At 48.4% G+C, this 276055-nt stretch overlaps 9 protein-coding genes and 1 non-coding gene across 26 annotated transcripts; 5 read left to right on the top strand and 5 right to left on the bottom strand.

Moving 5' to 3' along the window:
• The first annotated feature begins 11691 nt into the window (after nucleotides 1-11691).
• CTSH (cathepsin H) lies at nucleotides 11692-30257 on the top strand. Of its 2 annotated transcripts, none has more exons than XM_032469327.1 (12): nucleotides 11692-11870; nucleotides 15229-15260; nucleotides 15927-16032; nucleotides 17334-17404; nucleotides 17989-18093; nucleotides 20473-20559; nucleotides 21347-21402; nucleotides 23058-23139; nucleotides 24568-24636; nucleotides 27150-27256; nucleotides 28925-29050; nucleotides 29845-30257. In XM_032469327.1, exons 1-12 carry the CDS (start codon nucleotides 11780-11782, stop codon nucleotides 29918-29920), a joined length of 1008 nt encoding a protein of 335 aa, XP_032325218.1. In that variant the 5' UTR covers nucleotides 11692-11779; the 3' UTR covers nucleotides 29921-30257. The 2 variants fall into 2 exon arrangements, with proteins under 2 accessions (XP_032325218.1, XP_032325219.1); XM_032469328.1 differs by lacking the exon at nucleotides 11692-11870 and adding an exon at nucleotides 12171-12504.
• A 13255-nt stretch (nucleotides 30258-43512) lies between these two features.
• On the bottom strand, nucleotides 43513-64233 carry MORF4L1 (mortality factor 4 like 1). 2 transcript variants are annotated; one of them, XM_032469102.1, is made up of 13 exons: nucleotides 64039-64225; nucleotides 59614-59660; nucleotides 58283-58350; nucleotides 55421-55537; nucleotides 54064-54150; nucleotides 53485-53565; nucleotides 50158-50183; nucleotides 49590-49678; nucleotides 48308-48409; nucleotides 47098-47186; nucleotides 46441-46613; nucleotides 46082-46166; nucleotides 43519-44258 (listed from the first exon to the last, which is right to left on the bottom strand). In XM_032469102.1, exons 1-13 carry the CDS (start codon nucleotides 64076-64078, stop codon nucleotides 44174-44176), a joined length of 1089 nt encoding a protein of 362 aa, XP_032324993.1. In that variant the 5' UTR covers nucleotides 64079-64225; the 3' UTR covers nucleotides 43519-44173. The 2 variants fall into 2 exon arrangements, with proteins under 2 accessions (XP_032324994.1, XP_032324993.1); XM_032469103.1 differs by lacking the exon at nucleotides 55421-55537 and having other exon boundaries at nucleotides 43513-44258; nucleotides 64039-64233.
• Nucleotides 64234-70752: 6519 nt separating this feature from the next.
• On the bottom strand, nucleotides 70753-70825 carry TRNAK-CUU. The gene has a single exon. It is a non-coding gene; the product is annotated as a tRNA-Lys (tRNA).
• An 11575-nt stretch (nucleotides 70826-82400) lies between these two features.
• LOC102503782 (40S ribosomal protein S26-like) lies at nucleotides 82401-82846 on the top strand. Its single transcript, XM_014563392.2, has one exon. It carries the CDS (start codon nucleotides 82443-82445, stop codon nucleotides 82746-82748), a length of 306 nt encoding a protein of 101 aa, XP_014418878.2. The 5' UTR covers nucleotides 82401-82442; the 3' UTR covers nucleotides 82749-82846.
• A 2853-nt stretch (nucleotides 82847-85699) lies between these two features.
• Nucleotides 85700-86848, bottom strand: LOC102506420 (relaxin-3 receptor 1). Its single transcript, XM_032468856.1, has one exon. It carries the CDS (start codon nucleotides 86846-86848, stop codon nucleotides 85700-85702), a length of 1149 nt encoding a protein of 382 aa, XP_032324747.1.
• Nucleotides 86849-97842: 10994 nt separating this feature from the next.
• On the top strand, nucleotides 97843-138261 carry ADAMTS7 (ADAM metallopeptidase with thrombospondin type 1 motif 7). Of its 3 annotated transcripts, XM_032469096.1 has the most exons (25): nucleotides 97847-98193; nucleotides 105618-105973; nucleotides 108088-108253; nucleotides 108659-108760; nucleotides 109375-109571; nucleotides 112724-112807; nucleotides 113157-113281; nucleotides 113837-113986; nucleotides 115133-115276; nucleotides 123262-123406; nucleotides 123941-124033; nucleotides 124426-124571; nucleotides 125889-126058; nucleotides 126314-126447; nucleotides 127373-127493; nucleotides 128720-128964; nucleotides 129229-129370; nucleotides 129963-130089; nucleotides 130513-130726; nucleotides 131049-132449; nucleotides 133477-133629; nucleotides 134092-134265; nucleotides 134347-134493; nucleotides 135435-135597; nucleotides 137866-138261. In XM_032469096.1, exons 1-25 carry the CDS (start codon nucleotides 98094-98096, stop codon nucleotides 138021-138023), a joined length of 5157 nt encoding a protein of 1718 aa, XP_032324987.1. In that variant the 5' UTR covers nucleotides 97847-98093; the 3' UTR covers nucleotides 138024-138261. The 3 variants fall into 3 exon arrangements, 2 of the variants coding, with proteins under 2 accessions (XP_032324987.1, XP_032324989.1); XR_004315666.1 differs by lacking the exon at nucleotides 137866-138261 and having other exon boundaries at nucleotides 97843-98193; nucleotides 134092-134243; nucleotides 135435-135571; XM_032469098.1 differs by lacking the exon at nucleotides 108659-108760.
• A 2377-nt stretch (nucleotides 138262-140638) lies between these two features.
• TBC1D2B (TBC1 domain family member 2B) lies at nucleotides 140639-212355 on the bottom strand. Of its 3 annotated transcripts, none has more exons than XM_032469099.1 (13): nucleotides 211963-212355; nucleotides 193808-193961; nucleotides 183933-184098; nucleotides 170469-170632; nucleotides 167295-167527; nucleotides 166211-166606; nucleotides 162658-162768; nucleotides 161464-161657; nucleotides 158025-158519; nucleotides 155455-155572; nucleotides 149614-149799; nucleotides 147858-147979; nucleotides 140639-144035 (listed from the first exon to the last, which is right to left on the bottom strand). In XM_032469099.1, exons 1-13 carry the CDS (start codon nucleotides 212317-212319, stop codon nucleotides 143840-143842), a joined length of 2892 nt encoding a protein of 963 aa, XP_032324990.1. In that variant the 5' UTR covers nucleotides 212320-212355; the 3' UTR covers nucleotides 140639-143839. The 3 variants fall into 3 exon arrangements, with proteins under 3 accessions (XP_032324990.1, XP_032324992.1, XP_032324991.1); XM_032469101.1 differs by having other exon boundaries at nucleotides 140639-143983; XM_032469100.1 differs by having other exon boundaries at nucleotides 167295-167476.
• Nucleotides 212356-222701: 10346 nt separating this feature from the next.
• Nucleotides 222702-232589, top strand: SH2D7 (SH2 domain containing 7). The gene is made up of 6 exons (XM_006189638.2): nucleotides 222702-222877; nucleotides 224266-224355; nucleotides 227400-227565; nucleotides 227856-228065; nucleotides 229401-230048; nucleotides 231536-232589. The coding sequence occupies exons 1-6, from the start codon at nucleotides 222702-222704 to the stop codon at nucleotides 231584-231586; spliced, it is 1341 nt and encodes a 446-aa protein (XP_006189700.1). The 3' UTR covers nucleotides 231587-232589.
• Nucleotides 232590-232648: 59 nt separating this feature from the next.
• CIB2 (calcium and integrin binding family member 2) lies at nucleotides 232649-259949 on the bottom strand. Of its 11 annotated transcripts, none has more exons than XM_032469246.1 (8): nucleotides 251093-251208; nucleotides 248088-248234; nucleotides 246136-246277; nucleotides 244318-244352; nucleotides 237320-237431; nucleotides 236290-236437; nucleotides 233690-233885; nucleotides 232649-233325 (listed from the first exon to the last, which is right to left on the bottom strand). In XM_032469246.1, exons 5-8 carry the CDS (start codon nucleotides 237386-237388, stop codon nucleotides 233304-233306), a joined length of 435 nt encoding a protein of 144 aa, XP_032325137.1. In that variant the 5' UTR covers nucleotides 237389-237431; nucleotides 244318-244352; nucleotides 246136-246277; nucleotides 248088-248234; nucleotides 251093-251208; the 3' UTR covers nucleotides 232649-233303. The 11 variants fall into 11 exon arrangements, 10 of the variants coding, with proteins under 10 accessions (XP_032325137.1, XP_032325138.1, XP_032325140.1 ...); XM_032469247.1 differs by having other exon boundaries at nucleotides 246136-246255; XM_032469249.1 differs by lacking the exon at nucleotides 248088-248234 and having other exon boundaries at nucleotides 246136-246255; nucleotides 251093-251224.
• Nucleotides 259950-259997: 48 nt separating this feature from the next.
• Nucleotides 259998-275276, top strand: IDH3A (isocitrate dehydrogenase (NAD(+)) 3 catalytic subunit alpha). Its single transcript, XM_032469241.1, has 11 exons — nucleotides 259998-260147; nucleotides 264136-264198; nucleotides 266522-266605; nucleotides 268165-268279; nucleotides 268697-268884; nucleotides 269358-269491; nucleotides 270189-270291; nucleotides 270395-270459; nucleotides 271410-271494; nucleotides 271954-272106; nucleotides 274580-275276. Exons 1-11 carry the CDS (start codon nucleotides 260121-260123, stop codon nucleotides 274661-274663), a joined length of 1101 nt encoding a protein of 366 aa, XP_032325132.1. The 5' UTR covers nucleotides 259998-260120; the 3' UTR covers nucleotides 274664-275276.
• The last annotated feature ends 779 nt before the right edge of the window (nucleotides 275277-276055 follow it).

Here is a 276055-nt window from a genome sequence, read left to right as displayed (position 1 = left end):
CCAAGGAGGACAGGGCCATGTGGTAGGGCGGGAACTGGAACAAACTCCACAAAGATGTGAGGAGGTTGCAGGAAAGGTCAGGACGATTTGCCAGAAGAAAAAGTGGGCAAGGGCATGCCAGGCAAGAGGACCAGAAAAAGCCAGAAGCATGAAAGCACACGCTCGCTCAGGGAAGCGTTAGTGTGAGCGTGCAAGTTGCTGGGTTAAGAGATGGAGGTAGGATGGCAATAGCAAGCCACAGGGAGCGCAGAGAAAAGGATTCCCAAAGAGGAGGGCAGCCCGGGGCCGGCGCCAGTGAGGCTGGAAGCATGCATGGGGCCGCGGCCGTGGCCACCTCCTCGAGCCTCCAGAAGAGAACAGAGAAACGTGCTGTGGACGAAGAGTCTGAGCACCTCCCCCGGAGAAGGGACCCTGGGTCCACCCCGGACCCTTCCTCACAATCACGCACATGAAGGGTGGGTCACGGGCACAAGGCCTGCTGAGAGGCAAGGCCCGTTTCCAGAACGTCCCTGGGACCCGCAGCCGGCTGGCTCCGTAACCACTTTTCTGTTTCCTTCAGACACAGAACGGCAGTCCAGGCAGCCGGGGGGATTCAGTGAGCTGCCCCCAGCTGCCGCACGTGAGGTCATGAGTGTGTGGCAGGGGCTTGCTGGCCATTAGCTGTTGTTCCTTCATGAACTCTTAGTAGAGCCCTCACCTGGTTTCAGGTTGTCTCAGACACCATGGACTTAATAATGGGTGGTGTGATCAAAGTCCCTGCCCTCACGAGGCTTACGTGCTGGTGGGCGGTAGGCAGGGACATTTTTTTAAATACCCAGGGCAGGGGGACAAGTACCACAGGCACAGTCAAGCAGGGCAGTGTTGAGGCCACCCGCGGCTGGGACATCTGACCTGAAATTTGAATGATGCAAAACCATGATGTCATCGTTAAAGAAGCCGTGAGGTCAGCACACACCTGAGTGCAGGCGCGCCTGGCCTGGGCTGGTGTGAGGCACTGGGCGATTCTCTGAGGCTTTCTTCAGGGCCAGGATTAGGGTGAAGCAAAAGGAATACCCACCTCAGGGGTAAAACAAAAGGGGCTGCCAAAAAACTCAGTAATAAAGATAACAGTCTAGTGCAATAATTTTTTTAATATTTTAAAAGTCAAAAATAATGTAAAAAATCCATGATGAACAAAATTTTTCGATAACAACAGGACGGTATGGCAGATTTTTCCTCTTGCTTCGGGCTCCCTCCAGTGTGGCTTGGCGAGGCTCGGTGACCCTTCTGCAAGTGAGATGAAGGATGGCTCTAGTTTGAGAAAGGAAGTAGCACGGCTCAGGCTATGGGCTGGTTTGTGGGGAGGGGTGGGGAGCTTGGTCACGCCCTCTGCTTGTCTGTGGTTGGTTTTGGAGGGTGTCTCTTGGCCCCAACTCCATGAAAGAGGTTTTTAAAGGTCAGTATGTGAGAAAGATTGCACCTGGTCCATGAAGGTCCTTTGGCATAAGTGGGTTTCACAGTGGCAGATGGTGTCACCCTTAGGCATCTGGCTGCCCCCTCACCGGCTTTTTGCTCTCACCTCACATCTAATGATCATGGTCTCCCTCCCAGCAATGGTCTTGCCAGGACCTCTCAGGCTGCCTGGGCAGAAGTGTGAATTGTTGTCTCAGGAGGACGGAGGTGTCACCCAGACCCACCCACCCTCCAAGCGTTTATCGAGCGCCCGGGCGTGCATGCCTCAGCACCCCGCCTCGTCCTGACCTCCAAGAGCTCGTGACCTAGCTGAAGAGAGGAAACATGAAACAATAACCTTCCTGTTTCTAACTCCAGCTTCACACCTCCCTCCAGGTTCCTCATAACTAACTGTCTAGAAGCTGCCTCCACCTGCCTTACTGCCACCTCACTCAGCTGGACCAAACTGGCCTCATCAACGTCCCCGCCACACCTGGGCCTCCCACCTGCGCCAGCCAGAAACCCAGAGGTCACCCCTGCCTCCCACTTCAAAGGGTCACATGACCAGTCAATGTTAACCTCCTAATTACCCTTCCAGCCTGGCCACAGATCTTCATTGCCTCTGTCACCACCCTGGAGGAGCAGTTCTCAACTTTTTTAACTAAAGGACCCCTCCACACTCTAAACTATTGAGGTGAGGGCCCTCCCCCCCCAAAATAAGTTGCTTATATCAGTAGACATAATTGCATTACTGATTATTTTATTTGAAACTGAAACTTCAAGAAGGTTTTAAAATAATTATGTATTAATTCATTTAAAAATACCACCACCAGCAATTTCACTTCCGGGAATATGCCCAAAAGAACTGAAAGCAGGGTCTGAGAGACGTAATTGTACACCCATGTTTTAAAATTCTTTTCAGATTCTTTTCCACTATAGGTTATTACGTTATTGAATATAGTTCCCTGCGCTATATAGTAAGTACTTGTTGTTTATCTATTTTATATACAGCAGTGTGTACACTCATTTTTCACAGCAGCATTATTCACAATAATCAAAAGCTGTAATCGGTCTGAGTGCCGTGGCATATACTTACAATGGAATGTTAATCAGCCTTAAAAGGGAAAGAAATTATGATAAAGACTACAACATGGATGAAGTTTGAGGAACAAAATATTATGAGATTCCAGTTATATGAGGCACCTAGAGGAGTCAAATTTACAGAGACAGAAAGTAGAATGGTGGCTGCCAGGGCCTGGAGGGAGGGGTGTATGAGGCGCTGTTACTTACTGGGTGCAGCGTTTCAGTTTGGCAAGAACAAAAGTTCTGGAGATAGATGGTGGTGATGGTTGCAAAGCAATGGTAATTTACTTAACAGTCCTAAATCGTAAACTTCAAAATGGTTAAGATGGTGAATTTCATGTTGTGTGTATTTTACCACAGTTGAAAAATTTTTTTAATAACAAGAGCAAATGTGTTGTGTATTGACATGAATGATCTATTTTTAATGAAAAATTACTAAATTTTCAAAAACAAAAATAATTTAATGAGAAAAGTGGCACCACCTTATGTTTTTGCCAGTCTCTTTAATGTCTGGCTGAATAGAAGCAATCAAATCCCTCTATTTGCTGCTGCAGCCAATCCTCTGCTGTAGCCCACTGTCATGTAGCCTTTGAAAACTCTACTGTGAAAAAGGCAAATACTGTCTTAGTAGTGCTGTGAAAGTAGCTCCAACCCCACAAAGTCCTTTTGAAAACCACTTGAGACCAAGCCACCAGTGTGCCTTGCCTGGACTTGTGCCATCTCAAACACCTAGGCTACCTATATCCTCTCTTAGGCATTTATCCTTCCTCTGGCCCATTTTCCAGTTACAGCCAAAGTGACATTTTCAAACACAGATCTAATCATACATACCATTCTTCTTGCAGTTCTCTAGGAGCACCCATAGCTCTCAGGATAAATTTCAAACCCTTCAACAGGACCCCCAAAGCCCCACACCATCTCTCCCCAGCCTACCTCCTGGGCTCCAGCCACACTGTTTCCAACAAAATTTCTTTCCATCTCAGGGCCTTTGCACATGCTATTTCCTCTTTCTTCCTTACCCATCTTTCAGATCTCAACTCAGACACCAACCACCTCCCCAGAGAAATAGTTGAAGACAACATCCCTGTCATACATTCTCATGCCTCTTATTTCTCTTCGTTGCATAATTTGTTACTTAACTCCTGTCTTCCCCAATAAAGTGTAAACTGCAGAGGGCAAAAACATGGCTCACTCATCCATCACCGCCTAGCACAGAGCCTGGCACATGGAGACATTCTACAGTGAATGTTCGTTAAATAAATGGACCACATTTCTGTTATTCAAAATGGGAATCCCGAATCAGCAACATGGGCATTGCCTGGGAATCTGTTAGTAATTCGGGATCTCAGGTCCCAGACCAGAATTCCTCAATCAGAATCTGTGTTTTAACAACATCCCCAAGTGATTTGTGTGCACATGACCATTTTAGAAGCACTAGATTTGACCAAGCAAATGTCATTCTAGCCCCTGGATATGTTCGCATCCCACCTTTCCAACTTCACCCTCTAATACTGCATACACCACTGAGACCACACCATCGGTTGGTCTCATCATCAATTTTTAATTTTAATTTTTATTTCAGTTGACACCATCCTTCTTCAAATGTCCTTCCCTCCAGAAGCCTTTCCTGATTTCCTCCAGTCAAGGGCTTCACCTGTCTCCATCTCGGTGCACCCACCACCTCATGTCAAAGTCCTGCGTCACTTCCCTCCCATGAGACTGAGATTCCACCTGGGCCAGGGTGGTCTGACTCAGCCAGTGTCTCCTGTGGCTCCCAGCACAGAACACCTGATCCATGAGAGATGCTCCTGTCAGGTCTGATTCAGAGTGGGGCTGCCAGAGGAGGGACGTGAAAAGTAAAAATAAAGTGGACTTCATCGAAATTAAAAACTTGTGTGCATCAAAGAACATCCTCAAGAAAGTTAAAAGACTTAAAGAGCCATAATGGAAAAGAATATTTATACATTCAGTTTATATATATATAACTGAATCTTTGTACACTAGAAACTAACACAACATTGTAAATCAGTACTTCAATAAAAAATAAATAAAAAATTAAAAATAAATAAATAAATAAATAAATAAATTTTTTTTTTTTAAGTTAAAGACAATCTACAGAACGGGAGAGAATCTTTTTGCAAATAATATGTCTGATAATAGTATCCAGACTGTATAAAGAATTCAACTCAGCAGCAAAAGGACAACAAATCAATTTAAAAATGGGCAAAGAACTTGAATAGATATTTCCCCAAAGACGATATACAAATGGCCAATAAGCACAAGAAAAGATATTAAACAATATTGGTCATTAAGGAAATGCAAATCAAAACCACAATGAGTTGCTACTTCACACCCACTAAGATGGTAATTAAAAAAAAAAATGACAAAAACAAGACGGAAAATAACAAGTCTCTGCAAGAGAAATAGGAATCTTCACACATTGCTGGAGGGATGGTAAAATGGGGCAGCCACCGTGGAAAACAGTCCAGCAGTTCCCCAAAAAGTTAAACAAAAAATCACCATATAATCCACTAATTCCACTCCTGTGATCTACCCAAGAGGAAAAAAAACATATGTCTACACAGAAACTTGCACATGAATGTTTACAGCAGCCTTATTCAAAATAGCCAAAAGGTGAAAGCCACCCAACCATCCGTCAACAGATAAATGGATAAACAAAATGTAATATACACACAGCAGAATACTACTCAGCCTTTAAAAGATGTGAAATACTGACACATGCTACAATTTGGGTGACTCTGGAAAACATCATGCGAAGTGAAAGAAGCCAGACACAAAATGATTCTTTTCATAATAAAGTGTTCAGAACAGGCAAATTCGTAGACACAGACAGCAGGTTAATGGTTGCCAGGGGACTGGGGATGGAGAGAATGAGGGGTGGTTACTTAATGGGGGGTGGGGTGTTCTTTCCCAGATGATAAACTTTTTTTTTTTTGAAACAGAGAGAGGTAGTGGTTGCACAGCACTGAATTCACTAAATGCTGCTGAAGTTATCATTGTACATTTTAAAATGGTAATTTCATGTTATGTGAATTTCACCTCAAAAAAAAAAAAGAGAAAACTGAGTATAACAGTCTTCTCATTAAAAAGTACTCCAGATATGATCAGAAATTATTTGAATCAATTAGTGAGATAACTCTGAATTGTATGCTTTAAAATGATTAATCGTATACTATGTAGATTTCACTTCAATTGAAAAGAAAAACAGTAAAAGAGAAAGAGTGGCAGGGGGCTGATCAGAGAATGCTTCTCAGAGGAAATGTCCCACACTGGGCCTTGAAAGAATAGAAACCCAAGGTTTCTGGTGGAAAGAAGAGAAGGGGCAGGGGTGTGTCAGCTGAGGGAGAGTCTGAGTGATGGCCGAGCAGGGGCCTGGTGAGTCCAGGGAGTGAGGGGCCGGTGGCAGGTGGGAGGATCTGCCGGGTCCCTGAGTGGCTGGCCAGGGAGTCATCCAGAGGTACTATGACAGGGCTGGTTGGTGAAATCGTGCTGATGGTGAAATCCCTTCTGGCCCAACCTGATTCTATTTTTGTTCCATCAGCCCCTTATCAGTGCTTACATGCAATAATGTCTGTTTACCATGCAATTATTACCCATAATCAGATCAAGTGACTCATGACCCAGAAACAGTCCAGGCCCATTTCTCATTGCCAGGAAGGGAAGTCAAGAATGTCCTGCTCACACAGGGTGCAAACTGGCTGAAAACCAAGCAGCTCTACAGGACGCTCTCCAAAATAGTACAGGATAACGTATAACAGTGTGTGGTACAGGTTATTAATTCAAGAGTTTAGGAAGAGGAAGTTTCTGTGGAGGAGAGAGAACAAGGTGGGAGGAAAGGAATGGAGGTGGGGCTGCGCCCAGGACCTGGAGCTCACCTGTGGACTGATGAGGAGTGCAGTGGTGGTGAGGACTGCAGGCAGAAGAGGGATACATCATAGAAAGCCTTAAGTGACAACAAAGAAGTGCAGACAGTGAGAATTTGTGAACAACAAGTGAGTGAATGAGTCCCTAGGGGCAGACACACTCCAGCCCCTGAGCTCCTGCCTTCCCCAAGAGTGATGCCAACTGAACAGGGATAAGGTCCCCCTGCACGGGAGTACAGAAAAGTCTAGAAACTGGTGCTCCTTCACAGGGTCAGGACAATGGTGAAAGAAGTGGGACATACCCCTCAGGTGCAAAATTTAAGGGAGTGCCAAAAAACCCAGTAATCAAGATAAATAATATTTTAATGCAATATTTTAAAATATAAAAAATTAATGCAAAAAATCTGTGATGAAAAATATCACATTTTAATAAATAAAGCAATTGCACTAACCCCATATTCACATATATAACCCTGTTGCATTCACCCCAATCATGGCTATGATGAAACACAGCTTCTGGGCTTTTCTGCAAGCTTTCACACTTCCTTGGCTGTGAGCCCAGCATCTTCAGAGCTTAACCAAAGAGGTGGTGGTTTCCACGTTCCTGACTTCTTGAGGACAAACAACGCCTTCTTACGCAGTTGGGAGGACATATTCAGGCCGACTTCTCTGACCCACAGAAGGGAAATAACCGAGATGGCTAAGCAGGATGTCTACTCGTCAACAATGAAACTAGCAAAAGGTCCAAGTTCATGTTACAATCCAACCAAAGTTGCCCTTTGAGGCAGAGTTATACACCTCCTGCATTCATTACCTTTCCCACTCTTCAAGATCTCTGGTCACTCATCTCTACATTCATCGATCCATCATTCTACCCATCCACCCATCCAACTACCCGTGCATCCATCCATCCATCCATCCGTCCATCCATCCATCCATCCATCCATCCATCCATCCATCCGTCCATCCATCCATCCATCCATCCATCCATCCATCCATCCATTCATCCTTCCTTCTTTCCAACCAACCATCTGTTTAGTCATTCAGCCATAAAGCCATTTTCCCATATATCCATCCATCCCTCCTTCCATCCATTCATCCATACAGGCGTCCCTACAGACCATCATCCACCCAAACTACTTAACTAGTCCTCTGCTTACCTACGTTGTAAAATGAGCATGTGAATGTGAGAAGAGCTCCATCACTTACAAACAGACCTCCTTAACTTCTCCAAATCTAATTTCTTCATCTAGGAAGTGGGTGTGGGTATTTTCAAAGAAACTTCACAGGGTTGTCATGAGCATTAAAGAACAAAATCTATGTAAATGGTAGTTATTATATTGTTATGGCAATTATTATTATTTTTTTTTTTTTATTATTATTATAAGATGCTAGAGGTAGAGGGCAGAAATAAATCTGGTGAGGGGCCCAGGTTTCCTGCCAGGATGTTGACTCTGACGGGTGATCTGGAAAACCAGTTAAACCTGTAGGTAACAGCTGGGGAGGGGATAAAGTTCTGGCAGGAAGGGAGTGATGACCAGCAGATTTGGCCTAAAGAAAAAGGATAAATGAAGGCAGAGTAGACTCCTAGAACGGTAAGCAGGAGGCATTCTGTATCCAGGCATGGACTGGGAGGTCCAGGATCTGTGGCTGGTTGGATGCCTGACCCCCCTCCCCCCGATGCCTCAGGGAGAGTTAGAAAAGTGTGCTGGCCTCAATGTTCACTTTCATCCACCTGCTCCCATAGAGCAGATGCCTCCACTTGTGGGAAACTCTGGACTCAGCTGGCCAGGGGTTCAAACCCCAGCTCTCTTATTTATTAGTTGAGTGGCCTTAGACAAGTTACTTAAGTCCCTCAGTCACCTCATTTATATCATGGGCAGGGGTGGAGGGAATAGAATTAAGAAAGTTTATTCATGTAAAGTGCATGGCACTGAGTCTAACACATCCCTGGAGGAGGTGTGGACTGCCGAATGTGGAGGATAAGACCTGCTCTCCTCTCTTAGCCTCCCAGATTCCAGACAGTGCAAAAACTGGGCACCAGAGCCTGAGACCACACCTGGCCCTCTGTCACCAGAGGCACCCATCAGCCTAGGCATTTCACCCAATGTACTAGTTTCCTGTTGCTGGGTATGAGATTACCACAAACTTAGAAGCTTAAAATAACACAAATTTATTATCTCACAGGTCTGGAAGTCAGAAGCCCACGTGGACTTGGCTGGTTCCTCTGCTCCAGGTCTCACGCTGCTGAAAGCAAGGGCTCAGCCAGGCTGCCTTCCTTTCAGGAGCCTCTCGGGGGTGAACGTGCTTCCAAGCTTATTCAGATGGTTGGCAGAATTCGGCTCCACGCAGTTGTGGGACTGAGGTCTCCGTTTCCTTGCTGGCCCTGGGCTAAGGTTGTTCTCAGCTTCTAGTGGCCACTCATGTTCCTTGGCTCAAGGCCCCCATCAAAGCCAGCAGTGGTGGGTAGAGTCCTTTTCATGGTTCAAAGCTCTCTGACCTCCCTCTGCTTCCTCCTCTCTCTTGTTACGGAAACGACAGGCCAGCCAAGAAACAAGCACCACTCGGAGGGTTGGAGTACTCAGATTTATTACGCCGGCGGGCTCAGAGGGGCTTCTGCTCTGAAGCTCTGAGCACCTCCAAGACGTGCACATGAGGTTTTATAGGGTTAATTACAAGTATGGGGCTATTAGCCAATAAGGTTCAAACAACAAAAAGCAAGGAATCAGTACACTGGAGCTTATCAATTTGGAACAGATCACGTTACTGACACTCGTTGAGCTTGGATTTACGAGTTAGCCCGGCAGAACTTATATCAGTAAACCGACACTTAACACACTTAGATTTGTGACTTAGCTCGTTAGCCCAATAAACTGACACTAAACTTCAGATTTACGAGTTAGCCCAGCAGAACTCAGATCAGTAATCCGACACTTGTTACACTTAGATTTGTGACCTAGCTTGTTAGCCCAGCTGGGCTTTCCCTTTACACTCTGACTCTCCTGACTTCCTCTTCTGCTTTGAAGAACGCCCATGATGACATCAGGGCACCTCAGACATTCCAGGATAGTCTTTAAACTCACCTGATTCGAAACCTTAATTCCATCCTGCAAAGTCCCTTCCCAGCAGCACCTAGATTATGTTTGAATAACCAGGGATGGAACCTTTAGAATTCTGCCCAAAGCCCCTGGTCCAGTAAGGCTCTGTTACCAGCACCAATCCTCAGCATCCCCTCTCTCGAAATACAGAGGTCCAGGACTACAGAGAAACCCTCACAGAGGTGATGCACAACTGGAGCTAGAGGGGCAGATGGACTCACCGTGAAAGTGAGTGCAGGCAACTAAGGACAGAGAGCCCAAGACAGAGCTCCTACTTGGGGTGAGTCACTATTACAGTGCCATGCTTGGGGCCAGGTGTTTTACCTATAACTAAACTATGTAACTGTATTGAATCACCCTGGAAAGCAAGGCACCTATTCCCATTTTACAGATGAGAAAACTGAGGCACACTGGGGGCAAACCACTGGCTTAGGTCCCACAGTGCATCTACTGGTAGGACTAGAACCAAACATTAGTTTGAAACCGACCAGGTCAGTACCTTCACATCACATCACCCCATCTCAGGCCCTTTGGAATGATCCAAAAAGAAGGGTCACTGGGGACCCAGCATCAGAACAAGTTTGGGGTTTGAGGTCTAATATTAGGGCCTTAAGTCCTGCCACGCTCCAGGTGGCAGGGATGGGCAGAAAAATGAGATGGTCCCTGCATACCTGAAGGATAGGACATCGCAGAAGCTGGACACATTTATTCCAAAGCCAGGGACTTCACTTCCCAAATAGCAACCATGCAGGGTCTTTCCTGAGACATTTGCCTCAAAGTACACCCAACAGGCATCCAGACAGGGCCATTCATAAATGAAGATCAGCTTTATTGGAAAAGACAGTGTCTACTGGCACTGCTAATCTTCCCACAGACACGGTGTCCACACTGCAGTCCTGAGCAATCACCGTGAGGCCCTTTAAATGCAGATTCCAGAGCTGTGCCCAGACCCACTACTCAACTCCAGAAAAGAACTGCAAGAATCTGCTCCCCCAGGGGCCTCACAGGCAGAGCCTGGGCTGAGAATCAGGTTTCCTCCTGTCTGAGGGAGGGAGATATGAGAGAGCTCAGACCTGACAGGCTCTGACTACACCAAAACGCCTTGGGCTGCAAAAGAACAGAAGGAGCAACGGCAGTAGGTCAAAGCTGAATTCAGACTCCCTCTGCACGCTTTCTGGGAATGTTACCATCAACTCTTGGAGCCTCAGTTTCCCCATCTATAAAATGGGAGGTCAACAAACTTCCACTTGGCAGGACGATGCTTAAGTGAAGAACTTGGTCCCACTGGGTGCTTGAAAGGTTGTTAAAGGTGGGTGTCAGTCAGGAGTAGGGGTTGATAGAGCTCAGTGGTAGAGTGTGTGCTTAGCATGCATGCACAGGTCCTGAGTTCAATCCCCAGTACCTCCACTAAAACAAATGAGTAAATAAACCTAATTACCTCTCCCCCAAAATAATAATTTTTAAAAACTTAAATAAATAACAAGCAGGTCTCAGCCGCCGTCTCCTCTCCCCTGAAGCAATCTCTGTACACATTTCCTTAGTTGAAATGTTCATTGCTCTACTTGTTTATCTGACACCCAGACTCTAATAAATCATCATCTTCTTTTTTTTTTTTCAGATTTGTAAAATAGAGAAAGTGGCCCTAGAGCTGCTAATATGACTTTCTCAGCAGAAATACTAAAATTCCTGTTGTGAGAAGAAAAAAAACCAAACTCACAAAGACAGCTGTCTCCCTCGTCCAGTTTAAATTCACTCCAAGGCACAAGTGACAACCAGGGGAATGTGGTTTATGAGAGTGGGAGATAAAGACTCTGGGAGTGGCGACAGGTAGAGAGATGAGAGCTCTGGGGGTGTAAACAGGCAGGGAGATGGGGGCTTTAATGGTGGGGACAGGCAGCACCCCTGCCCATGGTGCCTGCCAGTTCCTACAGATGGAGGACCCCGACAGACCAGGCGATCCAGCTTGCCGGTTCTTGCAGAGGAGGAGAAAGGGGAGTGATGTGGCGAGGGAGGGAGGTGGGAGGTGAGAAGGGGGTGAGGTATGAGGCGATAAAGAAAAGGATAGTCGGAGGCGCGACTTCTCCCGCGAGCCGGAGCCTAAGGATGTCTGCCGCCTCGCCCCGCCCCTACTGCCGCGTGGCTCCGCCCCTACCGCCTGGCTCCGCCCCTGCCGCCTGGCCCGGCCCCGCCCCGCCCCGCCCGGCCCTCCCGAGGCAGCTTTTGGCCGCCACCCCCGCGGGCGCTCGGAGCCAGTGCGCCGGCCAAGTCGCTGCCATCGCCACGATGTGGGCTGTCCTGCCGCTGCTCTGCGCCGGGGCCTGGCTCGTGGGCCCCCGCGCCTGCGACGCCGCCGACCTGGCCGTGAGCTCCTTAGGTAAGGGGAGAGCGCTCGGAGACCGACTGGCCTCCCCGGGAGGCGCCCCTGGAAAGGGGCCTGGCAGGTCGGAGGCTTGGGAGTACTTAGGCTGGGGGTGGGGGGGACCATGGGCTCCACAGGAGCCGGGCAGGGCATTTCTCAGGCTCGAGGCTCAGGGGATCTGCGTGTTGGAATCCGGGATCTGGGAGGAGAGACCTGCGTTGTAGGAAAGGAGGGGGCCGGGAGGAGGGGGAGGTCTGGAGGGCAGACGTCTTTCGTAACCAGAAAAGCCAATGTCTAGGTGCCAAGGGTCCCCCTTGCCCGGGGGCAAGGAGGTGGAGGGAGCTGAAGACCCTAGAATGCCAAAGGAGCCCGCGGCCCCTTCTGCCCTCCGCTCCTCATCTGGAGACTTAAAGGACTTTGATCTGCTCCTGCCAGAGAGAGCAGGGACTTTTCAGCCTTTTCTAGCAGCATCCCAGAGACTTGGCACCTAAGGGATCCCCAGAGGTGCCCTGAGAGTCTGTCTGAAGAACGGGCTGGACGGACTGTTTGGAGGAGTGACTGCGCTTGGAGCAATGGCTGTTTCAGGGGCTATAATGTTCAAAGGGCCCATGGTGTAAGGTCAAGTTCCAGGACTGCTCTTTATGGCCAGGTGAGCTGAGAGTAGTCCAACTTCATGCTGCTTTTAAACCCCGCCTTCAACTGCTGGGGCCCCAGGCGCCTCCGCGGGCTGAAGGCTCTCCTTTGCAGCCTCCTTCCTTCGCTGCTGCTGCCCACCCTCAGCCCACCCCTCACAGGCTCTGACCTCACAAAACCACCTGCCCCCACCTCACCCTGAGGCTCCAGAAGAGCAACCAAAGAGCAGCCTGGGCGCTAGACAAAGATCACTGAGGCTAAATCTTTACAGCCAGAATCTTGCCTTATCCCTCCCCACCCATTTATGCAAGAAAGCCCCCCAGTCTGCAAGACTGCCCTGGGAGGGCGCCAAGCTCCAGCTCAGTCCCAGCCTAAACCCAGCTGCCCCCCAGCCGGGGCCGTGCTTTACCCCGGCTGCATGGCCTGCATGGAGGAGGGCTGGCGCTGGAAACTGTCTCAACTCCAGAGCCGGGCTTGGCCAACTTTGCCTATAAAGGACCAGGTAGTGAGTATTTTAGGCTTTGTGGGCCACACAGTCTGTAACAGCTGCTTAGTTCTGCATTGAAGGCAGCCTTAGGCAGCATGTAAATGAGTGAGTGGGTTGTGTTCCCGGAAACCTTTATTTATAGACACTGAAATTTGAATTCAAATGATTTTCAGGTGCTACAAAATAATTTTTTCCCCCAACCATTTAAAAGTGTGAACTTTCTTAGCTGGTGGGCCATTCCTAAACAGGCAGCAGGCCAGAGTTTGCTAACCCATGTTCTAGATGCTCACTCTCACATGACCCCCCAGACAGGGTATTACATAAGGTCTGTATGCTTTCTTTCAAAAGTCACAGTGGATTGAAATGGGTCTTTCTGAGGTTGGGGCACAGGGGTCACCTTCTGGCCCGGCCCCAAGATCATCTCTTGCTTTTTCCTCCGCTGACCTTCAGTGAATGAAAAGTAATCTGGGTTTGCACACCTGCTTATTGCTTTTGAAACCTCTAGAGGCAAACACTAGTCAGTTGTCCTAAACTCCATCTGCCTCAAACTTTGGTCCTAGGTTGAGGTCTGTCTTCCTCTGAAGCCATCAGCTGTAGCAGGGCCTTAACCAGGATTTGCAATCCTCTGAAGCCCCACAAAGGGCATGTACTGGGGAGATGTGCATTTCTTTCCCAGGGAAAAGGACTACTGCTTGGTTTCTGGAGCAGATCTGTGACCCACAAGGGGAGATCTAAATTCTGTACAGCAGTGATCTTCAGATTTCAGGGTATGGATCCTTGGGAGAACACAAAAAATTCCAAGTGATATCGGCACAGACAGGGAATCAATTTCCAAACCCTTTACTTCCAAGAGGAGAAAGGACTTCTACGTATCAGTTGATGGGGTTCTAGAAATAATGTTGAGTAATAGAGCACCATGTGATTTGGGGTGTAGGAAGGAGATCAAAGAATTGAGTGACATTACTCTAAAAATTGCCTTCTGTTCCCAGAAGCAAGTAGCAATGAGCAATCCTGCTTATTGGAGCAGAATTTCTCAGCCCTTTGACCTATGATGAAAACAAAGACCAGAATTAATGCTAACCCATTCAAAAAAATAGGTAATATCCATCCATAGGGAGGGGGTTGTTAGTATGGTTTAATTTACCTCATTAAGAGAAGCTTCTCCTACAGAGGTTTACTTTAACAGTTACTGTTCATAAGGTGTAATATATATGAAATGTTTTAATCAGGTGGAGTGTTAATAATTGATGATGATAACTCAATCCCGAATAATTTTTTTTAATATTCAGAGGTGTATGGGTTACAGAAAGTAAAAGTAATTCACATTTATACTTTCTGTTCTTGCTGTTGCATAAAAAGATGTTAGAGCGATCAAGTGTAAACAGATGCTCCCTTAGGATAAAACTCTGTGAGGCTGGGATGGAGATGGGGTTTCAAGGAGAAGAAGAAAATATGTAAAATACCCAGTTCTTATAGAAGAGCTTCGTTCATGATTATTGATGGTGGGTATCAGATCTTGATGGTATATGGATTTCGTTGGCCAGCTTGAAAAGAATGATGTAACAATCTTATTTTAAAATGCTATTATTTACAGTAAGCTGGAATACATCCTTTGCAGCTATTAAATTTGAAATTAAATTTTTACATAACTTAAGAATGTATACGGGTGACTAGCCAGCCTGTTTTTGTAAATAAAGTTTTATTGGAACAGTCACACCTATTCGTTTTCACACACGAGGACAGAGTTGAGTAGTTGTGACAGGCTGTAGAGACTGCGAAGTCCAAGATATTTACCATCTGTCCCTTTAAAAAAAATTTTGCTGATCCTTGGGGTATATGGGTTTTTTAATTAACTTCTTATTGAATTATCACATAATACAGAAAAGTGGACAAATTAAATTATGCATTTCAGTGAATTTTCAGAATCTAAACACATTCATGAAACCAGCACCCAGATGAGGGCATAGAACATTACCAGCACCCCAGAAGCCCCCTCTGTATCCCCACTAAGGATAACCACCATCCTGATCATTAATATCATAGATTAACGACGTATCGCTCTTCCAAATTAATTGGACTACAAAAGCAGTACGAGTTTGTGTTACTTCTTACATTCTGCATTAGATAACACCATTTTTGGTGATTTAAATTTAGCCTAGATTCCTAAAATGCAGATCAGTTCTGATGTGCCCTACTTGACTACAGAGGTTATTGCAAGACACCCAGGCCTAATTTTTTTTTTTCTTTTTGCAGAGAAGTTTCATTTTAAGTCATGGATGGTGCAGGTTAGTGTTCAACTTCTTCTTTCTGAAGTTTTTCACTTCGGTAAATTTTCTGTTATCAGACCAAACTGCTAGGTTTGGATAATGAAGAGGGATTTTCCAACCTCACTCTGCTGGGTCTTTCCAGACTGAGAAATTGGTCAAGCGCTGGGGAAGAGTCAGTTAACTGAAGGAACCCCTTCCAAACAGTGGTCTCCAGTGATGAAGTCAGTCAGCTGACAGCCTTTCAAGCCTTGAGATTTACTTCCATATTTTATGTTCAGATCACGTTGCGTGCTGGCTGCAGAATCAGTTGGAAGACAGTGGTGCACATGTGTTTGAGAAATGGTGATATCTGCCATCAACTTGACCCAGTACCAGCTGTGCTGTCCAGGTGCGACCTGCACTTGGCGGGTCTTTCTCCGGGGCCTCTTGTTCTGCTGGCTGACTCTCCCACAGCTGCATGGGCTTCATTCTGGCCACAGGTCCCCAGAGGCAGGCGGTCTGCTTTGTAACTTCCTGACTCTCATCAGAGAGACCCAGGACAGTGTCCCACCTACTAACACAGATTTGGCCAGAAGATCATGGCAGAAAGGAAACCTCCAGTCCTCCTCTTAGAAAACAATGCCGTCTCCCGCTGATGAGCTGCACCCTGTTTCCATGACTTATCGCTGATGTGTTTTGTTTCAGCACCAAAAGGAATACAGCTCGGAGGAGTACCACCACAGGCTGCAAGTGTTTGTCAGCAACTGGAGGAAGATAAATGCCCACAATGCTGGGAACCACACATTTAAAAGTACGGTGGGGCTGCCTTTCCTGCAGATGTCTCATCCGCGGGGGAAGGGAGAGTCTCAGATCAGGAAAGAAATCAATTAGTAGCATCCGCTGATTAAAGGGCCCACTAGGGGCTTGGGGTGGAAGGAGCAGAAACCCAGGCTCTGAGGCTGTGGCTGGCTGACCTCAGGTTCTGGCTTTGCTGTTATTCTCTGTGAGATTCAAGGGGTTGTAATTTTAGGATGGAGCTGGTACCCCTCTGGGTGGTTGTGAAGTTTACAGGAGGCTGTACAGAAGCCGCTGCCCTGATCCTGCCATCTGAGGGTCCAGCCCAGATGCTCAGCCCTTGGATTGCTGTGGGGGGCCCTGCCTCTTTAGAGACATACTCTGGATTCCTGAGCAGCCTCTCAGGGCATCTGCCTTCGCTCCGGTTAGTTTCAGTAGAAATACACACACACCGCACATACACTGAGGGCTTGGAAATGATGGCAGTGTCAGCTAAGATAGAAATCTGATCAACAGGCATGAGGTGGGAGGAAATCTGAGTTCGAATCTCATTTCTGCCCAGTGTTAGCTGTGTGAATTATGGGGAAGTTGACATCTCTCAAGTTGTACTTGGCTGTAAAGTGGAGAGGATAATGCTTCCCTCGCTGGGGCGTTATGAAGACTGAAGGAGGTAGCAGGTGGGAAGGCACCTGGTGCTGGTGCGGTGGTTCTTTACCCAGACATCCATCAGACTCACAAATGGAGTTTCCAAAAAAGTGGGTGCCCAGGCCCCTCCCCAGACCCACTGCATCTGTGGGGTACAGCCCAGATGTATGTACTGTTGAAAAGCCCCCCAGGGAATGCTAAAGCACAGTGAGGGTTGACCTTAGCATACTGAATTACAGTTGACCCTTGAACAACGTGGGGGTTGGGGCAGTGACCCTCTACACAGTTGAAAATCCGAGTATAAACTATAGTTAGCCCTTCATGTACACGGTTCCTTTGTGGACACTGTTCCTCCACATCCAAGGCTCCTCCGTATCCAGAGCTCCACAGGCGAGGATCCAGTCAACCCGGGATAGGGTAGCACTGTAGGATTCACTACTGAAAAAAATCCATATATAGGTAGGCCTGCGCAGTTCAAACCCATGTTGTTCAAGGCTCAACTGTATATCACATTTAAAAATTGAATGGAGCCAAGTTGCCAGGACTATAACTGGGACAGTGAACGTAGGGTTTCATTATTTTTTCTGTTTATATTTTTTCTGCTCCTCTGCTGTTTTTTTGTTGTTCTTGTTGTTGTTCTTGTTGTTGATTGTTCTCCCTTCTCTGTTTCAGTGGGGCTGAACGAATTTTCAGACATGAGCTTTGCTGAATTTAAACGCAAGTATCTTTGGTCAGAGCCTCAGGTGGGTGTTATTCATTGTGACCAAATCTGCATGTTTTCGCTCAAACCTTTGGAATAAGCTCATAACTTGCTCTGCTTCCAGCCAGATTCAGCCCCACCCCTGGCTGCAGCTGGGGTGCCCCGGGTTCTCGGGGGGATCCAGAGAGGTCAGCTCCCAGCAGTTCCTCAGTCCCTGCTCATGGCCTCAACAATGCAGACCCCAAACCTAGGGTTGCTGGATAAAATACAGATGCCCAGTTAAAAGTGAATTTCAGATAAACAACAAACAATATTTTACCATAAGTATATCTTAAATATTGCACAGGATATACACAACAGTTATTTATCTTTTATGTGGAACTCAAATTTAACTGGTGAACTGTATTTCCGTTCGCTAACTCTGGCTACCTTGTCCTAACCCCTCCATGCCGAGCTCCAAAAGGCACCTGTCATTTAGCGTTGGGCCCCAATAGATGGGAGTGGGATGGTTCTGACAGGCACACTCTTTCTCATTCTCTCTTGGTGATACCATTTTAATTATGCACTTTTCTATCAGAAAAGGTTTTCTTTTTTTCCCCTGAAAAAAATTTTAATTTGTTGTTTCAGAATTGCTCAGCCACCAAAGGGAACTACCTTCGAGGTACTGGTCCCTACCCACCCTCTATGGACTGGCGGAAAAAAGGAAATTTTGTCTCACCGGTGAAAAATCAGGTATTCATGACAATCCCCATCCTTTTCCCAAAAAGTAACCACTTTCTCAGACAGTTTACCAGGAAGAAAACCCCAAAGAATCCCAAAACCACAGCAAGTATATCCCCAGCTCTGGTTTTAACTCATCCTCTCTCGAGCTGCCTTCCTCTGAAAGGCCAAGTCGTCATTGTTTTTATGGACTGCTCTGAAGGATGGAAAAGTACTTCTTTACTAGGCTGAAGTTTACTTGTTCACTCTCATCCCTGACCCCACAGTCCTAAGTTCCCCCGGTCTCTCCGGTAGAATCACCCAAAACATGACATTCTCTGAGCCCTTCAGAAACTGGGCACTAGGACCCCATTCCTACTGCCCACTCATCCCCTCCGCAAGGCACCAGGGTCCAGCCCCTCCCTGGCCGGCTGCTTCCCTTAAGGTAGCTGCCGGTAGTCAGTGATCACAATGAAACCCAGCATTTCAGACATGCTGTGGCCGAGAGCAGGAGACTGGCCTTTCAAGGAATAGCGCCCCCTGCAGGGCATAGTGTCCTAGGACAGCAGCGGTGGTGCCTTCCCAGCACTCAGGGCTGAGGACTGGGCCTCTGGCTGGGGCGGGGGTCCCAGTACAAGTTCTGTTCTGGAGACTCTGGACCTACCCTCTGCTGTCCCCTGAAAGTGACAGTGCAGTGACCTTCTTCAGAAAGTGTGACCTCTCGATCCCAGGAAATACGAGGTGAAGGTTTCCCTCCTGGAAGCACTTGGCTTTCCACTGCAATCTCCACAAGAAACAATTTCTCCTTCCCCTTAAAGCCATGTGGCACAGCTGAAGATCTGTCTAGACAGGCACACTGGGTTCCCAGAGCCTGCCTAGTGATCTCAATGTACAGACCAGCACCCAGAAGCCAAAACTAGTCTCCTTTCCCAGGGATCAGAGGGGTAGAATGAAGTCAGCCCTCTCCCCCAAGACCCAAAGGCAGTTTCTAGACCATCTGAGAATCCGATGACAGTTCAGAGCAACAAGTATTATGTGTGGAAGCCTGAATGCTTTGGGCAAGTGAGAAGGGGAGGCCTGCCAAGAATGTTCCAGGTCTTCATGTGAACTGTTCCTGGTGGTCGGGCAGGACGGAGCCCCCTGGGCGAAGCGGCCAGAACAAGGTGGTTACTCTCGTAGGTGTGTGTGGTCTCTCGCCGTGGCCACTGTGTGGTTACAGATCCAGCAGCGGGATCCAACGTTAGCTCAGCAGCCTTGAGGGTTTCTCACTTTACAGAGGAGGAAACTCTGAGGGAAGGTGGTTTGCTCAAGATACAAGGCTAGCAGGTGACAGAGGGCACTTCCAGCCAGGTGTCTACTCAACACCAGTGCTGGTGGCTCGGCCCTGCTCTGCCTCCTTCAGCCGTGGCCAACCCACCTCCTTGACCAGCTGGAGACCTCTGACCAGGCCCTCCCCTCCCTGCTGAGGGGAGGATCCGAGAGGAAGAGACTCCGGGGGGGAGCCCAGCGTGAAGGTTCCTTCCATGGAGACAAGCGACGAGGGCTCAGTGGGGAAGGGAATCTTAGGAGCCGTTGCAGAAGTAGAATGTGGAGCACTGAGCCAGTGAGGGGTGGACAAGGACAGAGGAGGCTGAGAGAAAAGCATAGACAGCAGCAGGTGACATTACTGAGCCCGTGGGGTAACTGCCTGACAGGCGCGGCCTTATCTACCCCCAGCAGCCCTGTGAGGCAAGCACGGCTGTTCCTGTTTTACAAGTGAAGAAACTGAGGGCTCGAGGGGCAGCGCCTTGCCCAGGTCACATGGGCGGTGTGGGACAGAGCTGTGATGTGCCCCGGCAGGCAGGCTCCAGGCCCCGAGTCAGGAGGCCGGGCACGGCAGTGATGGTGGCCGAAGATGGTTAGGTGGATGGAGGGGGCAGGACGGGCAGAGTCTGGGGCGTCCGGGTGGGATCATCTGGGGGCCGGGATGTGTGGGTCTGGGTGGAGGTCAGGGCCGAGGCAGGGTTTGGGGAGTTGTTAGTGTAACAGGACTGTGGGTGGAATGAGATTGGAGGTGGAAAGGTGAGAGAGAAGGTTCTAGGAACAGGACTTTGGTGAGTCCGTCTGCTGGGAAACCGTGGGAGGAAGAGGAGCCAGCATAAGGAGCGCCAGGAGACCACAGGATGGGACGCGTGAGGCGGGGCCAGGCCTAGGAGTGCGCGGGCGCTGCTTCTTGGCTCCTTGACAAGCCTCGGTCTCCTCGTCTGTGGCACGGGGGCAGGGGTGCGGCTCACAGGGCTCGCGAGGGCCAGAGCGGACACACGTGCACCAGGGCTTTGTAGACTGAAGTCACGGGGCGCCCGGGATCTCAGGGGACCGGTCCGTGGGGCGTGGCTTTCTGACGCCCCGCCCCCGCCCCACCCCCACCTGCAGGGCGGCTGCGGCAGCTGCTGGACCTTCTCCACCACCGGCGCCCTGGAGTCAGCCGTCGCCATCGCCACCGGGAAGCTGCTCTCTCTGGTGAGCGACCAGCCACTGGCGGGGTTGGGGAGCACCTCCTGCAGGGGTCACAGCCTGGGCCTTCAGGCTTCTTTTTGGCTTTGGCCTTCAGTTGGACTTCAGGTATCCCAGCCCCATGGACGTTTGGTATGCAAATCTCAGTGAACACTTTTCTTAGAAAGAAATGAGGCTTACTGAGTAAATGGCCCAAGGGCTCCTTCCCGGCTGGGTCTGGGTGCTCCTCAGTTTGGCAACCTGGGGCCTTCAGAGAGCAGAGCCTGCCTGGGAGGCAGCCCTCTGGGACCTGTGCCCTCTCCGAAGCTGGACATCTTCACGGAGGGAAGAGCCAGGACATGTGTTCAACTGCTGACCGCCAGAGTGAGGGGTGACTGCCCAGCCCCTGCCTCCTGTGTGGGGAAGAGGGAGAGGAGAGAGGGCAGGGCTGGCGAGGGCTACGAGGGCCTTGGTTGAGGGGAGGCCTGTCCCCTCCCCGCCACGCCACCAGGGACCCCTGAGCCACAGGCATGTGCGCCCTTCAGGGCAGCACTCGGACACGCGGGTCCCCACACCCTCACCTGCCCTCTTGGCTGCCAGGTCATCAGTGCGCTTTTCTGTGATGTGTGCCGCCAGCTGGGCTAGCACCTCACACACACAGAGACCCTCCCTGCCCTTGGGGAGCTTATGACCTGGTCCTCCTGACCCAGAGCCGACGGGACCACAGGCGTGGGTCAGCAGGGGAGGCCCGGCGCCCACGCCCGTCCAAGAATGCTCTCCGCTCTCAGCTCACTGGGTGTGTTCCTCCCTCCAGGCAGAACAGCAGCTGGTGGACTGCGCCCAGAACTTCAACAATCACGGCTGCCAAGGGTATGTCCCTGACCCGGGGGGGTGGGGCCTGAAGCCCCTTCTCATCTCCCGCTGATCACTTCCAGGATGTGCTGGGCGCTGCCGCAGACCCTGCCCTCAGTGCTAGCAAAATCGGCCTCACTTAGGGAGGGAAGGGCACCTCACACGCCCAAGGCCTCTCAGCCAGAACAGGCAGAGTTGTAATCTGAGCCCAGGCCTGCCTGGTTCCAAAATCTGTCCTCTTTCCCTGGTGTCACCCGGATTTCACCTTACAGCATGGTTGACCTCATCAAACACCAGGGCCTCTGGGCGAGCAGCCAAAAGAATTAATAGAGTGAAAAACACATCATCCTCCAAAACCAGGACCCACACACAGATGTCTGCTTGGCCTTTCTACAAGTTCTCTGAAGCTCTGGCCGCCCCAGCTCAGCCGGCTGCACGAAGGACCTTTGTAGATGTGGTTCGGTGTTCACGCAGAAAGGCTGCGTCTTCGCTGGGCCTGTTTTCCTGGCACGTTTTCAGAACAGGCTGTTAGGGATTTGCTCAAGTTTCCTCATGTCTGTAGCCCTCGTCTCCTCCCCACATGCAACGCTCTCAGACCGTTCCTCAGGATTGGCGGCTTTCCCAGCACATACACCCATAAAGCCAGGCCCCTGGTGCTCCCCAGGGCATGCTCCCAGCCTTGCCTCCCCTCACCTACCTGTGCCCATCCCCCCAGCCCCAGGGCCCTTGCTCCTCCTGTGGCCGAGTCCTGGGAAGGCCTCGTGCTCCACCTGCTGCTGTGGCAGCAGCCAACACGGGGGCCTCCTGCAGACAGCATGCTCCAGGCCCGGGGCCGAGACCTTGGGTGAAGTCACAGCCTAGTTACTGACCCACATCATGTCATGTTCAGCCTCACCGTTCACCTCATTTTTGGTCACTTTCCTCTCTGCAATTTACAAACACCACCCATCGCAAGAGTCTGAAAGGGTGCTCTGGGGCCCCACCATTTTCAAAGGGGTCATTTTTTTCATCCATTCAGCAAATCTGACCAAGCACCTGCTATGTATCTTGGTACAGGGGATCCGGCAGCTGACGTTCTAGCTGGGCCAGACAGGCCATAAACAGGTGTGCCAGGGATGGGATGGTGACAGAGGCTATGGAGGAGAAACAGAGACGGGACAGGGCATTGCTGGGGAGCTGTGGCAGGGAGCTGTTGAGTTCTGTTTACAGGCAACGCGATGTAGGAAAGATCCACATTTGGAGCCAGATGCTGGCTACAGTGATGTGGCCCTGGGCAAGCTGCTTAGCCTTTTTGAGACTCAAGAAAGAACAGCATCTACCTCTCTGGGTTATGAGGGGTCAGACAGTGGTGTTTGTCAGGCGCCTGCCCAGGCGGGGCCCCGCAGGCACGGCGGTGGCGATAGTCGGTGAGCCGGGCAGACACTGTCGGCTGTCCTGTGGGAGTGCCCGCTCCTGACAGAGTAGGGGCCTGGCTTAAAGGGGTCTGTCCTGCAGAAGCTCGGGCGGCTGGACCTTGGGCCCTCCTTAATAGCCTCTTCTGAGCTATGTCCTGAGGCCAAGCAAATGCGGTGGCATTGCTAGCCCCTCGGAGACTTCCCTGTCACCGAGCCGGGCAGGCCCCACCTCTGTCGTGGCCAGTCCCAGGTGGGCACAGCTGCATGTCCTTCTTGCAGGGGTCTCCCCAGCCAGGCCTTCGAGTACATCCGGTACAACAGGGGCATCATGGGTGAAGACACCTACCCCTACAAGGGCAAGGTAACTCCGGGCAGCCTGGGCTCGGCTTCCTGGTCTGCAATGCTCCCCGTCTCCTTCTTATCCCGGCCTCGGAAAACATCCCTTCTCCCCGCACCTCTTGAGGGCTCCCGGCTCCCACCTGAATTCTCAGAGCTGTCTCTTCAGGCTCACTCCTTCACCTCCTCTGCTCACCTGAGCCTGGCGCTCACCAACCCGGGGGCCTCTTACCGCCCTCCCTGTGGCCGCACAGTCACTCTCCTCACCACCTCTCCCGCGCCTTGCGGGCATGGCTCTGGCTCCCCCGGCTCCCGTCCTGCTGCTGTGCGTGCACCAGAGCACCATCTGTTGGCTTCTTCCCTCCCATCCGTCAGTAGCTCGTCCACAGTCAGCCTCGTGCTGACAACACTCCTGGACCCACACCCACTTCACCCAGCGCTTCCCCAACGTGCACGGGCCCCTCCTGTCATCACCTCAACCCAGCCTGTCCACGGCTAAGCACCTCATCTTTCCCCTAAACCTGGGACTTCTCCTATATTTCCCCACTCAGCGATGAGAGGCACCAACCTTCCCTAAAACCTCTTGGTCACCAGTGGTCTGTTCTAGGGGTGGTCTCCTGCCAGACCCTCGCTTCAGTCAGCCTTCTGACATCATCATAGACTTTCTCATGTCGTATCCTTTGGTTCAGCCTGTGTCCCTGCCCCTACTCGGACCTTGGTGTCCCTTCATCCTAGGTCACTGAAGGTGGCCTCTCCTTGGGCCACCTCCACCTGGGGGCTACCAGAGTAGCCTCTCAGACCCAGCTCTGACCACACTCTGCCTTGTTCAGAACTCTTCAAAGGCTCCTCGGGGCCTGCAAGAGGAAGTCCAGACTCTTTGGCCTGTCCTTCGAGTCCCGTCCCACCCCCACCCCACCTGGATCTGTCTTTCCAGTCTAATCTGTTACTTTACTCTCCCCATCATTAAACTTGTGCTCCCACCAAACCACCCACTGGTTCCTAATGTCAGGTCCTGCCCCTCGTCATCCTGACCATCTCTCTTGTCTCAGAAGGCCTTGCTCTTCCCTCCATGTGACCTACCTCTGCGCCTGCCTCTTGTCTGCAATTCCCTGGGCTGAGACTAGCCCTCCCTTCGCCTTCCATGCAGGCTCTTACTTGCCTCTATTTCTCAGCAAGCTTCCATGGACTGGGTTAGGCCCTTCCTCATGCTCCCACCAAGTGCCACGCGAGCCCACCTCTGCCAAAGCCAGACAGGACCATCTCCTCCCACTAGACTATGGTCCTTGAGCACAAGGATGCCTCTAATTCCCTCTTAAGTGACCCCACCCACCACCCCTGGCACTGTAGCTTTTGATTTATAAATGTTATCAAATTGCATAGGGGAGGCCTGAAGTCTCAGCCCAGGGCCGAGCATCCCTAACCTGCATTCCATGCCCTTTGCTGCCCTGAACAGGATGATGACTGCAAGTTCCAGCCCAGTAAGGCCATTGCTTTTGTCAAGGATGTAGTCAACATCACAATGGTGAGTACAGTCCTTCTCCTGGATGGAGAGTGTGTTCTGATAAGGAAGCCCGGTCTCCACTGCTGTTAGATGACCAAGTGTTGGTGACAGGGCATGGCAGGGCAGCCTTTCATGGCAGTGTATCACTTTACCATTGAATCTCAGTCTCCATGATGGCAGCAAGGTGGGGGATGGGAGGGAAAGAGCAGGATACTGGCAGTCAGATGCTGTGGTTCTGCCCTGAGTCCTCACAAGTCTTCATTCTTGTGTTTCAGTTTTCTTGCCTATAAAATGCAAGCAGTAATCCCCATCCTGCCAGAGAGGATGTGAGCATGCGTGTGACGTCAGCATACGTCTGTGTGATGTTGACTGTGAATGCACTGAGTACGAATGTGCATCCCCGTCAGGATAAGCCAGGTTATGCTGCAGTAACAACTCCAAAATCTGAATGGCCTAAAACAGAGTCTGTCTCTCACTCTTGTGACATGTCCGTCAGCTTAAGCAGGGCTATTCTCTGTGTCATTGGCTTCATTCCAGTACCCAGGCAGAGGGAGAGACAGTGGTAAATGATGCACTGGCTCTTAAAGCCAAAACAAGTTACACAGCCACACCTCACTGCAAGTGGATGGAGAAGTATGCTCATATCCTGTTTGTCCAAGAGAGAGCTGGATGTGTGAACAGCCCTTGTGACTCGAGTGTGTGCCTGTTTGTGAGTGTGGGAGAATATGTTTAAAGAGTGAAAGAATCTCTCTGTGGCTCTGTTAGGTGTGATGTGTGTAGCTGAGATTGTGAGGCTGAGGCTGCGTGCCCCCACGTGTATGTGTAAGTCACAACGTGATGTCTGTGTGACAGTAGCTACCATTTAACTGAAGCACGTGCCAGGCAGTCGGCAGTGGTAGTAACAGCGGAAGTTTCTGGCATGCTGCGTTCCAGGTGCCGTACCAACCACTTAACGCGGATTATCACCTTTAGACAGCAGACAAGCCTAGATTAGTGTCATTATCCTCTTCCCTTTATAGATGAGGAGACATGTTTGGAGTGGTTAAGCAACTTGCCCCAGGCCACAGAGCTAATAAGTGGAACCTGGATTTGAACCGAGATCCTGTCATTCCAGAACCTACAACCTATAACTGGAATGTTTCTGTGATATATTTATCTGCAGAAAATAGCCAGTTTCTCTTAGACACACCCACCGAGGGCTGACCGACTCTGGCCCATTTGTATCCCACTAAGAGATGAATGAGGGGCTCAGAGGTATGCCTTTTGCCCGGTGCCCAGGCGAGCCTTGTCTGAGACACCTGCAGGGCCTGAAGGGCCAGCTGGCACTGGGTCCAGCCCTCCGTGGCCGGGCCGACAACACGCTCCCCTCTTGGTGGGCAGGCCTTCCTGTCTCCTCTACATTGACCTGTCTGCGCTCACAAGGCCTTTTCTGAGCACAAGGAAGGAAGCCATTTACTTACCAGCTGTTCGCTTTTTGCAGCTGGATCTCTGCCCACCCCTCCAGGGAGGGAGGACTGAGGGAAGGCTGGGTGCCTCGATCCCTCCAGCATGTCCTTCCCATCAGCAGGGTCCTGGCCTCAGCTCACACTCATTTCAACTCCCAAAGGGTGCCAGCCAGGGGAATGGCCTCCTCACTCATGCTAACCCAGGGGTTCTCAGCAGAGATGCTTGAAAAACTCCTGCTGCCTGGGACCCACCCCAGAGACGCGGATCTCATTGTCTGGGGTGCAGCCTGGACACTGGGCTTTTTTAAAACTCCCCAGGTGATTCCAGCTGCTGCTCTCACCTGGCCTCCGCAGCTCCCTTCCAAGCTGGAGCCTCCAGGAAGCCTCTGGCTTCCTCCTGCCTGCCTTCCCCAGCCGATGGGGATGCGTCCTTGTCAGGCATACAGCCCTTTGCTGGGTTTCCACCACCATCTGGGCCTCATATGCGCATAGCCTCCTAAACCCTGGGTTCTGCCACAAAAACTCCTTAGACTGGCTTTGTGGGTGCAGGGGATCCTGGGGGCTGGAGTCACATCACCTCTGCACCCTCTGGAGCCCCTGGCTCATGGAAGGACCTCGCTGAATGGTTGTGAGTGTGCAAATGAATGGGTCCATGCTGCACCCTGGGCCTGACCCCACAGAGTGGGGGTTCTCTAGGAGCAGAGCAGGGAGGGGGACAGAGACGAGCCCACGACCAGCCCAGTGAAACCGACGGAGGTCACAGGGCAGCCATGGCTTGGGAGGAGGGACCTGTTAGCCAAAAGGACCTGGAATCCCAAAGGCTCCTGGCCATTCAGAGCCAAAAGGGCGGGGTCCCCATACCAGCCCCCAGTATCTATGGCCCAGCTCTGCTGTGAGGAGGGGCAGCTCCCCCTTGGTGGCGGCTTTTTGGCCTAAAACAGCCTTCTCTTCCCTCTGCTTCCTCCTGGACATCAACGTTGCTCTGCGCCTCTGTCCCCTACCTTGGGGCAGAGGGTCACGCTTCGTAAGTAGGGTCAGGAGGTGGCAGAGCCTGTGTGTCCAGCTGTCAGCCCCTCCGTCTGTCCACAGAATGACGAGGCGTCGATGGTGGAGGCGGTCGGCCTGCACAACCCCGTGAGCTTTGCCTTTGAGGTGACTAACGACTTTCTGTTGTACAGAAAGGGCATCTACTCCAGGTAAGCCGGGCCCGACAGTCTGCACAGGAGGGGCCGGGGGCCTCAGCCATGAGGCTCAGGACCCATGGCCTCCGGTGTGGCAAGGAGGAGCGGGAGGTCAGAGCCAGGCCACATGGAGCCCAGAGCTCACTCTTCCTCAACAGAGGAGCTGCCTCTGGTTATGAAAATCTGTGTTCAAAAATTTGAAGATGTGAAATAGGGAAGGGAAAGTAGCTGCTGTCAGATGCCAGGATCCTGTGCTGAAGGCTTCACCGCAGGGTTTCCCAGAAAACCCGAGTTGCTGACACGTCTAACACGGGGTTCATCTCACGCACGCCTCTTGCCTATTTTGCAATGTGAGTTCAGCCGCTTCTGGCAGCTGCCCAGCGTCTATGTCGCGGCCTCCTCTTTGTCTGCCCATTCCTAAATGCTGGTGTTCTCCAGGGCTTTCTCCTCAGACACTCCTTGAACTCCACGGACAACAGTTTGCCAAGAATCTCCAAGTCTCCGTCTGGCAGCCTGGTCTCTGCCAAGCGTTAGACCCGTAGAGCCAAGGGCCTCCCTGCCACGTCCGGCTGCACGGCCCAGGGAAAGCTCAGATCCTATGTGTTTCCTCCCTGTCATCAGACGCTGCCCCACTAACGCTGCTCAGAAATGTGCTCTCACTCCCTCCCCATGTCTCTGCCCACCGTTGCCTCCATACTGGCTTGCCCTTGTGCCCCCACCACTGGTCCATCCTCCGCTCCGAGCCAGTCATCCTGGAACACCCTTCCTGCCACACCACCTTCTACATTCTCCGTGTCTTAGCCTGGCTGGGGAGACCCTCCTAATCTGGTCCTCCTTTCTCCAGGCTCATCTCCATCAGAACCACTTGCATCCGCCCTGTTCTTTCCTGTGCCCGCTCCAGCCCCACTGAAGAGTTTGTAGTTTTAGGCATGTCTGCTGCCTTCTCAGGGAAGCCTTTCCTGACCCCACCCCACCCCTGCCCCGCTGGACTGCATCCCATCCGCTGGGCTCCCAACAGCCTCCCGGCTGTCACAGCCCTCAGTCCACTGTATAGAAGTCGTCTGCCAAAGGAAGCTTCCTAAATTCAGGAGCGGAATTTTCTACCTTGCCTCAGGCCTGGCACATCCCAACAACTCAGCTACACATCAGATGAATGAATATGTGACCACTACAGTTTGTCCTCCAGAAATTCCCCAGAATTTCCTCATGGGAACTAGTTCATGGTCTTAAATGGGAAACCTGTATATTTGCTCTAAATACAAGGTAAATGGAGGTACTGGGGACTGAACCCAGGACCTCGGGCATGCTAAGCATGCGCTCTGCCACTGAACCATACCCCTACCCCCTTACAACTTAATCATAGAAAGACGGCAACAAAGCGATGCTCTGTGAAACTCTTAACTGGACACTGCTGCCCGCAGGGGGAGCGGCAGGAGGGCCGCTCTGCTTGCTGGAGCCGGGCCAGCACCATGCTCAGACCCTCTCCTTTGAGTGAGCAGAACCAAAGGGGCTGAAGGGAATACTTCTCTTGCCCTGGGACTTATATGAGAGTTAATTCACCACCTTAAATGCCTCCGAGTTCCCCCTTTGGGAAACATTGCTCTAAATCACTTGTTGGCTGTGATTGAGTCTTCGCTTTTACCCTTTCCATATTTTCAAGCCTTTTTTATTTTCGTTTTCCAGTCCTTTCTGTCATAAAACTCCAGATAAAGTAAACCATGCAGTGCTGGCTGTTGGGTACGGAGAAGAAAATGGGACACCCTATTGGATCGTGAAAAACTCTTGGGGTACCCGGTGGGGAATGAATGGGTAAGCAGCTTCCACGTCCCAGGTCTGGGGGCCCTCGGGGAGGTCCCCTACACCTCAAATACATGGTTTCGAGAAGCTGGTCAGCCAAGCCCTCGCCCCAGGCCAGAGGGAGAGGAGCGTGAGAATGCCACCTTCCCACCCCCAAGACCCCTCTAGTAACCCCTCTCCCATCCTGGACCCCAGATCTTAGCGATTCTGTCGGGAACAGGAGTGCCTTTGGCTCAGTAGGGTCTGTGACCACTGCAAGGAAACAGCTCACAGCGCAGAGCCCCCTGGGACTAAGCCAGCACCTGGAAGGGCCCATTTTTGAGAAATCAAGGCAATGAGTTTACCCCTGATGGTTGACAGCCCCTCCTTCTAGAAGGCCTGGGTACATGCCTTCCCTCCCACCCCCGCAGTGAACCCAGGACCCCCTGCATGCTAAGCGTGCACTCTGCCACCGAGCTACCCCCCCTCCCGGGTACATATCTTGATGTGACTTTGTCTGTGTCTCCCCTCTCGGACTCCGTGTCCTCACCCGTTAGCTCAGGGGTCCCAGGGATGATTGTAACTACATGAGGGCTAGGCAGGGCTAAGAAGGGGCCCTCGGAGAATTCTGGGAGCAGTGAGGTGCGGACAGAATAAGGAAGAGAAGTCATTTGGTGGCCAAGGAGAGGGAAGAAGTTATTCACGAAGTCAGGTCAGAGATCTCCTGGGTCTCAGATAAGCCCAACGCTGTTTATGAATAAATCCAGAGGGAAAAGACAGGGGTGAGGAAGCCACCAGCTGGGCCTCACCTCCCTCCCTCTGCCCAGGTACTTCCTCATTGAGCGCGGAAAGAACATGTGCGGCCTGGCCGCCTGCGCCTCCTACCCCATCCCCCTGGTGTGAGCCAGGATGTCACGGCGACTGGTTGGCAGAGGAAGGGAGGAAGGGCAGCCTGGGCCCTAAAACCCTGCCCTAGAGGAAGTGGAGGGAGACCCACCCAGGGCCCCCTCACCCCTGTGGAGCCTGGAAACCGGAAGAAAACCAGGAAGAAGAGTTCCACCCAGTAGCAAGCTCACCCACGCCTGCTGATGCAGAGGTGGCCCCAGCCGTGTGCCTTAGGCATGGTGTTTGACTCAACCCCATGTGGACCGAGAATATTCTTTCTTCCCAAAAGGGCTGCTTTTCACATCTGGAAGACACTCCATTGACCGTTTTTATTCAATAAACATCTGTGAGCACCTCCCTGAGTCAGGCCTGTGCTGCGTGCTAGGGCCTGAGTCAGCCTCCGGGCTCAAGATGGCCTGGGTGGTGTTCTTGTCCACCAGATGGGGGACCCAGGAGGAAGAGCAGGTTTAATTTGATATCTTGATTATCTGTCCCTGAGTGGGTAGGGAGGAGGAAGTGTTCCAGGCTCTGACGGCACCAGAATTCAAACCCACATTGGTGGGCAAGCCTGTTCTCCACATGGAGAATAAACATTTCTCCAAAGAAGATACACAAATGGCCAATAAGCACATGAAAAGATGCTCAGCATCATTAGTCATTAGGGAACTGCAAATCAAAATCACACTGAGATGCCACTTCAGAGCCACTAGAATGGCTCTGATAAAAAAAGACGGACGATAGTAAGTGTTGGTGAGGATGCAGAGAAATCAGAGCCCTCATCCACTACTGATGAGAATGTAAAATGTTGCAGTTGCTTTGGAAAAGTTTGGCAGTTCCTCAAAAAGTTAAAAATAGAATTACCATATGTCCCAGCAATTCCACACATAGGAGAGTTGAAAACATATGTCCACACAGAAACGCATACATGACTGTTAACAGCAGCATTGTTCGTAATTGCCAAAATGGGGAAATAGCCACATATTCATGATTGGACAAGCAGATGAATAAAATGTGGTCTGTCCATACAAAGGATTATTATTAAGACATAAACAGGAACGAGGTACTGAGACATGCTACCATGTGGATAAACCTTGGAAACATTATCTGCACAAGCCAGACACAAAAGACCACATACTGTCTAATTCCATCTCTGTAAAATGCGCAGAACAGGTAAATCCATAGAAACAGAAAGCAGACTGGTGTTAGCCAGCGGCTGGGGGAGGGGAGAATGGGGGATGACTGCTTATGGGTCTGGGCTTTCTTTTGGGGGTCTTGAAAACGTTCTGGAATTAGATAGTGATGTTTGAACAACCGGGTGAATATACTGATGTTCACTGAGTCGTATACTCTTAGCGGGTGAATTTTATGGTATGTTAATTGTATCTTTTAAAGAATGTCCAGGAGTGCATGTTTTGAGGGATTTATATGGGATGCTACCCATATAGTTAGGCACTGGCTCTGCCCCTAGGAAACCAAGGAGCTTCACAAATGAGATTTTTGAGCCGAGTTTTGAGGGAGGAATAGGCTTAAGGAAGGACAACGAAGGCATTCCATGTAAAGGGCAAAGCATGTTCAAAAGCTCAGGAGGGGCAAAGAGCCGTGCAGGACAGCTCTGCCTCTATGTGACAGGGAGTTGGGGCTGGGAGGTAGGAAGGGGGCAACTTCAAATGCCACACCAGTGAATCTGGGAAACCCAGAGTGACAGGCTCCTGTAAGTTTGCCTAAATCAGATGGAAACATCTGTAGAAATTCCAAAAAGAAAATTTCAGTCTAGTAAGCTCTCTCCACCATCCGTTTCCTCTTATTTGGGTAACAGCATCATTGTTCTCCTTTGGGAAGCCATGCCTCTCCCGTTAGTACTTACGGTTTTACTAGAGGGTCTACCCCTCCCTGCTCCCCCAGGCCATGTGACCTAGGCTTTGTCAATGACAATGCTTGATCCCTCCAGCCAGTGATTGGTCCAGGGGTGAGCACATGGCCCAAGATGGGCCAGTCAGATGGTAATGAATGTGGAATTTTGTGGGAACCATCAAAGAGGACTCTTCTGGTCACCATTTTATAATGTATAGAAATATCAAATCAATATGCTGTGCACCTGGAACTAACAAAGTGTTACAGGTCAATTACACTTCAATTTTTAAAAAGGGCATGGAAGTAGATTCTCCCCTAGAGCCTCCAGAATGAATGCAGCCTGATGACAACTGATTTTAGTTCAGTGAGACACTTCTGACCTCCAAAACTGTTAACAGATGTGTGGTGCTTTTACCTCAAAAAAAACAAACAAACAAAAAAAAACAAAAAACAAATAAACAACAACACACACACACACAGCTCCTCGCCCTGGAGGAAGTTAGTGAGACATAACCTGGAGCTACCGGGGCCTCCTGTTTGGCCACTGCGCTGAAATGTGAAAATGCCAAAAATGAAAATGAAGGCAAAAGAGAGGAAAGCAGGGGCAAGAGATGGGATATTCCAGAGGACACTGAGCAGCTGGGTCAATGCCTGAAGCTTTGAAGCACCATGAAGCACCTTCATGTCCAATGCTTTTCCACATAGTTTTCAGTTACATGAGCCAAAGAATTCCCTTTTTTTATTTGAGTCAGTTTGAGCTGCAACTATCATTTGCAACTGACACCATCCTGAATGCAGTAGGCAATGTTTAGACATAGACACATAGACACAGGCTATGTTTAGAAGCCTGTGTGCTCAAGACCTAAAAATGTCAAGACGTATTAATTTTGGAAGATCAGGGCCCATTCCTGCCACCATCAGCATTATTTTAAATGAACTAGGCATCTCCTCCCAAGACTAATGTGTCCATGAAGGTGAGATGTTTTATATGGAATTCATGTGACTGTGCCACTTCTGGCTCTTAGAAAAGTACTCAGTAAAAGAGGGGGTCACCTTCCACGCATTTGTCCAAGAATCAATTGTGTATTAAGCCCCCAACACTTGCCCAGCCCTGCCCCCAAGGCAGGGAAGACACACAGCAAGGGCAAGTCAGGTCTAGGAGCTGCATTCACACTCACAAGCTTGTTACCCACCTTTTCTGGAGTCAGCCCGGAGCCACCTCCCAGCCAGGTCTCCTGTGTGGCTGTTGTTTGAAGGTTCCACCTGCACATTAGCAGCTTGTACTTATTAAGCACCTACTACTACTGTATGTAGGCCAGGCTCTGGGCTGGTGCTTCAGTCACATGACCCCATTCAGTCCTCCCCTAAGCTTCTACGAGGCAAGGTAAGTCCATTTCCAGAGGAAGCCTACAGCGTGGCGTGCCCATGGTTACAAGTTCTGGTCCTGGGAGAGGAACCCGGATCTGTCTGAGTCCCGGGCAGCACCTACTTCACCCCGTCAGGCACCTGCAAGAAGGGCTGGATTTATCAGCATAGGAGCCTTCTCTTTAGCACAACTGCTTGTCACCTGCAAACATAATCCAGGGCACCCACTCCCACAGGACCGGGTGGGAGGTGATCCCCTCTCCTCTGAATCCGGCCACCTCTGGAGAGGAGCATCCTGCTGGGGCAGGGCTAGAGACTTTCACAGCCCTAAAACGTGAAAAGGTTAATCCTCTCCCCTACTCAGATATGTGTATGTGAATTAGGATTTAGAATAGATTGTTTTTAAGTGTCACAAATGTACATGCATGCAAAATTTAAAATAGTTCCCTTCTGGTTTGTCAAATTCTAGCTAAGGTGACTGAAGGATAATCTAGGTTGAAACAGCCTTGGTTTGAATGTAGGGTGACCCCCCGATCCCCGCTGGCCTGGCACTGAGGGTATTCCTGGGACTTGGGACATTTTTGTGCTAAAATTGGGACATTCCCAGGGAAACAGGCTCCTTGGGTATGTGAACAGGGGCAATCATACAGGGACCCACGCTCAGAACGGCCCCAGGCTTGGGCTTAATCCTCTGCAGTCACCATCTTAAATTCTTAATAACATTCTCTTCAAATTTGCATGTTTTGATGGGACAATGGAGCCTATGGACTCCCAAAGTTCCCGCCTCCTAACCTGCACATCAGGGATTAGGGCTCAACATAAGAATTCTGGAGCATCACAAACATTTAAACCACAGCACAGACCATTGTGTTTCCAACTGCAGAATGACATCAGGATAAAAACCCAGCTGGGAAGCACCGCAGCAGCAACCCAGGGAGAACATAACCTCCACAGGAAACCTTTCAATCACAGTTACAGTTAATTCCACAAAAAAACCCCAAGAGGCCAAATTAGTTGTTTTTTTAATCAAATCCTTTCTCTCTCTACAACTGACAAGTTAATGTGTGTAAGTACACTGACTCTCATGAGTACATAAATATCTTATTACAGAAACTCATTGAGTGAACGAATCAAATAAGCCAGCTTACTTCTTAACTTTTCACCACAACAAAAACTCCTGAGGTTTTTCTCCTAACATCAAGAAATGCCAAGCTGGTATAAAAGTGAAGCTGAATGGAAGGTTTACCTGATTCCCACCAGCAGTCACTTAATTCAGTCAAGTTTTTTCACCCAGAATAAACATTTAGTAATTGTTTTTAACATCCAAACAGCATTCAAAGGCAAATGACGTAAACACCTGAGTTTAGCTGGAGGCTGTGTCAGGGACTGACTCTCAAACAGCCACCAGGGCTGCTTCCTGAGGAGTCAGAGCTGCAGGCAAGGCCCCTGCAGGGATGCCCACACCCACTCCGACGCACCTGTGCCCCTCACCAAGGGAGCCGAGGTGGTAAGACTGAAGGAATCCTTTCCTTCCAGCCCTGTGAAGCTTTGAGAGCCCAAGGACTTGCTAGTCTGTGGCCTGCAACAGAGGGGAAGGCAATCCCCTCCTTCTTGGGACTCAACTGGTTAAATCAGGGAGTGGCACACACTGACATTTTCTTAGTTTTTTTTCCCCCACAGGCACTTTCTATGTGGCAAGCACTTACCTGGTTAACACACAGCATTCACTCCTCACAGCATCCCTGAGGGTTGATACTATTAAGACCCCCATTTACACATGAGGGAACTGAGGCACAGATAATTCTACTGCCACTCCAAAGAGGATTTTGAATCCTTGGGATTCTTAAAACCTTTGAAAGTAATTCACTCCTAGTAGAATATGCTCCTAGTAGGCCTGGCCTTGCCCTGTGGGCCATGGCGCTAGGTGGGTGCTGTCCACGACTGGGGACTCCCTCCTTCTCGGCAGACAAGTCCCTTCTTACGCTCTCCTCAAACTACCCAACTGAGTGGCCCTTTCTCTTGCCGGGATCCTGGCTGATACAAAGGGGTATCTAAAGGGTAACTATTTTCTTTTTATAGTCCTTGGTATATTTTTTAAAGTAAGTATTCTAATATGGAGAGATAGAGAATTTGAGTCTAAGTTAGAGACAGAGAACAGATGTTCATTATTACGGGAAAATCCTTTGACTAGCCTCCCATGGTTATGTGAACATAAAAGCAGCAAGTTGTTCTGAAGAAAGGGGATAAACAAGGCCCCTGGTTTGCTGTGTTTGGTTCAGCAAAGACTGCCTTGCCTCTCTCTGGACTCCAGAGAGCAGGGTGGACCAGTTTGCACAGGAACACAGAGGATGAAGTTGGGGCCAGTCATTGGTGTAGTCTAGGATGGTCCTGAAGCAGGCACATGGCAGAAAAGACCCTTAAGGAAACACCCTCCTCTGCAAGAAGGGCAAGACCCCAGAGGAGACCCAAATTCAGAATCTAAAGGTTCATGGGGACAGCTGAAGGAAGCCCCTGAGGACTTAGGAGCCCAGGCAAATGTCCTGCTCTGAGAAAGGAAGGCTGAACATGTGGCAGCCAAGAGTAGATCTAGGGCACCAGACTGGGTGGCCCCCACAGCCCTGTGCAGGCATCCCCAGAGAGTGGGCAGGCCCATGGTCTGTGGGAAGACCTTCACTCATACCAGCGATGCCTGCGGCCACCACATCTAATTTTCTGGTGTCCCAGTCCGGTTTGGGAAGGAAGCCTGACCCCTGGGAATTCTTGGACAACCAGGGGAGGGGTGATCAAAAGGACGGTATGAGGCTCTCTGCTTATGGATGTAAAGCACAGAGCCATTATCTATAAAAGTGTCCCAAATTGGTGACAGAGGTCATACCGGGAACCTCCAAGGTCCCAGACCAACCTGCCTATAGGGGCATCTTTGTATCTTCAGCTCTGAGACCAGGAAGGGCAGGATGATCTAGCCCCAGAATAAAAAGCACAGAGCCATCACCCATGCCATGAGCATGGTGGAAAGCATGCTGCCTTTACTGCACAAGCTCACCAAGGTGGGATTGGGGGGGGGGGGCACCTAGCACCGCTTCTAGGCCCACAGGACGATGAGTTCAGATCAGAGATCCAGCTCTGCCCATGGTAACTTCATGCCACAGAACATCATCAGATCAAGGACACATCAAACCGCCCCCTTCTTACACACACAACCTGAGAGGTTTGTCTAACCTTGATCACTCTCAGACTCAACACCCGTGTGTCCCACCCAACCAGCCCTTCCCTGGGGGCAGGAGTCATCCTCCCAGGTTCAGCTGCCCTCCTGTCTCTCTCAAGGTTGCATCACAAAGCACAACCACTTGTTCTTCTGAAACCATCCACTTTTATCTCACTTCTTCTTCCTCATTTTCAATTCCTAGTTTTTCAATTATTCTCAATTATCTAAATGTCGCAATATAAATAAGCAGTATTTATAAAGACAATTTTACTTTCTTTGCAGCTTTCCCCAACCAGATCCTCCCCACAAAAGGTACAGGGACCAGCCCAGGCTGGCAACACCAGGGCTGAGTTTTCCACCCCACTGTGTGGCAATCTCACAATTGGCTTATCAACACAGTAAGACAGTTGAAGGTTTGCATAATGTACAGCAATTGCTGACCCCTTCTCCTCTGGGTCCCTGTAGGGTTGAATTTCTGTCCCCTCTACCTTGACCCCCGTGAAACAGCCATTTCCATCTGTCCACAGGGAAAGGTCTGGAAGGACCTGTACCATGAGGCTAACACTAATTAACTCAGAATGGGCATGAGGAAGAATCAACAGACTTCTGGGTTACTTGATTTGCGTTCAAGAAAGCACACACACCTTTTGTAACTAGAGTTTGGGGGCTGTTAATTGTACCCCCCTCCTTTGTAAGAGCTGAGCTAATAAGCAAGCACAGGAGCTGTGGGGACAAAGATCCATTACCTGCTTTATTGCTAGATCTCACAGCCAAGGGGGGCTTCCCACCACGTTCACCTGCCTGCCCCACTATACCCCTGGGCATTTCAGCCTGCCCTGCAAATGCAGGAGAGCAGGAGTCAGGGGCAGGGGACACAATGGACTCAGGATCTGCTAAGGCTTGACACGTGGGTTTGAGAGAGGGCCAAAGCCAGCTCCAGTAATGACCTTCTTGCCATTTTAAGAAAATGAGACAAATCAGAAAGAAGTTACCTTGCATCATATAGGAGTGGGGCTAAGGGAGGCACAACTTTCCTTCCCAAAACTGCCCAAGAGTGTTGATCAGTTGGCAACATCTATTACTATTCTGTGGATAAAGACAGCAACCTGGAGAAAGCAGCCTCTCAAAGTCATTATTTTTTTTACTGTTTGGAAAAAAAAAAAAAGCTCTAAGTCTATATAATTATCTGTGTATTTATCTGTCCCTCAGCTGTGAGCTCCCTAAAGGGACAAAGGTATTCTTATCCCCTGTGACATATTCTTAGGGTTTGCCAGAGGAATAAATGAGGAAGGGAGGATCTCATTACTCTTAACTACACATAAGCCATTCAAAACCTTCCTTCTTGAGTTCAACCAATTAGCTTAACATTTGGCTCCTACATCAGTTTGAACCTGGCCTATCTTTCTCAAAGGCAACAGTGCCTTAAATTTCCAGACAGAAAATACCGTTAACTCCTCTTCATCTCTCTCCTCCAATAAACTATTATATAGTGAAACCTCTAGTCTAATTTTTCTCAAACAAGATATTGCACTGAAACTTAAAAATGCAGTTACATTTTTATTTACTTTCAAATGATTCAGAGAAATCTGGGGGCAGAGGTGAGAATCTCCCAATTGCCCTGGAATGAAGTCTCCAATGGTTAAAAGAAAACGCGGTTACAGGGCAAACAATAGTTAGAAGGCTCGCATAACGCAGAGGGGTCCCGGACTCACACACACCACTAACCTACTCAAGCTACTTGGAGAAAACCTAGAACTAGCAGAGGTGCCAACCCACTAATCTCTCCTGACCCACCACAAGGAGTGCTGAGGACCCGCCCCCATAATGCTCTATGTATCTGGGGTAGAGCTGGGAACACTGAGGCATCTGTGTGGCAATGGTGCTTCCACGTCAACAAGGTGGCCTTGTTAGCAAACGGGAACCTCCGGAATTCAGCCTCCAGTCCTAGCCTGTCCTTCCTTTGAGCTAAGTCACTCCTGCTGAGCCAGCTTCTTGCCATATCTTGAAAGGAAGGAAAGCAGCTTCCAGAGCTGATTCCGTCAACGACCAGTGTAAAAGGAGGGCTGTTCTATTTCATCACAATATCATCTGCCAACAGCACGTAACAACTGTCTGATGTGTTGTGCCAACCTCCCGACAGCCTTCATTTCATCTTCAGAGGAAGAGATTATGGCTCAGAAGGTGAAGTGACAGTCACACGGCCAGGGAAGGGCAGAGCCAGGTCTGAGCTCAACTCCCTAGCTTCAAAGCCCAGGTTTTGGCCAGTAGATTTCATGGTTTACAACCACTCCCAATACTACCTGGGTATCTCATCACTGAAACAGTATGGATTGCAGGGGGTAACAAAAAGGAGTATCACAGGGGGCTCCTAGAAGCAGAGGTGAGATTCCTTTTAACTTCCAAGAATTTGCACAGAACAAAGGTGAGGGAGGTCGGGGAGGCACACATTAAACCCTCTATGGGACCATGGTTCAAAGGACAGATCTCCTTTCTGTATCCCATTTCCAGACCTTAAGTGGTCCTGACATCTCTCTCCTTCATCCCCATATCCACATCTCCAAGCCCCGACAGATATTACTGCCTAAACATTTATGGGATGCTCCTCTCCTCTCCATCTCCACTGCCAACAATTTGGGCCAAATGACCTTCATTCCTTAAGGCATAGATGAGCACAACCACCTGCCTGGCCTCCACATCCACCCCTCCACCCTGCAACAGGAAGTCATTTCTCAAAACCCAATTCTCCTCAAGCACCACTCCTCTCCCTCCTCTCGTGGAGAACTCTCCAATTGTTTCCCAAGGCACCCCACCATGTTCCAGGCCCTCTCCCGCCTCCAGCCTGACCCTCTCGGTTCCACACATACTAGACTTCCAAATCCTTATGTCCCATGCTCCTTCCTGCCCCAGAGCCTTTGCATAGGCTGTTACCACTGACAGACTAACTCTTCTCCATGTGTCAGATCTCAACTTGAACATCACCTCAAGTAAGCCTTGCCTGAACTCCAAGGAATACAAATTCCTTCTTATAGGCTCTCCCAGAACTTCACAGTTGTAATCTGATTATTGGCAGGGGAGGTGGCATGGGATTGCAGAGTGGTCTTTAAATAATGTCTCCACCACTCTACTCCGATTTCATTAGGTAGGGACCACGTCTGTTTTTGTATTCAGTGCCTAGCCTAGCACCCAGCACATGGTATACGTGTAATACACATCTGTGAAATAACTGAATAAGCAAACTAATTTCTCAAATTAGCCCAAAAACCCTGGAATAAATCAACCCCCACTGTAGATAGACCTGAAGACTTCTTTGCAATCACTTTGCTTCCCTTTTTAGCAATTCACCCTTTACATTTGGATAGAAATGTTACCTAAATAGATTAGCCTCAGCATAAACAGTCCAGAGGATAACTAACAACCAACGCCAAGTATCTTGTAAGTGTCAGACTTCTGCTTCCCACACCCTACACTCTCACATCTGACACGCTCTCCAGCTGCCCAGCAGAACTGCTGGAGTTGGAACTTGAAGGAAATCCACCATTTCTGGGGTGAGGGCTGCCATTTCCAGAGCTACCTGACAGGAAGGCAAAATCTCAATGTGTTCCCATGCTGAAGTCAAGCGCAGGTAACACTAGGAAGGGTAGTGTTGTCACACAAGCAGGGACACCAGTCACATACACGTAGTCCATGTGACCAGTGGCCACAAAGTTGTGCACTGCAGTGGGCCTGAGGACAGGCTTTAATGTAAGACCACTGGCAGGTACGTAGCTAAGACCAAGATTTTGAACAGATCTTCCATGAGGATGCTGAAGTCTCTAAGAAATCTGGTAGAAGCATGAGTGAAAAGGAATGCAGTGGGCCAAGTGCGAGAGTCATCAGTAACGGAGAAGTCAGGAGTCAACAAGGAGGGAGTGGGTGGTAAAGTCTAACGGCAAGACACTGAATCATATTATGCACTTTCCTTCATTCTGTTTTTTACTCAAATACATTATTCAGTTCTTATTAAGTTAACTTCTACCAACTTTGTAAGAGAACTTTTAATGGCTGAGTAACATTCCATGGTGGGAATGAGCCATGGCTACTTGCCTTTTGATAACCCTTTGTCCATCTGAGAAAAATATAGATTTAACTATTAACTAGGAAAGTACTTTTCAACTTGGGCAGTTTCATTCCAAAGACATGATTTATGCAAGTTATAAGGGGCAATGAGGTAAAATGAAAGCATCAAATGTTGTTTCTGGCTGGTGCAGGTGCCTGTGAGGCAGCAGAATGAGACTACATCTGAAAGTACTCCCCCCCACCCCCTAAAGAGACTGGAATCAACACGCTGTCCGGTAGTGGACAGAACACCAAGTCACCAGGATGGATAAAGACCCTTTCCCCCCAACTCTTGCTTTCCAGTCTTCTAATGCCCACTACTGGCAGAACCTAACAAGAAATAAGCCAACGTGGGGGGGGGGGGGGGAGCCCCAACTCCAGCGTCTCAAAGCCTGATAAAGAGCTTAGACCCAAGTTTCAAACCAAATCTGGTCCTCCTCTTAGGAAGCCCAGCATCCACACATATTTAACCACCACGTAATAGTAACGCTGCATGCTTTTACCGATCAAGATGCAACTACCTTTCATACAAAAGAAGACACTCATGCTCTCCAAATCAAAAGGTAAGACAGAAAGTGCATGATCATACCGATCACTGCACAGTGTGTTAAATTGCTCCTCTAATTCAAACAGTCCCACATGAATATTCTACAAGAAAATGTACATAGTTGCTATAGCTCTTATTTCTAAAATGCTCACAAGGCCATAGCTGGTATTTTAAAAATTCTCCCTCCTATTACATGTTTCATTGCTTTCAGCCAGCACCTCAGTTGTTTGTCTTGTTTTTTTTTATTTACAAAATGAAGTGGCCCCAAAAATCATACTTGAAGGATCTTCTGAATGCAGTTTTCTATTACATTTTACCTAGGTACATGGAAGTAATAAGAGGTGTTGGAATCCCCTGGGTTCCAGACATGGTCCTCCCTGTCCCCACTGTACAGCAGCACCCACATTTGTTCTTGGTAATTGGAACCAATCATTCCAGTCAGTACACTTTTCTTCTTTACCTGTTGGTTCAATGGGATGAATAATCCATAAATATAGTCTACTATACTGCCCCGAAACAAGTCTCCAGAGATTTAAAAAAAAATATGTACATCCCTGAAAATACAGCATTTTAAAAACTACACTGTGATAGTTTCTCCACTTTTCCCAGTCAACAGCATGGAAAACAAGCCTAGAGGGTAAAAAACTGGCTGAAATACAGCATGGAAAAGTGAAGACAGAAGTGGTACTACTAATTTGGACCCTAATCTAACCACCTCCATAATTCAAAGATTATCAAACAGGAAATTATTAGTTTTAAGGAGAAGAGCAGCATGACTGCTTTAAATAAACACTGGTGGCAGCAGCAGAATAAATGTGTAGGGGGCAGGGAACACCAGCAGGTATTAAGACTACAATGCTATTAAAATACAGACTCCACGACAGAGGAAAAGAGGCAGATAGAAAAGGCAGGAAATACTTGGTAACTGCTAAGACTCAGTCATCGAATGCATGTCTGCACAGCTGGAGAATGGGAGATGGGGGTGGGTGGTGTGATGTGTTTAGCTAAGTGACCATGGACAAGTTACTTAGCCTATGTAACCTCGACTTCCTTTTTGTAATATACACTACAAAAATAGTAGCAGCTATTAATAACAAATGCCCATAAGACAGTAGTTATAGGACTGCACAAAATCATGCTCAGCAAAGGCCAAACAAGGTGGGCCAAGGTGGAAAACCAGGAGAAAAGCACCTTAATTTTGAGAAATCATTTCAAGACCTTAAAACTATCACAACTAAGACAAAATAAAAATGAAAGTGACTAGTATGTAAACAACATGCCAGTACACTGATACAAATACCATAGACACATTAAAGCTAAATAACCAACTATTTCAGAAGTATATCCTACCTCTAATAGCACAATTAGGGCTTACAACTTCACAAATCTCTATTTCTCCATAAACAGGTGTATCAAGTTCTGCTAAGACAGTACTTCAGCATGACAGTTTGCCATTTTGCCAACGATTTGAAAATAGCTAACTTTCAACCTATGTAAATAGTCCTGAACATTTAAACTGTAATTGTAACAAGGAAAGGAGGTGGATGCAAAAACCCCAGAGAATATTAGTTTAAATGTACCCTTATCACCAGCAACGCATCTTCCTGTCCTTTGAGTCCATTCCTTCAATTTAGATGGATTCAGTTCAAAGAATAAACTAAGACTAAAAGTTCTACATCATAGCACCTGAGGTAGCTAACTAACTAGTCCAAGCATCTCAAGCATGGCTGTGGTTTAATAAATACTGGGAATTCCAAATATCTGGAAATAAAGACCTAGGTTTTACAAACTTTTTTTTAATTCAACAATGAATGGTAATGGGTATTAACTACACTTATTGTAATCATTTCACAGTATACACAAATATTAAATCCTTTTTACCTGAAACTAATATAATGTCATGTCAGTTGTACCTCAGTTTTAAAAAGGTTTAAATACTAACCCAATTTCATTTTGGGGTAAACAATGATTACCTGCAATTATCAATTCAGGATTATCTTGATCATATTTAATTCCAGCTACTTCTATTACTGCACAAGACGTTTTGAAGCCACATCAAAAATTACTAGTAAGTGAAAAAATACTCAAAAATACTTTATAGACTTAATGTCCAAGAAGATTACTATTTTCTTTAGTATCATCAGACAAACCTACCAATATGCTATTCTCAAGGCATGTTTAAATTGGAAGGAGGGGCTTAATGAATTAAAATCTCAAATTTTATGCATTGTAATGCTGGTAAATAGCTCAAAATAAAAAATTACTGGCAGAAAGATAGCTGTCACACAGGTAAAAATTCCCTAAATGCTCAAAAATAACAATAGTCTAGGAAAAGTAGAGTGTTAACCTCTAACTTTTTCAGCCAGAACTCAAGAGCAAATTACCAAAGCTGCTGTGGATTTAAAAGTAGACAATGAAGCCAAGCTTCTCATTCCATAAAGGTCAAACAAGAAAACAAACACTCACCTGAAAAATCACTGTCTAAATAAAAGAAAGAATACACAATATACAAAGATTGTGTAATGTATCCACACAAGCACGCTACTCTTTGAAATTTAAAGAAAAAATTTATTGAAGATCTGAAAAACAATTTCTAAAAGACTGACTTTTCCAGAAAACTGTAGCTACACAATGCATTGCGTCTATCATGTTAAAACGTGCATTAGACACAAATACAAAAACCATGAAACAAGCCACCATTCTTCAACAATCTGAGCAAAGATAAAATGCCTAAGGAACAACATGGATGACTTGCAAAGGATGGGCTCTTTACTTTAAGCACCATAAAAAAAAGAGGGGAGCACAAATGGATGAGTGTGTTCAGTTATATACACTGAATTGAACCTTTGGCACTAGGAATCAGAGCATTCTGTCATATAGCATTAACACATATTATAAAAGTGCGTAGTGTCAAAGGAATAGAACCACCAGCATTCAAAAGCAGCTTTGTCAACTAAGCAATAAAACACTCTACAGTATGTCTCTCTGTTGTCCATCACTGAATACACTGGTAGCAACTTTGAAATGAAAAAAAAAGAAGAAAAAAGGAGCTGTAACCCCTTTTATTTTCTCTGTTTAAAATCAAACAGAAAAAACAAACATCAATTCTGTTATACACTAACATTTCCAAAGTACATCATTTGTACAAGAGAATGACTGAAACAAAAATGTGTTTACAGAGATCCAAACATAAGTGAGTGTAAGAGCCTCACACAGCTTTCCGATGGTACTCAGGAGGGGCCACTTCATAATCGCTGGCACTAAACAAAGTTGCAGAGTTCTTTGCCAGGTATCTAAAAATGAAACGTTATTCATTACAAGTATGGAAAAAGAATCATATTTTGAACCTAATCTCTTCTCAATTATACACAGAAGCCACACAAAGCACTTTAAAATATACTAAAACAATTGCAACCTCACAGTAAAACCATGTAATTACAACTCAGACAAATAGGGTTATTATATACCAGACAACAATGCATAAAGGAATGAAGTCCAGGGTTACTCCCTTTATTTCAAATAAGCAAAGAACAGGAGCCACCAGCATACCAAGCTAAGCACTTACTTAGACCACCTTTAAGAAACAGGTATTGTCATCCTAAAAGAATAACATCTAATTGTTTTCTTTACCTCTATGAAATCCATCATATTACATAGATTCAGAAATTGACGGGGGGGTGTAGAGCACATGCTTACCATGTACGAGGTCCTGGGTTTGGGTTCAATCCCCATTACCTCCACTAACTAAACCCAGTTACCTCCCCTCACAAAAAAAAATTTTTTTAAGAAAAAAAAAAAACAAATTAATGAGTAAATTTCAAATTTAAACAAAATTAACACTATAAAAATCAGAGACCAGTAGCAGAAATGTCAAGTAGCAGACTTCTCTTTCATAAAGAAATTGGGGTAAAGAGAGGATATTTATTCATCACTGGCAGAGCACAGACTATAAAAGGCTGTTTACATTCCCACGCACATGTTGGTTTTTTAATTATAAAATACATGATGCCGCTTAAGAAAATTCAACTACAGAACTACATAATATAGAAACAGAAAACTTAAACCTTCCCTCCCAACATCATGCCCAAGAAATAACCCACTAAGTATGATCCATACTTTTCCAAAGATTGAAAATGTTTCTCTACAAATGAGAGGAATCATACCAAACTCTATTGGAATTTAATTTTTTTAAATTCACACAACATGGACACCTTTCCTGATCAGTAATTTGGGCCTACCTCAGCCATTAATAGTTAAAAATTCTTCACCATTACTTTTTTTTTAATGAAAAATACATGCTTGGAAATCTTTGTGCATTTAAGCATTTCCACAGGATAAGTTCCCAGAACTGTAACTGTCAAAGGGTAAAAGTACATTTAAAACTTTTATATACACTGCCAAAAAGCCCTCCAAAAAGCTGTAGAAACCAGGACTGCCTTTTCCTCCGTTTCTTCAATCTTTTAATCTAAGCCAATGTGATGATATTTTAATTTTAATATTAAACATACTTTAATGGCTTTTGTACTGACCTTTCTGTAAATTTCCAATGACCTCCTTTTCATTCATCTTTTTCTTACTGAATGAGAACTTTTTTGTATAAAGATACTTTAGCATATATGTAACATGTATTCCCTTCATCTTTTAAGCACATATTTTTAATCACAGTTTAAACTTGTATGAATTTCCTGTATTGAGCTTAACTTTTAAAGACCTTTCTTACTACAAAAATCATAAAAATATTACTTTACATTTTTCCTTCATTACCTTAACAGTTTTAATTTTGGATTTAAAATTTTGATTCATCTAGTTTTGGTGAATGACAGTAAGTCTGGATCTAATTTTGTTTTCTTCCAAAGACTAGCTAGACCGCTGTTCCCATCACCATCTACTAAGCACTCCATCATTTCCTCCTCTTGTTGATATGCAATCCTGTCATTTGTGTTATTCCCACATACCTGTACTTGTATTGTTTGCTTAACATTATGTATCTACCCCTGTACCAATACCACATAATTTTAGTTGTATTATAGTATTTATACTGTCAATCCATCACAGAGCTAATTTTCAGTACACTGAACTAATCCATGTTTAATTTCAAGCACATTTTTAGACTTACTTTAGGAAATCATGAAGATAATTCAGTAATAAAGCAAGGCTCTTCTCATCCAGAGGCGTATAGGCCAACATTGCTCCAATTCGTACTATTTAAACAAAAGAATTTAGTCAAAGTTACATCCAAGGTAGCGCTATAGCCATATATTTCCATTGTGTGAGCAATTGCAACCATTACTGATTCCTCTGAAGTACACCATTTTAGAAATTGACTTTAAACAGGTTTTAATGTATTAAATAAAATTTTGAATTTGAACTGAATGTTTTTAAACATTACTTTGTTAGCCCCCTTCATATAAATTAGGAAAGACAAAAGGCCCAAAGGAAAAAAAGTAAAATTTTGTTTTCTAAATGGCATATTACCAAATAATCTCAGTAGATGTGGTGCTCCATACACCTGGGACATGGGCGCGTCAGGATGATCGGCAAGGATTTCAGCATACTGTGGTCTCTCAAATTTGTAGAGTAGTTGAGTGCCCAACATTACATTGAAGTATTCCTTTATCCCTGCCACGACTTCATTAACAGCATACTCCCTGATAAATAAAAATATTTACCTTCAAAGCAGGCCATTGAAAAGAACTGAGAGATAAGGATTAGGTCAACCAACATAAGGGTAAGGGATTAAGTTAAAGGCTAAACTAATTGACAATGAACCTCTACTGAACAGGTTTTTTTTTAAAAGAAGAGATTTAGTAAGAGCACAAGGAATCAATTCTAAAAATAAACCAGTGGTAAGCAAACTACAGCCCTCAGGCTAAGGATGATTTTTACACTTTCAACTAGTTGTACTCTAAATGGTTATATATGTACTTACATAAAATAGATTCAATTTTACCTAGAACATTTATTTGGCTCTTTAAGAAAAAGTTTGCCAGCCAAACCCCCTGTGTTAAAGCAATGAAATTCTACTTTGCTAGTTTCTGATGGTACTACTTTAAGAGTACGTATTTCAGATAATTTCTTTGGCAATAATGTTTGAAATGTATGGGTATACTTCAAAGATATGTATATTCTTACTTATTATCTGTGTTTCCTCGAGATTTCTTATAATTTGCATAATCCTCTAGAATGGAATCCACATTCTTCTTGGCAGGAAGATAAAAGAGCTAAGAAAACAAAAAAATACTTGAATACTAATACTGTTTTTCAATAAAAAGGTATACTGGAACTTTTAATGCAATAAAATATCACCTAATAGTATTACAAAACAGCAAAGGAAACTGTTCACTTAAAACATAGTTAACATGGCTGAGGAACTAAGAATTTAATTTTATTTAATTTCAAAAGCCAAATGTGGCTAGTAGCTGCCATACCAGACAGCTCTAAACACTGGTAACCTGTTGAACACACTATACTATCGCTACATATGGAATGGTCCTGCACATATACCTCCGTGATATTATTAAATCATCATTTACTGTATTGTATGATGGGCCAGACCCTGTCTGAAGCACCCGAATGCTCTTTTCATCCTCACATCAATACTATGAGGTAGGGACCCATTATTCCACTACATGTAAAAACTAAAACACAAAAAGGCCCAAGTAACTTGCTCAAACTCAGTAAGTGGTAGAACCAAGTTAAACCTAGCAGTTTAGCTCCAAAGCCAAACCAAGAAGCAAACGCATTGTACAGTGTATCAAGATGTCTATTAAGTTTCATAATCCTCATGCAGTCCCTATTTCCCCCCTCAATCCTGCCTGTACCATTTAAGAAATCGGTTCCTTTGTTCTCCAGAGTGCCTCATTCTGGACTTTTATGACTTTATTTTTATGATGTTTCACACATACCTCATAATATTCCTATTTCCTGTAGACTGGTAATTAGACAAAGGACCTTGATTAGACTCAGGTTCTTCTGAAGGTCACAAATACCCTGCAGGACAGTATTGTGTGCTTCCTATTACACTCCACTAGCAGTAACATATGTGATGATGTCCCATTGTTAAGGCAAGAAATACATGCTTCTTTTCATCAATTTTCAGAATGACTTCCTGCCCTAGCAACTGCCAATTCTTTTTTAAATCATTAAAAATCCACGGACTTTTATATATGTACTTTTTTATTTCATTCCCTTCAAAGTCCTTTCTGGCAATCAAATTATTCAGTCCCTCAATTAAAATGCTCATACTGTCAATATTCAAATCTACACAACCTGTTCTTTAAAATTTTTTTTTTAAACGAGCAACAACATATACAGATTACAATCTGTATAGCTTTCAAGTTACCTGTTTTTGTCGGGTAATTAAGTCCCAATCATCAACAAGCCATGGTTTTAGTTCTTCAGGAATCTTTACTTTAACCTCAACTCTGTTCATGAATGTTTCCTCCTAAATAGAAAAAGGGCATTAAACATCTGTCTTTTCTTGCTGAGTAACAGCTCTAAAAGAGTTTTCTAAAGGCTTTTCTGGACCTTTAGAGGCATTGGGTATAAATTATTTACTCACACAGGCTGCTGGAATTGTCATTTCAAAAATGGTAAAGCATCATATAGCTAGCTCTGGGGAGAAAAGAATCCTGGTAAGTCTATTCAGTGCCTCTTCATGTGAAGGCAAATACGCTTTAGCAAATCTTTTCTTCTGTAAATGACCACTCCGACTTGATGCTTTTTAACTTGTATTTTTCAAATTCATTGATTTTGAATAGTCGTATCATCAACAACTAGCCAAAACACAATTCTAATACATAAAACTAAATGTACTGTCTTCTTTTTTTTAATATTTTTTGAAGGGCAATTTATTTGTTTAGTTTGGGGGGGGAGGGAGAGGTAATTAGGTTTATTTATTTCTTTATTTTTAGAGAGGGTACTGGGGATTGAACCTAGGGCTTTGTGTTTGCTAAGCATGCGCTCTTGTCACTTGAGCTATACCCCCCCCCCATACTGTCTTCTAATTTGTCTTCAATAGCTGCCTAAAAATGCCTGGTTTTCAGAACATACCACTGTTTCTAAGTATATCATTGCTTTATTATAACCTCAGCTTCAGAAATGTAAACTATGTCAGTTAAAACTTTAAAAACCCTATTTTTAAATTCATAACTTTGGAAATTATAAACATAATTAGAAATAAGACATTTTATTCACTTATGTATGATTTCTAAACTATTATATACACACATATATATGTGAAACTGATAGGCTTTCCTGGTATTTTTTTGTTTATTAAATCATCTTGGGACACACTAAACCATTTAATGTGACCTAATTAAGTCTATTCAGTCTAATACCAAAGAAATACTGGGTCTTATACAAGAACACAGAGCTTTACAGCAAACATCTGATGAGTTGCGGGGTAAAATTTAGCAGGAACGTATCTAGAGCTACAAGTGAAATAAAAAACAATGTATACAAGTGTATCCTTTATTCAAAAGGGAAATTTTTCAATTCAGTAGTTGACTACGTTACCAATGGATGCTTCTGAAGGCTCAAAGTTCTGACTATTTTATTGTGTTGTGTAACATGACAGACTAAAATTTCTAACATACTATACATTAACTTAGGGAAAAACTCACGTTTTCAACAGTAGGATCTACTCGGGCCCTTTTCTTGCGAGGAGGCTGAGGTGTCTCACTGGTACTGCCACCATCTCCATTTCCAGGTGCTATAAAAATTTGGGGGTGAGGGGAGATTTTTAGCTTAACAAATGAGAAACTCTAAATAGTTTCATGACATACTTTTGATTTTTCTCACTACATAGGTGTTACTTAAATCTATATTAAAGATAGCATTCCTACTAAAAACATAACTTTTATGAACAGCCCTACCAAACATTTAGTACATGGTAAAATTTACTATTACCATTTTACATTTATTTTTACAATATATCTTCTCAGGGCCAGTCATTAAGACTAAACAATATGAAAATAATAAATGCTTACAGGTTTCTCTGTGGTAGAAAAAGGATCATTTAGTTCTCTACTACTACGTATCTAATTCTGTAAGTGCTGTGAATCATATTTGAGACCATCAACATAAGTTTACTCTAAAACTTCGTAACTTTTAAAACTTAACAGTGAAGGCAAAATGCAAATGTTATAAAGGTAGAATAATCGATTTTAACAAAAAAGTTAATATTCTTACTTTTCTGTTTGTTCTTTTTTGTTTTCCTGAAAGGAGGGAAGAAAAAGAAAAATAATTATTTTTAGTAAAACTGCCTCTTTAAATTCCCTTTTACCAGGGTTAAATTCATAGAGAAATACTGCCTTGTTTGATAAGACCACGCAGTGATCTTTTTCCCTGCTCAGACACAAGGATTTTTACTAATAGTTGGGTAAATTCACATTTCCCTCCACATGGGGAAAAATAAACCAAAAACACATCAGGAAACTTCCTTCCAGGATTATATTACTCATTTGTAAGTTTATAGCATGTAAGTTGTAAAAATATACTTTATAAGAGAAGTGTTACAAACACACAAAAAGCTCCAAAGGTTAAAATATTTTTCCCAACTACTTTAATACTAGCGTAATTTGATTTTGGATTTGTATGTTTTCAGGCCAACCTCTAACTCCAGTCTCACTGATCCAAATTCTGTTTCGCTTATTTCTTCTCTAAACTATATTCTCCCCTTTACAACAACAAATACTCTCTTCTCCCATTTGTAGAACAGAGCTAATGTCTTGGTTATTATCTGCAACAGCAATTTAACTCATATCTATTTACATACATACTGCAAAGCAGTAAATTACCAATTTTGACTTTATAAATTCTTTCTAGACTGTAAGGAAAACAAGTTTACAAAGCCCATGATTATGGATTATGCCAGTGGGACCGTAACAGAACAACTGATTATTTTTACTTTTCTACATCTTAAATACTTATAAATGCTGTTAATTACCTGTATTTACTTAATTTAGAGCTTGGAGTTTATTTGACATCTCTAATTAACTTACGTTGGCTATGAACACAAATATCTGGCCATCTCAAAGTACAGATTTTCCCCTCCTTCTCTAAGGTTAACTTCTGTAACACAAATATTTGCTGGACACTATTTCTGGGTCAGATTAAATCATTAACTTTTACTTATACATGTCAAGAACACATGGGGACCAAGAGAAGTCAAGAGATCTTATATTCATTTCTTACCCACTCAGTCTATACCATAAAGTAAAAAAAAAAAAAAAAAAATACTGACAACTGATCTCAACTCTAAAGATCTATAAACTATACTTCAATGAACCCCAGTGGTAAAGATTTGCTTCAAACTTCTTGCTTTGTATTAAATTAACATGCAACCTAGTTTCTCAAAGTATGCAACAGATTTCGTACAATAGACTGATGCTTTGTTTGTCTTCCTATTTCTAAGCTTTATGACTGTTATAATCAAAATATAAGCTGTCTGATGCAACTTACTTAAAAGAATAACTGAAGTCCTAAGTCATTCTTGAGAAGTCATTTCACTAAATAATGAACCACCAAAGTAAACCTTTGAAGCCAAAGTGCTTACAAAATTCACATGTATTTGCTAGTTTAGAAAGCAGAAACCCCCATCCTTAAGGACCTAGATGTCAACAAAGTAAAAGGTATATCTGGTTCTTATGATACACTCTAGCCCGATGCATTTATATTTATGTATATTCAGAGAAAGCTAAAGAACAATTACCAAACACTAAAGATGATGTAGGGCATAAAACTAAAAATTAAACATTCAAAATCGTTTTGAAATCAAAAGTTAAAAAAAAAAAAAAGATTTAATTACCGTTTTTTAATCTCTGAGTCTACCAGAGCAAAGCAGTACTTAAAATTGTATGATGCCTTCCTAAGCACTCAGATTATGACCTTTTCAAAATGCTATTTTCCCATTAAAAGGATGGCTCCTGGAGAAACATTAAGTTCCACTGTCTCAGGGCAGAAAATGTACAAGGTAATCCTAGAACATTCTGTCCTATCTACTGAGAGACAAGAAGATCCAAGACTCAAGATATCTTAAAAGACTCATGAGCCAATTAATCTGAAGTGGTCCCCCTTGTCCAAGGACAGAAAACTTGAGTTTTAAAGCTTTACCTCATATACTTACTCAGCCATTGTTTCTGTAGTCAAAACTATGCAACTCTACGAATTCAAATGTTTTTGAACTCAGATACAAATAATTTTTAGGCCTACTACTTTCTATATTCATTATCTATACGAACTTTTAGCAAATACAGCTTTATTGACAAAAATCCATTTTTCCATACAATGAAAAAGTTGCTGGCTTTAAGATTCAGCTACTCTAGGGGGGTTATAGCTCAGTGGCAGAGTGTGTGCTTAGCATGCACGAGATCCTGGGTTTAATCTCCAGCACCCCCATTAAAAAATAAGTAACTCTAATTACCCACCCCCCAAAAAGATTCAATTACTCTTAAATCCTTTCAAATTCTACTATATAATAGTTTTCCAAAGAACTAAGTCACGGGAGTGTGTTACTACTTATTAACAAAAGCTATGAGCCAACCTCAAATAGTAATCCTTGCCAAATCAATTATCTTCTCACCAAAAAGGTGAAACTTCAAACATTTCAAAATGCATAATTATCTTCATAACTATCACCTAAGTTTTCGGTAGTAAAATCAAACTAGTTAAGTCTAAAAGCAATAGAACTTGGTTTCAAGGAAAAACATACTTCTCTTAGATAAACCCTATTTTAGAGCATGTTATTTTTGATCCTCTGACAAGCACATAACCACTCATTAAAACTATGTCCTTAAAATATTCAAGTTGAAAGAAAAAATGATATTTTAATAAAAGTTATGATTCTTTATGCTTTCTTTTATCAAGTTACCATTCTACACTGGTTTTCAGATACATAAACTTATTACACCAATGTATGTATATGACTTCCACACACAGGCTTATTATTATTACCAAGGTGTTCTAAATCTTAAGAGTTAACAAGGAATGGTTTTCTTTTTCTTAGGGGGTGATCTGAAATCTTAAATGTCTCACATATTTTTACTATGGATTTCAAGAGGGGAATTAAAATTAACATATACGTTAAGCATTATTGAAAGAGCAATTTGTAAAAACCGCAAAAATCTCAAAACTTATGCCCCAATTAATTCAATACTATGCTTGTAAAAGAAAACACATTACGTGCACATTTACACATACAACTTAAAAATAAAATAAGGGTTGTGAATATACTGCCACTGAATTATACACTTAAAAATAAGTGGTAAATTTCATGTTATGTATGTTTTGCCACAGTAAGGGGGGAGGGTAAGAAAACCTGCTAAGGAAAATTACAGAATCAATATGTAATTGATATGTATTTTCAACAACCCAACACTAACGGGATTCTCACTGGCCAGTTTCGAATTACAATATTCCAGTTTCCATTTTCAATAAAGCCTAATACAAGATAGTGGATATTAAGTTTGAATTTCACAAATAGTATGCAAAATTAAAACAAAGATATGAATTTCTTACACTTCAACATTTTTCTGTTGCAGACCAGATGTCTTCTTTCCAGGGGCAGCCCCTCTCATCTTCCCCTCTGCATACTGCTCCCTTCAAAAATAATGTTAATAAAATCACCATAAAATAAGTTATTTATGTGGAAAAATAAATTAATAGCTTGATTTCCTTTTGAAGTTTATATTCAAATTGAAGTCCCAAACCTATTTATATTCTGGTACAAAGTTTTAACAAGTTGGACAAAGATAATGTATCTAAAGAAAAATCAATTAAAGAAAAGAAGATGTACCTTAAAAAGAGCCCAGGAGATAAGAACATAACAATGAACTTGCAACTACTGAAATTCTAACAACATCTTGCTTTGTTTTCTACCCATCTCTAAGGACAGGCTCAAAAAATGATACGTATGCTACTTCCTTTCCCCAAGAAGGACTTCTCTTATCACCCAAAGTCAAAAGCCAAAACACAGTAGCTGACAGGTACCAAAAATCATTTTATAGGGCAGAAAGCCCATGATTTCCACTGTGGATTCCATTTCCAAAAATTCCAAACATTTCTCCTCATATTCAATATGTTGCAAAACAAACTTACTGATTGGCTTTTTGAAGTTCTCGTTGTTTCTGCAGATTGGTGTCCACATATTTGAGTACTCTGCTTTCTGGAACCCATTCATCCCAACTGAAAAGGAGAAAAGTTAAAATATCATTCAAACATATTGTATTACTATTAAGACTCTGTCCTCCAATTATTTTTTTAGAGATCCAAGAGGCAAGACTTTTGACTGCTCTGAACTAATTTGATAAACTGGCATTACAAATCCATTCTCAACTAAAATGAAAATATAGTGAAAATATGTTCCATAAAAAGGTAATAAACATATTCTCAAAAGCAGCATTCTAAATCTTAACTGCCAGAGTCCAAAAAGCAGATTATTAAATCATTAATTTTTTATTTTATTATTTTTAATTGAAGTATAGCCAGTTTACAATGTTAATTTCTGGTGTACAGCTTAGTGTTCCAGTCATCCATATACATACATGTACTCATTTTCATACTCTTTTTCATTATAAGTTACTACAAGATACTGAATATAAGTTACTACAAGATACTGTGCTATCTGTATAAACTTGTTTTCATATTGTTTTGTAAAATGGCAAGAGTATGGCATTTAACATAAAATATCCCAAGCAAGTATCCTTATAGAATAAAGCCACCTAAAAGATTTTTAATTTCCAAAAAATGAGGCACAGGAGTCCATAAGCTTACTTCTTAAAGACCTAACACTAATTAGCTGGTTAACTGTGTTACAAAGTTATAGAACTCTCCGTGACTTAGTTTCATTATCTGTAAAATGGCAGTAATAATACCTATGTCATAGGATTGTTATGAAAATTAAATAATACATGTAAAACACTTGAGTTTGACACACAAAAAATGAACACTCAAAGTGTGTCAGAAATATATTAGGAGGTCCACAATACTCAAATACCATCTAGATCAACTCAACTGAGGCTGTAAATTAAAGTGCTGTAATGGTCGTTAGACTGTATCACCTTAAACCTTTACTCATTCAAATGAATACACCAACTTTCAAGGCATCACCAAAGAAATAGCTTTCTAAACATCAAAAGGTAGAACCAAACACTCTTAAAATACCTGCTTTCTAACACTTAGAAAAGCTCCTTCAAAACAAGATTTCTGGATGTTTTTTTCCAAAGGGGAAGACAAAGGTAGGGTCTTTCTCAGGGAATGCTTAATTTTTCATGCAAAGTGATTCTTTTCTCCTGCTGATGGAGCTCCTTTAGTGACACAATTAAATGTATCCTCGAAGTTTTTTATTTAATAATTTTCCACCTCTGACCTCTTACATAAGATAGCCAAAAGAATAAATAATAGAAAACTTCCTTCAACATGATTTCCTAGAGAAAACTTTAAAACATGCATTTACCTAGAGGTCAGGAGGGGGTGGTGTACTGAGGGAGCTCCTTCAGGAACAGGAAAAAGGGCTACAATATCCTCACGTGTCTTCAAAGTTTTTTCAGAGCGCCTGGGCCTCACAGCACTTCTGATACAGACAGCATAGTACAAAGTAATCTCAGTAACTAGGTGTAGAATTTGGCTTAAGCTTTATTTAGATTTATTTACAAATGGAATATTTAAATGTCTGTGTCAACAAATTCCAATAAGGTTTTTGAAAATTTAGAAGTATCTTATTATCTACTGCCCTTTTGAAAAAAAAAAAAATATATAGTATTTACTGAAGTTGAAGAAAATTCCGGTTTGGAGATGGGCTTTTGTATGAAGTATAAAAGTATAGTATCCTATGAACCATTTTCAAAATGAGGATCTTATTTTTATTTACATATCTATTTACATCTGTTCCAATTCTCTATTAAAGGGAGCCAGCAAATCTTCACTTACCACAAAGTTCCATTTCAGAACCTTGTAAATTCTTTCCCCTTGGTATAAAATTAATTTAAATAAGGACTTTGATCTAAACACCATGTCAATTCTAGAGTTTCTTTTTCATATCAGGAGCTTAAAACTCATGCTGAACCACAGGAACATCTTTTGCTCTAAGAAACATCACTATTAGGACAGTAACTGAAGGCTAAACATTCAGAAATTTTTATATATAGGTCAAACATAAAAGAATTTAATAATTATCTAAAGAAAGCTTGTCATTAACTCCCACAGTCACAAGTGATCCATGGCACTATTTATACAACACTAAATAAAAATGTAACACACTTGCTGGGTATTTGAATAACTCCTCCACCTTTCAGAATGGGTTTATTTAAAGGCTTCTCTAAATAGTAAAGATGATTTTTTTTCAAAATTACATGTATTTATCTATATACCATATCAAGTACAAAAAAACACATCCTTGTTAATACATCTACAAAGGTATTATTAAAGATCTCCAATATGTAGTACAATTTTTTCTTTCTTTTCCCAAGGAGTAATATATACAATAAGGCAAGAAAACCAAAGCAAAAAAAACTTATGCACCCTATCATTTATTTGTTACTAGATAATACAACAAAGGAAAAAACATTTATTTTCAAGCAGTACTATCAGAAAATACAAACATTTTATATAAATGTATTTCCACAAGTTCTTATAGGCTACAAATGCCACTTAAAACCATGAAACAGTTAATAACAAAAGCTGTGTTCACAGCTAAGATGAAATCCTAAAAATTATTTATAAGTGTACATGGGGTGGGGGACAGACTTATCCCATAAATTTGCTATTTGCTTAAATTTCCTGTATAGATTTAAACTTTCTTATACATGATATGCATAAAATAAGATACCCATTTCCTATAGAGAATCGAGATTCTCATTATATCTTAATATATACTCTTTATCTGATATTAATCGAATATCAATATGTATAACATAAACCTAATAATGAAAGTCTTTAACATTGTTTTTAATAAGGAAGAAAAAACTGTAACACACACTGCAATCTAGAAGATAAACTTTCCTGGATACCAGAATCAATTCAGCATTAATCCTAAAATCCCACTTAAAATCATGGACAAGTTTGCTTTTATAAGACCAAAAATTGAAAAGCCCATGGGGTCATTTTGAGTTACTGTATTACCTACCAATCATTACTAGAAATATTTTAAATATTATTAACGGGGGGGGGGGGGGGGGTCGCAAGGTGCCACAAAGGGTTTTTACAAACTTTAGCCCTCTACCTTTCCACAATTATACTAACGAAAGGAAAGATAATGTCTGATTTCTTCTTAGCTAAAACAATTTCATGAAAAAAATTTCTAACTAATAAAACTGGATTGGTCACCTGGCTGGGGGACTGTACAAAAGACAACCAAGGTAACAAGGTCAGTAAACATAAAGGAAAAAACCTCCTTCCAAAGCAAGAGTACTCAACAAATCAGATGGCACTGTTCACATGAAGAGGCAGGTACCAGAGAATGGCTCAGGTAAACACAAAGCTTTAAAAGCTGCTAGAAAACCACTCTTAAAGAACTACACTTTCTGGCAGTGCTATCTTTGAAGGACAAAACACCATTAACAAAAGTAATTAAGAATCTGTCAAAATAAAAATTATTAGGCTATTAAATTACAGGAACCAAAAATTAGTAAGGTGTCAGATGTGGTACTTATGGGCCCCAAGGAAAAAGACCCATCACTGATCTCCACTGGCTGGATATTCTAGAATGTGTTCAATCTATAACCATCGTCCATTCCCAGCAACATCAAATACATCACTACTTTAAAAAAAAAAAAAAAGTTTAACTCTTTGGGGTTAAAAATTAGGTTCTGTAATTAAATTTCTGTACCTGCGTTAAACCATATGGTAAAAAGTGAACCACATGAATCCACTTTGTAAGCATATAATTACGTTTCCAAAGTTCAAACATGAGTTGGTCTATACTTCCAAATCAGGCAATCTTTTATCTTTTTCCTTTTTCTAGGTAGAAAAGCCCAACCAGCTTTGGGTATGACTACTTGAAACAATGTAGGTAGCTACTAAGTTTGTGTTAAGGCAAAATACTCAAGCTGTCCTAAAACGTACCAAAACCAGAAAACAGCCGGTCTGACTAATGATTAGACATTATACCAGAACATAAGAAATACTCCAAAAACATAAAATCAAATGGCTGTACACTCTAATTTCTATTATATTTTCATCATACTACAAATGGTTCCCCCTTCCTTCAATATATATTACATTAAAACTGTACAAGAATTAAGAAGCATATGCTTCTGTCAGTCTATGACACAAAGCTACCCTATTAATTACAAAAACTGCTTTTAAATCTAATACTCACTTTTTATTCCAACCACTGTAATGTATAAAGTATTTCACTTGTTTATCCTTTATGGCAACCTTTACACACTGAAATGAAGAAGAAAAAAACTTTAGAAATACTGAAGGAAAAAAAAAGACTAGCTGGGTAATTCAGAAGTAGCCAAGCTTTTAAAGACATGCTCTACATTTAAGAACCATAAGCATAAAAGGCCACCTGAAATCTTCAATCAATGAGCTAGATAAGCTATCCAACAACAGCTAATGAAAGCTGTATTTGTGCTTCCTCAGAGTCCAACTAGTTAAAGCTTTATTTCAAAAACAAATTCAGCTGAAGAAAAATACTTATACCATATTATTTTAAAATTTCATTGGTTTATGTAAGGCAGTAGCTGTTTTGCTACAGATTATCACCAACTAGCAAAGTGACAGATTAAAAAACATTTTGTGTTCTTCTTAAATCCAACCAAATTATACTGAATATACCATTAAGACATATGTATGTAATAGTTCCTGAGCATCTCCATGAATCCAAATTGTTATTTTAGAACTTTAAAAACATATACCTACTACGCATTTAAACAAGTAAAAAGTAGAGAAAATGGTTTAGTCACACTGACACTTTACAACTGTTAAGACTATTTTCACAGACACATATAAACTATTCACCAAGAACATATGTAGAAACTGCTTTTAACTATTAATACTGTTCAGTATACCATGTTCATTTTTTAAGAAACTACCTTTTAAAAAAGACACATCTTAAATATTTGTGCTAAAAGTTACTAAAAACATTTTCGACTTTAGAATGCATTATTCTACTTATCTTTGGCTAAAAGTAAAATCAGTGTTTATAACCTGAGCACAACACTGATACAGAGGAAAAGGCCCCAGAATTCAAACTCTGGCAAACAATGCAACAAATAAAAGTTAAATGTACTCATTTTAAATGTTAGCTTTTATCTTCAGCGTAATATAGTTGGCTCAGTGCTTACTTAGCATGTTTTATTTGTAAGTAAAATGACTTTGACAGTATTTTCTCACAAGTCATTAACTACACAATGCTATTTTGCTCCCATAAACAGAATTCTATCTTTCCCCCTCAGATGCTCTTTCCAACTACTGGACTTAGCAGGTCAGTTAAGATGAATGGCAAGATACCAATGCTTTATGTGACCCACTAAGCAAGCAGTAAGACACCCAAAAACAGAAGAGGAGGAAGTATGAATCTATGAAAACCTATGAATAAGGTAGCCCTCTTACTAAAGAAAACAACCACTGAAATTTGGTATCAAAAAGTCAGATCTAACCAGTAGTTTTGGCTAACTTTTCAAAAGAAAATGGGTTTCATACCTTTGCTTCATATAGAAGAGGCCCATGAAAGCACAGCACTCGCTCACCTGTAAAAATTAAAAAATTTAAAGTACTGGGTTAACTGTGATCTCTCTTCATATATAAGAATATTCACATCTGAGAAAGCCATCACACTTGTACTATTTGTACTTTTGTAATTTCTCAAAAAATTAGGTTAAGTGGGTAAGGATCAATCAACACTTCAGCTCAAACTTCAACAAAAACACCTAGGTAACTGACATAAACAATGAAAACCAACTTATTAGGATGTCAATCTATTTACATCATCACCACCTGCTAAGCAAATAAAATCTACGGCTAGCTATTGGCAGGGTTGTTTTGTTTTGCGGTGTATATTTGGGATTTTAAAGAAAATTTAAGTTTAGGACCTTATGCTCTGTTATCTCTCTATTCTTCCAGCCCTTTTACTGATTAAACTAATTAAAATATTCTAAATACATGAAAACTTCAAAGTGCATCAGAGATGCCTGGATTTTTTTTAAGGTCCCACTATGTTTATGTCTTCTGTGTTCAATGACGTTCTGAGTGTTAAACTGCTTCAACGAACAAAACATGGAACTTACACTCTGTGTTGAACCTACCATTAAGACTTACAAGACTAAATAAAATGCTTGCTCATTAGACAAATCAGGCAGGCAATTTCAGGCAGTACCTCAAAGTATCACTTGATTGTAGAAGAAATAGATTTCTCAAATGTTATTTTAGGTCCTTTTAGGTTTCAACAGATTCAGAGGTAACAAAAGTGCCAACACAGTCAGCTCCTTTAGTTCTAAAATTAAATTAAAATAAGCCTACTAGCTCAATTCTGAAGAAACTATACAGAGCAGTATGGGCGACACTGATATGTAACAAAATGGTTTTGCACAATTTACTGGATTTCATATAACTATCTTCATAAGCAGTATGACAAATGATTGATGAGCTATCTGGGAAGGTCACAGGGAGGGGCCCAAGCTGAGAGAAACAACTGGTATAAAAGCATAGAAGAAACATGATATAAATTCTTGTGCAGTGGTCCCTTCTGAGGAACCACTGCCAAAGGATGCTTGGCCTATGCAAAACTTAAAAGTGGAGACTAGAAACAGAGACGGAAGACTTCTTCCAAAAGCCAGGAATAAGAGCAGAAATACTTGTGAACCAAAAGCAGTCAGACAGCTCAGCCAAAGTATGAACAACTTAAACTGACCTCCAGTATGGTGGGAGCATTAACCAGAACAGGAAATTGAGGAAGGCTTTTTCAGATCAATTTTGGAATGTTACAGTGGCTCTAGGACATCCAAACTGGAGCCATCTAGTAAGCAGTTGAGTACCAGTCTGGGTAAGAATAAGACCAGGGGGATATAAAGCATAGGGCTAATAAATAGCACCAAAAACCAGCGGGGATTGGGGGGAGGTATAGCTCAGTGGTAGAGGGCAAACTTAGCATCCACGAGGTCCTGGGTTCAATCTCCAATACCTTCATTAAAAAAAACAAAAACAACAACAAAAAAACCTAATTACTCCCCCAAAAAACAAAATAAAAAAAGCAAAAACAAAAAAGCACCAAAAATCAGACCTGTGTCTCCTAATTTAACTCTCCAGGTTCTGTTTAAAAGCACCCTGAAAATGGCCTTATTCACCCCGTCCTTTTGGCTGCTGCCACCAAAGACAACTGCACTGAGGCTAAGGCCCTTTGACCTCCATTCTAGTTACCTGGCCCTATTATCTTGTTGAAAAAACATACAGCTAAATTGAGAAGTGGAAAGACTGTTAATTGGGGAATGGGAAAACTATTGTTCCAGGTTTTTTTTTTTTTAACCTTTCTCCACTCTTAATCCTTTCTAGTATCAAACTACAAAAATAATTTTGCCCAAGGCTCTTAAATTTAAGGGTGATGAGATTTGATTTCCCCATCCTCCCACTGGTTTGCTTACCTGGAACATTACTAAAAGCCCAGCATCAGCCAGTCTCCTGACAAGCCAAAAGGGTCCACTCCTAGACAATGAGCTAGATGCCCAACAGTTTTCTTTACCATATGCTTTAACAAATTTCAAGTGGAAAAAGCAAGTCCAGTGCAAAACAGTCACTGTGCTGAAAAGTTGCTTATAACATACACTGTACCATTATTAAATAAGAAAAACTTTCATGTTTAAAGGAATCTTGAAAAAATACTATTTCTGATAATTCCTATTTCTACCATACAAAAGCTCAGTTCTTCTGCAGTTTTATGTAATTGTTAGCTCCGACAAAATATTCCTTTTTCCTTACCTATTCTGTGAAAGTGTTTCTAAATAATTACAATTTCTTAAAGATGGTTATTCAACTCAACTTTGACACTAGAGTAGAAAACATGCCTAGAAAGTGATGGTAATGGTAGATTGTTTGGTAGCTGCCAAAACCTTACAGATAACCTTGGTTCCTCCTCTTCTCTCATTCACCACTACAGCGGCACATGTATTCTTCTTTATTATCCCTTCTCACTCTACCGCCCCCCTAATTTAGAATTAAAGCACTTCCTCCAGAAAGCCATTCTTAACTGTCCCAAACCTGGATGATTTTTCTTCAACATTCTACAGTGGGGATTAATTTTTGAGCCATGTACCCTTGACAGTCTGGTTAAGCCTAAGGGCCTTTTCCTAGAATGGTTCTATAAAAACAGAAAACATACAGTACTACAGAAAAAAAAAAAAACCACTATATTAAAAGATTATCAAAACATGTAAAATATCATATTCTATGGTATTATGAGCTCCTTAATGATGTAAACACTTAGTAAACTACTGATCCAATTAACTGCCACAATTTTGAAGTAATAAGAGCATACATTATCTCTGAATGTATTTCCCACAATGGTAATGCTGGGATGTGAAAACATAAAGCTAATAATACCACAAGGTTTTTTTGTTTTGTTCTGCTTTTCTGCGGTGGAGGAGACCTACTCAAAGCCCAGCATCAGCCAGTCTCCTGAAATACTAAATTTCGGTTGGATAATAGAAAAATAACTTGCCCGTCCAAGTTCAAGAATCTTCTGAATTATACCCACTGACCCCACATTAACAATCTCTGAAACACAGGGTTTTTAAAACAAGGAATCCACAGAAAGTAGTCATACAGCTTCTCCGGGTGGGAGAAAGCAGGTATTAAGGGTCAGTTATATCAGAAACACCCTTGGAAACCTCTTAAATATTCCACATACTTGGGGTTTGTGTATGTGAGTCTAAAAGTAATCAAACTTAAAAATCCCTAGAACATTTTTTGCAGACCCTCGACATTATGCTAACTAACATACATCCATATTAATGAAAGGGAATTTTAAAGTGTTCTTGCTTGCCTAACAGAATTTTTCTTCCACTTTAATTTAAGCCTCCACTTTAAATTAATAGATATTTTAATTGTGGAAATTAAAGAGCTGTCTTCCACTGAAGTCAGGTTCTACCATCAGTCAAAACGTCGATCAAACACAATAAAAACTCAACTTTCAAATCAGTTAATCCAACGTTATTGCAATTAGCCAAACAACTACTGTATTTAAAAGATGGCATCAAGGAAATGAGACTAATAAATGGAAAACTTAATTCTGCAGCTAGGTAGTTTATTTTTTTACGAGCAACCGCACAGCAAGAGTGCACTCACATTCCCAGAAGATCGCAGCACTCTGCTTTCTGTAAAGCAAAGGGATGCCTTCAGGCAACACAAAGCCAACCAAGACGCTGGTGTTTTTTTCTCCTGACCCCACCCACTTTTCCCGGGAAAGCGCCGGGGAACCGGTTTACGTACAGTAGGGGTGGAAGAAGGGGGCGCTGCATCTGCCCTAAAGCGGCGTCTGCGGCTGGGGACCGAGGCGCCGGCGGCCATGATGGGGAGGCCATCTTGCGGCGACCATTTTACAACGCAGTTCTCCCGCCCCGAGGCGCGAAGCCCACCGCAGCCGCAGCCCGGCGGCTCCACAGAGCGCGACCACCTCGGGGCTCGAAGCCGCCCCCGAGTCCCAGGCGTTGACCGCCCACGCGGCCAGGGGCCTCCACACCCGCTCCAGAAACCGCCGCCGCCGCTCCCTCCCCTCCCCCACGCCACATCACTTCCCCTAACGGCCGCCATGGCGCACCCGTCGCCTCCCTACAATAGGCTGCTTTCTCGGCGCCCTTTTCCTCAGAACAATAACAAACACTGCACGAAGGCTGTGCCACGCGGTAAGGGCTTCCTCTCCCACTCTAACGCCTGCGTAACCCTTTCACTTCACAAGTATTTTCTCCTCGTGACGCACCGAAACAACCCGCCGCAATGCGCTTTCCCCGCACAAAGCCCTGCCCGCCGCCTTCTCGGGGAGCAGCCCTTGCCACCCACGGCGCCCAAACCTCAACCACCCCGAGCCCCCCTCTCTCTCCTGCGCCGTTAGATACCTTCTCCCCACGGGCTCAGACTTACCCTCCTGGAATTTAGGCTTCGGGTCCTGCTTCGGCGCCATTTATAAGTGATTCGCCGCCGCCTCCTCCTTCTCCCACCACCCCCGACTACCGCCCCCTACTCTCTACCCCACCCAACTCCGCGTCAGACACGCCGTCAGGCACCGCCAGCTCTACATCCTGGGCCCGATTTGCCAGCGCCCGCAGACCTCACAGCACCGCGACCCGCGCAGCCGCCGACCCAGCCAACGGCTGCCCGCCGCGCACGCGCCTCTGCGCCCGCGCCGCCGCGGGGCACGCCGGGATTGGTAGTTCCAGGGCGGTTGAGGCCGGCGGGGGTGGGGGAGGGGCGGCGACCTCTTCCCATCCCCCACCCCCACCCCCACGCCGCGACCGCCTAGGGTTTTTAAAGCCTAGATTTGATTCTCCGTGTTGTTGGCGGCCAGGGGAAGGGAAGCGGTGCATCACTGGGATAAAAGAATGGGAAAGGCCCAGTTGCGGAGGCCCATTGGGCAGTATAGAGCAACAATGACGTGGGCTTTGGACTGGTCTGAGCGGTAAAGGCTGCCTTTGAAGCGTATTTTCAAGAGACTCTGGTAGTTTCCTCCCGGGGAAAGCTTTAGGGCCAGCAATCTGGCAAGGGGGGGGGGGGGGGTAATGGAGTCTGCGTCTGAAAATTTCTTTGTGCAGCAAGCTGGCTGCCAATTCATTTGGTGGGACTGATGGCCCTTTGTCGTCTCCTACTCCTTCCTTCCCCAGCCTGGCCTCTGAGGACGAAGGAGGGAGACACTAGGCAGGCCGAGGGGTCGAGCCTTGGCATTTTGAGGTGATGGAGTTCTGCCCCCCGTGAAAGAGGCCAGCATGAATACCACGTAATACCAAAGTCGGGGTTCTGCACCTGCCCTATTCGTGCAATTTTTTGTAACCTAATTTCTTTGAGCTTTTATTGAATATACACACTGCTAAATGAATTTACTCGCATCCTCTCCCCTGTTGAAAAAGCCCGTAGTTTCCTCAGCTGCAAAATTAATAGCACCTTTCCATTGGTTTACTGTGAGAATTTCATGGAAAGGCTTAGTGCAGTGTTGGACAGTGAATTACTGTTCAGCACACGTAGGGGAGGATAAATCCCACAGTCCTTAGCTTGGTATTTTAAAGGCCTTCCACAGTCTCCAGCCATCTTCCAGGCTTTACTCTTGTCTCCATACCTTTTCTAAACCCCCCGTTGAACGTGGTATATATGCACCCCGACAATTCCAGACCCCTCTCCCGTTGTCTGACTCCAATTTCTAATGCAATCTTCGTTTAACACAACCCCTTCGTTGACCACAGAAAACCACAAAGAACCCTCATTCTATTTATCTGTACATCATCTGGTCTGTACTACTAATTAGAGTGCCAAAGAAAGGGGCAAGCGCCTCTTTGTGACCCCACCACCACACTAAAACTCCAAAGTACACGTCTTTTTTTTTTTTTTTAACGTTTTAAACACTGTAATACTTAAAACTAATTCAATAATTCCAAAAAATCTTAATAAAAAAATGAAGATAGTGAAAAGTCCCTTTCCCACCTCAGTCCCTCATCTGTGCCCAACAGTTGCTACTATTATAGCTGTTTTGAGTATCCTTGCAAAGTCTCTTTATTCTAGCGCCCTTTTTGTGTTCTTTCTCCATTTCCATTAAACTCAATTTTTTGCCTTATTTTTTAATTATATAAGTAATATTCAAATATTTGGGTTGTTCATGATGCCACAATTCAGAGGTATAAAATACAGGACAAAACTTGAGGAATCTTTTTATTTTCCTTTTTTACCTCCCCCATCCTTTGGCATGGACATTTTTCTATACTCCCTAATTGTTTTTTTTCTTTTACTGTAAATAGGACTACATATTGTTCTTTTTCTTTTTTAACTTAATGATATGGCTTAGAGGTCATTCCAATTACGTTTGGTGCATGACATACTGTATTAAAAATAGACTATATTTATCTAACCTTGGTTCTGATGCTGGACATTTAGATTGCTTTCAATTTTTCACTGTTAGAAACTTTCACTGTTAGAAACACTGTCTTTCAACCTAAACCTTTCTGCATATTGCTTTTTTATTTTTAGGACCCTAGTTGTAGAATTACTGAGTCAAAGACTGGGCATTTTAAACTTATGAAAGGCTTCATAAACTTACATTTTAACCAGCAATTTAAGAGAGGGCTTGTTTTCCCACATCCTTGCCAAATATGATATTATCAGTCTCTAAAAATTTGTTTTAACATAAGAAGTCATGTTATGTAAAGAAAGCCAGACACCAAAAAGAATATACTTTAACAATGGTGTTAGAAGTCAGGATAGTGCTTAACTGTGGTAAAAGGGGGAAATTGACAGGAAAGGGGCATTAGGGAACTTCAGGGTGCTGGAAATGTTCTGTAACCTTAATCTGGTGTGGTTGTAGGGCTGTTTACAAATGTAAAAATTCATCAAGTTGTACACTTATGACTAATGCACTTTATCATAACTATACTATACCATAAAAAATCTTTAAAGTTACTTTATTTTAGATTTTATTCTGCAAATTTCAAACATATGGAAAAGTAGAAAGACCAATACATCTCAATTCAACAATTATGAATATTTTCCCATATTTGCCGTGTGTATACATATGTGTGTGTGTGTCTTGTGTGTGGTGTGTGTGTGTATGTGTGTGTAGACATCAGGACCTATTGTGCCTGATTTCTTTACTATGTACTTCCAAAATAGAAAGGCATTCTCCTACATACCAAAATACCATTATCACACCCGGTACAATTAACAATAATTCCCTAAAATCGTATAATTCCCATTTCACATTTCCTCCCTTGTTCCTAAAATATTGTTTATCTCCGTATGCCTGTTGCTTGTTTTTTTCAAAACAGAATCCATTAAATGACAGTGTGTTGCATTTGGTTGTTTTAAACCTAGACATGAAGTTCTTAAGGTAGGAGTCCATGGATGTAATTCAAAGGGTCCATGAACTTGGATGGGGTAAAAAGATTACATCTTTATTTTCCACAAATTCAAAGTGAAATTTAGCATTACCTTTCATTATAAAGGTAAAACTGATGTATCAGCAGCACCTGGGGTTTTGTCTCAATAAAAATTAGATGTTTTCACATCACGTTACAGTGTTTACATATATCTCAGATCTCATTTACAGTCATCAGTACTTGAAATCACTGTACTCATTGGGCCTGTTGCTAGATCTTATTTAATGCGTTAAAAATGAAGCATATTTTAAGATATTTTGATAGCTGTGATTCAATATAATTATATTCCTTTATAATCCTTTGCTTTTCATTTTATACATTTATAAAAATTCTGGAAAAACAGTGTATTGGCTTCACCAGACTGCCACAGGGGTGGGAGGGATGCCCTTGGCACAAACAGTCCACCCACACACATACACTTCATTATTAGTAGTGTTAGTATTGGTTCATGACGTTTGCTTTTTGAAGAACCTGATTCTTTTGAATGTCTGACACTCTGCATTTGATGGTTTACTCATGGTGTTACTTAACTCATTTCTCTTTTCCCTATATTGCCTATAAACTTAAAGTTGCATCTATCTATAGACTTGATTAGCTCTAAAGTTGAGTGTTTTTGACAAGAATATTTTATAGGTGATGCTATGTACTTCTCATTGCATCACATCAGGAAGCACATAATATCTGGCTGTCTCATTAGTGATGCTGAATTTGATCACTGGGCCAAGGAGGTTAAAATACTTTTGGGGTTTGCATAATCAAATAGTATTTAAATTTATGGAAAATTTAAACTATGTACAACAGTAAAGGGGGCAGTACAGTGAACCATGGTAAACTCATCACTCAGCCTCCATAGTTATTGATATATGGCCAATCTTGTGTCTTTGGTACCCAATCACTCACTCCTCCCTCACCAAAATACATACACAAAAATCCCAGGTATCATGTCCATTTCATTTCTAAACAAGTGAGTACATATCTCTGAAAGATAAGAGCTTTTTAATCAACATAATACCATTATATTACATTTAAAAAATAATTCCTTAATATCTTCAACTATCCAGTCAGTATTCAGATTCCCAGGATTGTCTCATATAATCTCATGATTGTATTGTGCATGTCTGTCATAATATAATCTTATGATTGTTTGGTTCAAATCAGAATCCAGACATGATCCACACATGATTCATTTGATTGAGTTCACTCTATCTGTCTCTCTCTTTTTCTTGCCATTTACTTATTGAAGAAACTGGACCACTGAGAATTAGCACACTTTCTTCAGATGATTTATTTATAGAATAACTTAATGTAAAGTCTCTGAGTATGAGTTTATTTGTTTAACTTAATGTATCTTTGAATATATTCTTTTAGTACAAATAGTGATGAATCAATGGCCAACATAAATCACCAGTTAACAATGAAAAGAAAATACCCTTTGAGATCATACTCTTTTCTAAATGTTACTTCTGAAGGAGCTGTGATTGTAATGCCCTCACTTGAGCTGAATTAGATGCCCATCTAAACAAACCAGTGCTTTTCCTATGGCTTCTGAAATGAAATGAAGATGATGGCGACTACTTAATATAAGGTATACTAAAATAAACTTAAAATCAAAATCACCTCCCAATAGAACACTGATCATTTCCTGGGGCTATTGATACTGACCTGGGTTCTTGAACTCCTTAGTTAACAGAAATTGGTGACAGGCCAGAAAAGAAGTTCAGGCAAAGCTTTACTGGGCTCATGCTACACCACAAAGGAGTGAAAATAAGTTAACAAGTTTCCTTGCCCCTGAATGGGGGTGAACTGGTCCCTTAAATGGGGTGAGGGTAGGGGCAGATCTATGGGTCAGGCCAGAGGGGTGGCTTAGGAGGTTGGTCCACCTGCTTGGTTGTGCTGTGGTGCAGTGTTCATGCCCAACACCCCGCTTTTGCTCCTGACAGCTCAGAAGTGGCAGCTGGGTTGTTACCCTTTTTGTATCTTGTTGTTCTTTGTATGCTGTTGTTCGAGGAGACACACTTGTCCAGCTGCAATCATTGCAGCAAAGAGTCCCAGAGCCCTGGTCCCAGTCTGTCTCACTACCATAACAAAGTACCGTAAACTGGATGGCTTGACGAATGTATTGTCTCATGGAGGCTAGGCATCCAAGATCAAGGTGTTGGTCGGGATGGTTCTTTCTGTATGCCACGAGGGAGAATCTGTTCCAGGGCTTTCCTCTAGCTTTTGGTTGTTTGCTGCAATCTTTGGCATTCCTTGGCTTATAAACACATCACCCTGATCTCTGCCTTCTCTTCACATGGCATTCTCCCATGTGTTCAAATGTGCATTTCTCGGTGCATGCCTGTGTCTGTATTTCCCCTTTTTATAAAAGACACCAGTCATACTGGATTAAGAGCCCATTCTACTCTGATAAGGCCTTATCTTAACTGATTACATCTGCAACAACCCTATTTCCAAATAAGTTCACATTGTGAAGTACTAGGGGTTAGGACATCAACATATGAATTTCAGGGGGACACAAATTCAACCCATGACACTGATCTTCAATTTAAAATGGAATATGTATTTAAAAGTAAATACATCTTCATTGACTTCTCATCAATTTACCAGTTTGCTTTTCCTCCAGCAGTTTGCTTTCTGAAAAATTCTACTTTACCTCTCATCACCAGAGATTATTCCTTTGTAATAATAGGAGTATTTAGGGATCTTCATTTCTGATTCTGAAATTTTCCATGTGTTTCTTCCAAAGTCTGAAATTGTGTCTTGAATTGGTGATGATAACACATGGTAATTGTGGAGAATGTTTGAGAATTGCTGGGAATGACAGAAAATATTTATGACAAGGAAAGAATTTGTAGCTGTGAACATAAAAGCAGTTTTGCCTTGAGAAATTGAGTTATTTTAGGAAAACATATGATAGAAAAGATACTTATTTGCTTTGAGATATGTTGTGAGATTTCAAAACTGGATGCAAGAAGAATTTTCAATTTGAATCACAAACTTAGAAAAAAAGGATATAAAGTCCTGTGTCTGTTCACAATAGCTACCTCATTAGCCAATCACTAAAACAATCTTAACAGTGGTTTTAACAACCTGTAATAATCACTAGCCCTTCCCAAAGGCACAAAGTAAATGAATTTACTTCGTGGAATTCAAGGGTATGAAATTAATGTGCATAGTAAACCCTGTGAATCAGAGCTGATCTCCAAACTGATTTTCAATATTGCAAAGCCTTAAGTTAAAAATACACATTTCAAACATTTCAACAGAGATCACTTCAGCAATATTTATGAACAGTACAATTTCATTAATTTTTCATGCCTCCTATCTCCTAACCTTCGGCATTCCACTGCCTTTCAAATAGACCATTCAGTAACAAATAATTTTCTACACTGATAACCGTTAATTGTGTATTTATAATACGAAATTGTTTTCTAGTTTGATTGCTCCATTTAAACATTTTTTTTTAATTTAAGTATAGTCAGTTACAATGTGTCAATTTCTGGTGTACAGCATAATGTTCCAATCATGTATGTATATACATATATTCGTTTTCATTAAAGATTACAAGATATCGAATATAGTTCCCTATTCCTTTTGTAACTTGTTGGGTCCTAGTAGTTTTTAATGTGTTGAACTGTTTGAAAATAAGAACTTCTGGATCAAAATTAATGAACGTTAGATAAAAATAGCAAATAGAGTGAAAACAGATAATTTCTCAAGCCGCCCAACGTGGGGATCGAACCCACGACCCTGGGATTAAGAGTCCCATGCTCTACCGACTGAGCTAGCCGGGCTGCTGAAAGCATCCCTTTTTCTAGGTCTTCTCAAAGTAATAAGATTATTCTAACTTGTTCCAAGATGTATTTTACCTTTAAATTTTTTCTCAGAATTTTTTGGGTAAAGTTTTCTTTTCTTCTCTACTACTCTCAAAATTGTGTTTCATTTCTGATTCTGTGCGCACAAACTTTAACTGCTTAGTAAAATGTACAAATGGCCCTCTAGTGGTCAGTGGTAAATCGAGCTGCTGCAGGCGATCCCCAACTCCCGCCGGGAGAACGGAAGTGAGCGTCGGGGAGCCTCTTTTTTATTCCCAAATTCCCTTTGGCAGAGCGCTCACCCACTGCGGCTCAGGGGCCCGGGGATGTTCTCGACACCTGCGCGGCCGACTAGAACGCAGGCTTCGGAGTCCTGCGTACCCCCTAGAAAAGATCAGAATCCAAAGCACAGCTGTTCAGCCAGCTGGCCTCTCGCGGCCCCGTGTGGTTTGAGTTTTCTGGCCATTATTCTATGGCACGACGGTGGTTCCACTAAGCCATGTCCCATTGTGCGGACAACAGAAGATTAGCAAAAAGCCAGTTTAAAAAAAAAAGTAAAAAGCTCATGCAGTCTCAGAAATTAATTGAAAACGCCATATGCCGTTTGCTCACACACTGAAAGTTAAAGACGTTTATTATATTGATAGCACCTCTTTGTGGGAAGGGATCATTATTTCAAGCCTTTCCCCACTAAAATGAAAAAAGTTAAAGATTTATTCTGCTTTTCTAGTAGGAACTGTAGTTCCCAGTGACCAAATAGTCCCAGTTCATGAGAGAGTGCCTAAAAATGTAGGATTATGAAAAGCATAAATCGGCAAACCTTTATAAGAAGGATTATCCACTGTGGTAAACCATTACGTTAATAGCGGGTAAGGAACTGGATATTCACACAGGGGCAAAGCAGCACTATACAGGTTACTTCCTAGATGCAAGGGGGGCAATCTAACCGTGTAAAGGAGTTATCAGGCTGTCACCACCCGAACTGAGAAATTAATCCGAGTTTTGCTAGTAGTTTACTAATTTTCAACAAGATTATGTCCTCAGTAGTGATCTACTATGAAGATCAACGGTAATTATTTATTCTAGCCGAAAATATTTTACTTGGATCTATCAACCATTAGCTATTAACTCCAGTTTACAGGAAAGAAAGAGGGATGAGGAACCAGGTGAGTGACACCACAAGGAAGCAATAATGCAAAATCAGAAAGTGGGAAATTCTGCAGGACAACTGACCTGGGGTCTTCAACAAGTAAGTATAATATTTTTTAAAATGACTTTTGCTAGATTAAAAGAGACACAGGGGCCATAATAATCAGATGCAGTAGGTGATCCTGGACTGGATACCATTCTGGATAAACAGTTTTTAAAAGAGTGTGTGTGTCATTATGAATCCTTCTTTCTTTTAAATTGTGATAAAATATACATAGCATAAAATTTACTATTTCAACCATTCTTAAGTGCACAGTTCAGTGACATTAGTACATTCATATTGTTATGCAACCATCACCACCATTCAAATCCAGAATTATTTCATCTTCCCAAATTGAAACTCTGTCCCCATTAAACACCTCCTTATTCTCCTCCCTTTAGCCCCTAGTAACCACCATTCTGTGTTTTTTCTTTATATTTTTGACTACTCTAGGTGCCTCATGTAAGTGTAATTGTACAATATTTGTCTTTTTGTGTCTAGCTGATTTCACTTAGCATAATGTATTCAAAGTTCATTCATGTTGTAGCATGTATCAGAATTTCCTCTCTTTTTATGGCTGAATAAATGCTCCATTTTATGAATATACCACAATTTGTTTATCCATTCATCAGCTGATAGGCATTTGAGTTGCTTGCACCTTTTGGCTATTGTTAATAATCCTGCTCTGAATGTTGATATACAAATATCAATTCCCTGCTTTCAGTTCTTTTGGATGTTTATCCAGAAATGGAATTGCTGGATCATATGGTAATTGTATGTGTAATTTTTTGAGGAAGTTCCTTTGGAATTTTAACCTTTATGTAAGTCACCTCCATAATGCAGGCCTCTTTTTCTTCATCTACAAAATATGGGATGGGGGCAGGGAGAGAAGGGGGCAGAGAGCGAAGGCTAAGAAAGGGAGGGCTTAAGGAGGTCTCTAAGGAGCTCATGAATCAGTGTACAAAAGTGCTGGTCCCTTCCTGAGAGTCTCACTGAGAGAGTACAAGGAGAAAATCTTTTATTATTCTCCAAAAGCACAACTTGATATCCACTAGATGTTGGGCCTGGGGAGGCCCTGGGGTAGAGGATGAAGGATGGGTGTCCAAGGCTGCACAGGCTGGTGGCACAAATGGGGCTTCTCTGCCCTATACCATCTTACCCCAGCATTTCCTTCTCCACTCCCTCAACTACTCAGTGTCCAGGAAGAAGGGATGAAGCCAGGGTCTAGGCCAGCCTGAAACACAAAAACAATTGAAATTTTAGTAAGGAAATCTCCTTGAAAGGAATTGTACCATCTTCCAGTGTTACCATGGAGATGGCTAAGATACGAATGGTGAAGACCTTGGTACTCCCATCTCCTTCCCTCCTCCCTCTGGGTACCAGCAGAAACTAAACCACACTCCTCAGTCATCTAGGGAGATCCTTGCAGCCAGCCTGATCTTTCAGTTATTTCCCTTAAAACTCTCCAAGGTCATCCACTGCCTCAGGATGAAGCCCAAAGTACATACTCCTTAATAAGGCCTGCCTGGTCTTGCCTGATCTTGCTTCAACCTATCTCTCCGGCCTCCACTGCGACCCCCACCTGTACTAGATGTTCCAGCCACGCTGAGCTAGAAAGAGCAAAGCCATGGACTTTTAGATTTCCAGGATGCCAAGAGCACTTCTTCTAAATATTTAAGTTACAGGATAAATGTTTGCTTTTGGCATCTTGTCAGTGTGTTTAATGATAGAATATACAACTTCATTTGGAGAAAAGGTCAAATGTCTGAACACTGTCTAAAATGCCCCTGGGTATATAAGACCCAGAGCAGTGGGGCTTCTGCTGCCCCTTGTATGAGGCCTGGTTCCTGCCTGTGATTTGCTCAGTGTTGTCAGCAAGTCTCTTTCCTGCTCTGGGCTCTAGATTCTTCATCTACATAACAAGGAGGCTGACACACAAAGACCTTGCAGAGCTGTGGCTCCTCTGGCGTCCTGTGCTTCCCTGACCTTCCCTGACCTTCCCTGAGGCCAGCTGGTAGACTCTGGATGGGCTCCCACGCCCTTCCCACCCAGGCCCCAAATGGCATCCTTGCAGGTTGAAAGGACAGAAAGGAAATTGTGAGCCCCGCGTGCTCACAGTGGTGCCATTGTACCCAGCAGAGCCTCTTTGTTCTTTTCAGCTAAATCTCCCAGTCTTCCAGATCAATATCCATCCCCCAACCCCGAAAGGAGTGGGCAGAGGGGCTTCGTGAATGCTATGGAAGTGAGCCAAGAGCATTTAGCAAGCCCTTCATGGTAATATCTGCCACTTAAGGAGTCTCCACTCTGTGGAGCGCTTCCAAGTTCTGAAAAGACCTTCTGCTGGGTTAAACAACTTGTCCAAGACCACACAACTAACAAGTAGGAGAGCTGGGCTTGACACATACCTGTGCTGCAAGCTGGTGCTGGGGAACCTTCAAGGCCTCTGGTTACACGTGCCATAACTGCTATGTTTGCACCCCTTCTCATTTTCCATGACCCAGACACTTTCCTAAGCACTATATTTGTGTTGACTCATTTCAGCCTCATAACAATCCTAGGAGGAAAGTGTCTTTGTTATTATCATCATAAGGAAAAGGAAACTGAGGCACAGAGTAGTTAAGTAACTTGCTCAAAGACTGACAGCTAATGAATCTGTATGGTCAGGCCATTCAAGATGGCTGTTCTCTTGCTCCCTATACATCCCCTGCTTGATTGGTCCCTGCTTACTCACATGACTATCCAATACTCTTCATCATAGGGTTTAATCAGTAACTACCTACATGCTTGCCTCCCTGCCCCACCTGCTGGTTTCCCTGGTAACTGATGAGCCGACCTGACATGGTTCCCACTATAAATGGCAGCCTCCTTCTCCCCCGAGTTGTGAAGACCTCTGCCATGCCCTGTCTGCAGTGCACAGTGGGGTGTAGCTCTAGGACCTTTGCTTCAGACGTGTGAGATTCCCTATGTCTGATATCTCTGTCTGTGTCTCTGGGCTCTTTACTTGGTCTTGCAGCTGGGCAATTACAAGGCTTGCAGGCCTGTGGGGTGCAGCCCACCAAATCATAGAGCTGGAACTTGGATAAGGAAGTCTGGCTTCAGCACCCCTGCTTTAGCCATCATGCACCAGTCAGCTATGTTCTTAAATCTGACCTTTCATTTCCTGGGGCTTAGGAAGCATTCCTTGGTTGGTTGAAAAGGGATCAAAGTATAGTTGAAAGGGCTCCGGTGACCAAGTCTGACTTTGACTGAGACTACAGGGCCAGTCAGATAAGTGAAGGGCCTGGGGATGCCTGTGAGACTACAGGTTTTACGTCTGAGGCTTTGTGCCTTAAAGGGGCAGCCACTGCCAGGCATGCAGGCCGAGGACCGCCAGTTCTTCTAATTTTATTTTAAAAAGAACCAGAAATCTGGACTTCAAGCAAAAACTGGAACAGAGGGAGTCAGTCACTGAACCTCCCAGGTTTGGGTCAGTGGTGGGGACAGGCCTCCCTGCCCTCCTGCCATCTCAGGCTTGGTGGGGATTAGCTGGGTTCTGAGGCTCCTGCCACCAAGGGTGAGAGCAGGTGCCCATGCCTCTCTCCCAAAGACATCCCCTCCTGTGCCAGCCCCTGGCTAGGAACCCCCTACCCTGAGACCCCCAGTCCTCAAGGAATTAGCACCTGATCTGGTGGATCAGACCAGGCTGCCAGGCTCCATTGGAACACTTCTTCCCCAGAAACTGTCCTGTCTCCCTAGGACTGCAGCTGTGGAGGGAGGGGCTCCAGCCATACCACACACAGTGCCATGGGCCCAAGGCAGTGGGCACATGAGAAGCCCTGACATTCTTGGGGGTGGAGGGCAGGTCACTGGCATGTATGTACCTTTGACCTCCCAGCCCTCTAAGTCCTTTTGGGAGACAGTTCATTGCATGGAGCCTTAGAGCTGGAAGTCGCCCAATTGCTCATTTACAAAGGAGGAAATAGGTCCCTATAGGGCCATTTTAAAATCTCAGACTTGAACAGACACTTGCACACCAGTGTTCATAGCAACATTATTCACAATAGCCAAAAGATGAAAACAACTTAATTGCCTAGCAACAGATCAGTGGATGAACAAAATATAGTATATGCATACAGTGGAATAGTATTCAATCATAAAAAGGAATGAAATTTTGACATATGCTACAGCATAGATGGACCTTAAAAAATTATGCTAAGTGAAAAAAAAGAAAAAAAAATTATGCTAAGTGAAATAAGCCAGACACAGAAGCAATACTGTAAATATTGTATGATTCCACTTATATTCTCTAGAATAGTCAAATTCATAGGACAGAAAGAGGTTACCAGGGGCTTGGGGGAGCAGGGAAGGGAGAGGTACTGTTTAATGAGTATGGAGCTTTGGTTGGGGATGATGAAAAAGTTTTGGGTATAAACTGTTATAACAGTTACACAACATTGTGAGTATATTTATTGTCTCTGAATGGTATACTAGTAAATGGTAAAAGCAATAAATACTATTTTATATATATTTTACCACAGTAAAAAAATATCTGAAGCTATCAATACACTTATTATTGGAGTCTGCACCCAAACCCCATATCAAACATGTTAACATTTTAGAAAACTGTACGAGTTGAGGAAGGCAAAGATTCCTATTTCTGGCTATGTTGTGCTATCTTGTAGCAGACCAACTATCCTGCCAAGATCTACTAGGAAAGCTGGATAAAATACAAAAAGCATCTGAGATAGAAGACAGAATAGTGGTCACATCTGGGGAAAGTAGCAATGGAAGAGGGCATGAGAGGGCCTTCAGAGACATTGGTCACTTTCTCTTTCTTAATTTGGGTGCTGGCTTAGTGTATACACTTTGTGAAAATCTGAATCAAACACTTAATGATTTTGTGCTTTTTTATGTTAATGTTATATTTTAATACAAAAGTTCATCAAAAATCCTATATGAGTTGAATTGATGTAGTGTTATGCCTTTAGATGTTTATGTACTCACACATCCATTCATAAGCTTCTTTTTTTTTTAAGCATTCTTGCAATATGTCTAAAGGACTTGGCACTGTGTCTAAAGGACAAAATGTCCCTAATCTGGAGAAACAATGGAAAGTGCCCACATTTCTCACAGAAGGTTGGACTTGGCAGATTTAGGACTCAGAACTCAGAGCCCCTTCAGGCCAGTGCACTTTCCAGCACACACTACCATCTCTCCCGAAAGCCACATGGTTGAGTGTGGCAAACATGGCAAAGCTAGCACAATTCAGAGAGAAGAACAAGGAGACCAGCTGCCATCTTCCCTGCCCCCAAACAGTTTTCCTTTGTGCTCTCGTTCAAGTCATATCCCTTCTTATACCCACAGCCTCCTAATATCTAAAACTTATTTAGTCACTTAAATATTTGTTGATCTATTATATGTTAAATGCTGTGCTAAAAACTGGAAATGTGCTTCCCTTTCTGTCAAGGTAGAGCAGATAGTCTGAAAAAAATCCCTTTGCTATAAAACTCTAAAAATATCCTCTTAAAATCATGGCTGGTCTGGGGAAGCAAAGCCTAGGGCCAGGGCAAAGTGTAGTCAAGGAACAAGACTGGAACTGCTATAATATCATACCCTCAGTGAAAAGGTAACTAAGGAAAACCCAACCTGCAAAGGCAGAGAGCACGTAAATGTGTTTTTTCAATCTTAACTCTGGGCGGAGTGAGAGAATATCTCCTTCTGAGAATTCATAATGGCAGTATGGCTTTCTTCATGGTTTGGGGGCCTAAAATATATACTTCATATACTAAACATATGGTCCAAAACAATTCAAGGAATATTTTAATTTTAGTTGGCACAGCAAATACAAATCTGTCTAGAGAAGAGCATTTTCAATCCAGATTGCAAGGAATTCCTACATGTGCAGTGTCTCTGAAATGAGCTCACAATCGGAAATGACATAATACAGGACATAAAAAGGCACCTTAAGTAAAAAATCAGGAGACACAAATACCTACAAATACTTAAGCTATAATCATTATAAGATACAAACTATTAAATAATTTTGTTTAATGATAATACAAACTATAAAATAATTTTGTTTAATAAAGAAATAAAAAACCTACTTGAAAGTATGAGTGAGGGGCAAAAGACTATCACAAATTATCAGGAAAGTTGGAAAAACAAAAAAAAATAGAACAACCATAAAAGATAAAAAACACTAAAGAATTTTAAAAAGTCAATGAAGAGTTAAACAGCAGGTTAAATACAGCTAAATAGAGAATAAGTGAACTGGAAGATAGGTCTGAAGAAATTACGCAGAATATAGTTCAAAAAGAAGAATGATAGAAGATATAATAAAGAGATTATGAAATAGGGAGAATAGAATGAGAAGGTATAACCCACATTTGATCAGAGTTCCAGAAGATGTAAAGAGAAAATGGAGAGAAGCAGTATGTGAAGAGATCATTACCAATAATTGTTCAGAATGTATTGCAGACATGAATTCTCAGCTTCAAGAAGCAGAATCAATGGTAAAGAGATAAACAAGAAGATAAACAAAAGAAATCCATACCTAGACACATTGCACTAAAACTGCAGAACATAAGAAACAAAGGGATCCTAAAAACAGGCATCTGGCATAGGCCTGACTCACAGCAAACAAAGAACGTTAGCTATTCATATTTTCGTGACTCGATTTTAAATGTTTTCCAGCTTCCATTGTGATGTAGTTTTTGCATTATTTAGAAACTTTTCTTCAAACGTGAGGATTTTGTTTTCTTAATTTAGTTATTGACTTCCAACTTAATTGGACTGACTGGAAACTATAGGTCTATATAGTAGGGATTCATTAGTTGTTGTTGAAAGTTGTCCTATGGTAGTTCATGGTCAATTTTTAAAAAATATTTCATGAACATTGGAAAGAATATATATTCTCTTACTGGTGGGTGCAGGGTTTTATACATATCCATTTGGTCAAGCTTGTTAATTGTGTTGTTGGCATTTTCTATACCCTAATCGTTTTTAATCTATTGAACTCTCAATTACTGAGAGAAGTGTGTTAAAAATCTACCACCATGATCATGGATTTATCCATTTCTCCCTTTTGATTCTATCAGTTTTTACATTACATAATTTGAGGCTCTTCCATTTAGTGAATATAAACTAAACGTTTTCAAATATCTTGCTGGAGAATTGTAATTTTATATCATTATATAACAATCTTCTTTATCTCTAATAATGCTTTTATTCCTTCAGACACCTGTTTCTGATGTTAACAATGCTGCACCAGTGGAACAGTACAGCACTTGTGTTTGCTTGGATTCATATTTGCTTGGTGTGCCATTTTCTATCCTTTTTACTTTTAACCTGCTTTTGCCCTTATGTTTAGGTGTGGCTGTGTCAACAGCATAAAGCTGGATTGTGGGGTTATTTTAAAAATCCAGTCTGACAACCTCTGGCCAGAAATTGCTTGTGTGTGTCTGTGTGTGCGTGTGTCTGTCCTTGTTCCTGGAGCTGGCACAGGGCCTGACACACAGTCAGCCTTCAAGAAATGTTTGCTGAATGTGAAACTGATCCTCACGGCCAGAATGAGAACATAAGGTAATAAGAACTACCATTTATTGGGAACGTACCACATGGGAGGCTCAGTGCCAGTGATGCAAGAGCATGGTCTCAATTATCGTTGAGGGCGGTTGAGGCCCAGGGAGGTCAGATGACCTGCTCAGAGGTCACACAGCCCAGAAATGCCCCTGTGTTTTTTCCTGCATGTCACTCTACCTCTGTTGTAACCAGTGCCCCCTTCACCTTCACACTGCCTGTCCTCCCCAACTCAATGCCAGCCCCCCTAACCCCCAAACCTCTATTGCGGCTCCTTGTTAGACCATGTGGGGTGGGTCCCATGCTGCTAACCTGCCCAGGCCACTGGTCACCAGGGAGGCAGGAAGGAAGGAGCGAGGGCTGCAGACTTCAGCCAGAGGCTGAGCACCTCCCCCCAACCCCCCTCCGTCTGCAAGCTCAGCCCATAGGACATCTGCTTTAGTTCCCTAGGGCTGCCATAACAAATTAGCACAACTGGGGTGGCTTAAAACAACAGAAATGTGTTCTCTCACAGTTCTGGAGGCTAGAAGTCTGAGATCAAGGTGTCGAAGGGCCACCTCCTTTGGAAGGCTCCAGGGAAGGCTCCCTCCTTGCGCCTTCCAGCATGTGGGCATTGCTGCCTGTCCCTGGCTTGTGCATGTATCACTCCAATCTCTGTTTCCATCTTCATATGCCATTCTCCTATCTGTGTGTCTCTCTGTCTTCATGTGACCCTCTGATAAGGATACCAGGCACTGGATTTAGAGCCAGGCCTAATCCAGAGTGACCTCATCTTAGCTCGATCACCTCTGCAAGGACCCTATTTCCAAATAAGGTCACATTCACAGGTACCTGGAGTTGGATTTCAGCATACCTTCTTGCGGGGACACAATTCATAGCAGCATTTGCTTTCAAATATGATTGTCGACCTTGAGGGTCATGCTGTCTGCAGCCAATCAGCCACCCCACAGTGACTCTGGACCCTGTCACCCCCACAAGCTCTCACTCCTCCATTACCTCCTCTCTCCTCCACTGCTCTTCTGGCTCCCTCCCACCAACATCTAAAGGACCACTGGCTTCCCTCACAGCCCTTTGTGACCTCCCACCCTCTCACCTCCATCACGAGGCCCTTTGCGAGAGCAGACTACGTTGGCAGTATCTAGCTTCTCTCCTCCCCTCCTTTCCTCCAGCTGCTAGAATCTGACTTTCCCCATCTAGCCTCTCCCACCATTTCCCAGGAGGTTAGAATTCAGCCAAGGGTGGCCTCGTATAGTTCAATGGTCAGACTCCATTTCTTAGACAGTGTCTTGAAGTCTGCTTTTAGCCCAAGGCCACCCTCCTCTTGCAACCCCCACATCTACAGGGGCCTCTGGGACAGTCACCCTCTCAGCTCCTATTAAGATAAAACAGCTGTGGAAGGTAGCAAGCCATGAGCCGTCTCCACGTTCACTCATCTCATTTCTGTCTTGATTAACTCTAGCTGACAACTCCTATTAGAGGCAGGCAGGGTGGCGGGCCTGGGACTGTGTCTGTTCTATTGCTGGTTGGCTATATGCTACTTCTCTGCTTGGAGCCTCAGTTTGCTCCTCCATGAAATGGGAATAATGTGTCTTGGTTCCCAGGGATGCTGTGAGGATGAATGGAGATGATGACATAAAGGAGGTCTGAAGACTGTAACAGGCTGAACAAAGGTGGGCTCCAGAGAAGGCCTAGGCCAGCTGGCCTGGGCCACAGGAGCTTGGATTTTAGGAACAGTCTTATGGAACCAGGGGGAGGCTTTAGAAGACCCTGCTCAGGCTGAAGGAAGGGAAAAAGAGACGAAAGACCACATCATACACAGGCTGACAGGAGAGTGAGGACATACACACTGTGTTCACTCATTCATCAAACGTTTATTGAGAGTCTACCTTGGAAGCAATACAAGCAAGAATCAGACACAGATATTTACAGTTTTTAACTGAAGAAGAAATGGAGACCCACTCAGCATTCAGTTTGCTATCCTTCACAAACAGAGCACTGTGTAGGGGACCAGGAGGACCTGTGTGCCTGCCCTTGTCCTCCAAGGTGGGCAGAGGAACTGCAGGGAAGCCAGCAGCCTGGAGAGCTAAGAGCCAAAGTAGAGACAGGGCTCAGCGCACACAAGGGAGGGGCACAGGGTAGGACGAGGGGAGTGGCAGAGGGCAGGCTGGGATGGGGGCAAAGTCTAGAACATCTGCCTGAGGTTCCAACACCTGGAAGTCTCCATGGAGGACCTGGGAGTGAGGTGACTTGTAAGATAAAGAAAGGCTCACCTGCCACTCTGTCCTGAGGGGAGAAGACAGAAGTGGCAAGGGTCAGAAGGGAAGCTGTTTGGCTCAGGGTGGGGGCGCAGGGAAGTGTCCTGCCCTCTTCAGGAGAGAAAGCTTGCCGAGGCTGAGGGGCTGTCCTCTCTGCAGCCTGAAATGTCTTCCAGCCATGCACCCACTCGCACCTGGTGCAGGATCCACAGCTATATTCCCCCGCCCAAGCCCGAGCATCCCCTCACACCTCTCTCCCACAGGCCACTGAGAGGGCTGCAGTGTGCTGGGATAATGACAATATCAGATGTCCTTGTTATTCATTCAGGCTGTCACCCTCCCTTCCCCTCCCCTCCCCTGCAGCATCCAACACCTGGTCACCCCAGCCTCCATTCACTCATTCAGACCACCTGTTCTTTTGCAGGCACTTGGTTCCTCTGTCACCTCTGTTCCCAGGACACAAGTTGTCATTTGGCCTCTTTGAGCATTTTACCCCCCTTCTTGACACCTGGCAGATGAGCCAATAGCGATTAAAAGCTTGGACTTTGGCTCTCTTGCGTTCTCGCTTCCAAAATGACCAAGAAAAGAAGGAACAATGGTTGCGCCAAAAAGGGCCTGTGGCCATGTGCAGCCTATTCGCTGCACCAGCTGTGCCAGATGTGTGCCCAAGGACAAGGCCATTAAGAAGTTCATTATTCGAAACATAGTAGAAGCCGCAGCCATCAGGGATATTTCCGAAGCAAGCGTTTTCGACGCCTATGTGCTTCCCAAGCTGTGTGTGAAACTACATTACTGCGTGAGCTGTGCCATTCACAGCAAGGTAGTCAGGGATCGTTCTTGCGAAGCCGGGAAGGACCGAACACCTCCGCCCAGATTTAGACCTGCAGGTGCTGCCCCATGACCTCCACCAAAGCCCATGTAAGGAACTAAGTCCTTAATGACTGAAGAAATACTGTTCTTTGAAAAAGAAAAGACTAAATAAAATGGAAATTATACTTTAAAAAAAAAAAAGCTTGGACTTTGGAATTAGGAAGCTGCAGTCTGAAATGCTTGCTATACCACTTCACAAGCTGTGTGACCTCAGGCAATTCTCTAACCTCTCTGAGCCTTCATTTCCTCTGAACAGTGTGAATAATACTGCACACCTCAAAATCCTTTGTGAGGACCGAGCATACACAAAGCGCTGTGCCTGCCTCACTGTCACGTGCTCAGCAAATGCCAGCTTGTTGCTCTCCTTGCTCTACGAGCACTGGGGTTTGTTCTTTCCCCTAGAAATCTCATTTAGTCTGCACATCTGTGTATTCATTTCCCTCATGTCCCTCTTCTCGACATCGACTGACAATTCACTTTTCTAGCTCACCCTTTCCAGGCAGTCTTCTCAGAATGCCCTGTCCCCCGTGCCTTCCTCCTCACTGTCCCCCCCAGTGCTAGGGTCAGGACCGTGCTGAATGCATCCTTGACTGGTCGCTGTCTTGACTGGGTCCTGTTTCCACACACAAGGCAGCTGCAAAATAAAAAGCCTCAAGAGTGCCTGCTCAGAGTGGAACACACGGTCTGAGACTCCCAATATGAATATTTGATCTGACCCTCCCTCCACAGGAGCCTCAGTCCTCTTCTGGGTGAGCAACATGATCCTTTTATAATAAGAACCAGTAAAAGTTCACCCTGTCCTCAATAAAGGAAATAGTTCACAAGAATGAGAGTTAAAGGAACTATTTTGTGGTGAGAAATGACCCTAAAGATAGTTTGCAAGTGAAGAGCAATTAGAAGAGAACACAGAGGGGTAAAAATTAATCATTGATCTGGGAAATGCACAACCTGCTCATTTTATAGATGAAAAACCCGAGATTCAGAGAGACAAAGTGACTTGTTTAAGGTCACACAGCAAGGCAGAGCAAGGACTTCTGACCAGGCTGACTCCAAGTTGAATGTCTTTGCCTCCTACACCCTGGGGTCCACTACATGGTATTTGTGGGGTCATTAGTGTAACTTTCTACAATATTCTTTGAACAGAATGAGTTTAGAGATGACTATTGCTCTCAGGTTCTATTCAGTAAGCCATTGTTTCTGATTCAGAGCACTTGCAGCTCCCACACAGGTCTCGTGTCCTCTTGGGGGAGCACCCTGTGTTCCCACCCTGTTAGTTCTTAGGGCTGCTGCCATGGATGGGCTGCAGGAAGACAGGAGAAAACTGCAGTAGGGGCTCCTTCTCTCTCCTGTTGCCCCCACAAAACACAGTCCTCTGCAGATGAAAGAGAAACGAGCTGCAAATGACCCATTTTTTAAAATAACACCGAGAAAAATAATCAAGGCTTGGAGCTACCAATGAATCACTGCAGATTCTTTACTTTCCAAAATATTGTTTTCTTTTTAAGTGGGCAAGTGTCCCAAGGAATATAGATTCTCCTGTATTGTACTTTGGAGGAATAATACTTGTCACTGTCCCATACCATGAGGCCCAGGGACTCTCATTCCATCAGGCACTGGCTGTGGGCCACCCCCTCAACTTCCGGCTGCTCTGGATGATAAATCTGTAGACATTTGAGTTGACCCGACGTCCTGCGTGGGCTCCTGGCTTGACACCAGGCAGGGGGAATAGGTTTCTTCCTCTACCTTCAAGCATCAAGTCTTCCTCCATCAGAAGCATCAGGCATGAAACTTATGAGCAAGTCTTTGCAAGGATGCAGATACAAATTCTGACCTCTGACCACCTAATCTCAATTGATGTGTGCTGAGAATGCTTTATGGTGGCTCTGTAACAATATGAGAATCAAATGCTGCTCACCAGAGTAGGGATTTAAGTCAGCTGCCTTTTGATTTACCTTCGGGATGCATTTGGGGAGAAGATGCTGATTGCTAAGGCTTACATCATGCAAACGCTTACGATGTACTCCCACCTGTCCCGTATCAGTTACAGGGCCTCCAGGCTACAAGGGATTGCTGAAATCATCTAGCAACTCCACACTCCTGCCTGATGCCTCAATTCTGTCTCCATCAGTCTCTGCTGGAATATCTCCAAGGATAGAAAGCTCACTACCTCATGAAGCTCAGGTGCTCAAAAACAGGAAAGGTCTGTCATAAGGAGGGATGGAAATCTGCTTCCCATGACTTCTCACCCACAGGTCCCAGTTCTGCCCTATGTGGCCACTCAGGCCACTGTTGTTGCTCTCTTCCCCCCACCAAGCTGCACAGCTTCAGGCCTTCTGGCTGCTCCTTGCAGCCAGTTTTCATGCAACAGCTAGCACACCCAGAGCCATAACATACTGTTGGATGAGTGACGTTAAGGTCAGCCAAGCCCCCAGGATCTAGAGAGAACAAGGAGGCAGGACTTGCGGATGAAAGTTCAGAAATCTTGAGCCATGAAGGGCTACCATTACGCCCAAACTCCCAACACTCTAGGTTTTGAAAAATGGCTCAGACCCCCCTCTCACAACCCCTTTATAGAAACAGAAGGGAAACACAAAGCAGGAGTCAGATTAAGTCCTTCGAAGGGCAATGAATGGAGCTCACACTTTTTACAGAGGTTGTGCCAGGAGGATCAAAGGGCTGGATGTCACAGGGTTCCCAGGGCTCATCTAATCCTCACCTCCCCTTGTAGAAATGAGGAAACTGAGGCCAGGGGGGAAGGCACTCTGAGTCACACAGAAGGTTGGTGGCCAACTCTAAGTCTTAAGTAATCTCCACCGCCAACAGGCCAACCCTGCCCCTCCAATTGAACCCAGAACAGAGGCCCTGAAGTCAGGCATTGCTCCTTGACATCATCACCCCCATCCCAAGTGCCATAATCTGCCCCATCACTCTTGGTAGCGACGGGTGGTCCTTACTGAGAGATGTGCTTCTCCAGGTTCAGGCCTAGTCAAAGAGCGCGGTAACTGGGGCGCGGCTGTCGGAGCCAGGTCCGAGATCCGCAGGGCGCTTGGCCCGGCCGCACAGCTCTCGTAGGCCCTGGCGGAAGTCGCGGCGCAGCAGGCAGTAGAGCAGCGGGTTGAGGCAGCTGTTGAAGTGTGCCAGGCCGATGGACACCGGGAAGAGGTAGACCTGGGCCAGGAAGTAGGCGCGGTCCCAGGGCATTGCGTTCAGCTTAATCAGCACCCCCCAGAGCGTGAGCGCTTGGCTGGGCAGCCAGCAGGGCACGAAGGCCAGCAGCACACAGGCCAGCAGCGCGGGTAACCTGGGAACGTCTTCGGGGCCTGACCCCCGACGGCCAGCGTGCGCGCCACCCCGCAGGAAGCGCAGAAGCAGCAGCGAGCAGGTGCCCAGCGTGGCCAGCGGCAGCACAAAGGCCACCGCGATCTTTTGCAGATGGTATAAGGCCAGCCAGTTGGGACAGCCGTCGGGGAAGCGCAGCAGGCACAAGCGTTCGCCCCCCACGCTGGCCGCTGTGGCGAACAGGGCGGTGGGCGCTGTGGCCAGGACTGCCGTGGCCCAGAGCAGGCAGCACACGCAGACAGCCCATGGGGTGCCGGGCCGGCTGGGGAGCAGCGCTCGCCACCGCGCAGTAGGCTCCACGCTCATGGCGCTGAGGAAGAAGCTGCTGGCATACATGTTTAGCACTGTGAGCGTCAGCACCACCTTGCACATGGCACCCCCAAAGGGCCAGCTGAAGTCGCGCACCACGCCCACGGCCCAGAAGGGCAGCGTCAGCACGAACTGCAGGTCGGTGGCTGCAAGGTTGAGGAGGAAGCAATTGAGCAGCGACCCGCGGCGCCGCTGCTGAGACCGCACCAGGACCAGCACCAACACGTTGCCCACCAGCCCGATAGTGCACAGGGCCAGGTAGGTGCCCGCGATTAGCGTGCGCGGCGCCAGCGCCGCGGCCGCTCCTGTCACCCCTTCCAGGCCGTCCAGGCTGCGGGGACCCCAGACCTGGCTAGTGCTCTCGGATCCGTTGCCCACGGAACTGTTAGAGGGCAGCCGGGACGACGCGCCTCCCAGCCAGTTCAGGGAGAGCACGGCTCCGACGACGCGGGCGATGCGGCAGCTGCCTGTGTCTGATGCCATCGGCCTCGGTGGTGCGCAGTGGTCCGCACAGGTCCGCTCCGACGCTAGCGGCCGGGCTGAGAGGACTAGGGATGTTCGGTACCTGGTGGCAGCACTTTTAAAGGGCCGAGGAGGCCGCCCCAGTGGTCGGCGATTGGCCAGCTGCACTCGTGCCCCGCCCTAAGACTTTCCCAGCTTATTTCTATGGGCTGCTTCTTCACCTTTGATTTCTCTGTGAACTGAGGACCCTCCGCCAGGATGGGGGCCAGGAAATCGCGACCCGGGAAATGGCTTCTGCGATTCACGTGGGCGCAGGGCTGCGACTGCGGGTGGCTGTGTGAAGACGCAGCCCTAGCAACAGAACGCCTCTCGCAGCGGCTCCGAACACTTGGGGCTGGAGAAGGGGGATCAGACAAATTTCGCCTCAGGAAGCAGCGAACTCCTCCACCTCCGAGATAGCCAACAGGAGACCGCAGAGGGTTGCTCAAGACCAGACGTCAGGGCCTGGCAGACCCTCTGGCCTCCAACCCTTCTCCCTTGAATCGCGACCCGCCCCCGACCCGCACTCCTACCTTCTTTTGGTAAGGGCATTTCTCTTCCCACAGAGAAAGGCTTTGGAGTTGGGTACCCCTTATCCCCAGTCCCACTTTGTTCTTAATGTTCTCTAAATGCCTGAGACCTTTGCAAGGCCAGGAGCCTGCACCTGGGCTGGGGACTGAGAGGCACTTAAGTCAGGAGCAGCCAGGGGAGATATCCTAACGGATGACCAGCGTTGTGAGTCCATGGCCAGGCCGGGGCCCCTCCTGAGCTTGCATGGAGTAGGGTCTAAAGCTAGGGGGGCAGGGCGGGGTGAGGGGGTGGGGAGTGGAGCTGGAAGCCTCTCAGAGGAGGTGGCTTTTGAGCTGATTCACAATACTCCCTGGGCTTAATGCAGTCCATACGCACATGCCCATGTAGCGTAAGTGTCCAGCTTGATGAAGTTTTCACAGACCAAACACACCCATGTAACCAGCACCCATATCAAGAAACAGAACATGAGCAGCATCCTCAGAAGCCCCCTCATGTCCCTTTAGCCGGCCTGCCTCCTCCCAAGGTAATCACTACCCTCACTTCTAATAGCACAGATTAGTTTGGCCTGTTTTTGTATTTCAGCTGAATGGAAACACACGTGTGCACTTTAGTGTCTGGCTGCGTGTGCCTGTGACTGTTCAGCCATACTGTAGAGTGTGACAGTAGCTCATTAGTCCTCACTGCTGTATGATCACTCTGTTTTACTCTTAGCACTTGTCACAGTTAGAATTTACGTATTTGTTGGCATTTTTTAAATCTGCCTCCACCAGAAAGTTAGTTTGATGAAAGCGGGGACGTGTTTCTCGTATTCATCCCCTGTGGTGGGTGGTCAACAAAGAACCATGGCATGAAGGCCTGCAGGACGTTGCCATCCTGGGCGCAGCATTTGATAGGCCTTGCAATGGAGACAGAGCTGGACCAGCATCAGTCCTACCCCGGGGAGCTCACAGGTCATGGGAGAGCTCAGACAGGGAGGGCCGGCGCTGACTGAGGCCCACCGGGACAGTGTGGGGGGCAGAAGTCTCCAGGAGGGGCAAGCAGGAAGGGCTGGGGGCTGTGAGCTCTGAGCAGGGCCATAAGGATTCATTCTGTGAACACTTGTGAGTACACCTTGTAGGGTGGTTCTGGTTATGGGGAGACCTTGTCTGGGCCTTCAGAAAGCAGTGAGTGACAAGTGCTGGAAAGTGGATTCACCAAGACAGGGGCCCCTGGGAGTGTCCAAGGGAGGGCAGTTGGAACCAGGGGAGGGGACAGCACTGAGACCAGGGTGCCAAGACACTTTCTGGGAGATAGCTACCCTCTCCTTGTTTTAGCAGCTACTATGTGCCTGGCCCAGTGCCAGGCCTTTTGCAAGTGTCATCTCTCCAATCTTCCGTCTCCTCTGTGAGGCAGGAAATGTGACCCTCATTTACACAGGAGGGAACTGAGGCTCAGAGAGGGGATTTCGCCCCATGTCCCACAGCGGAACCAGGATTGAACCCAAGCCTCCCTCTGAAGAGCCCGTTGTCTTCCCTGTGGCACTCTGAGGACAACTCTCTGAAAAGCTGCACGTTTGGGGACCCACCCGAGAGAAAGCGGTTATCGGTGGGACAGGGTGACAGGTTGGAGATATATTTATTTTTCTTTTCTGAAAAAAATTCTTTAATATTGTCACTACAATGAAAATATGGCACTTCCACAGACAGTGGTCTACAGATGATGTGGCCAGTGTTGGTTTTTCCCTTTGGGGTGATTTCCCCGCAGTGAGATTACAGGTGTCTGTGCCAAGGGGTGTGGGTCGTTTGAGGTTCTTGCTGTGTATCCGTCCTCCAATTCCCCGTTTCCACTCCCAGTCTGGGCCACTCAGCCCCTCGCTTCGCTGTACTAGGAAGATCACAGGAATATCAGGACAACATTTCCTGGAGGCCCTGGAGAGCCCGGAGGAAGTGCAGACGTTGGAAAGCAGTGGACAGAAGGTGGAGGCCATGGCGGGGGACCAGGCCTGGCTCAGGCACCCTCTTGGAATCGCATCCCCTCCTCCCACGAGTGTAACTGTGTGCGTGTTGCTGTGCATGTGTTTTGCAGGCCAGGGCTGAGTGGGCTGTTTTCCAGCTTGCATGTCTGCAGTGCCGTTTGACTCTTTTAAACCATGAAAGCATATTACTTTGATCAAAATGCAAATTAAATTGCAAACGAACAAAAGGCTTTGCAGATCTGACAGGTGAGAAGTGCTCCGCGGTTGCTCGGCTCGACGTCCCTTGAACTGCTGGCAGGGATGTACATTTCTCAAATGCTTCTGTGCCATCCGTCTTTTCTCTAAACTTGGTGTCTGCTGCCAGGAACAGTGTCATGGTTGGAGCCTGGCACCTGAGGGCAGACCTACTTTCAAGTCCTCCTCTGCCAGTTACTGTGTGACTTAATCTCCATTTTTATTGCCTGCAAATTGGATAGTAATAGCTTCCCTCATAGGGTTGCTCAAGGGTTAATTAGAAAATTCGTGTAAAGCATGTAAGCATGCCACTGTTAGCTCAGGAGCAAAGAAAACTTGGATTGGACAAGGAATAGCTGTGATGCCGGGAGTGGTGGTAGCGAGGGAGGCACAGGCTGACCCAGGGTAAATGGGGAGGACGTGCTGTCCTCAGGCCTGGCCCCCAGGGCACCCTGGCCGGCAATAGGTATCAGACCCTTCCCAGAAGCCTCCTATGCTGAACTCTAATTCTAGGCCTGCTCTCTTTTATCATGTCTTTTAAAAGCATGCAACTTAGTTTTAATAGAAACAACACCTCTCCCTTGGTACTCAGATTTGGGCTCATCTATTTAATTATGTTTCATAATATAATAGCAGAAACAGTGTATAAATTGGTTTGGGACCAAATCCAAGTAGCTCCTGGGAAGCCTGCAGATTATTTGGTGAGGAGAGAAATACTTGGGGCCTGCTAGACCAGTGTTTAAGGTGCCCACCCATCCCCTAGGGATCTGGCAAAAATGCAGATTCTGATTCAGCAGGTCTGGGGCGGGCAGGCTGAGATGTCGCATTTCTCACAAGCTCTCAGCTGACGCCCATGCTGTTGGTCCAGAGGGCCACACTTTATGTAGGATGGGGGAGTGTATTATACTGGTACAAAAGGCCAGCATGCCTGTGGGCACTAGTCCATACGTTTTACCAGGAGAATGGCTGTCTTAGTCCAGTTGAACTACTGAAACAAAATGTCACAGACTGGGTAGCTTATAAACAACAAAAATTTATTTCTCACAGCTCTGGAGGCTAGATGCCTAGAATCAGAGTGCCATCTGGTCAGGGGAGGCCTTCCTCCAGGTGACAGACTTGTGTCCTCACTCAGTGGAAGGGACAAGGGAGCTCTCTGGGGCCTCTTTTATAAAGTGCATTCATGAGGCTCCACTCTTAGGACCTGATCACCTCCCAAAGGCTCCACCTCCTAACACCATCACGTTTGGGGGTTAGGATTTCAGTATAGGAATTTTGCAGGGACGCAAACATTCAGACCATAGCAATGGCAAAGTTTTGGTGAGCTGGGCTGGCAGAGGTTGCTGGATAACTTCCACTGTGACTAATGTTAGCTTACATCATCTTAATAAATCTTCACAGTATCATGGACCATTATTTAATCTCCTATTTACTGAGGTTATAAGACTCAGAAGGATCAAGCAATTTGCCCAAGGGCATGAAGCTAGTTCTAGGTAGAGCTGGGACTTACACCCAACCACATCTGCCTCCAGAGCCTTTCACCCACTCCATCACTATGTAGAGCTCACCTGGAGAACACCTCTAGGTCCTGAGCCCAGTCAGCCCAGAGTAACAGCTAAGCTGAGCCAAGCTTGTGGGTCTTATCTTTACCACTAAGTGTTAGAATTGGTTTGCAATTAGGCCTTTGTGGGTTCCTGTATGTACATCAGTTAATTTCTATTTTTTTGGTTTTTGTTCATTTCTTTTGAGACCTTCCCTCTGGATCTCTGACTTCCTGCTCCGATGTGGACTGGTGGCTCTTGTCCTTCTAAACAGTTTTGCTGCTGAAATTTTCTTCTATTATTATTTTGGGGACTCCCTTTATGTTACATTTGTGATTGAACACCTATTTCTTAGTTCCCAGGTCTTTCTCGTAGCTTACTTCCTAATTTTGGTGGGGCACATCCTCCAGTCACTTTCTGAGAAAAGGAGCATAGAAAGTAAATGTTTTAGGCCTTACATATCTTAAAGTGACCTTATTCTACCCTCACACTTCATCGAGAGTCTGAGAATTGAATTCTACATTGGAAACCACTTCCTTGGAATTTTGAAGGCATCGCTCTTTTTGGCTTCTAGCTTATAGGGTTGCTGAAGACAATTCTGGTGCCATTCTGATTACAGAGTCTTTGTGACCATTTTCTCCCCTTCTCTGGAAATCCTGGAAACAATTTTATCAAGTACCTAAGCGTTCTGGTAAGTCATTTGTTGTGTTTTGGTGTGGGTCTTTTTTATCCATTATGCTGGATGCCAATAAACTCTTTCAATCTAGAAATTCATGTGCTTCAGTTCTGAGAAAGATTCTTGTATTATTTATTAAGAATGATAATTTTCTGTTTTCTCTGCTCTCTTTAGGTCTTATTTTTTGAATGTACGATTTATGGAGTTTTACAATAATAAGTGTTTACTTTTCATTTTTATGTAGGCATATCTCTTAACTTTTTTTCCTACATATTTTGCTGTTGATTTCATCTTTAAAATATCCTTCCCTACCCCCAAATTATATAGCCAACTCCGTTTTTAATGTTGGGAACGGCAATTTCATAATGAGGTTCATGCTGTTTTTACTCATTTACGCTCCACTGCAGGCAGCACAAGTGAGTGTTTGTCAGATAAACAAAGGAGTGAAATGATTTATTGATTGAGAAAAAGAAAAATGACCCATGTAATTTATTTTATCCAGGATCTTATCACCAGCAAAGATTCTGGTTTCTAAATGTTGAAACAAGTATTTTCTTTACAAAACTTAATAAAATATATGACAAAAACTGTTAAGGGATAAATAGTGAGCAGAAAGAACTCCCAAACACACAGTGAATACCATAGAAAAAGCATAACAAGTTTTCAAGTTATTTCCAGATACAAGGCTATGGAACACCCATGGCTGAAACAATATCATGAAAAAGAAACAAAACAAAACAAAAAGACAACAAAGGCAATCATCAGGCTGCAGAGTGTGGGGCAGTAAGAGATGTAAGGATGGTTAGGTTTGTTCCAGAGTTAGGCTGGCTGAACAGGCTCCCACACCACAGCCTTCTGAGATTCAACTAGGCTCCTGCCCATCAGACATGGCCCTGGCCCTCTGTGAGTTCATAGGTTGGATGTGAAGGTAAGATCTGACAGCAGGAAATAATGTGATAGCCATTACAAAGGGTCCCTTTGGCAATCAGCATGGCTCTTGGCACTTGGGAGGTATTCCTAAATGAAAGCCTCAATGGGAGGGGGAAGTGGCCCATTTCCCACACATCTAGCAGTCCAACAGACTTAGAAACAGCTCCAAAAGGAGCAGCCGGGAACAAACACATCCTCCGAAACATCGAAGCCAAACCCGGCAATCTGGGATGCAGAGGAGTGTAGCGTTCAGGGATCCAGGTGATGGGACCTTTGGCAAATTACTTAACCTCTCTGTGCTTCAGTTTCTCCGTCTGCATGATGGGGATAATAGTGGTGTCCACTTCATGTTGGGAGGAGGACTGTGTGAGATACTGGCATGTAAAGCACCGTGCCAGCACATGGGATACAGCAATCATTCAGTGTCACAATTCGCCTCTGTTTAATCATCGTTCTCACTGCCCAAGTGGCTGCTGGCAAGACAGTGGAAGCCAGTCATGGAACTTTGTCCTCTCAGCTGACTGATGGCTCTGAAATCTCCATGTGGATAATGTGCATGACTCCTGTGGTGTTGTCCCTCATGGAGGTGTGGGGACAGGCCCCCCTCCCGAGGCTAGGCAGTTGGCAGGCGAAGGCCACAGTGCTTCAAGTTATGGGAATATATTGAGGACACCCGTGTCTCCAGGGCTCCAGAACAATGGCTAATCAGGCCCATGGTAGCAGCTCCGCACCCCTTTCCAAGTCAATGATCTTGTGCATTTCCAAGGCCAGCACTTAGCCCAGTTCCTGTCCCACTGTGGTGGCTTTTTTTGGGCATCCTTGTTTAGCAATCTGTACCCTACATTAAAATTTAAAATTTAAGCATTGAAAATTATTTTTGCAATTCTACAATTTACTGGGGTGGAAGGGAACCATCAAAAATAATGACCTTAATTTGGCAATACTTATCTATCAAAGCTACAAATGCACACGCCCTTGACAGCAATCCCAGTTCCAGGGCTTTATCCTACAGATATACTCGCTCATATGCACAGAGGATAGTCGTAACAGGAGACTGGAAACAATCTAAACACCCACCAGTAGGAGATGGGTGTAACGGCATATATGCATAATGGAATATCAGTCATCCAACATTTTTTGAATAAGTGAAAATGCCTGCTGAACGTGTTTTACATGCCAGCTCCTGTTGTTAGTGCCTAGGATATATTAGTGAACAAAACAAAGATTTCCTGCCCTCGTGGAGCTTACATTCTGGTTTATGTGTCACACGCTAAAAAGCTATTAAAAGGCTGCAGCAGGTCCATAAGTAAGGATACCCATCCACCGACCATCTCCAAACTGTATTTATCATTAAATGAAAAAAAGCCAGGAATAGTGTGTATACGTGCCACCACGTGTGTACAATGTAACTTTGTGTTTACACAGAATTTTTCTAAAAGGATTCAGGAGAAACTGAAAGAGTAATGGCTCTCGGGAAGGAGCACTGAGGGACTAGAGGTCAGCTTTGGGAAGAAAGAGTCACTTTTCATTCTTTGTAAAGTTTAACCTGTTTATCCCATGCTTGCCTTACCAAAAAACCCAAAATAAAACAAAATGCTAAAACAAAAGGCCTTTTACTCTGCCAGGTGCCTTCAAACTATTTAATCATCTAGACCAGTTTCTCAGCCTCGGCACTATAGACATTTCGGGCTGGATGATTCTTTGTTGTGGGGAGCTGACCTGTCCATTGTAGGATGTTTAACAGCATCCCTGGCCTCTACCCACCCGATACCAGTAGCACCCATCCCCTAGTTGTGACAAACAAAAGATGCCTCTAGAGATTGCAAAATTCCACGGAGGCAAAATCACCCCTGGTTGAGAACCACTGCTCTAGAGAAACTGTGAAACAGGGCAATGGGAATCACTGTCTCCATTAGACAAATAAGAAAGTTGAAGCCCAAAGAGGTTTTATATTATCTTCAAAAATTGTATGCTTCGTTTTTTTCATTGTTATCTATTCATTTATAATTTTAAATACACAGTCCTCTGCTTGTAGTTTTTAAGCAATCTATTAGTATGTGAGTGGATATACAAGAGCAGAATGAATCCAGTTTCTTACTTAGTTTAACCAGTTTCTAAAACTAGTGTTTTAGCTAAGTTAAATCTTGCTGGAGATGTTGGGCTACATAGCATAACAATCAATTAAAAAATAAACAAAATAATCTCCATTAAGATTTTGGGGGGGGACTCTCTAATTGGATACCTGACGTTCTGAACGACTACATCAAACATGTTGAAATATCAGATCTCTTGTTTTCTTCCAAATGTACGCTTTACCTTCCCAAATCTGGAGTTGGCCGGCCTTATTTTTCCAGTTGGTTTATTATTTGTGTCATGAGGGCAGGACTAAACTTCGCAATTCTTTTGTATCCTGTGGCGTCCAGCATGGTTCCCAAGGACGTTTAAAATGAAGGCATCCCAGCAGGATGTGGACAGAGTAAAGGCCAGGACTTGGGACACAAATGGAAACAGGTGGGGACTGTTGTCAGCTGATGGGTTTGAAAACACAAACTCCTAGGCTGCCTTTCAGAAAAGCCTCTAATCTGTGTTTGGCCTTGGCAGCTCACCATAGGAGCGAGGACAGCAGGTTGTGGTGCTGGCCAGGGAGGGCTGTGGGCCTCTCCCTGGATCCTCTCCATCTCTGGGGCTTACTGTGCTGGGGGCTGAGATCACAAAACAAAGAAGACATGACCTGAGCATCTTACAGTATGGCGCACGCACACACAGCAATGCAGTGTGATTCTTGCCCTGATAGGGGTGGCAAAGGGTGTTTTAGGAACCCTGGGAAGGGACTGGGGAACGGCTTTCGGGGATAGGCGACATATAAGCTGAGCCTGAAAGGACAGGTCTCTGATGCACCAGGTTTGTGCCCATTCTTCCCTTTCACCTTCACATGGCTGGTGGTCCTCTTTGTCATTCTGGTCTCTCAGCTCAAATGTCACCTCTTCAGGAAGGTTCTCCTTGATCAACGCAATGGAAAGCAGACCTATCTAATCTCCTAGTTTTATTTTCTTCATAGCCCTTCTCAGCAGCTGGTCTTGTTGATATGTCCGTTTACTAGCTTGTTGCTAGTGGCCCTCCTCCAGAGTGAGAGTTCAAGGGATCAGAGACCATGTCTCTTTCACCACTGCTGTGGCCCTGTGAATACCCAACACCTGTGGGGTGAAGAGATTTGCCAGGTGGAGGGTGGAGTTGAGGTAGGGGGTACCTCTAGAATGCATTGGGCAGGTCAAGGTGAGGAGGACTGAAAAGGGTCCTGTGGCTCTGGCACCAGGATGCAAGATGGTGGAGGGGATGAGCCTGAGGTGCAAACGGGAGGACAAATCTAGATAACTCCCTGGAGAAGTTAGATGGAGAAAGGGAGCAGAGATATGGGGTGGGAAGTAGAGGGACCACCCATCCATGCAGGGGCATAATCGGTATCTTTAATAGGAGGGGGCCAGAATGTTTGTAGACTAAGGGTCAGGAGCCAATGGAGACCAAGGAAAGAGGGGGCCACCCAGAGCAAAGAAGAGAGGACAGCAGCACAGAGGCCTGCAGGAAGCGTTTGTCTCTGACTACTGGATGGTGCCTACTCCACTGTGTCCAGAGGGAGGGAAAAGGCATGGGTGCCAGTTACAGATGCTTGGTGCCCTGAGAGCAGGGGCACAATGCGGTGTCTGAACTGTCCTCTCACTGCAGCAAGGCCATTTGGTGTTAAGGGCAGGGGAGAAATGGAAGGTGGTTGGGTAGGGGCCAGGGACCAAGCAGTGAGTGTAGCTAGGGAGGGAAGTAGGTGAAGCCAGGAGGGGCTGATGGGTGGGGAGAAGACGACGGTGACAAGAGACTGGAGGACGAAAGATATCTGGTGATTGTGAAGATTTAGGGAGGGTGGGAGAGACAGCAGGGTGTGGTCTGAGAGTGGGGCATCGGGGCATCTGGTCTTCAGACTTCAGAGTGGGGCAGGTGGGGATGACATAGCCTAGGCTGTGGCCATGAGAGCTGGTGGCTAAGGTGGAGGGAAAGGTCATTGGAGACAAGGAGGTCAAGAAACTGTGTAGCCATGTGCTATATGGGTCCCCCAGGAGGGTAGCAGGGCTTGAGGTGAAGGAGCCAGAAGGGAGCTTCCAGAAATGAGGGAAAGTGCATGTAAGATGGGGCAAAGAGGAGGTGTGTGGGTGGCAGAAGGCAGGGGGGGCCACACAAAGGCTGGCCAGGGGGAGGAGGCTGACCACCATTGTCTTGAGGAAGAAGAGGGGGGCAGTCTTGAGATAGGGTCAGGTTTAGTGAAGGCAGGAGGTGGCTGGTGGGAGTGTTCCTTGATGGGGGCTCCTGGGAGCACAGAGGGAGGGAGCAGGAAGCCAGATCAGGGCTGGGGCCATGGAAGGACAGATGGCCAGTGTTTGAGAGGGAGGATGTGAGGCTAGGGTTGGCTGGCCTCCAAGCTCCCAGGGGTCCCTGCTGAGAGTCTGTGGGCCCCAGCCCGTGGGCCACTGTGCTTCACTGCAGACAAACACACTTGGAAAGGAGTCTGAACATGAGGACTTAAGGGACTCCGCCCCGTGTGGGAAACGGCTGCCCACTCAGGAAGAGTCTTGGCCTCTCTCCCCAGCTGACTTTGGATCAGACATTACCTAGGGACCCCCAGGGCTCCTGAGGCCCGGCTGCGAGACCCTGGACCCTCAGGATGCCTCCGTGTCCCTTTTCCCCAGAGGGACAGGCCTGCCTAGCCCAGGAAGCACACCGAAGGGCTCGTCCTCTAGCACAGTTTAGGGACAGGGCTGAAATTCCTGAAATTCCAGATTCTTTGAGGGGCCTTGGTGGGCTGAGGTCGGGGAGGGCCCGGCTCGGCTCCACCGCCAGAGGGCGTCCTCGGCCCGGTGGGCGGCCGGGCGGCCGTCGGGGGGCGCTGTCCGCGCCCTGCCCTGGGCCCAGCCCCAGAGCAGTGGGCCGCCGTCTGGGCCCGGGAGGCCCGCGAAGGCGGGGCGAGGGCGGGGCGAGGCCAGGCTGGGGCTGGAGGGCCGGGCCGGGGGCGGGGGAAGGAGTCCGAGGGGCGGGGCGCGGACCCGCCGCCGCGCGCCCTCCCTCTCTCCCTCCCTTTCTTTCTCTCCTTCGTACTCTGGTCTTTTCTTTGCCTCCGCAGCCGGCCGAGGGGGCGGGCCCTGCAGCCTTTGTTGCCTGCGGTCCGAGCGCAGCCGCCTGCCGGGCCGGAGTTCGGGCCCCAGGACGCCGGGAACTGCACACGGGTCGGGCATGTCCTGAGCCGGACCCGGGACCGGGCAGCGAGCAGACGGGACGGACGAGAGTGTGCGTTCAGGGTCGCCAGGCGGCCGCCTGGCCCCGGCCATGCACGGCGGCCTGAGTCCCCGCAGCCCCGCGCCGCTGCTGCGCCCCCTCCTCCTGCTCCTCTGCGCTCTGGCGCCCGGCGCCCACGGATCCTCACCAGGTGAGCGGCTGCCCCGTCACGGTCGGCCCTACCACCCTTTCCCGCTTTCCCAGCCTCGGTTTAGCCCCTTCTCACCTCCGCAGACCCCGCGCCCTCCCGGCTCTGCCTGGAGCTGTCGCGTACCCCGCTCCCCTGGGGATAGGGACAGGGGTGGGGTCGGGGCAGCGAAACCGCTTCGCCGGGGAGCCTTCTCCAGCCACCGACTCCGCTACCTACCCGGGCTGTAGCCAGAATAAAACCCCATACGCTCTTCGGGCTCCAGATTACCCATCTCCCGTGCAGCAGACCGCATCTGTCTCTGCCAGGGATCTATCGTTAGAAGGGCTGGACGGAGCGTGGCTTACACACGATGATTCGGTGTCTTGCCTTCATCAGTGTGCCTCGTGTGAAAAGCAGCCTGGCCAAGACTCTGCGGGCAAGGGCGCAGGGTCGCAGGTCTACGCGGTCCCCCGCCGCCGCCCCTGCCCACCGCCTCTGGGCTGCCCGCCCGGCCCTCGGCGGCTCCCGGGGCCGGGTCTCGCGCGGCCCTTGGACTTCCTGCCTCCCCCTCCCCCTAGTGTGAAGGCGCCGGGAGTGGAGCGGGGAGAAGTAGCTTCTTTCCCCAGCCCTGGGCTTGGCTCTCCCCGCCCCGCCCGGCCAGGCCTCCGACGAAGCCTCTGGCCCGGGGCCAGAATCTTGCTCGGCCGCCGTCGGCCGGTCAGCGGAGCTCCTGTAGTGTCCGGAGCAGCCGGCCTGGGAATTTAGGAACAGAGGGTGTAGGGGACCCCTGGCCTGCGGCTCAGGGAGCTCCTGGTCTGATGGGGGCGGGTCGGACGGTGGGGAGAGCCTTGCAGGCGAGGCAGTCGGGAAGGCTTTGTAGGGGAGGAGGGGCCTGAGCTTGGAGGGATTGGAAGGATGGATGAACTTTGGATGGGCTGGAAGTGTGTGTGTAGGGGCGGGGGTGCATCCCGGCAGGGCGTTGGGGCGTGGGAGGGGTGTGGATTTGGCTGAACTAGGCTTGCGTGCTGGGGATGGGGGAGACCTGCCTCTCCAGCAGAGGGATTGTGGTTGTGAGGCTAGAAAAGCATCTGGCTGGGAATGGAGGGGATTTAAACCAGATCTTAGAGGTTTGGGGAGTGTTGAGAGGAGGAGCTGATGAAAGCAGTGTTTTAGGGAGGCTCTAGCAACAATGCATAGGGAGTAGAGCAAACATTTAATAAGACCTACTATGTGCCAGCCTCCCTAATTCTTATTTCTCATCATCTCCACAACAACTCTGCAAGGTGCATGAAGGAAAGTCCTTTTATGGGTGAGGGAACAGGCTGAGAGAGGAGACTGACCTGCTAGTTTGGACATCCGGGCTACCTGGGTGAAGCCTGTGTTTTCCCACTGCTCAGAGCTGGGGACCCATGAGGATGAACCAGGTGAAGGGAATGAGGCAGCAGGCAAGTGGTTTCCCCAAGAAATTGCCCGAACTTGGGCCCAGGCCCCCTGATAGCTGTGGGATAAAGCTAGTGGAGGGAGTTCCCTGTGGTCAGGCTCCCTTTCATTTCCACTGCAGGCCAGACACAGATATGAGCCCACCCATTTGTTAAATGGGGATAATGGTATCCACTTCACAGGGTTTTTTTTTTAAGAATTAAGTGAGATGCTGAATGTGACTGCTTAGCACTGGGCAGAGACTGCCATTTGGTGGCCATTATATTTATTAATCTGCCAGGCAGACCCAGTAGGATCAGAGAGTCCTTGGTGCATCCTTTAACTTGGACCTGCCATTTGGGGTGGAGGCAGGTTAGGCACCCCTCCTATCTACCCTGGATCCCCCCTTCAGGGTGAGTGTCTGTCTCCAGCGTCCCCATAGATACTCCAGGGGCCTGGGCCCTCCCCGGTCTGCTTGCACCCAGGATCCCCAACCCCGAGCTGCTGAGCTCTGTTTTCTTTGGAGTTTCCTGGGGGACTTAGGCTGGGGCTCAGCCTACCGAACACTGCCTTCTTTGAGGCCAAAGAGTGCATCTTGGGCTCCCTTTTAAGAAAATGAGACAAACCAAAGGACTTGTTGGGATTGATGTTTTGGTAGGGCAGGGACCCACCCAAACCCTCGCACATGTGAGCTCTCAGTGTGTGCGTGCACACGTGCCTGCAGGCAAGTGCAGACGGGCTTGAGGAGGAGGGTGTGTGTCACACACACACACTGTGGTTATTTTTTCTCTTTGGCATGAGCTATGGGTCGTTTGAAGGGCTGGATTGTAACTCAGGTACTTGATAAGGAGGTGAGGGTAAACACCATGTTGGCATTTCTCTGGTGGAAGCTCCAAAGTGACAGTTCTGTCACCTAGGGATGATATTCAAAGTATTTAACACCTGGTGTGGCTGGATCTCCGCCCAATCACAACTGACCTTCCTCTCTGGCAGAACAGGCTCAGCTGTGAACCACTGGAATAGTACCTGCTCCCATCCCACTGCGGCTTTAGCCCCGCTGGCTCAGCTCTGATGCACCCACGAGCCAGAGACGAACTGCAATTACCCTTTGCTGGCACTGGGTGGTGGTAACTTCAGCCACCAAGGTCTCTGCAGGGGTCAGCTGTAAGAGATGTTGAAAGAGTTGGTTATTTTTAACTCATTCTGTTCTCCTTTAAAAATATTTTAATGGCAAAACAATACATATTATTAAAAAAAGAAGGTAGAACAAAACAAAATTAAAATTATTGCAGTAAAAGTGGTAACATCCTGTAAATCTTTTTTTCTTTTTGATTAGAAAAACATTTTATTAAGCCATTAGGCAAAGAGATAAAAATAGGTTTTGAAAGAAATAGTTAAGTATTCTTTAGAACTTCTCTTGCTAATTTTCAATAACTTAGTTTACATTTTCTATGTGCTATCTACTCTTCTAAGCCCTTCCATATTAACTCATTGAATTCTCAAACAACCTAAGGAACAGCTATCGTCAGATCCATTTTACAGACAGAGAGACTGAGACTGAGTGGTAGAGTAATTTACCCACGGCCTCATAGCTGTGGGTGGCTGAGCTGAGACTGAAACCCAGGCCCTCTGACTCTGGAGCATACTAATTCGAATGCCTTTCACCTGCAGCATGTTTCTGCCTGGCCCCATCATATTTTTGAACTTAAGAAGATGCTTCTTTATAACTCTCTTTAATTTCTGTCTTGCAGTAATTTCCCAAGGTCTAGAGCAGGGATTCTCAACAGGACTGCACATCCCCGAGATCATGGATCCCTCCCCAGGGACACTTTCTAGCTTTTGGAGCCGTTTCTCCTCAGTGGTTCAGATTGCCAAGTCACACGCATACTGACTTCTTCCACCTACCTGTGTTTGAGGACACTGCTGTCACCTAGAAGTGTGTTGGGTAGTTTCAGTTTTTCTAGTGTACTGAGCACTTCAGGGCTGGTTGGCATCAGCAGCCCCCATACCTTCAGCTCATCTTTAGCAGCCTTGGCTGTGACTGTTCACGCCCTGGGAACTGCTGGTAATACTCAGTTAAAACAAAGCCTTGGAGTGTAGATGTTATTCTCCATCTCTTTGCCCTGTGATCCTCCTGATGTTTTCTGACCTCCTTATATTCTCTGAGAAGGTGAGGAGACTGAGGCTCATCAAGGTGAAATGACTGTCCAGGCCATACAATTATTAAATGGCTGAGTTGGGACCCCAACTGGGTCTTCCAGTGTTCAAAGCCCATGCTTTTGACAGTGCATTATTTTCTCAGTCCATTGTCTCTCATTTCCCAAAACACATGCCTGGGCCCAGCTTAACTTCTTGCTGCTTGTTCCCGGCACTACTGGCTTCTTCCTGGTTCTCTGGGGACCCACCATCTGGTGTCTACCACCAACATGCCCTCTTCATCTTCGTAGTTAAACATGTGCCCACATGTCCAAGGACATTTCACATGTGCCCCTTTTGACAAAGCTTTCCTTCAACCCTGTCTGTCTGTGGGGTAGCCCCTCCCCTTGCTTGGACCTTCTCAGCACTGTGCTGGGGGAAGGATCACAAGGGCCTTGCACCATTTCTCTGAGGGCAAGGATGGTGTCTTATACATTTTCCTGGACTTGGGGGCACCGAACTCTCCCTCCCAACACCAAATGCCATGGACCAGGTAGGTTAACATAGGGCTGGTGGGAAGAAGACATTTTTCTTAAAACATAGGGCCTCTTGGCCCATCTCTTGTTTTCTCAGTTTTGTTAGAGATTCAATTCTTTACTGAATGAAAAACAAGACAAGTGTGAAGCTGAGGGCAACGTATATTTAGCTAAAGCTTTGGGAACAGCATAGGGAGTGGTGGAGACTGAGGTGGAGGGGGAGCACAGTCCTTCTCTAAAGGGTCGCTTCTGACAAGTGGGAATTTAGGCCTCACATGGATAGATGATAAAACTTTTCAAGGAAAGCTGAAAATTAAGGGTTTTGTACTTGATCATGTGATTTTTTAAAATAGGCAATTGATTAAATATTTTAAATATTTGTGCCAACCCAACAAACCACATCTCCCCCCACCCCAAAAAAATCAATAAACTGACAAGAAACAAGTCTGCAGGCTGAAGTTGTGAAGTTGCTATCCCAAATGCCTTATTAGGATGTCAGAGCAAGAGCTCTTAAATTATACAGCCCAGTGGCTTCTAAATGCCAGCCCCGGAAAATGGTTACATCAGAATCCCTAGAAGGTTTAGAAAAATACAGAAAAAACACAGATTCTGGGGCTTCAGAGCCCTGGGTCTATGGGATCAGAGTCTCTGAGCTGAGACCTGGGCGGCTGCAGTTCCTCAGAGCTCTCCAGGTACTGCTGATGTTAAGCCAGGTTCACATCATGAGTAATTTCCAAACTTCCCTGATGATCACAGTCCCCTGAGGCTCCTGATAAAAACACAGCTTCCCAGTCCCATTTCCTGGAGATGCTGATTCAGTTGGTCTGAGACAGGGCCTGGGAATTTGTTTTTTAACAAATTCTCATCTGAGAAGTCTGGAAAATCCTTGCACTGGTGCCCTCCTGAAACTCAGAGCCAGGGAAGATTTGTCCAGAACCACATAGCAAGTTACCCCAGCCACACTGCCTTCTGCCTCTCAGAGCATGCTCTGATGGCCCACCCGCTGGGGCTGTGTGGGTGGTAGGGGATGTCCTCAGCAGAGGGGCACACCACTGGTGCAGGCAGGGCACTCTACATATAGCTTGGCAGGAGACAGGGAGGGTGAGTTGCGTTTGTGCAGCCTGGCTCGTACGGAACTTCAGGCTGGACTTGGCAGCCACACAGAGAGCCCTGGTGGGACAGCTGCACGGCACCCAGGCATTCTTGTGGGCCCAAGGGGTCATTGTCATGGGCAGCCACGATCTGAGCTGAGCTTCAAGCCAGTTGGTCTGGGCAGGCCCTGGGGCTGGGAGAAACTGCAGGTGGGCCACTTTCTTTCCTGCTCCTCAGAGCCTGAGAGCTGCAGAGAAGGAAAAGGGGAGACAAGAGCATCAGCTCTGGGGGTCCTGGGTCCTGCCCACCCCTGGCAGTGCTGCTCTGATGTGTGTATATGTCCACGTGAGATTTCTTTTGAGGACTAGGTCTGGTGGCCAAAATAGTTTGAAAAACTTGATCTAGTCCAACTCCTTTATGTTGGCGATGGGGAAACAGGCCCAGCTGCTGAGAATGTAGAACAGTGTTACTGAAGAAACTGAAGCCATTTGGGAGATTTAACTACTCTCGCTGCATGGCTTTAGTCCAGTCTCAGCACTTCTCTGAATGTCCCTTTGCTTTCTCCAGAGGCAATCTGGAGACTTTACTGCAGGTGTCCTAACCTGGGATCCGCAGCCACAGGGACACGGGTAGGATTCAGAGGATCCATGAACTTGGATGGGAATATATTACATCTTTAATTTTTCTAACCTTGAAGTGAAATTTAGCATTTCCTTCAATTATAAATACTAGCAACAAATCACAACAGTATTAGCAGCATCTGTGATTTTGCTATGAACAGGAAAAAAAGCAAATTTTTTACTCTCAATACAGTTGCAGGTATCTTGAAATAAGGTTGATGCTCATCAGTACTTCAAAATCACCATAGTGGTTAAATCTGCTGTTAGATCTTTAATGCATTAATAAAGGAGCACATAATTCCACATCTACTTTTTAAATTATTTTGATAACTGTATTTCAATATAATCAATTTTCTTCGTATTCCTATATATTTTCTCTTATGCATTTAAAACAATATTCTGAGGAGCAGAATCCATGGGGCAAAAAAAAAAAAAAAAAAAAAAAGTAAGAATCAAGCCTTACTGGGAAATCCAAGCAGACAGAATGACTAGGAAATGATTCAGCAAATGGCAAGGGCCTGAACAGAAGTCCACAAAAATTTCCCAGCCCTGGAACCTTTTCTTCAAATGAACTCTTGCATGTGAAAGAAAGAAACCAGAGCTGCTCTGCTGAAGTGGTAGTGGTGAGCGGCCAGGGAGCCCTACCTGGGTGGTCCTGCTCTGACTCCCCATGTCAGAAGGCCAGGAGATGCATGCAGAATCTTCAGGCACTTAAAAAACCCATCAGGCTAATAATAGTCATGATAATCATAACTGCCATCACATTCAGTCAGTGGGTCAGGCATTGTTACGTGGATAACCCTCACAACAGCTCCAAGAGTGTAAGATATTATCCCCATCCTACAAATTTTACACAAATATCTACTGGGAAATTACCAGTTTCCAGCCATTCTTCTGGCACTTAAAATCTTCAACAAAGACTATAAAAATTCTTGCCCTCCTAGAGTTCATATTCGGAGGAGATAGAGATAGAAAAATGGAAAAAATAATGAAGATTTTAAGTGATACAGTATGTCCAAAGTGCTATGGGGAAAAATAAAGCAGGGAAGGGGGATAGTGAGACCCCGGGAGTTGCAATTTTAAAATAAAGTGAGGAGAGCTTTGAGGAAGGACTTGAGGGAGGTGAGGGGTTTAGTTACGTGGATAACTGAGGGAAGTGTGTTCCAGGTAGAGGGAACAGTGATGCAAAATCTGAGGCAGGAGCATGTCTGACTTGTTTGAAGAATAGCAAGGAGGCCAGGGGGCGGCAGGTGTAGCAGAGATGAGATTGGAGAGGTAACACTGCCTGGGGTCCCACAGGCCGTTGCCAGAACTCTTGACTTCGGCTGTGTGAGAGCTGAGAGCCACTGCAGAGTTTTGAGCAGACAAGGGCCATGATCTGACTGATCCCTGTAATAAGTCCCTGTGAGTGCTCTGTTGAAAGCCGACCAGGGGAGAGGGACGCCAGGTGGGCAAGAGTGGAAGCAGCAGGGCCTGTTAACAAGTTATCCCTATAACCTAGATGGAGCAACCGAGGCGCCGAGAGGTCAAGTAGCAGAGCTGGTGGCGGGCGGCGCGGTGAGGATTTGAATCCCGGCACTGTGACCTCAGCCGCCCTCGCCTGGCCGCTCCCCACTCCGGTCCCTGGGTCTCCTCCCTGCAGGGCACGCTGCCAAGGGCCGGGCGGCGCTGGACATCGTGCACCCGGTGCGCGTGGACGCAGGGGGCTCCTTCCTGTCCTACGAGCTGTGGCCGCGCGCGCTGCGCAAGCGAGACGTGTCCGCGCGGCGCGGGGCTCCCGCCTTCTACGAGCTGCAGTACCGCGGCCGCGAGCTGCGCTTCAACCTGACCGCTAACCCGCACCTGCTGGCGCCCGGCTTCGTGAGCGAGACGCGGAGGCGCGGAGGCCTGGGCCACGCGCAAATCCGGGCCCGCGCCCCCGCCTGCCACCTGCTGGGCGAGGTGCAAGACCCCGAGCTCGAGGGCGGCCTAGCGGCCATCAGCGCCTGCGACGGCCTGGTGAGTGTCAGCGCGGTGAGTCGGCGGGACGCGGGGCTGCCCCCACCCGCCCCGCGGCCTGGCCACGGCCCTGCCTGCTGGATCTGACCCATCTGCTCTTCCTCTCCCAGTCTCAGCAGTCACACCTGTAAAATGGGTGGACAACACAGGCCTCGTTCTCAACGACAGCGTCTCTCAAACTTTCATGTTAGAGCCAGAATCACGTGTGTCTTGTTAAAACCGAGTGTCCCATGGGGGTAGCGGGGAGCAAAACTTGCGTTTCTGACAATTTCTCAGTGTTGAAGCTGCAGGTTCAGACACCCTACTTTGTGGTGTGTGTAGACTAAATAACTCAGAAAGCAGCTGAGTCCCTCTTTGAGGGGTCACTTATGACTTTGTTCTCCCCACCCCCAGACTCCTTTTGGCTGCTTTTCTCCAGGACAGGCGTCCGGCCTTTTTCTTGCCTCAGGGGGTGTTGAGGCTACCTCCCAGCTGCAGGCCTCATTTTCCCGAGTTTTTCTGGACTGAGGTGATGCTGGTTACTGCGTGCAGCCCTAATTGCCCCCCTCTGCGAGAGTGCGGAGTTAGAGTAGCTCCATTGCAGGCAGGTAGGGCTCCTTTCTGCTCTGGATTAGGTGACCGGCCCTGCCCTTCCAGCTGCAGAGGGTGGGGTATGGGAAGACTAGGGGGCGATGGGTGCACATTCTCAGCCATCCACTGTTCCCAGGAGGGAGCCTCAGCTCAGATTGCTCAGGAGAAGCTGTGGGCGGTGGCAGGACAAGGCCTAATGACAGACAGCTCCCATCACAGGCTGCAGGATATCTGCGCCTTTAACAGCCCATCTGTCTTGGAAAGGAACCTGTCCTCCTCCCTTTCCATACAGTTAGTTAATCTTGTTGAGCCTGTGTGACAGCTGCACCCACGGGCATGGTTCCCATTTTCCAGATGAAGAAGCAGGCTCAGAGAGGAGCTTGCCCAAGATAGCTCAGTTATCTAGTGGTGGCATCTGCATTCAGCCCAGGTTTCCAGCCCCTAGAGCTGATGATCACTTTCTAACGCTCCAGCCCTGCATGACCCAACTGGCAGGTGGACTTGGAGCCAATGCGGGAGGTCCAAGGGAGGTTACTCCTTCTTCTTTGTTGGAGTCCTGAGCCTCCTTAGGAGATGGTGGATTGTTCAAAGATACTTCCCAAGACCCCTTCCTCCCCTGGCCTCTCTCAGTGCCATAGGACATGCCCAAGACATCCCTGCCAACTTTCTTTCTCTGGCAGACCCTGGGACCAGGGAAGAGGATGTCCTGGTGGCAGTGGGCATCTCCATGGCCATCTTGTTAGATTTGGGTGCAGACCTCTTCCTTCCTTCCTTCCTTCCTTCCTTCCTTCCTTCCTTCCTTTCTTTCTTTCTTTCTTTCTTTCTTTCTTTCTTTCTTTCTTTCTTTCTTTCTTTTCTTTCTTTCTTTCTTTCTTTCTTTCTTTTCTTTCTTTCTTTCTTTCTTTCTTTCTTTCTTTCTTTCTTTCTTTCTTCCTTTCTTCCTTTCTTTCTTCCTTTCTCTCTGTTATCAAATTTTTCTTTTTATTGAGATATAATTGACATATTAGTTTCAAGCAATGATTTGACAGCTGTGTATATTGTGAAATGATACAATAAGTCTAGTTACAAATTTTTGTGTACATAGAGTTACAGACTTTTTTCCTTGTGGTGAGAACTTTTAAAATCTCTCAGCAACTTTCAAACATACAGTACAGTATTACTGACTATGGTCACCATGCTGTACATTACATCCCCGGGGCTTTTTTTTTTTTCATTTTTGATGTTAAGCTTTTAATTGTAATTCCTGCTTATCTCCGGGGATTTCTTGCTTCTCATGGACTAAGGGGTGGGGTGGGTATATGGAGCAGCTTCCTGGGAGTGGTGGCTTCTGAGCTCAGCCTAGAAGCCCTTGGCTGTGTGAAATGGCAGGGAGGAAGATTCCAGGCAGAAGGTGCAAAGTGAACAAAAGCCCAGAGGGAGGAAAATGCAGTGTACCTGGGGTCAGTCAGGGGTTGTGGGCTCCGCTGGGCAGGGCGGGCCTCAGATCGTCAGGAAGAGCAGCTGAGCGCCAGCCCTGCTGTGTGCCCCTCGTGCTTCTTCCCCAGAAAGGGGTGTTCCAGCTCTCCCACGAGGACTACTTCATTGAGCCCCTGGATGGTGTCCTAGCCCGGCCTGGCCGTGCCCAGCCCCACGTGGTATACAAGCGCCAAGCCCCTGACAGGCGGGCAGAGCTGGGGGAATCCAGGGCTGCAGGCACCTGTGGGGTGAAAGGTATGCTCCTCTGTGGCCAGCTCTGGGGTAAGGGGATGGGACTGGGGGCATGGAGGGTCCTTTCTAGAAACTTCTCTCAATAACCCCATGTCCAGCTTCTGTTGGACCAAAGGGACACAGACAGACCAAGAAACAACATCATCACAGCCTGTGCCCTCCATATGTGTCACGGGCTTGAGGCCTCTGCCTGTCAGGCCTGCCCCAGCTCATCCCTGGACTGACCCCTCTCACTGCTACCTCATCTACTCCCTCTACCTCAGGGCTCCATCATCCCTGCCCCCTTCCCCACTCACTGTCTGTGGACCTCCAGTTCTGCCAACCATTCTTCCTCAAGTGTCCAGGCAGGGCCGGGTCATACCCAACCCCAGCAGGACAGTTAGCCAGGAACCTCCCTCCCCTCCCCAGTCTGGTCCCACCCCAGAGTAACTGACTTCAATTGTTGGGGACCTAGAGTGTGGTACCACCAGTGCCTCTTCTGCAGAGTGGCCACAGCCCTGGCCAGTCCAGGTAAGGAGCTGCTTGCTAAGGGCTACTGGGGTTTGGGAGCTGTTCCAGCTTCACAAGCTGCCAACAGCTTGGGGACTCTATTTGCTGGAACAGACACCCACAGAGGCACGCTTCTTGGCCTCAGTTTCCCCAGCTTCATAGATGTGCTGCTTCTTCTGATCTGGGGGCAGCCTCGGCCAGTGGGGCGGGTCTCCAGTGGGGTCAGCTGGGTTGGGTCTTGGCCAGCGTCCCCAGGCTGGGGGTTAGGCCAGGGGGTCTGCATGTGCTGGCACATACTCACCACAGTGGGGGAGGGAGCAACGTGGGGAGTTAGGGTCCCAGGAGCTCGCTCACGGGCACAGTGATTTACTGTGTTCATAGCCACCATTTCATCGGCTGATCAGCTTTTCTATTTATAGTCAGGGATCCCCAGGGCCAGAGAAGGGAAGTGAGCAGGTCAGGGTCACATGGCATGGGTCCGAGGCAAAGTCATGATGGGAAGCCAGGCCTCCTGCCTTTGATCCCAGCACTGTTCCCGCTGACCCAGAGAGAACTCGCTATGAAGAAGCCCTGGAGTTGCGGGTCCTGAACCCAGTCTGCTGGCAGCTAACCCCTACCCCGTCTGGGGCCCACAGAGTCCCCAGATCTGGAGACCCGGCGGGAGCGTTGGGAGCAGCGGCAGCAGTGGCGACGGCAGCGGCCGAGGCGTCTACACCAGCGCTCAGTCAGCAAAGAGAAGTGGGTGGAGACCCTGGTGGTAGCTGATACCAAAATGGTGGAGTACCACGGGCAGCCAAATGTCGAGAACTACGTGCTGACCATCATGAACATGGTGAGGCTGCTGCGGGCGGTGGGCAGTGGTGGGTGGTGAGGGCTGCCAGGGGGTGGTGTTGATGAGGTACAAAGGGTGTGTGTACCCCAGGTTCAGGCCCCAAGCAGGAGGTACAGGCTCCAAGCTCTTGAGTCCAGGAGAAGATGGGAAGCCCCGCAGGGAATCACTAGGAGAGAGCCCTGGCAGAGGTGGGGCCTTTGGGGCTGCTGTGGGACATTGTTGGGTGTCATGTCACTTCACTGGCTCAGCAGCCTCCACCTGCTGCCGGGACCAGGGCTAGGGGAGGGGAGGCTGAGGCAGCCAGAACCCTGTGCCTGCCCGGGGGAGCTTGTAGGCTGGTTGGCTCATCCAGATCACTCTGAACAAACACCTCCTTCCTCTGGGCCAGGATGTCAGCACACCTTAGAATTAGAAGGGTCTGTTCAGCTCAGGGGTCTACTAGCTGGTGATCTTGGACAAGCCATGTTACCTGTCTTAGCCTCAGCTTGCTCGTCTGTGATCTGGGGGTGACATTAGTGCCTTACGGGGTTGGCATACTGCTCTTGACCCCACAGTTGAGATAGCTAGCCCCTGAGAGGGTGAGTGACTTGCCCCGGTCACACAGCAAGGCAGGACAGAGCCCAATAGGAGCCCAGGTCTCCTAAATCCCCCTGGGTCACCGTGGCTGAGTGGAGCTGGTGATTCCCCAAGTTGCCTGCAGTGCCAGCCACTTCTCCCTGCCACTGCCCCGGGCGTGCAGGTGGGCAGCCTCAGGCAGCCAAGCTGCTTCCTGCGGCCCTGACCCTGAGAGAAAAGATGTCTGCCCCTGGCATTCTTAGCAGGCCACCCACTGCACAATGCTGTTTCCCTCCTGGTCTAGATGCTTGAGGGCAGGGTGAGGGGTGTGTGCTCTGCAGCTGACGTGGCCAGTGTCATACTCCACAACTTCCCCCCCATGCCAGCTTTTCATCCCTGCAACAATAAAGGACGTGCCTCTGGATGATCCAAGGTCTGGCCATGCCTTTTATAGCCTTGAAGCCTGGGCTCAGAGAAAGGAAGGGGCTCCGTCCACGGCCATCGTGCCCCCGCTGCTCGAGCCTGCATTGGCAAGCCTAGCTCTGGGCCAATTTCTGCCTGACTTGGCCACCCTTGTTGGCTCCCTGCTCCTTATGGAATGAAGGCCATGACCTTCTGCCTGACACTTGAGGCCTCCGTTTAGCTTCATCTGCCCATGGAGAGTGACCACTAAAGGCCAGGGTTCAGGGGGAACTGTTGCTGGACAGCAGGGCCTGGCCGCTGGGCTGGGGAGTGGGCAGGGCCAGGTTCGCAGGCCACAAAGTCCTCTCCTTTCATTCTCCCCGCTCAGGGGCTTAGCCTGAAAGAGGCCCAAGACCTTGGCTGGAGCCACCGATGGTTAGCTGGGTGCATTTGCTTTATCTTTTCTGAGTGTTCTGTGTGGGCCAGGTACTGAACCCTCCAGGCCCCCCTGGGTGACAGGTCAAGGATTTGGCCCCAGAGCCTGGCCTCTTCCTGCCTCCCTGTCCGGGATCACAGGAGGCATGCATTTGTTGTGAGCCCCACCCTGGAGGAGGGAGGCTATGTCTGGCTCTCACATTTCCCTGCTCTGGATGATACTAGGTTTTCCAGCATCAGTCAGGACAGAGTAGGGGCACCTCCGAGTCTAACAGTGCTAGACACCCTGTAAGGGGACTCTAGGAGATGGCAGGGGTAATACGGGATGGCATGCAGCCAGCCTCTGAGGAAGGCTGGACCGTGTGTTAGGGCGGGAGCCTTGTGAACACCCGCTACTTGTCCAGGGTTCCACATGCACTGCCTCATCTAAGCCTCAGCCCCATTTTATAGTTGAGGGAACAAAGGTTCAGAGAGGCCAAGGGACTTGCTCAAGATCACACGACTAGTAAGTGCCAGAGTTGGGACTAGAGCTCAGATTTGTCTGCTTCCAAAGTCATCTGTCCTCAGTGCCCCTCAGCCTGCCCAGAGAGGGACAGCTAGGTAGCTACGGTGACCAGGATGTGCTAGAATGATGGAGGGACGGGGTGGTGGAGATGAGGAGAACTTACCCCCTTTTTCCCTCCGGAGCAGATGCTTGTTCATGTAATGTGCCAGGCCTAGGACTACTGTCTTTACCCTCTGGACAGCGGAGACCCACTCATTGCTTTCAGCAAGGGCATAGTGTGATTGGGTTTACATTTCAACGACAGATGACAGGGCTGCGAGGCTGCAGGTGGGCTCAAGGGCAAAATGTAGGAGGCAGAATCGGTTGATGTGGGGGAGGAAGGTGGCGCAGAAGGGCTCCCAGGCTCCAGTGTGTGCGTGGAGGCGACGGAGGCACATTGCATTACCGTCTTCACCGTTTCTGAAAGTGCCATTCATCCCCATTATCAGGGGCTTTTGTGCCCTCTTAACAGCCTGTGTTTTCTCCATTCCTATTTGAATAATATTTTTCTTGATGGAATTGCTAGAAGCCAACTCTCAGCTGGTGTGTCTGGACATCTCTGCCTGCTGGGAACCCAGCACCCTTCCCTAGTCATGGACTGGCCTCTTCCTCGTTCTGAGGGAGCTCTGAAAGACAAGATCGCTTTCCCCCATTTCCTTGCACCTTGGAGCACTGTCCATCTTTAGGGGTGGCTTTCTGTCTTGGGGCTGAGTGGGGAGCCACCTATGTAGCTGAGTGGGAGCCTCTGAGAAGCGTGCACACCTGCCCTCTTGGCCCTGTGGCTCTCAGCCCCAGGGAAGATGCACCTGTGCCTGCCTCCGTCCCTCCCCCAGGCTCTGTACAGGTCATCCCTTGTGCGAGGGCTCACTCCTGGAATGCTGACCCAGCACTCCCAGGACAGGAAGGGGCTGCAGGGCCCTAGGATGAGCCAACAAGCCAGCATTTGGAAGTGTGAGCTGGGGAATAGGATCCCAAACTGGTGCTCAGGACTGCCCTGGGCCTGGGAGGGGCCGGGGAGGCCCTCTTGTCCCCCCTGATGCAGGGTTAAGGAAGTGTATGTACAGGTGTGGGCACTTCCACGTATGGGATGCATGTACTGGCTGAGCTCCCCTGCCTGTGAACTTGGCTGTGCCTCCCTCCAGGTGGGTTGGAGGTGGGCAGAAGCTGCTCATATCTTGTATCCAGGGTGACAGCCTGACCCTTATCTCTCGTGCAGGTGGCCGGCTTGTTTCATGACCCTAGCATTGGGAACCCCATCCACATCACCATTGTGCGCCTGATCCTGCTGGAAGATGAGGAGGTAAGTCACATGGCCTCACACTGTCCCCTGGGATAGGCATCGTCTGCCAGAGCCCTTCTGCCATTTACCTGAGCTGTCTTGTGTGGAAGGGCACAGTGAGGGCCTCCTTGGCCCAACAAGTGTCATCTGTCACCCCCAGCCCCTGGCTGACCCTCTTTTAGGTCCCCTCTGGGGGGTGCCTGTGGGAGGGGTGGTCAGACTGGAGGCTGGACTGGGACCCACAGACCTTGGCTGCTTGTCCGCCGCTGCCACCTCTGGGTCTCTGTCTCCTGCTTTCATGTGGAGGAGAATTTGGCTTAGCCCTTCAGAGCTCAGGGGGAGGTTGAGTGGCCGTTCTCTCTGCCCCCAGGAAGACCTAAAGATCACTCACCACGCAGACAACACCCTGAAGAGCTTCTGCAAGTGGCAGAAGAGCATCAACATGAAGGGGGACGCCCACCCGCTGCACCACGACGCCGCCATCCTGCTCACCAGGTGCCGCCAGCTGGGAGGGGCTGGGCCGGGGGTGCGGCCGGGAGAGCCTGCCTTGGAGGGAGGTGCCCCTTGAGACTCAGGGAGGAGCCCCGGGATTGGGGGAGACACGGCCCTGCTCTCAGGGAGCCGTATTTTGAGGAGAGTTTGCACACCTTTGACCCACGACTGGAAAGTCTCACTCTCGTACCACGCCCCTCCAGCACGACCCCAACCTCTGACAACCACTGATCTGTTCAGAGGAGGCAGTATTTTTTAACTCCAGGTGTAGTTATTTCCCTCTACTGGGCTCTGGCAGCTTCTGTCAGCATCCTCGCTGGGGTAGGAACCCAAATTGTATGTGTGTGGGTCTGCTTCCCAGGCCCAGACAGGTGTCCTGTGTGAACGAGGGCACTTGCTTCCCAAGTGGCTCCTGCTCTGGTCTCAGAGCAAAGGGAGGCGCATCTCTCTCCCTCGCTTCCTCGGAGTCAGCATGGGCCCTTCCCTGCCCCCCTCAGCTTGGATGGGCCTGGCTCCGGGCCAGGTCAGCCTAAAGGCCCCTTCTCTCTGTCTGTGCAGGAAGGACCTGTGTGCAGCCATGAACCGGCCCTGCGAGACCCTGGGCCTGTCCCACGTGGCGGGCATGTGCCAGCCGCACCGCAGTTGCAACATCAACGAGGACACGGGCCTGCCCCTGGCCTTCACCGTGGCCCACGAGCTCGGGCACAGGTACCCCACCCCCTGCCCCCACTGCCCCCACACTAAGAACCCAGTTTCACCTCCAAACCTGCGGGCACCAGACAGCCAAGCCGATGGCCCGCAAAATCCCAGGGAAGGGAGCCCTGCCTTGGCGGAATGAGCCCAGCCTGACCACGTGCTGTCCCTAAAGTGTCCCTACCCCACAGCCAGGCTGCTTTCCTGTTAGATAGGAGAGGGGCCCACCTGGCCTGGAGTGGGTCTTATCTGAAGTGGAGTTGAGATGGGTCAGAAAGTCACCATAGTCTTTGTCCCTTCCTGTTGCCCTCACTGCTTATATTTTTGACTCTTGGTCCCTACCACCCCCCTATTCCTAATTGCTCTGTGACCCTAGGCAAGTTCCACACCCTCTCTGGGCCTCTATGTGCTCCCTGTTGATCGAGGAGGTTGGATTCAGTGATGTCCAAGGCTCCCTCCATTGGACACCTTTACATGTGGCTGTTATGCCTAAGCTTGGCCCGTGCCCTCAGCCACGTGCCCAGGCTGTTTAGCTGTGAATAAGGCAGCATCTTAGATGGTCTGGGAACCAACGAAGGCAGGCTCGCAGAGAGCTCCATGGCCAGCAGTGTTGGGTCATCACTGAGGACTGAACGAGGCAGAGTTTCTGAAAGTGCTTAGTGAGGCACCTGGCACAGTAGCAAGTGCTCAGCAGATATGCTCTTTCTCTCATGTCTGTCCCAAGGATGGTCTCCTGAGACCTTTCCTGGGGGAATACAGCAGCTCAGACTCCCTAACTCCAGTGCACAGCCTTGGGACAGGACCTGAGGGGTGGGAGGACCTCTGCTTTCCTGGTACCAGTGAGGTTGCAGGGGCCACAGTGGCCTTTTTGGCCAGCCCACTGCAGGGGCAGGGCTGCTCCACGGCCCCGGTACTCAGTTCAGGCTCAGGCTGGCGCACCTGCAGGAGGGCCCCGTGGGATCCTAGTTGTCACACCCACATTTTACCTTAAGGAAACTGAGGCTCCGAGATGGGCCGTGATTTTCCCAAGGCCACAGACTGGTTTGGGGGCAGAGCCAGGCCTGGGAGCCAGGTTTTCGGCACCTCGCAGAAGTCCGAGGGCGGGGAGGGCCGGCGGCTTCCCGCAGCTCACCCGCCCCTGGGGCCTGTGCTCTCACGCAGTTTTGGCATTCAGCATGACGGAAGCGGCAATGACTGTGAGCCCGTTGGGAAACGGCCTTTCATCATGTCTCCACAGCTCCTGTACGACGCCGCTCCGCTCACCTGGTCCCGCTGCAGCCGCGAGTACATCACCAGGTTCCTCGAGTAAGTCCTGCCCCCAGCCCGGGGCCTTGTCCAAGCCCCAGAGGCCAAGGTCCGATGGGGAGATGCAGACAGCAGCCCTCAGTGCCAGGGCAGAGGGAAGCACGGGGGCACCACATAAAGATGGGGCGGGGTCCCGAATGCCCGCTTCTAAGGGCCACCTGAGCTACACCTTGGAGGATGTGCAGGAGTTCATAGCGTACAGGCGGGAGAGGAGTGGTGTTCCTGGTAGAGGCGGCACTGGGATAAGGCCCGGGACGTGAGGGGTGGGATCATTTTCTGGGAACAGCGGGATACTGAGTGAGGCTACGGGAGCTAGACAGGATAGGAAAGGAAGCCGGAAGCGGTGCCCGGCTGGCCACATGGCCGCAGGGTCCAGTGAAAAGCAGGGAAGACGTGCCATTAAAGTTACTGAAAAAAAAATCTTTTCTTTCATGTCCCCTTGATTTGCCAGTGGTATTTTTTATTTGCTGTTCAATCTAAGTGAAAACAAATTAAACATTTAAATGATTGGCACAAGTTTTGTTTTTAATCAAAGTATTATTGATGTACAATATTATAGAAGTTTTAGATGTAGGAAATAGTGATTCACAATTTTCAAAGGTTATACTCCACTTACAGTTATACAATATTGGCTATATTCCCTGTGTTGTACAGTATACCCCTGTAGTTTGTTTGTTTTGTGCATAGTACTTTGTACCTCTTAATCCTCTACCCCTATCTTGTCCCCTCTTTCCTCTTCCCACTGGTAACCAGTGGTTTGTTCTCTATTATATCTATGGGTCTTTTTCTTTTTTGTTATATTAACTACTTCTATTTTTCAGATTCTACGTAAAAGTGATTATAGTATTTGTCTTTCTTTGGCTTGTTTCACTTAGCATACTATCCTCCAAGTCCATCCATGTTGTTGCAAATGGCAAAATTTCATTCTTTTTTAATGGCTGAGTAGCATTCCATTGTATGTATGTATCACATCTTTTTTATCCATTCATCTATTGATGGATACTTAGGTTGCTTCCATATCTTGGCTATTGTAAATAATACTGCTATGAACATTGGGGTGCATGTATCTTTTCAAATTAGTGTTTTTGTTTTTTTCGAATACATACCTAGGAGAGGAGTTGCTGGGTCATATGGTAGTTCTATTTTTAGTTTTTTGAGGAGCCTCTGTGCTTTTTCCACAGTGGCTGTACCAATTTACATTCCCATCAGCAGTGTACAAGGATTCCCTTTTCTCCACATCCTTGCCAACATTTTTTATTTGTGCTCTTTTGGACGATAGCCATTCTGACAGGTGTGAGGTGGTATCTCCTGATTCGCAGTTCTCTGATGATTAACAATGTTGGGTACATTTTCATGTGCCTGTTGGCCATCTGTATGTCTTCTTTGGAAAAATATCTATTTAGGTCTTCTGCCTATTTTTTAATTGGCAGAACCATTTTTTTTTCAGTTAGAAGATTTTTTTTGTTTGTTGGAGGAGGAGGTAATTAGGTTTATTTCTTTATTTTTAGAGGAGGTACTGGGGATTGAACCTAGGACCTTATGTGTGCTAAGCATGCGCTCTGCCACTTGAGCTATCCCCTCCCCTCTGGATTGTTTGTTTTTTTGATGTTAAGTTGTACAAACTGTTTATATATGTTGGATATTAGTCCCTTATTGATCATATCATTTACAAATATCTTCTATTCAGTAGGTTGTCTTTTTGTTTTGTTGATGGTTTCCTTTGCCATGCAAAAATTTTAAGTTTAATTAGGTCCCATTTGTTTATTTTTACTTTTATTTCCTGTGCTTTAGGAGACAGATCCAAAAAAATATTGCTACGATTTATGTCAGAGTTTTCTGCCTATGTATTTTTTTCTAGGAGTTTTATGGTTTCCAGTCTTACGTTTAGGTCTTTAATCCATTCTGAGTTTATTTTTGTACATGGTGTGAGAAAATATTCTAATTTCATTCTTTTACATGTAGCTGTCCAGTTTTCCTAGTGCCACTTATTGAAGAGACTGTCTTTTCTCCATAATCTATTCTTGCCTCTTTTGTCATAGATTGACCATAAGTGTGTTTATATCTGGGCTCTCTATTCTGTTCTACTGATCTATGTGTCTGTTTCTGTGCCAGTACCATGCTGTTTTGATTACTGTAGCTTTGTAGTATAGTCTGAAGCCAGGGAACATGATACCGCCAGCTCTTTTCTGTTTTCTCAAGATTGTTTTGGCTATTCAAGGTCTTTTGTGTTTCCATGTAAATTTTTAAATTATCTGTTCTGGTTCTGTGAAAAATGCCATTGATATTCTGATAGGGATTGCATTGAATCTGTAGATTGCTTTGGGTAGTATGATCATTTTAACAATGTTAGTTCTTCCAGTCCATGGACAAGGTATATGCTTCCATCTGTTTGTGTCATCTTCAGTTTCTTTCATCAGTGTTTTCTAGTTTTCCAGGTACAGGTCTTTTACCTTCTCAGTCAGGTTTATTCCTAGGTATTTTATTCTTTTTGATGCAATGCTAATTGCTTCCTTAATTTCTCTTTCTGATAGTTCATTGTTAGTGTATAGAAATGCAACAGATGTCCGTATATTAATGTTGTATCTTGTAACTTTACTGAATTCATTGAGCTGTAGTAGCTTTTTGGTGGCATATTGTTCTTATATTAGTTATTTGACAATCATCTTTCTTTTATTTTCTCCTTATGGAACTGTTCATATTCAGCTGTTCTCTCTCACATTCTTATTTTTATACTTTTAACTTTTTGTCTCATTCTGTTTTCTGGAAGACATCTTGATTTTTACCTTACAACCCTCTATTAAATTTTTAAATTTTTAAAATTGTACTTTTAATTTCCTGAACTTTCTTATTCGCTAAATACTCCTTTTTATTATCCTGTCCTAGTTTCATGGGTGCAGCATCTTATCTTTCTGAAGGTATTATTTATGGAGATTTAATGTTTTTCTTTTGCTCTCTGTAGTGTCTTTCTTTCCTTTGAGTTATTTTTTTTAAAGAATCTTTCTTTCACGTTAAAGGTTTTCTTAAAATGGTGGCTGTATTCCCTCTGTGGAAGGAGGCTCTGGGATGGCGGTCAGGAGGTCTGTGGACTGGGCAGCACTTTTCCAAGTCTCTGCTGAGGCTGGCTGGGACGGGGCTGTCTCTTTGGGAGATTGTCAGATGTTGGTATCTCGAGTCATTTTTCTGAGTGATTGTTTTCCCAGAGAGGCACTCTCTAGTCTTTTCCTGGGAAGATATAAGTCTGGCTCCAGCATTCTGGCCTCTAAATGGGGAAGGAGCTTGGCCATTATCTCAGCTTCCTTGTGTAGGTGTTCACTTGTCCCCTTTTCTCTGTAGGTCCCTCTTCCTCAGGCTTTCTGCTGCGTCAGGTGCTCCTGGGCCAGATCTCCTGACTCACCCTTGCCAGAGAGCGACCCCGGCCCTCTACCAGGCCAGGTGGTGGCCATCGCCTGGCCACACAGAGTTGGGGGAGGGGGGGGTCTAGGGTCTGATGGGGTCTTAACAGACTTTCAGCCAAGCTCTTGTCCTCAGTCTACTGGCACCCAGGCCTCCAGGGATCCCTGGGGCCCTAATTCCTGAGCCCTTCCAGTGTCCCACTTCTGGGTGTTTTCTCCCTGCAGGACTGGCTCCTGGCTTTCACTGCACTGCTAAGTTAGCTGCTGCTCAATCATCTGCTTTTCAGCTTCTAGAATTTTGCTGACATCTTTCATCTGCCGTCATCACCTCTCCCTTGCCCTTTGTCCTTGTCGATTTATGCTTTGTTTATTCCTTTACTGTCATCTTAGTAGGGTTCTGGAAGGGAATGGAAATAAATCTGTGTCTGCTCAATGGGCCGTATTTTCTAGGAGTTCATTCATTGGGTTTGAAGCCAGGATGTGACCAGGTCTGTTATGGATGTGAGACCAAGGATTCTGGGCTCCAATAGAGGAGGGATTACTGGGTGGAGAATGGGACTAGAAGCAGAGAGGAGTTCAGTTTGATAGTTAGGACCCTGGACTCTCGCCCAGGCTTCTACCCGTGTTGACAGACAAGTTACATTAGCCCTTAAGCCTGGGAGACTGGGGATAATGATGGGAGTGCCTCCTGGGTTGCTCTGAGGATTAAATGAGCAGACATGTGAAGTGTGTAGCACAGCACTGGAGACGTGGTTAGCATTCAATGCTTCATGACTCTTATCACTGCTACCAAGTGATAAGTGATAAGGACCTGAACCAGGGAAGTGGCCCGGTCAGGGAGAGCAGGGTTGAAATAGTCCCCAGGGTCTATTTCCTTCCTGATGTGGGGGCTGAGAGTGAGAGAATGGCTGGGAAATCAGGAGAGTAGCCGCCCATGCAACATGCTCAGGGCTTGTTCGAGGCTGCCTCCACCCAGGGTGCCACCCAGCACCCTGGCCTCAGGACAGACAGACAGATGCGTCTCTGTCTTCATTCAGCTGCTGGAATGTGTGAGGGACTTGGCTGGAGGCCTGGGGCGAGGGTGGGAGGAGAGGGTGAGAGCCTGAGCCGGCCAGGGCCTCCCAGAGCCTTGGCCCGAGAGGAGAAGGAAGATAGACACATGCGTGAGGCCGACAGAGGGGGCTGGGGAGGGAGGGGAGTTCATCTTCCCAAGGGTGGTCACACTCTCACCTTGCCATCCTGGAGGGTCTGGCAGGAGGGGATGACAAGGCCTAGGACAGGTGCGGGGGGAGTGCTCAGAGGGGGAGCGTGGTACCAGCCTGTCCTCTAACTCCTGCGCCCTCCGTCTCCTTGCTGGGGGTGGGGCAGAAGACAGAGGTCAGGCCCTACCTAGGCAGGGTGGGGGGCTAGAATGAGCAAGATTCATAGAAGGAAGGTGTCAGGTGGGCTCAGGCAGTGTTTCTGGGGCTCAGAGAGGTAAGTCTCAGAGACATTCAGACTGTCCTCTCTCCCCACTGGACCCAGCGCTCCTCTGCTCCCTGCAAATAGATGTTTGTCGGGCTGCACAGATCCAGACATTAGTGACTGCCACTTGGTCTCAAACTTGCGCTCTTGCTGTGCCAAGATACTAATGTGTCCTGTGCCCTGGGGGACAGCGGGAGAGGAGACAGTGTAGCTGTCCTCAGGGCCCTCACCATCTTGGAGGGGGGCAGACGTGTGACAGTGCTGGGTGATAAGTGCTGTGGCAGACAGCCCTGTGGGGGTTTGTAGGAATCTAGAGGGGGCACCAGCACCCCCAGGGTCAGGGACATCATCTCTTAGAAGGAGCCTTGGCACTGCCCTGTGAGGACTAATGGAGCATCCTGAGGAAGAAGGATGTTCTAGGTGGGGTGCATGGCGTGGTCAAGGGCTGGCAGTGCAGAAGCGTGGGGTGGAATGGAGAATCTTCAGGAGGTGGTGGTGGGGCTGGAGGAAAGTTTCTGGAGCCTGTGGGCATTGGCCAGTCCAAGAGGGTCAACCTGAAGAACTTGAAGGGCCTTTCTGAGCTGAGAGTGCTTTAAGGGACCCTGCTGTCTCCTGAGGGACCTCTCGTTTCATGAACCACTACTTGGACCTGGGGCGAGGGAGGGGAGGCCCGCTCGCTCCATGCCCTCGCAGCCAGGACTTCTGCAGGAGAGAGGCAGGCCTGATTGTGTGTCAGGCCCTTCATTTCACCCCCGTCCCCACCATCCGGTGACTCCATGAGCGGGCCCTGGGGTGGGAGGGGAGGGGGCACACAGGTCCCTCTCAGACGATGGGAAGCTCTTTGCAGTCCTTGAGGTGGGAGTGACACTTCTGACCGGAGCCACCGTTGTCTTCTCTGACCCCATGTGGGGCTGCCCAGCCCCGCTATAATTAGAGCGAGGACGGGCCCCGAGGGGAAGGGCTGACATGTGCCAGCAGCAAGGGGGGCCTGGCGGTGCGCCGACCGTAGGAAGGAAGGGCCGGCTGCCGGCCGGCCGGCCGTGTGACTTTTCCCAAGTAGATGCTGCTATTTATACCTCTGTTGCTTGGGATCACAGAGGCTGCCTTAGTGCCTTACAGATAAGGATGTGAAGGCCCAGAGTGGGTGAAGGATGGCCCAAGGCCACACAGCACCCGTAGCTGGGCAGAGCGGAACTTGGGGTCTGACTCCACAGTCAGCATCTGGGCCTGAACCTGGCCCTTATCCTGCGAGGGCCCTTCAGGCCTGCAGCGTCTCATGCCCGTTGACGGCCTTGGTAGGTGATTGTTGCTCTGGCCACCCAGCAGCAGACCCACGAGAGCTTGACAGCACAGCACATCAGCGCTGGGTCCTATCTAGGAAACTGGAGGGCTGGATGTGGCCTGGGACGGTCGGTGCAGGGCTGAGGCATGTTGGACCTCCAGTCGGAAGAGCCCCCTGGCTAGGTCTGAGTAAGAGGAGTGGGCCAGCCCCCCAGCCACATCTTGAGTTGTGTCCTGCCAGAGGGAAAGGAGCCCCAGGGTCAGGCTGACCCTGCAGCTCACCCCCGACAGCTTCCTTCAGCTGCTGCTCTGCCCCGGGGTACAGGCCCAGGGTGCCCCCAGGCTGAGGCCAGCAATCAGAAAACTCCTTTATCCCTGTCAGGCCTCAGCTGCCATGATTTTGAACTTACTTTTGGGGTGAAGTATTTGAGGCCAGGCTTGAGGTCGGATGGCAGGAGCCCTGCACCGAGAGCAGCCAGGCGAGTAGACACATGTGGGCACTGGCAGCCTGGCCTGGCATCAGATCCTGACCATCACGAGTGATTGGGAGCAAGAGGTAGGTTGCCCCGGCCCTGGGTGTGTCAGGAGATGCCGAGGTGGGTTTTCTGCCTAGGGGGCTGTGAGGGGCAGGTGAGAGAGCTTGCTCAGCGCCCAGGGCCAGCCCGGCCTGCACTCACCCAGGGCAGCGGGCTGGGTCCCACGCCTGCTCATTTGCTGAAGCCCGTTTTAGAGGGTCCATTTCCAGCTAGCACAGGGGGTCCAGGCTGGAGAAGGGTCCCCAGGATCCTCAGCAGGAGTCTAGTCACTGAGGCTTTGCTCCCTGCAGCTCTCAAGGATGCAGGGCCCTGCCACCAGCCAGGGGACTTAGGAGACCACACAAGCCACCCAACCTGGCCTGGGGTCACAGCTCCCAGACCTCTGCCTCTGAAATCTGGACTCCAGGATCCCAGTGGCTGGCTGCCCCCCAGCCTCTCCCCACACGGGCTGTACATTGGCCTGTTTCTTGGCCCCTCCGTTTTCTCCGGCTCCTCCACAGTCCGCGGTGTCTCCTCGTTCCCTCCCAGCCAGACCCAGCATCCATAGCCTCTGCCCTTCTTTCCCATGTGTCCCTCAGTCCTAACCAGGACCCCCTGCTTGTCCTGGCTCGTCATGGCACCAGTCACCCTCAAGTGTCCAAGACTGGAAAACTTAGGGATTTCTTCCTCCATCTACCCTGCTTAGCCTGGGACCCCAAGTTCTACTGCCGGGGAATCCTGGCAGGAGGAAGGCAGGAGTAAATAAGGGAGTGATGGAGGCAGACAGCCTGACAGGCAGGGCTGCCTCTGGGCTCTCTCCCAGGTTGGTGGCTGAGCAGGGGGCAGCCTTCAGGCCTTGGTCTTCCCACAGGTGACCCTAGGTCTCAGCCCGGAGCAGGGCCACCAGAGGCCTGCTGCTGTATCAGCTGTGACGTGATGGTCTCCAGATCCCGGGCTGAGGGGTGGAAGCTGCAGGAACTCAGAGCAGGGTTATGTGAGGGCTTAGTGGTCCAGGAGGCTTTAGAGGGAGGGGCCTCTGGGCAGGATCCTGGGGAGAGTGTTGTGGGTGCAGGGAGCAGTCCGTGGAGAGTCCTGGCACTGGAGGGCAGGGATAGTGGTTCAGCCAGCTGGAGGGCCCTGGAGATGGGTGGGAGGGGCTGGGGAGGCCTTTCACGCTAGCTTGGGTTAGAGAATAGGTCAGATGAGCAAGGAGGCTCGTGTTCTTTTGTAAGTTTAGGGCTTTAAGTCCCTTCCCACCTCCCCTGCCCTCCTGGCCAGGCTGAGGCCTCCCTGTTGGTTCCCCTCACTCCGTACTCCTGTCCCATCTCTGCAGCCGTGGGTGGGGCCTCTGCCTGGACGATTCTCCTGCCAAGGATGTCATCGACTTCCCCTCGGTGCCACCTGGCATCCTCTATGACGTGGGCCACCAGTGCCGCCTCCAGTACGGGGCCTACTCTGTCTTCTGTGATGACATGGACGTGAGTGTGGGGCACGTGTGGGCAGGGGAGAGTTGGAGAGCCCTCAGCTGCCTGCAGACCCCACCTGGCCTGTGCTTGGCCCACACGTGATGCCCATGAGACATAAAGTGGCCCATGGGAGAGGCCGCGGGGTTGGGTGGCCACAGACCCAGGTCGAATTCTGGGTGGACCATTTACCAACTGTGGGACTTTGGGCAAGCCCCTCACCTACTGGATCTGGATCGTAAGAGGTAAAAGGAAATCTACCACAGGGTCCTGGGGAGGATGGCCCAAAGCAATGGCCACAGGCATGTCAGGGACCCTGCAGCTTCCAACCAGAAGGATCAGCAGGCTGGGGACGCAAACCCAAGCCTTGGGGCCCAACCCAGGGTCCCCCACACCACCTGGTCAAAAGAAGACAAGAGGGGACCTCTGGGGGTTCCATCTATAGACCCCAACATGTGCCAGACCCAAAGAGGGGAATAGCGAGGGGGCAGGGCAGGCGGCGGTGCTGGGGAGGAGGTGAGGCTGTGGCCCTTGCCGTCCTCCTTGCAGAATGTCTGCCACACACTCTGGTGCTCCGTGGGGACCACCTGTCATTCCAAGCTGGATGCAGCTGTGGACGGTACCAGGTGTGGGGAGAGCAAGGTAGGGGCCCCGCAGTCCAGCTGTGGAGGGGGTGAGAGGTGAGCCTCCCTGCTGTGTTCGTGCCTGGGGTCGGCCTTGGCTCGCAGGCTTGCCCGTGCTCTTAGCAGACCCTCAGCGCCCTCTGGCCCGAGTGCCCATCTGCAGAATGGAGGCTTTGGGCCAGAGCTTGATTGGGTGATTCTTCAAGACACCTGCAGCCCAGAGAGCACGTGGGCTCTGTTTTATTCCTTGCTCGGCTCCACTGTGGGGTCTCGGTCTTGGGTGACTGGAAGGGGACTCCCGCACCCCTTAGGTCCTTCCCCTCTGGGTCTTCCTAGGCCTTCCACCCACCTCATTCTCACCAGAATGAGGAGCTTGGGGTGGGGTGGTGCTACCTTTGTCTGTCTCGATAGTGGTGTCTGAATGGGGAGTGCGTTCCTGTGGGCTTCCGGCCCGAGGCCGTGGACGGTGGCTGGTCTGGCTGGAGCGCCTGGTCCGTCTGCTCGCGGAGCTGCGGCGTGGGCGTGCAGAGCGCCGAGCGGCAGTGCACGCAACCTGTGTGAGTGTGGGGCCTGGGGCAGGTGGAGTCCAGCACCCTGAGCAGCCGATTGCCGGGACCCTGGCTTTGTCCCAGCCTCCCACTCTCAGAAGAGTCCCCATGGAAGCCAAGCCTGGAGTATTCAGACCCACCTTGGTCATTTCTAGGAGTGCCCCCAAGGCTGACTGAGTTGCCATTGCAGAGAGGGGGACACTAAGGCCCAGAGACTAGAGGGACTCCTCCGAGGCCACACAAGCTATGGCTGCAGGAGGGAGGCAAGAGAGGGCAGTGGCTAAGAGCTTAGACCCTTAACCTTAGATGGATCAGGGTTCAAATCCCCTCTCCACCCCTTCTCTGGGCCTCAATTTCCAGACAAAGTGTGTGGTGAGGCAACAGCAGTACCCATCCGGGAGTTGTCAAGGCTAAATGCAGTACGTGCAGGGAAAGCTGTCACCCTGCAGCTAGTCTGTAGCATGTGCTCAGTAAACAGAGCCACTTAGTGCTACACGTGGGTCCAAGACGAGACTGGAGGTAGCTGGGAGAATTGGTCAGCCTGGGAGGGTTGCTCTGTGACCTGGGGCGAGTGACTTCATCCCTCTGGGCCTCAGTTCCCCATCTAAGAGGGGTGATGTGAAGATTCAGGGAGATGCGGGGGCCAGCTGTGCGCTAGACTGAGGGGCCGCCCGGCACCTTTGGATGAGCCCCCTTCACTAGGCTTCCCTAAGGTGGGTGTGGGACTCAGAGCTGGGTCCTTCTAGGGCTGTGTGCTTGTGCCCCTCCCTGCCTCTCAGCCACCAGGTCTGAGCTGGGTTGGGGGCAGCTACCCAGATGGGGTGGGGTTGGGGTTCAGCCTCTACTCGGGGACAGACCTCTGGGCTGGGCCAGGCCTGGTGGGCTTCCTTTTGACCTGGGCTACCATCAGGAAAGCGTCTGCTGACATGTAGGCTGTCAGGACGCCGGGCTTCATGGGCTGGACACTTGGAGTAGCCCCTCTGGCGAGTGCCAGTCACGTCTGCAGCTTGGCCTAGCCTCTCAACAGCCCTCTGTAGAGGCAGCCCCTATCCCATTTGATAGATGAGGAAACCGAGGCCCAGAGGATGCAAAGACTTGGCCAAGGTCACGCAGCAGGCTGGGGGCAGAGCCCAGGCTTTCTGCTGTCACCTTCTCTGAGAGCCTTTCAAGCAGGGAGAATGTGTCTGGGCCAGAGGGTGGGCAGCAGGAATCTCCGGGTGCTAGGGATGCAGGCGGAGCTGCTCGCTCCGAGCACCTACTTCTGGATCCAGGTATGCGGTCACTGTCACCGCACACTGACTGCCCCCACCTCGGCCCTCCCCACAGGCCCAAATACAGGGGCAAATACTGCGTGGGCGAGCGGAAGCGCTTCCGCCTGTGCAACCTGCAGGCCTGCCCTACCGGCCGCCCCTCCTTCCGCCAAGTCCAGTGCAGCCACTTCGATGCTATGCTGTACAAGGGCCAGCTGCACACGTGGGTGCCTGTGGTCAATGACGGTGAGTCCGGCTGCCCATGGGGACACTAAGGTCCGGAGGGGTAGGGACTGGAGGGCCCAGGGTTGCCCAGGGATACAGCCACTGTCTGCCGGGGCTGCCGCTCCCCCTTAGCTCCCGTCTGCAGCCCTGCGGAGACTACCAGCCCGGCCGAGCCTCCGGCCTGCCGCTGATGCGTGTCGTGGAGGCGGTCTTCCCAGTGGCCTCCGTGACTCCTGCCTGGGTTGTCTCTCATGGCTCCTCTGCTCGGGCCCCCAGTGAACCCCTGCGAGCTGCACTGCCGGCCCTCGAATGAGTACTTTGCCGAGAAGCTGCGGGACGCTGTGGTCGACGGCACCCCGTGCTACCAGGGCCAGGCCAGCCGTGACCTCTGCATCAACGGCATCTGCAAGGTGTGTCTGGCTGGGAGGAGGTTCTCTGGCCTTGCCCACCCCAACCCTCTCCTCAGGCCACCCTCCCCAGGCTGTACCATGGGGCATCCCAGCTCTGCCAGTGAAGCTCTTTGGTCTTCCATCACCTCTCTGCAAAGCCCCCACCACTCCTCCTGGGGATGGAGCCCCCACACCATCGGGCGTTGCCCCCCAAGCCTCTCCACCACGGCCTTCCCTCTTCATCCCTGCTGGCTGCCCACGGCTTCTGAGTGCTGGCCTGCACCGGCCCAGCCCCAGCCCAGAAACCAGAGCTTGGGCGGTGGCTCAACCTGCTGGCTGGATGACACAGGCAGCGGCTCCTCTGTGATAGAGAGGAGACCGTCCCTGTATCCACGTCACAGGGTTGAATGCGGTCATCTAACAGGTCATCGTAGGGCCACGAGGGCTCAGGGCTGGGTAGGGAAAGCGTCAGTGTTCGCTGACAATGACTTCCAGCAGCAGTGGCGGCGGCGGCGGGTGCGGCCGCTCCCCCTGCCCGGATTCTCAGCCACTGTCTTTTCCTGCTCCTGGGAAGGGAAGCCCCTGGGTGTAGAGGCCTGGGCTCCTAGGAGGACCAGCAGGAGGCGCTAAGCCCGTGCCTTTGACATTGATTCCCTTTTTGGGGAGATTCCAGTCCGCACTGGTCAGGAGCCCAGTCTGTGCCAGCTCGCTGCCGCTGTGGCCTCTTAGAACACTTCTCCTGTCTCGTGTCTCATGAGATCTCACAACACACCTTCATGGTCCGAGTTCTCCCTGTTTCACACCTGAGGAAGCTGAGGCTCAGGGAGGTGGAGGGGTTTACCTGGGGTCAGAGGGCATGACTGTGGTGGTGCCCCCACTCCCCACCCCGGCAGGCCCCCGAGGCTGGGGCCCAGCACCAGGGGCCTCCCCTCCCCATATGTTGCAGAATGTGGGCTGTGACTTCGAGATTGACTCGGGTGCTGTCGAGGACCGCTGCGGCGTGTGTCATGGCAATGGCTCCACCTGTCACACCGTGAGCGGGACCTTCGAGGAGGCCGAGGGCCTGGGTATGGAGTGGGACTGCTGGTGGGGGGCAGCGTGCTCTTGACCTGTGGCCCTTCCTTGTCTCCCATGAGCCCCTGCCCGTGGCCACCACGGTCCTCACCTAGGCTAGAGATGGGAAGCAGGGAAGCTGCCTTGCTTTGCCCCGGATCCTGGCAGGAGCCGGGGCACCCAGGCCCAGGTGCAGAGACCTGCCCTCACAGGGAGTCCTCCTGCCTCAGGGATCCCAGGCTGGGCTATGAAGCTTCAGACACTCCCCCAGCTCCACTGTCTCACCTCAGGGCCTGTTTTGCACACATTGCTTAAGTGCCAACTGCGCTAGGTGAGGGAGATCTGGAGGTGAAGCGCTCACAGTCTGATCTTTTTTTGTAGCAGATGCAGTGGAGGGAGGCCCAGAGGGCTGTGAGAGCGCTGGGGAAGAGGTCCTGACCTGGAGAGGTCAGGGAAGACTTTCTGTAGGAGGTGGAAGTTGAGCTGAATCATAAAAGACTCAGGAGAGACAGGGAGAGGCATTATACTTGGAGGAAAGAGCTTGTGCCCAGCAAAGCCAGGAGGCGAGAAGAATCCTGCTCTGTCTAGGGACCTGTCTGTAAGGAAGGGGGCGCTGTCATGGGGCTTTGAAATCTAGGCCAGCAAGCTTAGATTTCATAATCCAGAGATGCACACAGTCCTGCGTGGTGGTTAAAACTCTGATCTGAGAGCTTGGTTCACATCCCAGCAGAACCCTCATGAAAGTTACTTAACCTCTCTGCCTCAGTTTCCTCATCTGTAAAATGGGGCTAACTGTAGTACCTATGTCACAGGGTCATTACATGTGTAAAGTCCTCAGGGTAATGCCACACACATGATGGGTGCCACTCAGTGAACAGAAACAGGCCGTGTAGGCATGAGGACGACAGGCCAGGGGAAAGGCCCCGTCAACTGGGTTTTTAGAAAGGTCGTGGTGGCCCAAGATAGGACATAGGCCCACCTTGTGCCAACACCAGCTAAGGTCTTGCAGAGAGGAGTGATGGGGCGTGGGTCACCCAGAGAGGAGTGACCAGGGCAGGATCTGAGGGGCCCTTCTGAGGCTTTGGTGACCTAGGACAGATCTAAGTGGGGAACTCAGAATCTTCAGTTAATGTGGGACCTTTGGCATCAGCAGGTGGGGGCAAGTGGAAAGAGAGGTGAGGGCAGGGCACAGCTACCTCTTATCTCTGTTCCCAACCTACCCACCACCCCTGGCCAATAGGTTACGTGGACGTGGGGCTGATCCCAGCTGGCGCTCGCGAGATCCACATTGAGGAGGTGGCCGAGGCCGCCAACTTCCTGGCCCTGCGCAGCGAGGACCCGGATAAGTACTTCCTCAACGGTGGGTGGACCATCCAGTGGAACGGGGACTACCAGGTGGCAGGCACCACCTTCACATACGCACGCACAGGCAACTGGGAGAACCTCACGTCCCCCGGTCCCACCGACGAGCCTGTCTGGATCCAGGTGACTGCTTCCCAGGGCCCAGGTAGGGGAGGAGCAGAGGTGGAGTCCGTGGGACCCTGCCCTATGGCAGGAGTGAGCCCCGCGGCAGTCACGGAGCCCGGTCCTACTGTTGGCACCTCTGCCTCTGTTTCCTCATCTCTAAAATGGCCCCATGGTCCAAGAGGTGGCTGGGGTCAGTCCTTTAGGGTGGTTACCCTGGGCAGCAGGTCCTAGGCGGAGGAAGAGGACACCTTGTGCTCACAGGGCCCTATCCACCTGCCCCAGCTCCTGTTTCAGGAGAGCAACCCTGGGGTGCGCTACGAGTACACCATCCACAGGGAGGCAGATGGCCACGGCCAGATCCAGCCGCCTGAGTTCTCCTGGCACTATGGGCCCTGGACCAAGTGCACAGTCACCTGTGGCACAGGTAAGGCGAGGGTTGGGCACAGCTGCTGCCCAGCAGGGCCTTTGTCTCTGGGCAGCAGTGCACGGCTTCAGCCTCTGGTTCATTGCTTATTTGCTGGGCCACTATGAGCTTGGAATGCTGCTTCTGGGCCTCAGTTTCCCCATCTATAAAATGGGGCCAGCAATAGCCCCGCCTTGTATGTGGCGGTGGCGTGAGGCCGTGGTTGGGTTTGGCACTAGTTGCCAAATCGTGGCTGAGCCTGCACATCTGTGGCCGCGTGTTGTCCTCACACCCGGGCTTCATGACAGGTATTATTGTTACACCCAATTACAGATGAAGACACTGAGGTTCAGAGAGGCCAAGGGAGCAGCCCAGTACCTCCCGGCTAGGACCCTGTGGTCCTACTGAACCTCCACACTGGGCTGCCTCTCTCAGGCTGGGGTGATGGCCAGGAGGACAATGAGGAGAGGGCAGCAGGGCCTGCCTTCATCCTGACAGGCAGTGAGGCCCGGTTCTGGAAGGGTTCTGAGCAGAGTGGGTCTTTGGGTGCAGGAAGGCTTGGGCAGGAGCACCCTGGGTGCCAGGCCTAGGCTAAACCCCCGTGGCCTCCCAGGCATGCAGAGACAAAGCGTGCACTGCACTGAACGGCAGGCGGGGCCTGTGGATGAGAGACACTGTGACCCCCTGGGCCGGCCGGATGACCGCCAGAGGAAGTGCAGCGAGGAGCCCTGCCCAGCCCGGTGAGCTTCGCCCCCCTGCCCCTACTGCTGCTCCCACCGGGTGCCTGGTTCCTAGCTGTCCCTCATCTGGGGTCCCTGAGAGAAGCAGAAGGAGCTGGGCCCTTGGCCTCTCTTCCCAAGGCTGAAGCCTCAGCCCCTGGTTGCTGCCAACCTCAGCCTGGGCCTGGGATCCCCCTCGGCAGCCAGCACCAGCCAGGGGCATCCCTGTTCACTTGTGTTTGGGTCCCTGGATGTGGACACAGGCCTCAGGTCTTGCCCAGGTACCCCAGGGGTGAATGTGGCAGGAGCAAAGGGGGCTATGCCCTGTCACTGGGCTTTGGGGGCCGGAGATCATCCCCTGGGCTTAGACCTGACCCTGACTGAACCGTGAGTGCCTGGGAGTCCCTCGGCCCCACGCTGATGCCACCCGCATGCTCCCCACAGGTGGTGGGCAGGTGAGTGGCAGCCGTGCTCCAGCTCCTGTGGCCCTGGGGGACTCTCCCGCCGGGCTGTGCTCTGCATCCGCAGTGTGGGGCTGGACGAACAGAGCGCCCTGGAGCTGCCTGCCTGTGAGCACCTGCCCCGGCCCTCTGCTGAAACCCCTTGCAATCGTGATGTGCCCTGTCCAGCCACCTGGGCCGTGGGGAACTGGTCTCGGGTGAGCATCAGAATGGGAGGAGGCCTGTCCCTGGTTCTCCCATTGGTCTTGGGCTACAGGGAGGCAGACAGCCTTCAGGGAGCCCTTACTGCTAGGCACCATGGTGGGAGGGAGGCTGGGGCATTCTAAGTCCAGCCCCGCCCCAAACCCCAAACCTTGGGCTAGGATGTTCTAGTGAGCCACAGCCACATGCCATGGTCTCTGGTCAGGGCCAGAGGGGACTGGCCGAGGCCCCGCACGCTGACACTGAGCTGTGGGCAAGGTGCCTTGCTGGGCCCCAGCTTCTCCTGGCCTGAGTCCCTCACCCGGGCCTTCCCTTCAGTGCTCGGTGACGTGTGGGCCAGGCACTCAGCACCGGAGCATCCTCTGCACCAATGACACTGGTGTCCCCTGCGATGAAGCCCAGAGGCCAACAAGCGAGGCCACCTGCCTTCTGCCCCCCTGCCCATGGGCCCTGGACACGCTGGGCCCTGAAGGCTCAGGCAGCGGCTCCTCCAGCCATGAACTCTTCAATGAGATCGATTTCATCCCCCGCCGCCTGGCCCCACGCCCTCCACCTGCCTCCTCACCCAAGCCGGCTGGCATGGGCAATGCCATCGGGGAGGAGGACCCCGAGCTGGGCCTGCCGGGGCCTGTGTTCGTTGATGACTTCTACTATGACTACAATTTCATTAACTTCCACGAGGACCTGTCCTACGGGCCCTTCGAGGAGCCCAACACAGACCTGGCGGGCACAGGGGATTGGATGCCCCCACCTCCGAGCAGTCCTGCTGAGCCCTCCATGGGCATTCCCATGCCTGCCACAGAGCCTCCTGGGACTAAGGAGGAGGGGGCGCTGGGAGATTGGTCCCCTGCCCCTCAGCCCACCCAGACTGGCCATTCCACACCCCCACCCTCGGAGCAGACCCCTGGGAACCCCTGGGCCAACTTCTTATCTGAGGATGAGGCCCCCATTGGAGCCCCAGACCTTGGGCTGCCCAGCTTGCCCTGGCCCCCGACTTCAGTCGGCATGGAGACGCCTGCTGCCCCTGGGGACCAAAATAAGTTCCTGGGAGGGGAGGACAGCCAGAGCCAGCCACCCCCTCCCTGGTGGGAGAGGACCAATGAGGTTTCCGAGGACAACGAGGAAGCCTTAGGCCGCAGAGCGCCTCACCTCCCCCAAAGACCCAGCCCCACGTCGCCTGCTGGGTCCACCATCAGCCCCACCCACCCCTCTCCTAGTCCCGACCCCATAGAGCTGTGGACAAGCAGGACTGTGGCCTGGGAACCAGCTCTGGAGGGCAGCCTGGTGCCTGTGGACGGTGAGCTGTGGCCCACAGTGGGGGGCGCTCCTCCCCCTCCTCCTTCCACAGCCGCTCTGCCAGACACTCGGGGCATGGACAGCCCCCTGGAGCCGGGGACTCCCACCCTTTCAACCCCAGGACTGGCTCCTCAGGACCTGCAGACCCTGGCAGTGCCGGGAACTTTCCTTCTGGGGGCCCCAATCAACCTAGGGCACACGCCTTGGGTGACCACCCTGAGCCCGGGCCCCTTGGGCCAGCCTGGGTCCCCGAGTCCTGAGGCACCCCCACGCCCTGTGTGGCTGTCCACACCAGCCGAGGACAATCCAGCCAACAGCAGCAGAGCCCCTGGGCCTCCAGACCCCAGATTGGCCGAGGAAGGGCCCCCCGCAAACCTGCCGCCTGCCAAGAATGCCAGTTGGGAAGTGGGAAACTGGAGCAAGGCAAGTGGTGCGGGTGGGGGTGGTTGGGAGGGGGTCGGGCGGCTGGGGGTCCAGCAGGACCTCGCTGACTCAGACGCATCTGAAAATGAGCAGAGCGGTATACAGGCCTTGTCTGTCCTGCCTCCCGGGGGGATGGGGATTCTGGGGTTTGGAAACTGACAGCCCGTGGTGGGTGGAGGCTCTGAGGTGGGAGGAGCGTGGTCCCGCTCAGTCATACTGTCCTCATGTGCTCCTCGGGCCAGGCTGCCCCATCGGGCCTCAGCCTCTCTTCTGAGCAATAGGGTAGAGCCAGGGGCCTGGGTCCCTGGAGTCCCCGAAGGCCCTTCCTGAGTAGCACAGGGGGCCACCGGGGAGCCAGGGCAGGCGCAGATGAGGGGCAGCCAGGAACAACGGCCCTTTCGTTCTCTGGCTTGAGTGCTCCCAGGGACAGGGAGCTTACTCCAAATAGCTGTGTCAGGGAAGGGCCCCCTCCATGCCCCCCAGGCCCGGCCCCGCCCAGCAAGGCCCACCAGGGTTAGCCAAGGCTCCAGCAGGTGCAGCTCAGTTCTTGCCACCTGGCTCTCCCCTCAGTGGCCCCACCTGCTTTGTCAGGGGCCTGTGAGGATCTGAACTGCGTGGAAAGATGCTGGCCTGTGCCCCCCATCCCCACCCCAGCATCTCCATGTTGTCTCTGTTGGGGAAGTGAACTGCTTCTGTTCAGATCCCTAGTTTTGGTGCGGGAGGTTCAGGCTGAGGCCCAGTGAGAAACCCTTCCCAAGTGATCCTGGGAAGCAGTAAGCCTTGTCAGGACAGCTGGGCCACCTCACCTGTGTCTCTTGTGAGTAGGGACAGCTGATTGCTAGAGGAGTTGATTTTTCATCCTCATGGTCCCCTTGGGAGGTGGGTAGAGGAGCCCATTTTGCAGATGAGGAAATGAGGCACTGACTCCACTGAGGTCCCACCCACCTTGATGAGCAGTCCTCTCACGGTGGGCCTGGAAGGTGTAGGCATCTGCCCACCCTCATGGCCCGTGACCCCCTGCCCCCAGTGCTCCACCACCTGCGGCCTGGGTGCCGTCTGGAGGCCCGTGCGCTGCAGCTCCGGCCGGGAGGAGGACTGCGCCCCCGCTGGCCGGCCCCAGCCCGCCCGCCGCTGCCACCTGCGGCCCTGTGCTGCCTGGCACACGGGTAACTGGAGTAAGGTGCGTGAGGACCGAGGAGGCGGGCAGCCTCGGGGCACGGGCGGAGCCCCGGGGCCCACGGCTGGTGTTTGGGGTCAGCCACAGCCACCAGTGGGGGTCGGGACAGGCTCCGTGCTGCACATCTTTGTACTGTAATTTCTGTCTCTTTCGAATCGTTTCATCTTTGTGTGGTTCGGCCTGCCCCAAGCCCCCTCTCTTGTTGGCTGTATCCTTTCCTCTGTTCTTTCCATTGCCCTCCGGCTTTCACTTTCTCCTTTGTTCTTCTTTCTCCATCTGTCCCATCCTGGGGCGGCCCCTGGCCATGCTGCCCGAGGCTCATCAGCCATGGCCTCTCCTGGGACTCTGAAGGGACTGGCCCTGGGCGGGGGGTGGTCCAGTGCTTGCCCGGTCACACTCCTCACGGGTCCTGCATGTGCACGCGCGTGGGGCGCTGTGTCCACAAACACGACCCTCGGCTTCCAGTGCTCCCGCAGCTGTGGCGGCGGTTCCTCCGTGCGGGACGTGCAGTGTGTGGACACACGGGACCTCCGGCCCCTGCGGCCCTTCCACTGCCAGCCGGGGCCTCCCAAGCCGCCCGCCCGCCGGCCCTGCGGGGCCCAGCCCTGCCTCAGCTGGTACATCTCTTCCTGGAGGGAGGTGAGGCCTGGGGAACTGGGATGGGAGTGGGGTTGTCCTCAGACCCTGGCAGTGCCCAGACCCCTTTCCCTGCCCTCACAGTGCTCCGAGGCCTGCGGCGGGGGTGAGCAGCAGCGTCTGGTGACCTGTCCAGAGCCCGGCCTCTGCGAGGAGGCACTGAGACCCAACAGCACGCGGCCCTGCAACACCCACCCCTGTACGCAGTGGGTGGTGGGGCCCTGGGGCCAGGTGAGCAAGCAGGCGTTGGGGAGGACCAGTGCTCAGTGGGCACCAATCAGTCCTTCGTTCACATTAAGGAGTTCACTGTGTCCCGTGCACCAGGATCTCTGCGGTCCTGCAGATACAGTGGTGGCCAGACGAGGTCCCCACCCTGCTGAAGCTTAGGCCTCCCAGGGAGACAGACTGAAAAAAACAGACATGCGCTGTGATGTCAGGGAAGGCCTTCTGAGGAGGGAGACCTCAGGGTCTTTAGAGTGAGACCCACAGGAGTCAGTGATGTGGAGAGGCATACAGGGAACAGCAAGTGCAAAGTCCTGGGGCAGAAGTGACAGACTCGGGGTGTCCAGGGGACTAAGCAAATGCCAGACTGGCAGGAGGGGTATGGGAGTGGCCAGTGTGGCCTCAGGTGAGCAGGACACCTTCCTGCCAGGCCTGCTTGTCCCCCTGGCTGCTGAGGGACCCTGGGCAGGTTGCTACGGCTTGCTGGCCTCTGTCTTGTCTGTAAAATGAGGTTGTGGGGATTCAGTGAGGTCACAATGAGAACTTAGCCCAGGGCCTGGCACAAAGTTGGCACAGATTAAGTCTATTTTTAGAGCTTTATAAAAACACCAGACCCCACCTGATGAGAACAAAATCTGGCTCAGGACGATGGGCCCTGCTCAGGAAGCTCCCCCCGCCATCCCTTCCGCTGCCCACAGGCTGCAGCAGGTCCTCCAGCCCCGGAGCCCCTGCCCAGGCCGCTCAGGCCCCCTCGGCCCCTCTGCTCCGCAGGCGCATCTCGCGCCAGTGAACACCTAGTGGCCTTGGGGCCGACCTTCTGAGGAGGCATGAGAGGTGGGCCTGGGAGTGAGGAGCTCGGCTTCCTGGCCAAGGCAGCGGCTGCCCCCATCCCCCGATGCCCCCTGCAGGGCTGGCTAAGGGGATGCTCACCCCTCCCCTGCTCCCCGCAGTGCTCAGCCCCCTGTGGTGGTGGTGTCCAGCGGCGCCTGGTCAAGTGCGTCAACACCCAGACCGGGCTGCCCGAGGAAGACAGCGACCAGTGCGACCACGAGGCCTGGCCTGAGAGCTCCCGGCCGTGTGGGGCCCAGGACTGTGAGCTCACCGAGCCGCCACGTGAGTGCCCCACCTGGCTCTCTGCTGGGGGTGGGGGGCGGTAGTGGGAGATGGAGAATCAGCAAACCATGGCCCCCACAGCACTGGCTGATGGAGTGGGTGCCTCGCAAAAGCTGAGGCTGTGCTGGGGTCATGGCCAAGGAGGGGTCCAGCCCTGCAGTCATCCTCAGGCAGCTGTCTCTATTCAAGGGAGGAGTTGGGGTAGCTGCCTTGGCCCCCAGGCTGCTGTGTGACCTTGGCCAAGCTCTTTTTCCCTCTGGGTCTCAGCTACTCCCTCCCCGACACCCTGAGTGAGGCCAGGTATGTCCCTGAGACAGGCCTGGGTGAGCCCCTATCCCCGGCTCTCGCCTGTCCATTTCCTGGCCAGAGGAGCACTGCCCAGAGTGAGCAATGGAACTGCAGGAGGGGCTTCCCTCCTGGGGTCCTGCAGGCTCCTAGCAGCTGGACACACAAACACATACTCACTTCCTTCCTGCAGCCCAGCCACCCCCAGCAGTGCTGAGCACAGGAAACTACGGCCCTGGAGTCACACCTGGCCTCCCCTCTCCAGCTGGGTGGCCTTGGGCTCCATTTCCTTGTCTGGGCCTCCGCTCATGGATAAAAGGACAGACCACCTCCATCCTCACAATGAGGTCTCAGGGTGAAGGGCGCAGGAGGTGCTCAGGGAAGCTGGGCTTCTCCCTTTTCCTCGTGACCACGGTCATGCCCCTTGGTGAGGTCAAGAAGAGTGCCTAGAGCTGCCTGCCTGTGACAGTCGAGAGAACCCAGCAGCTCTTCTGCCTATCAGCGGTCTGAGTCCTGCCTTAAGGACAGAGTCCCCTTAGCACAGAATCCTTGGCCCTCAACTGGCATTCAGGGCCTCCAGGGACCTGCCCCAATCTGCCTTCCATGCCAGCGGCTCGCTCCTTGGCAGCCCTTGGCCAGCCCCAGACCAGCCACTGCCCTGCCTTGCTGCCCGTGCCATGGGCAAGGATGGTCTTCTTGCCCCAAATCCCATTACCTCGAGGCCCAATAGAAATGCCACCCACCCCGATGCCCTGCCCTTGGCATTCATCCAGCAAGCACCTCAGTACCTCCTGCAGGCCAGCCAAGGATGCTGAGACCCAGGAGTCCCCAGGATGTTTTGATGATCTGTGGGGTTATGTGGCAGGACGTTTGGAAAGCCTGGAAACTCCACGGTGTGTGGTCACCGCAGTGAGGCAGCTGACATAGCACAGCCACATCCGTTCTCCTGTGGAGGTGGGGGCTATTGGCAGAGGAGGGAACTGGGGCCCCCTGAGAGACCAGGAAACTTGCCTGAGGTCACACAGTGGGAACAGATGTGTAGGTCAGAGCTCTGCCCAGAGCGGGGGTGGAAGAGCCCGCCACCTGCCTCGTGCCCTCTGCCAGGCCCCAGGGGTGTCCCAGGGCCAGGGCTGCCAGCTGCCTTCCAGCTTCTCCTCCCCTGGGATGTCTGCTGCAGTGAGCAAAGCTAGGCGGCAGCTGGGGGCTGTCGGAGGCAGCGGGAGCAAGGCCAGGAGGTTGGAAGCAAGCCGCTTCCCAAAATAGCTCCGATAAGCACAGGACAGGAGGGCCTGCCAAGCCTCAGCCCCGGACAAGCACAGCCTGCAGCGTCCCTGCGTCCCTCCTCGGGAGCCCTGGGTTCTGCCGCCAGGCTGTGTGGCTCCAGTCATACCTGCTCTCTCTGGGCCTCAATACTTGGCCTGGCTGACAGGACTCTGTTCTGGTGTGTGACCTGGAAGCTGAGGCTGAGTACAGGTTCAGGGAGGCCTGGCAGGACAGGTGCATTTGATCAGAGGGAGGTGGCAGGGCTGGACGGCGGAGGTCACTATAAGTGGCAAGAGGTACCTGGGACTAAAACTGTATGCCTGGACCTGTCGTGTCACCCAGAGTCAGCAGGCATGGAGATGGGTGGCAGGTACCTTGGCTTCTCGTGAGCACGTGAGGTGGTCAGGGCTGGAGCGTCAGAGCCCTTCCTGAGGAAACCTGAGTCCAGCAGTGCCAGGTCTCCAGTTCTGGGGGTGGGGGCCTGGGCCAGGGGCAGGTGGGCCAGGACAACAGCTGGGGTTCTGTGACGGAGGCCCAGGGAACCTCCAGAAACAGGAGGCTGGTGCTCTGGGGGTGGCTGCAGGTCTCCTTAAGGCTGTTGGGGGCAAAGAGATGGCGCAGATGAAATCTCTGGGAAGACCCTCCACCCTGGGTGCAGGCAGGAAGAGGGGGTTGGTTCCCCGTGTCCCCCGGGTCCTGACCCGCTCCCTCCACCTCCAGGCTGCGAGCGCGACCGCCTGTCCTTCGGTTTCTGCGAGACGCTGCGCCTCCTGGGCCGCTGCCAGCTGCCCACCGTCCGCACCCAGTGCTGCCGCTCCTGTCCCCCTCCCGGCCATGGCGCCCCCTCCCGCGGCCATCAGCGGGTCGCCCGCCGCTGACCCGCGCCCGGCCCTGGCCGGCCAGGACGCACAGACAGACCGACGCACGGACCTCAGCGCCCACCCGGGGCTGCGATGGAGCCCCGCCCCTCGTGCCCTAATGGTGCTAACCTCGCCCCCGCCAGCGGCAGGCTGGGGACCTCTCCCCCTGAGAAAAGGTATTTTTTTATTCTAAGTTTGTGTAACATTATTATTATTATTATTATACATAAACGAACATCTGCTGTTTCTAAGTGCAGCTTGGCTTCCTCTTGGATTGAGGGAATTTCAAGTCTGAAACTCCACCTCCGCCGCAGCGGACAGCACCTTTCACCTGCTCCTCTGGGAGGTCCGCGGGGGCGCGAGGAGCAAACGAGTGCACGCAGAGGACAACCCACTAGGCAGGAAGGCCGAGGGAGTCAGGGCGGAGGACAGCTTCCTGCAGGAGGTGTGTGCAGGGCCTCACAGGGCTGGATAACCCATGTAGGGAAGGTTTTCTAGGCACCAGGTACAGCTTGGCAGAGGCCCACGTGGTGGTGGTCCCCTACTCACGATCCTTCCACACCCCTTCCTTCATGTCATCCCCCAGCCCTTTGTCCCACATCCCCACTCTGGGGTCTTCAGAGACCTATGTTTCCCAGGGATTGAGCCACACCTCCTTAAGGAGCAAGGCCCACCCTGTCACCAGCAGGGACTATTCCCTGGAGTGATGGTGATGGGGTCTGGGAACCCCACAGGCACATGCCTGGACCTCTGCTTCATCTGCTAACTCATTTGCACTAAGGGGGTGGAGTGGGTAGCACCATCTGGGCTTTGTAAACCCCTGGGGTTGGTGCCCACCCCAGGAGGGTGATGGGGGTGGAGGGAGAAGCAGACTGGCCAGCCACACCCTTCTCAGCCCCCACCTGTCCCTTCCTTTCATCTTCTCTGTGCTCATGGCTGGGGCCGGGCAGGCTGACTCCTTCCTCACTGCCAATCCCAGGTGCTGGCTCTTGCTATGTTGACCTGTGGTCCCGCTACCTAGCACCTGCCCACCATGGCCCCTCCCTGCCTGCCAAACCTAGTTCCATGGAGTCAGACTTGAACTCACCAGGGAGCAGATGGGCGTGAGGTGCTTTGAAGTGTGTCCTGGGCCCTGGCGAGGGGTGGGGAGGCTGGGGAAGGCCAGACACTGTCTCCAGGACGTGACCTGTGCAGGCCCCAGCCCTTACCTCTAGCCATGGCCTTGGACTTGATGGTTTTACAACCTGCTCACAAGTCCTACTCCTGGAAGGGGTTTGTCCCCCTTCTCCAAACGGGGGAACACCACTCAGTTCTGTTCTACGGTGGATGCCATTCACAGACTGTGATATGAATGGTGGCCCTGGAGCTGTGTACATCTTGGTCTGAAGGCACTTGCCCTGGGCCACATGGCCACTGGTGGCTTGGTGTGTATGTTGGAAGCAAGTGGAGGGGACAATGAAAATCACTCCATGGGGAATTGAGAGCGAGAAACAGTATAGAGGGCTGAAGCAATCAGCAAGTGTCTATCCTAGGACTGGCCGGCTGCTCTAGTGGTTAGGGTGCTGGGGTGCCCAGCTCTCCAACTTCCTGTTCTCTACACTCTGTAGGGATCAAGTAAGTACCCCATTTTCAGATGAGGAGTCCAAGGGCATATGCCCTGACCATGCAGGCCTCAAGCTCCCATCTCCTGCTCGGAGATTTGGGCCACCCCCAGCAGCTGACCCCTCTGACCAGGGAGGAAGACGGCTCTGAGCAGGCCCCACGGTAGCTGTGCACAAAGAGCCGTCTGGGGCTTGCGTGAGTCCAGGCATCACTACACCGTCTGAGGGTGGAGGGGTGTCAGCCTTGCTTCCTGTCTGTGTTTGCAGCAGCCCAGTTGGCCCAAGGAGGCCCTGGGGACCCACGACTTGAGTAATGGTTTCCCAAGGCTTTCCACTGTCGCAAGGGCAACCCTTTACAAGGGACAGGGAGCAGGGCCTCTGCTTACAGCACACACACTGACTCAGAGACTGAGCAGGGGCTAGCACTGGGGTCCCAGTCCCAGCTGTGCCACTGCTGTTGTGCTGTGTGACCTCAGGAAACCCCAGGCTCATTGAATCCGTGTCCCAGGAGGAGACAGGCTCACCAGCTCCTCGCCTGCTGTCTGGGAATCCTCACTGGAGCCCCCACCACCGCCGGAAGACATTTAGTCTTAATCATTCTCGTGTGTTTTTCCAACGATGAGGGTGAGGGGAGTGGTGTCCGCAGTGGCAGCTGGGCCTGAGCTGTGAGCCGGAGCAGGAGGCAAACAACCCATGACTCAGGCAGGGCACGTCATCGCTGGGGGAAGGAGGGGTGCCTGCCACCCTGTGGCTGGGGGCTGCTCCGGACACAGGGAACTCCAGCTCCTGGCTCCTGGCCCACCCCAGGGCCCCCAGCCCTCACCTGCAGGCTGGCTGTGGCTTCAAGGACCTCCTAGGGCTACCACTGCTGACAAGGGCATTCTGTCCCACTCGCCCCATGGCAAGCCAAGGACAGGGACCCAGAAGTACCCAGCTGGAAGGCTGAGATGCTCCCATAAGTCCTGCCCCACCATCCAAGCCCTTAGGGCTGAGTCCTGTCACAAGTAACTAGAACTTCCTTTCAAGCCAGAATGTTATACAGATTAGTAGTTTATTTTGCCTTTTAGTATGACAATTCCACAACTTAAATGAAGAGAAGCACAGAAGCCGCTGTGACACAGAAGGAAAGAGTCACTTGGCAACACCCCGAGGCCTCCAGTGCCGGCCTCCGGCCTCCCGCCCACCGGTGAGGGCGGCCGGCGGCGGGCCCAGCTGCCCAGAACACGTGCAGGAAGGCAGCGCCGGGCACGGCGAGGCGGAGGGATTTGTGCAACAATATAAACACTTAGTTAAAAAAGAAAAAGGACTGGCTGTTTGCCTGGAGTACTTCCTCTATCGATATAATGTAGCTGAAACCAGAATTGTTCCCAGAAATCCAGTCTTGCTGCTGTCAGACAGCTGTCAGCACGACGACAAGTAGCCCCGAGGCCACCTGGGGTAAGAAGCAGGCCCATGCATACAGATGGCAGGGCAGTGATGGTCAAGGTCAAAGAGGGCACAGAAGTGAAGAGTAGTTCCAGAGGCTCAGGTTTACATAAATACAACAGAGTCGCACACACAGAAGGACTTGTTATATAAAATAGATGTACATATCTAAAAAACCTTGATAAAAATAGCCTATAAAAATATAAACTGTAGTGAAAATATACAAAAGTATTAACAAATGTTCAACCCATAAAAAACAAAACCCCACCAACATGAAAGCTGGCCGTTCCCACCTGGCATGAGGAGGGCAGCTCTCCTGGCCGTGGTGTGTGCGTTTGGGAAGCAGACTGGAGGCTGCCCCGCCCCCAGGGCCTCCAGCGTCAGCCCAAGGCCCATCCTGCAGGGGCCCCAGGCTGGGTGCGGAGGCAGCACCTGTCAGAAGGGCCCTCCCCGTGGGAGCCACTGGGGGAGGCACCGGAGGGTTCAGAGCTGCTCTTTCCTCAGCGGCACAAGAGAGGGGAAGTGCTGGCTCAAAATAGTGAGTGGGACCAGACCCTACAGTTGTGGAGGGAGGAGGAGGCTCCGTCCTGTCCCCAGCCTGGAGTCAGGCCAAGCGTTCCCTTTCCCACCCTCCAGACACCCAGAGAGGGGAACCTCCAAGGAAGTGTCCCCAGTCCAGCTCCTCCACGATCTCTCTGCTCTCCGACGCCCACCACCTGGCCACTGGTAACACACTGCCACTCAGAGAATGGCCCACGCCATGGGCTGTGGATACACAGGCCTCCTGGGCCCAATTCAGGTGCTTTTAAGATGAGTCTTTTCAAGGCAAAACAGACACAACAAGCCCATTCCTAAAGGCAGCATTTTAGGCCCCCAGGATGTAGCAGTTCCAGGGGGAAACCCACTTGGAATCTAAAGCCTCAAGGAAGCTGGAGCTGATCCAGGGGCCCCAGCCCCATTCCTGCTGCACCGCCTGGGTTGTGGACCCCGTCAGCTGACAGCAGATGTGGAAAGTGGGGGGCGGGGAGGTGGGCTCCAGCAGCCCCACTGGTCCTGCGGAGTCTGCAGGGCTGTGAGGCCGCAACAGCTGCCTTGCAGGGACCTAGCTCACAGGCAGCTTCCTGAAGAAGGCAGACCTCAAACAGCCGCTCCCAAAGACCAGAAAAGAGAAAACATATTTCTGATACCTGAAAAGAGACGAAGGCTTTTGGCTACATACTAGAGACAGCTCCCTCTACACGGTGAAAAATCAAATTAACCAACTTAACCAAAGACAAAAGCCGAGCTCAGTCCGGTCTGCTGAAATGCCATCCTAGCTAGGATCCTGCCAGAAGGTTGACAGTAATGAACAGAAAAACCAGGCTTACGGAAAAAAGCACTTTTTCAAATTATACTGCTTCAATAGTCTGAGTGTGTTTAATAATAGCTATCAACTAAGGATTATTTCCAATTTTTTCCAGGTAGTGTAAAAAATCCGCTTAAAATTGTTTCCTTCCATACTTGAGTAATACTGTCCAGGAAACATCTCTCACATCTACACATCAGCGATGGTCCACAGGGTGATTAAGCAAAAACCATGTTCCTTGCGCAGAGCCTCTTTCCAGGCCTTCAAAAAGACCGGGCCTTCTAAGACCCAGAACTCCCTGGGCATCCTGACACACTGAGAGCAACGGTGACCCCGCAGGGAGGACCGCTGCCCAGAACAGGGAAGCTTCTGTGTGGCAGTGGGGAGGGGACAGGTCTGGGAGGGCTCAAAGCTCTGACCCCAGGCAAAGGCACTTCCAGCTCCAGGCCCTGGCAGCCAGGCTCCTGGCCGCCCCAGCAGGCAGAGGAGACCAGGGGCACTGGCTGCTCCCGAGAAGCCATGGTTTCCGGCTGTCCGACAGCCCTCACTCTGCAGCTGCACCGCTGCCTTGCAAAGCACCCCCAGAAAAGCTGCCTCTATCCCCTCTACCAAGGCCTGCCCAGGGGTGGGCCTGCTTTGTAGGATGCTGATCCAGTTTCCTTGGACTCCCATCCACACATGCAGAACCTTGGCCAATTCTCATTTGGAAATAACTTTGCACAGAACCTCACGGAGCCGCGCAGGCAGAGGAGTGAGTGTGGGATATCTGGAGAGGCAGGCTCTCCCCAAGCAGGTTGGGAGCCACAGTTTGAAAGACTGCATGAAAGGGCAAAAGCTATTCCAGAAATGGGGCACAGCCAGCAGCTTGATGCCACCAGCAGAAGGTCTGTGGCCTTTCTATAGGCTGTTTCTTAACAAGGGATGTGCTTACTTTTGTAAGGAAATTCCTTTTTCCCACACCAACCTTATGCTGCCCAAAGCAGTCAGACTCTGGCCTGGGCGTATCTGAAGCACAGTGGGCGTCCTCCACGGCAGCTGTTCAAAAGATGCCCACGACTGCCCACACGGACAGGAGACACCACGTGGGGAGAGGGCCCATGTAAGGTTTTCTAAGTGCAATGACACCAACACAACCAACAGATGCTGTAAACAGGTTCCTGAAAATAGCCACCTGTAAGCCTGGTGATGCACCGATCAGGCAGAAAGCATGATGGGATACGAGTAACCAAATGCCACGGCACGAAGATGGCTATAAACAGATCAGACCCCCACCCCGAGTGGAAAAGAGAAAGTGCAGAGTGGCTTCGGACATCTGCCCAGCAGACTCCCGGAGGCCATGCAGGTTACATTCTGGCTCTGAAGCAAGCAGAGACTTCTCTGCAGTTCACCCTTTGGCACACTTTGGTTGTGAAGGCAAGAAGAGCAGCGTCAGGGGGCAGGGGTGGGGACGGGGTGGGTGGCATTCAGGTGTCCTCCTCCTCATCACTGACCAGCTCACCCTTGTCGGGGCTGGTGTCCCGTTCACGCAGGAAGTCCTCCCGGATGGCCTCCAGCTCTGTCAGCTCCAGCCGGACCTTCTCCAAGTGGTAGGTGCGCCGGTTCCGGATCTGTCGCAGGGGGAATGGGTTCAGGTCTCCAAAGGAGATACTGATCAGCTTCCTGGCCGGACACAGGACAGAGACAGAGCATCAGCAGGGCTCAGGCAAGCGCTCACGCACAGCCCTCGCTCCGGCTGAGCCCACAGGCCTGCAGGTGCCGGGCTGAGGGCCGGATGCAGGTATGTCCTTCGGAGGCCAGTCCTCATGTAGGGGCTGCAGGGGCAGGCCCTGAACAACGGCCTGGATTCAGACCCAGCTCTATCGAGCACTCTGCTGTGTGATATGGAACAGCTTAAGTCACCACCTTTCCGCCTCCAATTCCACTTCTGTATATTGAGGTAAGAGCAGGGCCGCCTCCGAGGCACTGGGTTACTTGACTTGCCACCCAGGAGCACTTGCTCAGTGGTGGTGGGGGGGCATGTGCCTCTGAGGCCTTGGAACCAGCACGTGGCCTGGCACGGGGAGTGCTCAGGAAGACTGACGGGGGATGAACAGAAGTACGGATACCCGAGCCAACTTGGTGGAAACTGTTAGACCCAGTTGGGTGTCGACACACAGTATATGGAGAAATGTGCAGTTTATGGGTTTTGTACTATCCCCAGGTCAAGGCACCCACCTACAATAAACATTTAAAAATCATGGTAACTTGCCCCTAACAACTGGCCAGCAGTTTAATTAACATAGAACTAAAAAGTGCTGAGGCCTGACTATGGACTTGCAGCGCTAATCACGTGGGCCACAGCTGTCTCTGGTTCCTCCTACACTAAGGCCACCACCCCTTCCTCTGCAGGCCCCAGCAGCAGGGACCAAAGGCTCAATACACTTACAAACCCCAGGGGAGGCTGTGATGAAACAGAAATGTCACAGGGACCTCCTCCCCATCTGTCAGAAAGCAAAGCATTTGCTCCTGCGACTCCTCAGTCGCTTGGGCTACTGGTCTGTAAGGTGTACTCTGCAAAGAACACACACGCCCTCAGCATTCCTTCCTCTCATAGTTTTAAACGTGGAGTCGTCAGACAGGCCTCACCCCAAACAGAGGATGCTCCTGCAGTGAAGTAAAGGGCCAGAAAGGCAGGCTTTAAAAGCCGAGCTCCCCAGAGCGTGTTCTAGGGCTCGTGAGCAGGAGGCCCGAGCACAGCCATCACTCAGGGGGCGTCTCTGTGGAACAAAATGCTGCCTGGGGACCAGCCCCTTTTCTCTGACAGCTGTTAGTCACAGGCCACATACACCTGAAACCTAAGTGTCCAAGCTCTTCTCTATGACGAAGCACTGAATTACCATGATGTTGTTGACTGCTTCCTTCGGGCAGGCTCTGCTGACCGAGGCCCGTCAGCCCAGGATACACACTGCCTCCGCCTCGGGCCTGGGAGGTCCAGCCAAGAGATGCCTGTGGCCAGTCAAGGTGCCCTGTGGCCAGCTGAGTTCAGAAGACAGTGCTTGGCACATTCAAGATTCCCAGGAGTCCTGATTCAGAGACCAATCTAATCCTATTTCACCCACATCCACTGACCACATCTGACTCAGAATCCTCTGCCTCCTTCTTTGCAGAACCAATCAATGTGCTGCAGAATTGATGCTCCTTGGAACCGCTAGTCTGGGGAGCTCATTAAAATACTGGGGCCCCAGTCCAGAGGTGGAGCCAGGGCATCGCAGTCCGAACAACACCCACAGGTGGTCCTGCTGCCTCCAGTGGGCCTTGACTTCCTCCCGTAAACTGACGGGGAAGCTGCCTGGGAGCCACTCACCAGGTGGCGCTGCAGGAGCACGCAGGACTGCCTGCGGCCCAGCTCTGCTGGTGACTGGAGAGGATGCTCGCCCGCCTCCCCTCGAATCTGTGCCCCTCGGCAGCTCTGACAGTCCACACAAAACTGTCAGGGGCCTCCACACGCATCAGCTGTCAGAGTGAAGTTCACTTCAAGCCGTTCTTATCCTCCTGAACCAGTGTGAGTTACTGGACTCTCTCAAGGGTCACACCAGGACAGAATCAACCTTTCACAGGCAAACATTCTTCTTGGAGACCCTACTATTACTGATACAGTAATGAGCCTGAAGATATCTTAAAAATCCACTTCCCCAGCCAAGGCTCCTGACCACAGTGGTGACTTGTAAGGAGGCCAGGTATGGCCTCACCAGCACCTCCTCCCAGGTGGCCTGGTAGTTCTCTCTCACTCCAGAGAACCATGGGGCGTGGCATCTCAATGTGGTCCTCACTCCCCTCTCTCGGGCCCCACGAGCTCTCCTGCCCTAAGACCCCTGCAGCACCAGGGCCCTGGAGCTCCCCCTGGCTGACTAGAGGTCTGGATGTGGCCCAAATGCTTCTCACTTCATCAGCCAAGATGAGGAGCCCTCCCTGTCAAGTGAGCATGAAGGGGGGCAACTGGTGTTTGTCAGGTAGGTTGTGATCCACCAGTGGATCGAGGAATCAATTTAGTGAGTCACGTTGGGCATTTTAAACATGCAATATGCAGTGTAACTGAAAACAGCAGAGTGTACGGCACAGATTTTTAGCATAAAATGCAAATATTTCAACACACAAATTCCTTTGTTTCAGTTATACATGCTCCAGTATGTGGCCTGTATTGTGAGATAAAATGTTCTTATGATGGGTGGCGGTCAACAGTTTGAAAAACATTAATAAGCTCCAAATGTTTCTCAGCAAGAGGACACCTGTGGTTTTCACAAGGCACACGAGGCTGACGCAGGAATCCACTCCCTGCAGGAAAGGCGGCTCACAGCACCTCGGCACAGCAAATGTTAGTGCTGCCTCACTGATTCAGAGGGAAGCATCACTGTCCTTGCCCGACCAGCAGCAAGGCCATAGAAACCCCCCTGGACAACGCGGTCTCAGCTGTCAGGCCAAGAGGCAGCCGCCAACAGTGGTCCTGGGGACACATGGACAATGAAGGGCCCACAGCAGGCAGTAACTGTGTGGCTGGGGAGCGGGGGGCAATACGACCCCTGAACACTCGGCTGCCCGGGCCAGAAAGCCAGGGGTCTTCCAAGTTCAAATTCCTCCTCCACTCTCCTCAGTCTGCCCCCTCTTTTCTATCTCTGGAGGCACCTCACTGCAGGCTGCCACCTCTCACCCAGACACCCCGGTCTCCTGCTGCCAGTCTTGCTCCAACCTGACGTGGCTTTCTTGTGTTTAACCCTGCAGGGACCTCCCACCACTCTTGAAGCCCAAAGTCTTGGGCAGAATCTACAAGGGTCTTGACAGTCCAGCTCTGCCCTGGCCTGGCCTCCATCCTTGTCATGCCGGCCCCACCCTGGCTGTGCCCCTCCAGCAGCTCCCGGAACATGCTGTGCTCCCACGTCTGCACGTAGCTCCTGAAGTTCCCTCTGCCCAGGATGCGTGCTCCGTGCCGCCCCTGCCCAGCCCACTCCCCCAGCCTTTCTCCTGTACTTGCCCCACCCCTGGGCATCCTCCACCACAGCTCTGAGCATATCATGCTGTAGCAATTCCCCACAAGTTCTTCAAGGACAGGGCCCGTTCCTCAATGCCTGGCAGAGGGCCTGGCAGAGGGCTTGCCACATGGTTAATACTCATAAATAAATACATAGATAAACAAACAAATAAATAAAACAAACTCATAAATAAATAAAGTGCCTATTAGACAAATAAGAATGTTGCTTTGGTTGCTGGGACTTATGTTTGTTGGATGAAGGACAAAAGCATCCTTCACCTTAGTTCCTCCCTAGTCTCTGGAGGCCACCAGCTGCTCCCGCTCCTCTCCCCCTTGTCCCTGGAAGGAAGCGCCCTCTCTCACTGCTGCACACCTGGGAGGGCTCTGGGTTGCAGCTAGCCGGGACAAGCTGTTCTCAAGGAGGCAGAGGTCAGGATTCCTGCTCTCCTTGACATCTGGGAATTCCAGCAAGGACTCACCTAGCGTCAAGGATAGTGCGAGTGAAGTAGCGGAGATACTTGAATATGGACATCGAATCCTGCAATTTCAGGATCTCCTCTTCCTTGTATTTAAAAAGTGCCAGGGCGAAGCGGAAGATAACCTATGGAAAGGACAGGGAAATCGGTAAGGAGAGAAGCCCTATGGCTCTAGGCGCCAGCTCCAGGGGTGCACAGGCCTCCAGGGCCTGGGGAGCAGCCTGCACGGCCTGCCCCGGGCAGACGCTGGACCTCAGATGCAGTTTACACTGGCGCCTTTCTTATAGAGAAACGTTTTCAACTCTCCGGTGGTTTTCAACAACACTTCAGCCCAAACCAAAATTTTCTTGATGGAGGAGAACTTCTGTTGAATCCTTCCACATTCAGCTCACATTTCTAGCCAATAATTATACAGAACCAAAAATAATTTTCAAATGAAATCAAAACCAGTGTCCTCTGCTCTGACTCTGAAACTCTTAAATGCTCCACCTCCAGACACATTTTTTATCTCAGCTACTTGAAACGAGGGTCTGTCTGAGTTACTGACTTCTGAATATGGTGGAAGAAAATAAAGTTTTTTTTTTTACTGATTTGTTTTTGGGGGTACTGTTTTGAGGCCAGAGGGAATGGACTCCTGGTGGTCCTGCAAGTTCAAGCAGTTTTGAAACAAACTGCTTTGCCTGCATCTAAGGGCGTCTGGCTGGCCTGCCTCGATCTGCACCTTCTCTTATTTAGAAAGCAGTGTTTACAGTTTTAAATAGGGTTCTTTCTCTTAACATCCCTACCTATGGCCCAAGAGGAAGCACTGTTTAAGCCCTGAGAATTCTTTTTAATAATGACAGACTAGATTTAAAAAAAATAACGTACTACCATGTTAGGGTGTGGGGTAATACACACACTTTGCTGGTGGGAGGAGACATTGGTAAGGCCCTTCTGCAGGGGAATTTGACATTCTCGATGGAAACTAGCCTTCTGATTCTGAGTTTGCCCTTGACCCAGCACTTCCATCTCCAGGACTGAACCAACAGACGCACTTGCACACGTGTAGAAAGACATTATTATAAGGAATCCCTGCAGCCGTCTGAAGTGGCCATCATCAGAGGACTGCTGTATGTATTTCTGGTTCATCTGTAGAAGGAGATACTATGCAGAATAAAAAAAAAAGCCAGGTCTACATATGTCCTGATATGGAACTATCTTTGAGAAATAACACGTTAGAGAAACAGTATTTTATATACATGTAAGACACCTTGAGAGAGAGGTGTATGTTGAAAAGAGCAACTAGGAGACTGGGGGACCCCTTTCTACTGCCCACCTTCAGTTCTGCTGCACTCTCAGTTCTATGACTTGAGTTTATCACATAGCACTTATTCACAAACTTAAAAAAAAACAAACAAACATAAAACAGACTGGGTGGGAGGCCTGTGGTCAGTCGGGCTCTGAAGCTGGCCCTGGATCTGAGCCCCTGCTTACTCTGGGCCTCGCCCTCCTCACCCACACAATGGGGATAAGACCACCATCTGCCTGACAGGGGCTGAGGCTCAGACTGCAAACCACCGAAGCCCCCATGCCTGGCACGGACTCAAATGTCTCTGATGAACGAGCAACGACTGCTGTTTCCTGCGACCCCAGAGTGGCCTCCAGCGGCACCCGGTGCTGGGATCGCTCTGCCCCGTGGTAAACCTCACACGTCCCAGGTGAGCTGGCCACTCCGCTGCCACTGCCACTACCCACAGAGTCATCCAGTGAGCAGACCCACCTTTGGTCCCTCGTAAAGGAAAGAGTCCCATATTTTAAAGAGTATGTCACTGACGACGCTGTCCACGAACACCACCAGAAACCAGTTGAATGTGATGAGGGTGTAGTCGACTCTGTACTGCTCAAAGTGGGCGTGCAGCCGCGGCAGCTTCTCGCTCATGAGGTCTCTGAACACCCGCTGGTCCACCTGGAGAGGCAGCAGAGGGGAGAAGTACATGGGGTCCGCTGAGCAGCCAGCAGGCAACCTGGGGCCCCAGGGCAGCTGTTCCAAATGCTCTGGTGGGGGGCTCACCCCAGAGCGGATGGCTCCGTGCACATCGCAGGGGCCCCTCCAGTGTCTGCTGACTGTCATTCTTTCCCCAGGCCATTGGACGAGGGGGGTGGTCTACGGCCTGGAAGCCACGCCTGTACTCAGTGAGAACAGGCTGCTGCAGGGCCAGCAAACGTCAGCCTCGCTCCCCCTGCACGTAAACCCGGGGGGCTGCAACAAAGGGCCGTAAACCCGGACGAGTCCCAGGCCGTAGAGGAAGTGGAACATCACCACATCCATTCAACAGATACTTACTGGGCTGCGGGGGCAGCGAGGGGAGCAAGGACTCCAGAGTTGGACGGACCTGAGGTTGAATCCCAGCTCTACCTCTTTCTAGCTGGGTGGCCTTGGGCAGATTATGTTCCAGGCAGCTCTGTGCCTCATTTGGAAAATAGTGAACTCTCTCCCAGGCCTACCGGGAAGACTACATGAGACGTGGGTAAACTACTTGTCAACACAGGTGGCTGTTAGCCCTCCACACTCCGTGTCAGGCTGGGGCCAGTGCTGGGCGGAGAGGTGAGTCAGGCTCTGCCCTGACCTCGAGGAGCTGAAAGACGAGGGGGGAAGCCAGACATCTGGACTGTTCCACTAGCTGTGGTCAGGCCTTGGCAAAGATGAGTTCACAGAGCGCTAGAGAGGCCCCCGGGTGGGTCCCGGCCAAGCCTGGAGGGAAACAGCACCTGCGGCGGGAACCCGGGGTTCCAGGCAGGAGGGTAATGAGGGAGGCAGCCTTGCCTGGCAGAAGCCACCACGTCACTGACAGGAGATCTCATCCACAGGCCAAGGGCTTTTCTAGCCTTTGTGACCCACAAGAAAATACACGTCAACGGGCACCTGGTCTGTGTGCGTAAGTCAGAAACAAATGCTTCACAAACAATGCTTAACCTCACAGAGAAAACTCTTTGATGCTTCAGTTCTACTCTATTCAATTTAATTTGATGGAAAAAAGAAAAGCTAGTGCCAGCCCTCTATACCAATTTCTCTACCCATGTGTGAAGAACTCAGCAGGCAATGAATGAGAAGCATTTAGAGGCTTTAAGCAGGAGAACAATGCGGTTGGACTTGTACTTTGGATCCATCCCTCAGTGGAGGGGGCTGAGCTGGAGGGGAAACCCCATCCCACCCAGGGCAGAGGTGACGAAGAGCTGACAAGGAAACGCGGTGGGGAGGAGAGGAGCTCATGGATCAGAATTACGTGGAGGTAACGTCTGTTGAAACTACGGACCCCTCAGGTGTTAGAGGTAAGGAAGAGGGGTGCTCAGAATACACATGCCTCCCACCTGGGGCACGGAGGGGGCAGCGTGGTCCCTTAGGGCCAGATCACAGCCATGAGGGCTGGGCTAGGGGGAACTGGAACATGCTGGTACCCGAGGGCATCTCTACCAGGATAACTGCTGCCCGCCAGAGAACCGAGGCCGAGGCTCTATGGGAGACCAGGGTGGAGGGAGAGGCCACCACAGATGAATAATGAAACTGAAAGAAAGAGACCAGCTGAGGAGAGCAAGCCACAGATGCACAACAAGCCAAAGCCAGGCCGCCCAGGAACAGGGGCAGCGGTGAGCAAGAACCGAGTGCCCATGAGGTGTGTCCACCTCATCCATGTTCTCGGAACTGTGCCGTCGTGGGAGTATGAACTGGTACAACCATTTGGGAGAGCAATTCGGCAACACCTGGAAGATGAAGACACTCACACCCTACAGCAAGTCTCCTCCTAGGAAAGAATCCCAGAAAAACTTGCAAAACTTCCACCTGCATATCAGTCACGTTAAAATACACGTGTGGTAACTCTTGGGATTACTGGGACACTAAAATAACTAGAAACAATCTAAATAAATGTTCAGGGGGAGGGTATAGCTCAGTGGTACAGTATGTGCCTAGCATGAACACCTCGTCCTGGGTTCAATCCCCAGAACCTCCTTTAAAGTAAACGAATAAACCTAATTACCTCCCCCACAATAAACAAATACATTTTAAATGTTTTAAATAAATAAATAAATAATGTTCAAATGACATTTTTAAATGTCCTTATTTGGGACAATCCAAAACTTTGGAAAACTCAATTGTTTATCCTTTGGAAAGTTTTTTTTCTTTTTAAACCTAGAAGACTTGACAGTTAAAAATTTAAAAAAACCCTAGGTTTAAATAGGTATTATTAGTTAAAATTTAAAACTTTAAAGGGCAAAGTAAAGTTTAAAAAACTAAAAAAACTTTTTTTTTGTTTTTACAGAAATTATTCTAAAGCACTGTAAAGTCACCCTAGGGTGCACAGAGGATAACAAAATATAGGAATCATGGTTGGAAACATACAATTTTGACTAGTTTGCTTTCTGACTAAAAGAAACAAAATTTCAAAGATCTAAATCGGCTGAAATGAATAATTAATTTTTCTTAGAAAAGTTAAAAAACAGAAGTAGATAAAAAGTTATAAAACCATCCCACGGTGTGCAGACAGTGCGCAAAAAGTATCAGCCTCTCCCCTTCTCACGCACATCCACTCCCCCCACCCATAAAATTCTGACAGGAGGACCAACCACCGAGAGGCAAGGTGCAAGAGCAGCACCCATCGCACGCGAGGTAGCCGTGGCGGCCAGCCGCTCCTGGATGCCCGCTTAGGTCAGTTTTCCTGAAGGCCCGGCCCCCCACAAGGCAGGGTCAGCGCCGCGCACTAGTGAGCGCTGGGGCCTCTCCACCCTCAGCATTCCAGCAACGACTACACGTCTGCACACACGGCACGCCTGATGCTGGCCAGTCCTGGCGATGAGAGACGACAGGGACCATGAGCTGCCTTTAGGGCTATAAACAGGCCAGGGAGACGGGACGGACAGCTGATCATCAGGCCAAGTGATGGCGATGTGACCCACTCTGCCTGGAGGGTCCGGGGTGAAGACGCCTAAGGGGAAGGGGCAGGCCAGCTGGCCTTGAAGCTGAGGAGACCCAGGCGCACACCTCTCCTCCCCATCGGACTGCAGATGGTGCTGGTTCTTGAGGCTGCCCACTGCTTGGCAGAGGGCTGGCGTGGAGCAGGCTGCCAGGGGATGCTTGCTCGGGCCTCTGTTCAGCCACTCTGAGCTCAAGAGGACATGGAATGACTGTTTCAGTCTCTGTGTCCTCAGCGCCTAGTGAGGTCCTGGTGCGCAATGTGCATTCAGCCGAGGGAAGGACGGAAAAGCCGTGGAGCATCTGGGCTGCAGTGCAGTGTGCCAGGGGCCCGGGCGCTCGGCTCTGGCAGGAGGCGGCTGACGGCGTTTTGCAAAGCACAGCGCTGAGAATGACTGTGCACACAAAGCTATCTCCACTTTAACAGGAGCCCTACACAACATTCATCAGAGGAGAATGGTCAAATACATCACTTCCATTCACCCGATGGATTATTATAGCCACCAGACGTAATGGCTGAAAACTGCATAATGACATGGGAAAATGCTGTGCTATCGCGTGACCCAGCGAGGATGACCATGTTCTCAGTTTGGATACCTAAATGTGTTGGAGGGGGAAAGTAAGAAGGAGATGTATCAAAATTCTACCTGTGGGTTCTCGAGCTGGTAGGGTAACAGGTGATTTTTCATTTTCTGAATATGTATTTCTGTGTTACCTAACTTCTCTTCAGTGACCACCTGTTGTTTTAGTTAGGGGAAAAGTCTCCTTAGAGTTTACATTTATCTTTATGTAATAATGTGAAGCAAACTTTATCTTAGATTCACATACTTAAAATAGGTCTTCCCCTTCTGCCTATAATAACAATAATAATTTTACTGGGTTTTTTCAAATGTAAGCATATTATACTTTTTAATGCATCACCTGAATTCAACCTCAAACACTCCATTCGAGGGAGTATGGCACTTTCCTGCACCTGGGGAAACTGAGGCATGGGGATGTTATGTGACGTGGTCAAGCTTGCTCACAGGAGAGAGCTGTGGCTTGTGACCCAGCCTTGTGACCCCTCACCCAAGATCCTCACCAATGTGCTCAACCATCCTCAGTGGAACTGAGAAAGAGCAATGCTTCATTTTTCTATTCTGAAACATTGAGGCATCTGAGATTTTGAAGCTATGAGCTTCCAGGTGTCTAAGAACACATAAAACTTTCTTCACTGGCCTCTTCATTTGCACCTGACTGTGACTGCTGCCTCCTCTTCCCATCACTGTTCATTTCCTACCAGTTTACACACTATTTTAACAAAAAATAATCTCTAGTTTAATGAGCAAAGGGAAGTGATCACAGGGAGGCCGATGTGTGCGCTTCTCCCAGGATCAACTGACACCATGAAGCTGGGACAGGGACCCGGAGGAGGAAAGCCGCTCTGCAGAAGGCAGAGCTCACCCTCCCACCATCCTCTCTCAGCACTCGCTCTAAGAGGCAGAGGCAGTGGCAGGGCGGGGGACAAGCTTGGGCCTGGAGCTGTAGAGGTCTGACTCCAAACCCCAACTCGGGCGCTCAGCAGTGGCACCTCAGGAAGATGCTTAGTGGCTTTGATCCTCAGTTTTCTCCCAAGAAAAGTGGGAGTAACGATACCTCCACGCGTACGGCTTTGCGCAGCTGTGCAGCTGCTGGCGTGAGGCTGGGGCTCCTCGGCCCTGGGCAGAAAGAAGCTCACGTAAGCTCAGACACTCTCTGCTGGGCGAGAGGGATGCTCAAATGAAAGACAGGGCTGCAGCCCTTAAGGCACAGCTGAGCAGCTGGAAGACGAGAAGACACTCAAGGATAATCCGGTAAGGTAACTGCTGTCACTGGGGTCCCTGCTGCGCCAGAGCAGCAGGAATGGGAGGGGCCGTGAGGCCAGGCCTTGGGAAGGCAGGGAAGTGCCAGGCCTCCTGCTGTGGGCGGTGACTGAGGGCCCCAGAGCTGCCCCTGGGGACTCACCACCGCATTCATTTACAGAAGCCGTCTTGTCCCCAGCTGCTTTCAGCCAGTGAGCAGGGCAGGGGTACTAACACAGCCCTTTCCCATGAGACATGTGCGCCTTTAACAGGTGACCTTGGCTTGAGGACTCTGCATTAGCCTGGCCAAAGCTTCCTCAGAGCCGCACAGCAGTCTGAGATCTTCTCCCCCACCCCCCACCCAGAACTCCTTCCTTCTCCTGGTCTTGGGGTTTTCGGAGTCTTCCCTGGGCCCACCCCTCAGTCCTTCACAGATGTTTCCCCTTAGAAATCTCTGGCACGTCTGCTTCTGCCTTGGCCTCTGCTTCTCGGAGACCCTGAGCTCACACACTCTGGATGGTAGCCTAGCCGGCCAGGCAGGCTGCCGAGCCCAGGGGCAGAGTGCGGAGAGAGCAGTGACCCAAGAGCAGGCCCACCTCCCTGGTCTGTTTGTCTGGATGTAGTAACTGCTCTGCTGGCTCCCAGGGCCCCAGGTGACCCCCACCCGGCACTTGCTCGCTTGCAGACAGCTCAGCCTGGCCTTGGTGGGCGCCTTCTTCAGGGGTCAGTCGCTGAAGCCACGCACATGGAACCTCCCCAACCAAGGCTTAATTCAGGTCACATTTCAGCTCTAATTCTCAAGTTGCTGACTGAAGCACAATATTTTTAGAAGTACCTGGGATCCTAAAAGAGTCTTTGTGTAATAGTCTCGAGGCATGAAAACTTCCACGATGGTGACTAGACACCAGAAAGCATCTTCTTGTTCCAGGTACAGGAGGGCCACTGCCACCAATCTGCAAATGGAGAACAAGGTGAGCTCCAGCCCCTGCCCAGCCCCCCGCCCAGACACAGGCAGTGCGGTCTGTCTCCACAGAGGCCTCCGCAGTGTGCCGGGCTCCCTCACGGCCACGGCCATGGCCACTTATAGTTCTCCAAGAAAGAAGACGAAGTAAGTGTTCCATGGGGAGGGAGGTATTTCCTAGTTTGAGAAGCAAAGCTGCATCCAGCCTCTCCTTCATTTGGTTTTTGTCTAAAGATGACAAAATAGTTTCCCAATGATTAGCCAGCCTCATTCAAAAAAATGTTTTCACTGTAAGATTTTTGCTAATGAAGCTAATTCTTTGAGTTTATTGTTCAAGAAGTTCCAATTAATCCTTTTATGCACAAAACATTCAGGGGTGAATGTAAGGGGCAGAGAACAGATGACAGTTTAAAAACCTCTTTCCTGATACCATTCTGCTTGAAATGAGGCTTCAGACAAATGAACCACCATGAGGGGCTTTCTGAAAGAACTGCAGCTACAGCAGGCACGTGGGGTGGGAAAGGGGACCTACGTATTAACTGTTACGTTAGGTCTGGATACTTACATTGTCATTACTGATCCAGTAACCCCAGGTTATGCAAAGACATTCAGGGCAGAAGGATGGAAAGGAAGAGGGGAGAGAAAAGACACTCTCTACACATCCGAAATCCAAGACCTTGGCTTGGGACATGAAGTTCCTGCGCATCACTTACGGGAAAACCCTAAAGCTGCTTCTCAGTTTGTCTTTGTTTTTTTTTTCCTTAAATAAAACTATTGTGAAATCTCAAATTAAAAGGTTAAAAAAAAAGACCTGGGGTAGGTGGGAAGGGATGCCTTGAGTAGGCACGAGTGGGATGGAGAGGAGAAAGATGGACACAGAAAACCAGGACACGCGCCGAACCTGGAGACGCCAGGAGAAGGGGTAATGGGTCTGAAATCAGCAGAGCCCTTGAGGACATCACGTTAGACTAACCGATGTTCAAGGCGACAGGCCTGAATCAATGAGAAATGGCTAGAGTTCTGCTAAAGTTTTGGGTTCTCAGAATACGTGGATGGAGTATTTTGAAGAAAACAATCCAATCCAATAAAATGGTTAAAATTCAGAGGCCCTAATGGTGATGGGGTGGAGGTGCAGAGAAGGCTTTGACTTTCTGGAAATTGTACTTTTGTGCGGAAAACTGGGGCTGTGACAAGGTCAGATAAATGGGGCGCGCGCTCCAGTCCTTGTCAGAACCCTGTACGTTTCAGAGGTTTTCGGCTTCCAGGAATTTTTAGACTGAGTATACAGTGTAAATTGTGGATTTAAGCAAAACAAAACAGTTTTGTTAGGCAATATCTTATTTACAGGCCTTTTTCCTTTTTTTTTAAATGGGGACCACCAAGGAGTAGCCAAAGACCCTTTTACTTCAAGGGCTCAGAGAGGCCACCCTGTCCTGACCACCAGAGAGGCAATGACTTCCAGAAACCACTGCCTTCAGGTCTTAACCAAATAACATTCCAGTTTAAAAACCTTTCTTCCTGCCATCCTCTCATTGCAGACGCAAAGAGACAGCCCTCATCTGGAGGTCAGTAACCCACACTGATGAGGATTAAAAAGGCCTGTGAGCAGCCAGAACAAGTGAGCATTCAAAACTCCACGCGTGCACTTGACTTACAGGAGAGCCACTAAAGAACGCACACAGAGCCTCTTCAGTCTTACTCTGTCCTTGTTCCTAACAAGCTTGGTTACCTGCTCTGACTACACAGAAGAACAGAAACGGACACTGTCATGACTGCAGTGAGCAGTGAGCGGGGAGAAGCACGTTAGCCAGGAAGAGACACCCGGAGGAAGAAGCCGCCACAAGCGCCCCATGTCAGTGATGGAGCCCTCAGCACCTCTGCGGGCTCGTCCTGGTGTAACTCAGCTCACAGTGAGGAGCTTGGGCCATTAAGGGGATGGATGTGGGAGGCTTTTCTGCGTCTTCTGACTGTGGAAGCGGGGAAGGATGCGGACCTGCAGGAGGCTCTAGTCCAAAAGAAAACAAGTTTGGCCTCTTCAAGGGCTAGGTTTCAACCAGCTGAAGGAGTGTTTGGGGCAGCGTCCTGAGTCACAAAGCTCCTGTACAGACAAGGAGCAGCCTCCTTTCTACGTCATGCATTACAAACTAATGAAACCAAACTGCTGATGAAAACCCGAGGGTCGCGGGAACAACAAGGAATCAGAATGAGAAGCCTAGTTGCTTCAAGCAGTTTGACTGTGGTGTTTTTAATACTTTCTGAAAGCATGTCTGTTTCTCTTAGTTATTTTAGAATTGGGGATGTTGCATAATTAAAACTCACTTACCGCAGCTACTTCTTTTTCTTAAAAGACATGCTTTCTTGGCTCTCCAGGAGGGGAGGGCAGTGTCAGGTGTTACAAGCTATCTTACCAGCAAACAGGAACGTTCTGTGGGCCGAGCACCCACCTATTTAGACCTTGGCAGTAGCCGATGTCTGGGTTCCGCCAGGAGAAGGCGAGCAGGACGTTGCGCAACTTCTGTATGCCTTCCGAGGTGGGGCACGAGTAATGCTTGTTGTTGGGCAGAGTCCGCAGCAGGTCCAGCTCGATCTGCTTGGAGGCCGGGTTCTGCTTTTCCAGCGCCTTCTGAAGCAAGGTCTGGAAGTAACCAGGCTTTGTGCCGTCCTTGAATTTCCTGGTGTGAAGGTCCACACACCACTTCCACACCTTGGAACGGTGCTCGTGTGGAATGCCCGCCCGGATCAGGTTCTTTAACTCCGGCGAGCACATCATCTCCCTGTTCATCGTGCTCGCAAAATAGTTTTCCCACTTGACCCCTGTGGAAACCTCCTGGTTTTCTGTGAGGTAGAGGGTCTTCAGGTCCAATGCCCGGACTTTGGCGACCAACTTCTCCTCCTCGTCATCCTCTGGGACAGTCCTAAACCCATAAATGTCATATTCACTGTTGAGAAAAACAAAAGCAAAAGTTAAATGATGCAATCTGGGCAAAAAGGCCAATGAAACAGAAAAGAGAACCTAGAAATCCACCCACGTGTAACGGCACTTTGATATACGAGGAAACTCAGTGAGGAAATAATAAACTTCTTAACAAACAGGGTGAGGATAACTGGCTATCCATATAGAAAAAAATTATGTTAGATCTCTTTTTGATATTATACAGAAAAAAAGTCAATTCTTGATGGCTGAGGGGCTAAATGTGAAAAGCACAGAAGAAAATACAAGCAGTATTGCAAACACAAATATTTATAAGATATTAGGGATGAAAAAGAATTAAGGCTGTGGTAGGCAGAACAATGGCCCCCAAAGACATCCCTGGAACCTGTGAATATGTGACGTTACACGGCAAAAGGAACGCTGCATGTGGAATTATGGATTATGGTTACAGAACTTAAGACAGGCAGATTACCCTGGGTTCCCTGGGTGGGACCACACTAATCGCAGGAGCCCTTAAAAGCGGAAGATCTGACCAGAGAGATGCAACAATGGAAGAAGAGGCAGAGGGGTTATGAGGTGTGAGAGGGCCTGGTGCCACTGTTGCTGGCTTTGAGGATGGAAGAAGGGGGCCACAAGCCAAGGAATGCAGGTGGCCTCCTGAAGCTGGGAATGGCCACACCTGACAGCCAGCAAGGAAACAGAGGCCGAGTCCTACAACCAGAAGGAACTGTATTCTGTCAACAGCCTGAATGAGCAAGGACACAAATTGTCTCCTAGAGCCTCCAGAAAGAACACAACACTGCTGATACCCTGACTGTCAGCCAGCGAGGCCGTGTTGGACTGCTGACCTATGGAACTATTAGATAATAAATACGCATAAGCCACTAAGTTTGTGATGATTTGTCATGGCAGTCACAGAAAACCAATACAAAGGCCTTTCACACACTGCCGCTGAGTGTGTAAACTTGAACACTTTGGAAATTGGATCCAGCAGAGCTGAAGATACACACTCCCTCTAGGTCAGGAATTCCACCTCTAGCCTACATCCTGGAGAAACTCTCTCACGTGGACACAGGGAAACAAGGAAACATGTACCACGATGTTTACTGCATCGCGGGTTGTAAGAAGGGAAAATGGAACTATTCTAAGTGTCCACCACAAGAGAAAGGAATAAAGATGTGATACACTCATATAATGAAGTGGTGTGAGGCAGGTAAAAAAGAATACTCAGGAGCTACATGTACTAACGTGTAATTTCAGAAAATAATACTGAAAGAAGTAAGTTGCAAAAAACCGAATATGGTAGGATTAGCATATTAAAGTGTTTTTGGAGGGGAGGGCATAGCTCAGTGGTAGAGTGTGTGCTTAGTGTGCACGAGGTCCTGGGTTGAATCCATGGTACTTTCATTTAAAAAGAAATTTTTTTTTAATAAATGTAATTACCACCCCTCCCCCCAAAAGCAGCTTAAAAAATAACTATATTTTAAAAGATGTCTTCAAATAGAAGTACATATTGAAGTGTTTAAAGGTGAAGTGATATGTCTGACACTTGCTCTAAAACATTCCAGGAAAAAAAAAAAAAACTTTGGAGGAGAGAGGGTAAGAATAAACAAGATTGGCAAAACATTAATAATTGCTAAATTACTGGGTAACAGCTGCATGTGGGAGTTGTTATGTGATTCTATTACTTTGTATGTTTGGAATTTTCCATAATGAAAAGTTAAATCCATACACACATCTATTGGTCTACTTCTACATGAAGTCTGAAAGCACAGAACAGAAACAGTGAGAGCCCACACCGCACCTGGGAAGACGGTGAGGTGCCTCGGGGCAGACTGCCAGACCGCCCTCACGGCAGCTCCCCGCCTCCGTGAACAAAGCAGGAGTGCACGGTGTGGAGAGGGCGCTCTGTGCCCGGGAACCTGGCCGCCCAGACTGGGGTCCTGTCCTTGCCACTCACCGGCCGTGCGACCCTGGGCAAGTTACATCACCTCTCTAACCGCAGCTTCTGTATTTGCGGAGTGAGGATACCAACAGCCACCTCACTGAGCATGAAATACGAGCCCACGTGTAAAGCCCTGGGCGCAGTCCCGGCACACAGACCTCAGAGTTCTGTAACGCTGCTGTTGGCTGTATTCTGACAGCGTAGTTCTGTCACCTGAGCAGCCTGAACAAGAGGCCAGTGCTGGAGGCACGGAGAAGGGAAGGAGTGGGTCAAGCAGAAACAAGGCTCTGCCAGGACCGGGATGGAGCAGACGCGGGGCCACAGCAGCAAGTGGGCCCTCGACACTGGGCTATGGGGAGCCACAAAGGGGCGGAAACAGGAGACTGGGCTGCGTGAACCTGCAGATTTCTCCTCGCTCCAATATTTCACAAATCTCATTTTTCCGAAACTAGGATGTGAAGGTTCTTAATTCAAGAGCAGTCAGAGGCTCCATGATTTTCTGAAAAATATAGCAATACTGTGCATGTGCCCAAGAGCATTTTGGGGCCAAGTGTGTCCATGGCTCTCATCAGACCCTCAGTGAGTTAAGAACCACTGATCAGGTTACCCTAGTGTCTCCCGCAAATGGAGAAGGGTCCCCACTTAGGGGACCCTCTGCTTTCTCACTACCCGTGGGTGCAGCTGTGTCTCACAGGAGGGGTCTACTCCTAGAAGACTGGCTCCTCTTACAGCAGGACTGGAACCAAGGCTACCGTCCATGCTGGCATGGCCCACGGGAGACAGGTCTTGGAATCAAAGACCTGGGCTGAATGCCAGCTCTGTTACTTGATTATTATAGCAAGAATGATGAGATTATCTGTTCTGATGTCTGTGCAGTGCTTGTCATGAGCATCAAATGAGACACAGACAACTATCTATGTAAAGTTCTCTCTGAACGGCTACTGCTGTTGAAAGAGGAGCTTGAGAAGTGGGTCGCGCTGTCCCCAACCGTTGCTAACACCTTTACCTGACAAGATGAGGCTTAACGAATGCCTGCTCCGAGTGCTCCTGGCTCTCGACCTGCAGAGCGTCCTCCAGCAGCTGGGCTATGACATCCCGAGCAGGCCCCTGTTCTTCTGAGCAAACTGGGGTCTTCATTTCTTGGAGCAATATCAAGTATTTGCTTTCTATCTGGCAGAGCTTGGCTTCCAGGCTAGAATACTGCAGAGAACGTGGTGGTTACCTCCATCCAGACAGAGACACAGGAAAGGCAGTCCTTAAGTACCCCAAGCAACCAGTGAACGACAAGCCCAAAACTACTAGGAAGTGAGCCAGAAGAGGCTGTATCAAAGACCAGAGATGAATTCATGCCACAGGCCCCCTGCTTTGTTTAAAATGGCCTGCGTGGGCCCCCCTCTTCCTTCAAGGGGGCCTGGTACAGGAGAAATACTGATAATAAGGCCTCCGGATGTCAATGCATGTGTCAGCTCTCGGCAGGGTTGAGATGACCAGCAGAAACCAGGCCACACGCCAATTACTGAGGGGTCAAGCTGAGTGCCACTTGGCACCTGGGCCCGAAGCAGCCACCCCATGTTACATCAATACCATCTTAGGATGCTGTGACCCAGGACTAGCTCCCATCTGCCACCTTACATCAGACAAGTCAATACAACCCTGGGAAACATGCAGGAACAGGTTTGGGAAGATGCTTCAAGGACTGTTCAAAAGCTATACAAGATATAACAGCTGTGGACACAGAGTCAATGAATTTCATTTGATATAACTGTAACGCCTGTGATGTCTTTACACTTTGCAAAGCCTCTTCCAGCCACAATCACATTTGACTCTCATACCATGGGGTCCACAGAGGCAGCGCCATCCTCACCATCCCCATTTATAGATATGAAACTGATTCACACAACTCAATCGTGTAAATCAAAATCCAAATACCCCCAAATAATCTGGGGGATCTTAGAACTGTATTTAATTGTTTTTCTGTAAATTTTACTACGTGTGTGAATAAAAGCCACATCTCGGGGCATTTCTATTTGTTTTCATCACAGAGAAAGTGAGACTAAGCACACAGAGCTATGGATTATATGTATTTTAAATATATTTTGGTATCAGCGACCACATCCCTCCAAGCATGGGGACTGAACTGATTTTAAAACATCCATTTTTAAACGGTTTCAGGTAATAGAATATACCCATCCTCACCCACCTTTGCCATTAGATCCCTCTCTCTTCTTTCTGCATTTCTCCGTAGAGCTGACAGTTCCAAGATTTCCTTATTTAGAAATTTATTTTGGGTTTTGTACCCCTGTAGATTATCCTGTTGGAGAAAAAAAGGAGTCCCTCAATTCACATCGGCTGAGTGCTGACTAATTATTCTATATAATCGATATTTTGCTGCCTCATCAATCAAATCACTCTGCTAACTTGGAGCGAGTCTAAGGAGCTGAAAGCTGACTACTGGGCACTTTCCGATTAAATTCTGTGGCCGCCCTTGGCAGCAGAAGGAAGGCCAGGGCTACTTCTGTGATGAAGGAGATGGGGAAATAAATTTACTTAATGGTAGTGATTTTTCTCAACCGATCTTAGGAAATGTAAGTAGGACTTATGCCCTAAATCTATGCAAATATTTTATCTATCTACATTCATTAATGTGGTAAAAGGCAATACCCTCCATTCATTTTCTTTTTAACTACAGAAACTAAACAAGTTTCCTGTAGATTCTCATTTTCACTTGTCCAGTTTATGCAGAAAAGGCTGCACACATAAACAATGCCCTTAACTAAAGAATGACACTTAATAATGAATACCCATAACCTACAGTGCATAAGGCACTTTCAAGGACATGTTCCTCAACTCTTTTACGTTGAAAAAATTCAAACTTATGAAAAAACCGAAAGAAAAGTACAAAAAACACAATACACCCGTCACCTACATTTGCCAAATGTTAACTTCTGCCACATTTGCTTTATGTTTTTAAGAGAACATCACGAGCTGGTGACAAGTTCTGCCAAGTCTGACTAAAAGTCCAGGTCTGGTAGAAGCGGGTGTCATATGTCAGCTTCAGCCCGTAAAACTCCAAACAAGGAAAGTGAAAGGAAATCTCTGAGACAATTAGGGCACTGATTTCTGAATCCTCCCTACCAAATTCAGTCATTTACAGATGTGTTTTTCCCCTACTCTGTTTGAAGTTCCCTAGGAATTTCTGATCCCTCAATCATAGGAGAAACTCTGCTCACGACAGCTCCAAGGCAGACCAGGGGTGGTCAAGAGAAGCACTGAGTCCTGGGCTGTCCCAGGACAGAGACCACGGCCACGCCCCGGAGAGGCATCCAGAGACACAGCGGTACGACGTGGGTCAGGAGGACAGGACATCACAGTCTGCCATCTGTGTCTTTAAGTTAAAATTTGTGTCATCGTCTAAGGAAGTCCTGATCATTTATCTTAAGGATTCTTTCTCTAGAATGATGATGATGATCACAGCAAGCGAAGACTCTGAGGTGCCCGGTGCTGAGTGGGGGCTTTACCTGGAGTACCTCTTTTAATCCTTACAAGACCCTAAGAGGTGAGCGCTGTTTCATGGATGAACACTGAGGCAGAGAGGGGAACTAGCCCACCCGATGTTAGAGTTCCTAAGAGGTGAAGCTGGGTTTGAACCCAGCCAGGTCTGGCTCCACAGCCTGTGCTCAGTCTAAACCACCATCCCATACGGGCTCCATCCCCTTCCACACTGGTGCTTATTACAGTTGTGATTATGCTTTTATCTTTGTGCTTTCTAAACTAAACTGCGGGCTCCAGGAGGACAGAGGCCGTGTACTTTGTGCAGAGTACAAAGCCTGGCGCATGGCTGACTGAGTGAATGAAAGAGTCCGAAGAAGGAAAAGCTGTGTGCATGGAGATGTTCATGAAATAGCAAATCGCAGCAAAGATGACAAAGGTTGATTAAGTAAATAACAGAGTCAAAAGATGGACAATTCTGGAATCATTAATGACAGCAACATAGAAAGTGCCTGGGCTCTAAGGCCGAATGACAAAAATCTGTCTACCACAAAAGTGAACGAATTAAGTAAACATGAAAAAGGCCTGGAAGAAAATATGAGAAAAATAAAGTCTTTAGATCATTAGGGTGGTAAAATCCTGAGCCCAATATTTGTTCCTGCCTCATCATGCTACAGGAACAGAAACTGACCATGAATTAGACCAAAAAAGAAATGTTAGAATATCCTAAAAAGCAGAAATCATTACAGGCCACACACACTGACTCTAAAGCAAGAAACAGAGAGTAACAGTAACAACAAAAAAGAGGGCTTCCCCCCACAGATACACACATACAATTTCTTCCCTACCTAGACAAAGGGAGCAAGCACATGGAAACCACACAGTGTCCAGACGTGAAGGACGATGAGACTCCCCACTTCCGTTCTTCCAGAGCCACACAGGGGAAGCGGGGGTGTGAGTGTCTGCGTGGCATGCAGATGCCTGGCGATAACCGGCCAGGCAGAGCAGTGGCAGAAAACCGGGGGAGGCTGAGCCAGGCAGGACTCACTCAGAAGGCATGGGCCACAGCGAGGTCCCTCCACAACCAGCCTGCCTCCTTTCAAGCTAGGTCACCACTTCACCTGACTGTTGTAGAATTCTGGAGCCACAGGCTTTATAAACTAAGTTGAGAAACGTGGGAGGAAAAATGTCACCCACTATGCTGCACAAAGAAAAGGGCGAGAAGTCGAACTCTGATCAGCTGTCAGCTTCTCTAACAGGAGTGCGTGGAGCCACAGCAACAAAGCGCCCGCTCCCCACCCCCCCCCTCCCCCGTGCACCCTGGCTTGGCTCCCCTGGAAAGCGTGCTCCCGCCTTCCCCCACTGCCCCACACCGCTCACTGCAACCCGGACACCAAACACCCTGGCGTTATTCTCTAAATATTATAAAAATAGACATGCTTGCAAAACAGAACATTCAGCTGACATTAAATAAGCAGTCATAAAATGTGTGTTACCAATGGGGTGTGTACGTAGGGTCAGGTACAGTCTAGGTTGTGGATATAAACAAAAACACTTTCACTGGCAACTCTAACCAAGATGCCGTGTGTTCTTCCTACCTCATCAGCTGGTCACCACGCTGGGTGTGACTGGGAGAGTCACCTGTGTTCAGGAACCAGCGTCCCATCCCTGGGATCAGCCTAGAGAGGGACACAGGGAGGAGAGCTCTGCCTTCCCTCTTGAGTGTCAGGATCTGCCTGCTTTAGGCGCAGGGTGGGAGCACCAACTCTGAGCAGACCCTCTTTCCAGGGGGGCTTGGGAGCCAGGGTCCACTTCCCCAGCAGACCCACACTAGCTGCTGGGAACAACGCTCCCTCATCTGGCCTCTACCAGGTCCTGGGGAAGGCTGTGCAATGATGCTGGTATGAGCATCTGTGCACAGAGGGGGCAAGAAAGCCTCCAGACATTACGAGGAACAATGAAGTTCTAAGGGTGTATAAATAGAGAAGTCTCGGCTGCCTGAGAGCAAGGGAGGGAAGACGTGAAACTGTTCTGAGCTATGGTGACATCGGTGGACTCAGACTTTCATTTTCCAAGGAAGCTTCTTAGAAAACAGTTATCTGACTGTAAGTCCTGTGACATTTGTTTGGAAAAAAGAAAAAGCACAGCTGCTCTGTCACATCAAATGAGCTCGCTGAGGCCAGCAGCTCTAGAGTGACATCGACAGACTGTTAATGGGTTTTGGATTTCTTGTCTCATGATGGGAGCCCACATCCTGCTCTTACTTTCAGCCTGTCCAGTTCCAGCTGCTCCCTGCTGGCGAGAGCGGCGGTGGGCGAGCCGGGCGAGGTGGTGGGAGAAGACACGCTGCCCTCACACTCGCTCAGCTGCCGCGAGAGCTTGATGATGACCTCGTCCTTGGCCTGGATGGTCTCCATCAGCATCCCCAGCCGCTCGCTGAGCTCGCCCACTTTGCTCTTCAGCGTCCTCACTTCCTGCTGAAGGCTCTCTTTTTCCAGGTTGAACTTCTCAAGCTGGCTGGTGAGGCCCAGAATCTGGTCATCCTTCTGGTGCAGAAGCCCCAGTGTGTCCTGCGGGACCCCCTCACAGAGGCGGCTGCTCGTGAAGTACTTGTCATACTGGGAGGACCGCACCGTCTGCTGCAGCAGCCGCACCAGCTCCTGGGAAACCGAGGAGGATGGAGTGAGGAGCAGGGACGGGAGGAAAAGCAGAAATCGTGACAACCCTACACGGAGCCCCCACTGGAATTTGAGCAAATGCAGAAACTTTACTGGAAATATTTGAATATCGAACTTCCTCTTGAAGGATCTCAAAAATAGAGAAGGAAAAATACTTATTCCATAAAGGCTGTCTGCAGAGAACAATAATAGGAAACAGGAAACAGTGGACAGGCAGACTGCAATGAGCAATGGTTCCCAGTAAATCCGTATTAAAAAATCTGAGCTCTAAACTCACTGATCTGCGGAGGAATTGGTATAATTAGGTTTGATCAGCTCAGAAGGAAACTGTTTAACAGGATGTGGAAACTCTTTTAACAACTGTTCATGGGCCCTGGGCTGAAGCTGGGCTCAGAGACTGGACGTCAGGGCAGGAGTGGGCGAGGGGCAGGCAATACCCTCCCCGACCCACCCTGAGGTGGGTCTTCACTTTCCTCGGAAATTCAAATGTCTCTGAACAAACGATCAAGCAGAGCAGCAGAGTCTAGGACAGCGGCCCTGGCAACATACAACTCTTAGGGGAAAGCACCTCTGGGAAATAAAAGTCAGAAAAATGAAAGCCAGGCTTTGCTCCTCTGGTTTCTGGACTGCTGATGTGACAGGAGATAGAAATGTGAGGAGGGAGAATTACCTTCTGACTGGATAAGTCCTTCTTTAACCGCTCCAGCTCTTCCTGCTGGTTCTGCACCTGCAACTGCATCTCAGAGGCCGGCTTGCTGGCGCCACCACTGCCCGATGTCCCCTCGGCTGAAGGGTCACCACTACTGTGTCGATTTTTGTATGATCCAATCATGTCTTTCAAAGGACGCTTTCCTTTGTAGGGAATACGTCCAAAATCAAAGGGAAATCCTGAGCCAGTTACCCCTACGTAAAAACAAAACTTGTTTTTTTAAGTGCAGGCCAAATCTTCCTTTCTGAAATTCGAACAAAACACATTAGCATCTCACCTATCGTCTTCCAGGAAGTTGTGCATTCATCACTCTCTGCCCCGCCTCATTCTCAATAATAACTAGGCTTAAAACCAAAGATGATTCCCCCACTGGATCCTTCATGTGATTGCTTTTAAAGAAAGCTTTCTCTATGTGATCGCTCAGTCTTTGCCTTAAAACAGATGGAAAAAGGCAGACTGTATACCAGCACTAATGAGGAATTTATGACAAAACTGTACTACACCCCTCTCAAGATTCTTCTGTAATGCTAAGTTTAATTTTCCAAAAGATCAGCTCCAAGCCTCTATGTTCACATCACTATTTTCCCATTTTGGGTACTTTCAGGACCAATGAGAACAGAGACACAGGCCACGGAAGAACATGGTTGCTCCGAGTTCCTACAGCACCCTGAAAACAAGGTGTCCCTTCCCCAGAGATGGGTCCCCACCTACAAATGAGATAGTTGGTTCCAAGGGTAGGACTCAGAAACATACGAGGGATCCTTGGCTTCTTATTTTTTGTTAATCTGTCCTTAGTAAAAACAAAACAAAACAAAAAACCCCAAATGTATCTTTTCTTAACTGTAAACACGTTTTATTCTCTTCCTTAAAAGTGAGTACTTAAAAATGTTGATGGATCCAAATAAACTTCAGCGTAAGTGGATTCAGACATACATTCAAAATATAAAGACGTTACTGAATAAAGATCTCTGGAGGGCAAGTGCTAAGAAGCAGCATTTTAAACACACACACACATACCCACATACAAAATAGAGAGGAGACACACATGCTCTATAGATTTCATTTATACAAATCTAGAAAACAGGCGAAACAAATCTACGTCGTCAGCAGTCAGGCCAGTGGCTCTAGGGGCGGCGGGGCAGGCACGGTGGGACTGGAAGGGGTCTGGGGATAGGGGTCGGCTCCTGGTTCTGTCCTGTTTCTTCAAGCAAGTGCTGGCTACATGGGTATGTTCACTTGGTGGAGACGAATAACGCTACACATTTCTGATTGGGGACTTTTCTGCATGTTACTATTAATACTTTGATTAAAAATTTTACTTAAAAATAGAGGGGAAAACACAAGGAAGAACAGCTTCCTCCCCATGAGTATCATGGACAAGAAGCTGGTGGGCTGATTCTTGGAGCTATTACAGAAAATACCTGTGAATCAGGAAGATAAAAATCCAGATCCATCTCTGTCCCTCCATGCCTTTCACACAGGCTCCCTCCCAAAGGGAGCAGGGGCTGGGCAGAGGCCGAGAGGGCTGCTCCCCACAAGAAGCTGCTCCCCAAGGGTGTGAGGAGCTTCCTGACCAGCCCGGCACTAAGCCTTACCAATTTTTCCCTCCCACTCTTACTCCAACTCACCCTTGCGTTCCTAGTCTCCACGGGCAATCAGAGCCAACACCGTTTATCTCAAACAATCTAAATCCCTGTTCCTCCGGAAAGCACACCCAGTTCACAACGAGCCCCTCTCCTGGGTGACCCCACCAGCTGTGCCACGTGCTGGGTCACGAGGCCCGCTCAGCTTGGCCACATCTTCACCACGACACACTGGACCACAGGGTCCCACGCTACCATCCTGTGGATCACAGGTAAACTCCCCACCAAGGCAAGTCATGGTGGGCCCTTCCCAGGCGACAGAAAAAAATACCTCCTTTGGTAAATACTCGCTCTCGGTAAAGACTTCCTAAAGTCCTGCCTCCTGGTCCTCCTAGCTCATGCTAGAATTAAGCATAAGGCAGAAATTCAAAATTATTTATTGTTATTTTACATTTAAAACATCAGTGTTCCCTCAGTGGATCGACAGGTGTAGGATCATGAAGGGCTGCTTCATGCATCAGGCAAAAGGCCAGGGGAGACAAGTACGAAGGGTCAGGCTGACACCCTAAAGCAAATCCTGATCAACCTTAACATCACACAAGGAGGGAAAAGCAGACACGACATGGCTCCCCATGTGGTGCAGCAGGAAATACACAGCACCCCTGCCCCCGCCCCCACCAAAACACTCTTGTCGTAATTAGCAGTCGACCCTGAATCTGGGCAGGCCTCTGCTCCAGCGACCAGTATGCGGAAAATACGGGGACAGAGGAGCATGTTAAGTGACCCCAGAGAAATGCAATTCTGCAAAATTCAGAATGCGGGAAATTCCTTGATACAAAGACCCTGTTTTTTCCATCAAGCATAGAACAGAAGACAAAAAAATAGACAGAGCTGCTCAGACTAAAAGAGACCTAAAAAGACGCACAACTAAACCCCCTGGGGTGTTAGCGCCTCATCTGAGCAGACTGCCTGCAAGCAGATGTTTGTGAAATAACTGGGGAAGTAGAAAATAAGGATTTACCGTAACTGCTTTTAGCTAAAATAATGAAGCTGTGGTTATGATTTTTTAAAAAGAGTCATCTCTTAGAGATACATACTAGAATGTCTACAGATGCAGTGGATTAATGTCTAGAATGCAACTTAAAATAATCCAGCTGACGGTGGGTGCAGGGAGGGGCAGGAGCTCAGAGGAGGTAAGAGAGGCTATAAGTCCAAAACTGTGGAATATGACGTATTTTACTTCTGTGTGCAGTAACAAATGTCTATAAATTAAAAGTCTTATTTAAAAAAAAATCAGTAATTCCTTAAAGAGCACCATGACTTGTGGATATTCTATCCCCTGAAAAAGTTGAAGAACCACAGGACTGGACAGTTATTTATTTCTTATGACATCAAATTTTTCAAGCCTTTGTGTTTTAGCTCCCACAAAGAGAGCATGACTCCCACTGGGAGACCCTTCTAGGGAGAGCTGCTACCAAAGGGTCTGCCACGCCACCGGTGGTTAGCAGGGGGCAGCGGCGAGAATGCCAGGCAACAGGAACCTCATCTGTACCTTTGTTTCCTTCGGGGATCTGCTTCTTTCTCTCTTCCTGCACCAGGGACTCCTCCAGGTCCTGAGGGCTCGCCTCCAACAGCTCCCACTCCTCACTGGTGTAAAACACACTCTTGCGACTATCATTATGCCCTCTCCCAGGACGGAAAGACGACATTGAATTTCTATTGGGAAAAATGAAGTGTTATATTATTTTTTAATGGTAAAACAAAATGTAATGTCACATGCATACAATTGGCAAAAACTTAAGGATCTGATAACATCAAATGTTGGTGAAGATATGGAGAAATGGGAACTCTCACACACTGCTGAGGGGAGTGTAAACTGAAACTATTACCGTGGAGAACAGCTCAGCAACACACAGTTAAGGTGAAGAGGTATCTACCCCAAGACTCAGCAACCCAGAATTTCTTTAAGAAATTCTTGGCCATGTGCACAAGGAGACACAAACAAGAACACCACTGCAGCGCTGTTCACGTTAGCAAAAAAACCAAAAATCTAAACATCCGTTGGCAGGAAAAGAGACAAAGACACTGTAGTATATTCATACAATCCGATACTACGCATAACTTAACATGAATTCATTCGTTCAATAAATATTAATTAAGTGCCTTCTATGTGCCAGGAACCATTCTAGGTGTTTGGGATATGCCAGTGAACAAATGTTCTTGTCCTTGTGGAATGCACATTCTCTCTAACACTACATGGATCATATGGACAGATATTTTTTGACTGCTGAATGAAAAAAGAAAGAAAATTGAAGAATGACATGTGCAACATGGTATTTTAAAACTTCAAGATAATACTATTAACATAAATTATTTAGAGATACATACATAGTAAAACTAAAAAATTCACATGAGAATGAGAATTATCAAGTACAGAATACTGGTTACCTCTGTGAAAGGCAAGAAAAGAATGGGATCGTGGAGAAGAGAGACTCCAAAATGCGTATGTAATGTTTTAATCTGCTTTCAAAACATGAAGCAGAAATATGACAGAATTATATAATGGTGGTGGCTACCCAGGTAATCAATTTACCATTCTCTATACTTGCCTGTGCACTACAATTATTTCATTAAAACTTTTTAAAAAACACAGCTGAGATTTCTACTTCCAGTGAAGATGGACCAACAGGGACTGGATTTACAGTCATCTGAAACAACTAAAAAACTGAACAAAACCTAGGAAACACTGGTTTTCAGATACTGGACATCAGGTTGCACAGCGATCCCTGAGAGACAGAAAACAGGTGAGGTGAGCCTCCCCCAGCCCAAGCTTACTGCGTGGAGAGTTTCCAGGCCACGGTGCAGGCAGGGGGAACCCAGGTGCAGCCCTGGTAAGACTGAGCTGGGAACCCCACGGCAGGTGGAGCTCACCAGGCACAGCCCTGGAGGCAAGAGAGCTGTTCAGAAGGGCTGCAGAGATGTCAGGGTTCCCCAAGTCTCCAGCTGAGCACGATCAGGCTTGTGTATAAGAAAGCTCCAAGAGTGGGGAAAGAACTCCCTGAGAGGAGCACAGGGAACAATCCCCGAGGCTCACACAGGGGCAGGAATAGTGTCTGGTCCCACCAGCCAGAGTGGAAAACTTCATACGTCATGGGGCCTTAGGTATGTACTCATCATCGCGAGACTAGAGGCTGCTCTCCTACCACCTAAAAAAGCTTAAAAGTGCACTTTGAAAGTATCAAACTGTTTCTGAGTAAACTACATTCCAGAACAAAGCTCAAGAATATGTAGAGGAATACAAAAAAAAATCTAGCACCAGGAAAGTAAAACTCATAGTATCAGGCATCCAACAGAACATCACCAGGCATGCAAAGAAGTAGGAAAATACAACTCACTATGAGGAGGAAGATCAGCAGACAGAAACAGACCCAGAGATGACAAAGGATGAAATTAGCAGACAACTTTGAAAGTTATTATAACTGTTTCCCATGTTTGAGCAGCTAGAAGAAAGGCTGAACACACTGGACAGAGACATGGAAAATGTTGAAAAAAATCAAAATCAAAACTTCTAGAGATAAAACCACATTTTTGGTAAAAATACATTAGATGGGATTAAGAACAGATGAGACATTGAAGAAAGATCAGTGAACTTGATGACAGTGCAGTAGGAACTATCCAAAATGAAACAGAGAGAAGAAGAAAGAGAGAAATGAAGGAAGAATCAATGGGCCATGGGACAATGCTACGCATATAAAAAAGTCAACCAATGTTCAACAAGGGTGCCAAGAAATTCAACGTGGAAAAGATAGTCTTTTTAAAAAGTTGTACTAGAACTGGTTATCTGAATGTCACAAAGTGAACTTCAACCCTTACCTCACACCATACAGAAAAACTAACTTAAAATATACAAATTACCTAAATGTAAGAGTGAAACCATTAAAATTTTAAGAGAAAACATGGAAGAAAATATTTGTGACATTGGGTTAGGCAAAGATTTTCTAAACAGAACACAAAAAGCACAATCTGTAAAAGATTAAAATGGTAAAATGAACTTTATCAAGATAAAAAAAGTTTTTCTTCTCTGAATGTCTGCATAATCTGACAAAAGGCTTGTATCCAAAAGATATAAAGAACTCTTACAACTCAATAATGAGAGAATAAACAAGTCAGTTAAAAAGTGGGTGAAGGACCTGAACAGACAGTTCTCCAAAGATACACAGATGGCCGACAAGCACAAGAAAAGATACTCAATGTTGTAAATCCTCAGGGAAATGCAACAGAAAACCAAAATGAACCACACCCATACAACAGCTCAAGTTAAAAACACTGGCAATGCTAAGTGGTGGGAAGGATATGGAGCAACTGCAATTGTCCTGAGCTGCTAATGGGAACGCAGAGGGGTGCAGATGAACTGGAAGACAGTGCAGCAGTACCTCATAAAATTAAATACACACCCAGCAATCCCAACCCCACATATCTACCCAAAAGAAATGAAAACATGTCTACACATAGGACTTGGATATTCAGGGCAATATTCAGGGCAAGCATTATTCATACTAGTCCCAAACTGGATATAAACCAAAAGTCCATCAACTGGCGAACGGATAACCAAATTGTGATATACCGTACTTACTGCATACCACTGAGCAATAAAAAAAGGAAGGAGATGAATGGAAACACTCAACAATATGGATGAGTCTCAAAAAGATTATGCAAAGTAAAAGACGACAAATACAAAGAGACTACACACAGTGTGATTCCACTTATGTGAAATTCTTAAAAAGGCAAAGCTACAGTGAAAGAAAGCAGATCAGAGGTTGCCGGGGGCCAGAGGTTAGGGGAGGGGATCAATTGCAGAGGGGCGTGAGAGAAGTTTGCAGGGCAGCAGAAATGCCCTAAATCTTGATTATGGAGGTGTTTACATGACTATGTACAATTTCTAAACTCTATCAGCCTGTACACCTAAGTGAATTTATCATGCGTAAATTATACTTCAAAAAGGTTATTAAAATAAACAAATAAAGAAGAGGGAGAAACGTGCATCAGCTGGTGTTTCCTGAGGTGGATTAAAGGTTAAGGGCGGAAGAGGGAGTCTCACCTCTAGTGTGAATCAGGCAGATGACATTATTATGTAAAATAATCATTTTTCAATGTTTTATGTTCTAGAAAGCATGATTTTTTGGCCTTCTTTGAATTTCATTAAAGTGCCTTAAAAATTTAGAAGAATGTAGAGAAATTAATATCCTTATGTTCCCATCACTCTATCAAAATACACAATGAATGCACAACCCTTCGCTAACTGTTTTAACAAGGAGTCACGAGGAATCTAGCAAGTGCACCTGCTTATATATTTATACCTGATAAATGTTTTCTTGCAGTTTATTTACCTGAGCTCAAGTGTGAGTTAGCAAATAAACAGGGTAAGGCATGTTACACGTGCCGTGTATTTCCTAAGTCTCCTCTAGTGCCTGGCAACCAGTGCCACACATTTCCACAGACAACTGCGCAGAGGAATTCCAGTCAGTTACCCACTATAATACAATGAGCAATGTTGTGGTGAAGTCTGATTTTATAAAAATTACAGAATTGCAGAAAAAGCTATTTCAAAATAGTTGCTCAGAAGAAAAAGAAACTCTCACAGATGCCTGACACACTTTTGCTCGTTTCTTTGACACAACTGGCCGAGTACGGGTACGGCTGGGCCCACCGCGGTACAAAGTTCCAGCAGCCCTGCTTACGGCACGGGCCTCAGGGCAGCCTTCACACGCTCGCGGCAGGTCACCGCCGCCACCGCCGACTGGGGGCCGAGTCCTCCTGGCCGCGCGCCCCGGCCTTCCAGCTGCGCTGCTGGGCTCTGTCTGGTCCTTGAAGGGTGGGTGCAGGATGCGCAAATGAGAGAGCAGGGGAGAAAAGACAGCGATTTACATGGCTCCGAACTTCCACACGCCCTCCTTCCCCCCACCTGCCACTGCTACTCTGTCGCAAGGCCCACTTGCACAGAAGTCATGCTCCCACCTGCGGCAGAGGGACTGAAGCCTTGGTTGAGGAAGGTACTACCTGTCAAGACTTAGGTGATGAAGAAACAGGATCAGACTCAAAGCGAAAGCCTCTTTAAGCTGAAACACTATAGAGCTGATCTCTGCTTCAGATCTTATGTGGAGAAACCCAATTCTGTGATTGTGCAACATGAGGGTCATTAGAGAACACGCTTCTTAAGCCACTCACCCTATCCGCTCCGGCTGGCAGAGGCCTCTGCACTGACCAGGCATCCTGCTGTGTTTAAATGGGGTTCTCCTGGTTGATGCTCGAGGCCGTTCCTGTACAGAGCTTGCTCTTTAAAGAACCCAATGTTGTTTGACAAACCTTTGAGAGGAACTTCTATGTCCTTCAGGGCACTGTGCTAGGTGCCTGCTGTTCTATTCAATACTCAGCTACTCTGATTTGAAATAAAAAGTCAGAGACCACCAGGCAGCCAGATGTCACCCTGAGGCCTCAGTGTTCAGCCTGAACTTTTTAAAACACATACCAGCAGTCTATATAACTAATTAGAAAACCTGTTTCCAGGTTTACATATTTCAGATCAATTTCTCCACGTATAGTTTAAGAGGTCCAACTAAAACAGTAATAATTTATTCAACATTCATTTCAACTCTGATAATCCCCCAGAACTTTAGAAGTTGATAGAACTACTGGGAAATGTCCCATCAAATCCTTCAAGAGCTCACAGCTCCAGAAACACCCTGCACAGCCACGTTCTAGGCTCTGCCACCACCTTGTCTGCGGTGGGAAGACGGGCACAAGGAAGCAGGCTACCTCCATCGTGGCCAATCAGCTTCGTCCCTCCTGACCACAAGCCCTGTCGAGTGATACAAAAATGGGGGGGGGGGGTGCTCTGCTTGCTAACAGCTATCTCAACAAAGATGTTGCCATGTTTCCTCCGACACAAATCAATTCTTCACATATATTCCCACCAGGACACGGAGATATTCCTACAAGGATATCAGGACAATGTTATTTGAAATGATTAAAAAAAAAAAAAAAAGCAGAAACAACCAAGAGGGACTAGTAAATGTGATTAAGATCTTGAGATGGTGAGATTATCCTGGTTTATCTGAGTGGGCCCTAAACGTCCTCACAAGTGTCCTTCTGAAAGGACAGAGGGAGATGTCACTACAGAAGAGGAACAGGTGACATGACTGGGGGGCAGATTAGAGTGATGTGGCCACAGGCCAAGGGATGCTGGCGGCCACCAGACAGTGGAAGAGGACAGAAACTCATTCTTCCCTGGAGCCTCCAGAAGGAACCAGCCCAGCAAGACTGATTCGGACTTCTGGCCTCCAGAACTGTAAGAGAATGAATATGTGTTGTTTTTTTGTTTGGTTAGTTGGCTTTTTTAAAAATGTTTTTATTTTTAGGGGGGAGGTAATTAGGCTCCTTTATTTATTTTTAATGGAGGGACTGGGGATTGAACCCAGGACCTCGTGCATGCTAAGCAGGCGCTCTACCCCTGAGTTATACCCTCCACCCCTTGTGTTGTTCCAAGTCACTAAGTTTATGGTCATTTGTAGCAGCAGCCAGAGCAAACGAATACAACCACTCTACAATAAGCTACTGCCCTCAAACTGTGGGCTTTGCGGGGCTGCTTTTTGTTATAGTCCAAAGTTCAAGAGGCAGTCAAGGTTGGAGCATCAAGACTAAAGTTTAAATATATTTACTGTTGACATAATGACCTGGGAAAGAAGCATCATCGGCAAGAACCCCTCCAAAATATCCTATACATTTAACGTGGATAATAAGTCTGCCATCCTTCCAAGTCCAAAGACGTTAGAAGCGAACATCTAATAAAACGCTCACTGCCTCAAAAAAAAAATCAAAGTAAAAATAATCTTATCAGAATTTTCAGGCAGGTACAGCTCAGCTGTACTGGTTTCCTCGTTGCCCAAAGGACAGACACTACTCCAGCCCTGCACCCTGGGCCTCCCTGGCCTCTTGAGCAACTCCTGGATCATCACCTCCACTCAGTACCCTAAGCACCTGGCACATGAACTTGTGAACTCGTGAAACCCACACAAACTTCCATACCTTTGCACAGGTGAGTCTCTGCACTTGCCTTCCCCTCTGGCAGTTCCCATCTCGCGCTTCAAGTCCTAAGTTAAAACTCATCTTCACATCAAAGACTGCCCTCTCCAACCTTCCCCCCCACCGCCCGCCTCAGTGCACCCAGGGAGGCAGCGATTCACGGGGTTCGGCCCTCAGCCGCACCCTACTCTGCCCTGTGACAGGCCTCCTTACCTGCCTGCCTGTCTCCCCTGAGGACTGCGAGCACCTTGAAAGCAGGGAGGGGACCGCTTCTTATCCAAGGGAACTCCCTCAGCACCCATGCCACGGAGGGGGGGGGGAGGCTGCAGAGGTGATGGGAGGAATGCCAGGCTCCACAGCCAGGGGCAGCCTTCAGAGCCGTGTTTCTCAAACTGTGGGTGGCAACCCATTACTGGGCCAAGAGGTCACGCTAAGGAGTCATGAAATCAATTTCAACAGTCATGATGAGAACTTTTTTTAATACACTGGAAGAGGAAATACTTCGCTTTACTGGATGTAACAGCGAAAATCTTTACAAAATTTGTTTTGGTTTTATGTGCTGACAAACAATATACACTTATGTATGAATGTATATTATGTACGGCAGCTTCTCAGTCAAAGAGGTGAGCAACACTTCATTAGAAGGAAACCCCTTCCTAGGAGGCCAAACAGAAGAGACAACAGCCCGAGACATGCAGGCCCAGAGGCAGGAACAGCAGAAGACCCATCAGAAGGAAGCCCGGAAAGATGAGCACACCCTCCCAGCCAGCTGGCTCTTCACGCCCATCCTCCAGAAAGGCACCCTCTCCACTGACGGACAATAAAGCAAAGATCCACCTCGCTGCTGGCCCAGTGGAGGCAGGGTAATGACGGTGGCAGGAATACCAGCAGGGCCCGATCACATGAGCACTATTTACGGAGCACCTGAAATGAGCCAGACACTGAGCGAAGCAGTTTTTATAACCTTAACACTCACACACATCCAGTGGGGAAGGGTATTCACACACACACCCCAATTTACTAACGGAGAATACAAAGCTCAGAAAAGTTAAGTAACTGGCTCAACATCACACAGCTAATGAGTAGCAGGGCTGTGATTCCAAAACCGAAGCTGACTACAAAGAGCACCAGTCACGGCGTGCCCCCACGCCAAAACAGAGGTGGAGCTAGACCCTGGGAGCTGCCGCGCACGGGTCAGGCTCAGCTGAGCACCCAGCAGTGGACTCACAGTCCAGGCCCACAGAACCACAGGGCAATGCTCACTGCTGTCACATAACCCACAGCACTTGCTGCAGCCTGAGCACATCTCCCACGCACAACCTCTGCCCCGACTCCAGGCACACACTCACACCCCCACCCCCAAGCATGCACACTCACACAGACCAGCCAGAATTGCACAGGAGAGCTAGTCCTTTTACCTAAAGTGATGTGGACTGTTAGCAGATTAAGGAAAACATTGTTAAGGCAGGAAACTGTTGAACAGTAACTTAAAACAAACACATGTACCTGTAAGGGCACAGGTCAGTGTGCGCTGGCGACGCAGACCAGCCAAGGCTTCTCGAGTCCGGGGCTACTGACCACAGTTCCCTGGTATCTTTCTTGGGTAAATCACACTGATAAGATGGCATTTAATTTTTTCCAAATTTGTTTTGCTTTTTTTTAAAAAAAACGAACAAGTAGACTAGGGACTGTTGTGAAACAATCTAAGTACAGAATCTTTACAGGTTTTGAACCTTTTTTTTTCCCTATCTTTCATCACTGTGTCACCCACATCCTGGCAATTTTTTAGTGACTCACCTTTATCAAGTTTCCCCCAAGCGTTCAACTTATTTTTCACAGAAAAAACAATTTCTTTTAATGTCAGAGGTTTACTACGCATTTCACTGCATCACGTAATTATAATAACAAGTACAACAGGCATTAACTAGATAGGAGCAAACCCAGCTGGTCCTGGTGAGTCAGTGTGCAGCTGGCCGCCGGGAGCACGGGCGTGGGCTGCCCCGAGGTAGCCCATCAGTCTCGTGCAGTCAGTGTGGGCCATGGCTTTATAGAGGGAATTCAAAATGCCAGTTTGGGGATGGAGGTAGCTCAGTGGTAGAGCACATGCTTAGCATACGCTAGGTCCTGGGTTCAATAACCAGTACCTCTATCAGAAATTTAAAAAGCCAGTTAAATAGAGATGCCGGTGGAGTGGAAGCTGGTTAAGAGAGTTTCAACTGTATTGATAAACAGAATAAAAGCATAGCAGACAAGCATTCAATTATCCCTTCAGCCCTGACTACACTCTAATTAAAACATCATTTAAAATTTATACAAAATATAAACAACCTTTGAGCCATTAACTTATGATACAGAAATATTGTTTTACTATTTCTATGGTCATTAAAATCTCTCTACACACCTAACACATTTCATTTAAACCTTTATTAAGCATACCATAAGTTTAAAAAAAAAAGAAAGAAAAAAAGAAAACAAAACCTGTAAACAACTAAGATGCATATAGCAGTCAACACGCATCAGGGTTCCCACAGAAAGAGGCCCCAGGGACCTCTGTAGAGGATGGCTTTGCCATGAGCTGTCTCCCCCAACACTGGCAACAACTGACACTTACTGAGGGTCAGGTGCTGCTCAAAGTAGTTTATCCTCATTGACTCATCAACATCATGTCATCTCCTGAAGTATAGGTGATCATTACCCCATTTTACAAATTAAAGTCAAGTAATTTGCCCAAGTTATCCAGCTACTCGGCCGCAGAGCTGGGAACTCAACTCGACTGTCTGGCTCTTAACGACTAGGCTGCACTGGGAAGGCACAACTGATGGAAGATAACTCCCAGCGACCGCTAATCCTGACCTTCAACTGTCAGTTGTTACAAGCAGAGGTGCCATGCGCTCGCTCTCCTAGGCAGGATGTGCTCTACAGTCAGAAAGCCCCCAGTGTTACAGGTCTGTCTCTCCTCGTTTCATCACTAACTCTGAGGGCAGATGAGACTAGTTAGGAAGGAGAATCTGGCAAAGCAAGAGTTTCCCAAATAGGTTCTTATGATGGGAAGTGGAAGGGGCACTGGGCTCCAGTCAAGGGACCAAGGGTGCCTTTCAGCTCTGACACACACGTCATGTCTCTTGGGCAAGTCACCTTACCTCTTTAAGCATCAACTTTTTAACCTGTGTAATAAAGGGACAGCCTCTTGGTGGCTTTCTAACAATTTCAAGAGGACAGAACTCTTTCTTTAAGGAGAAGCCTGCCAGGCTGAAATCCATGAGGACAGAAATGCCGTAGGTGCAGTCACTCGGTGGGCAGCCCTACCAATCTCCTCCCCTCCACCTTCCCCGGCAGAAGGATACACCATGAGTGAAGGTCACAGTTGAAGAGCAAGGTACAGAATGGCTGTAACACAGTGGCTCAGGGAGTGAGAATATGGGGAAATGGTGGCCTAAGGAACAAGCAGCTTCTTGGGTCCGTAAGAGACGGGAGGACCCACGGCAAACCACTACCCGCAAGACTGGAGAGAGAGGCCAATACAGGGAGTCGCGGCTTCTTGGAGCAGACGCACCTGCAGAACCACTGCCAGGGCAGGAACGCTTACTGTGGCTGACAAATTGCTGGAGGCCTAGTGCAGACACGTCGGAGAGTTAAAAACCTATTCACCGGGGAGCCCCACAGTATTGTTGAGACTGACCTCCGGGAGCCAGGCTCCCACAGTGAATACCAGAGAAACATCCCCTCTCGCTTCTGGCAGGGAGAGGGGAAGAAGAACCATTTTTAAATACTCCAGAGTGCTCTGTTCTTAACAAGGCCTGCCTCCAGGGAAAACTAGTTAACCACAGCCTAACCTGGGTATTATCAGAGCCTAATTGACCTGGGGGAAGGGAAATACTCAACTCCACCCCATTCTAGTCATCCTGCCCCATCTAAGGGGGAGTAAAAAACTGAGAACCACTTGTGAAGTTCAGACTCCAGAGGCACAGGCTCACTGAAAGGCTGAGACCTAGTCAGGGGGCTGAACAACACTTCCCGCTCCCCATGCCTCATCACCATGCTACCAGAAGTCTATTTATAGCAGTTCCTTCTACCTAGAACATCATGTCCAGCTACCAAGAAAAAAATTACAAGGCGTATCAAAAGGGAAAACCCCCACAGTATGAAGAGACAGACAAGCATCAGACCAGAGATGGCAGGGATGTTGGAATTATCAGACCGGAAATTTAAAGCATCTATGATCAATATGTTCAGGGCTTTAATGGATAAAGTAAACAGCATGCAAGAACAGACGGGTGATGTAAGCAGAGAGACAGAAATCCTAAGGAAGAACCAAAAGAAATGCTAGAGATCAAAGACACTGCATCAGAAATGAAGAATGCCTTTGATGGGCTTATCAGCAGACTGGACACAGCTGAGGAACGAATCTCTGCACTTAAGGATATCTCACTAGACTCTTCCCAAACTAAAAGGCAAAGAGAACAAAGACTGGGGAAAAAAAACGAGAAGAGAATATCCAAGGACACTGAGACAACCACAAAAGGTGTCACAGACGCATAACGGGGACAACAGAAGTAGGAGAAAGAGACAAAGGGAAAGAAGAAGCATTTGAAACGATTAAGGATGGATTATTTCCCCAAATTAATGTTGGACACCAAACCACAGCTCCAGGAAGCTCAGAGAACACCCAGCAGGATAAATACCACAGAAATCAGATCAGAGCATACCATTTTCAAATGACACAAAATCAAAGATAAGATATTCTGAAAAAAGTCAGAGGAAAAAAAAGCCTTACCTATAGATGAACAAAGATAAGAATTATATCTGATCTCACCTCAGAAACCATGCAAATAAATTGTGCTCTACACTGGAATTTGACACAATATTGTAAAATGATTATAAATCAATAAAAAATGTTAAAAAAAAAGAAAGAAACATGCAAATAAAAGTAGAGTGAAATATTTGAAGTGGTGAGAGAAAAAAATCCCACCAATCTAGAATTCTGTATCCTGCAAAATTATCCTTCAAAAGTTAAGGAGTATAAAATAGATAAACAGTAAGTTTATACTGTGCAGCACAGGGAACTACATTCAATATCTTGTAGTAACTTACGGTGAAAAAGAATATGAAAACGTATATATGTATGTTCCTATATGACTGAAGTATTGTGCTGTACACCAGAAATTGACACATGGTAAACTGACTATACTTTAATAAAAATATATTTAAAATTTTTCTTAAAAGATAAATATTTTATTGTTATCAACAACCAAAAAAACTTAAGAATAAAAAAATAAAAACTTTCTCAGACAAAAAAAAAATTTGAGAATGTTGCTAGTAGACCTGCCTTGCAACAAATATTAAGTACTTTAGAGAGAGGAAAAATAATGCAGGTCAGAGACTCAGATCCAACATAAAGAAGTGTATTGAAGAAGGAATAAGTAAAAGTAAAGTGAAAACTTTTATTTTTCTTATGCTAATTAATCTAACAGATAATAATAGTTCATTCAAAATAATACCAACAATATATACTTACGTATACATGTTATGTATGTGTTATGCTGATGTATGCTTTACACATGTGTGACCTTATATTATGCATATATTACATATGCTTATGTATACATGTGTATGCTTATGGATACATATGTGTGTGTATATATATATGCTTATGTATGCTTTATATATAAGTGAAGTGAATGACAGCAATGATACAAAGGACTAGAGGAAGAAATTTGATCTACAGATTCAATGCAATCCCAGTCAAAAATCCCAACAAGCTATTTTGTGGATATTGACAAACTGATTCTACAGTTTACGTGGAGAGTGAAAAGACACAGAACAGCCAACACAATATTGAAGGAGAAGAACAAAGCTGGAAGACTGACACTATTCTACTCTGAGACCTCCTATAAAGCAACGGTAATTAAGACAGTGTGCTATTGGCAAAAGAACAGACAAATACATTAATGGAACAGAATACAGAACTCAGAAATAGACCCATATAAAATCCATCAACTGATCTTTCACAAAGAAGCAAAGACAATACAATGGAGCAAAGATAATCTCTTCAACAAATGGTGCTGGAAAATAGTACAGCCACTTTGGAAGGCAATTTGGCAGCTTCTTACTGAGTTAAATACACTTTTACCATAAAATTCAGCAATCGTGTTCCCTGGCATCTACCCAAAGAAGCTGAAAAATTATGTCCACATAAAACCTGCACATGGATGTTTACAGCACCTTTACTCATCGTAGCCAGATAGTGGAAAGAGCCCAAATGTCCGTGAACTGAAGAATGGGTAAACAAAATGCGGTACACCCATACAGTGGAATATTACTCCACAATAAAAAGAAATGAAGTAATAATATGCGCTACAACATGGATGGACCTTGAAAACATTACACTCAGAGTGAAAGAAGCGAAACACAAAGGACCACATATTGCATGATGCCATTTATATGAAATATCCAGAACAGGCAGACTCACAGAGACAGGAAGCAGATTAGTGGTTACTGAGGGCTGGATGGGAAGGGTTTGGGGGAAATGGGAAGGGACTGCTAACAGGTACTGCGGCTTCTTTTGGGGGCGATGAAGATGTTCTAAAACTGACTGTGGGGATGATCATTCAGCTCTGCAGCCTGGGAGCCTTGTGACCTTAGAAAGGGACTCTTCTTGGGCCAACTGCTGTCTCCGTAAAATGTCAACCACATGACCGACCTCACAGAGTCAAGCAATTAAATTAAACCATGAGTGTGAAAGTGTTTCACAGTATCAGGCACATAACAGGCGTTCCATACAAGCTAAAAAAAATAATGAAGTACGCAAAAGCACCTTGGAAGTGACAAATACCTTCACAAATGTCAGGTGGTTTCATAATTTCATACATAAAATTATAACATATATTATCAGAAATAATTGGTTTTCAGTTTCACAGGTTACTTTCCAAAGACTCACTTAAGCTCAGTGCCCCACTGTTTCAAAGAGAAGTTAATGGAATTCGGATGCCCTGGGGCGGGCTGATTCGCGGCTTGCTCTCCCACCAGCTCTCCAGGGGCAGTCTCCACAGCTAGGACATTTCTGGCTTTTTCAGCAGAAGCATTTTGGTGCGGGTTAATTAAATCTGAAAGAAAGACAAACAAGTATCAGTTATTCAAAGCTTCCACAGGGAACCTGATATCTGACATTAAATACTGTCTTGATATACTATGTAAAAAACGATATAATATATATTATATTATATTTTCAATGTATACTACATAAAAATACAATCTGTGAATGATTAGGGTGTTCTGCAACCATTTTCATCCAAAGTAGATCCACGTTTCTCAAAAGGCTGTGCATGCTTCATACCACCAAGTGTTAAGAGGATGGCCCAGGGAAAGAAGAGGCTTGGGCTCCCCTTTGCTCTCCTGCAGATCAGTAAGACTGGCATTAAGCTGAGCTCAGTCCACTCACCTGTACCGATAAGGAACAATTTCCAGGATAAAGTATTAGGTTGGAAAAAAAACCAAGGGCAGACCAGATTATACTACTGCTCTTTCCTGTGAGAAAGTACAGGGAACAGAATATATACATATTTGTTAACTGCAAATAGTGACACTGAAAAAAAGTTTGCATATCAAAGAAGTTCAGTAAACTCACAGGCAAATACACTGATGCTAAAATATGATCAAATTTCAGAATATATATTTTTCTTTCCTATTAAAAATTTATTCAGTGTTTAGTAAATATTTCTATGTTGTATTTTTTTTCTCTGAAATACTTTAAAATTTCAGAATACAATAGCTATCACAAAATAGAGATACACATACTGCACCAGTTTCTTTTAAAATTAGTGCTAACACAGCATGAAGGGAATACAAAAACTTCAAAATATATTTTTAAATTTAAGCATTTGAAATATTTAAGGCTGCAGTCGTATGAGGCCAAGGATATGCTTCAAAGCAATAATATTTTGGTATCTTTAAAATAAATAATATTTGCTTCAAATAACATGTTATTTGCTTCCAAATAAAATTCAGTGGGTAGGGGCATCAGTGAAACAAGATGGCTCATGAAATACTAACTGCTGAAACTACCTGATAAACATGTGAGTAATATCATGCTATTCTCTCTGCATAGACTTCAAATTTCCCATAAGAAAAACTTACTTTTCTAAAGTTTTGACAAATGTACCCAACAATAAATACTTTGTATTCTTCCAAATGATATCTCTCTGAGAATATACATGTTTATAAACAGAATTTAACACTGTTTCACAATAATCAATCTGATCTGTGCTTCCCTTTAATAAAGCACCCCTCCACTGGCAATATTAACCATCATCACTCTTTCAAGGGAAAGAGAATCAGAACGGAATGCTTAACACTAATATCTACGAATAAAATTATTTTCTAATAAGATGAGCACACAACCTGAGTCACTTAGGACAGGTCACTGAGCACTGGCAGAGAAGGAAGAGCACAGGGAAGCCTGGACTCAGGGCCCTTGAAAACTGATGTTCTGAATACGAACACTTTACCACAGGCTCAAACTTTGTTGGAAGGTCACTAACTTGACAGCAGGGAAGGGCTCCAGGTAAACACTGGGAACGGTATGCTGGGTGTGACACAAAGAAGTGACTGCATCAGGGGAACGGGGTCCTGGTCAGGAGCGCCAACACCTGGCTCATAGCAGGATCCTGAGCAGGAAAAGCAAGAGCGTGGGCTGGGAGACAGAAGAACTATGGGCTTGGCAGGTTACAAGATTAAGTCAAGAAAGCAGAAGTCACAAACCACACCGATTCCCGATTCTTGGTTCAAATCAACACCATGTATGAAGCACTAGGTGCTGGGGGTACAACAAACAGTGAGACAGAGTTCTTGCCCTAAAGGAGAACATGTCTAGGAGAGACACAGAATAACAAAATGTTAAGTTCCAAGTCACCACTGAACGCATTAAATCCCAGGTATCCAGACCTTCCTCTGAGTCTTAGGGTCCAGGAGATGCCTCGGGCATTTTCAGAGGGAGAGAAGGAAGGGGTCCCACTCTCAGCTTCAACCACAGTGGTTCCTCTTTTCACTCTTTTATATGTTGGAGTTTCCCTCAAGATTTCATTTGGAAAAAGAGCTAACAACAAAAAAGAAGTTTGAAGACCAATAATCGGGTCCAGTCTCCTCTACCTACTTCATTTGTCAGAACACGAAAGCCCATAGCTGGGGCCAGAAGGCAGCCACCTGCCCCTGCAGTGGACAACAATCACAGGGCAGGTGCAGTGGCTGCACCTGGTGGAGGGGGCACCCAACATCTGACAGTGTGTGTCCGTCAGTGGGGACACAGTACACCTCTTCTATTTCCAACAAAGGCAGGGCTGACACTCAGGCTTCCCAGAGGCTGGTCTTTTGCAGACCCCTCACAGGCAAAGCATGACAACTCTAAGCCAAGCCTGAAATAAGCCCAACATACTGCACCCGTGGCTGTTGCGAGCTGGTGCAGCCCCCTCTTCCTGTGTGGGCTGGCAGCAAGGTGAGGAGCGGCCCCTCTGCGGGTGACACTGTCAAGCGCTCTCGCGTGGCCAAGCGCCTGCTACCGGGAAGCCCACGTGCTGCAGCAACGCTGGGCCCACACTGGAAATGCTTCCTGAGGAACTTGGGCCCTGGGGGTAGGATGCAGAAGAGACTGGAGGCCAGGGAGGATGTTGGCAAAACAGACCATTTCTATAAGTCATTATTTCACGTAAGAAAGAAGCCATTCCCCAAGTTTAGCTATTATTGTTATTTTGTCTGGTTTTCAGTTTTTAAAAGAACATGTGAGATTTCCTTAATTAAAAGTGGAGCTGCTGGCTTCTCAATTCATGTGGTAACTTAGCATTCAGGGAGCCACCTCTAGAAGGACGCAAGTTAGGCCAGGGCAGTACTTCCTTGACGTCTTTAAGAGGACGGACTGGATTCACGAACATCTGCTTTATCTTGCAGCTTCAGTGGGAAGAAGTTTGGGGTTTAAACCTTCTCCATTATTTTGTAAAATTTCAAATGCCTAAATGACAGCTCTGAGCAAGTTCTGGGCTACAAATTTTGTATTTCCTGGGTTCTGATTCCAGCACAGCCTCTTTCATTCCAGTGTGGCCATTCCCAGATCTCCAGAGCCCTTCCCACTGGATGCATGCTGACAGCGGGGCCCGAAGTCTCCCGCTGGGACCCACACAGGGGAGGCTCCTGCTCACATCTGGGCGCCTCCGTCAGTCTTCCCCGTCTCTCCTGCTCCTGGCCTGCCTGCTGGCCGCCTCAGTCAGGCCCAGGCCCCCCTCCAGCAACCTCGCGGAGAGCAGAACCAAGTGCTGCAGGACACTCCCCATAAAACCCAGTCCCGGACACAGCTGTGTCCGAGAGGAGGGCAGAGCACTGGGAAAGGGCCACTCCCACGGGCGTCAAAGAACAATGCAAAAGAGAGCCTGCACGTCCTTGCTGGAAACTGGAGGGGGCAGACAGGGTGGGGTTATCCTGAAAAGGCTTTTATTCCCCCCTCTATCAAAGTGAGTTTAATCCAGTATAGTTATCTTCCAAGTGAGGGCACAGTGCATCTAAGCCCCCAAAAGAAGAGGCCGCAAGCCACCAGGTCCTGCGAGTCCCCAGGGCGGGCCAGTCCCCATGTCGGGTTAACTCCTTGTCCATCTGTTCTCTCTCTGCCTCACTCAGACTGGACTCCAGTCTGATGGGCTAACAGCTGTGCAGCCAACACCACAGAGGAGAGATCAGTAAACACTGGGAAAATGGCTGAAGGAATGAGTAAGAGATGACTGCTGTGGGTCGGCAGGGAGGGCCTTCCCTCGGGTGAGGAAACCAGGCAGGAGGTCCCCGTGGTTCCCTAAGGGGCTACGCTCCTGACTGCCCCCTCTCCTGCCACCTCGTACCAAGAGATCCCTGAATTCGGATCTCTTCCCTCTCTTCCCCTCTCACGCCGCCCTGCCCTCCTGCAACCGGCTCAGTGCCCCCAGCGCCTCCACAGCAACACCCACCCCCCTCACCACGCTCCATCCCAGAGCCGGCCCAGGCTGTCCCCACAGGCACCGCGCTCTGGCCCGCTGGGGACAGTCTCCTCAGATCTTCCTCAGGAGGCCCCCACAGGCTCCCCCACGTGCAGCCGGGATCTAACCCCACTCACTGTCTCTCTTCCTTTCACAGCCTGACATCAGGAGTCACAGAACCTTCGATTCAGTAGGAACCTCAGAGCACCTTGTTCAGACAGCGAAGCAGTGAGTGCCGGAGCTTCCGTGAGCTTTCTGCACCAGGTCAGGCTGCCTCTCAGATAGGATGCTGATAGCCATGACTTACACTTAAAAACAACACATGATATTTTGTGGTGTTTTACAAGCAGGATTACATAAAAACTCAGCTTCTTTGATAACTTTAGGGAATTGTGACATTAAATGACTATGTGGGATTCCCGTGGCTTTGCTAATGCTGGGTCTGCGTCCAGCCTCTGGTTTTCTTCCAGCCAGTTCCAACACTCACACAAAGAGCCCTGTGCAAACTAGGGGAGGACCGGGGAGGACCGAAACGAGCAGCCACTTCCCCTCCCCGCCCCCTGCTCCCACCCCAGCCGCTAGGGCACAACAGTTACCCTCGCCACACGGCTGCTTCCGAGGAGGAAATGTGTGGTCATCCCTCAACCGTCTTCACCATACCCTTTTCTGCGAGGTACACCCACTAACTCAAACAGGTACTAAGGCACTGAGGCCACCTGTGATGCTGAGGGCCTCTGTACTCCTGAACTCTCAAGAAGTCCTTGTTATCGCTGGCTTGTTTGCTTACTGGCTTGTACGGGAAATGAAGTAAACAGAATGTGCTGGACATAACATCTTGTAATGTGGCTAACAAGCCTCCTTTGGGTTCTGGCTACCTCACTCCTAAATGCTATGAAGTTCTGCAGACTCCTGATTTTATCTTGGCAAATTATCCCTTTGTGTTGGAACTAGGCCTTTATCTCTCCAAACACAGAAGACGTGCAGAGTGGTGTCCGAGGCACAACAAGCTTTCAGAGGCCAGGCTGCAGGCAGAAGGCAGACAGATCAGATAAAGAGGCAACAAAATCATCCCACTTTCTAACACTTGATCAACTAATGTAAAGCCGTGAATTCCAATCACACAGATGAGCAGACTCTTATTCTGGAGACATTATCTCTAGAAAACAAAATTTTTTTTGCTTTGTTAATTTTTTAAAAATTTTAAAATTGAAGTATCATGGATTCACAATGCTGTGTTAGTTTCTGGTATATAGTAAAGTGATTCCAATATATATATATATATATATATATATATTCTATTCCATTATCTTTTCCACTATGGCCTACTGCAGGCTACTGAATATAGTTCCCTGTGCTATACAGTAGGACGTTGTTTATCCATCTTATATATAGTAGTTTCTATCTGCTAATCCAAAACTCCCAATTTATCCCTCCCCCGCCTCCTTTTCCCTTTTGTAACCATAGGTTTGTTTTCAATGTCTGTGAGTCTATTTCTGTTTTATAAATAAATTCATTTGCACTATATTTTAGATTCCACATGTAAGTGATATCACACGGTATTTGTCTTTTTCTTTTTCTGACTTACTTCACTTAGTATGATCATCTCTGGGTCCATACATGTTGCTGTAAATGGCATGATTTTATTCTTTTTTATGGCTGAGTAATATTCCATTGTGTGCATATACTACATCTTCTTTATCCAATCTTCCGTTGATGGACCTTTAGGTTACTTTCCTGTTTTGGCTAATGTAAATAGTGCTGCTATGAATACATAGTTGGGGTACATGTATCTTTTCAAATTATAGTTTAGAAAGTAAATTTAATGTAGGCAATTACACTATAGTGCCAGCTGCCTATCCAATACTCACTCCAGCTCCTCCTTATAGACCTTCGTTTTGATGGTGGCCACATGCTCAGCTTAAGATACTTGCCTCCTCAAACTCCATTCCAGCTATGGATGGCCCTGTGACACAGTTCTAGCTAATGAGGCATAAATCAAGAGTTTCTGGGGAAGCTTTCTCCTTTCTCATATAGGTGCCACTCCCAAAGGCAACTACCATGATTAGGAAAGCTAATATTCTAAGGATGAAGAACAGAATGGTCCCTCAATGGCACTGGGGAGTATCTTTGCCAGCTACGAACTGCCTATCATGTGAAAAATCTCTATTCATAAATCCCTATTAAGTTTCCTGTTAATTGCAGCTGAATAGAATCCTAACCAATTCAAAATGATATTACATATGTATGTATACATAATGTATATTATATATACATAAATATCTTTACACTCAAAGATGCAGTTTCCCATCTGATCCTCATAACAGAACTACTGGGGGGTGGGCAGCAGCAGGTGGACAAGGTTGTTAGTATTCCTTCTACTCCCATCCAGATGACTTCCCGGGCCTGGGGCATGGATGGTACCTTCAGCCATCCCTCTCCCTCAAAGCTAATCCCATCTTTTAATCTTCCAGTGTTTCTACCATACACTCTCCCAACTCTGCCCACTTTTTTCTATCCTCTCTGCCACAGCCCTAGTCAAGGCTACTATGACTTCTAGGCTGGATGACCATAGCAGCCTTATAACTGGTCTCCCTGCTTCTCATCCTGCCGAGGAATCTGTTCTCTCCTACTCGGCTACGGCTAATCATCTCAAATGCACATCTGACCCTATCACTCAGTCACCCCTTTGCTTATCCTATAAGCCCTTCCAGGTCTGGTCCCTGATCATCCTTCCAGCTTTCTCTTTGTCACTCCTGCCCACCCACGCTACCTTCGAGCCAGGCCCTGGTCTCTAGGGCCTCCAGGCCTTTTGCTTCCCTGCTTCGCAAGGCCAGCTGTTACCTGACCTTCAGGACTCAGTTCAGCTGTCTCCTAGTCCAGGAAGCCTTCTCAGACAGCACCAGCTTCCTTCCACATCCAAGCGCAGGTAAGGTTCCTGTGCTCACCTCCGGCCCGTGCTTACACACTGTGCTGGACAGGTCTCTTTACCTGTCTGGGTCCCTCATTAGACCACACACTACTTGAGAACATGAACCATGACTTATTCATCTTTATACCCAGGCATCTGGCACAATGCCTAGAATACAAGAATGCCCGGAGTGAAAGACTAAATGAACAAGCTCCATCTTACAGATGAAGAAACTGAGGCTCAAAAAGAGAGGTACCCTCAAGACACTACAGCAAGGGTCAGCAAACTTCTTCTTAAAGGGCCACACAGTAGGAGATATCAGACCTGTGAACCAAATGTCTCTGTCACAACTATTCAACTCTGCCACTGGTGTGCAGAAGCAGCCACAGATGATACACAAATAAATGAGTGGTACTTTACTCCAATAAAAGCTCAATTCTACAGGCTGCAGTTTGCTACCCTTTACTAGAGAGAAAATGACTCACTCGGAGTCTGACAAACAGTAAAGATCAGAGCTAAGACTCAGACCCAGGCCCACAGGGCTCCTCCCGGCACACTGGGCTGCCTGTCAGCGGGAGTTGCCAATTCCCTACATCCCTCACCAGGCTGACTTTAGGTGCTAGGAGGGTCCTGATGGGTGACACCATTAGGCAACAAATGAAACTGCTACCAAATACTGGATAACAAGGAGAGAACAGTAGGAAAAGTTTTATTTTTTAATGCAAATCAGAGTTACAAAAACGTCTGTCTTCAATCCTAGCCAGAGTTAGCAGGGCTTAGGCTAAGCTGAGCAGGTAACTACAAGCATGGCTTCAGGAGCGTCACAGAGTCCATCACACACCTTCACACACTATCTGTTAACCGATTTTTATCTAAAATGATAAAAATGAAAGAGGCTAAAATCTAGCCTTTTCGTCTCGACTTCCTCCTTTAGGCGTTCTGACCTCCTAAACAGTAAGTCTTGCAAATTGCCTGCTAGTCCAGGGTTTCATTATTCGTTCTTAAACGCCATCTAAAAATTGGCGGCAGTTCAAAATTACAGTCATTTCTGCACATAAAATCTTCAAAGACATCCCACTGCTCTCAGGATAGCCCCAAATCCCAAGCCTAGAGGCCCAGGCCCTGTCCGCCCTGGCCCTGGGTGAACCTCCAGGCTCAGCTCACTGCACACCGTCCTCCACAGCCACAGCCTCCTTTCAGCTCCTGGAGGGCACTCCACTCCCCTTACCCAGCCCGACTCCTGCTCAGCCTTTGGGTCTCAGGGAGGGTCCCCAACCACCCCAAAGCTGTGCTCAGCCCGGTCGCGGGCTCCTGGAACCCTGTACCCTCCTCCCATGTGGATCTCACTTCACACTCCGCTTGACCAGAAGCTCCGTGAGGGGAGGAACCAGGCCCATTATGGGCGTCTCCTGGCTGAATGAATGAGTAAATGCCAGAGGGCACAAACTCTCACCCCCACACTGGAGTCCCCGAACCAGACGTGGGCTGCAGGTGTTGTCTCTGACTTTAAAAGAAGGAAGGATCCACATTATAAAGAAACCATAGGGCTAGGCGCCACTTTGGCTCTCCTTTTGGTCTAAGGCCTGAGTCTCCATTAGAGAGAAGCACGTGGCCTCCTCAGAACGAAGGAGTCGAGGCAAACTGAGTGTCCTCTGTGCCAAAGGCACCGGCTGAGCTACCGTCTTGAATACCGCCGGGTTCCCTGCAGGGTTTCCAAACCTTCCAAACGACTGGTACTAAGTTACAGAGCTTCTTTTGATCAAAAGCACTATCACAGCAGCTTTTTTTAAAACGCAGGCGTCAGTGAGCAGACGTGTGAACTAAACATAGAGGGGGTCTGGGCTTGTGTCCCTGGAGGGTTAAGACACCCATGACAATGACGTGAGAACCGTCCCAGCACAACACACTGGCAGGTCGTTTCTCACTGACCAGAGAGTTAACCTGCTGAAAAATATTGTGATTGGTAAAAACAAGGTTGGCAGGAAAACAGATTTGGAGGAAAAAAAAAATTTTAAGTCCAAGAAGACATTCATTTCCAAAAGAAGTTGGCCGCACACGTGCCAATGCCACCGCTGATTTACAAGAAGTTCGACTGGAGCCTGTGTTCTCTTAAGCAGAGCTCCCGCAGGGGTTATGAAGCTCGGACCAGCCCTCTTCACAGGCGTGAGAGCTAGCCTGTGCCAGCTAAATCCCAGCGTGCACTCCTTTGACCCCTGAGTGTGATGGCCTGGCCTTTTCACACCTTACTTCAGGGCTCAAGGGTCTGCCTTTTCAGGGCCTGCTCTTCTTCCTGTATGAAGAAAAGGGCCACCTCCGTAGTCTTTGCAGGGAGCAGGGAAGGAGGGTGGTCTGTGAATAACTGTTGTCCTGTTCTTCCACTTAACAGGGCTCAGCACAACCAAACATGAGAAGATCATGGGGTTTTAACTTTTGATATTCAAACTTAAAACCACATTATCTCCACACTGCAACTGGTCAGGGCTGTAGAAATGCCATAGACCCAGGATAAAGTGGAATCCACGTCTGAGAGTTAACGTCGTCCCAGGAAGCATCACTGAGTCACAGCGAGTGCTCTGAGAACACCTAGCCCACGTGTGCAAACATCTGTGACACCAGCAGCCCTGCCCGAGCAGGGCTGTGGGACTGTGGTGACAGCACCACCACTGACGGCCCACTGACCTCCGCCGTGCCATCTCCCCAGGGGCTTGGCACTGGCCTTGCCCGACTCCTAAGGCCGTCATTAGGCTTGAGCACAATTCTCTATACGGAAGCAGAAGCCCTCAGTAACTATGGAATGCTGCCCACTCTTAAGGGATCATCGCCTTTATTTTCATTCTCAATTTCTCTGCGAAGCTGACTTGCTACGTCAAACAGCGACACGCAGAGCACTGACACAGGTCCCCTCCACTTCTGTCCTACCTGTGTTGTCTCTGGCCACGAGACCCTTAGAAAAGTCCCCAGGAGTTGGGGAGGTCCTGCTGTCCCATTTAACCACATCCAGGCTGTTGCAATATTCCCATCTCTTCTGCTGAAGCTCTTGTAACCAGTAAGTCATGAGTTGACGGTTAGGAGCCTAAAAAGAGGGAAGGGTAAAAAGTGTTACTGCCACCAACAAGATGAAGAGCTTAAGAAAGTTATGTTGTGTGTAGACACCTTGTCACATGAAAGGGAGAGTTAAGAAGAATAGGTCAAAGAAATTTCAGTTTCAACATCAGCAGCTTTTGCTTGCTACGAGTTGGTCAAGCAAACAGGAATTTTAACATAAAGAAAATCTTACTAATAAGAAACCTTTTAAAATTCTAAAATTATAGGATGATACAATATAACACTTTTCTCAAAAGGCTTCAGGAAGGCTTGTTATTCCTATGCCCTTTCACTCTGAGCACCTATAAACTCTATCCTAAGAAATCCAATCTCACATGGATATGGATGACATCCTTGCCAAATCAAATCAATGGTGTTTAAATTCTGTCAGCATCTGGGAGAGTGCACAAAGAAAACTGCAGATTAGAGATTAGACTGAAGAGCCAAGACATGGAAGCAACCTAAATGGCCACTGACGGATGACTGGATAAAGTTGTGGTATATATACAATGGAATACTACTCAGCCATGAAAAAGAATAAAAATAATGCATTTGCAGCAGCAACATGGGTGGACCTGGAGGTTGCCATACTAAGTGAAGTAAGCCAGAAAGAAAAATACCATATGATATCACTTATATGGGTAATCATAAAAAATGACACAAATGAACTTACTTACAAAGCAAGCAAAAACAGATTCACACAGAAAATAAACTTATGGTTACCAGGAGGCAAAGAGGGGCAGAGTGGAGGGATAAATTGGCAGTCTGGGATTTGCAGATACTACCTACTATACACAAAATAGAGAAACAACTAGGTCCTACTGTATAGCACAGGGAACTATATTCAGTACCTTGTAATACCCTATAATGAAAAATAATATGAAAAGGAATACCTATATGTATTACTGAATCAATATGCTGGACACCAGAAATTAACACAACATTGTAAACTGACTATACTTTAATTAAAAAAAACAAAAACAACAAAAAAAAACAACTAGATAGAACATCTACAGCAATGGCTGAAACTTTTTAAAATTGATAATACCAAGTGCTGGAAAGGGTACAGAGCAACTAGAACTTTCATTCATTGCTGTGGGAATGTAAAATTCTGCAGCTCTTTGGAAAACAGTTCAGCAGTTCCTTAGAAACATACACTTATCAAGTGACCCAGCAACCTTACTCCTAGGTATTCACCCAAGAGGAAGAAGAACACAGTCACACAAAAACCTGCATGCAAATGTTCAGAGGCTTTATATAATCGCCCCAAACTGAAAACAAGCCAAATGTCCTTCATCTGGTGAACAAATAAAATGTGGCACATCCATACAATGGAATTCAGCAATCAGATGGAGAAAACCATTGATTCCTACAACATGGATGAACGTTACATGCACGTGCGAAAGAAGCTAGTCCCAAAAGGCGACATACTATACAATTCCATGTATGTGACATTCTGAAAAGGCAAAATTATACGGACAGAAAACAAATCTGTGGTGGCCACGACTTGGGTGAACGGAGTGGTTGACCACAAAAGGATAACACAAGAGGACTTTTGAGTAACTGACCTATCCTGCATCACGACTGTGGTGGTGGGTACATGATTCTATGCATCTGCCCAAACTCAAAGAACTATATACCACAAAGAGTGTGTTTCACCATATCCATTAAAAAAAAAAAAAATCAACCACGACGCGGAGGGAACCCAAAACAATGAACCTAGCTGTAAAGAAAGAAACCAGATGGCAGATGTGGGTCACAGGTCTCCAGGCTGCCCCCACAAAGGAGTCCCAAGGAGAAGGATGCCATGGCACAATTACAGGAATCTCATCACCAGCGCCATCCAGTGAGGTGTGCAGACATCACACACAATGAATCCCAGGGTCAGAGGCAATCTGGAAAACTGCTCTGCAGGCCCCACAGCAAGGGATAAGCCAGAGACCAATCCTCTACTGTCCACAAGCAAAGGGCAACCTCCAGGTGCTCTGGCTACAACTTAGGGTCTTCTTAGTAACACCTGCACACATAGCCCCAGGTAAGGATAACCGTTCCCTACAGGGTCTCTGGGTATCCTACAAAAAATTCTTCTAAACATCAGGAAGCCGTCATTCCATTCATCCAATCAACCAACGTTTACTATCAACATTTATCTATCAGGTACCTGGAATCGGGGCTTGTGGGAAAGACTGGAAAAATAAATCAGTAGTTTCAAGAGTGTGTTAAATGCGATGACAGGGACCAGAGTGTGTGAGGTGGGGCTGGTGTGACTGGAAAGCACTGAGGAAAGATATCTAACCAAGCAGAGGAGGTGGGGCAAGGGCCAAAGTACTGAGAGTTTAGGAAAACTGCTATCTATAGATTCAAAAGGTTCACAGTATTGGCTTAACGTTTGTCTTCTCCAAGAAGCATAAACTCTGAGATGTCTCCATTTTTCTAGCATCAAGCTCAGTACCAGACACATATTTGTTGAATAAATAAGTGAAGAAATAAATGAACAAATAATCATGAAGTGATGCAGAAGCTTGATCTTAAAGGAGAAGCAAGTAGGGGCCAGAGGAGGGGTGGGGATGGAAGGGGGCAGGGCTGAGATACGCAGGGGCCACGCCCAAAGGGACTCATGTGCCTTCTTGGATTCTTGGCAGGGCAATGATGAGATTAGGCAAAATCAACGCTCTTGAAAGAGCAGGGAGGGCAGAGGTAGGTCGGGGCAGGGTTCAGGTAGGGGAGGAGATTCACTCAGGCCCAGGAACCCTCGAGTGCAGCTGGAGTCTGAGTAGCGGTTTGGTTGCAGGGTGGATGGTGGGGGCCTGGCCTAGCTCTCAGGCAGGACAGAGAGAACCCAGCACTCTGAGAGGGGACTGGAAAAGCAAGAGGCTGGGAGACACAGCCAAATCAGAGCCCAAAGCCCACATGGTCCGTCCTTCCACCTTTCAGAGTCCACACTGAGCCCCCAGTCCCCCAACCTCCAGCTCAGAGGAAAGTGTGTGTCTGGGCAGTGTGTGCATCTGTGTGCAGACGTGTGCATGTGCTCTGGTCCTCCTACTGGCTCCCCTACCTGGCCCCCATCCCTGTCCCAGGGAGAAGGCCACACTGGGTCAGATCCTTCACTAACCTCTCCAGCTGTTCCTGCAAAACAGGCAACATGAAAAATCTGCTTTTTACAAGAAAGCCCTTTCCCTTTAAATCTCTGAGTCTTAAATCTAACTGGGGAACAATTAGTAACCTCTTAATCATCTCTCACTAAATTCCTGGGGCAAAAAAACTTTTACATCACATGCTTTCAGTGTCTGACAAATTATTCATGTTACAGAAATCTGGTCAATAAGGCAGGCAAAACTGCCTCGAGACAATGATTAACTGGGGTTCGCTTCCTTTTAAAAAAAACAGCCATCATTGAAAGCATCACGACTTCAATCCCCAAGCAGCTGTGAAAGGCTGCTGGAAGGGCATGGCTCTGGGGCACATGCCACCATCAAGGTGGCAGGAAAGCCCCCAAAGGCATCGCCCTCTGGGAGCTGAAAACTCAAAGACAGAAGCACACACAGGCTATAAGGCAGGGCAGGATTCGAAGTAAAACACAGCAAAATCAGCAGAAATCCACGAAGCCTCTGTGTTTTCCATTTGATATGTTTTAAATAGAGACTGAATTGGGATTCGGCCTTGTTCAGTCCTAATTAGATGTAGAATCACAAACAAGTCCCTTCATCGCCCGAGTCTCAGTGAGTCACGTAAAGCTAGTCTAGATCTGCCCCGTCCAATACAGTAGCCACCAGCCACACGTGGCTTGTGAGCACGTGAGGTGCGGCTTAGAACCACATGATGAAATACTATAGATGCACTGGGTGAAACAAAACATATTAAAATTACTTTCACCTGTTTAATGGGGTTATCCAAAAACCTAAAAGTATATATCTGGCTTACACTGTATTTGTATCTAGCACTGTTCAATCATGATGGCAAACCAATTTCATTTGGAGTGCCAAGGTTGGTGGGAGATCTGGCTGGGTGGGAAATGGCTTTAGGAATGGTCAAGGGCGTGGGGTTCTTGGGAGTGTGGGGCAGCCAACATTATTCACCCACTACAGGACTCTAGGACTCAAGATATCTTTCTTCTTTAACTAGGCACCTCCGTATCTCCAACCACCTCATGCTCTGTGAATGTCCATGGAGATGCCAACATTCTTTAGGGACCCAAAAGGGTCTGGCTGCTGTGGCTGATGGCTCACAGTTTCAGTACCATTACTGCTCGCTCCCAAAGGAGAACAAGTAGGACCTTCGAAGGATCTGGCTTCATAGACGGCACCTCAAGGAATCTATCACCAGAGCTTCTCCCACTGAGCTGCAGCCCAGCTGCTGACAAATTAGCTAGTCAGTGCTGAAGCTTATCACCACCACCAGCATGACCAGGAGAGAACCAGTATCTGCCCTACCCTACCCTAAATGACCATTTTAAATGCTTTAGTCCCACATTCTGGAGAGCCACACAGACATTCCAATCATGCTGGAAGGGACAGAGACGGGGCAAAGCTTCAAAGCTCAGCAGAGAGTGAGCGCCAATGACAGGCAAGCATCCAGCAGGCCAGGTGTCAGTATCCTGCTGTCCAAAGGCTCACTGGGGCCATATCCTGAGTCTCCCATAACACCTGTCTCTCTAACTCCTATTCATTCTTCAAAGCCCAATGCAAATACCACCTCCAAATAAAGTCTCCCTGACCTGAGCCTGCATGTCTTATCCACCTGTGGAATGGGGAGCTCACAGCACCATGTAGCCCAAAACAGCGTCTCACGGCAGAGGGGGATCTCCCTGCATGTTCTTTGCTAGTCTAAGTTCCTTGAAGGCACAGGCAAGACCTGCTGGCCTCAATAAGGTCCAAGATGCCCAGCACAGTGCCTCGAATAGTTAATTAAGCATCAAGTATCTGATTCATTCTCTCCTGCGTTCAGCTCCTGCTACTTCCTCAAGACTGCTAACACTCTAGTTCAAATACAGCACCAATCCCAACATGAGAGAACAAGCCAGACATCTTGGAAAGCCATTCTGGTTGTTCCCCTACACAGCTGCATGGATGTTCTGGGGAGTTAGGGGCAGACAAGGACCAGGTGGGCACAGTCTTGATATGGCAGACATCTGCTGCATTCAGGTGCAATGACACGAAGTGCCAGTTCAGAGAATGAAAACCAGGCCATGGCTCATCCAGCTTGAGGTGGAATTCAGTCCTTGACAGCTGGCTGATTAGAAACATGTGATGCCCCAGCTGTTTCCACAACCCTTTTTGTGTCCAGACCTCCAATAGCCCAAAACCCAGAAGCCTGCTTATGGGAAAATGGGCCCCAGACACCTGACCCTTCTCTTGGACCCCAGGGACTTCCTTCCTTCCAAGCCCAGCTCTTTCCTTGGTGCTCTGAAAACTCCCCAAATAAAGTTAATTTATCTTAACATACATTTATTAAGGGCATACTCTTGCAGGCAAGTGAATTAATGGGGCAAAGGGCTGGAGTAGCAATCTAGCAGCATACACAGGGAGTCAGGCCTCGTCTGCTGACTACTCTCACTACTACTGACTGATCCAAGCTCTCTTACTCCCTGGGTCTCCAGCCCTTGGGTAAAGAATCTCCATCTATCAAGACAGCACATTGTATAAGTTGTAATACTGCTCATCTCCTTTGACCCAAAATTCCATTCCTGGGAATTTATCTAAAGAAACCCAAAAGAAGGAAGAGAGAAAAACACCACGTACATAAAAACGTTTGTTCATTCACTTAGCAAATATTTATTTAGAGCCTGACCTAGGCCAACACAGCAGTCAACGCAAGAGGTACAGAACTAGGTGAGACCTGGTCAATTCTTACCTCTGAGACACTCCCAGTGAGCAGTTTCCTTTACACCAGCAATAGACAACTAGAAACATGTTCACAATTAAAATCAAAGCATAAAAGGCATAGGTATACATTTAAGAAGTCCTTATACATTATAGAAACAACAACAACAAATCCAGCCAAAATTCTAAGAAGTTCTTCAAAGCATGGCAAAGAGATTATAATCTTCATTTTAAGCCTAACCTTTGAGAATTCTGAAAAAATAAATAAGGGATGAGGCTTTGCCCTACCAAATAAGTAAGCACATTATAAAGCCACAATAATTAAACCAGCGCTCTACTGCTAGAGAATCAAAACACAGGGCTAAGTAGATAAAAAAAATGTAGCATTTCAAATCAAATCAGTGAGAAAGGTATTAATTATTAAACAACGGCATTAGGGCAACTGGCTAAAAATTTGGAAAGAAGGTATTTACAAACTATGACCTAGGTGTGAAATCTAGGTCACAATATCAAAGAAAATAAATTCAAATTTGATTCAAAATTTGAATGCAAAATAAGAACCATTTAAATTAATAAAAGAAGATGCCTTTGTAATTAAAATTTTGTCTCTTTCTGCAGCTTGTGACAATAGATGCATAGATTTCTGCCAAATTTTGAAGATATGCAAGGGATGGTCTTGACTTACTGTGTGCTGGACATTGTGTTAAACACTTTATACATACCATCATTTAAAGTTCATAACAATCTCACAAAATAGTATTATTTATTTACCCAAAGTATTACCTACTTGGACTCTGGAGCCTAACTGTCTGGGTTCAAATCCCAGCTCTGCCACTTGCTGGCTGTATTAGGCAAGTCACCTAACCTGTCGGGGCCTTGGATTCCTCGTTGGGAAGATGCGAGTAACAGGAACCTACTTCGTGTCCTGTTGTTATGAGGATTAAGTGAGTTAATGCGTGTTAAGCTCAGAACAGTGCTTGGCCCACAGTAACTACTCATTAGGCATCAACTATCCATATTATCATGATCACCCCCAAGATCTCACAGCCATTTGGCACAGTCAAAATTCAAACTTGGGTCTGTGTTATTTGTTTTCAAGGGGGAGAATGAGAAGGACATGTCCGAGACAAAATCCATCCTCTCAGCATTTCAGCAGGAATCACAAGTTCCTCTATGGTCTTTCTCAGATACTGAAATGTTGATGACCCCAACAAAGAGCCAAGTTCATTTTTAAAATCCTATAAGTGTGTTGGCTTCACTGGTAAGGACAACTCCCATATCAGAGGCTGGTCTCCCCAACAGTACAGAAGGTCCTCTGGACATCAAAGGGGTGTCAGCACAGCTTCACTGGGTAGGAGAAAGCGTGACTGTCCATCAGCCTCTAAAGTGCTCCCACTGTATGCTCTGAGCCACAATTCTGCTCTAAGGACATTTCTTAAAAAGTAGACTGCAGTGACCAGTAAGGCGGCCACATACAAACAAACACAGAGAAGAGAGAAACTGTTCTCCAGCATAATAGGATCATCAGGTCTCCAAGTCCAAAGAACCCCCTGTCAGTCTCTCAGGTTCATGCTCCCTGACATTCTCCTGGTTCATCGGCCTTGGGCCTAGGCAAGAGCATCCTAACTGGTCCAAACCCTCTTCTTACACCTACCCAGTGAAGTCATACATATCCCATGCTTAAAACTCTCTGATGGCTTCCAAGTACTGAGCAATCTGGCACGGTAATCTGGCCCACATGGCCCCACACTCCAAGACCATAGCCTTTCCCCCCACACAACAGGCACACAGGAGCCAGTTCAGCTTCAATGATCCCTGCTCCTACTGCTCTAACCCCCACTTGCAAAATCCCACTCGCTCCTCAAAACCCAATTCAAATATCCTATCTACGAGGCCATCTGATGTCCCTTACAGAACCAGTCATGCTGTATGTGATGACACAGCACTTCAGTCACCCACTTAGTATGAAACTCTGGGCTCTTCCCCAAAAGGTCAGGTCTACCATGTTTATAAGCCAGAAGAACAGCATAACCAGCGGTTACAACAGAGCCACAAAAAGGAGAATACAGACGGGTTAAGTTTGTACACATCATAAAAAGCAACTTAAACTGCAGGGATAGTTTGACTCAGCCATTATTTCTTAAAAGGATGCAATGCCTGTTCATCATGAAGGAATTTTTGCTTCTTAAATCTAAAGAAGGATATCTGGATTTCCAAGGTAATTCTTTCATAAGCAATAAAAAGCACAAGAATACTGTAAACAGCCTGATAATACAAAACAAAACTCGGATGAAAAACAGACTACAACCCCATATCTGATAACCACTGGTTCCAAATTTTCTTCTGAACATTTCAAAATCATGAGCCTGGAAACAATCTCAAGGGATCTGGCCCAGTACCAATGAATGAAAAAAAAAAGTAATTTTTCCCTGGAAGGGTTTTGAAATCTGTTTCATCCCAGCAACAGATGCTGAGAGAGAAATAACATGGGACATCCTGGCTCCTTGGAGCATGGAGGTCAGCTGCAGGGACCTCCATGCCTCTAATGAACATGACAAGTTCTTAGTTTTTAATCTTTTTAAACTGCTATCTTGACATCAGCATTTTCATATATCTTATTATGCAAAATAATTACATGAATTATAATCTAAATCCTTTTCAAAAGCTGAGTAAGAACTCAGACCCCATTACCGCTCCCCCTGCCAATCATTTTCCCCAGACAGTCTGAGCGGGAGGCGGGCAGCCTTTCCCTGGGGAGGTGCCCTACTTCTCATCCATTCCGGAAGATGAGTTCTGCCATCTCTAATACTCAAGCATCTTCTTTTAAAAAGCAAACACCTGGAGGAGGGGAGAGGCTAGTTCAAGTGGGTTCAATCCCCAGTCCCTCTATTTAAATAAACAAACAAACAAACAAACAAACCTAATTACCCGCCCCTCCACAAAAAAAGCAAACACCTGGATAGAACAGACATTCCTTTAGCCACTCTTAAACTAATGGAGATTACAAACTCAGGGCAATCGGCTAAGAGAAAAGAGCCCAGCAGAACACAGACAAGCAAATGTGTGCTCTAGAAAAGAGGACAATAAAGATAACTGGGCTTGTGAGGGGCCTGGCCTGAATGACAGATTTCACCAAGACAAGGGCAGGGACAGGCCACTCTGTGGGCCTGCTCTTCCCTGGAGGCAATGTGGAAGCCTGTTAAAATGCTTTCTGTTTCAGACAGAAGGAGAGCACGTGGCCTCTGAGTGACCACAAGCTACATTCCTGTGGTTCCCTATCAGCTCTGCCATTGCACAATTAGGCAGCGCCAGGGTTTCACGAGCTCAGAGTAAAGAAAACTCCTGCAGCGACAACCAGCAGACTGGCGGACAGCCCCCGCCACCTTGGCCTGCAGGCGCTCCCTCTGCCGTGCACCACTGCAATGTTCTAACTTGATGTTTTCTAACTTAAAAGTAGGACACAGGAATGACTGACTTAGTATGAAGTTTTACACACTGGGGTTGGGGAGGGGCAGATTCCCGGGCTCCACCCACCAGAGACCGGGGAACAAGGGAGCCTGGTACTAGAAGTCTGCCTGAACTTTCAGTGAGTTTACAGGGGTGTCTGGGAAGCATGTTGACTTCTAACAGTCTTTTAAGATAGAGCTGGTGTCTCAGGAAAGTGTCAGACGGTCCTCACATCATTCTGTTATTCACCCCTCTCTCGGTGAAAAGCTGGAGGCTCTAAAAGTCCTTACTAGCTATTTGGTGGTGGAAATCATTAAAACTCACTCTCCCATAAACACCTTAAGTATGCCAAGCAAACAGTATCGCCCACCAGGAGGTCCCCTCTGAATGGCCCTGGAGGAAACCTAGCATGTGGTGGTGTGCCAGGGACTAAGTGATCGGCACAGAGACAGAAACCTCAGGGCCATCGGGAAATTGGGGGTAGAGAGTCTCCGGCCCCAAACCACTGCTCTGGAGCATAGAAACTCAGAATGCAAAGAAGGTAGTGGACGTAAACCACAGAGTGTCAACCTACAGAATAAGGGCTCACGCTTCACTGCTCTCCACCTACGCAGTTTAGTTATTTCTAGTCCACTTAGACAACCATCCTCAGACAAGGCCAGCCTTCACTTCACAGCCAAAGAGAACAGTCATTTGTCATTTGGAGAGCGGTGTTGCTCAGAGAGGGCCGCAGAGGTCTGCAGCAGAAGGGTCGGACCATGGGTAAGGATGCAGAGCACTGAGGTCCACCCTGACCTACCACCGAATAAGAATCTCCAACGGGGAACCCCCCCAATCTGCATGTTAACAGGGTCCCAAGAGGCTCATTCCCTACACTAAACAAACCTGAGAGCCACAGCTCTCAAGGAGGTGCTTCCCTTGACACAACAGAAATGAAAGAAAGGCCTATCAGCACGTTACCTCTGGGACAGTTACACGTGAGAGAGCTGTGTAAACTGTAAAGCTTAAAAAACTGGTTCACTTCTGAGGCCAGAGGGCAGGGCTTACAGAGCAGCAGGAGAAAACACTCCGAGGCTGGTCTTCCTCTGCACGCCTCCAGGAGAAAGGTCCTGAGCAGGGGTGCACAGGCCCTGTCCCTGCCAGGGAAACACCACGCATGTCCATTATCAATCGACCCCCCTGGAAGTTTATCATTTACATTGTTAATTTCCAATCCTCCTGTGACCAAATGTCTTACATCTCTGCCGCAACATCAAAGAGATAAATGTACAATTTTAGTACCTATATACAACAAGTCAAAACAGAATAAGCCTAATTTCCTACTAATGGATTAAGATGGAAATATGAAGCAAACAGCACAAACTGCTGGGTTTAAATTAGCTAAATATTGCTCATGTGTCTGGGGGAGGTTTAGCGCCAGAGCTGTCACTAACTAGATGTGGGACTCAGTTTCTCACTGTGTCATACAGGACACAGGGCGGGCTGATCTGAGGGTGTCTTCAATTCTGACTCAGGGATAATGACCCTTGGAACAAACACACTGAATGACTTCCTCCACCTCACACAGCCACTTAATGACAATGCCCTAATACACCCCAGGACAAGAAAGAACAAGCTCCTTGAGGCTGCTAGATGCCCACGGGGCCTTACCCAACAAAGACTGTTAGGTGAGTGGCTGGCTGGCTGCATCAGATTTCAAGTCAGGCCACCTTCTCTGCAAGTACAATCTCCCCTGGAGACCACGAAGATGGAAAAGGAAATGAAAACTGGGCTTGCTGCCGAGAAATAATTCCTATCATTCAAGATCAACATCTCTGGTAACTCTGGCCGTCCGCCTCCAGCCCACGGACGCTCAGACAAGCTCTTGCCTGAGGACAGACTGCTCGGGGGAAGTCTGCTCTCTCCAGCAGGGCTGGCCCTGGACAGGCACAGAGAGGTGGCCAAAGGACCTCAGCTCCTGACTCTCCCCTTCACCCCCAGATTCCAGTTCTCCCACACAATCAATCTGGAAAAGTTAAGCAAAAAGTTAAGTTTGCAAACTCAAGAAAAGACGCTGATTCCCATCAGACTAGGAACACTTCTTGCTGATCGAAGAGGAACTAAGTCTTTGAACAGCGACACAATTATACCAAAACCAACCAACTCCCCAGCCCATTTCTCCAGGGAGCCCTTCTCAGTAATCAGGCATAGGGATCTCCAATTCCACAATGCCCACAGAAATTATTACACGAACCACTATTTCTAGCTCTGGGCAAAATCCAGATCAGTGCTTTACTTTCAAGATTCTCTGCCTGGCTCTTTATTTACCATGGAAAGATGCCAGACCTCCCTCGGAATCAAAAAACGGACAGATATTTGATATTTACTTCCAACACTGAATACTACAGACAAATATGGTTTCTCCCCAAAGTTTTTTCAGAGCTATCAGCGGCTAACCTATTTTTAAAGTCTTAACACTGTAGTTTCTTAAATGAATGGAAAATTTCCACTGCTGTAACTGCAGAAAAGGCATAATGCTTACAACATGGTGGATGCTCAAAAATATGCTAAATGAAGAAATGGACCCCTCAAATCTCCTTTTATGCAACAAGAGCACACCACACACCCACCCCAGGAGGACGTGAGGGTCTGAAGTGCTCACTCAGTCAACCAGTATACACTGAGCACCTGGTCTGTGCCTGACACTCCTCTAAGCATTAAGGGTGAAGTGGTGAATCCCGGACAAAACTCTGACCTCGGGGAGCTTATGCTCTAGTAGCACACGGCATCAGACGCTCAAAACCCAGAACAGGACTAGACCCACTTTAAGGAGCAACACTATCCTGAATCTGTGGATTCGGGGTTTCCTGCACTGCCTAGTGAGCTACTGTTCACTGGGTGATCATGAAACCTGCCGCCTCTCCCGGGACCACTTCAGCTTCTTGCCCCTGAGAAGGCCTCACACACACAAGTGCCTGGTGTGTTCACACCATCGAGCTCTCCAGGTAGAGTACTTAGCAGAATGCTAGTCAGAAGCGCCACTACTTCCTAATTCACTATTCCATATTGCATCCACTCTGGGAAAGCATCAAAATCCACTGAGGCCTGGGCCTGCTAGGATGCAGGTAAACACCCAGTCAATGTCATTAAGACGCTACCACATACATCTCTAACAGAACTGAAAATTCCTAATCAAAACTCCTTCCAATCCCCTAACTGGACAGTCATTTCTATAATAACAGGGTTCTTTTCTTTCTCCGGAGGGAGGGTTATTATTCACATTTTGTTCTGACCAGAGACGGGAAGGCTGCAGCCCAGAGGCTGAGGAGTAAAGGCACCTGAACAAGGGGACCTGTCCCGCCCTCAGACGCCCCGGTGAGGTGGGAGAGCTGGTGTTCAGGTGTCAGCCTGAATGCATGCGCCCCCTCCTTCCATTTCTCAAGCAACAGTTATCTCCAAAGAGGAAGGAAATTGGCAATGTGCGTGTGAACAAAGCCAGTGAGAGGAGCCAGTGAAGGTGGCCAGAAGGAATGCTTCAGGGAAGGCGGTCCACCAGGTGGGGCAGGCCTGGGCCACACAGCCCCCGGGCCCATGGCACAGACCACAGCAGCCCCTACTCAGAGACAACAGTGCTTAAGAAGCAACAGACCACCAGATCTTCAACTTCGCATTTATCTACTTTAAAACTGTTTACCAATGCATAACCTATTAATATTTCAACTCTTACTACACAAGATAACCCTCCAACACAATTAGATGAAAACACTGGACATAACCCACCCATCAGTTTGGGAGGGAAAAAAAGCACAACTATTTATCAAGCTCTGCTGAAAATTCTTTACTCATTCCTACAACTCTGGCCCCAAGGCTTTCCCCTTCTAAAGGGTATGCCTCCTGCCATCAGGCTCTCCAGAGTCCCCCACACACCTCAGGGCCTCTGCCCTGCCATCTCCTCTCCCTGCAATGCTCTACTCCCCTCTCCATTCCTCCAGTTTACACTTCCTTCGGGTCAAATGTCACTTCCTCAGAAAGTCTCCCTGGCCCTCCTCCCTCCAAATTAGCTTAGGACCACCCCCATCACACACGCACCCCATCGCTCTCCTTTGAAACTTCACAGCACTGGTTGGTGTTTGTTTCATTTTTATTAATGCCTGTCTCTGGGCTACACAGAGAGCTCCCCAGACAGGAACTGTGTTCATCTTGTTGGGTCTGTACCCCTAGTGCCTAAGCACACAGAATGAGTGAGTGAGTGAATGAATGAATGAACGAAAATTGCCCAGCCCCTCCTAAAACACGAGTCAGTGAACTACAGCCCAAGGGCCGTATCAACCTGCTGCCTATATTTACGTAGCTAGAAACCAAGAATCGTCTTTACATTTTCAGACAGTTGAAAAAAAAATCAAAAGAATAGTATTTTGTGACTTGTGAAAATCACATGAAGTTCAAATTTCAGAGCCCAGAAATAAAAATTTGGGGACCACAGCTACACTCCTTCTCTAGAACAGCAGAGTAGTGGCAGAGACGGCACAGGCTCAAGACCTAAAACATCCACACCCGGCCTTTTACATTCAACATTCCCTCTCTGCTACCAGTGTCCTCAGAGTCTAGACCATGGGCATGAAACACAAGAGATCTGAAGTTAACGACTGACAGTAATCCCTGCCTGGACTCCTGATGCCGGTTATGTTTGAGCATTCACTGAAGAGCAGCCAACTCTGTGACATGTGGTGAGACTGTCATTTAATACATTTGAGAATTCTGGCTGATTGCTTCTAAAATGTCGGCGCTTACACCAAAACCAATGCTAGGTAACAGCCTTCTACTCATTCATTCAACAAATGTCTACCTGGGTACCTACTCTGTGCAGGCACTGTTCTTGGAGCTGAGGATACAAACAGTGGTCCGCAGGGGTCCTCCAGAGCAGGGAACAGGGTGGAGATTTATACTACAATGAGAACTGTGTGACAGGCAGTGGGAAACAGTCACTGGGATATCACACACAAGAGACTGTACCTGCCTTTAAGGAACTTACCCACTAGGAAGCCATGACAAACTAATGAAAAGTTATGTCTCGATAAAACATTTAAATAATACTTCAAGACCCCTGAGCGGGTGCTCCAGGGAAGAACAGCTTAGCAGAACCATTTAGCCAGCGAGGCTGGTTCACCACATCTATTTTGTACTGAACACACTATGATTAGCCAAGCTAACAAATGTTTGTCATTAAGCTGAGAGCAGTTTCAACACCAGAGAATGTGCATCCTTCCCACAAAAGTGGGTTTTAAGAATAGGGACACATGATTGTTCAGTTACATGTGACTCAGAAACCAGCACACATGTCCATCTGAACACCAAATGCCTTCAAGAAAGGGAGCAGAGGGAGCAGGGTTCATCTGCTGACAGTCTGATGGTACTCCTTGCTCCGGAGGCTGCAGAGACCTGGCAGGGCAGGATTTACCCCCAATCACATGCTCTCCTTCCCTAAGTGCCAGCTCACTCCAGAACTGTCTCCTGAGCCTCAGATCCCAGTTGAGCTCAGTGAGAAGCCTCCAGCACCACCCCCGCCACACACACAGGAAGTATTAGACTCTGCCGGACTGTTGTAGCAGTTTCCCAATGTCTAGTATTCGGTACCATACATTCTGGTAAAGAATCAGTAGGTAAAACGTTCCTGGTGCTTTTTTTCCGTGTGAAAAGGACAGAAATCAAATGCTGTAAACGAAACACCATGACATATTATCTAATTCCAAGCCACTGGAATCCAAAGCAAAAAAAGGTGGACTTTGAGAACAGATGACAAAATCGGATACTCGGACACTCATTGTTCCCAGCCTGTACTACCAAAGAGGGTCTGACACTACATTCATGATCTCAGAAAAATCACATCCCCTCTCTGGCCTCCATCCCCTCTCCTGTAAAATAAGGCGCTGGGCCACATCCCTCAGTTTAGGAATAGAGAACTTTACCAAGAAATTCCAGTATCAGCTTTCATTAAGACTCAAATAGTAAAACATTTTGGAAAAGTTCAACAAAACCACAGCATCTCCAGAGAAGGTGGAAAGTTGCTTTAAAATAAGAAACATATGATAATACAATAAGCAAATCACTGATTTTTTTTCTTTTCTTTTTAACCCATCGAAAGAAATGGTACGTATAAAGCTATATATAACTAGCTGAAGCTTGAGGGGGGCTTAATCCTCACGAACCTACAATCCCCCTTAGAAATCGAGGTGGGGGCGTTGAGCAGCCTTAAAGCTTATGTGAATCAATTCTTGGATCTGAAAGGTGTAAAAGGAAGATAAATTGCTAATTTCCACTTTTACCAACATACGATATTTACTCCCACGGTTCGAAAGGAATCACCATATGCTAAAATCCAACCTTCTTAAAATGCACCCCCACTCTGCAACCCTACACGTTGGCTGCTCCTTTCTGTGGAAAAGCCTTGCCTGTGTTTCCATTTCCATTGTTTTTATAAAGCAGATCCTTGGCTGCGGGCATTTTGTCTTACTCTGTGACTAATTCAACTTTACATGCCAAAATATTCCATAGTCAGTAACCCATGTGAAGATCGAGTTCCTTTTTTTTTAAAGAAATATTCTGAACATACAAAAAGACGGATAAAATAATATAACAAACAGCAGTGTACCTACCACCCAGTCCTAGAAATAAAACACTGCAAGAACACTGGAAGCCCCTGGGCACCCACTCCCACTCACGTTCCCCTCTGTTCCCAAGTGGTAACCACAATCCTGAATCTCCTGAATCCAGGGCTCATCACCCACACGCAGCTCTCTCACGCACCACGCAGCATATACATTTACACTATCTTCTTAATCTTTCCATCAGTGATACCACTTTGAATGCAACCAATCTATTACTTTGTTTTCCTTGCTCAATTTCATGTTTATGACAGTCATCCATGTTAACACCTACAGCTCTCATTCCCTTCTGTTCACTGATGCATAATATTCCATTATATGAATGGATTACATAATTGGCCAAAGTCACTACTTGGTGTTTCATATGGCTGCCTAGTACCTACTCTGTGCCACCCATTTTCCGTAACATATTCCAGAATTCTCAAAACCACCTAATGAGGAAGGTAGGATTCCCACTAGACCAAAGCAGAAACTGGGACAGATGGGTAGTGTAACTTGTCCAACACTTGTGAGTGGCAGATTCAGGCTGCAAGTTCAAGCCCATCCAGTTCTAAAGCCACATTCCCAACACTGTACCTTGTAGCCCCACTTATGTAGATACCTCCATTATTCAAAAAGGTTAAAAATCTGATAGAAGGCTCTAAAGCCATCTGAGAAAATCTGAAACAGGATGCTCCATTTTCTTTTTTAACAAACAATTCCACAGGAAATTCAGCTGTACACAGGGACAGTCCATGTGCACAGTTAGCACAAGACTTTCTTTGGCAAAAGTCCCTATGCACTCACCGGAGTCACTCCCAAGTTTATACAAATGCTTTCTAAGTAAGCCCGAGTTGAACTGCAACTCTCCTTGGCTTCCTTTGGAGAAACAGGCTGTCTGCACCCACTTAAAGAAGGGATAGAGGAGCATAAAAGAACACAGGAATCAGATTTTGCTCAAAATGGCAAGAGCTGAGTTGACAGAGGTCTAAGAACAACCTCAGGGAGCAGCTCCAACTGCTGCTGGCTTCAGAGATGCTGGGAACAGCCGTTTGCTCGCAAGGCCAAGGGCGCTAGGCACAGCCCACTCTGCTCTCCACTTGGCCAGCTCTGCAGAGAGCTTTCACACATCCCAGCCCAGCCCTGCTGCTCTGGAGAAAGCCCAGATTGCAATACGGAAGAGAAGAGAGAAAGAGGAGTGAGGGTGGAGGCTCACAGGAACCAGGCAAGGGAGTGAAGCCAAGGCCCAGACTCCCAGGCCCTCAATGGAAGCAGAGAGCCCCTAGGAGATGATGGGACCCCCAAGGGCAGGAGAGGCTTCTCAGCACCAGGGCCAGGACTCCTGACTTTAGTCCCATGCTTCTACATAGTGTGTTTCTCCACTAGAAGATTAAGGAAGCCTCAGTGGGCAAGGCACAGCTGCTGAAGCCACCCTTTCCCATCTCTCCCAGCCAAAATACGGAGCAAGCAAACAGGCTCTGCCACTTAATGGCTGTGTGACCTTAGCTGGGGCGTTCCTGCCTACTTGGGCGGGGGTTGCCCCGCATTATCTCTAAGAGCCCTGCCATCTCTGCCTCTCTCACTATAGCACTGAATGCAACAACATTTACGAGTGATAAGAATATAATTCATGTAATTCCAACACCCCCATTAAGTATATACTACTGTTATCCGCATTTTACAGAAGAGGCAGATGAAGCACAGAGAGGTTAATGACTCACCCAAGGGCAAGAAGCCTACAGTCATGAATGCCTGGGAGGGGTACACAGGACGTCCAGGAGATGGGGGTGGGAGGGCAGAGAAGGGCCCGAGGGAAGGCGCAGAGGGAGTTAACGGGTTAGGGGACTGAGTAGCCCCCAGCCCCTCCAGCCTAAGTCCAGGTAAAGGGCTTGAGATGGAGACACGGGGACAGAGTACGAGGAAGTAGGGAAAGGAGAGCAGATTGGCTTTAGAGAGAGGAGGGTGGATGGAGAAAGTCCGATGGGCAAAGGAGGTAGGCTTAGCTGGCGGCGGGGGTATCCCGGGAGGCCAAGGAGGGGAGCCGGGGAGGGACGTGTGGGCGGGTTCCGCGGGTAGGAGGCAGGTGAGGGGCGGCGGGTCCCACCTTGAGCACCGTGACGGCTCCCGCGCTGTGCACCTGGAAGTGCGCGGGCGGCTCGGCGCCGGTCTCCGCCGCCTCGTCGGGGCCCGTGTAGCTAAAGCAGGCGTCCGCGATGTCCAGGTGGCCGAGAGGCACAGCGTCCTGCGGGCTCTTGAAGTAGTAGAGGTAGCAGCGGCGCGCGTCGAACACGAACCAACGGCTGCGGTAGCCGCGCAGCGGGCCCTTGCCCGACAGCTTCTGCAGGTAGCCGCACAGCCGCGCTGGCTCCCGCCCGGGCCCTGCCCCAGGCTCCGCCGCTGACCCCGGGGCCGCACCCTCGCCGCCGCTGCCCTCCTCCGCCCGGGCCCCGGGCCCCGGCATCGCCAGCCCGCACGCCAACCGCCGGCGCCCGGGCCCCGCGCGCCTCCGCGCTGCCGCCGCTGCGCCCCCTCCCCTCAGCCCCGCCCGCTCCGCACGGCTGTGCGGACGCGCAAAGCAGCCTGGGACTTGTAGTCCCGCCCCCGCCCGCCCCCGGGAGCTCCCGCCCCGGCCCAGGGTCCCCGCAAAACACCCCGGAGGAGACCTGGGCGAGTCACACATGCTATCAATGCCTTGCTGTGACGAGGGGCTCAAAACCCTGCGCTGCTGGGCTGAAACGTTCTTTTTCTTTGTGGGAGTGTGGGTTACACGAGAGAATGCACTTCTCAAAACCCATCGAGTGTCCCCTTAAAACTGTGCATTTTTAGTCTATGTAAGTTATTACAAAACTGTATTTTTAAATCTCTGCCCTGCCAGAGTCACAGACTAGTATTGCAAAAATGAGAGAGCCTATTGCTTGGAGCTGAGTGGGTGCTCAGTAAATATTTATAGAATGCATGAATGAAAGCCAAAGCATTTCCCACCTCTCTAGACTTTGGTTTGTTCTCTGAATTCAACAAATATTTACTGAGCGCCTTCTATGTGCCAGGTACAGTTCCAGACACTGGAGGATACAGCAGTGAACAAGCCAATCATTTCCCTGCCCTCATGGAGATACTAGTCTAGTAAGGGAGAGCGAAAATACACACAGAAAAAATCAGGTAAATGTATACTGTGTTGCGTACAAGCTATGATGAAATTTTAAAAGGATCACCACTTAAATAGCACATATTACTTACCCCTGCTTTATATATTAACTCATTTGAACTCACAACAACTTCAAGAGTGGGGCCTGGCTGAGTAAGAAAAACTCAACTTGTAAATTGTTTTCTAAGGGAGGGACATTTTTATGGTGACTATGAAGTTGGCATGATGTTACACTTTGTAGATGTTTTAATGAAATGTTTATTAATTTTGATTTTCCTCTTTTTCTTAGGTTTTGGGGCCAATACATTTTTCTTAGGCTATAAACATTTCCTAGGCCCCTTGAAAGCTGGACCTGCAGTATCTAAGGGATAACTAGCTTTCCTGGCCCTTGCCAGGCTCTGGCCAGGCCCAGAATGTGGCCCACTGAGGAGACTGCTCAGCCACAAGCCCTGAGATCCCACAAGAGGGGCAAAGTGTGGAGGCCTTGAAGCCAGCAGCAACATCTCAGCAGGGGCCCCTGGAGGGCTGAGCCAAGCAGAAATGGCCCAAGCCTTCCAAGCTTCCAAGAGCCTCCAGGACCAACCCCAATACCCTCTCGACCCTCCAGACCTCTCCCACCCCCGGCCCTGCACTGCCCTGCTACACGATGGACCTTTATCTCGTCTCTCTTAGCACCTCCCTCCATGTTCAATTTGTTCAATTTTTATAGTTTATGTAAAATGCTAAACAAATGAATCTTCAGTTTCCCCCACTTTTCTAACCAGATCACCCCCTTCAAGACCCTCCTTCACAGAAATTCTGGGGCTGCCTCTGGTGGCTCCTAATTCCCTGGACCCCTCCTTCTTCAATGGCTTACTGACATTTTGCAGTTCCCAAGGTCTCTTAGGTTAAAGGTCAACGTCCTGTGGTCAGAGGACAGCTTTACCCGGCCAGTGTGCCTCCTCGTTTCCAGTATGGGTGAGCTTGGTGCCCAAGGGTCTGCCCTGCCTGCCCATGTGAGCCCTTGCCCCCTCGAGCCTCTCAGGAACCCAGTGACCAGAAGGAAGTGGCCAACCCAGGAGGAAGTGGCTGCTGTTTACTAAAAAGAGGAAATTTGGGCAGTGAACTTGCTCCCACATGGCCAGCCTCTGTGCAAACCCCCCAGGGACACAGAGCCAGCAACTCATCCTAGGCCAGTTTCCCCAGAGAGAGACGGGGTGAGAGGCCTCTGATGAAGCACCCAGCCACCCTCTGCCTTTGTGTCTGTCAGACCCCAGAAGGACAGAGGTGGCTAAGACCCTGGCCTACCACAGGGGGCACTTACAGTCCTGAGGGGCGGCCAGAGAGGAAAGTAGACCTTACCACCTGATATGCTGTGTGTCCTTAGGCACGTCTGTGCCCTCTCTGGGCTGCAGTTTCCTACCTGTACAATGAAGGAACGGATGGTGGGGTGATCTACACAAAGGCCCTGCCCGGCCTGCTCTGAAGTGTATCAGCGGCATGAGGCACAGCTGAGAGGGCCTGTGGTTCTTCCTACAGCTCCCAGGCCAGTGGAGGCTCTGCTTTTTTCAGGCTCCATACTCAAAGATCTCTTGACTTTTCCAGCCATTACAGCTGACCTCACCCTTCCCTCAGGGCTCTATTTCAACCTGTGGGCTTAACTGCCCACTCTGGTTAGTGCAAGCATTACCATTTTGAGGGTAACATATTTTTATCTTCCCCAGCCCTGCCAGAGAAGCCACCCTAACCAACTCTGCCACCATAAACGGCACAAATGGAGGCCTGCTGCCTGGGGCAGAGTGCTAGCAGAGATGGCTCCAACATTTGGGAGTGTAGGACACAAGGCAAACTTGGTAGGGCCTCGCTAAACCTGGAGCGTACGTATCTGGAGGTTGTTAGCCTGGACGGGGAGGGGAATGGAGTTCATGCGGAGAGGGGCTAGTACCAGAGCTGTGGGGGCTGAGTGCTGGAGGGTTGGACAGGGAGGAGGGAGAGCAGGACCGACTTCAGAGCAGAGGCTGCATTGACCAGGATGAACAGCTCCCACGGAGGACCCCACCACCGCCAGGGAGAAGGCCGTCCATGTGTTTCCACACAGCCCCGCACCACACTGACGGGGCTGCTGAGAACAGTGGTTCCGGTGGGGGGGGGGGGCTCCTAAATAAAGGAGGGGCTATGTGACATCGGGCGGGTCCCCCAGCCTCCCTGTGCCCCAGTTTCTTCATCTGTAGAATGCGGCATAATAATAGCATTTACCTCCTAGAGCTGCTGTGAGGTTTAAACAAGATAACAAACGCAAAGCTTTGGCACAGCCCCTGATGCGTGTGGGCGGTAAGTCCTCAGAATGGCAGTTGATTCGTTTAACAAACATCCCCAGTCTGCTCTTTGCCTCCGCTGGTGTTGAGTGATGCTGAAACTCCTGAGAAGGACTGGGCCTGTCCCCTGCGGCAGGAAGCTCACAGCCTACACGGGTTGGGGAGCTTCAGAGAGAAGAGTCCCGCCAGGGGACCCTCTCAGCCTAGATTTGCAGACTCGGGCTTCCAGGAAGCCTCATTTCCCTACCAAACTAGCAGGCAAATCTACACACACCCATGGTTCTCTTTCCTAGAGGGAAGGCATCTGGGGTGCTGGCCAAGCTCCCAGCCCTGAGCACCAGGGAGTCAGAGTTCAGATGACTAGAGGCCTGAGTGCCTCCAGGAGCTGCTGGAGGGTGGGAGGTTTGCAGGGGCTGGATACTAGGCAGGTGAGGCCCGCATAGGAGCTAGGGAGAGTCACATGGCCCGGGGAGCAGGTGAGGACCTGGCTGCAGGGGAGGCTGAAGCTGTGGAGGCCTTGACCTTTCCAGCCACTGTCCTGTTTCTGGGCCTGGCACTATGCTTAGGACACCATAAGCCCTTCTGCCTTTCCTGCTCACCTTTCCCAGGGACCCTCTTGCCATCATCTTCCTAGCACCCCATCCCTTAGCCAAACCTGATCTCACATTCTTCCCGCCTTCTCACAGAAGCAGTAGGACTGCAGCTCCCCCTGCCACCCGCTCCAACGTATGTAGCCCAGTTTGGGAGGTGGGTGCACCTTAACTGAAAGCTTGAAGAGATGCCATTCTAATGGTAGAAGTTTAGACATCATTCTGGTTGGGTAAGGGGGTCTTCAAGGAGTTTAAAAGGTACTTGCACAAGCAAAGCAGTAAGAGGACAAGACCTTGGAGGAGATCCAGAGGCAGTCAGGATGTGATAATGGACAGTGAGGAGACCCAGAAAAAGCTGCTCTTAGAGTGAAGAGGGGAGTGTTTTAAGATTTGTTTTGTATTGTGAAGTTTGGATACATTGACTAAAAACTTATTTATCTTGATTCAATGCATTTTTAAGATACTCAAAGAATTTGAGTGGCAAGGAAAGGAGCCCCAGGTAGGGGAAATCTCAAGAGCAAAGACATGGAAGTCGGATGCAGCATATACACGGGGAAGCGGGATGGGACACCTGGGTCTGGTCCCAGCCCTGCCAGTCATTTACTCTGACTCGAGCAGGCCACTTCCAGTCCTAAGTCTCAGTTTCCCCTGTGTACAATGGGGACAAGTGGAGACAGTCATACCACCTTGTCAACCTGCTATAAAGATGAAAGGAAATCACAAATATGTATTTGAAGTGCTTGTCACATGGTAGGAGCTCAACTTCATTAGCAATCTACGGTGGGCCTCCATTTTCCCAGCTGTGAAGTGACGGGAGGGAAGACCAGGACAGGGCTAAGTGAGGAGCAACCCCAGGGGCCCTGGCTGCCCAAGTTGTCAGGTGTGCTGGGCACCATGGCCGCCATCTGGCCTCCAAGAAGCTATAGAACAGGGGTTCCAACATAGGGTCCTGGGTCCCTGATCCTCCCAACAGGCCCTAAACTGAGCCCTAAGTGCCTGTTCCTTCTTCATTTCTCACTAGCAAATGGCATGCAATTAGATTTTCATTTTAACATGGGACTCAGAACTACTCACTGGAGAGGCAGGATAATCTAGAGAGAAATAAATGTGTGTCATCTTCTTGCTGCTAACTAAGAAGTACACCAGCGAGGGAGCACCTCTCATCTGAGGGTGGTTTCCCTTTCCTTCAGGGTTGTCAGGAGTCCACAGGCCCAGAGCAGGGCTGCTCTGTGGAGCAGGTGGGGCTGGTAGTGTTTTAAGACCTTGGTAAGTCCGAGGCACTCTTGCCTTTGGAGTCCCCATCTCACTACCTAGCAAATGTATTTAAAAAATAATAATTTTAATGACACAGCCACATTTTACATTTTAAAATTATATATAATATTAATTATAGTATTAATATTATGCATGTATATTCTATACTTATATAATTATAATGTTAAGATTATGTATGTATATTATATGTGACATAATATTATAGGTATATAATTTTTCTTTGCTTTGAACTTTTTGGAAATGATTACTGTTATGATTTTGCTTTGAGAATTCATTTACATTGACAATTGATAACAAGTTGTTGGCAGTTGTCCTGCACACTTGGGGATTCTTGTGAGATAAGACAACTTGACCTCCAAACCATTTTCAGATATGATACTTTCATGAATGCTAAATAAAGCTGATGCAATATTACATTGTATGGACATTTACTTATATGTATGTTATAATTTTGCAGTTTTCTCCTTTTGAATTTTGGAGCCAATACTGGTAAGTTTTTTTTTTTTTTTTCTTTTTTCAGGTCTCAGACATTTTTATCAGCCCTTGTAAGGTCTCAGTACCTGGCCATTGTCCTATGAATAAACAGAACTGCCTGTCTGGTGGGAGGATGACTGTAAGGAGCATCTTGGGGTACGACCTTCCTTCCCCAATAGCCGTGATCTGCAGATGAAAGGACGAGCTCACTCAGTGACATCAAGGGGCCAAAAAAGTCACAGTAAAATTGGTGACCTCTCTGAACCAGCATCAGCCCCCTCGCAGTTTTTCTTGCAAGCTGGGGGCCTCCAAATGACTGAGCTTGAATATGTTATCCATTTGTCTATTCATTCATTCAATATTTACTGAGCATAAATGAGTACAACCTCTAAAGAAGGCCATTTGGCAACATCTATCAAAATGACAAATGCAAATACCCTTTTGATTGAGCAATCCCACTTCTGGGAATGTGTTCCATGGATGCCCTCACTCTTACGCTTAATCAAATCTATATAAGGTTATCCATTGTTGCATTGTTGGAAGCATAAAAACACTGGAAACAACCCAAATGATCATCAACAGGGGACTGGTTACAAAAATTATGGTGCAGCCATGCTATAACAAACAGAATGGCATCTCTCTATGTACTCCTACAAAAGGAACTCTTTTTAAAAGTTTTATTTTATTTTTGGGGGGTGGGGGAGGTAATTTGGTTTATTTATTTATTTTTAGAGGTACTGGGGATTGAACACAGGAACTCATGCAATCTAAACACGCACTCTAACAAGGAACTCTAAGATATGTTATTAAATAGTTTTACAAGGCAAGGTGCAAGACACTATATAGGATTCTACACTTACATTAAAAAGGGAAGAAAATAAGAATATACACATGTGCTTGAACAGGCGCAAAGAAACCCAGGATGGACATTCAAGAAATGAGTAATAGTGGTTCCCTGTGGGAGTGAGATGGGAACCGGGTAAGATGAGGTTTAGTGCCTGGAGGGAGAGAATTTTTACAGATACCTTTTAATACTTTTTATTTTTAAGAACCATGTGGATATATCATGAATTTGGATGATAATTTTAAATATACCTATTGAGCATATAACTGTGCCAAGCACTGTTCTAGGCACAGGATACAGTGGGGAATAAGGCAGACAATTTGAGAAAAAAGAAATAGGATCATTCATTCTCCACCCGCTACTATTGTGGAACAAATTCTAATGGAATAACTGAGGGGCACAAAAATGCGGTGTTCATAAACTAAAACGAACACATGACTAGAATTTACTGAAAAGTTCGCTTTGGCATTCTACCCGGGAGGCTGGCTGCCAGCAGCACTTGGCCGTACTAGGTTCCCACTGCACAGGCTCAAGAAAGGAGTGGGAGGGTTAGTGCTGGGGTTCTGGCCATCCTCAGTGGTCCTCAGTCAAAGTGACTGAAAGGACACTGCCTCTGAGCATCTTTCTGGAGAAACCTGAGAGCTTTCATCCTAAGAAGTCATGCCAGACTGAGCACCCTCAGGAGAGAGTAATTTATCGGCTAATCCACTACCATCTTTTGGTCTTACAGAAGCATGACCTTGAACGAGAACCCAGGACAGGGAAGTTTTGATGAGACAGGCAGAGACAGAATTCTGGGGACTTCCCAGACCGGCGATGACTGGGAGCTGAGGCTGACATTAGTGCACCTTGCCTCCCAGGCACTTCGCTGCGTTGGAGCAGCTCGCTGAATCCCAAACCCTACCAGGTGAGTACTTTTTCTCCCTTGCATTTTCACAGATGAAGAAACTGAGACACAATGAGGTTAAGTACCACCCCCAAAGTCACAAAATCAGCAAATGGGGGAACCAGGATTCCAAGCCACTTAATCTGACTGCAGAGCCCGAATCCCCTTAGCTCCTCTCTCTACACCTCTGAGCACCTTTGGAGTGGAGAAGGAGGGCAGGGCAGCTCCAGGATCCTCTCTCTGTCCCAGGGCCCAGCCCCCAGGAGGTGATCACAAGTGCTGAGCTGGACAGTGGGATGTAGAGCACTGTCGGAGACCGCCCACCCCAGGTCTTTCACAGAACACGCCTGATGCCCCCCCCCAGACCAGACCTCACCCTTCCTCCACCCCACCGTTTCCTCTGAGGATAAATATAGACTCCCCTTTATTTGCCTGACTTCGGAATCTTCACACCTGGCACGCAGCCTTCCTGGGCTCCCCCTTCAAGTACACAAAGCCTTTGTCTTCTTATGCAAATGGCCAGGTTCTGCTCATAAAAGTACCCCACCTAAAAGGGAGGTGGAGAAAGAATGCTTCATGGAAAATTATGAAACACATTTCTTTGTATTTGAATACTTCCAGGACTTCACACTGGCAGCAAACCAACTCTGGGTTAGACCCTGGCTTCTCTGGCCTCTTTTTGGGCCATGGACCTCCTTGGTATCTGGTGAAACTCATGGACTTCTCAGACTAGTGTTTTTAAAAGCACAAAATAAAACACATAGAATTACAGTGGAAATCAGTGATACTGGAATAGGGTTATCCAAATACCTATGATGCAGCAATACGATGTGATTCTTCATTAGCATGTTAAATAACAAGATCCAGCATTGGGTCTAATTATAATTCTGAGGAAGTGATGAGCAAAACCGGTATCTGAAGATGTCTGCACATGAAAATATCTGCAATTTCTACTGGTGACAAAGTCACAGGTGTGACGAATACTAATAAGGTTTGCTTCCCTGCACTCACTGTGGAAGAACTGCTGGGTTTCACTTCGAGATTGCGGAGGATGAAGATGTAATACAACCCCATCCTCCCCCGCCCCAATTTAGGAAATTCTAGTCCTTGTCAGTTTAGGCCTGGGATTTCCATTCTGACCCAAGTATATCCCTGGCTTGTATCTGTGGCAAGAAGACCATTTCACAAGTATGTGAATCCCTCCCAATGTCCCCTGGCCAGAGCTGACTCCTCCCTGTCTCGGCTGGAAGTTAATTGTTTGTAAAAGTGGTGTTCCCAGTAGCTGACCCTCCGGGGAACACTTCCAATGTGCCCATGGGCTGTCCCTGTGTGAAAAGCATGACCTTCAGTAGTTCACTCCATAGCCAGATGAGGCAAGTGAATGCCCTGCACCCTTTTTCCAGACGTGGAAGATGAGTCTCAGAGACAGGGAGTGAGCTGTCCAGGTTGAGGGTGCAGGTTTGCCCCATGCCCTTGCCTTTCCTCTGAATCACATGCCTCACACACCTACCATTGGTATATTTATCTTGATTTGAGGTGACCATGATGAAATTATAATGATAATAACAAAAATCGTTACCACCAGGGAGGACCCACTGTATTTCAGAGGCATGACATCATCATTATCATCATCATCACCATCAGAGTCATGGCTAATCCTAATAGCTTACATTATTCCAAACTCTGTTCTAAAAACTTAACCCATTTAATCTTCCAAACAGCAGGTCATGTTATTGGCCCTGTTTCAAAGATGATGTCAGTGAAGTCCAGAAAAGTTAAGTCATTTGATCAAGGTCATAGCTGGTCAGCTGGAATTGGTACCAAGGAAATAGCCTCCTCATTTTTTTTTAAGCGAGCTGTTTGGTTAAAGTGGGACATATACATAGAAAAATGCGTATGTAAATCATGAGTGCAGAGCTCAGTGAATTTTCACAAAGTGAATGCACTCATCCAACCCACCACCCAGGTCAAGAAATGGAACGTGATCAGCGTGCAGGAGCTCCTCACCCTTCCCTGGTCACTATGTCCCCAAGGTAACCATTATCCTAACTTCTATTGCCATTAATCGGTTCTGCCTGTTTTTGAGTTTATATCTGTTTTCTCATTCTCAACCATTATGTTATCTCATTTAGTCATCATAATGACCTTAGGGTCTAGAAAGTAGCTGTTTTCTTATTATTCCTATTTTGCAGATGAAGGAATTGAGCTATCTGCACCCACTTGGTGACCTCCCTGAGGCCCATGCCAGTGGGATGGAAGTGGAATCCTAACTCAGATCCTGGGGGCTGACTGCACCATCCACTGCCTCACTGTCAGTTGAGCCTGGATTTCTGCTTGAAACTCAGAAACACAGTAGAGGTTCAGGGATGTTTGCATGAACAAATATCCTGGGCCCTAACTGGCCCAACACTTCCTCTCACAGGCCTTATAGCAGCCTTTCTAGGGAGCCCATCTACTCCGAAGGGCCCTCTCCTCCAGCCACTTGAGCTTCCGGGTTGTTCTTCGGGATCTCCAGCAAAGTTCTACCTCCTGGTCCTCGCGCTTGCTGTTCCCTCTGCTGGCCAGCGAATCCCTTCCCCCAGGGACCTGCCTGGCATCCTCCTTTGCTTCTCCAGTGTCACCTCCCAGGCAAGGCTTCCCCCGCCCTGACCTCTGACCTGACCCCTATCTCAACAACACAACCCACGCACTCTTCTTCCTCTCCCTTTTTCTTGGAGTGCTTATTACACCCAACGCTGTATTCTATACGTGTATTTGTCTATTGTCTGTCTCCTTCCTCTAGACTGTGTTTGTCAGGAAGCAAAATGCTGTTTTGGTCACTGATTTATTCCCAGGGCTCGGACGTACATGGCATACAGTCGACACTCAATAAATCTTGAGTGGAAGGAGGAACTAATCAGCACAGAACTTCACCAAGATACAAGTGGCCTCCACAAAGAAAGGAAAAATAGAATTTAAATTCACTTGGCTAACAGTGGCAGTGCCTGGACTTTAGCCAGATCCTGCTCTTCAGCTGAGACAAAGACCGGAGGTTGGGGGAGGGGGGCCAAGTCCAGTGGGGCAGCTCATCTACCAGCCAGGAAGTCAGGGATCCCCTCCCCTGTCCCTCTCTGGCTGCTAATGTGACCCTCCCCCGAGGTCTCCAGCCAGCCACGGTGCCCCACCTCAGAGCATCAGAGAGGAGAACCAGCCACCAGCTCAGAGGTGACAATAGGGCTCCTGTGTGCTGTGGGCAGTTGGAGAGGGCATGAACTCAGGCAAATGAGCCTGAGTGCTCACAGATATAGAGGCGTGCGGGTGGTCTGGGCGCTGCTTCCACTTCAGAGTTCACCAGGATGGAGGGCAGCCTAAGGCAGCTCAGCCTGGGCAGGGGGCCCAAGGGGGCTGGGGACAGCCAGGCCCTGGCTGAGTTGCAGGAACTGGCCCTGAAGTGGTTCATGGAGACGCAGGCCCCCCTCATTCTGCAGAATGGAGCCCTGCCCTCCTGGTTTCACGGATTCATCACCCGCAAGTAAGGCTGCTCCTGTCCCCATGCCCAGCATGGCCTGTAGCCCCCCTAGGCTGGGAAAACAGTCCAGGACGAGACTGGTTCCTGCCCTCTCCCTGGGCTAGGGAGGGCCCCCGGGAGGTGGTGGGCAGGGCAACAGATGGGGAAGGTTCAAGTTCTCTGGCGGCAGCTTTGGAGGGCAGGGTGGGCGAAGGCATCGGCCCCCGCTCTAAGGTTAGGGCTGGGGGTGCTGGGCTGCTGAGCTGCCAGAAACACAGTGAGGGGCAGGCAGGAGCAGGATGCGTGCAGACCAGCTCTGAAAAACTTGATGAATTACTAGAGGGACTGTTTCATTTGTCATCCAAACCAGAACGCTGTTAGTAAATAGGCTGGGAGAACTGTTTTGAGTGGGGACTGTCCCAGGCAAACCTGGATATACAGTTACTCTAGGAATAAAAGCCAAGATATGGAGGTTGGCTCTCTGACTGGGCTGGATCTCCAAGCTGCCAAAGCACTGATGAAGGAATGACAAACCCAGCCAGTCACTAAGTCCTCCTGACCCAGCACCTGGCATTGAACCCAGGCTAGCTTCATGGGCCACAGCCTGTGCTGTAACACAGGGCCCTCTGCTCAGAAGGGCCCTATTCTTGGCTGAATGCTTTGCTGTCACTATGCTGAAATTCTTACTTTCTGTGTAGGGGGCTCCACGTTTTCATTTAGTACCAAGCCCTGCAAAATCTGTAGTTGATCCTGCATAGAGCAGGCACCCAGTAAGTATCTGGTGAAGAAATGGGTGAGGAAATATCTGATCTATGTACTGCCAAACCAGAAGACAGCTGGAGTTTTCCACCATGCCTCCAAAATACTTGGCACCAGTTAGAAATATTCATGGCTGCCTGGGGCTGAAAGGGATATGCAAGGAGGGGATGAGAACATATGAGTTGCTATTGTGGTCTGGCTCCAAGCGTAACAGCAACTTCTCCCTGCAGACACTCTTGTGTAGTTCACATCCTGCACAACAGTACACAGTGGTCCTGAGGCAAGGAACCCATAAGCCTAAAAATCTCTAGATACATGGATTCATTCTTGTTACAGAGCCATTCATGTGGGGAGTGGGCAACCAGGGGCAGTGGCTGTTGTGCCTGCTGGTGAGGCGGTAGTGGGGGGTGGTGTCTGTGGCCTCAGGACTCCAACCCAGCCCCAGACTGAGTCTTGAGCTTGCTTAACTGGGCCCAGACAGAGCACAGACCCAGCCGAAGGTCTGAGGGAGTCCTCTCTGAAGGGCTGGAGGTCTGCGTCCTGGATCTGGCACCCAAGGGCATGGTTGGCCAGGACTCTGAGGCAGGTCTAAGTCAGGCTGCTCTTGCTGCTGAGGGGACCTGGGCCCAGCTAATGGCATGTCCTCTGCCCAGGCAGACAGAGCAGCTGCTCAGGGACAAAGCTCCTGGTTCCTTCCTCATCCGGCTCAGCGACAGGGCCACCGGCTACATCTTGTCCTACAGGTAAGAGAGGAAGCCCTCTGCAAAGGGCAGGCAGGCTCCAGCTCCCATAAACCAGCCTTGCAGATACACGTGGCACCCCCACCAGCCCACACTGCTGGGCTTTCCCTGGGCCGTGACTCGCTCACTCCCTCACTTATCTGTCCACGTCCATCAGACATTTTCCGGGCAGAACCATCAGTAAGCTAGGACGAAGCCCCCACCTTCAAGGGGTGAGTGGGGGCAGAGGAGAACCTCCTCCTGATGGGAGGCTGGGGAAGGCTTCACAGAGGTGAACTTTGAGCCCAGGATAGAAGGAAGACCAGCAGCTTGCTGGGCAGAAAAGGAGGTGTGATTGGGGTTTAGGAAGGTATTTCCAGTCGTTAGGACTGCACGTGCAGAGGAACAGAAGCTTGGCAGACTAAGGTGCTGGGGCAGCCACAGGTTGCTGGAGGCATTGGACCACGGTTCCAATGCCTGGTGAGGAGAGCCGGGAGCAGCTCAGGATGGCCTTGGATGCCTGGTTATGTCTGCAGACAGTGAAGGGTCATCTGGTCAGCCTTAGGTTTTGCAAGGATCCTTCAGACAGCCTATGGAGAGGGAACTGGAAGACAGATGCTGGGAGTATGGAGGCAATGGGGTGAGGTCTGGGCTAGATGGTGAGGTCTGGGCTAGATGATGAAGTCTGGGCAGGGCAAGGCAGTGGGCATAGAGAAGTGTAGACAAGACGGCCAGGGTGAAGTCAGAGATGGTGATGTCAGCCCTGTCCTCAGAGTAGGTTGGGTGGGGAAAGGCAGAGAAAGGAAGAAGTTTCCCTGACCCCTCGTTAGGTAGGGAGCGAGGGAGTTGGGGCTCCAGGGCAAATCTCAAAGGCCTCAGAGCCAGATTCAAAATGACCATCTGCTCAGACTGCCCCAGTTCAAATCCTGACCTTGAGCAAGTTACTTTGCCTCTCTGTGCCTCTGTTTCCTCATCTGTAAAATGGGAACACTGCAGTGACTATTTCATATGATTGTTGAATGGCTTTGATGAGTTTTTACCTTTAAAAGTACTTGACACAGTATCCAGAACATAGTAAGGACTAAACAAATGTTATTGTTGTTAAAAGGTATTGTTAGTCTATGGGCCAGGTACTGTCCTAGGCACTTTGAAATATACAAACTCAGCAGTTTTCATGTCTTTTCAGCATCAGATTTTTTTCCCAAACATGATCTTAGGTGGAATGCCAGCATATTAAAGAGATCAAAGTGGGGCTGCTCAAAGATACACAAATAGACCAACGGAATCCAGAAACAGCCCCCCACATTTGGTTACCAGATTTGCAACAGAGATGCCACTGCAATTCAGTAGAGAGAAAGGCTGATCTTTTCAATAACTGGTATGGGAGCAATTGGATATTCAAATGGAAAAAAACAGCCCCCACCTTACATTATACACAAAAATTCACTAATTCTAGGTGGATCGTGGACCCAAGTGAGAAAAGCAAAACAATACATTTGTCGAAGAAAACACAGGAAACATTTTTCATGACTTTGAAATAGGCAAAGATTTCTTAAATGAAACACAAAAGTACTAACCACAAAAGAGAAGACTGATAAATTGAATTTCCTTAAAATTAAGAATTTTTGAAAAAAAATTGTTAATCAAAAGATACCATTAAATGGACAAACCACAGTGTTGGATAAGTTTTGTACTGTAATATATGTATCTAATAAAGGACTCATCTCCAGAATATATAAAGAACTCCTACAAATCAATAAGACAAAGACGACACAGGCAGAATAAAGGCCCTTCATAAAAGAGGGTCCAAAAGGACCGTGAGCATGTTGGGGTTCAGTAGCTTTAGTAATCAGGGAAATAGAAACTAAAACTACTTTAGCGAGTGGCTACCGAATAGTTGGTGAGGACGTAGAACAATGGGAAGTCTCCTACTCGGCAACAATTTTAGAAAACTATTTGGTATAATCTACTAAAGCTAAACATAGGGGTGCTCCTGACCCTCTGATTCTCCTCCTTGGGATATTCTCAACAGCAATGACTACATACGTTCAGCAAAAGCCACGCACAAGAACGTTCACAGCAGCTTTATTTATAACAACCCAGACCTGAAAATAATCTAAATGACCATCAACAGAATGGATAAATTGTGGACTTTTTTTTTTTTTTTATTAAATGGAATACTACCTGTCAATGGGAGGGAAAAGAAACTAATTCTGCATGGACATGAATCAATCTCAAAGACATAAAGTGGAGTGAACAAGCCAGGCACAAAACAGGAACGCTGTATGAATCCTCTTACATGAAATTCCGTAACAGGCAAAACTGAGCTGCGGCAATGGGGGTCGGAGTGGTGGCTACGTTTGTGGGGCACAGACTGGAAGGGGCCATGAGGGACTCCTCTGGGGAGCCGGCAATATTTTCTGTTTTGCCCTAGGTGGTGGTTACGTGGCAGTGTTCACATGTGGAAATTCATTGAGTTGCACGCTTAGGACATGTGCAATTCACTGTGTTTGCGTTATTCTTCTATAAAAAAGGAAAATGAAGAGGGTGGGACATTACAGGCTGGAGGGGAGGTTGGAGCTGGAATTCCATCTTTTCAGCCTGGCCAGGATTCAGGTGAGGCAAGTGAGGTGAGTGAGGCAAGTGAGGCTGAGTCGCGCAACTGTGGGGTCGAATCTCATCTTTAAGACTTAGATATTTTGCTCATCGTCGATATCTCAGTATTAATTTTGATTTTCTAAAATATAGCATTATTAGTTATCTTGATTACTGAGTTTTGTGGCATCCCCTTAAATTTTGGATCCGAGCTTGGAGCTCCCCCTACCCCAGTCCTGGCCTTGCCCTTCTTGATTGATGCTGGGGGCCCCCTGCCTCCCCCAGCAGGTTTGAAAACCACTCCCTAGCTCCCCATCACCTTCAAGGCTGGGCTTATTGGATGTCAGGTCCCACTTTACAGAGGGACCCTTCAAGGCCCAAGTGGGCAGCGTGGCCGGGCCAGCTCCAGCCCTGGGCCAGGGCAGGACTGCCGGCTGTCAGCAGCCCCAGGACCACAAGTGCTTGTGTTGCAGGGGCAGTGATCGCTGCCGGCACTTTGTCATCAACCAGCTCCAAAACCGGCGCTACCTCATCTCAGGGGACACCCAGACCCATGGCACCCTGGCCGAGCTCGTGCGCCATTACCAGGAGGTGCAGTTTGAGCCCTTCGGGGAGACCCTGGCTGCTGCCTGCCCACGGGTAGGCACCCCTCCCTCTTCCCTGGGGGCGGGCGGCGGGCAGTGTGCCCGGGCCTGGTGCGTCCGCCACTTGGCCACATGCCTCTCCCTGACTTCCCTATTTCCTGACACCCAGGGGCACACAGTGCGGCATCACGGTCCCTATTTGAAAAGAGGAGACTGAGGCAGCACTCTACCTGAGGTCAGGGACGTGGTGGGAACGTTTCAGTCCCTGCTAGCAGTCCCTGGTAGGCAACTGGAGGCCGGCCAGGGGTGTATGACCACACACTTGCTGTGTCCCCACCCTCCCAGCCAGAGGACAATGATCTGTATGACGCCATCACCGTGGGGCTCCATCAGACCGATCCGGGCCTGGAAAACCCACCTGCTGCAGTGTCCCCCACAGCGGTGCCAGACAAGGCCAGCCCCCGCCCCTCTCCAAAGCCTCAGGTCTCCTTCCTCCACAAAAAGAAGAGCCTGAATGCACGTCCCCAGGACCTCTCCAAGGAAGAAAGCATGGAGGTGAGGAGGATTCTGGGCTGCTGAGGGTCAGGATTGCTACACCAGGAATGTGGGTGCCACACCCACCGTCAGGCCTGGAGAAGCCACACTGACTGGCCCCTCCAGTTGCAGAGGGTGAGCTCCAGGCCTAGGGAGGAGCCAGCCCAGCAGGCAATCACCCAGGGCTTCACCCATGCTGTGGCCTGCCTCTGGCCAACTGGATCCGATTCAAACCTTGGCTTGACCTTTCTAACTGAGTGACTTTGGACAAGTCACATAACCTCTCTGAGCCTCTGTTGATCAATCCTGAGGCTCCTGGGGCTTGAATGAGGGAATGAATGTGAAATGTCTGAAAACTCCCTTTGTAACATGCAGAGTGGGGTGCCTGTGAGTCAGTACTTTATCCTCCTCCACAGCGACTCACAGGAGAGACTCAGATTTTTCTTAATATATATCAGTTCACAAAATGTTGAGGGTGTCTCCTCATGCTTAGCATAGAATCTGAAATCTTCACCAGGGTCCCCAGGAGCCTCACCAGGTGTCCTGCCACCTCTCCCTCTTCACTTTTCTCTAGCCTCATTGGTCTTTGGATCTTCCCTGAACACACCAACCTTCTTCCCACCCCAGGGCCTTTGCACTTGCTGTACCTGCTGCCTGGAATGCTCTTCCCACCAGATATCTGCATGCATATACTCTCACTGCATTCCATTCTCTGCTCAAAAGTCATCTCCTCAGAAAGGCCCATCTGAACTATAGAAAATATTTCCTCAGCCACCTACCATTCTCCCTGTCCCAGTACCCTGCTTTGTTCTCCTTCACAGTACTGATCATGAGCCGATTATTATCTTGTGATATGTTACATCAACTGTATTAAGTTATGTAACAGAGCAGTGTGTTGCCAGGTTAGAATCCAAACTTCCAAAAGTTGGTCTTGTCATCAAGCCCCTGGCACCTAGAACAGTGTCTACACAGTCCTTACTAAATACTTGTTGAATAAACACTCAGTTGATGGACTTGGGGGGCGGGCCATTCTGAAGAGGGAGGGAGCAGTGAATGAGTGGGTTCAGGGGGCTCAGAGGGACCAGCGGACCACTCTGGAGGGGAGAGGAGCAGGGCAGGATGATCCTGGGTGGGAGGTAGAGCTCGTGACTCATGGCCTTGAATGCCGACATAAAGACAGTGGTTCTAGAGTATGAAGCTGGCGGGGACCCTGAACATCAACCAACCCCTGCACAGAAGAGTCAAGTAAACTGAGCCCAAGACACAGAGCCTCAGCTTCTGTGAGGGAGCTTCAGTTTGCCCGAGGGCAGCTTAGTCACAGTGTAGCCTTTAAGACGTCTGTCCCTCTCTCCCCAGGCCCCCATCAGGGTGCCTCCCCTCCCGGAGAGGAGGGCCTCCCTTCTGGACGAGTCTTTCGGAGGCCCCAACGACATCGTCTATGCAGACCTGAGAAAGATAAACCAGGCACGGCTAGGCCTGGTCGCAGTTCCAGCCGGCAGCCAGGCCTGCTCCTCAGGCAAGGAGGACCCAAGGAGACTCTCAGATGGAAGCCAGAGCAAGCCTGATGGCCCAGGACCTACCCTGTCTGGGGTGGGCCCAGACCAGGGCCCTAGAGTGTCTCCCACTTCTCGGGGCCTCCTCCTGCCCCTCAGTTCTGAGGCCTTGGGATCCTCAGCCTCTGCCTGGAGCCAGGGGTCTCCAAAGCTGAGCCACAGGGCTCAGCCCTGTTCCCTGGGCAGCTGTGCAGATACCTATGAGCTCGTCCAGACAGCAGGCCTCCCAAAGGAAGCCAAGGATGTGCCACACCAAGAAGGCAGCAGTACCTACGAGCAGATCCCAGCCAGGCCCCCCTATCCTGGGGCCAGTCCCACATATAGCAGGCTTTCAGGGTCCACAGACTGTGGCTATGAGAGCATCTCAGGGACCCCGGAGCTCCCAGAGCCCAGGAACACCTATGAACAGACCCCAGCAGCCAAGAGCAAGGAGCCTGGACGGACACATAAGGTAGGCTCTATGGGTGGGGTGGGGTGGTGGCCAGCCCTTAGGGGGCACCTGGTGATAAGAGGGACCTGTGGCTCTCAGGCATGGGCAAAGCAGGTCACCACCACTGCCCAGAACTTTCCAGCCCTAACTTCTGCTTCGAGATGGTGGAAGAGGCAGATGTTAAGTTGGATATAAGAAGGGGGCTTCCAGGCTCTCCTAAGGTCTTTCTCTGTGGCAGACTGGGACTCCTGTCCCTCCCTCTTGACCACTGCAGGGGTCTCAGAGCCTCAGAGAGATGATGGACAAGGGCCCTGGCACCAGGTCTGACTTGCCTTGGCCCTTGTCATGGCTCAGCCACTCCCTAGCCATGTGGCAATATAGTTTCCCCAGCAACTAAGATTGCCAGATTTAGCAAAATAAAACAGCGGATATCCAGCTAATTTGAATTTCTGATAAACAATGAGTAATATTTTTTAGTGTAAGTATGTCCCCAATACTATAATTATTCCTTATTTATCTGAAGTTCAAATTTAACTGGGCATCCTGTATTCTCATTTAGCACCTTACCCAGGATCTCCATTTCCGCATCTGTAAAGTGGGCTGGTCCCATGGCTGTGTCCAGGGGCAGCAGCCCAAAAGATTACACGGGGCATTCTTACGTGCTCAGGACACAGCCCAGAGACGGCTGTCAGTGAACAGCTGTTCTTCCTGAAGATTTCTGCTAAGAATGGAGAAAAGGGGGAGCAGGGAGCAGGGGGGTGGAAGGAGGTGGTCAGGGGTTCTCAGGGAGGCAGAGGAGCCCTCCTGAGCCCTCGGCCCCAGCACACTTGCCCATACCTGGAACTGATGAGCCGGGAGAGCCAACTGCCCAAAGGGACACCCTCAGATTGGGGCCCATGTGAACCTCCTCCCCAAGCCTGAACAGTGAAACCCCAAGCTCCCAGCGGAAAGGCCTTCACCGAAAGTTCTGCCAGCTCCTCCCTCAGGGCAGAGCTGTGCCCACGCACCGGGGACAGGGAGCTTGACTGGTGCAAGGCAGCCTCTAGGTCCTGACTCCCCAGACCACAGATGCTGCCTGCGGACAGCCCTTCTAAGAACCACAGAAGCCACATCCCACGTCTGCTCTTCCGCTGGCTGCGAAGTCCTTCTGGTCCCTGGTGGCACCATGTATGACCCCATCCCCATTCTACTTAGGGCGTGGCTGGGACAGAGAGTGCTGGGGGTCTGGAGATCCAGGGGACCCAGTGAGGGAAGTAGGGGCTCGGCCTTCCGTCTCCACTTCCCCTTTAGCCTCCTGAGCCAGAGAGGGCAAGTGCCTTGTCCCAAACCAGAGGCTAGAGTGGAATTCCCAGAACTGTGAGGGGCAGTGGAGCAGCCGTCATTATTCCAACCTGGTCTCTTCCCAGCCTTGGGCCCCAGCCCACAGTCACTGCTGAGGGACCATCTGAGCCTGGCTCTCCCCTCCCTATCCAGGGACCCAGGCTCCAGCATCTTCTTCCTCTTTGCAGCCTGACAAGCTCCGGAGGCTCTTCTTCACGGATAAGAAGCACAAACCCTGAGGAGTCCTGGCTTCCGGCGGCCCACCAGCGGGTTTCTGGGAACCTGCCACCAGAGGTTACTTATTGGGCAGCTCTCAGCCTGCCTGAAGGCACCCCTGAACCCTAAAATCCAACCAGCCTGCTCTGTAACCAGGCTGAGACAGAGTTGCCTGCAGCTCAGGGTGGTGTCCCGCTCCCCCAGTGCGTCCCACCCAGGCCGAGGAAATCACGGCCCGAGAGGAGTGGGGACTGGCCAAAGGCAGGGGTCAGCATCCCCATTTCCAAAATGAGCTGGGGCCTGGGCAGATGAATCAAGCCAGCCTCCCACCCTTACTGAGCATGGGGCAGGCCTGGCATTTTCCTAAGTGGCTGAATGACATCGTGCAGTTGCCCTTGAGACCAGAATCAGTCCTTCTCGTGACCCTATCAGCAGAAAGGAGGGGAGGGCCCAGGGCCACATCCCTGCTCCTGCTCCTGCTCCAGTGGAGTTAGGGCAAGAAACCAGGGAAATGGCAGCAAAGCCCCAGCCTCAGAGGCGATGGTTCTGACCCTGGGGCAGCTGGGCTCCCAGGGACCATCACCTCAGCCTCTCTGCCCCCGCCTTCATCTCAGCCTCACAATGCAAGCTGGGCAGACCCTAGTTTGACCTCTTTAGCTGCAGATGAGGGGGAGGGTGGTTGAGGCCCAGACAGGAGCAGCAACCTGCTTAGAGTTGCACAGTCACCCCTCCTAAGGCAGCCTGGGCACTGCTGGCCGCTTGCTGGCTATCCCTGTCTACCAGGCCAACCTGCACCGAGCTGTGCCTGATGCCCAGCTGATACTCCATAAATGTTCACTGGAATGACTATCGTTATGAGGGAAATGGAAACAATTTTCACTGAACACCTGCTCTTCGTGGGGCTCACTCAAAGACTTGGAGTACAAGTGTGTCTTCCTTTCTAAGACACAAGCACTGAAATAAAAGTTGGTGCCTCAAGTGGGAAGGCAGTGCTTAACCCAGAGAGGTGAAGGGCTAATGGCGGGATTTCAAGGAGAAAAGGGACCAGTGACCTTTCCTAACATTGGCAGACACAGAGAACATGGTGACATGAAAGTGTTTTACTACCAGGAATTCACAAATCTGTGGACAGCACACACCAGTGAGGATTCCATGTCGCTGGGGAAGGTGGATGGAGTGGTTCATATGGAGTATGAACCATGCTCAGGACCTGGACAGAGACAGGGACAGAGCCCTTGGACTGACTGCTTACACAGCTTCACATTGGGAAGGGTCAGGGGAGAAGGGACAGGAGGGGCCGGGGTGTACTCCAGCTGTGGGTTTTGGAGAAAGATTGCATAGCTCGTTAAACCCTTGTCTTCTTTTTCTTTTTTCACTTTGCCCTGGGCAGCCAGGGCACCTGCCCAGCACTTGAGCAAGTCAGCAGCCCGGCCCTGTTAGGTGTCCTGCCTTCCCTCCCAGTGGGGCCATGTCTGACGGGGAGAGGACTGGGGTGTTGGGAAGGTGGTAGGGGACAGAGGGAGGGCCTGTGAAGGGACCACAGGGGGACTGGGAAGGGCCCTGCTCCTCACATCCCCCCTTGCCTGGTTAAGGATTTTTTGCTCAAAGGGCCAAGGAAATGTTCTTGGGTGTAAACCCCGGAGGCCACAGCTCCTCTCCTGGGGAGCCTGGAGGTCACACTCGTGTAGGCAGCAGAGCTGGGTGGTCGGCTTCTGGGCCTCTGCTACCTTGGCACTGTCCTCAGATCCGGATGTGGAAAGTGCTGGAAAAAGAGAAAGAGCAAGAGGAGGTGAGGGGCCCTGGATAGGATGCAGAGGACGCCAAAAATCTACATGAGGGAAGGGAGGCTTGGCGGACTGGCTGGACCTAGGGAATCCAACCCCCAACATGACCGAAGGGCCCCAGGTCTTTAACCTTCATGTGAGAGCCAGCCCAGCTGAGGACAGAGGACTTCCCAGTCACACACTGAGGGGAGTGGGCCTGGAATGTGACTTATGGCCTCCTGGCCTGCAGAGGCTGGCCAGGCATCACTGCTCTCGAGTGGTGACAGCCCCAGTGCCCACGGGTTCTCCCGGCCGCAGCCCCCGCTCAGGTCGGCCCTGCCCAGCTGGCCCCAGGGGCGGCACCTGAGGAAGTCAGGGGCCTTGGCGATCATGTCCTCAAAGTCGGCGAAGCCCAGCTTGCCATCGCCGTCCAGGTCAGCCTCCTCGATGACCTTGTCGCACACGAGCACCACCTCGTCCTCGTCCAGCTCCGACTTGGTGAGCCGGGCCAGCGTCAGCTCCAGGTCCTCCTTGCAGATGAAATTGTCAGTGTTGAAGTCTGTGGGGCGGGGGCGGAGACGCTCAGGCCACTGTCCTCTGAGCTGGTCCCACCAGGTACCCCTGCCGGCCTCTCCATGCACACACTCTGGGGACACTGGACCCTTGTCCTCAGCTGACAGGGACCCAGGGGGCTCACCCACAAGGACCTCTTAAACACCTCCTTCAACAAATCCACATTCACAATCTGCACAAACCCCCAGCGTGAGAGCAAGCCCAGCCCTAGCCTGAGATACTTCAGATGTTCAGACCTGGGCCTTCCTGGGAACTGCAGGCCCAGGCCAAATGGCCCTTCTGGCCTTGCCCCACGGCGGACCCTGAGTTCCCTCTACAGCTAAGGTAACCAAGGCCCAGAAGGGCCACGTGACTGAATGGAGGTCAGACGGCTGTTTGGAGGGGAAGCTGGGATTCTGACCGGGGCCTGTTTGATGCCAAGGCTCACATTTTCTAAACCGTACCACATTATCTCTGGCCCAAGCCAGACACACAGGTCAGAAGACTCAGAAGCCCCTTAGAGAGAGGCCCCGGGGCTGGCTTTTATACACGAAGAGTGGGGAACAAGGTTTCCTTCTACTTGGCAAAAGGCACTGCCACTGCCCACAGCACAGCAAGACGTTCGGGGGCCGAGCCCTAAACAGGCTCATCACAGGGAATGCGACTGTTTTTCATCCCAACATCAGATCTTTGCATGTGCCAGGAGGGCCCTTCCCATTTATCTGTCTAGCAGAGTCCATTCATCCTTCAAGTTTTGGCTCAAACATCTCCTCTTGGTTGGGGGAAAGGCGGTGCTTCGTAGACATAAGGGCTTCCCCTGCCCACTGGTCAAACCCTGGCATTAACGGCAGTGATGAAGAGCGTAACTGCCAACGTGAGCGTTGCAGGCTCCATCTCAATTTTCAACGCATGCCGGTTGGGTAGGTACAGTCAGAATCCCACTATACAGATGAAGAAACAGAGGCTTGGAAAGAACAAGTGCCCTGAGGTCACATCCCTGGTCATTGTCGGACCCCAGAGCCCAAGCTCTTGAATGGCGCCGTAGGGCCCATCCTCACACTGGCCTGTGAAGGTCCCCGGGCAAATGCCAGGTGGGATTCATCTCTGCCCTCCCAGTGGCACCCAGTATGCTCTCTAGAGAGACCTGCTGGCTGACTAGCTGGCTGGCTCCATTCCTGTTGGGTTGGCAAGATGACTCCTGTGCGCAATTTATAAGAGGAAACTGAGGTCCAGGAAACAGGTGATTCCTGCTTAGAGGTCAGGCCCCAGTACCCCCAGCACCAAACCCCAGGTCCCAGGTGCCTTTCTCCATTCCACCCCCAACCAGGGTAGCAGGGGAGCCCCACTTCTCCCTTCACTTGTCCCCAGGCCTGCCCAGCTGTGTGGTCTGCACTCCCCTTTCCGGCAGACTACAGCCCTTCCCAGGACCAGTGCCATGGGGTCCAAGATTAGAGGGGTGATGGGTGGAATTCAAGAAGCTTTTTACTTGAAACTTAGGGCAGTTTGTGGAGGGTAGACAAGGTAGGTACTGTTTCTGGTGTGCAAACGCAATGTGGGTGTACAGCTGCATGTAGACCAAAGTCCCTGAAATAAACATGACAACTACAAGATGAAAAAATAGCCCAATAGGCCCTTTTGCCTTTGGATCCCCTGGTTGATCAAAGATGCTGGGGACAGGTTTGTCCATGGCTCCTCTGGTCCAGGACAAGTTCCAGACCCTCCCTGGGCCTCAGGGTTCCCATCTGAGCACTGTCCCAGGGTCTGACACAGTCCCCGTCGGCTGCCTGGCTCACGGTGGGCTCAGCATACGAGCTCCGCTGTGTGATGGTCTCTCCTATTGCTGTAGCCGAAACCAAGGGCTTCGCGGGTGCTTGGCGCCCCCTGGTGGCCAGTGAGACTGCGGGCCCTGGGCTTGGGGTGAAATAAGGCCACGCGACCTCTGGCACCATGGGGAGGGGTTGGGGTCTGGGAGTCTCCCTCCCAACCCGGCCTCACCACCTCGCAGTGGACCCCAAATTCCTTGGCTGGCTCCTCACAGCCCAGCCCCTGTGACCTCTCCGGACTCATGCCACCCTCATCCCACCACCTTCCTCTCCCCACCTTCTCACCAAGCCCCACACTTCGTGCCTCCCTGAGGTCTTCACAGGTGCGCCTGCCTCCATTCTCCTGTCAACAATCTCTTGTGACACCCAGGCCCTGCTGGAATGTCACCACGTGTGAATTCTCACATTAACCACCCACCCTCCACTCTCAGGACCCTGCAGATGTCTCTCATGTACTGTTTGTCCACACTGGCCACCGCGCTGGACAGGCACCCTTCCGGGTGTTCCTGGTGTCCCCAGCAGTGACGAGGTGGGCTGTGGACCGCCACCGCCCGCAGCACCCCTGCCCCTCCTCCAGGCCCTCGTTACCGTAGATCTTGAAGGCGTAGTTTGCCTTGAGCTCGCGGGGAGCCGACTCGCAGAGCACGGAAAACATGTCCACAAAGTCGTTGAAGGTGAGGTTCCCCTCCCCATCCTCAGAAAAAGCCTCCACGATCCTTTCCTTGAAGGGGTTCTCCTGAAGAAAACCCCAGCAGTCACCAGGGTGCAGGTTCCCTCAGGACTGAGGTCGCCGCCGGGACTCAGGCCCCAAGTGGAGGCCACGTGGATCCCAAGAGGATACCATGACCCCAGAGTCCCACGTCGGAGGCCTGGCGAGGGACTGTCTGCAAAGTCCCACAGCAATGTGGGTCTGCGCCCCAAGTGCCCAAGTGCTTTCTTACTGTTGGCGTGCACCTGACGTGTATGGTAGGTAAGGAGCTGTGAAGTGGGCCGTTCACATCACATACACGTGTGGTCTGAGGTCTGAGGTCTGAGGACCAGCAGCATCAGCCTCACCTGGGAGCTTGTTAGAAAAACAGGCTTTGGGCCCCGCCCCAGACCTACTGAAACTGACTGTCATGTTGGCAAGATCCCCAGGTGATTCCTGTGCCGTTAAAGTGTGAGGTGATGCTATGGATGACTGTACCGTCAGAGGCCACAGCCAGACGAGGAGGAGAGTGAAAAATTATCTTATAAAGCAGACACAAACAAGGTCTGCCAAGGACAGCAGTCTGGCTGCTTCACAAAGGGGCGAGCAGATGGGTACAGGCCGACAGCCCCACAGACGGTGGGGAAGCACCCACCACAGCACCCTGACGGAGTCCCACACACTCAGTTCATTTATTCATAGGCTGCAGATGAGGAAACTGAGGCACAGAGAGGTTCAGCAATCCGCTCAGGGCAACACAGCCACAAAGGGTGGAGCTGGGGTTCAACTCAGGTCTGGTGCCTCTGTGGTCCTGCCCATCCAGAGGAGCGGACTCCCCAAGCCTCCAGCCCACCTGCCCAGCCTTCTCCAGCTGCTTCCCCTGCTCTGCCCATCCCCTACTCTGCCCGGCTGCAGTGGCCTCTCACGTACCCGGAGCTCCGGCATCTGGATGATGAGGCTCATGGGCACGTGGACGATGGGGCTCTTCCTGTAGTCCATCGGGACCAGGTTGGGGGCCAGCTCATAGAACCGTGCATGGAGCCTGCAAGGGAAACAGAGAAAAAGTGGTGGTGGGGGTACAACCCCCAGGCCCCCAGGGGCCCAGAATCGCCCTGCCTGCTCCCCACCTCCCATACTATAGACCCACTTTGGCCAGAGGCCTGGGGAGCCCACCTGCTCTGCCCACAGGGCATGGTGGGATGTAAGGGAGGCAGGTTCTGCCCAGGCTCCAGTGCTGATAACCAGATTGTGTCCTGGTCCTTACCACCATCACCACTGCCACCACCACCGCCACTGCCCCTCCCCCTCCAAGGCCTGCAATCAGATCTTATTTGTCGTTCCTTGGGCTCTCGTAACAGTCTTCTATGTGCCAGGCATGTCACCTCTTTAATTCTCCTCCTCAGGTCTATGCAGACAGATGCACTGCGATCCCACTTCACAGCTCAGCAAACTGAGGCCTGAAGAGGTTAAGACTGATTTGCCTACCACCGCACAACTAGGAAGTATCAGGGATCGTGGCTGGAAGCTAGCACTGGAAACCCAGGGCAGAAACTCTTAACCACTCTTCCCCGTGCCGCTTGGGCCACTCCCCACTCCTGACATTGTTGAAGCCCTGGCTCAGTGTGCTGCCCCTGCCCCCAAAGTAGGCCTGAGGGTTCGGTCTCTGGAAGAGCTTCCAGAGGCCCCCACGTCCTGGGAAGCCCCTGAGAATGGGCCATCCATAACCTCTCTCCAGATGGGAGCGGTGCAGACGCAGCCCGCTGCCCTGGGCCTGGCCCTCCTTGATGATGGGTCAGGTCCCCAGCTCCCTCCCACCCTCCCACCTTGCTCAGGAGGCCCTGGAACACAAGCCCAGCTGCCCAGCAGAGCACGTGACTGCTTGCCCGGCTCACACAGGTAACATCTGCCACCACCGTTTGGTGTATGCTCCAGGCTTTGGGTTAATCCTATGTGGATTACCATTCTCAATTTAATCCCCAAACCACCCCAAGAGGTAGCTATTAGTCCCCTGTTTCTCAGGTGAGGAAACTGAAGCTCAGGGCTTAAGGGCCTTCCCAGCTCCCAGAGCCAGCCCTCTGGATTCCAACCTTGGCCCCCTCTTGCAAGCCAGGCCACCCAGGCCAGCACATCAGCACCTGGTTCAGAGCACCAGGGCAAATGCCGAGCAAATGCCACGAGCGCACTTGGCCAGTCATGTGTTCCTGTAAAAGGGCCTGAAACCACAAGGAAGCTCCAAGGCTTGGAAACAGAGCTGGAAGGAGAAAACCCAAACCCTGTCCTTTGGTTGGAAGTGGGTCAGGAGGTACCAGGGTGACGGGATCACGCCGGGACTCTCCACAAGGGGGCATTCGAGGGCTTTGTTTGATGTCATTTTTGGCACTGAGGAAAAATTTGCCTTTCTTATTTCTGTCCCCAAACATGGAACCAGGACTATGTGTCACCATTTGTGCATCTGGTTTCATGTGTTTTTGACAGGCCCATCATACCTGTGACGGTTACATTTCCCACTTGACCTTGACATATGGGGATGTAATGTTGGGATGTTTCTGGTGGCTGGCTTACACTTCCAAAATTATGTGGGGTGGCTGCAGGAGGAGCTTGAAGTCAGACTGAGGTTAGAGCCCTGTCTACACCTCTCACTAGCTGCGTGGCCTTGGGCAAGGGGGCTAACCCACTGGAGAATAGATTTCCCTATCAGTAGAATGAGGACTGCCCCACCCTCCTCACACGTGAGTATTAAAAAGGATGATGCTAGTAAACCACCTGGCCCTCAGCTGGGAGCTATCAGCGTGCCGCCTGCAGGGCCAGGGGCTCACTGGAAGGGGGGATTTGGGAGAAGGCCCGTGGGTGCGGGTGGAGTTGGGGAGGTGTCTTCACAGGTGGGAAGGCCAGCTCTTGCCCTGGGACACAGATCTGTTCTGACTCTATGACTAAAGTGATACTGAATTTTTTTTTTAAGGAAAACTCAAGGAGAATTTGGAAAGATGAATCAGCGTGGTAGAAACTCCAAAAACTGTCAAAGAACTGAATTCTTGTCATCCTCTTCTCCCAATAAAGGGCACTACTGAATTCAAGATTGACATATTAGTCCTATCATGCGTTCCAGGAGCAGAAATAATGCCTATGCTAGCTGAATCGTTCCAGAGCAGGGGCAAAAACGTCGAAGCCTCCCAGTTTATTTTAGGAAGTTAGTAAGAACCCCAGAACCTAGTAGGTGGCATCCAAAATGGACCAGAGGTACTTCCACAGACAGACGCAAAAATCTTATAAAATAACATCAGTAAATCAGGTCCAATAGTATTTGAAAGAGTAACACATGGGGATCAATCAGGATTTATTCCAGGAATGCAAAGATGGATCAATGTTTGGAAATCGATGACTATAAATCACATTAATAGGCAGAAAAAAATCTTTTGATCAACTTGATAGCTCCATTTATGACTAGGTAGTTATATGGACAGAGAAAAATATCTGAAAAGTATACACCACATGTTTACACTGCTGGTCCCTGTGAGACGGGACTGGGGTGATAAAAGGGAGGCCAATTTTCACTTACTGCTTTACCTCCCTCTGAATTGTTTGACGTTTTAGAGTATTTATTAATAAAAAAGTATTTTAAAAGTATATACTAATTTTTGTCAATTAAAAACTTAAAATTCTTAAAAAAACAATAAAAACTTAAAATCCTTAGTAAAACAGTAACAAAAGGATACTCTCTTCCTCGAATCAACACTCAACATTACACTTAAATGATAAAAATACTACAGACATTCCCCCAAAGTCCTACTGTCACCATCGTTAAATAATATTTCCTCCCCAAGGTCAGTGCCAGTCCATGTCATTAGTCAGGAAAATAAAACAGTGTATTTAAATATTAAAAAGGAGGAGGCAAGTTTTTATTTGCTAGAAAACCAAAAATGATCAATTTTAAAACTGTATGAATGAGAAAGAGCACAGAGCTCTTCTACACAATACAGCATTTGTCAATTCAAAAATATATACAACTAAATCTAGTTCATCATACAGCCCTTCCCCTCAAAACCTCCAGAACAATGAAGTATAAATAAAAAACATGAAATGTGTACAGAGAGAACTATGAAACTCTACCAAAGGATGGAAAATATTTAGGGAGGGAGATGACTTTCCTGATTGGAAAGGCTTATTACTATAATGATGACAATCTTCTCTTCATTTTCCTGTAAAATGAATAGTCTTAATTGAAATCTGCAAAAGATTTGAGAACTTGCCAACCAGATTCAGAAGTCTGTTTGGAAGAGTAAATATAGGAGAATGGGGTAAAAATCCTGAAAAAAAAGTAACTGGGGAGATGTTTGCCCCATCAGATGTCAAAACATAGTTTAAAGCTATTAAGTAACACCATACGGAACAGACACTGGCGTAAAAGAGGCAGACCCAGACCTAAAAGAGAATTCATCCATGACAAGCAGCATCTGAAGTCGTTGGGGAAAAGATGGATTCTTCTGGAAGTCGCAGACTGGTTGGTGGTCCAGAGTCATGTCTAACTTTCATGTAAAATAATTAAAATAATGATTTAAAATGTAGTTGCCAACACTTACAAATTAAACGATTTTACAAGGAAAACCTGGATTTCCCCAAGAACACAGGCAGCTGGCGCTCAGGCGCAGGGACTTCTGCAGATCCCAGTCCTGAGGCGCCCCCACCAGGCTGGGTGGCCTCACTGAGCTGCAGTGCATGCTGGCCCCTGCGGGCAGCTGAGTTTGAGACTCTTGAGAAATTCAATAACTGATTTGGGGACAGAAGACAAGAGAGACATAACAGCCAGTGTGACTGAGAAAGTAGGGAGCTGGGGACTCATACACAGCTCAACACCCCTGGAGGGCAATTTAGCAATAAAAATGAAAAGCCTTAAAAATGTACACACTTTTTATCCAGAAATCTCTGTAAGAAATGTATTCTAAGGAAATGATCCCAGAGGTATGGGTTCTGTGTCATGGTGTCATGAGGATGTGCAGTGCTGACTGTAACACTGAAACAATGAAAGCCGAAATATCCAACTAAATAAACTGAGGAGGTGATGAGACCGTTTATTTAATCTTGTCTATTTTTACAAGCTGCCTAAGAAAAAGCAATTTAAAGCCAATTACGGAACAATATGACCTAAATTTTCAATAAACACACTCAAAGGGAAAATACTGGCACGATATATACCCAAAGGTTATACTGCAAGATGAATGCTTATTATTTCTAGGTGGTAGGATTACAGGTAATTTTTTGTTTTTTCTTGACTGGCTTTATTTTCTAACTTTTCTACAATCATCACATGTCACAGGTAAAATAAAAAATGAGAAGTAATTAAAATAGATCGTAAGTTTTAAATGGTTGAGAAAATAAAATAGACAATAAAGTAACAAACAGGCAAACACTAATCACCCTGGGGGTGCTGTCTGAGGGACAAGGGCTTCAGTCCCCCTCTCTGAAGAGCACAAGCTAACTGGGGGCCAGGGGGAGTTACCTCTGGAAAAGAAGGTGGCTGAATGGGGGCTGCGTGGGGGGTGGAAGAGCCGTGCCTCAGGGAGTAACTGGATAGGGGGAGGGGGGAACTGCCCAAGGGGTGTCTGTGACCCGATTTCACTGCCCTAAGGCGGCCAGAGAGCTGGGCCCCAAGCTGCAAAGAAGAGCCTGCTGCTCAGGTTTCCTGCCTGACATCTGGTCAGTGCTCAGGGTGCAGCTCACCCAGAACCATTGGGGTTGGGATGTGGGAAAGCAGCTCCAGGGAGCACTGTAACCCCACGCTGCAGATGTGGCAACTGAGACGTGGCAGGTGCTACACAGTGGGGAGCAGATCTCAGGGCTTTGCTCTCAGTGGGGCTTTATCCCCTCCCCCACTCCACATGACCACTTTGCATAGAAAGCAAAGTCCCTTGGGTCCCCAGTAGGTGCCATCACAGAGGTAGGGCCTGGAGGAACCAGTGACAGAGCAGGCGGTGGGCAACTCAGGAGAGGTGTCCAGTTGCCAGGAGGGGCCCTTTCTCCCCTTTTTGGACCCAGGCCTGGGTTGAACTACAGAGGCTGGAATCACTCTACCCCCGCACAGACCGCCACCCCTGCCTGGGGATGACCATTTGCTAAGAGACCATGGTTACCCCCTGAGTCCACTTCCTGGCCTGGCCTTTGAGCCACCCTCCTTCCCCATGGGCAACCCTGCTGCTCTCAGTCAGACCACTGGGGACTCGGCAGGGGTGAAGCACCTCTGTGCCCTTGACCCACTGCTCCTAGCCTGGAATGTTCTCCCCTCGGCCCACACACTCTTCGAGTGCTCACTGGTGACTAACAGGTGCCGCGCCCGATGCCAGGCGTGGGGAGCCTGCCCCCTGCCTGACTCCGATTCTGGGGAAGCTGGCCACTTGAGCCATGAGCCCACAGAGCCCCCTAAAAGGCTGCAAAAGCAGCTGCCTGAGAGCTGGGGGCACGGCATAGTCAGGGGCTCACAGGGTAGATGACTCTGGAGTGGGTCTCGAAGGACATGCAGCAATGCAGTGGGAAGACGAGAAAGGGCACTCCGGGCAGCGGGACAGCCAGTGCAAAGGCCTGCGGGCAGGCTTTTGCTGCCAGAACAGCAGTGGTCATGGGCCTCAGAGGATAAGCTGCCTGGGCTTGGCATCTACAAAGGTGGGAGGTCAGGAGGGTGGGAGCTCCCCACAACAGAGGGTAAGTGTGGTGAGGCTTAAATGAGGATCTGTGCCAAGAACCCTGGAAGGTAAGATGCCACAGGAATGCCGGGGGCGACGGCCGTTATTACAGTTCTGAGGACCATCTGACCAAATGGAACCCTACCCCGCCCATCACTCAAGCTATAGACCAGATCCCATTTATCAGCTACCACACCCCAGCATTGCTGCCTCTCAGCAGTGCAATGAGGGTAGGTATCATTATCTCCATTTCATAGATGAAACAGAGGCTCAGCGAGGCTTAAAGCTTGTCCTAGGCCCGAGCTGGGAAGTGGGAGTAAAGCCCAGGTCTGCTGATGCCAAGGCCTGGGGCCTGGCCCCTCCCCCTGCCTCTCCAGGTGGTAGAAGCGGGCATCCCTGCTCACCCAGGGGCCAGGCTGGACAAGCAGCCTGGACAGAGAAGAAGGACTGAGGGACACCGTCTGAGCAGAGTGGTAAGGGCAATGACAAACCACAGCTCCCCTGGGAAGCTGTAGCAGGCTCTGGCCCCAGCTTGCCATCGACCTCCAGAGAAAGTGATCCTGAGACCATGGCTTTTAGTGCCACCCGATAGCCCAAGCAGGGGGCGTGGCAAGGCCCGTGGGGCAGCTTTCCGGGCATTCTGTGAATCCTGCTCACCGTCTGGGCCTGGGGCTCTGAGGCTGCCACCCCCCTTCATCTCTCCTGTCTAGGCCCACCCCTCCCCAAAGATAGGGACTGTCTTGGAAAGGGAAGAGACCCCTGGTGGACAGCTCAGGGACAGTGGGGGCATTGCCTGCCATGCCCCTGACTTTTGGACCTCCCAGGAGTGGGAGGACATCAGAGCCAGAGTGCTCTTAGGGACCCTGAGTCTAACAGGTCCCAGGATGTAGTGAAATAGCATGAAGCCTGGAGTCAGAGGCCAGGTCTTCAGCCCCTGGCTGGGGGACTTTGGCCAAGTTGCTAGCCCCATCTGTAAAGTGGGGATAAAAGGGTTCTCCTGTTACAAGGGCACAGTGAGGATTAAATGAAAATGTTCCTGAAACCGCCCACCACGGAGCCGGGCACACAGTGAGTAGATGTCCGTTCCTGGCAGAATTCTGGATCTGGGCCAGGGAGAGGTGGGAAGTTCTTGAGTTCACGTAGCAGCCGGCACATGGCAGCTGATGGAGGCGAAAGCTCTTCCTCCACTAGAGCAGCTCCCACCCTGGGGGTCCCCAGCCCCGCCCCAGCTCCAAGGGAAGAACCAACCACACTTACTTGAGGATGTCCTTCTTATTGAAGAAGGTGCAGTCCTGTGGAGGGAAAACACACATACAGTCGTTTGTAGGGGGCCTGGGCTCCTTCCTCCCTTCCTCAGAGCCACACGAACAGCCAGCCCCGGGCTGGGGGCAGAAGGGTCACCACCACCCCTCCTTGCCCCAGCCCAATGCGGGGAGCAGTCTAGTGGGTCTAGAAATTGCCTCCTGAAGCTTTTGGCCTGACCTAGGGAACTGAGTGTGTGGCTTGGGTAGCTGGGAGGCATGTGTCAGGGAGGGCATTTGGGAGGCGGATGGAGAGTTCAGAGGGGGATGCCACTGACACCAGGGGCAAGTGGCTGGCAGACAACTGAGGACAGACTCAGGAGTGAGGACTGGCAGAGCCACGGTGCTGCCCAGCTGCAGGGGGCTCTGGCCACGCTACAGCCCCTGAGAACGGGGCCTCCTGGAGTTGTGTGTGTCCTGGGTGGCCGCGGGCAGCAGCCCCATGCTCAGAGACTGAGCATTCCAGGCACACAGACTAAGGAGGCACCAGTGCCTAACTGGCATCTGAAGCCACAGGAATCAATGAGGTCACCTGGGGAAGGTAGTGGAGAGGCTGGGGTTGGGGGAAGTAAGGAGATGAGGAGGAGAGGGGAGGAGGAAGGTGAGTAGTGGGGGACTGGCAGCATCTGGACAGAGGCCAGCGAGGAGGCTGCTGGGGCCCGCAGGCAGGTGTGACTCAGGGTGGGGGCAGCACTCAGCCTGAGGCCACCCAGATTGTAAACTCATCTGCCTCCCACAGTCACGCCTCCATCCACAGCTCGGCCTGCCTAGTGACGATGGCTACTATGCCGAGCTTCACGGGAATTAGGGAGGGGAAAAGGACCCAGCACTCTGGAAAGTGCCCGAGCATGAAGGGCTTTTGTGCTCATCCCCTGAGGTCTGCCTGGTGTCGCAGCCTGAGGGAGGAGGCAGCCTGAGGGAGGAGGCCCCTGAGGCTCTGCAGAGCCCAGAGCCGGTGGGGCCTCCCAGGGCAGTGTGCGGACGAGAGCTGGCTCTGCTGAGGGGCTAGTGGCTGCGCCTGGGCTCACAGACAGCCGGGCTTGCCCTGGATGAGACCTGGAGCCCCAAGCACCGGGGCAACTGGACTGCACACTGAGGAGGACCCGAGAAAGGAGGCCGGCAGGATGCACATCCAGTATTTCCACTGGGCCCCCAAGGGAGAGCTGAAGAGAGAATTGATGGCAATTTCCAGGCCCCAGTTAGCCGCACAAGTCTGTCCGGAGCCACATGCTGCTGGGCAGGAGTTAGACCGAGGACCCCCATGCTGCCTTACCCTTCCTGGAAACACAGAGGCTTCTCCTGGGGTTGCAAGGCTTTGCCTTCCGTGAGAGCTGCTCTGTAGGAGCCAGGAGAGGCTCAAGCAGTGCCCCGCCACCCCCTCAACCCAGCACAAACAGAAAACTCCCTGCCTCGCAGGCCGAAGACTCAGACAGGCTGGAGACCAGGTAGGCTGATTTCTCAGCAGACCCCAGAAACCTGGAGCAGGCAGGGGCCTTCTAGGTACAGACCACTCTCGGCCCCACGGCCGGTTCTACAGCATGAAGCTGCCCAGCGAGAAGGGCCACGGCGCTCCCAACCAGCATGTAACTGGGAATGGGGAGAGGTCTGGCTTCTGCTCTCCTTCCACTGACCTATCCTCTTCCCCCTCCCTCTCCCCTCCTCTCTCCCATCCCCTGGGTTAGAAAGGCAATATCTGGGTTCTGACTGAGGGTTCCATCAGCAACAGATGCAGAAGCTTCTCACATGACCCTGGCCCCTTATCACAGTTACTTACATCCGTCCATAGCACTGGTCCTCAAGGTGTGGTTCCTGGACCAGCAGCATCAACATCACCTGGGACTCAGTGGAAATTCAGATTCTCAAGCTCCTCTCCAGACCTACTGAAGCAGAAACTCTGCAGGGTGGGACCAAGGAACCTGCATTTTAAAAGTACTGCTGGTGATGCTGATCCTGCTAAAGTGTGAGGGCCCTGCTCTAGAGCAGATCACCTGGGGAGCTGTTTAAACTCCCTGTGCCCTCTTCCAAATGACCCCAGATCAGTTACACCAGAATCCCTGAGGTGGATCCAGGCATCAGCAGTTTTAAAGCCATCAGGTGACTGCAATGTGCAGCCCAGGTTGAGAACCACACCACAACCAGTCCATGATTACACTGGGCTGGTCCACTGGGGCTCTGAATATTCTCATCACTAGACTACGGGGGAGATGCCGGGGGGAGGCAATATCTCCTCATTTTATAGATGGGAAAACTGAGGTTCAGCAAAGCTGAATAGCTTGCCCTAAGTTGCACTTGCAGACCAGAGGGCTAGGCTAGAACTCAGGCCCACGTGCTTCTTGCCCAGTGCCCACTGACTGTAAACAGAATCACAGCCCACCTAGGACCATTGTACACCAACCACTCCACGTCCTGCTTCCGCTGTGTATTCCTGTATCTGATAGAGGGTGCCTGCTCAGTACAGGCTGGTGGGATGAGTGATCAGATTTTTCCATATAAATCTTCCAAGGCAGTTACATTATCTCTTCACTGGCTGTGGAATATCTCATGGAAAGCATTGGCCCTGCATAACCTGACCTTCCTCCTCTTTCTGAACATTTAGCCACAGCTGTTTCTCAGTTTTCAACATGACCAATAAAGCTGCCATGAACCTGCTTATCGACCGATGTTTTGCTTTTTCTTCTGTCGACTTATTTCCCTGGAATTCACCCCAGGGAGGCAGCTCATGGGAGATGAGTATGGCAGGTGCCTTAAAAGCTTCTCAGGGTTCTGAGTAGCCTGGCAGTGTGGCAGAGGAAAAGGTTTAGTAGTCAGATTCAAATTCTCATCTTGTTTTGGACCCTTAGGCAAATCATTTGCCTTTCGGAGCCTCAGTTTCTACATCTGTAAAATGGGGATACTGCCTCTCTGAAGAGGGCAGTGAGAGGAGCAAATGAGATAACGTCCAGGAAGCCTACGGGCCACAGCTTGCAGGGTTCTCTCCACCTTGTGTGCAATAGCTCCACCCACTACCCCATGTCCCAAAGGCATCTCTTTAGAGGCCAAAGCTCGGAGTCTGCTCCCACTCTGATACCAAACAAAATCCCCAGCCCCCTCCACATACTCAGCTGCACAGGAAGCTACAGCCATAGGTCTGTAGGAATTCTTATACTCCACCGAGAACAAATGCCCCGTCACTGCTTGGCCCCTGACAGTTTACAGGGATAGATCTTGAGGGTAGAATCCCGGCTCAGGTTAGGGTCACGAGGGGCAGGCAGAAGGGAAGGAGGGAGCCTAGTCCAGAAGACGTGGGCCCTCAGGACTCGCAGCAGAAAACAGGGCAGGCTGAGCTTTCATAGCAGAAGCTCAGATTTATGCCAGTTGAAGCTGGAGTTTCTCCTCCAAGCCTGTATTCCTCCTATCCTCCACCTGGAGTGCCTTCCCCACCTGGTCCAAATTCTTTCCATGCTCCAGAGCTCAACTCGAGTACTTTGTCCAGGCAGCCACCCTGCCTCCCATCTCCACATGCCTGGCGTGCCTGTGCCAGGGGTCCTGAGCTGAGCCACAGCCAGTCCCAGCTGGAGTAAACTCCCCATCCAGCTCTGCCAGCTCAGGCCTCAGCACCACCCAGCTGACTGTCACACAGCTCAACTGATCCCCACAGCAGCCCTGTGACATGAGCACAGCAGGGCTAGTAATGATTCCCATTGTGGAGGTGGGGACACTGAGGACCAGAAGAGGACAGGAGCTTACCGAGGCCTACAGCATCTATGGCCCAGCCATGACTTGAACTCAGGACTTCAGAATCCCTGGAGTTCTTTCCCCTCCTGAGAGCTGTGCTTTAATAAATACTCATTCATCCATTCATTCATACAATATTCTCCACTGCCTCTTCTGCGCCTGGACAACGGACACACAGGAAGGAGGATGGAGTGTAAACAGACAGTGATGAGTGGGTATAAGCCATTCTGTGACCACGAGAAGGATGGGAGGAGGGCATCAGAGAGCCTATCCCAAAGAGGTGAGGCCTGGCCTGGACAGAAAAATGGGCCAGACTGGGCTGGTGAAGAGATGAGGGGAGGGTGTCAGGAGAACAAGGCCACAGGTGAGGCCATGCTTGGCTAGAAGCCCTTCAGTGTGCCTGGAACTAGGGGAGCCAGGGGAGGGGAGTAAGAATGAGGCTGGAGGCTGGCTGAGCCCAGACCAGGCTGGGGTGAGCTCTGCTCTGGACTCCGCTCGGGCTATTACCCCAAGACACCGTGGAATTATAGGAAAAGGAGAGGGTCACATCGGTGTTTGAGAAAGATCCTTCACATCCTTGACCCTGCACTTCTGCCCTGGGCATTCATGACCTACTTACAAGCAACTCCCCAGGGTCACCCACAGCAACAGGGGATTGGTTAATACACGTACAATGCGATTCCTGGGCCAGGGATTATTTTTAAAGGAAAAGTTGCTTCACAGCGGTGATGCACACTGGAAAGTGGGAAGAAGGGAAGGAAGGGGGCGGAGTGGGAAACTAAGGGACTGTGGCAGAAGCGTGCGGGTAGCCAGAGGGCGCAGAGAGAGGGGTGGGCAAGGCAGCAGTCCCAGGGAGACTGAAGAGGCCAGGCCCAGGGCCCCGGCTGTGGAGATGGAGGAGGGGATCCCCAGGTGAGCCCCAAAGAGGCCGGGTTACAGGACTTGTTCTTAACTAAAACATGGGCTGTGCGAAAGCAAAGAGACCAGCTGGAGGAGCAGCAGTGGGTCCTGGGGAGTTTGAGGGGTCTGGGGTATGGACTTGGGAGTTTGAGGGGTTTGGGGGATGGATCTGGAAGACAGAGAAGTGGTCGGGGAAGAAATCTGAACTTTGGGAATCACTGGCACCTGGGGACCGGGGAAAGGGACAGGAATCCCTGGGGATCAGTTGGGGGAGGGGCAGCTGCTACTCAGGGGTCACCCCCAGCTGGTCCTGACCAGCTGGAGAGTCCCAGGGAGGGAGATGTGGGGCTCTTAGGTTTCACAGCTCTTGTTTCTCCCACTGAGCCCTGCTTCTGGCAAAGGGATCAGAACCCAGCAGTGGGCCGGCCTCCGAAGGGTAACCCAATGCCAGGCTGGTCTGAGTGGGAACCCAGGCTCCCCACCCCCACGGGGCTACTCTTTTGAGCATGGGCTCACCTCCAAGCCTTTACCCAAGCTGTCGCTCTGCCTTGGAATGCCGCCTTCTGGGCCCTGATGGGCAAAATTCTATCTTTCAAGGGTCTGTGCAAGTGCGGCACTATTTCTAAACTGATCAAAGCCAAGCCCACCTTCCCTCCTGGCCTCCCACTGCCCACTGGTGCTCTCCCTTACGGCACACTCACAGCCTGCCTCTCATCCTCTGTCTCCGCAGACAGTGAGTGCCTTTGAGACCAAGACCACACATAGCCCCATCACCAACAAAAGGAGTGACACTTAGATCCACAATTCCCAAATTCTTATGTGAACCCTCCTGGGCAGGGTACTGAATGGCTCCTCAGCCTTTGTTTACTCTCCTGTAAAATGGGGCTAATAATCCACCTCGCTGTGATGACCCAATGAGTTGATGCACACAGGGCATCTGAGGTTACATGGCACCCCCAGTCCTTCTCAGGGCCTCACGCGGAACTGAGAAATCTGTGTCATCGACAATCAGGGATTTTAGGAGGAAAAGGAGACTTTATTTTACCTCTGCCCACATCAGAGAACCCACACTTCAAGTTCAATTCTAAAGCAAATATTCACGAAGGCAACAGGAGACTGTGGAGGCCCTGCTGGTGTTCACCTCTCCCAAGCACACTCCACACAGGCAACAACACGGTCCAGCCCCCTCTGCCTGGCAGAGATGGGAAAGAGGCATCAGAGTTGGGCCTGGGAGGATAAGCCAGATCATCTGGAGTCTAGGCACCCCAGAGCATGGGCAGAGAGAGGGAGCAAAGAGCTTGGTGTCATGCAAACACGGGTAGTTCTGGGGTGGTTGCAGTGCACAGGGCAGGGAAGGGACCTGTGCAGGCTGGCCAGGGCTCTGGGCAAGACAGGAGGCTGTGTTCCATCCTGCAACCACGGAAAAGTTTGTACAGGGATGGGAGGGCACTGGGGTCTGATGTGGACAGCTCCCTGGCTCTGGAGGCAGAGGGACCTAGAACAGTCTAAGGGGGTGGTTGCTGGGAACCTGAGGGAGCTTGGAGAGGTGACCACGTAAGACTAGTATCTGGCTTGTCTTCTTGCTCCAGTTATTTCCATGCTGGGGCAGGAGGGAGAGATCTCAGTGGATAACGAGACACCCCCAACCTACAATCGCATTCGGGGGCTGAAGCACCTCACTCATACCCAGCTCATTTCCGCTTTGCAGAAACTCACTCTCCTGAGCTGCTTCTTGGGTTTAGGGGGGTGGAGGGTACTTCCTCCAGCCCACGTTTAATGACTCCCTCTCCGCGCCAAAGGGGGCGCTGGGATGTGTGGTTAGGGAAGGGTTCGGGTCCGGTCTGCGGCCAAGAGTAAGAAGTCTGAATGAGAGAGCTAGAGGAAGGGGAAGCCGGAGCGAGGCATGCCTGTGAGAATCTAACTGGAAAGCGCTCTCATTCCTGGGGTGGGGAAACTGAGGCTCAGAGAAGTCACCGGCCCAAGGTCACGGTCGAATTGAAAGCAGAAGCATGGTTGAACCCGGTGAACCGGCTTTCGGGAGGCCTCGGCAAGCGTGGGGAAAAAAGAGGGGAGGGGCCGAGAGGCGCCGCTTCGGGGGCCGGGGCGGCCGGGCTCACCTGGTAGTTGTCCAGCTGCTCTTCGGTGAAGATGGTCTGCTTGTTCCCCATTGTGGCCGCGGCGCCGTCGCTCGCCCGCTCGGGTGCCGCCTCCCATCAGCGGCCGCCGGAGCCCCGAGCCCGCGGCCCTCGCCAGCCCTGCGGCCGGCAGCATCCGACGGCCGCCGGCCGCGCAGCCCCGCCCAGCCCTGCCGCCCAGCCCTGCCGCGCCCCGCAGCCCACCCAGAGGGGGCGGGGCGGGGGCCTGGGAGGCGGGGAACGGACTCCGAGCAGCGGCGACTCCGCCCCATGGCGGGAAGAGGGCGGGCGCTCGGCTCCCAGCTGCAGGGCGCCGCAGGCCCGCCAGGGGGCGCTCTGGCCCGGGAGGCGCTGTTCGGTCAGTCTGGCGCCGGCACCGGCGTCTGCTGGGCGGACCCAGGAACTTCCGGCCTCCCGCAGCCCGGGTGGCGCGGTGGTGAGGGTTCAGGGCCTGAGCAAATCCATTTGAGGGGTGTAGTCGGGGCGAGTGGAGTGATATTGGCACCCCTTGACTTGGAGCGGGGGACGTCTGCGAGGAGCAGAGGGAGAGCCCTGGACCGCGGATCCAGCTGGTGCCCAGCTCTGCCGGCTTCTCACCGTGGGACCTTGGGTTGGGCCCCGTCCCTCGGCGGACAAGCAGTGGGGTCAGTCGAAATGACTTTGAAGGCCCCTGCCGGCCAGGCCCCGGGGAAACTGATCTGGCCTCCCCCCTCCAACATTCTTTGCTTTTTAAAAAAAAATTGAAGTATAGTCAGTTTACAGTGTTGTGTCAGTTTCTGGTGTAGAACATAATAGTTCAGTCATACATATACGTACATATTCCTTTTTGTATTCTTTTTCATCACTACAAGATACTGAATATAGTTGCCTGTGCTATACAGTATAAACTTGCTTATCTGTTTTATATATGATCTGGCCTTTGGCTGGGGCCTGGACAGGGCATCTCAGCCCTCTGGGTCTCTTAGGGAGGAGGACAGGATTTGCTTGCCTTTCTTTGAGCCCTTGGATACAAACTGAGACTTGAGAGGGTTTAAAGGACTCACTGTGTCTAGAGACTAACTGTGACAAAAGCCAGGGCATTTTCTGGGGCTTTTAAGTAAACGCCATTCACTGCAGCAAGTAGAACCACAGCTAAGTACCTCTCAGGGGTCCAGCTCACACATTTGATGCTTCTAACCCCAGAACAGCTGATTCAATAGATACTACCTCCATTTTACGGGGGAGGAAACAGGCTGAGAGTCCTTCAGTAACTTGCCCAGGGTTCCACGGCTGGAAGGGAGAAGAGCCTGAGCTGGACTTGAGCCCTGGCTCAGCCCACTCGTGGACTTTGATGAGGAGGCCAGGGCTTCATGCTTTAGAGTAGGTGGTTTGTTTATTTAACCACTGAGAGGTGCATCACCATCACTTGGGAGGCTCCACCCCCCAGAGATTCTGACTTAGGCTTGGGGTGGCCAAGAATGTGAATGTCCAACAAGTTCCTAAGTGATGCTGATGCTGCGGGCCCCCAGGCCATGCTTTGAGAATCGTTGCTTAGGCTGGAGGTTGGGGGTTCCAATAGGAATGGGCAAATGATCCCTGGTGTTTTTTTGTACCTGAGGTTCCTGGCTGGGGTTTTCCAACATCATTCTGCCGCCCTCTGGTGAGAACAGCAGCCAGCAACTAAACAGACAAGCTTCCCTGTTGATACGGCAAGTCATCAGAGGCATAATCAATTGCTATCAGATGGGCAGGAAACAATTCAGAAGCCCAGGGGACTGCTGACCAGCCCTCAGAGGCCGCCTCACCATCCTTCATTTGTATTGTACATTTATAGTGGACAGCCATGGGAAAGAATGCAGGATGTGTGACAATTCAGAGAATGTGGAGTTTTAGAGGAGAGACAGGCCTTTCTAAGATTCTCTCCATGTGTACTTCCCCTTTCTCCCACATTAGAGTTGGGGACACTGAAATCCTCTCCAAACCACATAGTCACTATTAACAAACATCTTAGATTCCCCTATTGCCCATGAACAGGCCAGAGTTCTGTGCCTTCAGATCCTGTTCTGATACATTCTTTCACAAATGCTGACATGCTGCTCATCTGCATGCCAAGTGTTTCAGGCAGAAAAGCCAGAACTTCTACAAAGAGGACTGGATTTTCAGTTCTGGGAGTCCCTCCTCTCACAGGTGATAGATAGAAGCAACCAACCTGACTGGAATATTCTCTCAACAATTCCTCTTTGATCGCTATTGTCATTGCCCTAAATGAGGCCTTCTGTCTTGCGCTATTACAACAGTGCTGTGAGGAGGAGCATAGGCATGCAATTTCCAAGTTTCAGATAAGAAACCCAGGGCTCAGAGAGGCAAAGTGACTTGCCCAGTGCCACCCAGCTGGGAAGGGGCAAAGCAAGACTCTCACTTCATTCTCTGATTCCAAATCATGCTTCTGCTGCTCCCAGATGTTGGGTGTGGTCCCTGAGAAAGACAGGGTGTGTGTTTGTTTGAGGGGAAAGTGGACAGACAGAGAAGAAGCACTGATTACCCATTCTGCACCCAGGATTATGTGGGATGCTTTACATTTACTGAATATGATTATTCCGTGAATACCTCTTATATCAATAGAGTTTGACATTATTGTCCCATTTCACAGATGAAGAAATAGCTTCAGAAAAAGTGACTTGCCCAACGTCACGCAGACGGTGATGGGCGGATTTAAATCTGGGCCCTGGCTGTCTTTGATCACACTGTCTAGGGGCAAGGGAACATATGGTTACCACTGTTTAAAGCAGGCCAACTCCTAGTCAGTTGCAGGATTTGTAAATGATGTAACATCAGAACATCACAAGGGGTAGTTTGAGGAGGCCACAGTGGTGCCTGGCACTTTGCAAAATTTGGAAGGAAAACAAGAGGGATATATGCTACAAAATGTCCAAGGAGTGAACTGGATAGGAGGTAAAGGGTCTGAGGAAATATAATAAAACATTGATTTCTTTCCTTCTTTCCAAGGTCCTTCCTCCTCACTATCTGCTATTCTTTGTGCTGAAATGTCATTGATCTGCAAGTTGTTAGTCTAGGATTTAGAATCTAAGTAAAGCTTGATGGTAGAGATGTAGTGCTCGGGGCCCAAGGCCTGGGCGAGAACATCTCCTACAGTAAATTTTTCTTCTAGCAGCCCCACGGGCCCACTCACCAGTCCCACCCTCAAATCTTTTGCTAATCTACCTTTATTTTTTTTTCAGCTTCAGGCCACCTTCTGGTATGACCTGCTACCTTTCCTGGCTCATCTGAGTCTTATCTTAGGGGCAATTCAAACCTCATTCCTCCCTGAAGTCTTATCTTTGCTTAGAGAGCACTTATCTTAGGCCTGTCCCCTGACATAGCGGCTGTTTATATCCTGGGAGCTTCTACTCTGGTCTCCTCATCTCATACACACATGTATATGTCTCACAGCCCCTTATTTGGCCTGGCCTCTGTCCTGGCACTGAACGGCTTGTCTTAAACTTTCCTATATCTCCAGCATTTTACGTATCATAGATTCTTCACGAATATTCGGTAGATGAATGAATATGTAGCCTGTGTCTATCTTTTTTGAAGGAGGAGTATTATTTCCTCTCAAATACTAAGAGGATATTCAAAATATTTATTAAAGTTGGGGGGGCGGTTCCTATCTGACAGTGTTGAGAACCACTCTAAAGTCCTAGAGGGCAGGGACCTCCCCTCCCCTGTGTCACTGCTTCCTCCCCTGTGCCTAGCCACGGGCCTGGACTATAGCAGATGCACAGAAGACCTTTTTTGAATGAGTGATGAAGGAGTTTTGAGGGTGACATCATAGTTTAGGTTTTGGCAGCCAACTGGGCAGGTGATGGGGCCCTTGGCTAAGGTGGGGAACAGCAGAGAGGGCAGTTTAGGGGCGAGAGTGATGAGTCTGGTTTTCAGTGTGGAAGTCTGGAGAGGCCTGGAATGGGGCAGTGGCTCTGCAGGCCCAGACTGCCCTCCCAGTGCCACTGAAGGGTGGGAAGTACAGTCAGTGGCAGTTCATCTGTTTGGTCAGTAAACATTGCAAGTGTCTCTGTGCAGGATGGACAGACCAGCAGGGGCCGAGAGCCTCACAGTATAGTGTGTGCCTCCTCTTGGGGTGATTTTGTGTACCTGCCTGGGTGCTCAGAGGGTGGGGCTCCTCTGAGGTAGGGGATGGGACCCCATCTCTGGGCCCGACCTGATAGAGTGGTCAGCAAGGCACTCCTTTCTGCTTCCCAGGTGGGATGCTGCCCAATTCATGAATCGTTGACGAAAGCCAGCTAGATCTTCAAATTTACTCAGCTGAACTTTATATTTTGGTGGCATGATAAATTAGAGCTTGGAATTTTCAGTCTTGCTCCCCATTCTCTTGGGAAGAGAGAAGGGCTGGAAAAGGAGTTTATGATCCAGCATGCCTATGTGATGAAGCCTCCATATAAATTCCGAAAGTGTGGGGTTTGCAGTTTCCAGGTCGGTGACCACATCCATGTACCAGGAAGATGAAGCACCCCAAATCCACAGGGACAGAATCTCCTGTGCTCGGGACCTGTATCCTTTAATAAAGTGGTAAATGTATGGAAGTGTTTCCCAGAGTTCTGAGAAGGTGCTCTAGCAAACTAGTTAAAACTGAGGAGGAGGTGGTGGGAACCTGAGATTTAAAGCCCACGGGTCGGAAGCAAAGGTGACCGCCTGGACTTGTGACTGGTATCTCAAGTTGGGTAGGAGCAGTCTTGTGGGACTGAGCCCTTAACCTGTGGGATCTGATGCTATCTCCACGTATATAGTATCAGAATTGAGTTAAATTGTAGGACCCCTAGCTGATGTCACAGAGAATTTGGTGACCCAAAGTGTCAGAAGTACTGTGAGTGTGTAGTAGTGTGAGAGTTAAGGAGAGACACAGGAGGAGAACTGAGCTTTTTCCAAAACACATGGATAAATCTTGAAAACATTTGATTTGGAAGTGAAAGAAGCCAGTCACAAAAAGAGCACAAATTGTATAATCCCATTTATATGAAATGCCCAGTGTAGGCAAAAGCATAGAGACATAAAGTAGATTGGTGGTTGCCAGGGACTGGAGTGGTGGGGGGAAGAGGAGTGGCTGAGGGAGAAAGCCATGTAGGAGAGCATTCCAAGCATTGGGAACAGCAAGTGCAAAGGCCCTGAGGTGGAGCAGGTGTGGTCTGATCAAAGAACAGCAAGGAGGCAAGTGTACCTAGAAGAGAGTCATGAAGGGGACAATGATAAGAGATGGCAAAAGAGAGGGGGTAGCAAGACCAGATGATGTAGGGCCTCATGGGCCAGTGTCAGAACGTTGGCTTTTACTTGGAGAGAGATGGGATGTCACCACTATTTTGAGCAAAGGAGGGTGTATTTGTCTTATGTTTTAACAGAATCCCTAAGGGAGGAGGTGGACTGTAAGAAGGCAAGGGTGGAAGCAGGGAGACCAGTTTAGAGTTATTGCATTAATTCAGGCAGAGAGATGCCTCTGGCTTGGACCAGGGTGGAAGCAGTGGAGGTGGGAAGAAGTCTCAAATTCTCTATCTATCTTGAAAACCAAACTGACCTTCAAGTCTTGTGATCTGAGCAACTGGGAGATGGGAGCTGGATTTTATTGAGTGAAGGAAGACTATGACGAGAGGTAGTTCCCCTGCTAATCTTTGCTCACATATAGAAAGAAGTTATAGCAGAGAATAGAAAACGTTTTAAATTTTGATATATTTGTTTCATGAACATTAAACCATAAACACCAAGATACTAAAGAGTCTTCATCATGATCGCTTTTGAGGATTCTATGGTGTTCCATTCAATTCATTTACCCTAAATTACATAACCATTTCCTCCTAATTATCTATGTTTCTGTTTTTTTAAATTATAGCTAATCCTATAATAAATATCTTTGTGGGGATGGCTTTTTCTTTGTGGATTTTTCTTAGGAGATTTCTCAAGGGATTTGATTCTCAGGAGTGGATTTACTAGGTGAAAGAGCAAGAACGTTTAATAGCTTGTGAGAAACGCTGCCAAGCTGCTTTCCAAAAAGACTGTCGCGGTTTATAAGGTCTGTCAAAGCTATGGCAGTTTCACCATAAGTTAGATAGTATAGGATATTAGCACTTTATTTACACTTTCTAATAAAAGGGGTAAAAGCTTATAATTAAAAAAATTTTGCATGTACTTGATAATGGTTAAGGTTAGACATTCTACAAGTTTCTGTATTTGTGTTTCTTTGTGAAATGACGGTTCAGGTCCTTTGCCCATTTATTTACTAAAGTCTTAATATTTAGGGGAATAAACTAAGGGACGTCTGTTGAAATCAATTTGTATTTCTTTCGTAAAAAAATTTTTAATGCCTTTGGTTTCTGAATAATTATATTCCTATTTTGCTGATTCATTAATTTAAAAATTGCCATCTTGATTAAAATTTTTTCTTAGAGTGAAGCACACCTGGATTGGATAGTGTTGGAGTCACCAATAAGGGCTTACCTTCTAGATCCTTCTCCTGAGTGGCAAAGTCTTCCCACCATCTGGTCCAAAAATCCCTCACTGATGGGATCTCTGGACACTATGAATTGCAAGGGGCAGGACAAACAGGCTTTCCAGAGGAGGGTGACCTGATGTTGGAGGAACTCTGGAGCCTGGGGGTTCTGGAGCCTGTGAACGGACTCAGGGTAAAGGTCCCAGCTGAGGGCAAGGTAGCTTTCTCCTTGACATCCCTCCAGCTGCTCCAGAGTCAGGGAGCACCTTGTTGAGGGAGTTGGACTGGGAAACCTCTGAGATCCTTTCAGTCCCAAGAACTTCAGCTTCTGAGGATTCCACACTTCCCTGCCTCAAAGTCTTTGCTGGCCCTGGTCCCTTCTCATGGCCCTCTTTTACCTCTTCAAGAACTGATTCAAATGCCATCTCCATAGTGGAATCTTCCCTAATCAGTGCCCTCCAACCACCCCCACCCCAAACTAGAGCACCTGTCACTGGCTGATTTTCTTTTGTTTCTCCCTCACTAGACTTGGAGGGCAGGGCTGGGGCTTACTCATTTCTTTGTCCTCACAGTGCATCTGCACAGTGGATCTGAGAGGGACTCCTCTTGCAAAGCCTTTCTTGAGTTGACTGACCCCCATCCCCAAGGGAAGCTTAGCAGTTGGGAGAACTGCCCTGGTAATTAGGGGGCGTCCTAGTGTAACGCTGGCATCATTGCTTACTAGCTGTACCTCAGTTTCCTCATGGAGTTATTTGTGAAGATTAAATGGACCCTGGAAAAAGCCACGTAGCATTTGTTTTGCAATCACCGAGCAGCAAGTACTCTTGTTGTATGAGTCCATGTTCCAGAAACAAAGACATAATAGATTGTCTCTGGGCTTGAGGGAGATCTCAGTGGTTCACAGCAGAAGAAAATATGATAAGGTTCCTGGAAGAGGTGGGAACCAGGTGCTAGGGGGCTCTGAGTAGGGAGAAGGGACATGAGGATTAGTCTTGGGGGGATTCCCAAAGGAACAAACATCTGAGCTGAGTCTTGACAAGTGGCTGGAATTTCAACAGGTGGAAGTGGAGCAAGAGGGCACTCAGGCATGAGTGTGGGGTGGGCAGCATGTGGGGAGCATTTGGGGGCTGGCCAGGAGCCCTATTCGGCTGGTGCTCCAGGACTTTGGGGCTGGAAGGAGAGGTAGGAAATATGGCTGAAAAAAGACAGTGGTGAGAGATGAATGCAAGAGAGAGCCAGGAGGTTTTAGAGTCCAGATGGGCCCTGGTCAGGGCTGTGAGTGACAGAGAGGACTGTGTAGAGAAAGGACTAGAAGGGACAGGTTGGCTGGTGAGGCAAATGTCTGGGCACGAAATAAATGGCCAAGCCTGAGGGAGGAAAGGGGCAGTAGTGGGGAGGGGGTGGAGGGGGACTGTGGAGAACATTTCGGGGTGGGAATGCCAGAGACTGAGAGGAAAGGCCAAGGGGAAGGGACTGATGAGATCCCTCTATCCTGACAAGGCCACAGACTCAGCTGCACTTAATTATGTTATCTCATGAAAGCCTTAGCCATCACTTCTGCCCCTAATTCACCACCTCTCTGGGTGGAGGGATAGCTCCTCTCGGGACAGAGACTTTTCCAGGCTGGGGTGGGGGAGACTTGGTCTAAATCGCCCTGGAACTCAGCTAGGGGACTCGTGATCAGTAGAGCTTCAGGACAGTGCTGCCGAGGAGAGGATGAGGAGGAAGGTGAGAATGGGTGTTATTTCCTCAGGGAGGCCTTCTCTGGCCTCTCTGTTAGATTTGAGTCAGGTCCCCTGATTTTGCCTTCTCATAGCTCCTTGCACTTTCGCGTCTTGACACTTCTCACAGTTTTAAATGACATGTTTATGTGATACTTGACTGGTGCCTTTCTATCCTACTGGAGTGTAAGCTCCAGCACTTAGAACGGTGCCTGGCACCTAGCTGGCACTCAAAAATATTTGTAGAGCTATAAAGACGGAAAGCAGATTGGTAGTCTCTGGGACCTGGGATTGTGGTGATGGTGGTACAACTAAACCATCGAAATTAGTGAGTTAATTTTATGGTATGAGTTATACCTCAATAAAAAAAGCTGTTCAAAAAAATAAATCTTTGTGGGACGAGTAAATGACCTATCTCCCGCCCTGAGACTGTAAACTCCGCGAGAGAAGCTCTGTTCCCCAAGTCAGACGAATAATTGACATCTAGTAGGCGCAGGACAAACATCCCACCAGAACAGTGACTCTATGAATGAACGAAGGAGGAGAAGAAAGACCCTTACCGGAGATCCCGGTCGGCGGCTTCCGGGTCGCGGCTCTGCGCTGGGCTCCGCCCACCGCCGCGAGACGAGCCAGGCGATTGGCCAGCGGAGCCAGTGGATGTCCAGGGCCCGGTGGAGGAGCGAGGTGGGAGAAACCCCTAGGCGGGCCCGCGGGGCGGGGCCTCCGAGGGGCGGGGCCAGGAGGGAGCGGGCTCTGGGCACCCGTCGCGCCGCTGCGCACTAGTGCCGTCGCTGTCGCCGCGGTGAGAGGAGGGGACGCGATGGCTGGACCGGCGTGGATCTCCAAGGTGAGCGCCCCGCAGGCCTGCGTGTGGCGGGCGGGCCGCGCGTGCTGAGGGTGGGCAGGCGCGCGGGCCCGGATGGGGAGGCGACGGTGCGCGGCCGGCCTGCGACAGTTAGCGAGCCTGTCCTGGCCGCCGGTGCGCCTCGCTCCGTGGCCCGCGTGCTGCGTGTAGGCAGCCCTGCTCCCGGAAGGTCGTGCCTGAGGCGGGGATAGCATCAAGGTCAAGGCGCCAGGCGCCGGTCCTGCTCCCGGTGAGACCTCGGTGCTGCCGCCCGCGGACCCCAGGCCTCTTGCGGAGCTGGGGAAGGTCACGGAGCCGCCGCCCGGGCTCTGCCATCCCGGCCGCTTCCTAGGCTGCGGTGCTGCAGCCTGCTGATGGCGCTGAGAGTACCCCCTGCACGGCCCGCGCCTCCTCCCGGGTCAGCTTGGGCCCTGGATGGGAAGCCTCCCGGCGTCGGGCACGTGCGTTGGGCTTGCGAGGTTTACCCAGGTGAGGGAATCCCGAGGTCGTTTTCCTGCCAGATTTTTTTCCGCCTTGGCGCTCTTCCCAGTCTGCTCTTGTAGCTGTCACCCCTTCAGAAGACACTGGGCCCCTTGCACCTTGAATTGCTATTTGAACCCTCCGAGAGGTAGACCAGCAGCGCCTTCCTTTGACCTTTTATTGGTGAGGATCCTGCGATCTGGGGGGCTTTAGCTTTCCTTGACAGCTCAGATGCCAAAGTTGGAAAGGGTTTCAGACCATCTGTGCAATTCCTTGGTTCCTCAGTGGAACTAACAGTGCCTGAAAACGTAATTGCTCAAGGTCACACAGGAAGTCGGTGCCAAAACTGAAGAGGAACCCAGGTGTCTGGATGTTCCCAGTTCTAGGTCCCATTCTATCTGCTCTGTGGTCAAGGTCAAACAACAAATTATAGGCGGAGGGGAAAGTAGGCCCTCAGCTCTCCTGTTGCTCTTAAAGAATGATCCCCTAGAAACCTAATATAAGCGATTTGATTTTTTTCTATTAAACTTGATACTGTATTTCTCCTTTGTTTTCAGTTTAAAGCAAGGTCCACACGTACTGTTATTTAGTGGAAAGAGCTCTACACTGGCATTTAGGAGTCTTAGGTTTAAATCCTGGCTGTACCTCTAATGGGTTGTGTGACCCTGAGCAAATTACTTAACATCGCTGAGCCTTAATAAACCCATCTGTAAACTATACTTACTTCACAGAGTTGTTTGAGGATTGAATAACATAATGTGAAAGCATCTAATGCGTGCAGAGGGAACTCAAAAATCGGAAGCTTTCCTAGCTGTCGGTATACTTAACTTGCATTTTTCAAGTAGACAATTGGGCATCAGTAGCTGGGTTTTATTCAGTAACTGGGTTCTGCTTTGTTACCTTCTTTAAATCTGGATTTGTGTGTGATGGTAACTTATTTCACATTTGCCCCTGAAGGTAAAGCAACGTCTGTGTCACCGTCTAAACAAAAGTCAATACTTTAATCACTGAACTTACACTTAACACCTAATCATCTTTGGTAGGTACATTAAGATTTCAGAATGAGAGATTAAACAGCTCGCAAATGTGCCAGTAAATTTTCTTTGCCTTTAATGTGGTCTACAAGAAAAAAAAAAAACCACCGAGCAGGGATTCAGAAGGTGTTGGGTTGTAGATTCAGAGGGTGAGGTTCTCCTCTGACATGGACTCCCTGTGTGACCTTTGACAGTCATTTGACTTCTGGGCTAGTTTCTCCTTTTAGGGACTGGAGCAGAACGTGCTTCTGAGGCTGAGGCCCCAGGATGATGGGAATGCTGGGCTGGCTGTGGGTTTCAGTCACAGCACGTCCTCTGTTGGTTTCCATTTAAGGGTTTATTTGAAAAAAAAAAAAATCTGCAGCTTAATTTTTAATTCCTAAAAAAATTTCTTCATTTAGAGAAAATAGTGGGTTTCTAAAGACCTTTCTGGCTGTAAAATACTATATTTATAATAAGGCAATTCCCCATCAGCAAGCTTTTATTGAATGAGGGCCTGCCATGCATTCACCACTGTAGTTATATGTTTTTAAGTTGGAGTCTGAAGGTAAAAAAGGAAATGAGGCGCTATAGATGAAGACAGCCGAGGACCTGAAGTCAGAAGTTCAGTCCCTACTCTCTGAGCCTGGCCTTAATCTCCTTATCTGAAAAGGGCTATTATTACAACCTCTACAGGTTTTATAAAATAAAATGATGCAGTATATGTACAAATACATTATAAAGGGGAATACAATCTGTGCTTTAAAAATCTTAAAGTTCTGGGTCATTCCGGTGATTGAGATGCAGTACTACCTTATTCTAAAATCACAAAGGAGAGATGTCAAACATGGAAAAACTGATCGTTAGAGAAAATCATTGCAAGGATTAAAGCTATTTGCTGGAGTGGGAACTTTGATAGAGAGATGATTGAGGCTGCTCTCAGTTTTTCCAGAAATATTCTGAGCACCTACTATGAACCAGGCACTGTTCTAGGTACTGGAGATAGAACAATGAACAAAACATGAAAATCTTTGCCTTGTGGATTTACTTCTTAAATCAGTTATTTTGGTTGGGTCTTCTGTCATAAAGATATGGGCCTGTTTTGAGTGAATGTTTTTTCTCCCTTTTTTGGGGGGTATAACTTAGCCTTTAAGTGGTCTTAAATGGTCTCCCTTCCTATAGTCCATTTGCTGGTGGATAAATCGTATTCTAGGATTAAGTTTTTCACCAGTGCTTTTGGCATAGTGTGTTTTTTTGGGTCTTGCCCTATCTTTTATTTTCAGTTTGGAGAGATGACTAAATGCCAAGTTAAAGGATACTTTTCGTTCATACCTACTTGGCTGTTGGTTGATGTCTCTTTAGTAGATGCCAGCATTACAGCAATGGTTCCGGACTTATAAGAACTGTCCCCCAAAAGGAGGACTAAGACAGGGTATAACAAGTATATCTTTGCTCATGTATCTAGCATGAAAAAGAGTTACCTTTAAAACTTTTGATGAATTTTAATTCCTTTGGTCTATGTACCCAATTTCTTTGGTATGTTCTGTTTGTTATATATAATGTAATATGATTTTGTACCAGTTTTCAAGGACTGAATTATTAAAGTTCAAAATAACCTTTTAAAATTTGTATTTCTGGTGTGTGATAGTGTTAAATGGGAAGAAAACATTACCAGTGGTAACATCTTGGGGCAGTGGGATTAGTAGGTCACGTTTCTTCCCCGTCCCAGCAATTAATAATCATGACCATGTTACCTCTATTATTGGGAGAAATAGATAATGTATTTAAAATCATTTTGTACGACACAGGTGTCAAAATGGTATTAAATAAATTTCGTTAGATTTTTATTATAAAGTGTATTTTCTTAATATCCATGGGGGAAGAATGGCCATACTGTGTAATTGTAGAACACTGGACTAGGAGTCAGGAGACCTGGATTCTGGTCTCTGTGTGGTCACCCTGGACCTTAGGCAAGTCCCTACTCTTTGGACCCACTGTCTCCACAGTATAATGAGTGAGTTGGGCTCTGGGATTTATAAGGACCCTGCCAGCTCTTAAAATTAGTGATAGTTTAAAAGAAATTAGTGATAGTTTTCTTAGACTGTATGTTACTTCCAAATTGACCTAGTGGTCAAGAATGTTGACATAAAACCTTCCAGATCATCTCAGAAAAATCTGGTGTTTGAACTAAAAAAGTAGAGTTTTATTCTACCTTGACATCTTTTGAGTTGTCAAAAGATGTCATAAAACTGACTTTAAAAGTACATATATAGTACTTCAATTCTCAGAGCAAAGGTAAACTGAATATTTTGGTTTTCATATCCGAGAGAGCTTGCTACATGGAGCTAATACACGAGAAAAATATTCCTGTGAAGTTCCTGAATACATCTGTGCAAGCTTGCAGCGTTATCAGCCATCAGAAATGGATTCAGTTCTACCTTTTAACTACATGTGGCTTAATTCTGTGCATAACATTTCTTTGTTGATATTAAATGTAGGTCTCTCGGCTGCTGGGGGCATTCCACAACCAAAACCAGGTGACCAGAGGTTTTGCTGGTGGTGTGAGTATAATTACGTCTTTTAATTTTTCCTTTTAGAAGTTTCTCAAGAAAGATGCTCTGACACATTAATTATATAGCACTGAATCAAGATTTATTTAAAATTAGGGAAAATTGGCCATACTTACACTGTATATTCAAATTATTGGTGAACATGCATAAATCTACCAGGTCGCTTGCACATTTAAAAGAATTGCGTTATAGCTGGCTAAGTAAGCCAGTCACATTAATATCTTGAAGGAGACTTGTTAAAAATAGATAGAAACTACCCTGGAGCCTGTTACTTTATTTCACAATCTCATTTGGTTAAGACAGTTTTTTTCAAAAGTAGTACAAGTTGAGAGAAAATTGTTGAGAAGCTTCAAAACCTGCTTTGCATTTTTATTTTGTGAGCTTCCCTGAAAACAGTAGATTGATCATCGATTAGGAACGCCTCAAACATCTATAAGCCTTGTAGGCTTATCTGTACCTTCTTTACGTAGTCTGTAGGCTGGCACGTTAACGGATCATGTGTTTCTCATTAAATCTGCTGCTTTTAGAATTCCCAGCATTAGAGTTCTGTGCTTTAAAAGCTGATACCACACTGTTAGAGCATTCTAAGACTGTGGGTCAGTGACTTCCTATATGTTTTTATTTTACCCTCTTCTTACAGAATCTGATTTGGATTTTAAAATTCCTATACTCCCATGTAACATCTTATTCTATGAGGGATTTATAAGACTATAGTACATCATTTTTCATTGACTTTCTATATTGTGAAAGTAAAGTAGATTTTCCTGGTGGCTTGATTGACATTTGTTATTACATTTTGGGAGGACAGGAAGAATAAGCCAAACGAGGTTCTTCTGGCTCTGCTTTTGCTGCAGAAGATGCAGAATGAGGCTTGCATTTCAAATTCAAAGACAATTAAGCTAGCATTTCAAACACATTCTGAAAGCTAACAAGATGATCGTTGCTCTCTGCTATTATTTAATTTTCTATCCATTAGAAAAAAAAATATATATATATATATATTAGCCTGGTGGGGAGGGGGTTATACTTGAAAGAAATAAGGAGAGAAACTAATTTTAAAAAAGATTTCTTCGGGGGGAGGGTATAGCTCAAGTAGTAGAGTGCGTGCTTAGCATGCATGAGGTCCTGGGTTCAATCCCCAGTACCTCCTCTAAGAATAAATAAATAAGTAAACCTAATTGCCTCCTCCCACCAAAACAAACAAACAAACAAAAAATATTTCTTCAGAAGGGTGGATATAGCTCAGTGGTGGAGTACATGCTTAGCATGCACGAAGTCCTGGGTTCCATCTCCAGTACCTCCATTTAAAAAAAAAAAAAGATTTCTTCAGTCATACAGAAAAATTCAGAAATAATTAGTCCACCTGCTTAGGGAGTACTGCTGGAAGGTGAAGGACCAGGGAAACTTGAATCAGTGAGTTTTTAAAAATGTGCAGGGACCATTGTCTGGGCCCAACTTCTAGGTAGGGGAGGGTCCCCAAATGATTACATGTGTAGTTTCCAAACAGAAGTCCTCATTTAAATCCTCTCATCATTTCCCTTTATACATTTCATTTCTGTTTGAAATGTTGGCTTAATTTTGTTTGAACATTTGAAATAAATCATTGATATTACATTGTAAGTACTGTCATTCTAACTGTGACTCAGACTTTGCAGGTATGATCACATAATACTATTTTTATTGGTTCCAAATAAACTTTACTGAGCTTATTTAAATCGCTTTTGCCATTACTCAGCTAGTTTTATAGAGGAGCTCAGGAAAATGGAGGCTCCCTTGATATGAAGTCTAATTTTCTCTGAGTGTCAAATCGGACCTCAGTGGTACTCTGGAAAGTGTCTGAAAGTGTTTTGTAAGACTGAACAAGTTGCATGAGAAACCGAACTCTCCAGGACGCCGGTGGAGAGGAAGCACTTGCCTTCACGAGAAACCCTCTAAATTTTAGTAAGAAAACATTATTGAAGGTTTTTGCTCTCTTTGGTTTTACAGACTTGAATCAGTTGGTCTCTTTGTGGTTTATCTGAAAAGAAATACTAGTTCAGAAGTGTACTTGGTAGCTTAGTTTATTTTTGTTTTATCTAAAGAGCATCACTTAAGTTCTTTTTAAAACCTCTGAGCTCAGGTAAAGAGTAGAGTTATGGAGGCTCTTGCTTCTTGCCTCCACTTTGATGAGCCCTTGGGAGGTAGGTCTGTTTTCTTAAAGGAATTGGGGCCTTCTTGAGACCCCCCATAAACTGGATTTCTTTGTCTATGATGTTTTTTTTTAACCTTCAAAAATCAATCCTTACTGTCTTCTTTGATGGTTTCTTGTATTCAGGTTAAGACAGTAACTTTAATTCCAGGAGATGGTATTGGCCCAGAAATTTCAGCTGCAGTTATGAAGATTTTTGATGCTGCCAAAGTAAGTGGGCTTAAAAAATACTTGTGATCATTGTAGAAAGTTTTCTTTGCCAGCTGGAGTCTGTGAGCTCTTACGATGCATTGTTCACATTTGCATGAAGTTGGTAAGGTCTGGTGTTAATCTTCACAGATCCTGACGTTCACAGCGCTGTTTGCTGCTGTCGTTGTCTGACCTATTTTTAGGCTACCGTGTTGGCATCAGTTATGATATAAAGTCATCCAAACAGTGCTGTGATCTTCGGCAACATTTGAACTTTGCTTGGTTTTAAGGTCTTTAAGCCCTTGTAATTCACCTGTCTACCTCATTCTGCCTTCCTGCCAAAAAAAGAGCATAGAATTGACATTTCAAGAAATGATATAGGAGACCTTAAAAGATTCTCTCTCTTTTTTTTTTTTCTGGTGTAGTAATATCAAATATGGGGTGTTATTTTCCAAACAGCCCAGCCTTCAATGAAGGTAGATATTTTAAAATACTTTTGTTTTGAGAATTTAGGAAACTTGGATTTTGCTTGACATGATGCTTTATTGTTGCTATTTTTAGCTGCTGGGTGAAGTAATGCATAAGATCAAATCAGCTGTGGTTATGATACCAGCAGCTGTAAGTCAAGGAATTTAATTTATTTAAATGAAACATACATTGCTTTTCTATATGAGTTTCTAATTAAAACCCCTACAGAGGAAATGATGCTTAGACAGTAGCATTGCCCTGTGCACTGAAATATGATCACCCACTCAGTTGTCGGCTCCTTGTGAACAAGGACCAAGTCTTGCTCTGTGTGCCTGTTCCGAGTGCGAGCCCAGTCAGCTGTCAGGCATGTGTGTACACATTGTAGGGTGGAGGTGGAAAGAAAGGATGACACTGGTTTATACCTTTAAACTGTTGTCTTCATAAGCTATGTATGTCTTTTTTCTTAACAGCTTTATTGAGATTTAATTCATATACTGTACAATTCACCCATGTAAAGTACATTTCAATCAGTGGTTTGTAGTACATTCCCAGGATTGTGCAACCGTCACTACAGTCTAATTTTAGAACACTTTCACCACCCAAAGAAAAACCCTGTACTCATTAGCAGTCATTCCCCATCGCCCTTATCTCTCTCATCCTACCCACTAACCCTTCTGTCTCTGTAGATTTGCCTATTCTGGACATTCCATATAAGTAGAATCTAATAGTGGTGTGGTCTTTTATGATTGGCTCTTTTCACTTAGCAAAATATTTTCAAGGTTCATCCATGTATCAGTACTATGTAACACCTCTGTAAATATTTCTCTGCTCCTTATGATAGTCTAATTATAGCAACATGAAGAGTCATGAAGAAAAGAAGTGGGCAGGTGGCAGCTAGGAGTGTTGGCTAGGACCAGGGTAGTGTGGAGAATCCCTCTGGGCATGCTAGAGAATGACTTTCTTTATTGCGTGCCAGGAGCCTTCTGGACCTGTGCTGTGTATGCTTTCACCAGTTGCATCCAAAGTTGAAGAAGTTTGTTTATAACTGTGGTGTGAATGTCAGTCACGTGTAAGTCTTTCCAGTTCACTGTGCTCTGTGGTGTGGCATCTAGGCACCTATTCAGTGGGAGGAGCGGAATGTCACTGCCATTCAAGGACCAGGAGGAAAGTGGATGATCCCTCCAGAAGCCAAAGAGTCCATGGATAAGAACAAGATGGGCTTGAAAGGTAGCACTGAAGTGGGGCATGGTGGTTCTTACTGATTTCTGCTACAGGTGTTATCTGTTTTGAAGGTTTATGCATTTAAGCTTAATGAGGCCTGACTATGGAAGTAAAAGCCACCCTTTTATGAAGCAGCTTACTCATAGTAGGATACTTTGTTTTACATCTTGGGACATATTTTCTCTAGTAAAAAAACATTAAAGTATTACTGGCCAGTGTCAAATGAAAGTGTATATATTTATCTTTACCTAGATTTATCTTCTGCATAGTTTTTACATTTTTATGATTTTAATTCGTACAAATACTAGCATGTGCCAGATTCAAATTCAGCACAGCTGTAAACCTTATCTACTTGTGTTTATAAAGAAAAAAAAAAGGCCAGAATGTATCCTGTTGTCATCTGGGTGTCCTTCTTTATTACAGGCCCTTTAAAGACCCCAATAGCAGCTGGTCACCCCTCTATGAATTTATTGCTGCGTAAAACATTTGACCTTTATGCAAATGTGCGACCATGTGTCTCAATTGAAGGCTATAAAACCCCTTATACGGATGTAAATATTGTCACCATTCGAGAGAACACAGAAGGAGAATACAGTGGAATTGAACATGTGGTATGTTCATTTTGGAGATTTTTTTTCATTCTTAGTTGGGTTGCCTTCTGTGCACTTTGGACAGTTCTTCAAATTCCCAGTTGAAAATGTGTCCCAAAGATAGTCTCCCATTCACTCTGAGGACTTGTGGGTGTTGGTCTGGTCCCGGGCTCTGGCTGCCAGTGCTCATGGAGAGGCCCCAGGGGGAGGAGTGTGGTGGTTCAGGACCCGGGCTTGGGAACACGCCCTCTGTTTGAAGTTTGAATCCTCAGCTTCACAGGTGTGCTCTTGGGCAGGTGACCATCTCTGCACCTGCTTTTCCTCGTCAGTGCAGTGGGACTTATAATCCCTAGCTCATAGGGCCCAGGGGAACGCTGTTAACCCCACTGACATACCAGATGCATGCTAGCCTGGTATTTGCCTACACACCGCCAGTAGTGTAGGACCGGGCTGCTGCCACACCCTTGCAGCGAGGCAGCACTCCTGTCTTTCAGATCGTGGATGGAGTTGTGCAGAGTATCAAGCTCATCACCGAGGCGGCCAGCAAGCGCATCGCGGAGTTTGCCTTCGAGTACGCGCGAAACAATCACCGGAGCAACGTCACGGCCGTGCACAAGGCCAACATCATGTGAGTCCCTGTGGGGCGCGCGCCGTCCGGCTTCGTAGGGGGCCCGCAACGACAGGGCTTTCCTTTCCTCTCTCCAGCTTAATGACTGTTTCCTGGTAGGTCTGAAAAATGGCCTTGTGGCCAGTCAGAGGGTCAGGCATTTCTCCTAGTTAATGTGCTTTACTTGGGTGAGTGAGGAGCAAATTTGGAGGGAACAGGAATTCAGGTCCCAGAAGTCTGAGGAGGGACTGAGAATTATGAGAGAAGGAAGCCAGAGACTCTGGATTTAAATTCTCCTCTTCCTTCATCTATTAAAGGCCAACTCAATGTATAAAGAAGCAGGTTTCTCAACCTGGGAGAAATGTTGAGCATGTGAAACAGTAAAACCACTTAAATAATTGAATAAGTTAACCTTCTAAGGCGATTTTAACATTTTCTTATTACGAGGTATTTCTTAATTCTTGCTGGATAACACTATAAAAATATAGTCTTTATTATAATCAAACTATTTATGTTTTTTTACCCTTTTGTGCATCCAGAGTATCCTAAAACATTTTCAACTTGCATTTTACTAACTGCCAAAAAAATAATTTTACTGTAATTGAAATCAGACGTCTTGGCTTCTGGAACTTACATTTCTTGGACTTTACTTCTCTGATTTGATCCCTTTCTTTCTGCAAGTCTTTGCTTTCAATAATTTTTATTTGATTAAATACAGGCGAATGTCAGATGGGCTTTTTCTGCAAAAATGCAGGGAAGTTGCAGAAAACTGTAAAGATATTAAATTTAATGAGATGTACCTTGATACAGTATGTTTGAATGTAAGTATATATTCACACCCACCTGCTCCTTTTTGTGGTGTATAGTGTGTACATGTGGGGCACAGGTTTGGATTGCTAAATGCACAAATGCCTTTTTTTGTAGATGGTCCAAGATCCATCCCAGTTTGATGTTCTCGTGATGCCAAATTTGTATGGAGACATCCTCAGGTCAGTCTGGCTGCACCCGTTATTTACAAATGTCCTAAAATAAATTGTGGCTTAAGAATTTTAATCAAATGTTATAAAATATAGCATTTGTTACAAGGTATGAGTTGAATTCTAACAATGCAGATGATGATACCAATGGTTGCGTGTTGGATGGGTTATTCCTTCATCTGTTTGCCCACCTGGCTCTGGTTCTTGACCATTAGTTCCCTCTTCCCATTTTACTGGTTGGTTGATTGATTTCACTGGTTTGTTGTGTATAACTAGGTAGGTGGGTGGTCATTTTTACAAATTTTTTATAACTTTTATCATAATTTCAGACTTACAGAAAAGTTGCAAGAATAGTACAAAGAATTCCTGTGTCCTCGGCGCCCACGTTCACCAGATGGTGTCATTTTACTAAACTCACTTAATTCCCCTTTTGCTTTCTCTTCTCTCCCTTCCACTCCCTTCCTGCTTCCCCCTCCTTCTTTGTCCATCTTCCTCTCTGTCTGTACACACATACACATGGTGGTGGCCAGATGGTGCTTTTCTAAGTCTGTCATTCCTTCTAATTTATTAGTTGGCATTCCACTATAAGGAAGAGCTTTCCCTTCTCTCTTGTTTACTTATTTATGTGTATCAGTTTGGATTCGTGGTTTCTATTTTATTCAGTGGTTACATCCATCACTGTTTATATTGATGTAACAATTATATTGATGTCCTGAGGTGGCCAGCGGGGTCCCTCTGAGCTGTCTCAGTGTCCTCTTGATGCAGCCCACTATTTGTTGTCTGGCACCGTTCGGTGCTTCAGGCTCATCGTGTATTTTCCTAACTGTAGTCCTGGAATCAGCCACTTCTCCAAGGAGCCCTGGTTCCTTTTAGTGGAGAATGGTATTTAAAGACGAACGTCTGGTGCTAGGTGAGGTGTTTTGTTTTTCAAAATGTCCTTTAAAATGCTTTTCTGCCCCCAGTGACCTATGTGCGGGATTGATTGGAGGTCTTGGTGTGACACCAAGTGGCAACATCGGAGCCAACGGGGTTGCGATCTTCGAGTCGGTAAGGACCCTCGTGACTCCTGAAGCAGAATTCAAGTCAGAACGGCCTGAGACTCCAGGAGGGGTTATCTGCAGATACGTGTTTTGACTCTTGAGTTTTCTAGTTGTCAAAAGAAAATGATGCTTTTTTGAGTTTTTTTTTAATATAAGCTTGGTTTAATCAATCATTTTCCTCTTATTTCTTTTGTATCCTTACTATTAATTATGTATCCTTTCTCAGTTTAAGTATTTTACTGAAAGTTGACTGGATAAGATTTATTCCATATTTTTGCACTTGAAAAATTTTTTACTTTAGCTCTTTGTTTTTCTGAGGCTTTTTTTCCTAAGATCTGTGTCTAGTAGCTATTCAGTAAGTTAAGTATATTCCATTGGTGAGGAAAGCTGATTAAGACCCCAGCTTCCCTGGAAGATGGCTGTGTTCCCATCTCCCTCCTGACCGCTCTGCTCTCCGCCCGTGCAGGTTCACGGGACCGCCCCGGACATCGCTGGCAAGGACATGGCCAACCCCACGGCCCTGCTGCTCAGCGCTGTGATGATGCTGCGCCACATGGGGCTTTTTGATCATGCGGCAAAGATTGAGACTGCGTGTTTTGCTACGATTAAGGATGGGAAGGTATCGGTAATCTTGCCATACTTGTGTGGGGTAAAATGCAGCTCCTTCCTGGGTTTTATCTATGAAGGAACAGATGATGGTTCTTCTCAAGGGGGCCGAAGCATTGGATGTCAAACAGGCATTCTGAGCTTGGCCTCCCTGAGTGAACTTGGGGCGTGTGGCCATTTTCTGAAGGGAGGAACCACATTATTCAGAAAAGGGTTGGAGAGCGCTGATGTAGACACAGCAGTGTGGGCGGAAGGGCAGTGCTGTGGGCGTCAGAACCAGTTCCAGCCTCGTCGTCCTGCTGTCAGTCGTGTGACCTGCGCCGAGTCCATTACTCTTTCTCCCGACAGACATCTGTTGTGTATGTTATAAGGTATGAAGGGTATAATGAGGAATAAAGGAAGGTCCTCGGGCCTCAAGGAGCTTGGAATCTACTGGAGGATACAGATGTGTCTGTCATACAGTGTGTTACAGCTGACACTGTGCATCTGTGATACAGGTGTAATACAGGAGTTTTATAAACGCAATAATGACTGATGGCAATCGAATACTTACATGGTTTTATGTTCTTTATATCATGTCAGCAAATCTTCTCTACTACTCTGTGAAATAGATACTATAATTCCTCTTTAGAGATGAAGAGGTTGAGGCACAGAGGGATTAAGTAAATTTGTCCAAGGTCTCACAGCTCCGAAGTGGCAAAGTTGGGGTTCGCACCCAGTCTGGCTCCTACCCAACAAGCATCACTGTTACCATAAGCAGTTGTGGCCCACACAAGGGGTGTGATGGATTATTCTGAAAGTGAGAGGGGATCGGAGGAGGTCATGGCTTCATGAGGCTGGGCCTGCAAGCTGATTCCTAATCTGAGGTCTCTTCCTTTTTTAAAAAAATTATAGTAAAATGCATAATATAAAATCGACCATTTTAATGATTTGGAAGTGTCTTGTCCAGTAGTATTCAGTACTTTCACATTGTTATGCAACCTTCGCCACCATCCATCCCTAGACTTTTTCATTTTCCTAAACTGAAATTGTCCCCATCACTCAGGATTCCCCATTTTCCCAGCCCCTGGCAACCATCATTCTACTATCCTTCTCTGTGAATTTGACTCCTCTAGGTACCCCATATAAATGGAATCATGTAATATTTATCCTTTTGTAACTGGCTTATTTCACTTAGCGTAATGTCTTCAAGGTTGGCTCCTTTCTAAAAAATCCTATAATTTGAAATTCTTATGGACAAAATACAAGAAATCTAAGCTTGCTTTTTAAACAACCTTATAGTCATATTGAAGGGCATATGGTTATGTATTTTTTTTTATTCTGTTGCTGTATCTGAGAAGCTACTCTGTAGAGCCCAGCAGAGCGGTGCCTAAGTTACACAGTAGGCCCTTTAAATTGTGTCAGATGCAGTGGGACAAAAGAATTAAATATATTGAGTTCTGTTTGGGAGTAAAGAGAGCATAAGCTGGTAGAAAACAGAGTGGCTAAATGGGAGAATTTCTTTCCTAAAGAGGGAAGTCTAAGAGTTACTGATTTAAATGCCATTTGCAGCAACATGGATGGACCTAGAGATCGTCATTCTAAGTGAAGTAAGCCAGAAAGAAAAATACCATATGATATAACTTAGATGTGGAATCTAAAAAAAAAAAAAAAAAAAAACCCACAAAATGAACTTATTTACAAAACAGAAACAGACTCACAGACATAGAAAACAAACTTATGGTTACCCAGGGGGAAGTGGGTGGGAAGGGATAAATTGGGAGTTCTAGATTCACAGATACTATTATATATAAAATAGATAAACCAACAAGTTGATACTGTGTAGCACAGGGAACTATATTCAATATCTTGTAGTAACATATAGTGAAAAAGAATATGAAAAGGAATATATGTATGTGTACATATGACTGAACTATTATGCTGTACACCAGAAATTAATACAACATTGTAAATTGACTGTACTTCAATTAAAAAAGAAAATTGATATGAATATACTAAAATTTAAAAAAAAGAAAAAAGTATTAGTGATTTAAATAATTCCTTAGTATTTGTTTCCCAGCTTCCAAAAATAGGTCAAAATCTTAAGTTTTTTAAACTTTAAAAATTCCGCAAGGGATTTAGGAACCCTCTTGTTTAGATTTGCTGTCATCTAAATGTCCATAATCAAATGTTTCCTTAAGGTCTGTCGTATGAGCGGAGGGGAGGTTTTAGAAAGCCCCCCTGCCCCCTGCTCGCGTCCCTTCGTAGCGAGAGCATCTTGCTCTTTCCGAGCGTCTTTGGGTACACGGATCGAACTGGCTTCTCCAGGTCCTCCTGGGGTGGGTAGATGGTGGTGGGGTGGGTCTCACTTTGAAAGGAGAAACTAAATAAAAGAACAGCCAGGTAACTCGCTCAGCTGGTATCACACTGAGGGCTTTAAATAAAAACATCCTTGCTTGGGTTTAACACGTGGGTACCTTTTTGTCTTTGCTTTTTCCTTTTCTTAGAGCTTAACAAAAGATTTGGGAGGCAATGCAAAATGTTCAGACTTCACAGAAGAAATCTGTCGCCGAGTAAAAGATTTAGATTAAGGCTTCTACAAACGGTATTCGCATCAGTCGCTTTAACGGACGCCTCATCAGCCTGTATTAGGATACCTCCCATTATGTATGTATTTTTTGCTTGTTTCTTGACAGAGTACGTTTTTAGACATGGCCTTTTCTTAACAAAATCTGTGCAAAGGATGCAGGTAATGTCCCTAGAACACCTGCTTTCAAAGGACTTTTTCCAAGTGCTTATTTATTAAATATCTATCTGGTATACATTTTTTTTGTAAACTCTATGTGGACTGTATCATTTGCCACTGTTAACCATTTTACACTTCAGTTAAAACAGTTTTTCTTCAACTGTAAATATCATGATACAGCGTTAATAAGAGAAAACATCTAACTTTTTAAAGAAAAACCTTGATTCCCTTGGTTTATGAAAAATATAATGGAAATAAAACAGAATATTAACATGATAGCACAAGACGATATTCTTATAAAACTAAACTGGCACAAGACAACTTTCCTGGGAAAGTTTACATTAAAAACAGTTAATGTGGTGTATTTCTTAGTGATATGGAAGGTAAAGACTGATTTGTCCTTTACATGAATTACTGAGTATGAATAAAGACTCCCAATTGAGGAATATATACTGAGAGATATAATTTTTGTTAATAAGATATGGACAATATATTGGGTACTAAGACACAAATGCATTGGGTGTTCAATTATTTTCTTGAGATTTACTATTCTTGGCGAGAGCTTTTAACGAAGTGAAGGGGTGGTAGTTCCTTTTCACTGGACGTACATCAAGCATCATGTGTAACACAGCCCTCGAGCCCTGTATGGACAGAGAGTTGGACATGGGAGCTGACTGCTGTGTGCGATCACTTCCGCAGCATGTCCGGAAATGGACCACACCCCAGCTGATAACTGCTACAAGGCCTGACCGCATAAATTTTGGCTGCATTTAAGGAACCTGGGATGCTGGCTATTAATCTTATATTTCAGTAGCTACTCCTTCCCCAAAGCACCAAGTCACTCCCCTCTGCCTCAGCACCAGTAAGAAATGAGTTGCAGATTCAGCCTGAGTTGATTCACAAAATCCTGCCACACCGGGGCTTGGCTCAGCTTTTGACCTTTGGGCATCTCCTCTCCATCCCTCCTCCATTCCCTCCTCCTGGCATGTCTTTTCTTTAATCTCCAGACACTAAGGCACTATTTTCATGAACCCTTTGGCCCCACACCAAAGGCGACTCTTGGCTTCCCTGACCCTTGTGTAACACTGCAAACCTGTGACTCTGCATAGCGTACCCTGGTCACAAGGGCTTAACAACAACAAACATTCCTGTCTGGGTCCTTTTTTAGTCTTGTAATCAGACTTACAATCTTATATGTATTTTACTTTGTTCATATGGCTGCTTCTGTTTTATTGGA

This window comes from Camelus ferus, chromosome 27 (assembly GCF_009834535.1).
Source record: "Camelus ferus isolate YT-003-E chromosome 27, BCGSAC_Cfer_1.0, whole genome shotgun sequence".
NCBI classification, from domain to species: Eukaryota; Metazoa; Chordata; class Mammalia; order Artiodactyla; family Camelidae; genus Camelus; species Camelus ferus.
The sequence above is the reverse complement of the archived record's forward strand: the minus strand, read 5'-3'. Positions and strand labels throughout refer to the sequence as shown.

What these genes read in the sequence shown, in the direction of transcription:
- CTSH (XM_032469327.1), top strand. Translation starts at nt 11,780, where the DNA reads ATGTGGGCTGTCCTGCCGCTGCTCTGCGCCGGGGCCTGGCTCGTGGGC. An exon ending in TTAAGTCATGGATGGTGCAG is followed by an intron (nt 15,261 to 15,926) that starts GTTAGTGTTCAA and finishes GTTTTGTTTCAG; the next exon opens with CACCAAAAGGAATACAGCTC. An exon ending in ATGTAGTCAACATCACAATG is followed by an intron (nt 24,637 to 27,149) that starts GTGAGTACAGTC and finishes GTCTGTCCACAG; the next exon opens with AATGACGAGGCGTCGATGGT.
- MORF4L1 (XM_032469102.1), bottom strand. Translation starts at nt 64,078, where the DNA reads ATGGCGCCGAAGCAGGACCCGAAGCCTAAATTCCAGGAGG. An exon ending in ACATCTACTGAGATTATTTG is followed by an intron (nt 46,167 to 46,440) that starts GTAATATGCCAT and finishes TTGTTTAAATAG; the next exon opens with TACGAATTGGAGCAATGTTG. An exon ending in TATCTTCATGATTTCCTAAA is followed by an intron (nt 44,259 to 46,081) that starts GTAAGTCTAAAA and finishes TTTCATTTTTAG; the next exon opens with ATACCTGGCAAAGAACTCTG.
- LOC102503782 (XM_014563392.2), top strand. Translation starts at nt 82,443, where the DNA reads ATGGTTGCGCCAAAAAGGGCCTGTGGCCATGTGCAGCCTATTCGCTGC.
- LOC102506420 (XM_032468856.1), bottom strand. Translation starts at nt 86,848, where the DNA reads ATGGCATCAGACACAGGCAGCTGCCGCATCGCCCGCGTCGTCGGAGCC.
- ADAMTS7 (XM_032469096.1), top strand. Translation starts at nt 98,094, where the DNA reads ATGCACGGCGGCCTGAGTCCCCGCAGCCCCGCGCCGCTGCTGCGCCCC. An exon ending in TGCTGACCATCATGAACATG is followed by an intron (nt 109,572 to 112,723) that starts GTGAGGCTGCTG and finishes TCTCTCGTGCAG; the next exon opens with GTGGCCGGCTTGTTTCATGA. An exon ending in CGGCAGTGCACGCAACCTGT is followed by an intron (nt 124,572 to 125,888) that starts GTGAGTGTGGGG and finishes CCCTCCCCACAG; the next exon opens with GCCCAAATACAGGGGCAAAT.
- TBC1D2B (XM_032469099.1), bottom strand. Translation starts at nt 212,319, where the DNA reads ATGCCGGGGCCCGGGGCCCGGGCGGAGGAGGGCAGCGGCGGCGAGGGT. An exon ending in AGAGGGATCTAATGGCAAAG is followed by an intron (nt 161,658 to 162,657) that starts GTGGGTGAGGAT and finishes CGTTCTCTGCAG; the next exon opens with TATTCTAGCCTGGAAGCCAA. An exon ending in TACTGCCAAGGTCTAAATAG is followed by an intron (nt 155,573 to 158,024) that starts GTGGGTGCTCGG and finishes CTCCATTTGCAG; the next exon opens with ATTGGTGGCAGTGGCCCTCC.
- SH2D7 (XM_006189638.2), top strand. Translation starts at nt 222,702, where the DNA reads ATGGAGGGCAGCCTAAGGCAGCTCAGCCTGGGCAGGGGGCCCAAGGGG. An exon ending in GGCTACATCTTGTCCTACAG is followed by an intron (nt 224,356 to 227,399) that starts GTAAGAGAGGAA and finishes CTTGTGTTGCAG; the next exon opens with GGGCAGTGATCGCTGCCGGC. An exon ending in TGGCTGCTGCCTGCCCACGG is followed by an intron (nt 227,566 to 227,855) that starts GTAGGCACCCCT and finishes CCACCCTCCCAG; the next exon opens with CCAGAGGACAATGATCTGTA.
- CIB2 (XM_032469243.1), bottom strand. Translation starts at nt 251,382, where the DNA reads ATGGGGCGGAGTCGCCGCTGCTCGGAGTCCGTTCCCCGCCTCCCAGGC. An exon ending in CTACGCCTTCAAGATCTACG is followed by an intron (nt 233,886 to 236,289) that starts GTAACGAGGGCC and finishes CCCGCCCCACAG; the next exon opens with ACTTCAACACTGACAATTTC. An exon ending in AAGGCCCCTGACTTCCTCAG is followed by an intron (nt 233,326 to 233,689) that starts GTGCCGCCCCTG and finishes CTCTTTTTCCAG; the next exon opens with CACTTTCCACATCCGGATCT.
- IDH3A (XM_032469241.1), top strand. Translation starts at nt 260,121, where the DNA reads ATGGCTGGACCGGCGTGGATCTCCAAG. An exon ending in CCAGAGGTTTTGCTGGTGGT is followed by an intron (nt 264,199 to 266,521) that starts GTGAGTATAATT and finishes TCTTGTATTCAG; the next exon opens with GTTAAGACAGTAACTTTAAT. An exon ending in GGGTTGCGATCTTCGAGTCG is followed by an intron (nt 271,495 to 271,953) that starts GTAAGGACCCTC and finishes CCGCCCGTGCAG; the next exon opens with GTTCACGGGACCGCCCCGGA.